This window comes from Corvus cornix, chromosome 2, assembly GCF_000738735.6.
Source record: "Corvus cornix cornix isolate S_Up_H32 chromosome 2, ASM73873v5, whole genome shotgun sequence".
Classification (NCBI taxonomy): domain Eukaryota; kingdom Metazoa; phylum Chordata; class Aves; order Passeriformes; family Corvidae; genus Corvus; species Corvus cornix.
This window is the reverse complement of record NC_046333.1, coordinates 143,325,807-143,614,164: the sequence shown is the minus strand read 5'-3', so window position 1 is coordinate 143,614,164 and position 288,358 is coordinate 143,325,807. Positions and strand designations below refer to the sequence as shown.

The 288,358-nt window shown below is 41.2% G+C and overlaps 4 protein-coding genes and 1 long non-coding RNA gene across 5 annotated transcripts; 2 read left to right on the top strand and 3 right to left on the bottom strand.

Annotated features, from left to right (window-relative positions):
- Window positions 1–72,491: 72,491 nt before the first annotated feature.
- TRIB1 (tribbles pseudokinase 1) lies at window positions 72,492–77,849 on the bottom strand. Its single transcript, XM_010404787.4, is given in 4 exon segments — window positions 72,492–74,711; window positions 76,729–77,021; window positions 77,418–77,477; window positions 77,479–77,849. Coding segments are annotated over 4 exon segments (1,068 nt in total). The 5' UTR covers window positions 77,725–77,849; the 3' UTR covers window positions 72,492–74,242.
- LOC109145375 lies at window positions 77,018–82,936 on the top strand. Its single transcript, XR_002046721.3, has 2 exons — window positions 77,018–77,251; window positions 78,685–82,936. It is a non-coding gene; the product is annotated as an uncharacterized LOC109145375 (long non-coding RNA).
- A 4,090-nt stretch (window positions 82,937–87,026) lies between these two features.
- On the bottom strand, window positions 87,027–218,778 carry NSMCE2 (NSE2 (MMS21) homolog, SMC5-SMC6 complex SUMO ligase). The gene is made up of 7 exons (XM_039550268.1): window positions 218,575–218,778; window positions 214,954–215,101; window positions 191,257–191,363; window positions 155,259–155,412; window positions 91,068–91,153; window positions 90,623–90,729; window positions 87,027–87,442 (listed from the first exon to the last, which is right to left on the bottom strand). The coding sequence occupies exons 1-7, from the start codon at window positions 218,776–218,778 to the stop codon at window positions 87,322–87,324; spliced, it is 927 nt and encodes a 308-aa protein (XP_039406202.1). The 3' UTR covers window positions 87,027–87,321.
- WASHC5 (WASH complex subunit 5) lies at window positions 218,733–243,784 on the top strand. The gene is made up of 29 exons (XM_039550267.1): window positions 218,733–218,894; window positions 219,742–220,042; window positions 221,915–222,060; window positions 223,120–223,204; window positions 223,476–223,576; window positions 224,484–224,676; window positions 225,256–225,408; window positions 227,951–228,064; window positions 228,618–228,789; window positions 229,616–229,743; window positions 230,054–230,183; window positions 231,006–231,118; window positions 231,746–231,912; window positions 232,546–232,621; window positions 233,315–233,425; window positions 233,540–233,680; window positions 235,084–235,164; window positions 235,804–235,905; window positions 236,532–236,711; window positions 237,129–237,253; window positions 237,637–237,799; window positions 238,510–238,612; window positions 238,723–238,802; window positions 240,125–240,228; window positions 240,691–240,820; window positions 240,933–241,029; window positions 241,434–241,587; window positions 242,191–242,278; window positions 243,366–243,784. Exons 2-29 carry the CDS (start codon window positions 219,857–219,859, stop codon window positions 243,420–243,422), a joined length of 3,480 nt encoding a protein of 1,159 aa, XP_039406201.1. The 5' UTR covers window positions 218,733–218,894; window positions 219,742–219,856; the 3' UTR covers window positions 243,423–243,784.
- Window positions 243,785–260,150: 16,366 nt separating this feature from the next.
- Window positions 260,151–275,745, bottom strand: SQLE (squalene epoxidase). The gene is made up of 11 exons (XM_010404790.3): window positions 274,797–275,745; window positions 272,474–272,726; window positions 272,003–272,183; window positions 269,257–269,353; window positions 267,943–268,056; window positions 266,132–266,303; window positions 265,237–265,332; window positions 264,541–264,683; window positions 263,392–263,488; window positions 262,825–262,912; window positions 260,151–262,026 (listed from the first exon to the last, which is right to left on the bottom strand). The coding sequence occupies exons 1-11, from the start codon at window positions 275,088–275,090 to the stop codon at window positions 261,834–261,836; spliced, it is 1,728 nt and encodes a 575-aa protein (XP_010403092.1). The 5' UTR covers window positions 275,091–275,745; the 3' UTR covers window positions 260,151–261,833.
- Between the last annotated feature and the right edge of the window lie 12,613 nt (window positions 275,746–288,358).

Sequence of the window (288,358 nt, the reverse complement as noted above, 5' to 3'; positions counted from 1 at the left end):
ACAGAAAGGTCACATACCACTTTTTGAGGGTAGAATTCCCCAGCTTCCAAGTATACATGGCACAAAAGAAGCCAGGTATGAACAGCTGAGATATCCAAAGCAATGAAGGCTGCCAAAGCAAGAGTTTGACATCATCAATATTTTCAAGATATCACCCCAGCTACCCCAGCCACTTCATTCCTGGGATATCAGCACCAGTTTCTGAAGAAAGCTAATGATACTAAGGAAAAAACTTCATCTCCTGAACTTTTTCTACTGCAACAGAGATATTCTGCAAGAGAAATTGAAATCTGTAACAGCATCTGGATGATAACAGAGGGGATGAGTCAGACACATATTGGTACTGCTTTCTTTGTTTATGTTTCCCATACTACTTTGAGTCTCTCCATTATTCATCTTTATTTATTTTACAGCATTGGGATTGCAAAAACTGAGAGCTGTTACAAAAACAAGGTCAATGCCCTGCTGAAAGCAAAGTTTAGCAAAATATCTGTACAGCTGAATCTGCAATCCTCACATTGAAATGAATTGTGAGAGCCCAGAACAGCTGCCAGATCACAAAATTCAAGTGGAAGGTTTGCTCAATCTTCATCCAACTACTATGTGCACCAAGAGAAATCTAAATAATTTAGAGATGTAAAGGTTTCCACATGTCTATAATCAGCCAGGTATGCAATATGCACCATGTAGGACAGCCTGTTAATACTGAAAAGCTAAATGAAAGCTGTACCACTCAAGAGCCACATTTGGCAAGTCTGTACTACTGTCACTGACAGCTAGCAGTCACTCTGGTCCTAGAGAACTGTCTCTTCAGGACAAGTTTCTGAGGTGTATTTCTTTGTCCCACCATTATCCAGGTGACAAACTGCTGGTAGAATAGGAAGAAGATGTTTATTCCTACTGCCCTGTTTCTATCTGTGTTCTAACTCCTGCCTTATATGCCTCTACCATCTCTTCAGCTCCAACAAGTATTTCTCAAATCAGTTTAGTACTGTATTAACAGCTATCGAAATCCCTTGATTTACCATCAGCCAAAGAATATCTTTCCAGCCCTATTCCTTCCTCCAGCACAGTGGCAAATAGCACCCAGTAGTTTTCTCTTACCACATCTCAATTCATACTTAATATGCTCCCTTTACCATTTTCTCTACCTACCAACCTCAGCAGGCACTACAGGTGCTCAACCAAGACCTGAGAACTTTGGCCACATTGCAACACTATCACACACCTTTAACAGGCCAATAAAGGTGGCTACACCACACGGCATATTGGCAGCACACAGAAGCACCAGGAAAAGCCCATAGCATCCTCTCATACAAAGTTGTTTAACCTGCCCCAGAGCAACACCACTGTCCTTTACTTACACCCTTTCGGTAGTTGCATCCAGGTTTCCTAAAATCTGGCAGTATAAACACAGCTGTGGACTTGCATTCTGCTGAAGCCTCATTATTGCAGTTCAATTATTGCTGGCTTTTCTCATCCAAGTTTCCAAATTACCTCTAGCCTTTATGTTGTTATAAAATAATTAGGCTTTAATAAGTCAGAAAAGAGGGCAGATTAGGATAATTAGGCCCTGTGATTGATTACTGGGGCTGTTGTGGAATATACCAGGTGAAAGGCAATGAAGGAGAGAGTGGGTATTTGCAGAAGCTGAACAGGGCTAGGAAAACAGACACCCAGACTAACCCTGAAAAATATTAGTCTTGAGCTAAGCTCAGTCAATTAATCATAAATAAATCTTAGCATAGATGCATCCGTCTCTTGTTGCAAAGGAAGAACAAAAGGCTTAGACATACAAGGTGTGGGCCCTCAGCATCTCACCAAACGTGCTCGTCTCTCCCACTTACTGAGGTAGAAGCCTGATGGGAGTAGTGATGGCAGTACTCTCTCCTTTGCATCAACCTGTCACACAGCACAGGAACGAGGAAAACATTGAGCCCTCCTCAGCTTTGCCTGCCTTGAGAGCTTCTATTGAGGCTTTGAGTAAGCCAGAAGTACCTGCCCCTGTGGCCCATCTCAGTGAGTGCTTGCAGCCACTCAGCTTGAAGGTCTTCAGCAAACACCCCAGAACAGGGCTGGCTCTGTGCTCATGAACAGGCAAGCTGTGACTCATGCCCTCTGAATCTAGGCCTGCGATTTTATTTCCCACATGATAATAAAAGGGTAGTAACACTCAGCTAGTCAGCTCATCACATCAGCATAGCAAAGGTTTTATTTAATAACCTAATCCAGCCCTGAAATACATCCAGTTCTAAACCAGTTTAAAATAAAAACTTCTCCAAGCGGTTATGGATGAGTCAGTTTATCATGTTGCTTTAAGTGAACTTTGATAAAATGTTCAAAGAAAATTGTTGTCCCTGTGTGAGGCAACTCTGAGTAACAGGGAACGTTTTCGACAGCCAGCCACATTTTGAAAAACACCCTAAGTAATTAGATTAAACCAAATAATTTCACCCATCCTTTCTTCTTCTTACGTATCCTCCGCACATCTGAAGGTATTTAGAAACCTGTAAATATTAGTCATATCTGGGAAGAATACAATTATGGTTCATTGAAGCTCTGGCTTATCAAACCCTTGGGAAAACCCGTATGGCAAAATTAAGAAAGAAGGAAATTACAACCCTGTCTGCTGTGAAAATTTAAAAAAAAAAAAAAAAAGAAGAAGAAGTTTTGTTCCAGAATTAGAAAGTTCCATTTGGCAACATTAGGATTATGATTACTTAAATATGCCAAGTTATCAGTCTCTTGAGAAGCACATTAGAGAAAAATCCTTTTAAGATGCCAGCCCTATAAATACACAGATTTAACAGGAAGCAGGTAGGCACTGATGAAAAGGAACCTCTTATCCAAGAGCTTTCTCTGAAAAGTATAGCAACAAGGTGTGGCTGTTCGATAAGATGAGGGACTCAGGACCCAGGAGTAAGTCACTGAACTTACACATTGAAGTAATCTACAGGACAAAGGTTTGCAGTGAAATATAGTTGCAATAACCTACTCTTAGAAAACAGCTCCTAAGTAAAGGTTTGTGGGGTCAGAGCACTCAGCTAAGGTGCAGGAAAACTGTTGTGTAGTTTCAGGCACATCATCAAATACTACTTTTATTCTGGATCCAGCACCCACATTAGAAATAATTGTAAGCTCAGTTCAAAGTTGTGAACATGAACATCCCATCCTTCAGCTGCCACATAAGCATCTCAGGTCATGACCCCACATTTTTTGACAAAATGCCAAGTTTTGTGAGGTTTAGCTACTTCAAACCTTGTTCAAACCTAAACCCAGAATCTGGGTGTTCTGTCACAGCTCTTTCACAGACAGGATAAGGTTCCTCAGGGAAAACTGTAGCACCTGATGCTCTTCTTCCAGAGCAACAGTCTAATGATTTACACTCTCAGCCAGTAAGTGGGAAGCTGAAAGCTGAATTATTTCTTCTACTATCAGAAATTAAAAGCCTGTTTCTCCCCTACAAGGTTACACATTGAAACACAAACACTTACTCTGAAACAGACGTACAGGTGCACTCCTACCCTAATCATTTGGAAGTTTGCTTGCAAAGAACAGGCTGGGTTTCAATCTGGGGGCAGTTCTAAACAAAACCATTGCTGCTTTATGCTCTTTCTGAGCCAGCAAGAATAAGATTATTTTCTCCACAGTGACAAGGCTTTAAAGGAAAACAAGAGTGCTATGCCCATATAGCAGCCTGGATTGCAATATTCGGGGCATTTTTCAAGGAATTACTGTTTGCAGATTTAAAAGACTGAAGGTTCAGGAGAGAACAGCTTCTCCATAGCTGGTGGACTGGATAGGTGATATCCTCAAAGTCCTTTTCTGATCAGAAAAATGAGAATCACAGTCAAAAATTAGAAGGGCTGCACATTTCCGAACTTTACTCTTTTGTCCCTGTTACCCCCCATCATTTTGGAGCAAGTGTTTCTAAGTAGGCACACGGTTACAGGGAAGTGCTTGAATTAAGGCTTCTGGAGCTTGGGATTTACCACCCACCCCTGTTCTCAGCCTCCCTGACTAATGAGCCATAGGCAGCTGCATGCTGCATACATTGACGCTGGGCAATTTCCTGCTTAATATACCAGCTCTCTGGGGTCATCAACTTTTCTGTGCCTCAGTCCTCATCTAGAAGGACATCATAACCATGAGGGTACCTGTGTACATGGAAAGTGTCCCCAGGAAGGAGATTCTATGCAGATCCCAAGTCCCTTTTTTCAACCTTTCTGATACAGTAAAGACAGTGACGGGTTTGGATTCTGTTCTAATCTCTTTTGTCACTTGACTTTTAGATGTTTAAGCCCTTTACTGGGTCTCTTCTTGTAATCCCCCTCTCAAGAGCAGTTACAGAGAGGTGGGACTGACTCGTGGCACTCTCAGCTGTTTCTGCAGCACTGTTATTAAAGGGCCACACTTTCTCTGCAGGTTGCCGCGATGCAAGCAGGGAGCTGCAGTAATTAATGTCAGGCAGATACGAAGAGGAAAGGGTTGTTTCTAGTTGTGAAGAAGCAGGTTTGGCTGAGGTTCTGCTAAGACAGTTCCCACACTTGAGCTGTAAAGCAAATGCAAATGTTTCATAGTGCCCTGAGCAAATTTCACGAAGTTCAAGCCAGGCCAGCAGGATGGCTCCTCTGAAGAGCCTTCCTCCCCAGTTCCTCTTCAGTTTCTGCTCTGCTGCTCCTGTGCAAGAGAGGGAGGCACCAAGAGCTTCCTTTTCTTGGTGGCCTGCTGAAAATGTCTCCCATCACATAAGCTATGAAGAGACAAGTGAAAATGTGGACAAAAGCTCAAGCTTCTTTTCCTTGTATGTAGGGATGATTGTAATTATTAATCTCACAGCAGCAGAGGTAAATATGATAACTTCATGACTCAGGATGTGCCTTAAAGGTCATTCTCTGTTCCTATCCCAAGCCAAAGGGGAAGAAGGAAAAAAGCCTGTTGTATTCACGTTCTCATTTCTCACTGAGGTGAGTCACCCTACCAGTTAAACGCTATAAAATGACAAACATTGGTAAATAAGATAGGATTAATGATACTGATGACTCAACTGAAATAAACACACATCAGTCACAGCTCAGCAGCCTGAAAGAACCTTATGAAAAGAAAAAAACTACTCAAATCAAAGACAAGATGATGATTGCAAATCTGCTATTAATAAATATTTTCTATGACAAAGCATTCCACGCAGTATTTATATTTCATTATGCACAACACAAACCAAGCGACTGAAAACATTACTCATAACAATTGTGGAAAAAAACTGTGAGAACTCTTTTTCATTTCTGCTAGGGCAATGCAACTGCCTCTTTTAAAAGCAACAAACTTGCCTTCGTATAAAACCCTTTTGTCCCCTGGCCTGTATGATTAGGCTTCATTCACAGGTTTGCACCTGTTTTCTAATGCTGAATCTCAGAAATAGCCTGAGTGACCAGCCAGCAGAGAGTGCCCAGCTCCCTAATTCAGCAAGAAACTGCACAGCATAGCAGGTGTACAGGTATATTCCGTTGCATGGGGGCAAGCCTGCAGCAGCTAGAGGGTGACAGATTGGCTCTTCAGCTGCAGGTGAAAGGACTGTAGGCTTTCAGCCCTAGGACATCCCAGGTCACGGGGCAGAGCAGCCATCATGGTCTTTGCATTGCTCTTATGGCTACAGATATTCTCTAAGGAAAGAGCATGAACTGTGGCACAGCACAACAGCAATGTTTTTATCACCAGCACATCCTTAGGATATGCTCACCTATGCATCTGTGATGTCCCCTCTCCAGCAAAGGACTGAATTGACCCTGCGCTTCCTGCATATGCCCTCCCTGCTGTATTTTCATTTTTCCTAGATTAATAACTCTCTCATTCATCTGATAGTATTTTTGTCCCTAAGTAGTGTCTTCATCTATCTGGGAGAGTACAAATTAAAAAGACTGAGACAAAATGAAGCCTAGATATTACAGGAATTGATGTGTGGGCTTTCTTGCAGGAGGCAATCCTTTTTCTGCTTCTGCAACAAACTCTCTTCCTGGTAAAGTCTGGAGATACAAATCTTGACTCCCAGTATGTGGCTCTCACTGAAGTCACCAGCAGGTATTTGCAGGCTGAGGGTAGAATCTGCACATGGGGAAGAATCATTTGCAGTTTGCTTTCCAGAGCAGTTAAGCCTGATGTGTTGGAGATATGCATGTGAGTCATCTCACACTCACTTTTCTCCCCTTCTGAACAGTGAGCAAACTTCAGTCTAGTAACCACATTATCTACTCTGCAGCATCTTTATGTTTTCTTCTCTGAATACTCCACAGACAACTTAGAGAGAGAGAAAATTTACACCAAAATATTGAACAATTTTAGGTCTGATCTTGTGGAACAGAAAATATGGACTTTCCTTCTTGATCACATATCCCAGAGTGTTTTAATTTACCAGGATATAAATATAGAGAAAGTTTAATGCCTTTGGGTGTAAATCAGAAACAACTCAAAGGAAAGCACTAGAAAATGTTTTTATCATTACTGGCGGTATATATCACACAAACCACAGACTTCAAGGCAAAACTCCATTCTCATCTAACATGGTATAAATCCAGAGGAGCTCAGCTCAGCACACCCGAGTCTCCCCAGTGCTTAATTCATCCAGCTGTATTTGTGATTTAGCAGCTGCAATGCAAATATCGGTGCTGAAAAGGCACTGAGGACACCAAGCAACTCTGCAGGTAACCTTGAGCTTGGACAACTCCATCGGGCACCTGGCTGTCACAGGCTCTGTTCTCTAATTTCTTCAATTCCAAATCAGTTCTGCCTCTTGCAAGCATAGGTTTATTGCTTTCCCACAGCTTCTCTCATTTTTCAATTCTTCATTACAAGGACACACACTTAGTAGCAGTTAAAAATCTCCGACTAGGTGGAGAAACATCCTGTATTAAGCATTCTGTTATAACAATAAATGCAAGTTAATCCCTCATGGCATAGCTATGGCATCGAACACTGTCCATCTCCTTGCTCTGCATTAATCAGCCTTCTCTACAGGCTTTTTAAGCAAGAGGACTTCTAGGAGGTAAGTATTAGTTGCTATGTGGCCTTGTAACAAAACTCTCCTTTGGAACTTCTGAATGCTTCCCTGGGCAATTGAAATAATTCAATAGCTCTTGTTTCGCCCCCTGAGTTCATATGAAAACAATTAGGTTCTGAGAAAGCATCTACACAGCTGAGCTTACAGTCCAAAGGAATGAGGAAATCCCTCCTCCAGCTGCTGTGAATTTTACATAAAATGATCAGTGAGCATAGTCCCAAATACAGCTTCTTTCCCTGAAAGTAGTTTCTCCAAGTTAATCTCTGGTACTGAGCATTTTGCCATCATTTCTTTAATCCGATTTGATTAAATTATTTTTTTAATAAAAAGTTTGGGGTTCTTAATGCTCCAGATTATCATCAAATCATTAACAGATGCTAACTGGAGTTACAAAAAACAGCCACAGCACAGGGAGATGCTTAAGATGCCTGTCTCAGGTAAAGCATTATTTGCACATTCGGGGGGACATAACATAAAAATTTGCAACATGAAGAACTGAACACTGATAAAATAAGAGAAAACAAATGGTTTATCCCACTGGCACTAATACTACAAGGGGCAAAGGCAGTCACTGGAGTCCCATACTGTGAAACAAGTATGTTCAAGCAAAGAGCTGCTCCTGCTGCTCCCTCTGACCTCACCCCCTGGTCTCATCTCACCTGTGCCACTGTGACTCTAAGAAGCCCTCTCCATCTCAGTAGTCCTTTCCAAAGAGGAATGGATCACACAGCTTGCAATATCCAGACTAGAACAACTCCTTGTAATCTCAATTACTGGCATGTGACCAAGAGAGTACAACTGCCCCGAGGTGCACTTCAATTGTGCCTGGGTAGATCTTCTCCTCGGAAGCAGTCGTGAGGACATCTCAGGGCTACTTATGTAATTTGTTAAGCAAACCTGTCTGTATACCAGAGCTGTTCAGTACATTGTCTACAAAGTAAAATTTCAAAATCGAAGTATTCTTGTCAAGACATCAGACTTTGAGAGTTTTTTTGCAACAGAGTCATGTCATTTACATCCTGGTGGTTAGGAGACTGGGCAGATGAAAGAGCCAGGTGAAACTCCTTTCCCAGCACAGTGAAGGAAGAGCTGCAATGAAATCTTTTGACCAGGAAGACGGATGGGGCTTAAACAAGAGACTCTCACACTCCAGGCATTGAGTGCTTTATAGATAAGGAACAAAAAAAGCAGTCTGACACCTTGAAACTCAGTGCAGAGTAGTCATCTTCTAAGTCAGTTCTGCATAAGCAGCAGGCCTGAGTAAAGTGGTTTCATGCAGAGAACAGTAATTGAAAACAGTCATTGAAGTGGTAAACAAAACCAGAATGCTAAATATGAATGTGCAGTAAGTGATGGTGTAGGTTTTCCTTCAATATTAAGGATTTAAAACCCACAGTGCATTTGCAATAACCCATTCTTGTTTTTAAAACATTTTGTTCCAGATAGCTCAAAACCCTGCTCCCTCCTGGCAAAGAGAACAATAGTTTTCTATTGGAAGCTGAGGATAACTTGTGCTAGGGTGAAAAATTCTGCAAAGTTCAACCAAGGCGCTCACAAGCGAATGGGATCTGTAGCAAGTATAGTGGGTCAGAACTTTTTTTTTTACTTCTTGTCTGAAAAAGAGCACCTCCAACAACACAGAGCCCCATAGCAACATGCTCAGGCATTGACTCCGCACTGAGTCAGAGGGAAGAATGCCATTTCATGACTCACCAGCACCACTTATGCTGCATTGTATAGTGCTAAATAATCTAATCCGTCTATCTACTCGAGAGCCTTTAAAGAGCACTAGCATGCAATGTAAAGAGTTTTCATTGGCATACATGAAAGGCGTTAAAGTCTGGATCACACTCAATGGAAAGCTGCCATCATTTCCACTGGGAGTTGGACCAGAGCTTATATATGCAATGCATCATGTTTGGAAAAGCTCTCTGGGGGGAAAAAAGGAGGCTCTTAAAATCAAGAGGTAATAGCTATCAAAGACAGTGGTTTCTGGACAAAGTTCTGTTCTCAGGTATTCTGCATTATCTGCAGATGCAGATCTCCCTTTGATGTCGATGAGAAACCAGCTCGTCAGGGGAGCCCCACACTGACAGCCACGTCTTCTCTTTCGGAGGACGCAGAGGACAGTTGGTCCTGAGCTCCCTGGACAGGCACTGGGTTTCCCGGCACTTTCCTGCAGGTGGCACTGCTAAATTTTTTAACAAAAGTGAATTTTGTGAACCTGAAGTTCTCAATCTTTTAGTAATCTTATCTGAGTGGAAAACCCAAGCCACGGGAGCCATTTCCCAGTCCCAGCAGCATACCTCACAGAGGTACAAAGGAGCCTGTGTCTGATCTTCTATCCAGTGAAAGTCCAGGGGAAAAAGAAATGTAATGTCAAGACTTACATGTCATCAACTGAATACTTTCCTACTAGGAATTCAGAGCAGATGGAGAATTCTGGATCTAATTTCCTCTCAAGATGACAATTTCAGGATCTCCCTACCTTCTTAGTTACACAGTAATATACGAGTGTGTCAGAGACATTCCTTGCCTCCAGTATAAAACTTGTGCTTCTCTTTCAGTTCACAGCCTGGGTTAAATTAGCCATTTAACCTGTTGGCTTCTGCTAGCAATTCCAGTGCCTCACAAACAGTGCTGTGAGACTACCACAAGTGCCATGTTGTTCCTTATCTGGCAGAAGAATCATTTCTTCTTTTCCAACCCTACTGACAAATCCGGATATTTGCAGCAAACTAAAACAGTCAATCAAGGATGGAAAAATCAAAGTGGCAGTGGGGAAAAAAAGGCCATCTGGAGGGCAGAGGATAATCCACTCCAAGGACTGCTCACCCCTCATCAGCCCTGGGCATCCCATCTCAAATCCCTATGCCACAGAAGTTCAGTGCATCTGCACACAGCATACATTTAATGAGGATACAACAACCACTCATCAAACCATCTCCCCATGCAGAGCCAAACTCAAGTTGTCAGTTTGCTACTTAGCAATGGGCTGACACTAGAAGGGCAGTCCTAAACAAATCCAAACATGTATGAAAATGTCAGCAATATGTGTCATTTCTTCTACTAACACTATCTACTTAATATCTGATATGCAACTTGTTCTCTGAAAGTCAACACTTTAGTGTAGGAAAATTCACAAGCTTTCAGAGTCCTGCAAAAGTTTGTTTGAGGAGCAGGAAGTTCCAAGTGTCAGAAATTATGTTATAAAAAACATCCTTCTCTTGCACCAGTTATAGATCTGTCACCATCAGTTTCCTTGATCCCTTTAGTCGTCAGATGTCAGTAACTAACAGGGACACAAGCCTTTGGAACATCCTACGCTGAAAGCCTTATTCCTGTCCAGGCTATCAGTCCAGAGAAGTTTCCTGTTTCTCCTCAGACTGGCTGCTTTCCTTACTATGGGAAAGGATGTCAAGCAGGAATCTGAACTTGCCAAAATTATAGCTTCTCTGGTGGCCATATTCAAGGAAACATGGGTATAATCATAAGCAAAGGCAAGCTTGTATCATGACAGCCCTCTTTGTACCTCTTCTTTTGTTAATGGAGGATTTCTCAAGCCAGCTTCTTATGCCAGCACTGAAAGATGAGAGCAAAAAATATCCCTCTCTTCCACTGTTGCAACTGCTCTCATTTGACAGGCACTCAACCCAAGGATGCTTCTTGCCTCCCAAGGTGAAAGCTCTCAAAAAATTGATGCTGATGTGTCTTGTAAACCCCTAGTTTTTACTATCATCATGGGATTCAAGTATCTGGAGAAGAGATTTGACTTATGAGAGATGGCAGCATTGGCAGCTCAAAAGTTCATTCATCCTCAAGAGCATATATATCAGCTGAAATGAGCTGATATATTTCAGAGGACTGTTCACTTGAACTGATTTACAGGTACACCAGCAGACACAGAGACACTTCTTTCAATGACATAATTTTAATAGGCCAGGAGCATTTTTGCTACTGCAGCCAAGATCAGGATATTTTTATTTTGTTTATCAGAAGGGAAGCTTTACTTTGCATGCATTTAGCCTCAGGAATAGAGTTTCCTGGCAGCATTGCCAAGAGCACATCATTTTTGCAACAGAGGCAACACTGGGAAAGTTGTGTTTCACTGGTCTTGACTGGAGTCCATAAATGCTTTTGAAGCCATCACAAAGGACCTGAGCCAAAGTGTCCAGCACAGGTGTTCTGAGTGGCCACATGATTCCAGCACTACCCTTCTCTGTCCTGAGGCAGAGGCAGCTGCATTGGGCTGCTTGTGCCTGCCAGCACTGAGGCAAGCTGCCCAGCTCCACCTCCAAGGAGATAAAGGTGCCTACAAGACTGCATGCGCTGCCATCATACACAACACTTTGGAAGAGGCTCTAGAGAAAGTGCAAAAATGCTTTATTTCAATATACTGGGGTTTTCTCAGTCCCAGGAATCCCAAACTACAAGCAAACTAATAAGGTGCATCAGCTCACCAGAAAAATACACTCCTCAAGCAGAAGTATGAGCAATGCCCATGCAGGGCAAGGCTGATGGTGACGCGACAGGAGAGAGTTTGTAGAGGGAAAGGGTAAATTGCATAACATTTCCCACCTTCTCAGCCAAGTCAGCACTTCATGAGGAAAAATGAGGTGGCACAGTTTTATATTTCTTAGGTGACTTTTTTTCCCCCATTAGAAAAGGGAACTTTTTTGCCCTGGCTTTTTCCCCTCCAAACTGAGCCTGTGGAACAAATGTTCAGCTGCTGACTCAGACAAATGCCCAGTGCTTTCCGTGGGTGTTTCACCCAAGCTATGACTGCAGGATCTGATCACTCTTCTATATGAAGTGATTTTAACTCACATCTATGCCACTGTTCATGAAAGACGTTGCCAAAGCCCATGTCTCCTCAAATGTCTCCTCAAAGCTTGTCTTTAAATCAATCCAATATTTTCTCTATCCCAAGGGTGGTGGGCAAGAAAAAACAGAGAACTGTGAATGTGAAAGCTAGTTCCTCCTTGAAACCTCTCAGAGGAGAATGAAGTCTAAGTCTAGGAAACGCTAAGTATTGCTAGCTAGGGACCATTTTTGTGGGCTTCTTCTGTAACAATAAGCATTTTGCTGAAATTTAACTGTACCTGTGGATGGAATCATTGTCCCTGTAAAGGATCCTATACCTTGCTGTCACATTAGACTCATGTCAAGCACAATGCATTCACATCATATCTATTCTAACAGCAGAGACATAGTCTTGCTCCCAGACACACAGGGCTCAGCCTGATCCAGCTGATCACAGAAATGCTTCACCCTGGAGCAGGGAGGGGGGTGGTGAGATGAAAGAATAATTTTTACTCTAGTTTGTTTCAGATGTTTCAGCACTGGGGTTGTTGTACAACAAGACATAATCAGGTACTTGGATGGCAGACAGCCATGGCCCTCAGCAGCAGCACTGAGGTGAAAATCATCGTGCTATAATTCAAGCCCTGTCATGCCTCATTGCTTAATTATACAGTTCTGATTACAACGGAATCATTTTTCTATAGTATGTCCCAAGCTGACATCACTTTGATTAACAACTCATTTATCTGATTACATAGTAACTCAATAACATTTTGAATTGGAAGGAAACCAGGAAGCCCTTTCATGCCCATTCAGCTTCCTAGCTAGTGTGCATGTAAGTACCCTGTAATTTTATCTTCTTTATTTATAGTTTGAACAATGCTTTAAGGACCTGGAGAATGGAACAAGCAGTAAAGTACAGAGATTGAAGATAATAAAAAACCTAAGAGCCGTGAGAGAAAGAGATAGACCCTACAGGGACCTGTAGCGTTCCTGCAGCTGGTGCCATCTTCAAGCTTATGTACCTAACCATTTGTTGCAGAGGGACTCAGAGGCCCCAGGTATGTCATAGGCCTATTATGTTCTGAGCAGGCCTCTAATTGAGGAGAGTCTGTTTCAAAGAACTCACAGTCTTAGGCTTTGATTCAGCAAAGAACTGAGGCATTAAGTCTCTGACTTTAGGCTTCATTATCATACCTCCTCTTGCAACACTGACTCTTTCTTTTATGACTCCCAACGATTCCCATAATATGGTGCAGTACAAATCTTCAAAGTGCTATAAAATATAAGTAAATTAAGCTTTAAAACTGCCCCAGTGAGATCAGCAGACAGTTGTTTCAGAAGCAGAAACTGAGTCATAGAAATACAAAGTGACTTACTCAAGGCCCCATGTTAAATCATTGATAGTCAGAGAAATGTTAGTTTCTAAATCTCTGTTAGCCAGCCACACTTTTCTGTTTTTTCTTGATTCATCCATTTGCTTTAGGTAACTTCCTACATATGCTGTTGGAATAAGAGAAGATGGCCACTGCAAATGACCATATAGCCTTAGCCATGGTAGGATCCAAGGGAGAGAACTACGGGACATAGCAAACACATTTCAGCAGAAAGACTGCCCATCAGAAAGGGCTGGTTAAGTGAGATCAGAAGTGTACTCCTTCCATTGAAATTCCCAGTTGGAATCAAGGTGGCTGACATAGCCATTGCTTGGTTCATTCCTCCTACTTGACTTGAGTAGCACTGCAGGGAACAGGAATGTCTACAGCAGTGGCTGGCATCTGCCTGCAACCCAGAAGGCTTTCCATTGCCCCTTGTCTCCCTACAAAGCTAAGGCACTGACCAGGTCTGTTTAAACAACTAAAAATCATGTAATACAAAACTGTTTTATAAATAAGATCTATAACAACTTTTTTTTTAAGCTGGTTTTTCACTCCAGCTTGTTCAGAACAGTTTTGATAAGAAAATCACGCTTTTCTACATTCCACTCAACAGTTTTAGCTGATTAAAATAGCAGTTCTGCTTGTAACATCCTGAGGAAAGGGATGTCTGCTGCACGTGTAAGGTGGTGGCAACAGTTGCCTTTTATGTTGCTCATTGTCATTTTGTGATTATTATTACTTCTCTTACCCCTTAAATAAAGCTCTATTCAGTTTCCAAGGCATTTCCAAAGCCAATGTTTGGTGAACACATTCTTATCAATTCTGCAAATAAATATGGCAGAGGCATTTCATTAGTTGATATCTGCAGGGTGCTCCGAGTTTCCAAGACACAGTTATATCCACTAAACCTCAGATCAAGCCCCTCACGATGTGATGTGCTGCACAAACGCATATGAAATAAGCCATTTGCTGTCAAAGTTCACAACCTGTGTGACAGATCCAATGCAGCAGGTGGGACTATCATGTTCTCCAGTTGTTTCCTGGTCCAACATCTGTTTATTGACCACCCTGCAGTTAATCTGTGAATACTTCCCATTTCTCTTCTTAACTACACAGACATGGCATGCAGCCTGCTGCAAGAGAAAGATAAAGTTCATCATGTGGATACTTCACTTGCCTGGAAATATTTTCCTAAGTGCCACTGGAATTGAAATGCTATGTATGCATTCATGGCAGATTACAGAGGAACTGAACACACAATGGCAGCTGCATGAAGACTACAACATCCTCTAATACATTTAGAGGGGCATCAGAAAGCAAATCATCAGCATTTTGCCATCAGCACAGTGTGAGTTCATGTTGAAATGTAAAACCAGGGCATGATAAATTTTATTAACAAGCAGCAGGAAGAGTCCACAAAAACAATTTCTAACCTGCTTCAATATCAGCAGGAACAAATCCCCACTGTGCAGCCCATTGCAGTAACAGTTACTTAGCTGTCTCACCACACAAAGCCATCTGGCTTTGGTTTTTGTCCACAACCCAACATTCATTATTTGAAAGGCTGGCAAATGTCTCAGGCCAAAAGTTATCCAGCTCTGAGCAACTCTGGATGGATCAGGATTGTAGAGTGAGAACCATCATTACAGATGTTGGGATCCACAGATCTTGGTACAAATCTAAACCCAAGACTCCCATCCATCCCCAAATCTGAGTAAATTTGCAGTATCCTGAAGGGCTGAAGCCACTGCATTTGCTCTAGACATACTCTGCTTTCTAATGGGGAATAAAAGACAAATTGCAGCGAAAACATGATTGTGAAAACTGATTGCAGGACCCGTCCTGCTTCACTTCTAGCCCAAGGCGTTGATGCTAGGGGAAGACAGCTATAAACAAACTGCACATAATTATTCCATTATTACAGTACATGCCTACTGCGTGGGTGGGAATTCTTCTCTTCTATCTGTAGCATGTTTCCCTGCCTAGCTTCCTCCACCCCCCATCATCTGTTCAAGTAAGTAAGCTCAACCAAAGGACATTACCTCAATGTATTCACAGGTCCTACCAAAGCAACAGCAGACAATGTTTGAGGAACTTTCAGACAGGTGTGCATTCATCTGATTAATAATAATAGTAATAATAACAATAATAACAGCACTCCAACAACCTCCACGTTCTTTAATTCTTTTCTTTGACTTTCCAGCTATCCCAGGTGTAAGTTATTTGCATTTTATTATTATATTTTAAAGAGCAGTAATTAGGGAGGGTGTGAACATAGAAGCACACTGCATCTGGCTACAACGTTTGCCAAACTTTGACTCTTCCTTGCATTCCAGCGTTAGGGTCAGGGAATTAAGAACTCTTGTAACGTGGTGCTATAGAAACATGTACCTCCCAGCCAGGGCCTGATTCCTTACTCATTTATATGGACAAAAATCAGGGTATCTGCATCAAATCGGCTGAATATTACGTAGCTGGAATTGTAAGAAGAAATTTTCTTGTTTCCCTTTCTTTGAAAAAAAGGGGAAATAGAATGAGAGCTTTCTTGTGGACAGGTTTTGTTTGTGCGGTTAAGGACAAGTTGCATTAATTGGGCAAGAAACTATGCATGAAACGGTGACCAACAACCTCCCTAGTATATCCTAGTGCTTCCATCTGCTGAAAGGCTTGCATTATGAAACAGAAGTTGGATAGGTCTTACTCTTTCTGTTGAATAATGGGCTGGACTAACTCTTTGTAGGGAAAATTTTCCCACACCTTTATGACCCAAGCCTCAGTGGGCCTGGCTGGACCAGATGTTGCAGCACTCAGGAGTACCACTACCGGATATTAGAAAACCTAATTAGTGAATAGTCCTATATCAGCCGTTTTCCTGAATATTTTGTCACAGAAGTTGTGCTTTTTTTCGTCCACTTTGACTAACATCACACCAACTAGGATGGGTACCTCACCCCACAAGGACAGGCTACAGTAGATGTGCCAGCCTCCTGTGTATCTCAGTAATTTGACATTTCTTCTATGTTTATTGACACATTAGGGGCCTTGTCCAGTTTCCAAGCTGTTGAATTCACACTCAACTTTCAGTTTCTAGAGGATCATAGACTGATGTTATCCTGCAATAGCAGGGATATGAGGAAACACCTTGGCTGGCTCATCACTACACTTTTCAGATCTGTTCCCCTGTAGGGTAGGTGGGTCATCAACTTCTTCAAAAGCTCCATTCCTCTACCAGTTCCTTTCCAACAGATGCCTACTTTTTATTAATATCTCCTTATGGAGTAAAGGTTTATTCTCCAGCTGCGGCTCACCTGGACTGTCCAGCCTGCCATTGTCCTGGACAAGGTGCTACCATTTACAGCTGTGCACCATGGAGGCAGGATATGATGCTGTCACAAGTAAATGATTATTCCTCCTTTGTGTACTGCTGTAAAGGATTTTGCAAAGCAAAGGGCAATAGAAAGACAGTTGCCTGTTCCCTTGAAGGACAACAGAACACACTGAATTCTGAACACATAAATCAGCTTTCCTGCCCAAAAGAAAGGGCTCATGCATCTTCCTGATTCCCCAAAATCTTTATAGTCAGAAGGTTTTTCCCATAAACCTACATTAAACTTCTGAAAGAAACAGAAAGTAAAGGATTATTCTCCCTCATCCAGCATATTCCCATTTTGTGAAAAGAAATAGATCTCAGTACAGAGGAGATGGTTGTCCTGCCTTCTGCAGAACTACTTTTCTCCATCAAAAGAGCAGCATGCTATAATTAGCCAGTCAGGATTTGAAATACAGTTTTAGCTTTTAGATAATTTTGTAGAAAAAAGATTTCTACAGCCTTTTAAGCTGTAGTGAAGGGGATTATTTCTGTTCAGATAAAGACTAACATTTTGTGCTTCAGATTTTTCTAATAGCAAACAAGACTTGCATTTATTATTTGCTAGGTGAACTAAATTTGTGGCAAGACTGGACAAGGAGGGTGTGACTTAACAAAGGCCTGCTTTCCAAAGGGCTTCAGAAGACATCTTACTATTACTAAGATCTCCAAAAATGCTGCTCAGCTGACATCTAGAGCTACAGGCAACCGAGTTCATGCCAGAAGCAACCTCTTCCTTCTGACGCTATCAAGCTTTTTGATAGCATCTTAACTAATGTTCGAATCCTGTCTGGGCAGGATTGAACCTAGATATTCCCCCATTTGTCTCCAAGGTTGCAAACCAATAAGTATATTCTAGGTATATTCTGTACATGGACCCAAATTCATGGCCAGGCCTTGTACAGAAGACCATTGGTGAGAAGGTGATTTTAAATTTATCACAATTCCATTTTAAGCCAGTTCTAGGTGATGGGGGGATATCTATATTTATTCCCTTTTCCAACAACTCAAGAGGTGGAAGAACAAGAAAACAAGATTCTTTTCTCCTAAATGGTAGCTGTGAATGCCTTGGTACCAGTGAGAAGACATGTCCCTCTCTTCAGTGGGCAAGGATTCTAACAGAAGAATCCCATACAGTCTGTACCAGGACTGTCCTGGAGGAAGGACATTCAAGGGGCCAAACTGTTGAGGTCTCCTCCCCCATCTTTGCACAGTAAGGAAATCTGAGTGGTGAACACCCCAGGGTCAGGGTGCCATGAGACAGCAGGATGCCTGGAACTGGGCGATGCAATGTCTATGAGCCCATGAGTTAGCCCAAAGGGCCTCAGTAGTATTTCATAGAGAAATGAAACAGACTCTGACCATTGCAACACTTGACACCAGAACCTGCAAAGTCAGCTGATTTTGAGAGAAACTTGCTGGTGAACACAAGTGTTGGCAACATGTGCTTTGTACTTACATGTGCTTTAAAACTGTAACATCTTAAACCCGGGTTGAAAATGTTGTAGATTATTCATTTTTCTCTTTTCCATTATTTTTAATAAAACCACTTTGCTTGTTAGAGAAAACCCTCTCTCAAAAATCTCTCTTGGTAAGATCAGTGAAGCATATAAGTGCACTTTTCTCCATTTAACATTAAGCCCCTTTCAAACTCCTCTTTCCAGCCCTCCAGTTGACAGAAGAAGCTAAGAGCAGCCTGATCCAGTACACTAGAAACTTGGTTCTGGTCCGGGGTCTGACACTATGTTACTGCTTGACCTTCATCTCCACGGGAATCCATTTCCCTCTGTCAGCTCTGTCATCCTTCGCTCTTGTTAGACTAAAATCTTGTAGAGAAAGACTGCTTCTCATTAACAGTAATTCTTTTACTTAGCTTAGTAGAAGTCTGACATAAACCCGAGAGTTTTAATGCTTAAATGATGTAACTGCCCACCTAGGGGAATTTAATGAAGCCAACTACTAATGATGAACTCAAAGATGATCCTCAGGCTGGAACTTCTTTAAGCATTGAAGCAATATCAAGAGCCTGGAAATAATTCCTAACGTTTCATTTGTATGTCTTGATTTTCCAGTTCTGATACAAATGCAGCCAGCAGTAGCTGGATTTCAAGGAGGAGGCCTGTATACTGCCAAGAGAGATGATTTTGTGCAACCCTTATCATTCCATTTACAAGAGATGCCCAGAAAAGAAAAGAAGTTAATAAGCATCTTTTAACACTCAGCGGGCTGCAGGAGAGGCTTCCTGGGTGCATGGGAAGTCTGCACTGTCTCAACCTTGAATGCACTGTCTGTTAGAATTGAATTGCACAAGCTCAGATTTCCTCAGAAAACAGCAGTTTGTTACTGTGGACCTGCAATAAGTTGCTACAGCACTGAGAAATATTCCAGATAAGCAAAATCTTCAGAATGTAATACAGTATGTTTGCTTTCAGGAAATGTTACAATGCTGACCCTGCTATATCTGTGAGTCAGGTTTGCATGGCAGGCAACCGGTCCCTGTGGGTGGGATTTCTTCACTCTCCAAAAGTCCAACTCCAAGATCTGCTCTAATCACCATGGGCTCACTATTTCACAAATAGTGAAAACATTCACAAGCAATTTCACCCCAATTTCTTCTTCCATTTGACTTAATGTTAAAGATAAAAGTTGTCTAGGTCAAACACACATTCATGTACCCTGTGTCCTAGACCCAGTGGTGGATGAATGTTATGGTTTAGTATAGTTAAGGTTTTTAGTAAAGAGGGCATCAGCCACAGAAGTGATTCCCTTGAAAAGAGGTGCTTACAGCTTCCTCTATGACCTAACAAAACCAATCAATTGGCTAGTTTGAATACTGGCAACTTTTAAAGCCACTTAAGAAGCTTGACACACCTCTGTGATCCACATTTAAGAACGAACAAACCCCAGGAAAGCTCTCTAGTCTTCCAGCTTTCAGACAGGTAACTGGGGGGGGCCTGCAGGCGGCCCAGCGGGGCCGGGCTGGGCCTTGCTCAGCCCAGCCGGGTCACCCATGGTGCAGCCCTGTTCCATCCGCGGCCCCCCCACAGCCCTGGGCCTTGAAGGCAGCCCCTAGTGCAGCCGAAACTCATCTGAGGCCACTGCCCCGCTGCCCAGCAAAGATCATTCGACCAACAGCAATAAGCGAATTCCAGCTGCAACACCCGGGTGAGATTAACCCTTTAGTGCTGTAAGTTTCCTCCAGAACAGATGACGCCTGCAGACATCAATCCTCTCCCAAGTTGCAGGAAGAGGAAAGGTGGAGGCAAGTGAAGAAAACACCATAGAGACACCAAAGTCAGTAAAAAAGGAAGAGCTGAAACCCTGAGGGAGGAGAAAGAGGAGATGCTTCAAGCCTAGAAGCTGAAATTCTGTTGTAAAGCTATGGTGATGGACTATGATACATCAGAGTACCCGTTGTAATTTCATGAAAGCATGGGGGGGTGGAGTGTTCAAACTGTAATTGTGAGCAAAAGTACGTCTGCTGAAATGAGCAAATGACAGTAGCTGTAATTTGATGAGGACCCTTGCTCCCAGGGAAGGAGATGACCTCTGTTCCTAGAGATGAAAATGATGAGGACCCTTGCTCCCAGGGGAGGAGGAGGGCCTCTATTCCTAGAGATGAAGAAGCTCCCAGAGATGGGTGAAGAGAACCTTTGCTTCTGAACAGCTCATCCTTAAAATGGTACCCCAGTAGCTCAAGATTGAACCCTCAGAAACAGTTGTGGGGAAAGCTGCAAGTCGGGGGAAGGGACTTTCACACGCGAGCAGAGAACCAACCCAGGCGGCTGTCTCACTGTGACATTGAAGCCATGAAGAGAACTTCTTGTGGAGATGTCTCCATAGCATGAGCAAGAGAGACTCCTCTCCCTAAGTGAACTGAAAAAGGTTACTACAGAAGTGGTAAACTGACTGGAAATCTCAAGGGTTGTCTTTTTACATTGTCAGTGGGAGCAGGGAGAAAGGTGGGGGGAGGAGAAGTGTTCTGAGGGTTTAGTCTGATTTTTTTCTTTCTTTTAGGTCGGTTAATAAACTTCTTTATATTCTTTTAAGTTTTGTGCCTGCTTTGCTTTCTCCTAATTCTTATCTCACAGAAAGAAAATAAGTAATAGATATTTTGAAACAAACCACTACACTCTAATTGGTGTTTCTGCCTGGTTTACGAACTGAACCCACTACACTTACTCACACATCCCCAGCAGTAAACCTTGAAGCTGTAATCAAGGCCATCATGACTGTTTTCCCATTCTGGTGCTTGTGTTCACACTGCTCAATTCAAATGCTTTCGCACATGGTTTATCAACCTGAGATGCAGATCATCACACCTGCCTTCATAGTGTGTGACTGATGCTTTCAAGAGTTAACTTTGACTGGGAGATTCATAATACTAATGGATAAAGGTTTAAATTATAGCAAAAATCCTAGTGTCCACATACCAAAAAAAAAAAAAAATCAAAACCAAAAAGAAAAATAAAAACAAAAATAAAAATGAAAAAAACAAACAAAAACAAACAAAAAAAATCTAGTTACCTTCATTTTTGAGTAGCTATACTGCAATTCAGTGACCACAGCTGGAGAAAAATAATAAATTTTTAGGCAGATCCTTGATTTTCAATTACCTTATTCAGGGCAGTGCCAAGGCAGAGGGCAAACAAGCTAACAAGGTGACAAAGTGGTTAGGTAAAAAGACAAGGTGAATCTGAAGATTCAACATTGAACATGCTTTTCAGTAATAACGGAAGTCTTTTTATTACAAGATCTGCAACACATTTTGCTAATATCATATTTTTTTTACTAGTAAGTCTTGATTTTATGCATTAGGCAGAAGATAGAAACATGCTGTGAATTTCAAACACTCAAAAAATATATCCCAGACAATCCTAGGATATACATCTGCTTGCCATCACTGTTTGTACTGACAAAATTTGGGCTGGCATCTGAATCCAGGTACTTCTTAAAGTCTTTCTTATGTCAGACTTCTGAGCTATGTGCCCAGCACACAAAATAACAAAAATCATCAAAGAGACACTAATTTTGCAACCAGGAGCAATAAATCTCATAATCCTGTAGGACTTTTTTCTCCTTTGGTCGACACAGTAAACTCTCCCTCCAGTTTGATGACAAGGGTTCTGATCCAAGTAGAAGATCCATTAGAAAATTGTTCGGACATGAAATTTTAGTAACATGAAAGCAATTCTGGATCAATGAGATGCACAGGAACAACACTTGGAAGCAATAGTAGTCAGATCAACAAACAGGATTGCTGCTCAGTTGAACATGGGCATGCTAACAAACAGAAAAGGTCTTATATTTTGAAGGATTAGGTAAGTGTCATGATTTACCTACAAACACGAGAAAATAAGCATATAAGTCACCAAACCTCTGTCTTCCCCCCCCAGAAATAGCCTTCTCATCAAATATTGACTGACAAAATGCTCCTTGTACTCTTTTACTCCAACTGAACTTTCTAGTCCCATTTCAGTTGTTTCTTATAACCACTACTCAGTTTGCTCCCCACCAGTGAGGAGGCTTGGGGTGCACAAGGAGCTGGGAGGAGACACGGCCAGGGCAGCTGACCCCAACTGACCAAAGGGATATCCCAAGGGATATAATATGGCATCACGCTCAGCATATAAAGCTGAGGGAAAAACAAGGAAGGGGGAAGGACATTTGAAGTGAAGGTGTTTGCCTTCCCACATCACCGTTACGCATGATGGAGCCCTGCTGTCCTGGGGATGGCTGAACACCTGCCTGCCCATGGGGAGCAGTGAATTTATTCTTTGTTTTGCTTTGTTTTACTTTGCTTGAATGTGCAGCTTCTGCTTTGCCTATTAAACTGTCTATATCTCCAATCCACAAGTTCTCTCACTTTCACCCTTTTAGTTCTGTCCTCTATCCCTCTGCAGGGGCAGTGAGTAGGTGGCTGTGTGGTGCTCAGCTGCAGGCTGGGGTTAAACCATGACAGGGAGGAAGCACCAGAAACTGCCCCAAGACCCAACTCTCAGCTGTATGTGCTTGCAATGACCCTGCAAAGCACTTAAGCACCTGCTCAACTCAGTGCACAGGTATGTCTTCATTGACTTTGCTAGGACAGGTATGCCAGGTATGCAACATCTTACAGGGCAAAGCTATTCACACAGCAGTTCTCAAATGCTTCCCTGTTATAATTCAGTTTCTGACATTCTCATGACTCTGAATATTCATCCAAACAGTTTAGTATCTGTTGAGTCAGGACGCCACTTGTAACCCACTTGGGGCATGACCTCTAGTCCCAGAAGAACTGTCTTAAAGCCCTGCGAGCACACAGCAAGTTTCTGTGGTGATTATATATCAGCGTGTGACCACTACACAAGCAATGGAAACTTCCCCTCTATCATTACTGAGGCTGGTTTGGGCACTAGTCCAGTTCTGCCAAATCCTTTATCTTCCCATGTAGTTAGTAATCAGTTTGTTTCCACCTCACCCATATTTACTGTGGTAGCTGAACATCATCTCAATAAGGTGAGCAGCTCATTTTGTATTCCCTTTCCTAATTGGAGCCTTTAGGCATCAGATCATGTTTGTGCAAGACACAGTAGAATAGCTCAAAGAATTCCAGTTCTAGTTGATTTGGGTAGTAGAGAGCATTGATATAATCTGCTGCATTTAAGATAAATTGGTTGCTGTTACCCAACACTTCAGATGAGTTTTAGGTACCATTTTATACTACTGGAACAGACCATTCCCATATATCTGAAGTATCTAGCATAGCTCCAGTTTCAACCTACGACATTAAGCATAACTTACCAAAGGAGCCAATAATCAGATGTCGCATGCTTAGAGGTTAATAGCAGAAAATTAGCACAAAGGAAAATGTCATCTTAAATGACCATGTAACTGTCAGATAGTGGCAGAAGAGGATTGCTGGAACCAATTAAATGCACTCTGCTGAAGTAGAGAAAGATGATCAAAAATCATACATTTGTCCAGAATGGAAATTTTTACCTTGTGTTCATGAAACCAGCACTTAGAAAAAGAAATGTTAACACTTTCAAACACATATCATCTCTATTTTGACCTTCGTTTTCCATGTAGACAAGTATTTTCTTAAAGAAACCAACACTGTCGGATTCATTAGCTTAAGTGACTAGACTACAAGCTGGGCAGTCCTTGAGGCTCCATCTATGCTCTGCAGTGAGACAAGACTTCTCAAACGCGACTAAATCCCATCCTAAGCAAAGTAGGTTTTGGCACCTGATACTTTTTTCTTTCCCTTTAATTGAATGTTGCCTTGTTCTTTTATAGCTTGAGAGGGTAAATAAGAACACCACCATCCCCCCCTTCGACTTTCTCTCTCCCATTCATTAATTTGTACAGCTCTTAGTCATCTAGCCTCTAACAAAGTAGTCCTATTCTTTTCAGTTTCTTCCTGAGGGAAGTCTGTCCATGCTTAATTATTTTTGTTGCCTGTTCTCAACCCCCCTGTGTTTCTGCTGTCTCCTTTGTCAGGGCAAACTGCAGTTGGTAGTCCTGATTGTAGGGCTGACAATTCACACTGACAATTCACACTATGCTGACTAGTTGTGCAAGACATTCAAGTTAGGGGAAGAGAAACTCCACAAATCTTGCGTAACTAACCAAAACCATGTAAATTACTACTGAATATGCAACTAGGACTGCCCTGCTTCCTAGAGCAAAAACAAAAAGGATGGGAACTTCTTGGTAGGCTTTTGTGTGTGTCCTGCTTCAAAGTCAAGAAGAGCTGAGGCTGTAGGAAGAAGCAGGAGTGCTCCACAGGAAATTTAAATACAGTCTCAGACAGGGTGCCTTACTCTCTAAGCCCCCTGCTTGTCCTGTTTCAGTGTCATGGTTGTTACCTCACAGTCCCTTCTCCATCCCTGCAACCCCTCCCTGCCAGCCTGGACACCAGAGCAGCTCCTACCACTCTCAGCAACCAGCCCCAGAAAAGCCCTGCTCTCTTATTCTGCCAGACACATCATTCTACTCGCACATCCCCTCTCAGCCTATCCCAATGGCATAGGTATCCCACCCCTGATCCCCTCTCTCATCTCTCCTCAGGTCTGCCCTTGCTCAAAGCCAGTGGAGTGTTCAAACAGGCGGCATGTCCATAGGAAAAGGAGGATGCCACTCTGACAGACTTTGCCCTGAGGAGCTCAGTAATTGGGATGACAGGACCAATTACCACAACTGACCATGTCCCTGACATGCTCTTCCCACATAAACAATTTTCAATCTTTGTTCTGAAGGACACAACTAGAACATGAGCCACACTTCTCAAAAATTGTCCCTCAATGGCACCTGAAAAGGGATGAAAAGAACATGTCCAATGCAAAACAAGAGCTGTTGAAGCCCTCAAAACTGGCCTCAGTCCCCCTTTTTTCCCCTTTTTTCTCAAAGCAGTTATGAGTTATTGTCTGACTGGATGGCAAATGCAGTGGTCTGTCATGCTGTTGAGACCAAATGCAGGCACAAGACTGCTCACAAAAGATCATCAACCCATGAGTGACTTACAGGGAAAAAATGTGAGTGATTTTCAGTAGTCATGGGTGTTGACTATTGGCACCCGCAGCGAGACAGCCATGGGAGGGGAGGCTTTCCTATGAACCAGTAGCAGGCTGGTATGTCCCTTTAAGCTGGTTAAATAACACAGTATTGACTCTGCCCCTTGGCTGGGCATCTTAGGTAAGAGTGAATTGTGAAATCCCAGCCCAATATTACCCCCTGACATTTGCTTTTGAAGAAGTTACCACAGAAACCTCAAAAGCAGGCTTCAGTGAGACACACACAGGGCTTTGGTCCTGCACTAGCCCTGTGCGAGAAAGTGTATTTCATGTTTCCCAAGGCCCCAGAACTCCACAGCAGTCTTTGCCCCAAAGTCAGAACTGCCTTGACCCCATGGAAATACCCATAGATGCAGTGAGACCATAAACCCCCAGAGGGGTCTCAAGCTGAATCTGAGAAAAGAGGTGGTTGAAAATGCCAAGGAACTGCCATGCATGTTTACAAACCCCAGTCTAGGTCTGGGTATCTGGCTGATGAATAGGGATGGCAGCAGATGGCTGCAGGTGTTCCCATCTTCGCCTTTGAGCCCTGCCCCTGCTTCGAGATGGCTCAGCTGCTGGTGTGGCAGTAATTGAACCACTGTAAATTACAGCCTGGTGTATTAAGGAGAACCAAAGACAGTGCCAGTTTTTCTGTTAATATTACTGGTCTGAAAACTGTGCTGGTTCAACAGCTGCTTCCCAAAGAGCTGAGCCACCTTCACAGCGTGAATGAACACTTCCGAGAGAGAGGTGGGGCAGACAGCCGGCGGCAGGAATGGCTGCAGCCATCCCAGGGTAAGTCATCATTGCCCATGAATCAAAGGACTTATAAACTGGATCCAAGACGGGATGTAAAATATTACACATAGCTCTAATAACTCTGGGGGTTTCGGAGCCTCATGATGTATGGCATTCCCCCATGGCACAGACTAAATCCATGACTGCATGCTTTCTAAGAAGCTTAGGAAGTGATTGTATAAAATTAGTATTAACTAGTTTCACTATTATTAAATGGAAAATTAAAGCTTTCAACACTAAGCTATTCAAGGTGTTTGCTACACGAATGCTCTGTAATGCTCTCATCAACAATAACCATCATTACGGTTGCTCCTTGAAAGCTGGGGAAAAATGCATAATCTCTTGTAGTATAATCCACTTTCCTAGCCCAGGCATGAATTTAAAAATCTATTAAGAATGGTGTGTACAGAAAGCAATTTCCTGTAAGATCACAGAATGGCTCAGCCATAAATAGAGCAAACTCCATCAGTTAAGTTGCAAAGGATAATTAGACATATCCTGTCCCAGATTCATAACGTTAATTTATCTGTTTGGCTGACTTTGCTTCACTTACCATATTATAGTTTGTGGTTCCAATGTACCAGGATACTTAAGGAAACCAAAAACCATGAAGGATGTTTTCTTTGCACCACATTTTGGTAATCTTAAAAATCCAGAGTTTTATTTTCTCCTTTTCTCTTATTGTTTGAGGCCCTCAGCATTTACAGGCTTCCGATCCATTGTGTTACCTTTAGCCAGGCAAACAAGCAGAAATTCCACCTCCTGGGCCTGCTAAGACAAACCAAAGGGAAAAGCTAATATCACTGCCATCAGGACAAAGTGCTGATACCAAAATAAGGGGCAGCAGCTGTTGCTGTGTCAGAGATTTAGAGTTGTCCACTTGCAAGAGGAGAAAAAGAGGGTAAACATACCCCAGGGCTACAATGAGGCAGTGAGCTGCCAGGCAGACGAGAGAGTTTTATCTGAGTAGAGCACAATGGAGAGAGTCCCTATAGTTTCCCTATTTTGCAGATGAGAACATGGGGAATAAATTCTTTAAGGCCATCCAATGGGCCAGGACTAGTTTTGTCACAGCTTCTGATCTTTACACATAGTTTTCTATAATACCAAATTCTACATACAGCATTCAAAGTTAAATTATAAGTCTCAAGACACCAAGAACAAGGAACAGTTCGGATTTGCTGCTCTAATGGGTTCTTGATTTTCTTGTTTGCTAATATTCCCAAGAAAGGAACAAGAGGGGAAAGGGGCAATCTAAAATCCCCCAAAAGTTTCAGATTCTTGCAAATAGTTGTGTGGGAAAAAATTTTGTTCGACAGCCCCATGTTCACTGACCACAGAAGCAGTAAATTCTCAAAGGCACAACAGTCTACCAAGGACCCAGGCAAGGTTTAAATGGATGAAGTTCTGCGTTCAGCAGAAGTTAACTGAATGTAGATGTTTTAAATGAGACACTTCTGTCTGATTCCATATCAGAAGAACACACCTCTACACTCCCAGGATTTTCAGTCTTCCGTTGTTTTTGGAGTGAAGCTCCCAAACCAGCCTTTTCTCATTAAAACAATAATGTAAAGAAAACAATTTAATCATACAGTTCTTGGGTTCAGATTTCTGAAATTTCTGTGTCAAGGGAGATGGAATGGCCTTGAATTTAAAGCTCCTTTTTGCAAAGAAATGCTGCACCAGTGTGTGTGCAATATTCACTAGCCCATTTCTAGACAACACCGACAAGCTTTCTCCAAACGCGTATTATAGGAGGCACAGTCCTCGCTCTCTTCCTCAGATGCTGTATAGCCAAATTTCCCTCAGAAAGAGAATCCTGTGAGGTGCCAACATGAGCAGAGGCTGTGACACATCCCATATGTCAGCCTTGGGCACTTCTGCCTATGTTCACCTGCAGAAACTGAGCAATTGGGAATTCTCATGATCACCCCAGCACAGCCCTTCCCTCTCCCCCACACTCAGTGCAAAGCACTTTCCCTGAATATCCTGGCCTAGATTTTGCCATCAAATATCTTAGTGCCAACTTACTTTTGATGAAACAGGGTCTGTTGTTTCATAAAAAGAGCTTTAAATAAATCTCCTATGTGAATACTCAGGGTACAATAAGCAGGAAAAATCGGATTTTCAGGAGCCCTCACTGTTGTTTCCTTAAAATCAGAAGCAAATGCTCCCATTAAGCTTGAGGAGAGCACTGCAACCAGTGCTAAGCTATTTTAAAATATCCTGTCTGAATTGACTAAAACCTACAGTCTTACTCCAAACGAAAATCAGTTCCATGCAAGAGGCTTAAAGGAACTAGACTATGAAAAATCCATAAATTAGCTCATAGGCTAATCATCTCTTCAAAGTCCTTCTTATTTGTTTCCTTGGAAATGTAAATGCAGCCAGAAGAAAAGGTCCTCAAGCTCATGAAAGTGCTCTCTCTATAACTACATGAAAAAGATCTGAGGATTTAAGCAAACGATGAGCGCTCAGTAATAACCTCTTCAAAGTGTGCCCTCTATACTAATGTCCTTGATTGTGATAGTCAGAGGAATAATAAAATTATACTGACTAAGATTCGCTCATTCAAGTGGTGCCTGCTTGAAGCTTATTTTCTGTGTGGAGGTCATATTCAAGCCACTGTAAAACTAATAACTGGATAGTGCTGCAGTTGGTAGGAAACCCTGCCAGTGTTTCTAAAATATATGGTTGATGCCTTTCTCTTGGTTTTCATAGATCTCTCTTTTTCCTGTTCAGATTGTAAATGGAGAGGATTTGGAGGAATGGAGCTTTAGTCTGCCAGATTTAATCCTACATAAACCCCTGCTTCCACAAGGAGAGATACCTAGTAACTGATCAGAGGCTGCTGTGAAACAAGTTGGTGGGAACATTTGGCAGAAATTTCTTAGAAGATCATTGTCTCACAGATTTTAGAAGATCAGAGTGTGATGGATTCTCCCATGATAGATACCACTGATTTAAACCATGTGTTCTGGTTTAAATCTATATTTCCCTTCATATTTCCACATTTTACAGAACTTATACCATAACATCTAATCTCAGGAGCACTGGTGTTGTAGTGCTAGGTTTAGTTTAGCAAGCTGCAGCTTTCCCTGAGAGCTCAGCGGAGCTGCTTAGGGCAGTGCAACCATTTTGCCCTCCCGTAGTCCATTTCAGATGCATCCACAGTTTTGCTCCATCTAGCTATCAGCTCTACAACACAGTGATGGCAAAGGAGGTGAGAAGGGTCTCTCCACAAGGGTTTTAGAGGATCTTTAATCTTACCTCTTGTCCCAGCAATCCCCAGAGACAGAAAGACCTTGTGATCTGGGCGCAGGGGCTTTTTCTCAGGGGCTCAGGGGCAGAACATGGGTGGAGTTGGGGTACAGAAAACAATAGGGAGAGCCCGAGGGAGTGGCCAGGGCTAGGAGCAGGGGAAAGTGGGGGCAACAATATGGGATCAGAAAAGCAGTGGGTAAACAGATCACCACACACTGGCACAGAAGCTTTCTATTTTTCTTTGGATTACTCTACATGACAGGCAGAAACTGAGCCATTTTTTAAAAAGCAACACACCTTCTGTTATTTTGGTAATCAATTATATTCTCGGGTTCCCTGGTCATTAAAGAACCTGGTGATTTTACTGAAGAACGAGTTCTTTCCACTCAATCAGCAAAGAACAGTGTTTTAAATACATGTGATTTTTAATATTTTCAGTCCTCTCTAGTGTAAAAACAAAACTGCAGTTCATATTCCTCCATCCCACCAAGACTGAGCTATTCCTAAAGAAGCCTTCCTCTATACAAGCATTTATAAGTGGCTACCTCCTAAAATCCCTAACCAAAACCTGACCTGAGAATTGGGCCACCCCACCACTCTACCCAACATTATATCAAGACATTCTGAAATTGCTTCTTCAGCAGACCTATCATCTTACTTACCTCTTTTGACAGACAAAAGAAAGCATGACTGCCCACTTAGACAGTCCTAACAACATCTTCCCAGAAAGTCTAGCAGAAGTGAAATGTCCAAGCTTTCCTCTGGCAACTGAGGCTCCCAAGTCTCCCAAGCATGAAAAGGGCAGACCCCATACTAGAAAGCGCAATGTCCCTTGATCTCCAAAGGGTCCCAAGCTCCAAGGGTGTTTATTGCCCACATCACAATAGTACTGTCACAGTGCATTCCCCAGAGAAATTCCCTCTTTAGGACTTCTGGTGCCTTTGCTCAGCCAACTCAGAGGTCCTTGTGGATAATAAAACAAAACTATAGTGTTGCTCCCACCCATGAGTGGCTCTAGGAGAGTAAAGCTAACCTCCCTAGGCACCTTTGCCATCTCTCAAGAGGCTTTTAGGAATGTGGAGTCGCATGTATTTTTCTATTTGATGGGAAAAGAATAACAAGACATCTAATAGTCCTTCTGCATGCTTACAAAGAAAATAAGAAGTTTAATCTGTGCCTCAGAAATTTCGTCCACCCTCTTATTCCAGTCCTTTCCACTAAAGGGTTGGCTTCAGGAAGCCTGGCCATCACCAGGGCACTTGCACTCTAACGTTGGCTTCACTGAGTCCATCCTGCCCAGATGAGCTCCTCCAGCCCTGTGATAGCAGCGTGCCAAGGGCTTCTCCGAGGACCATCCACTGGACCCACCGCCTCCACTGCCGGGGCTGCCACTGCAGCGGCGCCAGCTCTGCACTGCCACCATGTGTTAGACCCCGCTCCGTGCTCACACCCATCCCAGCGGTGCCCCCCACCCAACCAGGATGGTTCCTGAAACCTCAGCCTCCTTCCAGTCAGGGTCCTGACCACTGCTTGCAGAGGATTCTCCCTAGTATGACAGGCACCCTCCTCATCCTTCAGGGACCACACACAGCAGCAGGGCAAAAAATGTCCCACCTTGGGTCAGCTCCTAACTCAATGACTGTGATAGTCATGTGGGAAATGTGGCTCAGACCTCCTCCGGTAGAGAGATGGAGGTTGTATGTGCCACATTCTGGCCAAGTGCCTTAACCACAGCAATATCTGGGTGAAACTTTTAAAGGGAAGTTCTGATTTCATATGTGTGTTCTGGGATGTCTTCTGACTCAGGTCCTAAGTGACAAATAGGAGCAGAAGGAATTGTGGATCATGGAGGAGTGTAGGCACTCCTCTACTCAAAGCAAAGCAGAAGCAGAAGCAGAAACACAAACAATGCAGACATGCCTAGAAGCAAAGATGTCAGGGACTGCCAGAACTTTGTTGGTAAAAGCCTGGTGCCTGCTAGCTTTATATACCTCCTAATTTGTAGTAGATTAGTTTGTTTAATGTCTGGGCTTGCTCTTCTCAAGGGCTGAGATTTCAGTGCTAAAGTTGTTCTGTGAATTCATCTTGACTACAATTAAATGGCTGGTGTACTTAGAGCACTATACCAACATCTGGGAGAGTCACATTCCAGTCCCTGCTCCAAACAGTTGTTTGGGGTTTTTTTAATGCGAAACAGAAGCCCGTCGTCCAGAAGCATTCATGATTCCCAAAGTCCCAGCTGACATGGAGTTGCATGCATATCCCAGTGCTCCACCACCAGTCAAAAGCAGATCTGAGCCCTGGCTTCCCACATGCTGTAAGTGCTTCACAGCATTCTCATCCTCTCAGACATGAGGTGATTTTTTTGTATGCTGTTTTCTGAATCAGACTGGACCATCATAGACATACAGGTAGAAGTGCACCTACCTTGTGAATCTCATTAATGAAGAGCAGACCATGACCTGCTTTCCCCACAGAGTAATCCAGAAATGCAAAGGTAGAAGTAATGAAGCAACAGAGACATTGCCGGAAAAAATGGTAGTCGCCAGATACAAAGCATTAGAGAGATGTTTTGAGAGCTTAAGTTGACAATTAGCCATTTAAATGTGCCTTTCAAGTTTATCTCCATGCTTCTAGATCATGAGGATCTTTGGTGTACTTCTACCTACAGTAGTTCAGCACCTTTCTACACTACCTCTGTTTGTTTAGTAGAAGAAATACTGATGCTGTTGTCGCCATACATCACCCTTGCAAGGAATGGAGCTGAGTAGAAATGAGGTCATTAAAAACGGGTAAATAAGCTATTATATCCATTAAATGTGTGGATATAAATGCATGTAGTCAGGCAGGACAATTAGGTTCAAGGCATCATTATATCCTATACTTCAGACACAAATATAATGCTGGATCCTGCCTGGAAGAGGTAACAAGATGAAATGGAAAGTGGTTATTGGGTTGAGGGGTACTATTCCCTAGCATATTACACAATTACCCTGTTTCCTGGGGCATTATAATTAACATCACAATCTTGCACACAGGTAAATACGGGGTGAATACTTTGTGCTATTCTCCCTGGGGGACTTAAAGGCATTTTTTCATAAGCACTAGATTTTGACCTGTGCTTCCTGTCAAAATCCAGAGAATTTGGAGCAACAACACTGGGACAAGCAAAGTGTTCAGAAATGCTCAACAACATATTCAGAGTTCCCAATGCAAGTCTATTCTTCATAATGGATGGAGGAGAGGAGGGACAAGTAGCAAAACTACATTGTCATAATCCCTTTTTGATTTTTCCTCAGCTCCTAGAGATGAAATCTTAAGAGAAGGGCAGACCAGCAAGAGAGCATGTGACATCTGGGTGAAAAGTTTCTTGCACTGTGGGATGGTAAGGAGCAGGCTAAGTTTTGAAAGCAGACTCTTTGACACAGGGTCTTGCATTTTGTCTTGCTGTCACGCTGTTACCACACCACATCACACTGTGTGACATAACCAACAAACCCTGTTGTAACCTGCCTTAGCATGTGTCATGGGAAGGCAGCCTGCTGCTTGGAGCTTGTGAGGGCACTTCAGGAAAAAGGCAATCCTGCTACTTCCCCACATTCTGAAGTGTACAAGAAAGGAAGTTAAACACAGAGAGCTGCTGTCCTCCTGCCCATCCACAATCAGATCCAAGCAGTCATCACTTATCCCACAGAACATTTCAGAAATTCCACTGTACACAGCAATATAATGCCGTTGAAATGGAGTAATGTCCCATGAAGAAAGAGGCTGCCTGTTGAAACCTACTATTTCATATTCAAGTAGGAGGTGGTATGATAGAGCACACCACAGCAGTCCTGGCAGTGCTCATCAGGGAGGACAAATGAACTTTTTAGCACTGACTCAAGGCATTTAAATGCTGTCTTCCACAGAAGTTTGCTCCACTAATCCTCTTCACACCTTGCCTTCTTCACAGCAGTGCTTATCAGTTGGGAAGTGAAACCAAGTAACTACTCAGAACCTGAGAACTTTACCCTTTCCTTTTTGCTACATTCCCCAGGAATTACCAGTTGCCTCACTTTGTGGATGTCCCCACAGATGAGATTTAAACAAGCACTCTCCTGATTTATCTTGTCCCCAGGGGATTTCCAACCTATGTGGACTGTGTTTGTGGATAATGAAATACATTGTCATACCTCAAATTAAACACATAAAACTAAATTACTGTCTCTCATGCTCTTTCTCACTTTATGAACTTCTAACTATGTATCATTGTCCCTGACATCTTCAATACCACAGACTCACCTTTAAATTCAGAGAAATAAATTCTGTCCCAAAGCTCAATAAGCTTCTGTTTACCAAAGCTTTCTTCTTCACCAAGCAGGTCTTTCACCTCTACATGCCAGCTCAGCCAAATGGTGAGACATTTCCTTGCACCTTAGCGTAGGGATGTGTTGGGGTTTTAGGAGCTCTCCTGTTTGTTTTTTTTTTTTCCTGTTAAAGGAATTTTGCCAATACATGTTGCCAGGGGGACAAATGGCTGGGTATTTAAGAAAAACCAAAGAGCTGGCTGCTCTTTTTGTTTCACCTGGGTGTGTGGGCAGTTCAGTCTCCAGCTGGATGGAGAGGGAGTCTGCTTTCTTCGGCTACTTTTCCTTTCTGTTGGAGAAGCCCTGGGATCCCAAGCCTGCCTTCCCTGCCGTGCTCGGAGCCAGGCCGTGGCCACACTGTCCCGCCGTTGCTTCGAGCCTTCGCTGCGCTGTAGCCGTGCTCGCCCTGCCTGCCCAGACCTCCGGGGGGGTTCCCCGTTTGGATACATCTCGTCTGCCACCCGGGATTTGTGTTCGTCCCTGCAGTTCCAGCCTGCCATTCCAGCCTGCTGTTCCTGAGGGTCCAGCCGGACACCGGGATCGGCTGCCCAGGGGGTTGTGAAGCCTTTGTCCCATCCCTTCCCGGGATCCCAGGGCACCAGTGCCGCGTGCTCCCCGAGCTCGCTCCGGAGCGCCCCCTGCAGCCGCGGGGGAACCATCGCACCTGCCCTGCTCACCGGGAGCCGCCAGCGCCCCTGCCGGCTGCGAGCGGAACTGCACCCGAGGGGAAAGGGCCCGACAGCCGAGAAGGCTGGGACTGGGTTTGTGATTGTTTGCTGTTACTGCCATAGTTATTGTTGCTTGTTTGACTGGTTATACACATATAGATATATAATAGTAAAGAACTGTTATTCCTATTTCCCCCATCTTTGCCTAAAAGCCCCTTGATTTCAAAATTATAATAACTCGGAGGGAAGGGGGTTTGCATCTGCCATTCCAAGGGAGGCTTCTGCCTTCCTTAGCAGACACCTGTCTTTCAAACTAAGGATGGATTTCACTCAGCGAGAAAATTTTGCTTCTCCAGTGAACAGAATTTAACTGTGAGCCAAGTAGGCAAAGAGTCAAATTATTTTTCTTCTCAAGACCCCCCAAAACAGGTTTTTTGTCAACAAGAGGTATTGGGAAGAAAATATCACTCTATGCAATGTGATGTACAGACCCCTTTGGTACCCACTTATCACACCAAAGGCATCATAGTGCACAGGTGAGGCATCTGTTACACACTCATTGCAGAAGAACAGAATATTCACGTCTTAAAATGTTTATAGTTTAGGGTGAAAAAATAGAGCAAACAAGATATAGGTTACATGCTCCCGCCCAACCTGCATTGCAATGCACTGAGCTTCAACTCACAGGGCTACACGTGTTCTCCAGTGTTTGTGGCCTTGTTCCTCTGCTTCCTTGCTGAATTTCCTCAGCAGACCATACAGCATGAGTGTGACAGACCTGTTGGTGACCTGCCTGGATCTCTGCCCCCAGCAGCACACAGGGGCCATGCAAAGCCAACAAATCCCTGGGTGCTTTCATCAGCTGCCGGGAGTCCTTCAGTGCATCAAGGCAGGCATTTCACTGTGTGCAGGAGCAGCCCAGTGTGACATCAGTATGAGTGGCATGGGGAGGAGAGCAGATCACCCTCTGTGTATGCAGCAGTTGCTGAAGAGAGTGGCAGTGGGCAGTGGGATTAGTTAGAGCTGGGATGTGCAGCTATTTTGGTGAGAGAAGCCTATTGGATTGCAGCACGGGCTACTGTTCCCATATTTGCAGGGAGAAAAGACAGTGTTAATGTTTCCAGGGACAAATGGACATGATCACAGCCCCAGCTGTATAACCAGGCACCAGGAGCCTCAGGATGCTGCAGCCGTGGGCAAGTAATGAAGGAGGGGGGTGCTGTGGGCTTAGAGAGAGCAGGGCTGGCAGGATTGCTGGGCCAAAGGCTTGACAGTGGTGGAGGGACTCTACAGTCAAGATCCTTCTCAGCTTTGAGGCTGCAATATGGGCCAGCCAGGGCCCTCATCAGATGCTGCTGCCACCATGACCACAGATGTGAGGTGAGGCTGGCACTTGGCCCACAGACTTGACAGGGCCCTGTGCTGGTGGCACGTGTGGGATGCTGACACAGCCACAGTGGGGCCAAGCAGCCATCTGCCCTCAGGAGCAGGACTGGGACTGGCATCTGCAGAAAACAAAATCTCTGGCTTCTGGCAGGAGGCCTGCCCTTCTTGCACTGTGATCTCGTTGGATCACCTCAGAGAAAATGGATGAGTGCCTTGGCCAGCACCCAGGCGGGACAACAAAGGGCGAGTGTGGGTGACTCAGGCTGTGCCAGACACTTCTCCCTCCCCACCAGCGCCCGTCCCGTGCTGTGGCAGCACCCACTCACCCCAGCCACAGGCACCACTGGGCTGTGCTCCATGGGGATCCCCTGACAACATTTTTAAGGTTTTAATGCCAATAAACCGTCCCAGCTCCAGCATAAAGCCCTCTCACCTGTTACAGGACCTTCTCAGTGCCACAGACTCCCACCTACCCCAGAAGCACCAGGCTTCGTGCAGCCCCCCTCAGCCCTACTTTACTCCCCAGACTGTGCTTCCAATGGGCAGTTTTGGTGAATGAAATGGGAGCAGACTGCTTTTATTTACACTACTAAGTTTTGTTTTCCACAGTTTTATCCTTGTGTAACTCCTACTGCAAATCCCCAGTCCCTACAGGGTCCAGGCTGCTACAGTTACCATTAGGTAAGATAAAATAAAGGATAGCTAGCTAGCTAGCTAATTTACCAGGGATCCAAGAAGGAATACACCCTGAATGTTGAGGCACGTGACAGTTAGGGTCTATCGTTTCTCACATCTTCACACTCTTTAGTATTTTGGGGATTCATTAGAGCAACAATTGCATCAAACTTGTTCACTGGGCATTTGAGATGCTTATCTCTAAAAGCACTGAAACAACACTCATGTTTTTCCTTTCTGTTTCTCAGCAGCCTTTATGTACCAATTGCCCAGCATTCAGTGGCAGCAAGGCATAGAGGAAAGGATTGCAGAGAAAGTTTGCAACCTTCCTTTTCAAGGAAATTAAAAATCCTGGGGTTTCTTCAAAATTACAGAAATTAAAGTGATTCAAGCAAATGTGCAGATGATTGGAGGGGAGCAGAAATCTCTCAGCTGGAGAAATTTTATTGAATCAGATCATATCAGACACTACATCAATACATATCAATGCTCAGAGAGACCCAGATTTCCAGCCCTCTAGCCCACAAGCCCATGTTTTCTTCGCTGTATGTCCACTGCTTTGAGACTAGTACAGTTACATACTATTGTAAACAGATGTGGACCTCTATTACATTGTTGTTATCATATTTCTATCTCATACATAAATTTAAAATATTTTGTGTTCCCTGTGGGTACGTTTGTTCTTCTTAAAAGCAGAATATTTTACAACATTGCTGTACAGTGTTTTTACAAATAGAAGCATTATTAGTAATAGAATATCCTACTCCAATTTACATTCAAGCATCTTTTGCTTCTGGCTGGGAAAGCATGCTTGCAGTGACTTCACAATTTCTTAAACTCTAACTACAGCTATACATCATCTGTGGAAAGATAAAAACAATTTGTGGTGATTCATGGGTAACTCTCTCTATTAATCCTAATAATGGGGTTAGGAGAAGCAATTTGCAACCTACTTTAACTTTTAAATTTAAGGATCTTCAAAGTGTGTCCTTCTGCTGCTCTTTAGCACAAGGGCAAATGAATAGTGAAAGAGGAGCAGCACACTTGGCCATCCAAAGCCAGAAGTGTCAGATGAAAACAGGAAACCAATCTGGTCTAAGAGCAGCAGCAAACTGTAAATATGCATCTCACTGGAAACAGGTTCTCAATCTGCAGTGTTCTGAGCATACACCCTTAGGCTTCACAAATGCCTGGAGGAGGACAGCAAAGCTATAAAACCAACTCCAAGCAATCTCATCTTCCAAGCTATGGTCTGGCAGTCATATAAGAATGACATTTCTTCATCCCTCACCACTGAGTCACTGATTCTCACATCTTAGCTGGGGAATGGAGACACAGTCTCTTCTGACCCTGTGTTTTATGGTTCCCTGACCCCATTAATGCCTGCGCAACCCTTACAGTAATAGAGAAGGGACCAAGCATAGCCTTCGCATGACAGTGAGTCTCTCATCTGTTCCTGTACCTGTGTGTCCCAGCTAATGTCATTTCTGCTTCCCAGTCCCCATCATTTACTAGTCTCATGCCTGCTTCTTGCTGCATGAGCGAGACTCCCTGGCTGGAGTCTGTCTCCATAATGCACTGCAGTCATCAAATTGCCATGATGCATCCTGTCAGCGCAGACAGCACGGAGACTACAACACAGTAAGTAAGGGTAATGTAATGCGGCCACGGGGCCAAGAGGTGCAAGAGGAGCCGAGACTGGAAGCACAGGAAGCCTTCTCCATGAGGCATTAGAGATACTCATGCAGCCTCACTGATTAATGCTGCCTCTCCCAAAACTAAATATGCCATCTCAAGGTCAGCGTGAATGAAGACTCCCAGCTTGCTCATATTGAAAGAAGGCAAAAAGGAGTGCAGAGCAGAGGAAAGCAAGAGGTAATAGCAATAAAGATTATAGAGGAACTTAATAGGGATTATTGCCTGTCATATACTAAAGAGGGTAGCTTTTTCTCTCCCTTTCCTCTTTTAATTCTTTCTAAAGAAACAGCCTAGGCTGATGATTCTGCAGATGGGCACTGAACAATGAACAACCCTCAGTTCAGGAAGAAGTTCCAATTAAAGTTGGCAAGGCATGCAGATGGAAGTTCAAAAGCTTCCACAGGAAAATTGGACAAGCAGTACCTGGACCACAGAAGTCCCCTCAAATAGGGACCTCTGAGGGTTATAGCTGACCTTGAAGGCAAGTGGAAAACACTTAAATAATGCACAGATGAGGAAGGAAAGGAGAAATATAGCATGTGGGGATTTGAACATGTTTTTTGCCTCTAGATTCCTGGCAGGGATATTTTTCATGGTCTGTGAGAGTGAGGTTTTTGCAGGAAGTCCAAGGAGGCTACAGGAATTGGTAATTGCTTGCAGAAGATTTGCTTCAATAAATGCTGTGGTTTCGTTACACCTCTGTAGAATCAGGCCCCATCATGTTTGTGAGTGACACCAGCTCACAGTGCTGTCTAAAGGCAGTGGTTATTATTAGCATCCCTGCACTGTGGATGTACAAGCTTTAACCACTCAGGCCCAGCCTTTGGGAAGAAACAGCCTGTGTTTAGCTGTGTACATTTGCAATGATTCATGAGATTGTCTGCAATCGCTGTAAAAATAGTACTTACGCAACTCAGGAGCTACTACTGAAATCCTGACATTATTGGGTCTTCCCCTCTTAGTCACACTCATTTCAATTAATTTCCATGCCGCCAAGAGAACTTCATGCAGAAAAGGCATAAACCTGAAAGAGGAACTGGGGGAGTTAGGAAATGCAGCAAAAGGGGATGATCATTTCTTTGCAATTGTGATGAGGAAAGATTGCAGCTGTTATTCCCCTGTAGAAGTGAAATGTGCAAACTCAACAAAAAAAAGGGAGACAAATCTGTAGACCCTTTTTTTCTTTTTTTTTCTTTTTTTTTTTTTTTTGCCAAGCTGATGTTTTTCTTTAGTTTTAAACTGAGCAGCTAAGGCAAGGCTAGAAGGTACAAAGGAACCTGTGTTTTTCCAGCCATTTGTTTCTCTCAGCACCTTCTAGTGCTGTCCAATCCCTTCTCCACTTCCATCTGGGCCCAGCTCTGCACTTTTTTGCTGCATTCACAACCTAGAGTGTGTCACCTCAGCAGCACCCTGGTGTGGATCACTTGAAGGATGGCTCAGAGCATACATAATAAGCACATTAGGTTTAGCCCAGTCACACACAAGGAACCTGCCAGACCTCATCCACTGAGCCTTGTTCCCCACACCTTGGAGATTTTCCGAGCCCAGACCTTATGGGTCCACCACAAAACCACAAACAGACAGAGAAGAGAGAAGGGCTCCTTTCAGAGTTCACAGCTACTCTTAAAAATCTTTCAAAGTAGAACCTGTGGGGCCAGATGATGGGCCCCTTTCCTATATTGGCAAAATAACTACAACTGCTGATAGATCATTTAAACTCATGGGTATTTGGTGCAGGAGCAGCTCCCTACTGTAAGGAGCACACAGGCCCAGGACAGGGGCACTTTTGGCACAAGAACGCTGTGAATTCCTGTTCAGTCCCATATTAACTGAAGCCTGTGCTGTTACATATGCACAGAATTATACTGGTATGAAAGTTCAGCCTCAGCACTGCAGATTGGACTGGATTTGTTTCTGGTTTCTTTTACAAGACATCTGAAATCCAGCTGAAAATAGAGCTCTGTGCTTTTAGCCCACTAGAAAACAAGGTTTTCGGACTGCACTCTCTCAAAATGCCCATTGGCTGACTCTAGGGCAGAATATCATTTGTGTGTGAAGGAGGCCTAGATCAAGGCCTTCAGAAAGTTCTTGCCATAAAGTTTGTCATGGGCAGTGAAGGAAACCAAAATGACAAGCTGCTTTATAGAAATCAAATCTGAAGGCATACTGCTCAACTCCACAGTCACAGCAAGGCAGGTGTGCAAAATGGAATTGAAAAAGAAGCAGATGTACCTGGGCCAACTCATACAATACAATGTGGTGCATAAGCCAAATTTGGGTCCCTTATCACAGTAGGTGACAATAATCTAATGTCTGCTTGAGTGTCACTGCAGTACTACTGAGGCTTCCAGATAATTTCTTCACTTTCTCACTCTGGGATTCTTCCTAATTCTTCATCTTGGCATGGAAATGGGATTTCAGAACTCAAGGTGCCTGACACAAATAAAAGCAGTGTTGACTTCCTAATAGGTTAGATAAAACTTATACCTCACTGAGCCAAAAGTTTACTCTTCAGGGCTACATGGTAGAGGATGCAAAGAGACATGTGGGGTTTCTAGGAAAACAAGAACACAGCAATCTAGCACATATACACAAGGCACTGGAAGAAACTTCAGCTGTAATCTGAGGTCTTCAACCTGTTAGACCTGCAGGTGTTATGAAAAGGAGCATTTAAACAGAGATACACAGTCAGGACAGAGCTCTGCGTTGAAATGCAAACAGTGAAAGATTCTTTGCACCATCACATCGGGCTGGGTACCTTTAACATGAGCAGTGTTTTAAAACAATTTACAAGATTAGATCACAGCCTCTCAGAGTGCTTGATCAGACAGCAGTGTAAAAAGCATAGCCCCTGGATCTCAGGAACCTGCTGAAACAAGGAGCAACAGCAGAGAGCATTCAGGTGTGAAAGAGGTAAGTAGGACCTGGGGAAAAAAGGTCTTCTCTAGCGTTTCCTGTCCTTTCTAGCAATGTGATGCTAGTTAAGGACACTGGCATAATCTAGCTCCAAAATGCATATTTGCGAAATGCTCTCCACAGAGACAAGAACTGTAGCAGTGTTCTTGTTAGTCATCTGTCTCCTGATACTGAGAAATGTCCTTCAGAGAGATGTCCCCTGTATCCATTCAATCTGGTCTCTAACGCCAACAGAGGTGGTGATTTGCATATAGACAGCTTTCTACTAGAAAACTGCCGTTCATTCTAGAGCAGAGAGCAGCCTTCCATTGGTAATTAATGATTCATGTTATTTAGTCAGCCAGCACTCAATGCAGTGGTGCCATACATACCATTCAGATGTGGCACAACCATTCAGAGGTCATGCTTTTCTGGACTTCTGCAAGCAAGGCCCCTCATTTTTAAAAAAAAGAGTCTCAGGATTGCATAAGAAAAAGAGAAGACCATGAAGAAAAACAGGATGGATGACATGGAACAATACAGATTAAGAAACATCTGGAGAGTTTCCTGTGAAAGTTTTCCTACATGTGAGACAAAGTAACAAAAAGGATAAATCTCATTTGTGCTCCACCTGATTCTCAGTGTAACAGCCTGACTGAGCTCTCTCTTGTCCAGAGTACAATCATGGACACCTAGTTCATGGCAATCAAAAAGTCAAAAGTATACAGAAATAATCAAAACCTGAAGTAGCAGAAGAAATTACAAGATACTGGATTTTCTCTGCACACAGGTAAGCTTAGGTAAGGAGCAGACATTCGCTGAAGAATACATTGCCCCACATATACGGCCTCATCTCAATGCCAAGTATTTCCTTTCCAGTCTGCTCCCAAGAAGGGTTCCCACTGACTCACCACTCAGAACAAGCATGGAATTTCCATGTGGTTTGGGTCCTCATTGCATGAGCTTCTTGCTTCAAAACTCATTGTCAGAAAGCTTTCTCCTGAAATCCATCTTCATATTCCCTTTCTCTGTCTGCCATCCTCCCATGCTGCATATTTTCCTTTGGTCAGAGGAACCAAAAAACTATGTTTCCCACCAACCATATTAGCTCTCCTTCAAAGCTGCAGTTATCACTCTCACTAAGCAACACAGGCATGGGGAGCTCAGGGCAGGGGGGAAGAGCTGAGGTGTTCATGGCACAGCAGTGAGCAGTACCACTAGGAACCACACAGTACTGGAGAGCCCTAATGAAATACGTTGGCACCAGTATAAACCATTGTCTCTTTGATTACAAAATGGCTGTGTTGAAATGACTGCCAGGCCCTGCTAAAACACCAAGCTCTTATATACCACTTGTCAGCCATCATTTTCAAAGCACTTTCAGAGGGTGGGAAATGATTTATGCAAGGTCACTGAATAGAAGCAAAATTAAACCCCTCTGTGTCTGAGTCATCTGCCAGCATCCTAACCACTGAGATACTCCAGGAAACCCTGGCTTCTTTGTCATGTTAGCCATCTACAGTACAGGATATAGTAACAACTACAGCTACAGCTATACAGCCGGCATTTTCCCAGAGTTATCAGGACAGCTTTAGTGGTGCAGCTCTGAAGCACTACATGTGAGAAACAGATCTTCTCATATGCAGCAAAACAATGCAAATCACAGCATATATTTTCTCTGAAATCTATGGGACAGAGGTGCTCAGTAAGGCCACACTAATTTAACATTTAAGCTTAAAGTCATCGAAGTAGGAAACTAATAATTTGTGTGGTAGAAGAAAAACTGCAAACTCTACAGTTCCATGTGGTTAATGATCTTTCTATGACCTTTCAGTTTTGCACCTCATCTTTTATTTAAACTGTTCAGAGCCATAGGGTTTTATATGAAGCATACATCTGTATTTCTTTTCTTAAAGCATTTCAAGATTAAAGTGAGATGTTTTGGTAAGGAAGTCAGAGAAAGAGACACTTAATGTTTGTCTCTAAGCAATTTTACAGAGCTAAGCAGGGATTCTGCACAATAAGGCACAAAGGAAGCTGAGGAATAAGGCTGCAGTTTTGGGCTTGCCAAGTAATGTCAGGTTAGCCATTTCACCACTCAGCTTGTGGTACTTTGGTAGGCTAGGGAAATGGTTGTCTCAGCTCCCTGTACTGTGAATGGAAAGAGGTAACAATGCCAAATTACAACCTAAACTCAGAGGCAGAGCTATGGAGAACTTAGGGTAACATCTCTATCTATAGGTAACTAGATGTAGTGATAGAGATGTAGTGAGGACACTCACTACTGAAGTTGGGTGGCCTGGCTTCACTCCTTTGTTCAAGGTCACCCCTCTTGAATATGTCCATTTGTTTGACAAAAGAATTAGGAACCATAAACTAGTTCTCAAGATACCAAAAGGTATTTTCTTAGAGGAATAGACTGAAGGACTGAATGGGACAGGATTAAAAAAAAAAAAAGTAAACTAAACTTTCAGTCAATACACAGAGTATTCAGAAGCGGGGAGATCTGGAAAGCTCACTTTAATCTGCAGGGTATTTGTACATCACATTGCTTAGCAGGAGCCAGAAACTCAGGCTGAGGACATCACTTTGAATATCTCCTTGGGAAGCAGCTTCACCCAGCATCCTAACATGCTCACTCCCACTGCACAGCCTCCACTGAAGTACTGTGTGTCACTCCCTCGGTTTTCTGGAACTGTAAACTCATCCCATTCAGTCTTCTGGGAACTGTAATTGCCATTAAAAAATGTAAATAATAGTAGCTAAAAAACTAACCCATAAAAAGCTTTGAAGTTTGCTTACAAATAAAATGCCTTCATAAATTCTCCCAATCATGTTTGTGCTAAAATATTGACTTTTCAGGGAGGTAAATATTTCTCCATTGCTTATTTCATAGAAGCTCATTCCTGCTGTTTATTCACATGCCAAGGCCAGTTAGTACTGCTGCAGAGCATATAATCCCAGGCTAGAGGCTTCAGTACAGTTCCCAGCTTGTTTCCCTGAAGTTAGCCAGTGGCAATACTTTCATTAACTTTGGGGAGAGCCAGGTTTTATTTGCCTGCCTGTAGTGCTTCAGTCTTTATATGCCTTACAGAGTGCTTCAAAGGCTGTTGTGGTCTTCAGAAAGACATTTTTTGCAATCAGAGCTGATCTCTCTTGTGTCCTGTTGCCGGACTGTGGTGCCATGCACAAGCCATTCTACAAAGTTCCAATCATTTGTTTTTCCAGGGTAACAATCAGTTGTGGAGGATATTTGCAGCTGAGTCACTTCTAGCAAGGGCAAAAGGTAACGCCTGTTTGTGCAAGTGTAAGCCATATCCCTTCTTGGGACTGTGTCATTTGACTATGGAGGATAATTTTGCCCATCCTCCTCTCCCTTATATCTTGTTCAGGTTTTATTTTTCATGTCTTATTTGCAGAGCAAGGGAATTCTGACTTCTTTTTTTATTTTTATTCCTGTGGCTACATCTCAGAGAAACCATCTCAAACACTGGACAAGTTTAGATAAAATACAGCTATTGATGCAGAAGAATAACCTCTCCTATCTGTCCTAGCAGAAAAGAAAATATTTCCCCAGAAACAGAAAAATATACCAACCTATTGTATTTCCCTGACAAAGTCACTTCCATATCCTCCAACTCACTTTACTCATTTCTAGCTTCCTAAACATCCTCCCTCTCTGCTACACCAGGAAAAGAAAGAACACCAAAAACACTGAACTTGGGCCATTCCCAGGCACGGAGAAGATGGACCAAAACCAGTCTTCTCAATCCAGGGCTCAGCCAGAAGATTGTTGGTGCCTGAGGTCACAACCCTATTGCAAGAATGAGGAAAAACTCCTGCAACTGATGAGCTTTTGCATCAGGTTGAGGCAGGGAGAGAAGAGAGCTACACAGCCACGTAACTGCTGACCTCATGATGGGAGACATATGCTTACTGTGTGCAGGCTTGGCAGAGTGGAGGCAGAGGTAGATCTTCCTCAGCCAAACCCTTCCTCTTCCCTTTCCTGCCCTCAACATTTCTGCAGCTGAAGGGAGGGGGTCGAACAGCCCAAAGAAACAACAGAACTTAACTAAAGGTATGTTGTAAGTCAGTAGTGGACATATGACTTGAATCAGCCTTCTGAATATCCATGTTCTACACACAGAAAGGTTTACTTGTCATGCTTTTTTCTTCTTTTTCATTTCTACCTTCTTTTTGCCTGTTTCCCCTTATTCATGTCCTCTGCAATCCCCATCCTCACAATTTTACCAGACATTACCTCCCTTCACAACCCCAGCAGGAGTTTCTGATGATTCTCCTTGCCAAGCTGAGATGGAGGATTTTGGGAAAGGTGAGTCAGTTTGACTGTGGTGGACTGAACTCAAAAGTTCAATGCAACACCTGCACAACTCTGCTGGCTTTCCTGCCAAATAGAAAAATTAATTCAGAGACAACCCCTGTGTGGATGCAGTGGCAGATGTGTGGGATGGACAGATGGACTGAAAATAAGTAGAGCCATACCCTAATTCTCTATTTTTTTCAGACCACAGTCAGGAAGTTATTCTGACTGCTGAATTTCCCCACATTGCAATGTCCCCCTTCCCCACACACTGACACACCTTTACGTAGTGTCAAACTTCATCCTTGCAAAAAAGGAAAGACTGACCTGGGATATGAAAGTCAGGCACAGCCTTGACTACAGTGAACATAAAATGGTGGAGTACAGGATCACAACCTGGACTTCAGAGTTTCTGCACTTATGTCAGCAGCAAAAGGAAAACTGGGGAAAACATATACCAGGTGCTGAATGGGGCAGGAGGCCTGATGAAAAGGACATGGAAAATGCTAAGGTACTTGATGCCCATTTCACTTCACTTTTTATTGGTGAGACCTGCCATCAGGAATTGCAGGGCCCTGAGATTAGAGGGAAAGTCTGGACCATGAAAGACTTACCATTGGTGGGTGAGGAGCGAGTTAGGGAATTTAAAGAAAACATGCACAGGTCAATGGAACCTGAACTCCAAGAGCTGAGGGTGCTGGCAAATGTCATCATTAGGCCATTTTCAGTTATCTTTGAAAGGTCAGGGCAAACTGGCATGTTCCTGTGGGCTGGAAAAAAGTAAATGTCACTACTATCTTCTACAAGAGCAAGGAGGAAGAGCTGGGCAACTACAAGTCTCACTTCTGTCACTGGGGTGGTGATAGAAGAAATAATCCTGGAAAATATTGCCAAACATATGAAGAACAAGAAGATGAATAGACGTGTTCAGCATGGATTTATGAAGGGGAAATTATGCTTAAACCAAATAGACTTGTGTGATGAGATACCTGGCTTGGTAGATGAAGGGACAGTAATGGATGCTATTTATGTTCACTTTGGCGAGACTCTTGGTACAGTCTCCTATGAAGTCCTCATAGATTAACTGATAAATACAGATCAAATAACTGGATAGTGATATAGACTGACAGTTTGCTAAATTGCCAGATTTAGTAAGTTGTGATCACTGTCACAAACCCAGCTGGAGGCCAATCACTAGTGGTTTACCCCAGGGATTGATACTGCAGCCAAAACTCCAAGATATTCATTGATGACCTGGAGGATGAAGCATCATCAGGAGTTGGCCCTACGACTCTGCTCAGCTCTGGTGGGACACACTTAGAGTGTTGTGCTGGGTGTACACTGAAATGAATCCAGAGAAAGGTCAGGAGGTTGATTAAGGGATTGGAGCATAAGCTGTATGAGAAGAGGCTGAGAGAACTGGGACTGTTCAGCCTGGAGAAAGCCCAGAAGCATCTTATCCTGAATGAATCTTATCAAGAATGAATTCCTGATGGGGGGTTGTTAAGAAGATGGAGCCAAACTCTTCTCAGTGGCATCCAAGGACAGCACAAGAGGCAATGCAGTAAATTCCAATAACTGAAAATAAAAAAGTGTGGTCAAACACCAGAGAAAGTCACGCAGAGGCATTGTAGCATCTAAATATCTGGATATATTAAAAACCTGACTCGACATGGCTGAACTATTTCTAGTTGTCCCCACTTTAGCAGAGGGTTAGCCTAAGCCATCTCTAGGTGCTCATTCCAGCCTCAGCCACGATGTGATGTTGTGATACTGGATTGCCTACTATATGCCATCCCATACAGCCCAAGTAAACCAAAGCAGAAGGATCTCTAAAAATGATCCTTCTTGTTTCAAAACAAGGCCCTCTAAAAACAATAAATGGTATCTGTGTAATTTGTGTCCTGTTTTCCTAGCTTGTCCTTCAAGCTCTGCTATTGATTCCAGTGTTTCATTGTCTTTATTCATTAGGTTGCTTGGGTTTTTTCCCAATGGCTAAACTGAATCTTTTCTAAAAAAAGTTAAGCCACTCTTTAAGTGCACTATACATTTAAGAAAGATTAACTACTCTTTCTGTATTTGAGGAATGCTGTTGTTCTCCCTTTCAGTCTTCTCCAAGTTGAGTACAATTTTTTCTGTCTCAGCATGACAACACAACTCTTTCCAGATCTCTGATCATTCCTGTTTCCCCCTTCTGGCCTCTCCCCAGCTGACCTGAATCTTTACTGGAGTGCCCCAGACTCAACATAATACTGAAGCCAAGACCTCACCAATGATAAGTGGAGCAGAAGGATGACTTCATCTGTCTCACAAGCTGCATTCCTCTCACCAGAACCCAATACAATGTCTGCCTTTTTTTGCAATCCCATGACACAGCTGATTCATGTTCAGCATGTGATCTACTATAACTCTAGAGTCTTCTCTAAAGAGAACTGCCAGCTAAACAATTGTTCCCTGTCCCAAATTGGTCCAGTTGCTCTATTTCTGCTTGGGTGTAGCATTTTGCACCTGCACCACTGAGCTCTTCCTTTTTCAACCTATCTCTACAATTTGTCATAAACATTTTTAATTCTGACCATGGCTTCTAACATACACTCAGCTTTGTCATCACCCATCTGGTTATAGAAGAGGGTGAACCAGCACAGCCCTTTGCAGAACTCCACCAGCTACAGTTTTCTATATAGATGGTGATTAATTTGTAGTTAAAATAACAGTGTACTGCACAAGCACAAGCCAACAGTCACTGTTACGTAGTGACTTATTCTAGAGAGAATTTGTCTGTTGTGTCAGATGACATCAAGACAAAAATCAAGATGGAAGACCCTTACCTTCTCCCCATCCCCTAAACCACTTGACCCACTGTAAAAGGAAAGATCTGCTTTACACGGCTTGCTTTTGATAAATCCATGTTGACTGCTGCCCATCTCAGGCTTGCAAACAACTTGTTCGATACTTTTTCCGGAGTTTTCTAGGGTCTGGAAAATGGACATCAGTCCACCTCTTCCTTCTAGTCTGTTCCCCATTTTAAATGAATAACCAGTCAATATTGCTCAAGATTACCTACTTTATAGAAGAGTCTAGAGGAAAAGTATTCAGGAATTTGTGTCAGAGCTTCAAGCTGGAACCTCAGGGCTGGCCAGGTCTGTGGGACTTTTATTCCAGGTCCAAGTCTCTGATCCATGAGTTGGTCCTCCTGCCTGGCATAAGGCAGAGGACGTTGACCTACTTATGCATGGGTAAACTTGAATACAGCTTTCAAAATTCCCACCTCTAAATGTCAGTGCTTGAAGAATAACATCTGACTTGCAGAAACTGATAGTTCCTGTGCCAAAACCTGGAAAGATCAAGAATTTTAAGATGCAGGTATCTTAGACTTAGTACTAGAGAGTTTTAAAATAATATATGTATGTCCTGGCATTTAATTATGAATCTTATTACTGCTCTGCTTTATTACTTTCTTGAGATAAACTGGTACATTTTATCATAGGTTTCATTTATCAGATATAGTCTTAAAAATAAATTATGTGTGATCTTGCAGAGCATGTGCACTTCCAGGCTGGGCTGCCTTAAGCAGTCAAACCAAATCAAGTTGCTCCAGGCTCTGCACTGGATCTAATCATTTACAGAAAAGGGCAAAATCTCCCACTAAACTTTTCCCCTCTCTCACCTTTCCCCTGACTGGCAGATTTCTCTCCGGTTTTACACTTGATGGCTCCCTGACAGGTTTTGTTTTCCAGCAGCCCAACAGTCACTGTCCCTGTTTTCCCAGAGATACCATTTCAGTGCGTCAATGTTCACTATCTATCCATGTCACATTTAGCTTTAATCCTTCCTTAGATTTTTGTTCCAGACCTTTGCAGTCAGTACCTGTTGCAATGGGGGGGTCTTGCAAACTTAGTTAGGCAACCTGATTGTGTTTGATGGAAGTATCTTGAGTAAACAGTTCGTTATGTACATGGCCACTTGCTCAAGAGGTTGAAAAGTTGCATTACTCATTTACACATGGGATGTTTTGAAAATAAAACCCAAAACACTGCCTTCTTATCAGATAGCATTTAACTCATTCATGTTTGCAAAGGATGATTCTGAAATTCCCTTTCTATAGTTCCTTTCCTCTTATGACTGTTTATAAAAGGTGACCAAGTCTATGACTACCCCCAGAAGGTAGCTGTAATTAATCAAAGCACAATTGAGGTACTAACATCCCACCTATCTGAAATCTCCCTCTAGTTTCAACTGAACAAGGCTTTCCCTTCCACTTCTTAGCCTAAATTGTTGCTCTGGAATGTTAAATATTTGCCACAGATCACTCCAAAGCTGGCAGTACTTCAGCAGGAGATAAAGTGACCTCTGGGAATTATTTGCAACATTTTCAAGAGGTTCTGAAATCCTACAAGGAGGTTAAAAAAAGGATCTTTACACAGAATAAGATTTTCTTCATGATTAATTAATAAGCATTATATTCATTTTGCAAACAGAAAACCCTCAAACTTACCTGCATACCTAAACTAGAGCAAACTGGAACTGAAGAACACTTTCAAAAAAATTATACTAACATCATGATGCCCAAATAAAGGGCTCAAAACCCCAACTGGGCTGTCTGCAATTACAAGTGAGGTCATGAGTCTGACAGAAACTCACTGTAATCCAGGATATATCCTGGTCCTGGGGGTTGTGCTGAGTGACCAGCACAGCAGGAAAGAGTCTAAGGAATGTAGTCCCCAAGTAACCATGCTGATCAAGAGAGAACACGCTAAAATGAATTAAGTTCCATTTGAAATCTTCCTTGCTATTAATCTGACATGAATTAATGGGCAGTAAGGAATGTAATAAGCTGAAAAATATGAAAAAGGCATATTTTGCTAATAGGAAAAAAAAATCCTATTATGATACTCAATGGGAAAAAAATAAGTTTTTTGTTATAGTGCTAACTCGCACTATTCAAATAATCAGTTTAAATCACCTGCTGCTATGTTTTTAGTGCTGTGGATCAAAGATAAATAGGCCCAGCCACAGTCCTCCATTTTTAACCATTCCTGTTCTTTTTCCCTCCTGGACTTTCAAGGATTCCACTTTCTAGCTTGGCAATTTTGTCTGAAAAAAAGTTGAGTAGCCAATTTTCTTCATTCTCACATCCATCTGGCCAGGCAAAATAAGCCACAAATTTCAGAAACTGCAATAAATATGAAACAAACAAACAAAAAAACCCCAACCCAAACCACCATGGAAATAGCAAATTCAACTACTCCTATTGAATTCTGCCAGCTTTAAACAGACCCCTGGAGCCAGGTTTTCAAGTGTTTATTATGCACAATTACTGCTGGTTTGTTTTTTTTTTTTTAAAGGTACATATTGAGTGAGCACCCACCCTCTTGTAAAGACCTGGCATATGCAATTAGTCGAAGCAACAATTGCGCAATCCTAATTACCTGTTTACACACACTTATATAAGTGGTCACCACCAAAGGCCATGTCTATACTGGTAAAATAAATGTTCCTGGGACCACTTCTGGCCCTGAGGCCAACCAGCATGTCTGTACAGTTAAATTCCCGTATCCATCAAGACAGAGCAGCTATATCCAACCTGTTCATTGAGAGCTGAGTAGCCTGTATGGACTCCCAATGCTTTGGAATTGTTTGGAAGCCTGCTGGTTAACACCATCCAGCATTGCACAATGGAACATTTTAACTATTCAATACCATGGATGATTGTGTATCAGAGCCCAGGAATGTGTGCTGTTAAATACACTAATATGGACATAGCCTGAGAGTCAACTATGACCTGAAAATTTCATGTTAGATGACAATTTTTTTTTTTATTCAGAGCAAAAATAAATGTCCCACTGTAAAACCAGTGAAGACTATGCCTCTCTATGAATTTCATTCAATTTTGGCTTGGCTGCTAGAAAATATATATATTTATAGTGCATATTGTTAGTATTTTTGTTGCAGATTTGCCAAGGAATACCAGTCAGGGACAAGGGCCCTTGCATGAGCTGCAAATGCAAAACAAGGAGTGCCTACTTCAAAGGTTGCAAATTCAGGATATATTATCAACATGTATGGGACTGACTGCATTGGCTGATGCAGATGCTGATGCAGATAGATGGGAGCTCTCACTACCCCTGCTAGTCCCAGGGTTCGACACGTGGGAAGCACAGTGTTGAAAGATTCATTTGAGCTGGCCAGGAGCCAGCTGAAGTCCAGATGTAGTCTAGACAAATCAGGCTGTAGCTGCCAAGAGCCAGAGCTTGGGAGCTCGTAGGCAGCACTGTGTAAATACAGCCTGGCTTCTCCAACCTGGAGCTAGACAGACCCTGGCTGTGCCATGTGGCTGTGCCAGCTGGGTCTGCCCCACACTGAACCCTGTGTCATGGCATAGATGTGCTCCCGCCCTACATCGATCTCCTGCTGCAGCTCCTGGCTGCTGTGGGCTGGACATGTCCACGTTAGAGCAACTGGGTCAGTGTGTAACCACCTGCCTTCAGCTAGAGCTGAGTGCAGGCTGCCAAACTTACCCATGGAGCTCCCCCAGCTATTTCTGTTCTAAGGGCAGCACTACAGGACTGCCCAGGGCATGAAGATGTGTCACTGGTGGGGAGAGCCCATGGCTAATGCATGTGACTGAGGCAGAGAGTGACAAGTTTGCAGCTGCACAAACCTAAATTAATCTTAGTGCTTGGGCATAAATGAGGTAAATTTGTGCCTGACCCATGCATGAATGAGAATGTTATTTTGCCATAGGCATTAGTTTTAATATTGCAAATTATATATTTTATAAAAGAAAAAAGGGAAGGTATTTGCTCTTTGTCATGCCCTTTGAAAATTATTGATTTTTTTTCTCTCTATGATAAACAAAAAAAAAGCAGCAACGAACAATCTGGAAAAATGACACAACTTGGTAGCAGCAGTAATAGAGCTTCCTGCTTTCAGCATCACAGCCTTGGCTGCTGCCAGCCTGCTCACAGCCTCCCCACGCACTGATTACATTCTCCATATCAATTCATGGATTTCATTGAGCTACTGCTCCTGAGAAACTCTTGATCTTGTAGCTCAGCTGGGGAGCCCACATCCATGTGAGCCCGTTCCTATGGCTGCAATGTTGGGAGATGCTGTTGGCTCCAGGGCTGCTCATTCTGCAGCCTCACCAAGAGCATCTGCTGCCCACGGCTTCTTCACTAGAAAAACCCTTTTAAAATCTTAACTCCTCATCTGAGTTCAGAACTGGGCATTTTGATGTCCTCCTCTACTGCTGAAGAGCTTTAGGGAGGTCTGAGCCCAGGTGAGGGCCTCCAGCTCTGCCCTGCTGGCACAGCTGCATTTTGTGTTCAGAGTTTTGTAGCACTGCTGCAGCTGCTGAGTTTCTGTGCTCAGTAACACCATGATGAACCCAGGCTTGCAGTACCTCAGAAGAACAGCTTTAGAATTGGTTCCTTATTCCCTCTAATTCTAGTGCTTCTGAAGGAGCTCAAAGAAATTAGTATTATTTACAAATATGGCAGGAGATGTCTTAGCATGCAGCACACTTGGGTGTCTGTGCACCAGATGGAGACAGAGAAATGCTGCCACTCCAGGACTCTCCCATCAATCTGGTGCTCTTGAAATTTGTGTTAAATTCTGCTTGGAGGAAAAATATTAGTCAGGACCCCCACCTGCTCTCACAGTGAATTGTCTCAGTCAGGAGCCAGTACTGAGATGTACGTTGATTGTTTTTAAATTTAGTTTCAGGTTCAGTAGCGTGCCAGGGGCTGTGGTGTACTGCTTACAGGAAAGGGTGATTCCCACTCAAACAGGTACCTGAGAGGAGGGAGGAAAATTGGCCGTCCACATGTGAAGGACACTATGTGAGTGTTCATTAGACAGGGGCAGAGATGAGCCCCAGGGAGGTACAGAGGGGTTTTAGTCAACCAAGAGCTATCAGCCCAACCTCTGAAAAAAGAAGCAATTTCTGGGAAAATGGGTAAATACTGCCACGCCCTCTTAGTTGATGTCCAGGGGCAAGCAGACTTTGAAACTGTCTGGATCCACTAGGATGAATATCTCAGGAGCCTGAGAAGAATGGCAGTCCCTCTTTCTCCTCCACCTCACAAGAGGCAGCAGATGGTCATTATGTCCGGGACAAATTCTGCAGTTCATACTAATGTAAGCAAGGGTGGTCTTCATCTCTACCCTTTAGAAATGAGTCCTGGTTATTTTTTCCCACTGTACATCTGTGCTTTTTTTCTGCATCTCCTGCCACACTGGCTGGGGCTCCAGCTGGGGGTGATTTTGAGATAACTGGAAACAATAAGGCTTTCCTCACCAGAAGGTGTGGTGAGTGAACAAAGAGGGTATTGAGACACCTCAGCAAGTGCCCCGGTCTGATGCCACGACCAGCAAACCTCCTTGCCCAGTCACCCCACCTCCACAGGGGTGTCTCCAATGACCAGGAAAAGAGACTCACAGTGCTGCAGAGACACTCCAGCCCCAGTGTCCCCAGGGCTCTCCCAGCCCAGCCACATCTCCTTTAGCTGTTACCATGCTCAGATGCCAGGGCCTCCAGAAAATCTGACCATTGCCACTGCAGGAGATGTCCACGGGCTCAGCCCTGTGCTGGGACCTCAAGAGGCCGCAGCAGCCTGCGCCAGCTCCATACTTGGGCTTTGCTGCAGTCGTACCACTGGAGGGGTTAGAGTTTCTGCTGATTTTCCTGGGCAATTGGCTGTAATTACAGCATGGAGAGTTACTGATGAAAACAAATGCTGGCACATATTGTTACAGGGCTGCAGCCAGGAGGGCTTCCCAATTGCCATCCAAGGTTGTCATCTCAGCCTCCGTGTGGGCAAGTGCTGAGTTTCAGCTCCCCTGCCCCTGAGGACCCCAGCACTCAGGGGGGACTTCTATCCACATCTTCACTGCCTCTGCTCCTGCCGTTGTCCCCAGTGGCACCAGTGACAGCCCTGCCTCAGAGGGACTTGCTTTCCTTGGGGAGGGGGGGGGGAAATGGCCTATTCGTCAGTGGGGTAAGCACAGGAGCCCAGCTCTGAACCCTGTCCTTCCAGAGCATCCCCAGCATGACACTTTCTGCCCTGTGTTTTGGTTATTAATCACAGGTTTTAGTGGGTTTTTTTAATGAAAGGCCCAAGCAGGTCCAGCTGTCGGCTATTCCTGGGTTCTCTGGGTTGTTGAGCCTGGGGGAGATGTCATAGCTGGCAGCTATCCTACATCAAGCACAGGCACTGCAGAGGAAATAAAATGAATCTTGCTGCTTTCCAACAGATAATTAAATATTTGAAAGCCTGTTATTTTACCTCTTTTACCGCTTCTTTTTTTAATAAAGACTTCTTCACCATCACCTTCAGAACAGCTATTGCTTCCCTCCCTGACATGCACTGGCCTGGCAGAGAGCAGCACTTGGAAGGAGAGTGCAGAGCAGCTCTGCCATAACCATCATATCCCTGAGAGATTTCTCATTTCCTCTCCAGCCTCCCCAGGACAGCACAGGGTTCTGCTTGCAGCCTCACAGACAGCCCACAGCATTAAACCAGGTATCAGCTGTTGCTGACAGGGTACTAGGAAACTTTGAGACACAAGCTTCCCTCTGCCAACTGCAGAAACAAAAAACTAATGCATATAATAAATTTTGCCTTATCTAGCTTTTCCCTAGACTGTGTATAACAGTCACATCATGATATCCTGCAAGGTGATGTTTCCTGTGAATAGTCAAGTTGTCAGGAAAGAAAACAAAGCAAGTGAAGTGATAAATTAGGAGCAAATACTTGATGAGCACATTAGCATACAAGAACTTGTTTCTTTAATCTTCTATCAAACATTTAGTAACAGGGCGTGGAGGTGTTAAATGAAGTGCTGTTCCAGTTATTTGATGGTGGAAGTTGATGCATGTGCTGGGAGGAGAGCAAAGTCAGTGCTGGCCAGCACGAGCAGATCTTTTCAGCCCTGCTGATGTCAATGCCTGCTCCCTGCATGGAAAAGATGCAACATGTGTTAGATAAGTGAGTCATCCCAGGTCACGCCTGAAGCCAGCAACTGCTGAGCTCTTTTCCAAGCTCTGCTACTGATTTGCTTGATGGCCCTTGTGCGTTTGTCAGGCCAGAAATTTGTTATTGCACACTCAAACTACCCCTTAAGAAAGCAACTGGTTTCTTGGCATCCACTGCTACTCACAGCTTCCTAAAATAGCAGCCCGTCTCTGTTACCTCCTTGCTTTCCTCCATGGATAATGGAGACAATTGCTCCAATGCATCCTAGTGGTGTGCAAACAGACAAGATCTTGCCAAGACAAATGTGTAACGTTAGGATCTCTAACCCTTTGCTGTAGGATGGAGATGTTTGAGTCACACAGACTGAAGTTACAGAAACACTGAACTCCCTATGGCTGGCTTCACCCCCTCAAGCATCCCTAGGCTGTTGCTTTCCCATTAATTCCCCATTAATAACTACGTTTTTACATCTGTCACTTGGCCAACTCTTAGCTTATACCCTATTCATCCTGTATAATATGAGCTCATTAATCAACCTGTCATGTGGTGGAGAAAGCTAAGAATACTGTGTGAACCAGATCTCTAATCTTGTCCAAAGGAAAAGGCAACAGGTTTCTTTGACAAGACTTACGTTCCACAAAACCCCACTGATTAGCATTGGTCTTATTTTTAACCTCTAATGGCTTGTTGTGGAAGGCCTGAATGAACTTTTGGTGATTGTGTTGAGGAATACTGTGCTACTCACCAACCTGTTGCTCCCGGTAGTGCCCCTTCTACACCTATTAAGTTCCAGAGCTACTCTGTCAGTTTCCCATGTCTTTAGAATTCCTCTAGATTTGTAAATATAAAACTTTACCACATATTTTAGTCTTCTCCTTTAAGACACAAAGATAGCCAAGCCAGATGATGTAAAAAATGTTTAATTTTAGCAGATGCTGCCTCACATCCTCCATTGTTCCAGATGGTAAATGATGTACTCACTCCATCTGCAATATCATAAGGGATGAACATCCATCTCCTTCCCAAATGCAGAATAGAAGTAGACTTTTTTTTTTTTTTTTTTTTTTGGAACACAGTTTGTGATTTTACCATCTGCATTTGGCAATTAATCTATACAGCCATGGGGATGAGTTTGGGAGAGTTTGGGAGAAGAGGCAGCATTGTTCCTGACATTATTATGTGAATGTTTTCCGCATTTCTTTCACTCTCTTGGCTGTTGATAGTCTATTAATCCTTTGGTTTCCTTTTATCAATCACTTACATTGTTTTAACTTGTAATTTATGATCACCGTTGTTCTATTTCCTGTGGGTTTCGCCTGATTTATACATAATTTCTTTATGTTATATTGCTCTTTCTACATCTCTTTTAAAACAGGCTATTTCTTACCCCACATATCTGTTTTTCATCTCCATGATATCATGGTTTGTTGAACAACCAGCAGAATAGTCTTGGATATTTTCCAGTTTTCATTAACACTTCACATTTTACATTTATGTTTCCAGTCAAATATGCCAGCAACAGCTTTAAATATGAGCAAACACACACACACAAATGAACACATAAACACAGCACAACCTTGACCTCTTAGACATAAGGGGACCACAAAAAAAAGGTCCCGTTAGCAATAATTTGTTAGAAGCGGGAACACCAAAGAACAGACTTGGCAATGTGTTGTAATGACATCAAAGTGAGAGAGTGCATTTAACCCACTGTCAATATGGTGAACAGGCCTTCAGTCATGTCATTACTAAAAAAATTTTGTGATCTTTGTTTCCTGGATGGTGCTCTCTGCTGCTCCACAGAGGTCTCAGTGAAGTCATGTGATATACCCGCCTATGTCTCATTGAAGTTACAAAGTCTGTCAGCGTGTGCTTGGACTTCTGACAATGACACACATTCCTCAGGTCTGCTGACTTCACCAAGGGCACCAGCATCACTTGGATTTTCTCCTGAAGAGGCTACAGCTAGAAATTTGATCACAAGTTCACAAGGGCTTAACTTGCCCGATGGCTACTAATGTTTCATTGGCAGAAACCCAGTCTTCGATGCAGTCTCTTCCAGTCTTACCAGGCCATACACTTCTCTATGGCTTAACTGTTGTTCCACCACAAGCTTTGCCAAATCCTCCACCTCCAAGATGCCATCTTAATGGACAAGCCCAGATGTCTGAAGCATTAAAAGCCATTGATGAAGTGAAGATTCTCAAGCATCATAAATGTGGAGGTCCTCCTCCCCACACAAGGCAGCAATAACATCCCCTTGGGTTTTGGGTTCAACTTTGTTTGTATTTCTGAACACAGAAACATATGGGTGTTTACGTTCACAGATATGTCTGTGCACACTGCATACATAGGCTGATAATTAGTGCTCTAATCTACTTGAATGAGATAAATCTAATTTGATTATGGTCTGTGGTACAAAAACAACTTCCAATTTTTAGATTGAGTGATTAGTCCATCCATTTCTGTCAGAAGGAGGCTCTCTTTTGAGCTAGCCAGAGCTCTTTGAAGTTTAAGCAATGAACCCCTACTTTTTGAAACTCTGGGGAACTGCTGTTGGCTGTATGAAATGATCCAACTAACAGTGAATTAAAATCCTGGTGTGGTTTCCTCCTCTGAGCTGTGAAGAGGTGATTGGAGGACTGAACGCCCTGTTCTCTTGTGCAGTGTGGTGGTCTTTTCAGCCACCCATCAGTATCTCATTTCCAGTTTTATTAAGTGGAACTTCACTCCATAAATCACATCTCATTACTTGCAGTACCAGAAGGAAGACATTTCCTGCTGGTACTGGGCACAAATGCTGTGCAGGCTTTTAGAGCTTGGCAGCTATACAGAGCCCATCCTGGTGCAGGAGCACAGAGGTCCTGGGCTTCTGAGAGCATCAAAAATGCTTTTGACTCTGCCCCTTTACAACTGACCTGAGTAGAATGCATGTGTCCACGTGGATGCTGTTCAGTTGATTCAAATCAGGAAGGTAGGACAAACTAACAGCAGTATGAGGGGAGGACAGCAGACAAGCTGCTCCAACATGCGTCTGCAGGGCACTTGCCCCAGTGCCCAGAACACCTATGTGCAGTTTGGGGTTTAGTTTCTGTGTGCTTTTCAGGTTGAACATTTACCTGTACTTAACAACTATGTGTCAGTATCTGCTGCATTCCCCCCTGAGTGTCCCAAACAGTCCCCTCAATAGTACAGTAAACAGTTGCTTTGTCTTTTGTCTTTATTAGTCCCACAGGAGACAATATTGCCTTTTCTTATGACCCTGTGCTCTTGCTGGCACAGCTGTGTTCCTGCCAGAGCACGTATTAGTTCCTGAGCTCAGGGTGCTTACAATGTGTTTTGTTATGTGTTGACACAGACACACACGCTGGTTTACCCTAATGACGTGGGTCTCTCAGAAAATGGAGAGCTAAATTCTAGGTGGCCATGGGGGCTACACAGGATCCAAAATACTGCAGGATGTCTCCCTACATCTCAGAGTCGATTTCAAAGGGACAGGGAGGCTAGAGCAGGGGCAGGGGAAGAAAGAAAATGAAAAAGGTGATTTACGGGCCTAAACAGTCTTCTGGAACTGGTGGTCATGATCTGGCTTTCCCTTGCCAGAGAATGGTCTTTGCCTAGCTGAGCTGCCCATCCTGAGAGCATGAGAGTATCTGAGCTGTTCTCAGGTCCTGCTCCAAATCCCCAGTCATGGTGACACGGGCCCTGCACTCTGCTAGCTTCAGTTTCATCATTCCACACATCTCCTGGCACAGGCAGGCATCGGAAGCAATTCTTGGCAGCTGCCTCTGGAACCACATTAGTACTGTACTATAGGAGTTACTGCCACCAAGATGTCCTCATCTTCATCAGAGTCTGTCAAAGGAAACTGCTGCCCTTCCTCCAGGAGAGACCACAGTAGTCAGCAGCACAGCAGGTACAGAAAGCAAAGCCTAGCATCGAGAAGGGATAGACATCTGCTTCAGCTAGGAAGCCTGGCTGTCTACAAAGCAGCTTAAAAGGTTATCCTAGGTAAAAGCAGGCAAACAAAGCAAATTTGTGGGCTTGTTTCCGTGGATACTTGCCTGGAAGTGGAGGCATCCTTTAGAAGTTCATAGCCGCAGTGCCATGGATTGTTATGAATCACTTGGGACAAATACATCCTCAAAGCAACAATGACTTTTTAGTCCATTGTAAGTAGCTCATGTGTTGATGTTTTAGAGAATAACATTGCTTAATGTGTTTATACTTTCTGAAGGATGATGCAAGAATGTCTCTTTATAAGGTAACCAGTTCTTGTGGAAAGATCCATATGGCAGGTAGAGCATTCACGGCACTATTATCCAGAGAATCCTGTTGTCATTTGCACAGTTTTTCTTTCAGGTGTTTGGACATACACTTCGTCACTGTTACTTTTTTTAGTCCAGCAGATACATGCATGGCATCCTTTTATAGCCCATTCCAATTTTGCTTGCCACAGAGGCAAAACATTTTTCAGAACTTCCAAAAAAATTTAGTAAGCTCCCTTATGTGTGTTTATGTAGCCTTTCATCAAAGACTATAGAAAGAGGCCATGTGGTCTTGTGGCTAGATCAAAGCTAGAAAGCTCCTGAGATCTAATCTGGGCTGAGCCAGTGACTCACTGGGTGGTTTTGGCAAGTCACATGATCTGTTTGCTCAAGTTCTATCCAGCTGAAAAAAGCAGGCAAGAAATATATGCAGAATCCAACCTGAGCTTTCCAGCACACATGTATTTACAGGAAATAATCTAAATTGATATACCACACATGCAGACTGGAGTTAATACTCTGTAACAAAGATACCAGGCTCCTGGCAATACATACTGACTTTTGGCCTGTGGCTCTTAGCATCTGCAGTTCTCAAACAATCTCAACACATGCAGGACTACCTGAACAAGAGCCTGCTTACATTGGGGAATCCTTAGAATCTCGCTCTGCAGTCATGCTTTTCACTCCATTCTTTAACCCACATCCCATAGTGGGTATCACACATTGTCCACTGCACTGGCAAAGGAGTGTGTTCAGTTCTCTTTCCAGGCTGACAAGTTGAGAGTTGGGGCTGTTCAGCCTGGAGAAGAGAAGGCTCTGGAGAGACCTTATAGCACCTACCAGTACGTAAAGGGGCAACGAGTGAGCTGGAGAGAAACTTCTTGCAATGGCATGTAGTGATAGGATAAGGGGGAACGATTTTAAACTGAAAGAGGGTATATTTAGATTGGACATAAGGAAGAAATTCTTTACTGTAAGTGTGGTGAGACAGTGGAATATGTTGGTCAGAGTAACTGTGGATGCCCCATCCCTGGTAGTTTTCACGGCCAGGTCGAATGTGGCTTTGAGCCACCTGGTCTAGTGGAAGGTGTCCCTGCCCATGTTGGAACTAGATGATATTTAAGATCCCTGCCAACCCAAACCATTCTGTGCTTCTATGATTCTATTATTTTATTACCCTTTTACCAGAGTCTCTCAGGACTCAGCATGCGAGTGCACAGGTCCTTCATGCATGCATACAACAGCGTTTTTGCTTTGCATGGGCCTGCAGCCTGTAACCCTGCTCTCAGGCTACCTCTGAGTGGGAAAAGCCCAACTCAGCAGCTGCCTGATCCCAGTCTCCAGTTAGTATTTATCCAACAATTCCTCCTGGAGAGATTCTCCACTGGCAAATAATTTCCCTCATGTGTTTTTCCCTTACACCTGTTTTGAGGCTGAGAACGTTAGGAAGGCAATCCTGATCCTAATCAGGATTGTAATCCTTTCAGCCCAGCACAGGATGGTGTGAGCAATCTGTTTGCCTGACAGTCATAATACCTGGAGGATGATTGTGTTCCTGGGGTTATGCTGTTGTGTGCAATGGTGTTGAGTCACAGGCCAGGGGGTAGGAAGGGGAGTAAAAGGCTAAAAGTAAAAAGTTCCTACACAAATCCACGATTTTCACTATTACAGAACCCCTCCCATTGTCTGCTCATGCTTGAAAGCCCAATGAGTGAGTCCTAGGGTGCTTCTTTGCTTTCATTAGACTGGGTGCACCCTCAGAGTCATGATACCATGTGCCTCACCACCCCTTTTTCTCCCTTCTCCAGTCTGAATAATCCAGGAGGCTGAGCTGCAGTCACTTATTAAGGCAAGGGGCAGCAGGAGCAAAGTGGCCAATGGCCTGGCATCACCACACAGTTATAAAACACAACCAGCATTCCAGGCACTCCTGGCATCACCTAGAAAATTTCGACCTTCAGTTGCCCCAGTCCCAGGTCTCCCCTCCACATCCTCACTCTTCCTCTCCCTGCCAATGCACTGGCAGGTTCTCAAGCACATCTTGCGCCAACACACACCCTAACACAATGCAACATTTCCACTGCCAGAACATCTCATGCTGAACATGGGTGTTCCTATGACTCTTAAACCTCCATGGGCTGGTTTTACTTTCAAAAATGGCCATTTTCTCTTATTTTCACAGTTATTTGCAAGTGAAGCTGCAGCTGAAGAGCCCAGAGGATGTCTCATTGCTGGAAGTAAGCTTTGAAGATGTTTTTGGGAGCAAAAAGAGATTCAGACCCTAAGTCTAAATCTCAGAAGCTGTTTTGAAGTACTAAGGAGCCATCCAGATTCATCTGCAGGGAAGGGAGTTTTGAACCAAAACTAATCAAAGCTCTTAAATGGATTAAAACCCACTCCTACTTAATACCCTGCCACTGGCCATCCTGCTGATTTTATTCTAAACCCAAAAGAAATTCATATGCTTGCCCCAGGGGAAATAAAACCAGTTTTCCGTGAAAATAAGCTTGTATTTGCCTGATGGGCTGTGACCAGGTTTTGGTAGTAGGAGGGCAGGCTTCAGGAATGGCTGCTGTGAGAAGCTGCCAGAAGTTTTTCCAATGTCAAGCAGAGCCAATGCCAGACAGCTCCAGGATGGACTCACTGCTGGCCAAGGCCAAGACATTCAGGAATGATAGTAACACCTCTGTGATAATGTTTTAAAGAAGGAAAAAGAGTTTTTGCACAGATATAACTGCAGCCAGAGATGAGCAAGGTGGGAACATGTGAGAGGAAGAGCCCTGCAGACACCCAGGTCACTGCAGAAGGAGGGGCAGAAGGAGGTCCAGGCACCAGAGCTGAGATTCCTCTACAGCCCATGGTACAGCCCATGCTGAGGCAGCTGTGACCCTGCAGCCCATGGAGGACCACAGGGATGCAGAGATCCACCTGCAGCCCGTGGAGGTGACCTAGGCTGGAACAGGGGAATACCTGTAAAAGGTTTCCCATGGGAAACCTGTGACCTGTGGGCAGGGACCTATGGACCCATGGAGAGAGGAGTCATGTGGGAGCAGGTTTCCTGGTAGGACTTGTGACCCTGGGGGGGGCCCATGCTGGAGCAGCCTGTCCCTGAAGGACTGCATCCGGTAGAAGAGTGACCCACATTTCAGCACTTTGTGGAGGACTGTTACCCATGGGATGGACTCATGCTGGAGAAGTTCATGGAGGACTGTCTCCCATGGGAGAGACTGCACACTGGAGCAGGGGAACGACTCTCCCTGAGCAGTGGCAGAAACAACCTGTGATGAGCTTACCATAACCCCCATTCCCATCTCCCTGTGCCACTGAGGGGGAGGAGGTAGAACTTGGGATGGAGGTAGGGGTGAGGGTAAGGTGTTTTTAAGGTTTATTTTACTTTTCATTATCTTGCTCTGATTTTGTTAGTAGTAAATTCAATTAATATCTCCAATTTGAGTCTGCTTTGCCCATGACAGTATTTGATGAATGATCTTTCCCAGTCCTTCCATGGACACAACAGGACTGCAGGGACTCCTCAGTGCAGGGTTCATCCTTCCCATCGCAGCAGCCACAGCCAGACAACCATCCCCACTGCCCTAGGTGGATCCAGAGCCACAGGACTGCAGGGTGCAGGTTTACAAGTCAGGGTCTGAAACTAGAAACAAAACATCATCAAACTCCAGTAGTGTTGTCATCCCCTGAACTCTACTAAATATATTAACAAGCAGTAGCACAGTAAATTCCAAGATGCAGTGGAGTAATTAAAACAATAAAATCTTCAAGATTGAGATAATGTCTTTTGTAGTCCACCCACAAGGTGAACAGAAAAAGAGATCTTTACATCTGTATCAGCTCTTCAAAAGAGATTCCTGGAAACAGCCTGGGAAACAGCACCCTTTCCCTGCACAGAAACAAGAAGGGACAGAAAGGACAGAAAGTTCAGTCCTCTGCAGGGTTGCAATCCTGTCCTGCTTCTTCCCATCTTCTTATCTCATCCCCTGGTTCCCCCAAAGCCTCTCCAATAAACCTTCCACACTGGGACTCCTTGGATCTGACATGAGCAATTCTTGCATTTTGCACGTGGCTGAATTTCACTCCAGTGAGTAAAAAAAACCCAGCGGTTGAATTCGGTAAAAGGAACTTCCCATCTCTGTGTCAAGTATGGCAAGAGTCACAACTTCTGCCCCCAGCTCAAATGGCTCTGCCCTGGACAGAGAGCCCAGAGCGGTGCTTTACTTTGCACAAAATGCTGACACCAACAAATACCATAGTAGTGGAAGTAACTTTAACAAAACCCTGCTGGCTAGCACAGCACTTCTGAACCCCAGCTGCCTCTTTTTTTTTTTTTTAAATGTTTTGAAAGTTAATTGTTGAGCCTCACAGAAAAAAACAAAAAATTGGAGTTGGGCAACTATGCCAAGGTTAAATTGGGTCAAATCCTGAAATCCTGACTTCAGGCCAGACTCTACAGTTCCCATTGATTTACACAGGAATGTTGCATGCACTGGAGAATTTCTCCCTGGTTTGCTCCTCCAGCTCTGCTGTGTGAATGCTGAGTTTGAATCTCTAGGTTTGACCCAGTAGAATGGCATTACAGATTGCAGGCCAAACCTGATTTGCTTCAGATTACAGTGGTTGTGTTATAATTTATGCCAGAGCAAAACTCCTGAGTATATCCTAAATGTAGCTGCATTATAGTACATGTCAGAGCAAAACTTCTAGATACACCCTTACGATCTGGGTGGGGATTTTCTGCATGTGGGATCCGTGGAACCAGATACCCCTAGCATGGAAACTGGATCATCCCTGAAAAAGGCTTGGTGGGGCTGCCAGGGTTTAATTGCAGCTCTCTGCTTGCTCAGAGGCATCTGGTTTGAGTGAAGGCTCTCGAACTCTCACCAGTGGGGTAGGACCCACACGGGCTCACAGCAGAGAGCTCAGTGCCCTGCTGATTGCTCCCATCCCTGGCTGTCTTTGCTTCCATAACTTCTTGGCATTTTTTTGCAATTGACACTTTGCTAGCAAAGGAGGAGCAACTGGGATTTGAGATGACTCCATTGGTACCATGCGGTGTGTCCTTGTCACCAGGAGCATCCTCAGCTGGCCCATAAAGGAAAGATCCAGCTCCCCCAGGCTGCCCAGCATAGAGGAAGATAAGAGATGAGAAGTTGTTTTTGCATGATTTCTGAGCATGCATTTTCTATACATACTCAGAGTGATTTATTTCTCCTTTTTTGAATGGCTGCAGTAGTTCAAAGGATCAAGGCTGTATCACTAATCACATACTTTTTATTGATTTGGTTGATTGCTTCTCAACTCCTCCCTATTAGATCTTGAACAGAAGAATTTCTCCCATTGTTTTTGAGGACTACCCACATCCTTTGGTAGCTGCAAACATATATAAGGAAAGTGAATTATCCAGTCCATTGGTGGCTTATCCCGTTGGGTGTTTTATGTTATGATCACTGGAAGAATCACAGTGCTGAACTGTACATTTTCTATGTTTGGCATGTGGTGAGACTAAATAATCCTGTCTGTTGCAAAGTCACTCATGCTAGTTGTTTCCAAATGAATCAATAACCCTTTTAAAGCCACAGCTGTGAGACCATCTACTGCTGTGATCCATCTACCACTGGCTTTTTTACTGCCTACAGTCATACCCAGCATCTGTTACTCTGTGCAAGTCATCCCATTGACTCCGAGAAGAGCTGGGGGTGTTCAGGGCTTTGTGTTTAAGTGGCAAACCATGGACACGCTTCCACTTCCCCAGTGCTGGGAGTCCATGGCAGCTGGTGTGCTTTCCAAAATGATTCATCCTGACCTTTGCTTGAGACATACAATGGCTTCCTAGCAAAGATGAACCAGATTTCTGGAAGAAACACTACAAAACCATAGTGGAAAATTTCCAGAAATAATTAAATGCAATCATTTGCAAGGGTCAAAAGATCTGGACACCTGTTTCCTGGAAAAGCAGAGAGAAGGGAGGGGGTGGCTTGACCATCACTCAGCTGTCCCAGTGCCCAAGGAAGATTAGCACCTGGGTAAAGGGCAGGTGGCAGGTGCTGAAGACAGCAAGACTGAGGTCAAACTGATGGGAAGAAGAGACATGAAGATTTTATTGCTTTTCTAGAGGCCTCTGTACAGCATAGATTAATGGAATAGCTTGTGTTGATAGGGACCTTAAGTATCATCTTGTTCCAACCCCCCTGACATGGGCAGGGACACCTTCCACTAGACCAGGTTGCTCAAAGCCCCATCCAACCTGGCCTTGAACACTGCCAGGGATGGGGCATCCACAGTTACTCTGAGCAATCTGTTCCAATGCTTCCTGAGCTTCACAGTAAAGATTTTCTCCCTAATATCTAATCTAAATCTACCTTTCTTCCATTTAGAACCATTGCCCCCTCTCCTATCACTATACTCCATGACAAAGAGTCCCTCCCCATATTTCCTGTAAGGCCCCCCGTAGGTAGAAGAAGGTGCTGAAAGGTCTCTCCAGAACCCTCTCTTCTGCAGGCTGAAGAGCCCCAGCTCTCTCAGCCTGGAGAAGTGCTCCAGCCCTCTGGTCATTTTCATAACCATCCTCTGGAATTGCTCAGCAGGTCCATGTCCTTCTTATATTGGGAGCACCAAAGCTGAATATAGTATTTGAGGTGGGGTCTCACGAGAGCAGAAGTGAATGGATGTGGTTCTGATCAATCTTGCTGTGCCTTCTTACTGTGGAGAGACTTCCAGCAGCTTGGGATGTGTGTGCTGGGAATCCCCAGCAGCTCCTTCAGCTCTAAGGTCACAGATGCTGAAGGCAGGCACTGAGCCACTTCGACAAACCCATCCTGTAGTGGCTCCACTGAACCTCTGACTATGAGGTGGGAGACCTGATTAGCTCCAAACCCCTTTCCCCATGTCACAGGTGCAGGGATTTTGCCGAGGCAGGCTGTAAGCTGTAATAAGCAATCTCTTCTATCAGCACACAGCCTGAGCTCCCTGCACCACTCTGCCTGTCACTGGGTGAGGCCTTTTCCTCTCAGGCTCTGACTCATGCCCACATGCGTGAGCAGGATGTGCATCACGGGCCAGTCCCAGGTCAGCAGCTCAGCCCACAGTGCCCTGAGGAGCAGCCCTGCCTGGGCCCAGCAGCCAAAACGCTGCCAGCGATCCAGAGCCTTGCCCAGGGCTGGGGACAAACTGGATGCAACTCCAGCATTTTATCTCCAGCACACCTAGGCATCCCAGGATGGACCACCTCCTGCCAGTGGCTAATACTGGCAGTACTGTCTGTCTACAGGCAGCAAGGCTTGCCTGAGGAGCCTGCAGGCAGGGGAGTACCTCCTATCTGGAGTCCAGGTCCCATCCTGACACGACAAAAGCACTCTCCCTGCAAAGCCACCCCTGCCCCTTGCTGGAGGGAGATTGCTCAGGGCTTTGGCTGTGGTTGGTACACACACATGAAGAGCTTGGGCCACAGCACAGCATGTAAAATTGCTCCCTCTCCACCCGAAACACAGATCCTGCTTTTCCCCATGTGCCCAGAAAGAAAGAAGAAGAGGAGATTCAGAAAAATGCTATTAAGTCAGGAAATCATTCTGGAGGAGGGGGAGTAGTTCCTCTAACCTTGCACATGGGGAAAGAAAACTATTTGCTGACTTTGCCTTATTTTTTAATTTATTGTTTTGCTAGCTGCTCAGATGAAAGGACAAAACTGCCTGCTGTAATGAGGCAGCCAGTCAAGCATGCCTTTGCAGCACGGAGCATCTGGCTGGGACACTAGTAACAAGTAGGGAATAGTCCAAAGGGTTCACAGGACACATCCTTTCAAATCCCTCTTTGCAACAGAGAAACCAGGCATTTGCTTCTTCTTCCTCACATGAAAATCCAAAATCTCCTGGAGATCATTGCCTTTGGCAGACAGGGCCCTTACATATCAAGGATCACAAGACCCATGATAAAAAATCCCATGAGTTCACTGATTAAGCCTTTCTGTCCACTGGGCTCATGTCCTCACCACTCTGGGTGCTGCGGCTGCCTCTGAAGGCTATTGACGTGCACAGAGAACAGTGTCACCTCCAGTCCCCATGGGGAGTGAGGGCAGCAAAAGATCCTCCAAAACTGGGCCAGCTGCTCCTCTTCAGTCATTCCAGTCATATTGCTGCTGTTTGAAGCATATTCACCTTCCAAGAAAGGTAGTTTATTGAAGCAGTGGAATTCATTGCTGCAGGATTTTGAGACCTCAAGGTACAGATTGAGTCAAAGCAAGGGCCAAGCAAGGCTTACAATCATAGGAAGGTCCTTGGAGGATACTTAAATACAAAGGTGGGTATCAGTGGGCCACAGTGTCATAGAATCATGCAATGCTTTGGGTTAGAAGGGACCTTAAAGACCCTCTAGTTCCAAACCCCCCACCGTGGGCAGGGATACCTTCCACTAGACCATGGAGCTCAAAGCCTAATCCAGCCTGGCCTTGAACACTTCCATGGTTGGGGCGTCCACAGCTTCTATGGGCAACCTGTTCCAGTGTCTCACTATGTTCACAGTAAAGAATTTCTTCCCAACCTAAATCAACCCTCTTTCAGCTTAAAACTGTTACCTGTTGTCTTATCACTCCAGTCCCTGATAGCAAGTCCCTCTCCATTTTTCCTGCAGATTCCCTTTAGGTACTGGGTCCCTGTGCTGCAGGGGTGCCTGCCACACTCCCATGCACATCAGTGCATCAGATGCATCAGGCATCTGTAGTGCTTCTCCTGAGGCCAGATAGACCTGTTGGCCTGAGAGCATCCTGCCTTCCCCCAGATCCAGGCAGCTTGAACATAGGCATGAGGGTAGGGAGGAGCAGGGTTCCCCACCATTCTTGTCAGCCAACTATTTCATACATACAAAAACCAGGTGGGTTTTACACTTTTGAGTGATGTTTGAGGGTCATTGCCCCCTGCTTTGCAACAGAGGCTGCTGGCTGAACTTTGTGAACCTAGTTCTGCTGCCATTGCTCACTGCAGGAAACACTTGGTCACACCAGGTATCCCATTACCCATCTGCAAATTTATTGCCATTGGGTGTGCAAGTCTTGCACAGGCTTTTGCCCCAAATTGTGCGGGTATTGTCTCCAGCTGTTACTACAGCAAAGGAAACTCACAGTATTTGAGCCTCACTGAGACTACGAATCTAACAAGTTGAGACTTGACAGGGATGTTATCACAGGGCCCAACAATGGCTTTACGCGCAATTACATTTACGGTTTCTGTGATTCATCTAAATGTTTATGGCTTTTTCACTACCAGGAAGTTAAGAAAAAAAATTTTTTTTTAATGAAAAGGAAAATAAAGTTCTGTAATGAACAATTTGCTGGTGCAAGGCTCCATGTGAGACAGGAAAGAAACTGAGCAACTAACTTGGGTGGTGGGGAAGAGCCATTTTCTGTGGTGACCAGAGCTATATTTGATTTCTTAGGCAATGTCAGCTTTTGCATGCTACATTCTTTGGCTAATTGCCAGCACGATGTGTAATACTTTAGCCACACTGTTGTTACTTAATCCTTTCCTAATCTGCAATTTGCGCAAGAGGAGTAAAATCTAAGCAAAGCCACTGAGAACATCTCCACTAATAATTTATCAAACTCAACTTTTGTTGTTGGCAGGAGACGGTAGTTGATGGAGGTGAATGTTTTCCCACAACAGCGCCGTATCATAAACACAGGGCAGCTGATTCATGCCACACTTATTTTCTGTCATCCACCCTTCGTGTCACCCTGATATTTCTTCGAATGATAAGCCCGTGTGTGTGCTCACAACACACCGCCAAGGTCCCAGTTTCATCTCTTTCTGCAAATTACACATTAATTAACCATTAATAACAGTGGGAGTTGCATGCAGAAATCCACACCCACCATGATGAGACCGTGCCCTTGGTGAGCAAGTGCCTTTTTAATCACCTCCACCTCAGTGCTGGAGCTGCCTCCACAGCCCTGCGAAACAAACGGCCCCAGAGAGGGAAGCGCCCGGGCGCTCGCCAGCTCTAATCCTGCCTTAAAGAAAAGTGTTACCTCTTGCTCTATGAATTTTATTTATTTTGGTCCTCTGGGCAGTGCTTGCTGTTGTTAGAAACATGATTGCTTCATACAGTTATGTTAATGTTTGCATTTGACAGAATGTAATTGATACTTCGGCTGCTCCAGTTTCAAAGCCAAATTAGGAAATGAAGTGCTGCACGTTAGCTTGTTTAGCTGGTTAAATACTGTAAATAAATACATGCAGGGCAATGAAAACTAATGAGTTTTCTTTAAGGCATTTTCTAAATAGCTGGCTTCACATAAAGAAAAAAAAAAGATGCTGCTATGAACTCATATCCTGAAGGATCTGTCATTTTGCAGCAACAAAAGTTGATTCTGTCTGAAATCTGAACTCTGGATTTCACTTGGAGAAAAGGATTTTGCAAGTTATGAAGGAATCATGGCAAGAGCTGTTTCAAATTTCATGGTACTTTTATCAACAGTACTTCTGAGACACGTTGCATTTAACACAGCCTTTTTTTGCAAGGGATTAATTGAGACCATGGTTATATGTCAAGTTATTCTTCTCAATGCTTACCACAAAAACATCTTTGTAAGAAGTATTTGCATAGGATATTTCTTTGTGCTGCTAAATCTGTGCACTGCCATAATGCTGAATGTTAGGCTTTTTTCCCTGACAGAATGCAATAGTATAAAAAAGTAGGGAAAAAATCTGGTTTTGTATAAAGAGATAATCTGTAAGAAAATTCCTTGACAGAATGCACTCAGCACTGCTGGGATAAAATGTGTTTCTCAGGTTTTCTGTCAGGCCTGCCCTCAGTGCATTAAAGCAGAACTAGAGGAGAGCACTGCACTGGCTTTGTGATCCAGCCAAGGGCAATGAATTTTCCTCTTGTTCATCAGTAAAATGACCCTGTTCTTTCACCCCTTTCCTTTCATAAATACTACACTGATGCAGAAGTGCCTTTGCCTGAATTGAAGGTGTTCTCCTAAAATCAGGGCACTGTTTAGATTAGGTAGATCTGAATGTCCAGCAGTCCTTTTTAACTGCAAATAACCTCAGCAGTATCACCTGCTTGGCAGAGATATTGACCTTAAACTTGAGCTTGCTGAGCTGGCTGTTTTACACGGCACTTTCAGAGGAAGCTGGTTTACAAATTCTGCTGTGCTACTTCAAAAGAAAATTATTGAACTGGTGCCTAAAATGCAGCTGAAGTATTGAGAGTTGATAAAAATACATATTTAGGAGGCAAGATTTATCCTGACTGGGAGGTGGTTAGATGCCGGCTTCAGATGGAGACCAGGATGTTGTGAAAAAACCTCAACTTTTCCTGTGTTTTTAGCAACAACAGAGAAGGACTGAAGGCTTCCAGCACTTTTCAGAGAGGGCAATTTCAAGGTGAAAATGGTGACCAGGTCTGCAAAATACATAAGAGATTCATATGGTCTTCAGACAAAAGGACCATTTAAAAATAGACAAATTATGACTCCCACAAAAAGAAATGTGTGCATTGCATAAATCAAAGTTCTCACACCCACCATCAAAGTTTAATCACTTAATATGCTGGTTCTTTCAACACGCTCTGAAACTTTGTATACAATAATACAAACGATGGGGTAACAAAGCAATAGCAATTTATTCTGCTGTACAAACGGATGTTGCATTATAATCCCTAAAGCAATACAGAGGCTGGTTGCAGATGTTACTACCATTTGGCGTTTAGTTTAATTGCTCTGCAGCACAGCTCATGTGAAACAAAGTCACAGGATGACCTACACATTCACCTACTAAGGGTGGCTTAACTGCAAGGGGTGTTTTGAAAGTTTTCAAGGTTTTGCTAAAATACGAACCTCCTGCAGTTGTTTTGAAAGGATGCATCAGGGCTTCTATCCAAGCCTGAAAGCATGGTAGGGCAGGGGGTAATTTAATCAGCCAGGCTATGCAGCGCACATATTTTTACAAGTCTTGCAAGAATAACATCAGTAAAGTAACTTGAGATATTTTGGTGTCTGACATTCACTCAGCAAGTGCTAAGAAAATATGCTTACTGCACAGATCACTGGCTTCTCAGAGTGGGAGTCAAGGTACCTAATGAAAGTCATTGCACTTTGCTTTATCACTGACCAGGTCCCTATTCCCTCCTTTTCACTTTCTACTCCCCTTCTAAAAGCAAAACTGTTTTTGAAGTTGCTCCTGCTCAAGAAGCTGCCTGGAAGCAGTTGCTCCGCTGAACAGATTTCAAGCAAAAGGACAAAGTTAAACATGAGGCAAAGTATAAATAAAAATCAAGACTCTCTTCCTCCTCCTTTCCACTTGTGAGCGATGATCTCACCGCTCCGGGTGGATTGCAAGGGTGGCTTGATCTCTTTCAGGAACGCACATTCTCTAACCTTGATACTGCAGCTATTTATACTTCTCCCTTCTCACCACAAAGAAAAGCAGCTTTAATAATCTTTCCACTCGTTTTTAATGAGAGCACCGTGTGGCCTCTGTGCTGCTTCCCAGCAGCGGGGTCAAGCCTCTGCCCACGAGCTCCAGCTCCCTGTAACACCAATGCTCTTGGTTGCTGCCGCTCCTGGCTGCTCACTTTTAGACATCCGAGATCTGATTTTCCACTGGCTGGAGCATCACATTGCCAGGCACACAGGTGCAGGATGACAGCCCTGCTGCACCACAGCATCTTCTGCTCACAGGGCACAGAGGGAAACAAATGCATGGGCTGAAAGGCAAGAGGGTTTCTAAAGTTCAGAGGCAGAGCTGTAACTCCTGTCCCCCTTTGTTTATCAGAGGAGTAGGATACCCCATTTCATATAACCCTGGGGATGTCCCAAGCCCTTTCCACCTCACAAGAGGCAGGATCCATCCCCTGTCCCCACTCTCCCTGGGGATTCAACCCCAAGCTGAGTTATGGGAGCTCAGGCTAAGGCATGATGGAACACACACAGACTGTAGAAGAGCTGACAGTCTCTAAGGCCAAACCCCATTTTTTCAGATAAAACCAAACTGAAACTGAACTGCATTCCTCTTGAGACACCACAAGAAATGAGGACAAACATTATGAAACCAAGTTTATTAAAACTTTCTACAAGTCAGACTTTATCATCCAGGTTTCCACAAACATATACATATGTACAAATTGGACATAGTGTTTTTAGCTTTTCTGGCAGAATTTTCTACCAATATATACAAATGTACTGTTTTTATAGAAGGGTTAAACTGTATCACAGATACAAATGTCAAGCAATCATGAGAGGTTTAGTGCAACGGAGAGCTGGAGCGCTCTGCTCTTAATGCTCATGATTCTGTCAAGTTAGTATTGCCAACATTAATTCACATTAAATTGCTCTTCGACACCTCTTATTAGGACAAAGTACAACAAAACAAGAAAACAAAACCCCAAACAATAAGGTATGTACAAAGTACACAGTCCATGAGGTATACATGGTATTCTCGCAACGTGTGGTGGGACTGCAGCTTGCCAGGGTTAACCCTTAAAATGACTTCACTCAAACTGGGTGGTGTTGGGAACGTGCATCACCCACCTCAAGGCCATTTCAGAAGCCGCACTCTTGCCTAAGGGTGAATGGACATCCCTGCATAAACCACTGGACACATGTGAAACAAAGCAGAAATTTTAGGCAAGACTAAGCTTTACTTACCCCCAACCCAGGAAGCTAATGATTTAGATATATTCATTATCCACACATATTGAAAAGACTATAAATAATCATGCAAAACAGAACAAAACAAAAAGAAAAAGGTGGGGGGAGGGGCTGGAGGCAAACAGCATACCTGAATAATCAGCTAGGGGTGTAAGGAGATTTTACTCTTAAGACTAACTTTTTGGAGGATGAAGGGGAAAGAGGAGGTGATGTGGTATTTTTAAGAGTTGAGCCGGTTGGAAAACATGGCCATGTTTACAGATACTGTACAAGACACCCCAGATCCTTTTCCAGGGGAAGGCGCCCCAGCTGATAGTGTTACAGTTTGGTAAACGGATACATTTTGGCACTCGAGCTAACAAGACCTGCTATTTGACAAGCTCGCTGAGGGCATAAATTTATATAGGCTACACCGTGGTAACATGAGGCTTAAGTCTATTTAAAATGCTTTCCTGGTCAGCGAATGGAATTGGAGGGGATCTGGCTGAGAGATCCACTGGTTTCTGCTTCAGAAAGAGCCACAGCAGTGATTTGTCTTACAGGTGGATCTAGGAGCTTCACACCTCTGAAAGCAGGATCAGCTGGAGGAGCAGCAGCGAGCAGAGAGCTGGCCATGGTGGGCGAAGATCTCCCTCCCTCATTAATGAGTGCTTACAGTCACAGAGCTGATTCGTGAGCTGGCTGCTGGGGCACGCCAAGTTGATTCCCCTTTTAACCATTTCTGTCAGATTTGTTTAGGTAGAGGCGCACCTTGTGCCCCTCTGCCCCTACACATCGTGGCCAGGGCTCCACACCTCTGCAGCTGCTGCAGGAAAGCAGAAGGAGCTGCCTTTCCATCCCACACCTTGCCAGATGTAGGACTCTGCAGCCAAGATGCGACCAGTTACACCCGAGGAGATGCGGGAGGCAGAAGACTCAAGACAGTTCGCCGGGGCTGGTGGGACCGACCAGCAGAGCAAGAGGATGGAACTCTGAGTACACTTAGGGAGTGGAGATCTCCAGGTTGGCATTCATTTAGACAAGGTCACTTTTCTGACCATACTGGCACTTTAAGATGCTGCTGAGTTTGCAGACATGGAAAAATGAAACCCTACGAAGATGCCGGAGGTAAGAACTGACGAGGTTTTTGAGATTTCGGGGTTAGCAGAAGAAGGAACTAATATCATCACTGTCTCCATGATATTCTGGGACAATCTGATCTGAAGTTCCCGTCTCCTGGTCTGTATATCCAGGCTCCAAGACTGCATCAAACCAAGGGTGAAGCAAGATCTCTGGAGCAGTGAGTCTTTCAGAAGGCTCCCGCCGCAGGAGGCTGCGGATGAGGCAGCGGGCTTTGGGGGACACGTGGTCAGGAATACAGAACTGTCCACGCCGGATTTTGGAAAACAGAGTGCTAGGGTCCGAGTCATGGAAGGGATAGCGTCCCACCAGCAGGGTATAGAGCATCACTCCCAAACTCCACACATCTGCCGATTTTCCAGAGTAAGTCCCTGTTGTGTTTAGGATCTCAGGACTGACGTATGCTGGGCAGCCGTGCTTGTCTGAGAGTGCATCGTCTTCGCCTTTGATGATGTGCGTGTCTTCCAGGCTCTCCAGACGCAGCTGAGTCCTAGGGAGGCAGGAGAGGAAGCCACAGGTGAGAAACACACAGTCATGAGCAAGCACAGCAAGCCCCTGCCATGGCCCCATGCTCTCTTGCATTGGCACTGAGAAAGGAAACACTTCTTAACTTGCAGCAGAGAAGTTGCCCAGACTCCCGGCCATGTGTAAGTGCTGCTGTGTACGACGCGCCAGCATTCAGTGACACTCACTTTTTTAACTGAGGATTTAAACAACACAGAGGGCTCTTGAGGAACACCAAGCCACCTTCTACCCACACAGTTGCAGCGCCACTGCAGGGGGTTAATTGGTGACATGGCACCACACCATGTGCCGTTCAGGCTTTCAGCAAACAGCATCCAGTTGCATGATTCCCCAAACCACAAAGCCCAGCTCCCCTCTGCACTGGTGAGGATCATTGCCTTTCCTGAGCTTTTGTTTTTTCATTTTAGTTTGTAATTTATTATTTTTGCCTTTCTGGAGAGTATCACCGCACCCACCATATCCCAGGCGGGGATGGGTCCACCCCAGCCTCCTATTTTGGAGGGTAAAGGGAGCTTCATCAGCAGGGAAGCCATCAGCCAGCCCTGGAAGGGTTCTGCACTGCCTGGCAGCCTGCTGGGGTGTAGATATGTTGGCTGCAGCCTGTCCTCAGCCTGACCTCGGCAAATACCCATTGGTTCTGCAAACGGAAAATATGACTCAACGAGAACCGTGGGCCCAGGATTGGCTGCGGGAGCCCTGAAACTGCACCTGTGCGAGAGCCTGCGTCGCCTGCCATTGCTTAACCCTCTTCTTGCCAAATGTGATGCACATGACATCGCCTGTGCAACACGTTATTTCCAAATGAGCGAGACTGTGTGCAACGTAACATTTCAACAAATGTTTCATCTTCTTATGGGAGGGAAAAGCTGCAATAGTTTCCTTCAAAGGAATAGCTTTACATGTCAACATACGGCTGTTTCTGTTTCAGAGGGGCAGTGCTAGTTAACTTTCTTATCACATCCGTAAAAGGTATCCTGAAGAATCATTAGCCCAGTTTGACAAAACAAACAAAATCCCTTTTCTTCTCCATCACTAATATCACCTTACACTTTTACGATAATAAGCACAACTCCATTACAGCTTTTATTTAATTTTTTAACATTCCTTGGGATAAGCAGCTAGTCAAGAGTCAATTTTGCTGATTAAAAATGTATTTCTGACTCTGCCATGTGCGGTGAAGCACTGCAAGAGAAGCAAACACTCCAGGGGAATACTGCATTATTTCCCTAATCTAAATTTAACAACTAGATTCTATGATCTCCTCTATGAACCTATGCTTTAGGCTAAGTTTTACTAAAGTGATTTTCTTTGATGCAGGATTTCCAAAGCATTATTTAACCACGTCCCACCTTCCCTGCTGTGTGTGCCCACATGCACGGGTACAGGAGGAATGGAAAGCACGGCAGTGGAGCAGGGATAAAAGCCTCGAAGGACACAGCAGCATCACCCTGATCAGCAGAGTGGTTCAGCAAGGAGACCCTTCCCAAGTACTGTGGCTCCCCCATGGGTCACAAGGCAACTCTTCCGAGGAGAGGCCAGCACTCCAGTTCTTCACACCTCCTGCTCCCCCAGCCGGGCTGCTTCCTCTTCCCGGCACAACACCTCAGCATCACCCCTCTCCCTCTCTGCCTTTTATTCATTTGACACTGAATGAGTGGCACACATGACATCTTCTGGCGCTAACAAGCATCCGAACTATCATCCCTTTGTCTGCCAGCGGGTTTCACTGAACTTCTGCTGAATGAGAAGAAGCTCCCGGCCAGCTTCCTCCCTTTCGTCAGTCAAGATCTAACAAAGAGGGAGTGCGCACCGGTTAGATCCGTGACTTACTACACACACATGATGGGGACCTACGCGGATTGCTCGCAGGTGATGCCCGGCTGACAGGGCTGTTTCCACTCCCTGGGACGCTTTTTGTGTCTCTGGATGTGACATTCCTCTCTCCCCACTCACCCCAGGGCTGGCTGCTGACAGCCACTTACCTTTCTTCATTAGAGAAGACAAATTTCCTGAGCTTGAGGTCACCAAGTACGATGGCTGACTGGTGGCAGTGAGCTACAGCGGAGACAATCTGCTTGAACAGCCGGGCAGCCTCCTCTTCCCGCAGCCTCTTGCAGCTCCTCACGTAGGAGTGCATGTCCCCAAAGTCCTTTTCAAAGAACACATAGGCCTTGGTGTCCCCGAGAATGACTTCAACAACCCCGGTGATGTTTCTGTGTGACGGCAGCTGAATGTAAGGTCGAATCTTGTCCTGGTAGTGTTTGAGGGGGAACACCTGTATAGAGGAAATTAAACCCAAATTCACTCTCAAGGGCGTTGAAAGCTGCAGCTCGCGTAGCAACTCTCCCCAAACAATGACGAGGGAGCTGGAGGGGAGCCAGGGTTCGGCAGGACTGGCAGAAGCGGCTACCAGGACTCTTCCTGTTCGTTTTATATTGCAAGGCTGGGGGGGAAACTAAAACAAACCACCATTCCCACAGCCTTTGGGGGGGAAGGCGCTCCGAGGTAAGTCGGAGTCCCAGCTCGCTCTCAGCGCGTGCAAACCTCACCGGGGGCCGGCCGGGCGTTCCCAGCCGGGGAGCAGCGGGAGGATGTTCGGCAGGGCTGTCCCCGGCCGGGCGCTCGAACGCGCCGCCAGGACCCCGCTCCCACCCGCTCCGCTCCCGCTCACCTTGCAGCGCAGCTCCCGGCCCGAGCTGACGCTCAGCGCCCTGGACACCTGCTCCCGCTCGGGCCAGCGGCAGCAGCAGGTAGGAGGCGATCAGGCTGGGACCCGCCGCGCCGCCGCCGCCGGCGGGAGAAGCGGGGGCACACGGCGACCCGGGAGCGCTCAGGCAGTCCGGGGGGCCGCATTCGGCGAGCCGAGGGCACTTAGCGGCCGGCGCTTCATCGGCGGGGCCGTCGTGCAGGGGCTGGAGGCGCTTGGCCGGGGCGCTGCGGCAGCGGGCGGCCGGCAGCAGGGACGCGGGGCGGCTCATGGGGGGAGCGGAGCGGGCGCGGAGCTACAGGCGGGCGCTGCGCGCTGGGCGCATCCCTTCGCTTTCCCCGCCGAAACCTCGGGCCGTGTCCACCATCTGCTGCCGAGTCCGCGCTAAAGTAGTTGGAGGCTTTAAAAAAAAAAACTAAAAAAAAAAAAAAAAGGTGATTCTCCTCCTCCTCCCGGCCCTGACGCACGGGGAAATGGGAGGAGGGAGGCTGGGACACGCCTGCTCCGCTCCGCCCGCTGCTCTCCGCGCCCTGGCCCTGTCGCGCAGCCGGGCGGGGCGGCGGGGGAGCGGCCGCGGGTCTCGCTAGGGCCGGGCGGGGCGGCGGAGATCCCCTTCGACCTTAAATAATTGTGGCGAGAAAGCGAAGCCACCTTCCTTTCCACAGTCTTCTCGTCCATACAGTTGCAGGTTCCCAGTCCCAGTTCTTGCTTTTCACTAATCAGTAAATAACCATTCCTCAGCCCAAGGTTTGCATCACGACGCGGTTGTGTGAGCATAAGCGTTTGCTCATAAGCGTAGACGTAATGTGCACCATCAGAAATACTTGGCACTGGGTGTTTCCCATGTTAAAACTATCTGCTGTCCGAAAAAGGAATAGCTCAGAGAGCCAGGCAGCAGCCAGCAGCTGAAGTGACCTGTGAGGAGCAAACAGAAGAGCTCCACAAGGCTCAAAAGTGTGGGTTTAAAGAAGTAAATAGACCTGCAGCCGGGACTTGTAGTAAATGGAAGAAAAAATGAGACAAAACCAGACAACAAATCATCCCTGGAAAAAAAGCAGACAGCTGTAGTTTTGACAAGAGTGCTTCAGGAGGAAACTCTCCAATTTTCTGTTTACATATATGCAAATTTTCTGTAATTCAGTTCTGAGGCTTCCCTAATATTAACACATGGACCCTGTGTTTGTTACTCAGTTGGATCAATTCCTATTCCGTTTTGGTTTCCCCTACCCAGGTCTGTACGAGCAGCAGAGAGGGCTGAGGATGGGCCCCCCCAGCTCTGAAGCCCGTGATGCCACGCGTGCAGGTATTTGCTCAGATTCCTGATAGATAACTGCACAGCAAACCCGTGCATGCCTTCAGCTACTTCTAGTGTATTTTAAGAAACACATGAAACTCTTGTGCAGGATGACTCATAGCATAGCAGTCCCATTAATGCATTTAAACATAAAACGCATATGCCATAAAGGGATATCCCAGGGCCTGCATTTCTTTTTTTTTTTCCCCAGAAATACAATTCCGTTAATGCGTCCAGATTGTTTCTGAGTGATTCACCACAACCCTCAAAGCACACTATTTTATTTGGTTCCTCTTATAGGTAAAACACACGCAAGTATCCATCAGACCTTTTGTTTTATTTTTCCCTTCCTGGAAGTTTAATGATTGAAATGCTGCTGCTGGGTGAACTTACCTGGTAGGATGCTGCATGTGTGGGCTGCTTCCTACATCTGAAATAGCACAAGGTGTGTGTGTGTGGGGGAGTGTCAGTACCTTTGGGGACAGGGGAAGGGTGCAGACACATCAAAATAGCAGTGGACCTGGAAAAAGGTACTCATGGGCAGTATTAATGTGTCCCAGTGTCCCCTGTAGCTCTCGCAGAAGTGAGATGCAGTGTGAGCACGAATGAAGGTGTCAGTGTCCTCACCCTCCCAAAGATCCCCCTCTCTCAGCTCCCGTGTCAGATCACTGTCCCTGCTGAGGAGAAGGGCCATACTGAGGATCTAATGCACACATTGTTGGAAGCTGTGTCCTTCATCTGCCCAGCCTCCCATCCATTTAAAACTTCCTAGGTCCATGCCATGGGGACACAGTGGCACCTGAGCACAGTGCTTGGTTCAAGCTACTGGCAGCCAAATGGGGGATGGCACCCACTGGTCCTGAAGAAGGGAAAAAGGCACATCTTGTCATCCTGGCTCCCCCCAAAAACACCCGGTGTGTGAGAGGAGAGCAGAGGTACACACAGAATTGCACCCCACAGTCCTGCCACATTCTCCTGGTGCCTGGGCAGCCTTTTCTCACAGGGATTCCAGCAATTTTGTGCTCTGTATGGGTGCCCTGCTAACTGGAGCACAGAAACTGGGCATGCAGTCCCCAAAGGCCAGGAAAATATAACCCCTGGGGAATTTATCCCAGAAGTGCTGGTGGGTGCCCTCTTCTAGTTGACTGTATAGAATAAACTACAGTTATCTGTCTACATATGACTGAGACAAACCAAAGCTTAAATCTCCCAGGTCTTTGCAAAATGGATGCAGTTCTTGAGAGAAGGAAACCTTTGTTGCTTCTTCAAAATGCCTGGCATGTTGTCAGGTACTCAAAGCATTAATGTAATGACTAAACATACAGTAAAAATTACTACTCAAGTTAGTCTTATGTTTCAGGTACAGAATATAAGAAAAGGTCCACACTCAGACTCCCCTCTATCCTCACCAAATTAATTTCAAGATGCAGAGCAGAGAAGTGATTCCCGCTTTGGCTTTTCTTCTTTTTCTAATTTTGGCCAATCCCCAAAATGCCAAAAAAAAAAAAAAAAAGAGATACCAAGGATGGTATCTGATGGCCTGCATGGCATGCTCTTTCTCAAAGGGCTGAAACCTGTCCTCCTTGCCCATCTCTGCCAGTGCTTGCATGCAAGCCTGGTTTGGTTAGGAATCAGTAATGAGAACAGGAGGAATTCCAGGAAGAAGTCTGTGAAGAACTGTTGCAACATTTCAGTATTAGATTTTTGCAGAATATGGGGCTACCACACAGCCTTGTGTTTGTTGCAGGTCATGCCACTGGCTTTTAAGCATCGAAGCTTATCTCCTGCATTAGTCTCCCCTGAAATCAAAAGCTATCTTTTGGGGTCTTCCTTCCACTCCTTGCACAAGCCTTCATCATTCCATCTCCCCCTTCCCCAAAAAAGACTTTTCAGGGTCTACCTGCTTAGCATATATGATGAATACTATAATGGCAATTCCCAGTTGTGCCTGTGGTGAATTTGAGCTTGAATGGCTTTACAGCCCTTCAAAATGAACCAGGGCAGTGTTAAACATCTCCAGTGGACAGCACTGAAAATCACTATGGAGCACAGATCAGCGCACAGTTACAGACCTCATGCTGGGATAAAACACTGACTCTGTGGATGAGTCCCACTATCCAAGTGCCATATAAAATGAACTGCTGTGAGCCAGCAGAATACAAGGAACCATCACTCAGCCCTGATGCTCCAAAGGGACTTGGTACCTGTGAGGTGGGCAGGGATGACCTTTGTGAAGTACAATTCAGTAGTCTTCATGCTTGGCAAAGGACAACAGTGTGCCAACAGGCATCTTCCCAATACTAACAAAGTCTGAGGAGCTCTCAGTCAAAGGACATTGCAAAATCATTACAAAATGTAGATCCTTCCTTGGAAAAGGCCAGTCAAAGCAAGCAGGACTGTTCGCTGTCTCCTCACTTCCTGGAGTCCCAGCTGCTAGGCAAGGATGTGGGACTGCAGCAGAAAAAAGAGCCTGTGGCATGTGTATCACAGAATGGGCACATCCTAGCAGAGGGAAGGGTCTTGTCCAGCACAGAACTGCCAGAACTGTGGCTAGGTGAATATTGCTCTTCATGTATTTTTTCTCTTTCTTGAAACAGACAAGCAGCTTAGTGCATCTGTGAGATGAAGATGGAAGAATCCAGAATTCCTGGTGTTCAGGCATGGACCTTCCCTTTCCTGTTATTTTATTTAAGGGAATTTTTGTTGCGTGGTTTTCAAGCATCTACCTGTCTCACCCTCAGCCAGTGCTTACACTCATCTGAGCAGCTGCTTTTCCTTAGATGCTCACAAAATTATTTCTGTTGCTCCAGTTCTCTGACCCTTTATAACTAGAGCAGCCAGAGGCAATGAGAATTGTGTAACCATACCCCACTTCCCAAATGCTTGGGACAGGTCTGGTAACTTTGATAGTTATGTCTCATGGGACACACAGAATAAATCTCTATTAGATTAGGGCACTTATAAATAAACTGGCTACTTGCTACAAGAAAAAGTGAAAAAGCCATTATTTTAGTTACCAGATGAGAGAGGCAAGGCAGACAAATATTTTGCCTAATATTAATCTATCAGGCAAATTATGAAAAATAAATATCCTTATTTTACAAGTTATCTCAAGCCATATGATGAAACTTAAACTCCTGCTGTATTGAAAGCCAGCAATTTAAAACCAGCATGTCATCTAAAATCTACTGGTGTATAGAATTACCCTGCACAGATGGGGCTCAAAGAGTAGTCATACGGCCAGGTGATAAAGAACTAAAAGTAATGTTTTTTATAGCAGAACGGCATCTGTGATAACCCACAGCCATCCTCAGACACTGTGGAACTTGGCGGCAGATTCACTGCTAAGACATAAAACACATGATGAGCACGTAGTGACATCAAAAGGAGTGCAATGTAATGGTGTTCAGATGTCTCCCCTCAAGCCCACACAAAAGCTGCTCTGAGGGCTGCTGTAGCTCGGAACTCTCAACAATTCCCTTTTGATAAGCCTGTTGTTATCAAATCCAAGGAGTCTTATGAGCAGCACCTCCTGACTTTGTTCCTCTGCGAACTAAAGAGCATGAAGGCTTCTTCTGTTGCCTGAAAGACGTGTGAAGGTTCAGGTTTTAAACCTCAAATCCTGTTTTTACTTCAGAAGTTGATTGCACAAGCGGACAGTGAATGAGTGTCTCCGTTTCCCTTGCGGTCAGAGAAGATCCTATTCATACTGAGTTTACAAGCAAACACTTCCTTTGGTAAACTTCCCATGCAATTCAATTCATGTGCGTGCTTTCAGGCTCTTCTTTGGGTCTGGACTAACATCAGAACAAGCAAGAGAGGCAGGCTCTCTTCTCAGCCCACCACAGCCTTTTCTGCAGTGCTTTGAAATGATGAAACACACTGTGTTTTCTGCACACGGCTGCAGTCCTGTCAAGTCACTGGGATTATTCATGCATCAAGAGGCTAAGCACATACATGGGCATCTACTGGATGATGTACATCCATCCCAGAATTTTACTTCCTTAACAATCAATCTGATGTTTTTCCTCTTTATAGTTACTGGCTAGGAGCCTAGAATCTGCTGGCACCTACACATAGGATTCTCCTCTGAGCATTCTGTGACCATGTCGGGTGTTTGAAATATTATGTATTAACAGTAAGTATTTTATGACCAGAAAATAAAATATTATTTATGGAAGACTTGGAATTCGAAGTCAGTACTAGTCTGTACCTGTAGTGAGGAGTCATCAGCTTAAGGCTTTGGCTGTAGTAACAGAAAGGAAGACTTGTCCTTGGGATGTTCTAACATTTTTCATTCCAGGAATCCCTTTTCTAAGTGCATCTTTTTCACTGTATAACAGAGCACTATCCATTATGAAAATGTTTAGTTAATGGACACAGCAGGAACCATACATGCAGATTTTTAGGGAAGGTGAAGATTAAGATTCACGTGAAATGGCAGTGAAACTTTATTAGTTGTGCAGTGAATTCTAAGCTAGTTCTGGCCACAATACTAGAACTATTCCTGAGAAAAATGTCATGAGGTACTTGTGACCACAGGTAGGTAAAACCTTTGTCATCAGCCACTCATGAGGAAACATGAGTATCCAAGAGGACATTGTCTAAAATAAGGCAGTGTGTTGGCCTTGGCTGTTGAGTCATCAGTATCACTTCCTGCAGCCCCTGCTTTTGCTCCGGGTATTTCTCAAGGGAGCACTCTGACTTAGACTTTTTGATTCTTCTAGAATGAATAAGATCACAGCTCCAGAGCAGTAATGATAAATATGTTCTTGATTCAGAGGAATGTGCACTCCTTTTAGCACAAGTGTGCTAAATCTTCCATGAGATGCCTGCCTGATTAGTTTTTATCTTTATTCGTCATGGCTTCACTGATTTGAAAATTTCAGAGTCTCTAGTTGTAAAATGGAGAATTCACAGGAAGAATCTGTTCAAGTGAGAGAGCAAGCTGTGTCAATGGCTCATGCCTCGGGGTACCACTGAAAGCTGTTTTATGTGGTTCGCTCTTGCCTTTTCTTTAATTCAGTATTTGCCTAGACATTTCTTTAATCACTCAAAATACTATGTCAAACTTCTCTAGCAGAGAGAGATTCTCACCAGTTTTCAGTGGCAGATCCTTCTCAGCTACGCTGAGGTTTGCTGCATTTGTAAAGCACACCTTACAGAAAAAGAAAAAAAAACACCTGACCTCTGAATTTCTTTTTTTAAATATCATTGCAAAATTTCTGACGTCAGGCAATGAGACACAAATTACCCTGTGAACTGTTAACATATGCCTGTTTACATATGATATCTTATAGCCAAAGCAGATTAAGATTTGAAGGTTTAACTGCTGTTGAGTTTCCACTTCTGTGAATCATGCAGATCATACAGCTTATTCATCACAGGCACTTATTTTTATTCTTTAACTCTTTCAAGCTACTTCTCTCCAGAGCGGAGTTTAGGGGGAACACGGGGTGCGTGGGAACAGAGAGGTCACAACTGCTTAACAAACCCCAAACTTTGCCAGTGAAAGAGCAAAGAGCTGCCATTAACTGCAGCCACCCCAGTGAATCAGTAGTGGTTTTTAACTTGCACCAGGTGAGCTGACAGGCACAGAAGCCTTCCCCAGTTGCCAAGGTTAGTTTGTCCTTCCACCTAGTTAAGTGCCAGCTGCAATGGATGCTGATCGCCAACCCTGGAATATTCCAATTTAAGGAGGAAAATTACTTGTAAGAACCAGTAAGAGAGAACTAGCCATGAAAAATTCAACAGGATGGCTCAAGTTCCAGGTTCAAAGGAAAAAAAAATCCTTCATCATACTAGGATTCTTTGGATGCTATGTTATCGTTTAAATTCAGAAATGCCAAACGTTTTGGTGAGAACTTCATTGATTTCAGTAAACACAGGCAGTTCATTCTAGCACTTGAATCAATGTGATGCATCACTGATTCTAATGGGACTAAAGTACTCTCACCAGCAACCCTATCACAAGTGAATGAGTGTCTGTCTTTTTCTGGGTAAGATGGCCATATTTGAGAAGAGAAATCTCTGCTGGTAAAAGAAAGAAATCTACCTCTATTTAAATACGCATGCCTCTTCACCTCGGATGGGATTGTTATTAAAGCTAGGCAGGTGAGTGCTGCCAAAAATCAGTCCATTTCTTTCAGGTGAAAGCAAGAAGGATTTCAGAACTTAGGCTGCACTTCACTTGCTGTTCAGGTTCTCTGATTCACTGACACCACCTGGCTCAAGCTAGCAAAGGAGAGAAGGTATTTTGAAGCAGGAATATGAACATCCAAAAATACCTTTCCTCTTAGAGTGGCAATAAGTGACTGTTTGACTATTTGTTCTTTTCATTTAAAGTGTTGCTTCAGATTTGTTTGGGTTTTTTTTCTCCCAGCTGCATCATCTTAAGCAGGCAGTTCACCTTATTACCTCTGGATTAGCTAACACAGGCTGAGTGCAGCACTATGATGGGTCAAGCCTCTCTTTTTCACGTAGGACAAGGTGTAACCAAGACAGCAATCTCCCTCACAGCATTACTCACTGGAACATGAGGGCAATGAGCCATATCAGGAACTGCAGCAATCCAAGGCTATACTGGTACAAATGCCACAGGTAGCAAACCAAACCTGCTGCCACCAGTTTGTTGGCAGGAATTAATCTGGGTATAATTTACCATTTATAATGTTATGTGTTATTGGAAGGCACACTCAAGCAACCCAGACACCTACACAAACCAAATTTGATGTGCAACACTTGTGGCCATGGAAAATGTATGTAAATCTTTCCATCTGAAAACTTGGGAGGCTGGTTATCACTAGGGATTGAATTAGATCCAAGAGGACAATGTTAATGCACCTCTGCCAGAAACTGCAGAGCTTGTTTAACCAATGGAAGTTTCTGTTTCTGATTGTTCTGCTTAGAAATGGTCTGAGAATAAATTTAACCACAAACTTAAAGATAAAACAAAAAGGACGTTCCCGCCCCCCCCCTTTTTTTTTTTTTTTAATGCTACTGTTAACATCCTCCCTTGTGGTATTTAACTGAAAATTGGTGAACCACCTTAAAAACTATAGGTTTGAGACCTGAGGTGTCTTTAAAAGGATCTGATTTTACACATAAAAATACAAACAAGTACATACTGCTCAACCACTCCCAGTCTCTTTCAGCTATTTCAGCTGGGCTTCCATGGCAGAAGCACCCACGCTCACTGCTGAGTTGTGAAAAGATGGACCTCGAGGGTTAGACCTCATAATGAAAATTACCCATTAAGTGTTTTGAACACAAAAGCCCAGTGCAAGTAATAATGGTTCAGTTCTCTTTTTCAGCTATGAAATCAACAGATTAATATTCTTCAATTACAAAATAACTATTTTCAGCTTGAAGTGGTTTGTACTCTTAAGTGCAGTTGTAGTTAATAATGGTTTGTGAAAGGAGAGCTGTTAGCAAACAGTAACCCAGAGTGAAAACCTTAGCATATGGGTACCTCAGCTATATTTTACATGAAATGTCAGATTGTAAATTCAGAAAAATTACATAGGAAAATACCATCTAGCCCACTAAGGATTCCAAAGCTCAAAGAAACCTGTATTTTCTGCTTACATATGCCAAGAGATAATTGCCACCTGACTGCCAAGGCAGCTCCTTTTACCTATGGCTATTTCTAACTCATGTATATAGTGCCTTATCTGCTAGATGTGTTCAGATCAGTTGAGGCAATAAATAGTGTCACAAAGTTTAAGTTCTTTTCTGGATCTGTGCCCAAAAGCATAGATGCCTGAATCTTATATAAAATGAGATTAACTGCTTTTCAATCCAAGGCATATGGTTACAATATATTTGTACTATTTACAATTTAGTTATTGGAATACCTCTGTAAATAACTGTAGTCTTCCAGCCTACAATATTAAGGTAAAGCCTTCTGGGACTCCCAAATGCAAAAAGCCTGAATCAAATGTTTCTGAATTTCAAAAGAAAAGCCTAGGTTAGGGCAGAGGGTTCAAAAATTGTAAGAACAAGGCCAAGATCCTCAAAGCTGAGTGGTTGTTTTCTGTGTCCACAAACAAGGTATAAGTGTACAACACTTTCTGAAAATTCATCTTTGAGGTTTGTGTTAAAACATGGGCATAGTCCCAAGCACTGAAAATCCTTGGTCACAGTGCCCTACTCCAAGTAGTCCCAGTAGTTCCAGAGACAGTAACAGAACTATCTGCAACACAGAGCAACACATTCACCATTACATGCTGGCAGAATCTGCATCTCTAATATGCTGAAGAAACTAGCACATTGACAAGTTTAAATGCTGCAAAACATGCTTTATTTACCAAATGCAAGCTTTTAGAAATTCAGAAAGGTAGAAAAAAGCCAAACAAGTTAAACTGGAATTCCTTATATTCCCGAGTTCAAAAAATGCTTTCAATTACAGTAGAGACCTACAATTTTGCTTATAAATGAAACATTTAATGATGATTTACCTATAAATGAAACACTTAACAAATAACAATCAGTTACACAACCTATGTAGAATCAACAACTTATCTCACAAGACCTCTAATAACAAATTTTCTTTGTGGCAGTAGCATATCCAGCTCACGTGTCCAGTGTTGACCAGCTTTGTTTGTTCTGACTGTCAATCACTCTTTTAAGTGCTTCATCTAGCACAAGATCTGATCCTTTTACATCAACATGGCTACAGCCCATTTTAGGGCATCTGTTAAAAAGAAAAGAGAGACTTCATTAAATTGGAAGAATTGTATTTGTCAGATATAGGATTGTGCATAACATCTGCTAGCTAATTTTTTTACCTGGGATTCACTCTCTCTGTCAGTTCCTTGTTACTTCTTGTCCTGTTCACTAGCTTTGTGTGGGAAAAAATAAATCTATCTCAACTGGTGGGAATCATCAGCTGAAGGAAGGAAAGCAGGAGCACAGCGAGAGATGGAGCCTCTCACCTGTAGATCACTCTCTTGCTTCATGCACACAAGCTGCCTGCATCAGCAATGATATCAGCACTGCACAGACACCTTTCTGTGTTGCTTTCTCTCTTTGCAGTCCTCTACAAACTGCAGGTAAATACCTCTTCCCTTACTAATCTGCAATGGAGAAGTATAATCTTCACTGGCAGATAAATGGGGAAATTATTTTCTAGGGAAACAGATAAAAGGGAATAAGTCTTGCAACAACTGACTGGTGATTCAGCGGACTATCTAGTTGGTGTAAAAATCAACCTGACATTTTATGAGCTGTGAAAGCTCAGAAAGGAGAAATGGGGTCAAATTAACAGCCTCTAGATGATAATCAAATACAAAATGTCTTACAACTACTTGAAACAGCCAGATAAAGACAGCAGGGTGAAAGATATTCAGAGACCAAAGGTCATTTTCCTTTGGCGGTGGCCCAAACATGCACAGATGGTACCTATAGTCAGAAGTAACACTTTTCCTGAATTTTTCCTCTCATAGGAGTAACTTTTCTCTGAGGTGCTGAACTTATTTACACTCAGTACTCATAACTTTTACTCCAGACTTGTCCACAGCTTACTGTGTTTGTCATAGATCAGTCATTTAATTGCTCTGTGCCTCAGTTTTCCCATTTATCACCTTAATACAGCAATAGCTTGCCAGATTAATGAATAACAAGTGCTCAGAAAGCTTCCCACATTTCCTGTAAGCATTAGTATGTCCTTCCAGGCAGTGGAAAATACTGAGCAAACCAAGAGACGTAAGAGTTGCCTCAAGGAGTGTGTGACAAGTCTATCAGCACAGGGCTGTGTGTACGTCAGCTGACGGGCTGGCAGGCAGGCACTGCACTGCCCAGGGCACTGAAGGGATCCTGTGGATTCAAACTGGGAAGGACTTGGAGGAAACAGCCACTCTGTGTCTCCAGAGTGAGCAACAGCTCTGATTCCAGAGTCAGGATGGTGAGGATCCCATAGCCATGCCCTGCTCTGCCAGGACACCTGCTCCCACAGGAATATCCCTGGCAGGAGCACAGCCCAGCAGCAATGCCTTGAGAATGGGATAATCAAATAGGGAACTTCTTGCAACAGCTGGCCTGTCTTACCACCACAGCAGATGATGGGTTTTCAAAAGTAACTGCATTTTCATGAGAAAGTTTAAAATTACAGTAGGTTGGTCAGACTGGGCAGAGAAAACCAAGGAGTCCTTCTTAATTTAGTTACAGTGAAGCTGTGGCATTGCTGTGTGTGTGCTTTTCTAGCACACTGGAATAACTGCTGTAAAAATGGTAAGGCTGCAAGCTAAAAGCTCCGTATTAAGAACTGCCAGTGTTCAGACTGCACAAATAACTTCAATTTGGGTATAATAGCATTTAAAGCGATCTTATATGAGTTGTACAGCTGATAAGATTTTTTTAACTCCAGAGTTTCTCTAATCTTCCATTTCTTAAAAGGTAAAATAAAATTCATGTGACTATTTGTTTTTCAGCAGTGCTGAAACTTTTGATCCACTACAACAATTTCTCCTAAATTGACATTCTTTTGATGGATTTAACAACACAAAGAAATATTTAGATATGAACATCCTAAATTCAGTTCCATATCAGAGAAGGTATTCTTTGGGCTGCTGAGCACATGCTTTTTAGCCTCTCCCTATCCTCCAGAACACTCACTTTCCTCCAACTTGAGAGCTATTTCCCAGCTCCTGTTCATTTTTCCAGCCAAGTCTCTGTCCGTCCATGTTGCTGGTTTTGTTGTTATTCCCAGGATATTGCACCCATTCCACATTTTTCCCTACACTTCGTAACACAAGTAAGGTACTTCCATCTTGTTCTTCAAGCTGTCTTGACACTGAGGTAGTGGCTGGGTTTCCCAGCTGATGCTTGGTTTTATAGCAGTGCTTTCCTGTAGCAGGGAAGGAGCATGGAATAAAACCTCCTGCTCCACTTTTGTAATCCCCAAGGAGGACTGTGTAGAGCCTAAGAGAAATGCCAGAGCAACAGATGAAGGAAATAAGCTGCCTGTGGCATTATCTTTAGGGAAATCAGGTTGCTGGTCCCTGACAGACCTTCCTGAGAAAACTGCACATTTATTAAGAAGCCCACAACTGGTAAGTTTCCATGAAATCATCAGCCCCAGAACATGAGGCTCTAGCATAAATGGTGTAAAAACAAATGTGAAATCAATGATGAAATTATGTCCTCTCAACTTGCTCTAAAAAGCGTTAGTGTTCGAGCCTCTTCTCTTTTTCATCTTTTTTTTTAATTTTTTCTTAAAATCATTCTAATTTTCAAATTTACTGTGGAGAATTTGAGGTTTAAAAATTCAGCTGTTACATCTTTTCATTCAAAAAAATATGTCCCATGTGGAAAAGTGACAGACTGCTTTGGTGATACAAGGAAAGAATTATTTAACTGCATCACAGTAGAAACTGAACTGCACTATCTGATCACATTCTTAAATTCTGTTCTACCTAAAATTTTGTGGTTTATTATTTCTCACTTTAACACTCAGTTGTTTTCATATTTCTTAGCTGTATTGGAATATAACTGCAAAAAAAGGTGCATGGAGGAAATTTTTTTTCATTAACTTCAGGGCTTGCTACATAAGCAGTGGGAACAAAATCAACAACTAGATTTTAGGAAACTGAAGTCTCTCTTTGTTGGTCATGGCTATATGAAATCTTACTTCTGTTGTGCAGTTACAAGTAGCTGTAACTTACCCACACAATTCCTGAATATTTCCTTACACATTGTTTTCATTAAAAAGAAAAGCTCCTTCATGTGTCTAGTACTAATGAGGAGACTTGGGCAGACACTGAGGTTTTACTTCCTGCAGCCTTGCCAATCCAAATACATTTCCTAGAACAAGTGGAGTAAAATTCCACTTACACAGCAAAGCAAACAGCTTTTCCACACATTCTTTTTCACTTACCGGACGTTTTTCTTTTTCTGCTTTTGAGTCTGGATCATTTCTAGAATGGCATCTTCTTCATAACTATGTCCACAGACTTTGTTTCGCACTGGCCTCTTCATTGTCATCTGTATTCAGTAAGAATTGATTTAAAGGAACGGATAATGCCCATGAAAATGCTGCTTCTGAGATTTTATGTGAAACAATGGGAAGTGTGTTTGCCATTCATACATGGCATTCCATGTATGGAATTAACAGGATGAGGTCCTGCATGGTAAGATGCATTCCTACTTACATGGGTTTTTTTCCCAAGCAACAATGTTCTTCTCTGATAATGCTTAAAATTTATACTATTTTGTTGTTAAATATATTGTTGCTTAACAGGTACTGCATATTTGTAATAAAAAACCAATGAAGAATATGAAATAACTATTTCCTTATTAGTTACTGTAGCAGTGATACATACCTGGGTAATGGGACAAATAAAGTTCATCTGACTCCGAGTCACAGCTATATCTTCATCAATTTCTTCAATGGTGTCATTACCATGATCTGATTTATGACAAAGTAGAATGGAAAAAAAGAAAAAAAAATTATTTCATATTTAACATAGATTGCCAGTACTTAAAATAAGCTAATAAAATCCAACATTTGCCAAGGACTATCTCACAGTGATATATAAAATGCCACAGCACATTTCTGCACCAGTCCATGAACAAGACTGCAAAAAATACTGTACGATAATGTCTTGTAGAAAATGTGGATTTTTATATTGTAACCACTTTGTGGTTTTGTGTGGCTATGAACAGCCAATGCTAGAAAGAAAGGCTGGGAAGGAGAGTAGTCTGGCCTGAAGATATGCATAACCTTTGGTATTTACTATTCAACTTCACCAAAGCCCAGAAACACACAGATGAGTCCCCAAAACCTAAGAAAGGATGAGGTAGAGCAGATCTGGCAGTCCTCCCCTCAATATCAGTTTGTGTTTGAGTGTCGTAAGTGGGCTTGCTGTATAGCCTGTACATACTGTATACACTTTAAAAGGAATTTGTACTGTTTATCATAACGCATCATTTATAAAGTGATGCTGCTGTATTTTGGTAAGACTATAATTAGTGAAAAACAAAAGCCAAAATTGTTATGGACAATAGAAATGCTATTGAAGCAACCTTAAGGAGGAGGGGCAGAATGAAATACTGACAATTTCCAGAAAACACCCAATGGCCCAATGCCAGGGAATGAAGGGCAGACAAACAAGAATAAATCCACCTAGAGCTGGAGGAGGTGCAGGCCCCCACCTTTACCAGAAGAAGAAAGCAAGGTATAAGCAACTCTGTGCTCCCAGGGGCACACCAACTAGTGTTCCATGCAGAAATTAATTAGCCAGAGTTGAAAGCTGAGATGCAGGAGCAGCTAACGAAGAGACAAATATATATATTTTTTTATATATTTATCTAGAGAGAGGGAGCTAAGTATAGCCATAATGAAATGTATACATGTTGTTTTATTTGCTAGGTCTGCTCTGTTATTGTAAATCTAGGCTTTTAGTTGAATGCATTTGTTTATCTTTTAATCTTATCTGGTAATAACAGCAAACTTAACACCTTGCCATAGCTTTCCATTCCTTTGGGGTACTTCTGCAATGCCTTTGCAGCAGGGCCCTGGGGTGCAGTCCTCAAGGTGTCCCAAGCAAAGAGAACATTTTTCTCTCTAGCTGCACTCCAAGGGAGGAGTGAGAAACACAAGTGAACACAGAGAGTTTAGAATTAGTTCGTGATTTGCTTTCTACAACATCTCAGCTTGGTTCCCTGTGCTGCTGTTGCACACTATCAGCCAATCTTTGCATCCCTGGTATTCAGTCTTCCACATCTATTAAGGACCAGTGTTTCCTAACTTATGGTCAGTCCTGCGTGCCTGTGTGATACCATCACCTTCCGGATGATACCAGCAGACATCACCCATGGAGCAACCAAAACCTCTCACACCCAACCTAGACTGAGCTCGCTGCCCTGTGAGCCAGCACAGCTCTGGCTAGGGGACTCTTGGCATTGATGTTGCAGCCATTGATCCACCACAGCACCTCTTGGTATGCCAGGCCTATTTCCAGATCTTTTCTTCCTTCTTAAAAGAGCTTGCTCTTCTTTCCATTTCAATATTCCAAGCATTCAGGAATGTTTCTGACCCAGGTACTGGGGTTGGAACTAGATGACCTGTAAGGTCCCTTCCAACCCAAACCATCTTATGATTCTACTCCTGTGAATACCACGGGAATACTCAGGCAACCATCAAGAATATTTCTGTGTCTTCTACTAAGGTCTCATTCAATCAACAGGGTGTGGATTCTGGGGAAAAGGAGCTCAAATGTCCAATGTCAATCATAGTTTCACAGCTTTGATCTCCAAGAATATTAACATATCTTCATCAAATACTGACCACTTAACAAAGGCAAACACTTGCAAATCAGAAGGAAAAAGTGGGCACAATTTAACTGTAAATACCAAAACTGCAATGATATGGACACCAGAAATGCACTTGCATTAGTCACCAGTTTTCAGAAAAAAACTCTGTCACATATTATTCTTAGATTGCTCATAAATATGGTTTATTCTATCATAAGCACACAGTAGTTGAAGACAGTAAAACTTTTGGAGGGAAAAAGGGTTTTTTAATTAAGCTTTTGAAACACAAAGCAACGGGTGAAATCCCACTAAGACAGCAAGGCTAAGCAATATTGAAATTATTGGTAGGTGGCAGCTTTGACATGGGCTGTTTTACTTAAATATCATAGTGATTTTTTTTTCTGTAAGTAATGACAACAAAGAACAAGAGATTCAGAATGTCCTTAAATTCATATATCTGCAAATTTTGACATACTGCAGCTCTAATCTTTCCTGTGGAAAACATCTAATTTTTCTATGTTGTACTTTGTTTCAACCCATGAACTTGGCATGTAATTCCAGTGTACCAGGGCATAACGTCAGTCAATGACATTAGAAAGAATCAGTAATAGCAAGATCTAGGACATGCAATTGCTTACAAAAGATGATTTTTTAAAAAAATCAATATGTAGGTACCAAGGAAGGTGGCTGAAGTTTTAAAATGTGGGGCTTGTGCCTGTGACTTTACTTCTCAAGCCCAACACTGTAAGTTATGCATGTAAGTGGCTTTTTCTGGAAGAGTATTCACCTGTGCAGCACCTTCTGACTTTGCTCATCACTTCTGTGTATGCTTACTTAGGTACAGACACAAAAATTTAGCAGACTGTGGTGAAGCATCCAAGTTCAAAAATATGAGCTTAAGCTTGGGTACTGGTGCTTGAGCTGCCCCTGAAGGCCTCAGGTCTCAAAATTATGTGAGCTAAATCCCAGGCTGGGGTAATTTTTTTCCCATACTGGCTTTGGAGGTGATTCAGATGCCTCATTTAAAGGTTGAAATTTCTTGAGTTGAGACCTAGTCCTTGTAGGTGGGGTATATTAATCTTCTTGGATTCAAACTGTCCTCTTGCTGCAAGCTTATCTTAAATACTTCAGCTTGCACTTCATTTGCAATGATTTTGTATACAGTCTATCATAGTGGGGCCCTGGCTTCTAGAGGTGATCACTGTCCAAATGAATCATTATTTAAAGTATTTCCTTTTCATAAGCAGCTAATATTTTTTAAAACAAATATGCAAGACGGGGATGATGCAAGCAATACCTCAAGCATGTCAATAACAAATTAGCATAAATCAGATAAACCACCCACAGATTTGTTGTTATTGCTTGATGTTCTACATTACAGGAGAAGAAAAGAAAGTAACTTTTTTCAATAACAGTAAATTTTGCAGAGATTACACAAGACACATATACATCCTAAACTGGTCACTAAGATGCTCTAAACTGTAGATCTACATCTATCTGTAGACTCATATTGGAAGATGTTTTCATTAAGGTCAAAGGGATTTTTTTACCAAATGAAATGTATAAAAATTTGGAGGATCTAAATTGCAAGCCTGACTATTCTACAGAAAGAAATAAAAATACTGAATCATACATATTTCAGCTAAGTTTAGGTTATATTTTTAAAAAATTGAATTTTCCTCGCAAATTAAAACCAGATGCAGAAAACACTAAGTTATTGTTCCCGAAATTGAGATGTCGTCTTAAGTAACAGAAGTGCATACATCTATTTTGGTAGTCTGAGAGATCACATTTTAAGTGCCTTAACAGTTTCTAGTTTTCCATTCCAGCCAACTGAAACATGTTATGAGTATTAGTAACACATTTTCTATCTGGCTATCCCAGCAATGATGTTTACAGCTGTTGCAATGAAACTGCATTCTTATAAAGATATCTATTTTTGGTAACATATCATAATGAATTTTGCAACTGCCAACTGTTTTTTTTACTTATTCAATTTTAATTAAAAGCTGGTATTAATTTATATCTCTATCACTTTCATCTCTTGATAATATTGTGACTAACATGCCTTAGCTCAGTTTTTACTTACTCTGCTGAGAGAGACTGAGAACTTTTAGGCCAACTTTAAAAATAGGAAAACCATAGTGCAGAGACATTAACTGCTGAATTGTGAATGATACTAAGCATAGATAATACACATGTTAAAAAAAACAGGAGAGGAAAGATCCTCTCCATTGCCATTGTTATTTCTACAACCAAGAGACTACTGTCTGCTCACTGCTCCCAGTGTCAGCAATGCCCTCTCCCCAGTTTCTGTTTCTCTAACCTGATTCTCAGTGAGTACATCTTGCAATGTAAATTCAGTTGACTTCTTTCCTTTTGTGCTGGGCTGTTCTGCCTTCTCACCTGCCACAGTCAGACACTAATCCTGGGTATCAAACGGTAACGTTAAGCATGTGGGATTGAGTCTTTGTAAGCCTGAGCCACCAGACAGACAAGGTCTTGGCTCCCAAGAGTGTCTATTGTACTGCTGACTCCATAGAAATAACAGCAACTCATCCAGGCTGGGAAAAATCCTATCTGTGAGAGCTCCAAGAAAAACATGAATGTTATGAGGGCAAGTCGGATGCCAAGTGTTTCTGCCAGCAGGGCACAGAAAATAATGAAAGGGGGAGGTGAAGGACATCATCACATCCAAAAGCTGTGCTCTAAGAGTCAGAGCCATTTGGGGTGAGGAAGGGCCAGGGCCAAGTCTAAAGGAAGGACCATGGCAATTCCCAGTTGTGAGACCACCATGGGTAATGCTTGAAAGTGGGTCAGCATGCCCATCGCTGCTCTGAATTTGGGATAGCCTTCAGTCCAGAGAAGCAGACCAAAACGACTGTCCAATGTCCTTCCTGAGGGATGGATCTGCAGTAAATGCTGTAGGACAAGTGAAAGAAGAGGGGAAGTAGAGAGTAATACCTTCCTGGCAAACTCTCCCAGTCTAGCAATTTGTGACCAAGGACTTCCTGAGTCAGAGTTAGTATCTTCATGCTTAATAAGCCCTGGAGTTTTCCTTCAATGAATTTGTCTAAACTTGGAGAGGGGAATTTCAGCCTGGACCTTTCAGCTTGATTAGAGACAGTTATCTTTGCTAGAAAGATTAGCAACAGTTTAATTTTCCTTGAAAATTACCACAGAGGCTGCAGGTTACAGTTTAATTTGATTTTTAAGAGGGAAAATAAGGTGTGCAAGCTACAGCTGCAGTCAAACAGTTCAAAGGCTTTCTGCTTTTTGCCAGAGGCATGTGATAGTTTAATTTGCCAACCAAGTCAAACTAGGCTTTGCATTGAAGTACATTACAATTTGATTACTTGCTGGTGTTGCAATACAAAGTTGATCTAAGGAAGGTGGCCTCTAACACGTTGCTCCAGATTGCAATTGCAAATTTACTTGCTCCTGCCCAGGCCAAGCAACTTGCTGGTAATTTACTGCCAAGTTCTTTGTATGTGCCCTGTTTGACAGATACTTGTGTAAAAAGCACATGGACGTGCATCTGGTCAATCAAAAACAAGATGACAATCCTGTAAATATAAGCCACTCTTATTTTCCTGGAAAGTGAAATACAAATTAGGTGAATGAATTAGCAAATTTTTAGTTCCTTTACGTAATAGTGGGGAAGGAAAGGATAGTGTCTTGCACCAGGCAGCAATCCTCTAAAAACTCCTTTAATGCCATCAAATTCATAGCACTTGTGTATTTTAAAGTATTTTGTCCCACTAAGCTACAGGTCTTTTAAAATACACTATTCTAAATGGAAGTACTGTTCCCATTTTACCCTTTCACTACTGGGTAGAGCTGCTTGATGCCAGTTTTCCAGAATGGCCTTAAAATTAAGAGAAACTGTGATTTGATGGAAATGTTATTGGACAACTCTTACAGAAACATAAGTGAAGGAGATTGAAAGACGCAGCTAGATAAAATTTGCTGTTTAATATATTAATAATAAAATGTGATTTCAAATCCTAGGGGGAAAAAACCAACAAAAACTCCAGAGGTGCCCTGCGAAACCTTCAACTCACACTTATCAATGTGAGAAGAGATCAACTTTGCCTTTAGATTCTGGGAAATTCAGACTGTTGTGCAGTGGGAGCTGTGTCTCTAGAATAGAAAGGATATCTTTGATTATAAACCACACAACTCAAACAATCTGGTAGGCAAACAGAGAGGCAGCTTTCTTGCTCCCTCTGTTATTGCAAAGAAATGTGAGAAATCCACACTTCAAGGACCTTGGGCGACATTTTAAACTGCAGTTTCCTCATTGCTGCTGCCTGGACTCAATCTGAAGAAGCTGCTGGGGGAGATGAAGATTATCTAAAAAGATGTCATGAAGGCTCATCAGTAAGCTCAGAGGAGCTGCTATTTCTGGAAAACCTAAGGTGGTCATATTCTTCCATCTTAACTACTATCACCCACGATGACATGTAAACTTAGGAAGCAAGTTAAGCACCAAAGACTTGCTGAATTAAACCAAACTTATAAACAGACTGCTTAAATGACCAGGAAGCTCTAGGTCTACATAAAAGTGTGCCAGGCATGTGACAATGGAGCACCAATACTAAGGATGCCACAGTATGAGCAAAGCAAGATGAAAACTGGAATATCTTATGAGGAAAAAATATATCAGACACAAGCTACTAAATTGCAAATATATGTAAAAAACATTTTTATTACTTGGGCTTTCTCCTGCTCTTCAGAAGAAAAAAGGCAGAGCAATCACTGCTTCATGCAGTATAATTTCCATGCTTAGAGAGAGAGCATCATTTCATGTATCAGAGATGAGAAGAGTATCACATACATTTAAAAAATGAAGAAATTCACTCCAGGCACATGAAAGAAAAAGTTGCAAAAGATGCACCAGGAAAAAAAAAAGCCTACCATTTCATTAGAAGATGAACCACTTTCCATTACTAACACTGTGGTCAGAATCTGGAATGTCACTGATGCAATGCTAACCATCAAATGACATGAACGTGTAGGGCTTGCCTACACAGGGAAGTTGTTGCAAAATAAGCGAGGGTGTGAATACAGAATGCATTAACTACTTGGCACTAACTCAGTGTGTGGACACTCCTATTCTGCTAGGAGTGCCTTTTGGCTGTTTAGCCTAATCCACTTCCACACTGGACTTGAGGAAGGCACTGTTAATCCTGGGCTGGAGTAGTGAGAGGACAGCTGTTGGTATTGACAGCAGAGGGGAGCCCCATCCATTTATGCACAAGTCCCTAGCAGTCCCTGGATGGTCTATTCTGTAAATTTAACTCATATTTTCTCAGAACAATCCATGCCAAATATTCTCTACAAGCAGAAATCATGTCTATGACATCTCTGAACAAAAGGTAACATCATGTCTCTTGTAACCCCTGTGGCTGGGAGTCACTTTGCCTATTTCAGTATGTCACTTGTGCATTCTTGTAGCCATTCACTTCTGAAAAGGTGAACTGGTGACGGATTTTCAGGTGGAACAAGCTTCTGCTAGAATATGCTCCTGAACAGAACTGTTCCAGGGTAACAGAAGGACAGAAAACAAAAAGAGCAGTGATGGGGCAAGCACACTAGGCAGCAGTGGTCCCTAGCAGTCCATCCAACAGGCTGCTATGGAACCAGTGAGCAGAAAACCCCCCAGTTACCCCAAATGATCACACCCCTAGAAGATTATCATTCAGATTACCATTTCAATCTGTCTCTTCACAAGACTTTTTGACAAAGACTTCACTGTTTTCCTATTCTAAACAGCTCTCTGAAAACATTAAAAAACACCTCAGAATAATGTGCCCTGGTGCCAGGAGAGTTGTGAATACAGACACATGGAGTTTGTCATGTGTTGGGGCACAGGTAGGAATATTTATGAGCTATACAGTGAGAGGGATAAAGCTGTAATCCCTGAACACTAACCTGTTGATTTTTTGATTGGCAATAATGACACCGACTCAGCAGCTCTGAAACTGCACAGAAAGCCCAGGAAAGAGCACTCTGTCACCTTTGAGAATGGGCAGGTTTATAGTACAGAAAACCAGCTCCACTACCCCCTTCACCCAAAGGAAGGTGGGAAGGCACATGTGCTTCTCTTTTTCAGGAGAAGACTGATGTATAATATTGCTCTTGAATGACGACATGAGTACAAATAAGAAAATATGAAAACAAAATGGTGGGAACAAAATACTCTTTTTTCCACCCCCTAAATGCTGAAGCACTTAAAAGAATTTTTCAGGTGATATATTTTATTTTAAAATTAGTCTTAATGAAGATAGCATTTGCAATTCTCTTCTTAGTGATGCATTTCAATACTTCACCGTGCTTTCTAAAATTCTTACTTACTTCCAAAATGAATTCACTTAATTTTAAAATGTAACACCAAGTGAATATAATTCAATGTGCAGTGAAGCACTATATATATCCAAATAACCTTTTGAGCTTTATTACTAGGATGTATAAAAAGAGAAGTTGTGTTCATCTCCCAAGCTTTTCTAATAGAAATATTTTTTTTCCCGGTATTTTGCATATAAACTTTACCATTCCAGTTATTCTGAATTCTGCAGCTTTGCACTGCCTGAAGTACCTCTGGGATGGCCTGTCACTGCTTCAGGCACTGGCTGGGTACTTGCTTGGGGCTGCATCTCCTGCTCTGCTCCTGCCTTGGTTGCCAGCCCACAGTCCTGACAACCCCCTTAAAAGAGGAATTTTTCTAAAGCCACAAATCGTTTGTAGAAGTACTAACACCCAATTCCTTCTTCTCTTGAACAAAAAGCACTATAGAAAGAGGTCAATTACACTGCTGTGACCATTTCATTGGTGGAAAACTGAGGCACAGGGCAGGAATACATCCAGAACCACCAGCAAATTATGTGTTAGACCATTGTCTTTCCCATTAGACCACACTGTCTTACCCTGAGTAACTAAGGCTATGAACAATTTCCAAATACAATCTCAGTGAATGCATCAGTTCTACACTAAAAGCAAAAAATACATCACAGAAAAAAACCAATAGTATCTTCTAGTAATTGCACAATGTCTGGTTGTTTATTCTAAGAACACCAACACTTGCACTAGAGAACGCATGATAATTTTCTAGTGTCATATTTATAAAATAATACTTCTTTGCTAAGCTACATGAAAAAAAAGAGAAAAATAATTTATCAAAACAAAATAAGAAATAAAACTGAGTTGTCGTTTAGGGGGTTTTTAAAAGGGACTTACAGATCGGCCATTACTCAATCATAAACCATGCATGGTTTTCATTTAGATTAAAGCAGATAATGCATGTGTGTGTATGAAGACATTCTGCATGAACTATGCTGTGCACACTGAGCAGATCTTTATTGTAATAATCCTCAGTAAATGTTCCCTAAAAGAAAAAAAAAAAAAGTTCCTAATCCAAATATACAGAGCATCCTCCAAAACAATGTCATGGTGGGCTTGTGCAGCCAAACATAATGTTGTCATTGATTAGGAACAGCGCAGCAATGATTTTTCTCAACCTGTCCTGTGATGTAGGATTAGGCTTCTTGAGTGGCAGCCAGTAGAAAAAATCTAATGTTAGAGCCCTGAGCTATAAGTAGTCATGCATTAGAACTGCAGAAGCCTAGTAGCTTCTGATGGTAATTAGTAATTAATTTTAAGTCTGATTGATATTTATTTTAAATGCCTTTCTGCAGATTCTCATTTGCCAGGATTGTAACTGGCAGAGTGCATCTTCCTTAATGCTACATGCATCAGAAAACTATTATCATTCTATCACTGTCATTTATATCAAAAAACATGCACTTTTGACTTCACCTTGACATTCTGCATGGTGCAGACAACAATCTAGAAATGACTGTGCTTCGTGGCAAACATGCTGGGATGACTGTGATGGGCTTAACTGACTAGGCAGTCTTTTAAACCCTCAAGGTCTCTCCATGCCTACACTTTCTTCTCCAGATCAGCTTTAATAGGGGAGTGAATTGGGACAGAGAAAGGACTTGAACAGCCTCAGCACAGATGCACACAGCAGCAGAAACAAGAATGGCAGAGCAGGACAAGCAGAACAAGGGAAGCTCATGTTGAATTGATGGGACAGCAGTTGCAGTGTCACTGGTGCTTTGTAATAGGGATAACAAGCACATAGCTAAATCACAGGGCATCCTGCACAGTCTTCATCTTTCTAGCAAAGGAGGTAACATTACACTTGTTTTAGTCTTATAGTCATTACCAGAATGGAATAACATTATAGTTGTCCTCTTAAGAACTATTAACTTCCCTTGCACTCTTTGGTTGGCACATCAGCCCTTGCAGAAACACATACAATCTCAACACATATGCTGAGGAAGATCGAGGGTTTATATCTCAAAATAAACAGTTTAATGTAAGTGAAACAATCAAACTGCACTAATTACAGAAGGAAACCAAAACTGAATACAAATGAGCTACCCTAAGGAATCACCTTTTTGTCAGTGCTTCTTTCACATCAGAAATCAAGTACAGCCTTAAAACTCAGAATTTAGGTTAGCTGTGTTGTACAGGTAATTTAAGATTCCTCCTTTTTTACACATTTGGCTACAGCTAGTAAAAATATGGGGGAACTGGGTTCAGTAACTGGAAGGAATGGAAAACTTTCAAGGACTAAATCAATAAATAAAGGGGGTTGGAAGAAAGTTGGAGAGAGACTTTTTACCAGGGCCTGCAGCAACAGGACAAGGAGCAGAGCTTTTAAATGGAAAGAGGATAGATTAGATTGGGTGTGAGGAAGACATTCTTTACTATGAGTGTGGTGAGACACTGGAACAGAGAAGCTGTGGACGGATAACAGCTTACCAACCCCACACCTGAAAGTGTTGGACAGGTCTTTGAGCAGCCTGATTTTGCGGAGGATGTCCATGGGAGAGGGTTGGAACTAGAAGATCTCTAAAGGTCTCTTAAACCCAAACCATCTGTAGTATTTCCCTGATTCCAAGCATTTTATTTACAGATACCAGCCATGGCAGATAACAGCTCTTTGAAATCAAATACCACCTTGGCATGGCATGCATGCCAATACTAGAACATGTAACACAATTTAGAACACTATTTGTTAGATCAAGAAAATGAAAAGCATTTGTAGTAAAAACCACAAAAGGAGTCTATCCTTTTAAAAATGCAACAATAGAAAATGCTAGTCACAGACAATTGGCACAGTTAAGCTCCTCCCACGACAAAACGCACTCAGCTTTAACTGAAAAACTGCTGAGATCATACACTTCCTAGAGCTGTCCTGCTAGCTTTTTCATTGCAGAGCTGATCAAGGAACAGCACCCCATTTCACATAAAGGAAAACATATGAAGTATCGAAAGGACTCTTCAGAGGGCACATACTTGAATAATAACTATTTCTAGCCAGGGAGTACAGGGGAATCTGGAAAACAGCAGCAAGTGCATGCTGCTTTTGTAAACATAGGAAATGATCACTTCCAAACTTTCAGCTGCTTGAGGTGCTGGCCACCCATACATGACAAACCTAGCAGGGAAGAGTCACCGTGTTAGTGACACCCACAGGTATGTGGAAAGGGCAGTCATTTAGCAGTAAGCAGAGTTCCTTGGGAAGTGACAGTCTTTGCAATCACGCATTCCTGGGTTACTACATTTGGCCTCTGGCTTGTACAGCACAGAGCTTGAAACCAGGAGCTCGATTATCACTGACAATGCTGATCTGGAATTTCAGGAATCGGTTGTAGTGGGTCCCAGGAAGCAAACAGCACTTACGAAGCGAAGAAGCACTCTATGCCTTTGCCAAGAGAGAATGTTATGTTGCTCTGAGATGTTGCAAGAGCATGAAAGCAGTGTGGGAAAAGTGCAAACAGAGCTGGTGCAGTAGGAACTACACACGGAATCACATTATTAACCAGGGAGGCAGGAAGGTGTATGGAAATTCACACCACTCAGTGCCTGAAAGTTTTCTTCAGCAAATTATTGAACAATTGGACTCTAAGCAGCTAAAGGATAACAAGGTAATAGGAGGCAGTCAATAAGTTTCTTGACAAATCAAATCACGCTGAACTGACCTAACCGGCTGCTCTGATAGATTAACTGTCCCTGCTGGACGAGCGAAGTCAGCTAACCTACATATCCTGATCTTAAATACAGCTTTTGGTGTTTTCCACATGACGTCCTCCCAAGTAAAAAGAAATCAGTATACATCTTCACCCAGATCCAAGAAACAACACAATAATTAGGCTTTCTTCTGATTACCGTTTCTTTCTTTGCTAAAACAGAACACTTGGCATAACAATCATTACAGTAATGCCTAAAAACCATAATAGAGATTAAACAAGATTGTACAAGACACTATGCACATTCATGAAAAGACAATTCTGGCATTGCAGAGCTACAGTCTAAAACAATCAGGACAGACAAGGGAAATATTTCACCAGCACTGTCAGAGATGGGAAACTGAGGCAGAAAAAGATTAGGAGCCTGATTTTCAAATGAGCTCAGCGTATTAATTGCTGAGCTTGCTTGAAATTCTGGCCATCATCAACATCATGGAAATCACTAGATACTGAGCTCCTTTGAAAACCAAACTTCAATATGAAAATTTGGCCCCAGAGGTCTTTTGAAAATCAACATCAAGAGGCTTACCCAAGGTCACCCAGGAAGTCAGTGGCAGGGCTGGGAACTGAACTCACATCTTCTGACTCCCACTCTGGTGCATAACTAATGTTGCCCTGTGTTCTTGTTTTAATTAGCTATGGGGAGATCTCAAACCAGAGAATGCTTTTGAAATGAAAGAAAAGAAAACCCTCACAACTGCATTCAGTTCCCTTTCAGAAGCATCAGCACAATGGGCTTCCAGCAACTCACAAGCAGGAGGGATTTCTAGCTTCTTCAACAAGTTTCTGTTTTCCTCAGAGAACATATATCATTTGTTGTTTATTTTTCATATATAAAGGTATTCATTGGCAAACATTTATTCTCTAATATTTTTTTTTTTAATTGCAGTATGCCTGTGACCCATACAAATACTTTTCCAGTGACAAACGAGGATAGCAAAAGGAAGCCTGCAGAGTGCAAAGGTTCCTAAGGATTAGTAGACAACCTCTGGGGCAAGGAGTGGAGACTTATGCTATTGCTTATTATTACTACTTTTTCCCTAGGCAGAGAGAGTTGTTTGAAGTGGTTTCCTTGCTAATGCAGTGGCAGAGAAAACTATTTACTTTGCATGTATATGCGGTTGCTTCAGTACCTCTCCTGCTGTTCCTGTGAAACACCTAAGATGCACTGCAGCAGTGCACAAGTTCTTTCTGGAATATCTAGATTTTCCATATTTTCCCTGGCTTTGGCATCACCCATAGGTCTCTAAGTATCTTCCCTGACAAGACTTGGCTGGAGAACTACTGCAGCCATCTTGAGAACAATGAAATATATAAAATTATTGCAAAGGTAGAAAATAAGCCAAGTTTATAACAGCTCCTTTAGTCCAACATATTTAGCTAAATCCTAGATGAGGAATTATTTTGTCAAAGACAGAATAAGAGGTTAATATTTCTGTTCTTATTTTTTCCATCGAAAGCTTCAGCCTACTTTTCAGCAGAAGACTATAGAGGTTGATCTGTCAGAAGAGCTCTTCAAATGGAGGAGCAGGACATTTCCTCAACTCTCTGACTTTTATATGCTCTCTGTGATCACAGGTGACTCTGCATTCACTGGGAATCTCACTCATAAAAGCCCGTGAATTTCGTCCAGTGTTCCTCAGACAGAAAGCTACTTGGTGGATAGAAATGGAAACTATGGCATGCTGATGGCTGGAGATTTCATAAAAGAAGAGCTGCTGGGTTCATTATTCCCAGATTTTTGTCAAAAGAAGAAAAATGCCTTTCTTCTTTCCGACTTTCAGTCTTGTACCTCTTTAGTGCTATTTTCAAATCTGCTGTCTCCTTTGGGATAGGTTTGACTTAGGTTCAGAACAGAATCTTACTTCTTTGTCAAAAGCTAATTTTCTACTTTTCTTCTTTGTAATTTTCACTGTTACAAGTTTATGTGTCCAGCTGCAAAGTTGTGCAAGTTTAAAAACAATTTTATCTAGAAAAGCCAAGAAACACTTCACTAAAGACAAAGCAATAGTTATGGGAATCAAACAGATGGTGGAGTGAGAGTGATTGTGTACAAGCAGCATGTTTGTTTCTACAGATTAGCTGGGCATACGGCTTTTACTTACAGAGCATTTTTAGTTTCTTTTAATCAGTAAAAAGATATTATTAGGGTTAGTTTAGTGCTGGCTCAGGGATTACTAGTGTTTCTACAACAGAAGTCATTGAAGGGGGAGTTTGAGGGAAGGCAAATTTGTTTTACAGGGCTCTCTTCCTACTGGAGAGTGTTTCTCATGAAGGGGTGGCACGACAAAAAGCAAAGGGACACTTTGGAGTAAACAAGTGAAGCTGAGAACTAAGGTTGGCAGCCCTGGCCCAGCAGAGGGGAAGTGGGTGATTCCAGGCAGCACTACCACAGCTTGGTGCGGCAGCACTCGGAAGGTCCTTGCAGGCACAGGGCTCCCAGAGCCTGCTCCTGCAAGAGGCCTATCTTTCAGGTTCTTTTTTGCCATCTTATCTGTCTCTTGTTTCACTCCACACCCTCCTCTACTTGTACGGCTTTCTCATTGTCTCCTCTTACTTATCTTGGATCTCAAGCATTCTGGGGGAGGGAGCACATCTTTATATAGTAAACAGGCAGTGCTTATGGCACTATACACAGAATTAATAATAACTCATGCAGTATATAAAGTGAAACTTCTTAAATAAGCTCAGTTGTCTAGAAGAAGGGATCTCTTCAGTTAATGAAAAATATTACTGAAAATCTTGGCGTTTAAGGTTTAACTGCATGCTTAAATAAAACACGACCGCTGCTAAACACACAAGTTGCACATTCTGGAATGCCGACTGAGCAGGCTTATGTGGGATCATCCAAAATCTTTGCAAGCTGATAAATCTCAATAATTAAACTATCCCTCATTACAGGTCTCCAAAGCACATTAATCAGGTCTCCACAAGAGTAAAGTTCACTCTGGAGACAGAAATACATCTTTGACTAATTGGTTATTTTGATTGGCTGGATTTGGTAAACTGAGGCTGCATTTGAGACATTGGTATTGACCATATACACTGTTACATGCTGCCATATAAGTTATGCATTCTGCTGTCTGCATACTGACCCAGCAACAGATCTAAGAATGTACATTACTTTATCTCTTTTCACTTTTGACAAGCGTGAATTTCCAAGGACCGTACGAAATACTTTCTCCTCCAACAGAATCACAAATGGAGTGGGTTCTTTTTGTTTTGGTTTAGTTTTGAACTAGGGAATTTGACTCTGTATTACAATACTGACTATGAAGTGAGTTCCACGAGGGCAGTACCAGCAGTCTTGCTAATTGTGTTTCACAGTCATCTTGTCCCTAAATTCACTGAAGGATGGAAATCGCTCTTTACATATACTGCTGTCATGGCCAACATCTTGAGAAAAAATTTTCTAGTCTGTTGATCGTATAAAATTTAGAATTTAAGTAACACTTAGACAAAGCATATAAATGCATGAAAAATCAAATACAATTACAAATATCAAATAATACAATGCTTTTGAAGATGCAGGGGAAGTTTTATTTGAAAGAATATAATTAGAACCCTGCTCACACTGATCTAAAACCCTGAAAAAAAGGATAAAAAAACTGGTATAAACCAGTAGCATTAGCACCACCCTACTGCACTCTCACTTTAATCCTGCAAACATGTCTGGCATAGGTAGCCACAGGCATCTTTTCTCATATGCAACATCATAAAGATCTAGTTATTGGATATTTGAATGTTTAAAGTGGGTTAAGGATTATACTATTGTAAAGCCAAGTCTCTAACTGAAATCTTAAGTTAGCAGTACAACATCACAAACTTATTTCCAAAAGTAATTAACTATCTTGAGATAATACACAACTTTTTAATGCTCTATGTAAATTTTTTTGGAATAGAGTACTTAACAATATTAGAAACTTATATTCAAATATGATTGAAAATGATGGTAACATTCTTATCAGAGGCCAACAGAAGATTTAATCCACTGAACACTACTTGTCATTAGTACCAAGTAGATGGGTGAAAATGCAGAGTTATTAACACTTGAGAAATTAAGAAACCTTATAATCAAAACATTATTTTACAAATTGATTTAAATACAGAAGAGAAATATGTTCAGGCAGGTCTTCTATTTCAGAAATTTTATTTCCCTTTGAAACTCAAGAAAAAGAAGAAGCAAAAGAAGACAACAGACATGTCAATGGCTGAATGGGTGGGTCAGTCTTCCTGGGAAATGAATCATACTTTTCATTCAGTTTTATGAAAGCCTTGCTTCGAGCATGCCTGTAATTACTATTTGTTGCACACCAGTCAGCCACGCAGTCAAGTTTACAAGGATTTGGTAGTTTTCTGAGAGTCTCTTTTGGGACACAAATTACAATGTGGTTCCTTTCCTCAGTATGCAAACAAGGGCTGGGAAAGCTGATAAATTTTAGTACAGGATGGTCAGGAAGGTTCTTATATTAGAACCTATTATATTATTATAATAGTCCAACTTGCTAATTGAAAATGTACAGCAATCATCAGTATAGACTGAGATAACGAAATCCTGTGGCCAAAGTTATCTCTGCCTCAGAATCTGATACTACAAGGACACACAAACTAACCCAAATTATGAGCTGTCTTTGTCAGTTTTGGTGTTTTATACAACTTTCTATTACTGCCTCGCTTGAGTACCTGCTATGTAAAACTGAAAGGGATTCTTCTGTGGGTGACTCCAGCAAGGGTGCCCAGCCACTGTGCTAGCAGAGAGAGCACCAAGTCAGGTCTGAAGAGTCTTACAGAGTGCCTCAGGAAAGTCAACTAAGCAAAGGGATCTGCCACTGACCTTGTAACTGATAGACTCACACAACACGTTGATGACAGCACTTCAGATCTCTTGTATTTGGGAGTTTGGTACTTTTATCTGCAAAAGCCTCCTACCATCAGATGTTTAGAGTTCTAAGGCTTTTCTAGAGTCCAAAACTCTTTCTTTCAAAATACCAGGAGACAATATTGTTTCTTTCAAAATACGCCAGGAAGAGAAAGCAATAGCAGCAGTCTTTCGCCTTCCTTAGTAACTAAGAAGTAGGAAAACAGTTCAGCTACTCTTGGATAGTTTGCAGCCCTACGAAGGAAAAAGAAGGGGCCACTCTGACATCTGCTGAAGCTAGACCATTGTGCAGCTGAAGCAACAGATTGAAAACAAGAGCCAAAAACCTTGAGAATTACTTTGCAGCTCCAAGAGCAGGGCATTCAACAGGCAGGGATAAGGTTTTAAGCTTTTCCCTTTACTTTCTGGGTTCTTCCTAGTCATATGCTGTCTAACATAAGATGGAGTTCCTCAGTACCTTGAAAGCAGTACCAGTGCCAATACCTGGCTGCAGACCACAACCACTAACCTTTTAGCACAGATTTGTGTATTCTGTGGCAATCTCATTTGAAGTGTAGACTTTGTCTGCTCATTACAATGAAAGAAATTGTAACAAGGGGAAAAAATAAGAAAAGACCTAGAAAAACTACACTTGCTGAGAAACTAACTGTGAAAAATATACAGCTGAACTCTACCATGTTGACCGATTCATTTAAGCAACCTTTTCTCTTTTCTGCAGCTACAAATGCTAGAACATACTTGTTTAAAAAGGATTTTTTTCATTTTCAGTTTAACTGTGTTTTATACATTTAAAATATATAAGTCATTTGAGTAAAACTTGAATTACAATCTCATTTTAGGCTATTGCATTTGTATGCAAGCAATGATAGTTTCTTTAGAGGCAGCCTGAAAACAAAAATCAACATCAAACTTTTCACAGACTATATTTACAGAACTCTGTTGATTTAACATTTTTGTGTCATAGAGACAATACATATCTTTTAATCTGTCACTAGACTTTTATCAGTGAGTGATTTCAACCAGTCACAGCTTCAACTAGTATTTGCAGTTTATACACGTGTCTTTGCTCTTCTAACCTCCCTCTTTTCACCTGGCCATGTATCACAACATATTCAGGCTGGTTGGAGAGTGGGTTAAGAGCAGCCCTGAGGGGAAAGACTTGGGGGTGTTGGTTGATGTGAAGCTCAACATGACCCTGCAATGTGGTCCTGCAGCCCAGAAAACCAAGCATGTTCTGGGCTGCAGCAAAAACCCCATGGGCATCAGGCTGAGGGAGGTGATTCTGCCACTCTGCTCTGCCCTGAACCAGGGCAGAGCACCCCACCAGGAGTGCTGTGCCAGCTCTGGGGCCCATAAGATAAGAAGGACATGGAACTGTTGGAGCAAGTCCAGAGGAGGTCAAAAGGATGCTCAGAAGGCTGGAACAACTCTCTTATGAAGACAAGCTGAGAGACTTGAGGTTGTTCAGCCTGGAAAAGAGAAGGGTCCAGGGTGACTTTATAGCACCTTCCAGTACTAAAGGGGCTACAAAAGAGCTGGAGAGGGAATTTTTACAAGGACATGGAGTGACAGGACAAGGAGTAATGGCTTAAAAATGCAAGAAGGTTTAGACTAGATGTTACGAAGAAACTCTTAACCATGAGGGTGATGAGTCACTGAAACAGGTTGCCCAGAGAAGCTGTGGATGCGCCTTTTCAAGTGTTCACGGCCAGGTTGAATGTAGCTTTGAGTACCTGGTCTAGTAGAAGGTGTCCCTGTCCATGGCAGTGGGGTTGAAACTAGATGGTCTTTAAGGTCCCTTCCAATCCAAACCATTCCATGATTCTATGATTCTCCCCCTTTCACATACCTCAACAGTAAGAAGGACATAGAAAGGGCTGAAATACAATTTTTAGGCCAGAATGTACCACTCAGATTTGCATAATAGCCTACAAAATGAGGAATAAGAAAGAAAAAATATTTAAGCTCTCTAGAATCCAACACCAAACATGAATTTGAGAAATCACATTGTCTGCCTGAACCTGAAGGGCTATTCTGGAACCTGCTGATGACAATAAATCAGGAATGCCTTTACAATGATGACCCTTACTTCTACGAAAGTCACAGAATCTTCTGTTTTGCTTCGGAGAACTGTGAGTTTAGTGAGTGAATACCTGTTTTACACCCCTATTCAACAAGCAACTCTTGAATGTAAACTCATGAGAGCCAGAAGATAAAGAAAAGTATATAAATAGAAAACCTATAGAAAAAAGACCAACAGCTTGAAATTTGTCTAACAGATTATTTGCAAACTGATTTTTAAGCACCTGAACAAAAATGTCCTTATTCACAGGGTGCTCATTATGCAGAATTCCTTTCACTTGGGCCTCTGTGTTTCTAAGAAATCAGGACACCTACTCCCATGTCTAAACACTGGGTCAGTTTATACCAGTAAATGCCGTAAGAGTGAATCGGCATCTCTTCTAAGAAATGGTATTGCTGGTTACCTCATGTGTTGAATGAAACCTTATGGTAAAGCTGGCCCTCAGATTAGAACATTAGTTATCTACAAGCTCAAAAGTATCTAGCCATACATTATTTTCCTGTCTTCACACAAAATATTCCAACAAATTCCACATATGAATGCAATTATTTACACAGCCTCCTTCTGCAGACTTGTGTTAATGACAACAAAATCTTTAAAAGTAAATAGTTACAGTTACCGAAGTATTTTTGGCATGCAAGAGCATATTAACACAAACTACTGATCTCAGATGGCTCAAGATCATTCCTGAAGTCCAAGGGAAAACTACAAAGAAAGTTCAGTATTCCTGCCATATTTCTAAAAGCCCAGTTAAAAATGTTTGAACTTCTTCCTAGCTTTTAAATATTTTTGTTCACAACACAAATTAGCATTGTTTGCTCTTAATGATTTTCTCTCAGAGGATTTGCTCTCTGCATCCTGCCAATGGTTCCTGGCAAAGCTCAGTAAAGCCATGGAACAACCTCTCTGCCATTTGTGGAGGCCTGCCAGAAGAGGCCAAACAGAAGTTAAGGCCTGATTTAAACAAGTCCCAGTTTCAGTACAGCTGTGATTAGATCCTTTGGTTAGTTACCACCATAAATCATATCAGAGAATTACATGCTGGGGTGGGAAGAATGAGAAAATGGGAGAGGGGAAGAATCACTATGTATTTTACCTGGTAGATACATGAAGAAGAATTTTAAATGCTGGACAAGAAAAGTGAATTCATTTGCCCTGCTCAATGGTGAAGGGCCACTTTTCTACAATTCCAGCAAATACAAAGACTCTCTAATACTCTCTGCCCCTCTAAACTCTCTGCCCTTCTAAAACTATAGAAGTAACATATGACTTTGTAAGGACTCCTGGACCTCCCTTAGACCAGAATAATTTTCAAGAATGATGATTCATCTGAATTAATTAAACTTCACACTATCACTCTGAATTAGCTCCCTATCTTCCCAAATTATGTTTCCAAAATTTCGTACTGTTAATCCTTTATACCACTTCCCAGCAGATTCATAGTGTGAATTTACCAGAAGAAATTATGGGCAGTATTAGAGCAATTTTCAGAAGATATAATACTGTGAAATTGTAGGGATTCAGACAGGAATTTTCTGAGCCAGCTGCCTGACTGATATATGTTTTGATACCAAATACAGCAAATGTGATACAAGTCTATTCTGAGATTAAATTAGGCCAAGATACACAGTAAGAATGACAAAGGTTAGCAAAATTGTGTTGTAAATGATGATTTAAAGAATATCCAATATCACATATTTGGCAATGAAAGGGACACCATTATATCATGGGGTTTGATACTCAGCATCTCCGCTCAAAACTAGACATGTTAAATGCTTAGCAAGAATTTTAAAAAATTAAAATTTACTCATATCTTACTAAATTATTATCACTTAGGAAGTTAATATTTCTAAGGATTTCCTCATAAGCAGGAACTGAGGTATAGGAGGTTCCACATCAAAGATTATGTAAAAAATATATTTCTGCAGGACTAAGGAAAGATGCTTTTATGTACTGAAATTGGAAAAGAATCAGCAATAGGGTCCATGATCCCTTCTGGGGATCTTTGTTGGAACCAATTTTATTCAATATTTTCAGTCATGACCCAGAGAAATGAGAAGGTGGTGACATCTCCAAGTGTGAGGATTCCATTAAACTCAGGTAGCCAAGTGCTGCCCTGATAATGATAAACTACATTAAGACTTAAGTAAGTGGTCAAAAAGGTGGCAGAAGAGCTTCAATGCAGACAAATGTAAAATTATTAGTTTAGGGAAAAATAATCTAAACCATGCCTGCACAGTGCTGAACTCAGACCTTGTAGTTACAAATTTGTAAAGAGATCCTGGAGCTGCCACTATCAGTCCTGAAGCAGCTCAGTGCACAGGACTAGGAAGCCAAGAAGCTGATGTGCATCACTGGAATTAGGAACTTGGCACTGAGCACTTTCCTGCCTGGACATCAATCACTGGTGTCCCCCAGTTAGGGTACTATGTGCAGTTCTGGTTTTTGCAACTCAAGGATGAAGGAGAGGGACAAAGTGCTTTACGTGCAGAGACTAAAAATGCTGAAACTTGTAGCCTAGAATTGAGTCTGCAGAGACTGTGAGTGAATGAAAACAGGGAACCAGGCATAGGATAAGAAAGGGGAAGGGAAGCAGATTCGGTTAACAAGTCAAGTGGCAGGAGTGCACATGGCAGATGAATTGGGCAAGAATTAGGATGGTAAGATGAAAAAAATTGTAGCAGTTGGGTTGCAGAAGAGGTGGGAGTGACAGGCACAAGCAGAGGCTGGGCTGATTAATGTCGGGAAAATCTGGAAAGGGTAGCAGGAAGAAATACGGAGGGCTGCAATAGAAGATTTTCTACAAATACAATGTGTTTTTCCCTGAGTCTGAAATGAAACATGAAATTCCAGAACCTCAGCACTGGGAAAATCTCTCACTAATGGTGGTCAGAAAACAGAACCATAAACTGTTGCTTTGCTGGTATTCTTTGTCTTAGTGGCAGGGAACATCTTATACTCAAATGTTCCACATCAGCTGATAACATGCAGGCTCAATACAATTTTAGCTTGTCAATCTTTTCTGGATGGTTCCATGTGAATTAAATTGCCTGTAGTAACATATTGAAAAGAAATTTCTTTGACAGTTCTTGACTCCACCCCTCCAGTGGGTTTGCAGGTATCTTCTCAAGAGGTGAAGAAGAGCCACCCGCACCATTCTGTTTTATTGGCTGGAATGGAATACAATTATTCAAACATTTCTGGCATTTCTGTTCACACACACATAGCACCCCACGCTCCCCTCCTGCATGAAAAAAAGTCAAGTTTGCTAGTTTTCATTCTGAGCCAGAATAAAAAGCTGGATTTTTTTTGTTCTCAACCAATTCTCATCTTAATATATCTGAGATCAAAATCAATAAAAACCCCACAAAACCCAACAAAACAACACAACACCAACAACCACCACATTAAAAGCAATACCAGTTCTTCTGTTTCTTAAGTTTAAGTGCTAAAATTTACATCTTTCAAGTCTTGTACAAGTTTTGTCTTCTTCTGGCACAACAATACATATGAAATGGGGTAGTGGGCTAGCAGAAGGTTGGTAGGTGGAAAAGAAGGGAGGAGTAAGGCATAACAATGAGACATATTTCTTAAGTTTTATAAGGCTATTTCTGTTACATTTCAATGAATCATTTTCTAACACCAGCAAAACTTACAAAATACTCAAGCCTGTTTATTAGCCATTGCAATAATGGATAATAAACCAACAAGGGGTTCCTTACATCCCTAAGAGAGAATTGTCTAAGTCCACATATGGTACTTAGTATACAGTCTTCATGGAAATACAATAGCTTTTTTTCCATTTAAAACAATTAAAATACTAAGACCAAAAAAAAAAACCCCATTTTGAAAATATCTTATTTTTCAGTTGAAATACTCATACCATTTGTGGTGAGCACTTTTTAACCCCTGTAGAAAAATGGGAAGCTCTGTATAATCCTGATAAGATCGGTTTTACAAAAGAATGTGTCTAAACACTGCTTACATGAAAGATTTCAGTTTACAGGAAAGAAAGGAAATCCCCACTGAAGGAATTGCACAAGATGTACCAATTACAAGGTATAACGTTATGACACAAGGATATGTTTTTATTTTGATTTCTGATGACCATATGAACCACAAAGACAAGACTTCATCAGGTTGAACCCTGAGCATGTAACTGGTGTCAGGAGGCAATAAACTCACTTCAGCCACTTTACACAGACAGGTGAGTTTATCATTTGTATAAGAAATAGGCATTTAAAAAGAGAAGTAACACTTGTAAAGTATAAAATACAAAACTCCAGGCAGAACATTACAGAATCTATTGCTTTGTTCTCTCATGAGAAAACCAGAAATCAGATTTATGCTGATGAAATATGGGACAAATCTAGTTCTATGTGCTGCTTACATACTCTTTAATAAAAAATACTCCCAAATAGAAAATAACACTTTATTATAACATATATGGCTGATACTTTTACTGAAAGCAAAATAAAAAAAACATGGATGTTAAAAATGTTGAACTATGTAAATATATTTGTGGTTTCTCTAGCACTTAGAATGCACCCTTTTGACCTCATGGCTAAGTAAATAAATGTCCTTCTTCAAGCTATTATCAAACTGAAAATATTCTAAGTTGATTTTTCACATCTAAATATAATTCCATTCATACTTATTCATATCTATAGTTTTGCCTTGAATAACAAAATATTTCATAACAGCAAGTGTGATTAAACACTTCCACCTTGAAGTGCTCAAATTGTGCAATACTCTTCTGGAACATCTTGCTAGAATACTCCTTGACACCACTTGTGTCATGTCCTTTGTTTTAAAAACAAGCAATTTAAAAAGTATTCCTCAAAATTTGCTGCTAGTCTTAAGTGCCCCTGTATGTTCACTTAGTAAGACATTATCTACCCAAGTGACCAACATAAACTATTTTCTGTATATATTCCCTCCTGAATTCATTATGATGGGGGGGTTTTGTGTTAGATTTTTATGAGTCTTGAAACCTAAAGAAGAGAGTAGGAGATGTCTTATCAAGACAGGATTTTAAAAGGATAAATTTCTAAAGTACATAATTTCTTCGTTAACAGTATTTCTACATATCATAAAACTCTCAGGAAGCAAGAGAAATCTATCCAGTTGCTACAAAGAGAACTAGAAACTCAATTAACTACTTCTTCGTAAGATTTTAATGACTACTCATCTAAAATTCAGTGATGTAAAATATCAAATAAATCTTAATAATAGCTACACTGGATTCACTACATGAGAGTCCTCCAGTCCTCCATTCCCATTACCATCCAAATATTTCACGATATTCGAATAGATGAATGGGAAGAGCTATCTAACTTTGACAAGGCTGTCATCTCCTAGGAGGATAGCTTAAGAGCTATTCAATAGTTTTGGTGTTCTAGATGCCTTAGACATAAGTTCATGTATCAGTTGTTTCCCAGCTATCCTCTCAGCTTTTGTTTTGTTTTGGCTTTTTTCATATTAAAAGCTTCTATGGAAGCTTAATTTTTTTTTTTAATTAAGGCAATAATTTAACTTCTAGCCTTATTTTCTGACTTATTTTAGCTTATTCCTCTTATTTTACATTTCTTATTTATCTTTTCAGAAAAATGTATTTGTGTTGTTCTTGTGTAATGACCTCGTAATTTTTGTCTATTTCCTGCACTGATATTTTTAAAAAATAAAACACAATTACATTACACTACTTTAACACTATGCAAAAGAAACTCCCTGATTTTACCTCTTTTTTTTGCAGAATCTAAATTTGGGAGATTAGTGCTTGTCCATAAATTCTCCAGGAAGTTATGAGAAGAAGGAAAGCTAATGAGTCTCTAATACACATAATTTATGGCTTTTCTTTTAAAAACCAAGTGCATTTGACTTTTGTACTTGAAGCCAAATTAAGTTTGTATATTTGTTTTACAAATTTTGAATTGGTTTACTTGCATCTTCTGAAGGACCACAGTGGGGCACATGAATATTTTAAAAACATCACACTCTCCTGAAGATAACTTGTCATGTGCATTATGAAATAGTCCTTTAATTATACAGTTTCATACTTTTACAAAAATACAACATGAAGTCTGTGTTATTGTCAGCACAAGAAGGCTGCAGAGCAATAAATGGATCAGTCTAAGATTTCATTCTATCATTGTGACTCACTCAGTGTGTGGTTCAGTGTCTCATTCACTAGAGACACCAAAACCAGAATTACACAAAGACCCATTTCCTCCTGGACTCTTCCATGGCATTAATCTGAATTCTTGATGCTGCACTGATTGGTGGGGTGACCGTCAGAAAATCACTTTCCCTTCCGGTGTCTGAATTTCCTCATTTCAGATTACTTGTTGGTAAAACAGATGAAGACCTAGTGATTAAAAACAAGGTGTATATGCAATAGTAACTAAGTAAAAGCCAGTTATCTTGTACTTACAGTGCCCATAGAGACATCAGCACACTCACCAGTCTGGGCACAAGGACCCATGACAGTGACTACCAAAGAAGTTATCTTCTGTATAGATGCTGACAAATACCAGATTCGAGTGAGGAAATTCAATATGAGGTAAAGAGGAACACTAAAAGCAATGGACTCCTGAAAGATCAGAACACATCTACTATGTGTTCTGTGAACCTGCTGACAAGGAACTAATTTTACTCCGTTTTTTTCCTGTTTCCAGCTTTTAAAGAAACTCAAAAATATTTTCAACATATTTAATGGAGTTGTACATACAACCTAAAGACAAAAATACAAACAGTAGTAGTGAAAGAAAATAACCAAGTAATGGAGCTTATTGCTGGTTCCCATCCTAAAAAGCCCAGCAGTGCATGAACTCTCACAGTGGCAATAGTGACGGACAAAGGTGAAAGAGGGAATAGAGCAGCAGGAACTTGCACTCTCGCCACCCACTAGACCCTTAGAGAAGATCATCTTTTTGCAATAAAATATGCTCTGTAGTGCTAACACTTTCTGAATAATAAAATGACAAAATTGCTGCTAGGAAAAGGGACTGCTGGATACTGAAGCATGTCAAAGAGAGCTGGTATTACAACAGACTCGGAAAGGATGTGAAACTTCACTTCCAAGTACTTACGAAATAAAGCATGCTTAAAGAAACTTCTGCTAAAAATGAGTAAATAGCACATGATTATGCTTTGCTTCTCTATTTTAATATAAACTCTCCAATCTAGCAAATTGACTTCAATTGAGAAATTATTTCTGTGATGCTTAGTGTTCTGCCGTACAATTTCTTACAAGATATTTTTGCTTATTTAATTTAGATTTGGACCTTCCATTCACTATTTTCCACCTTGTTTTCAGAACATGACTTCAAAATAGGACCCCAAGTGTGTAACAGAAATTACTTACAAAACCAAATAAAACCCCTTTATACTACACTCTCCTCTTTCAACCATTGCAAAGTAATAATAATGAAAACAAAACAAAAACAAAACAAACAAAACAAACAAACAAACAAAAAAAAAAAAACAAACCAAACATAAATTAGTAGAGGCTGTCAATATTACTCCCAAGAAGTGTCCCAAAACAAGCATCAATCTTGTTGCAAAGGAATAGGTTGGGACTTAGAAGATCTGAGCATTATCAAGTATAACTTTTGGGGTTGTGCTTTACAGAAATTAGGAAGATAACTGAATTTCTCACTGTTCTGCATCTAGACTATAGTTTATTCTGAGTAGGGATTATTTCCTACAAACATTTGTGCAGCACCCAGTCTGATGGGATAAGCATCTTAATTAAGATGGATAGAATTTATTCCTGTGAAAACTGTGAATGCATACATAAATACGAATAGCACAGCAATGGGAACAGATGGGTGGGGACAAACTTGAAAATGTATGCAACAAGAACAACAAAGCAATCACTCAAGAAATCCCTCCAAACAATACTGATTTGCCTAACTATGCTGACAGCAAAATACAGGTAGGGGGCCTTAGTTTCTACAACTGGAATTACAAACAGGCACACAAACAGTGCAGAACTCAGTGCTACTGACATTGGTCACAGCACTTCTACAGCATGAACACATGCAGCATTCATAGATTTCACAGCAGAAATCAAGATATTGAATTATTTTCCCTTACTTTTAATGTTCATTACATCCAACTTTTCCAAAGTACAACATTGTTTTTCTCTCTGTAACCCTCCTGTTCTCTTATTGCAGCAAACATCTACAAATGTCAGTTAAAGGTTCATTTATTTCCTTGCTGATTTCCTGTAAAACTTGTGACTCAGTATGTCATCTGAACCTGTTACTCTGTGTACTGAGAGGACATTGAACACTTTTGCAACTGTGCTCCAGCTGCACACTCTCCACCTCCTTTTTCTGTGAGCAATGCAGAAGTCATCGCTGAGCCCGGGCTGATCATTACCCTGTGACTAAATTGAGCCCTGCATGTGTGAGTGCACGCACACGCTCTGCTGGAGCTTTGGCCTTCTTATATTCACTAGAAATGCAGCTACTTTTACTCTGATCACTACAGAAGAATGCTTTCTTTTCTCACAATAGTTCTGATGTTCATTACAGTCCTGAGTGATTCCCTTGCATCACTGTCCTGCAATAATTCTTTCTGAATGAGATCAACTTTTAAAAATGTAGATATCTCTTTAAATGCAGCCTGGAATGATTCAGATATTAATTTTTGAGTATTTATTAGAAATATTCATAAGACTCTCCTTTTCACGTATTTATGATGAATCCCTTCAGTCCAAATGGCCAGCTATTTAGCATCACAGACCGAGGACTAAAATAATTTCGCTCTTAAATGAACCTTTCTCACATGACTTCCTCCCATTTGGTCTTTGAATTTCTAAAAAGGTTTGGCTTCTGGGTTTTCAGAATATCTTTTGTTTCCTAATGTAACAACGCTGTTTTCTGGAAGCTACTTATAAAGTTTTTTGGGGTTTATTTGAGAAGGCATTCAAAAGATATACTTTAACTTTTGGGTTCAATATTGAATTACCCTACGTTTCTGCATTTAGGATAGAGTGCTTCACTCTGCAGGTTTAAGCAGAACTTACCTGAATACTGCAGAGCATATATCTCTATCCAAAATAAGAAGATTGTACTCTCTGATTTGTTTTCTTGGCACGATTTATCACTTTACAGTCCTCTCTTCTGTCTTTTCATTTCCAGTCTAGCTTTCTTCATATGGGAAAGTATTTTTGTGCTTTTAATAGTTTCTCCTTCCTCCCTCTGAACTCTAACTGTGTTCTCTTTGAAGATAAAATCTCTCCAGAGGAATACAACATTCATGGTGAGGATTCATAATTTGTATATAATCTCTCAGCTTTCTCTATTCATTTTTAATATGGTACTTTTCCTCTTGCTGTACCATGATGAGCCTGATTTTGGGGACCCAGAAAAGAAAGTACTCATTATTTTGGGCCCTTCTTGTCCCTTCGTTAGTAACAAAACATCTTACTGGAGAGGTTTAGGCTGAAATGATTTCTGCTTCTAAAGAGCTTGGGAGAACAAGCCTGTGATCGAGACAGCTTTATACAAGGACCCTTGTGTATTGCTGGGATAAGTTCTTGGGAAGGTCAGAGCTCTCCTCCACAGAGTTATTCTAAAGAACACAAGTGCAGAACAACAAAACCATCTGACTGTAACATCTACTTGACCTCATGAGCTGAGTCTGTTTTCAAGTGTATTTTATACTGACTTAAGAAAATTTCTGGCAGAAAATAACTTAATTTCTCCTGCGATGCCTTGATTTTCTGTACCAAGTGCTTTGGAAGAGGAGACTGCTGGCTGCCAAGCAGAAGCCCCTTATTGTAACCCTCCTTGTGCTTGTGCCAGGTTGTGGGACCCAGCTGACACTTCCCAGATGTCCTGTGGGCAGACAGGAGGCTTTGAATTTAATCACACCTGGGCAGACTTGAAGTTCTCTTTTTTGTAGGCATTACCCCTAAACTTATCTCTGCTAGCTTGAACTGATCTATGGTAATGCTTACTATAGCTCTCACAGCTCTTCTATTCTAGTCCAAGTGAATTTTTTTTTTTTTTTAATTTACTCAATAAAATAAGTTATTGTGTTATGACCTTTTTTCTGAATGGACCCCCAAGTCACCTGAAATTTACTCTCTTTCATGACAAAGTGTGTTAACACTCTGAAATGTATGCATTAAACACTTCTGTTTAATTTATCCTCTCTTGGTCCGTATTTAATTGCTTTTTGAAATAAAACACTTCTGGTGTGGCCCAGAAAGGGGCTTAATTTTTCCAAATCTGATAAAGACTTTATTAACCACAACAATTTTGGATTTCGTGCCATGGGTCAGGAGACCAGACTAATTCCGTAGTTCAATAGTATTCTATTGAAATTATTCTCATGCTTAGAAAATTCAACAATGTTAACTTGTTCACCACCTGAACAGAAATACTTTTAAGGCTTTCTGAAAGCTTTATGGGTTCTAGCACTCTAATTCTGAAAATTATGTCTCTGTTGATTAGGGCTAAGTTTCATTTGCACAACTTGACTCTTGGTCAGCAGGCATTTTACTGCAGCTCCTTGAGGCCAAACTTACTGCGCAGCAAGCGCTCTCCAGGTGTATGTTCTGCTTTAAGGTGTGTAAAGGCAGTCTAACAGGGAAAATAAAGAAAGATTATGGTTAAAAAAAGGATGATTTGAAAGAAAAGGTATTAGCCTGTGACAGAAGAGAAGTGGATTCTGCCTCTGGTCACACTTTCTGAAAGCTACTGTACAAATCACTTCAATTTACATCCACAAGAGAATGATATGCCTAACTTCCAGTGAAAATCCTGAGAGTTAAGGCCTCCCAATTTTTTTTTTTTTTTTTTTTTTTTTTTTTTTTTTTTTTTGAAAGTAAGCTTTGTTTTTATGGGTCTCCAGTATCCATCCACAAAATTACTGTAAAACAGTGTTTCTTCTGAAGCAGCTCAATTAATATTCCAATTAATATCCACAGTACAGAAAAACCTAGACAGTACTGGCTGTGTGTGGCAATGTAAATAGAGAGAAGGAAAAGAGACCTAGAGAAATACGTCAGTCCGAAAGCTGTACTTGTCTTTAAAATAAACAGTCCCAATGTCTCAGCAGTCACAGTTTCTCTGACACAAACTGTTGCACTAGGAAGATTCCAGAAGAACAAAAACCTTAGTGACTCTATTAGGATGGAAAAAGAAAAGACAACCAGCAAGGGTATAGGAACCTACCCTTCCTTTAAAAAAATTAATAGAAAGAAGAAGCATTTCTACATTTGAAACAGAGTCAAAGATTTTCTGCCAAAATATTGCTGTCATTAAGTTTTATGCATTTGATTTATTACTGCTTCCTGCTGCTCCTATTTAAACTCTCCTTTCCAGCAGGCATGTAATCAAAAACATATTGTGTTCCACCAGCTTGCTTGTCATGGCTATTTATACGAAATAATTACTGATAGGAACTTTAAGAGAAAAATACAGTCCTACACATGAAAATTATTTGGAAAATACTGATCAAATTCAGTTGGATCAACACTTCACTACAGGATCTGAAGTTCAAGGCAGAATTGAGTCACATTTTGTTTATTTTTAGCACCTATTTCACATTGCCTCACTATGAATCTACAGTGCAGCTGCATCCTAGTATGTCACAGAGATGTGAAAGTGAGGGATGTTTTTGCTGCATCAAGTTATCTCATTGGGTATGAAAAAAGTTTTCTGTTTATGAACTCTCACATTAGTGAGAGCAGTTGTCATTTGCTCAATTTATTTACAATCTATTCTAATAAACAGTGTAAAATGGGTTTCAGGTTTGATGACGGCGAAAGTTTTTGAGAAGATATACTTTGAAGTTCCTAGAGTTTGGAAATTTTATGTGTGCTTGAAGATAAAATGTGCTTATTAAAAGGTTCAGTAACATAAAATGGAACAAATCACCACGTATGCTGTTCAACAGTCTACTGAACAGATGGAGATTTAAGGATGAAAGACTGCAAATTAAAGAGCACCCAAACATTTTCAAGAATTAATACAGCAAGCTTGTGACAGCACCAAACCCCCTTATTTTAAGGCTTTTCAAGACTTAAGCCTCTTGTTTCATGATGAAATTGTCAACTGTGTTTTTTCAAGCTAACTGTGTCAGTACACTAAAATTGTAATGAGAGACAATGATTTAAGGAGACACGGCAGCAGACTGCCGGAGGGCAGGCACCACAAGTACATGTACCTACAGATGGAGCTAATTAAGGTCTCATGTGTTAGATACCCTGATGTGAGGGAAGTGGATACCAGCACGAAGACCTCCAAAGAAACAGGTTGCCAGAATCCACTTCATTAATAAGAAATGGTGCAACCCTACAGTTAACCTGTTCCTCTGGTAACAGTTAGTATAAGGAATCCAAACCTGAGCCATATCCATAAAGGTGCATGGAAACTGGAGAGCAGCTGTGTTGGTGAATCAACAAATTACAGGCAACAGGAAAGCCCATCTGTCCATCACAGCTCTGATGCATAAGGTATATGCTGCTATTCTGTTACCAGCAAAATAAACCACAGAGAGTACAAACTGGGTAGTGAGAAAAAATATATCCTAACAACCCAACAGAAGATTTAATAGGGCAAGGTCCTAAGAAATTCTGGGATCTTTAGCTTGGCTTTGTTACCTGTGAACACACAGTTATTAGATAAACAGGGAGACAAAGAATAAACTTCCCTCTATCAATGACCTTCACTCAGCAGCAGTACTTTAGTTTTTCCAGGGTTGAAAATAAGGCAGCTTTAACACAGACAGCTAGCAATATCCTCCAAGTATTACTTCATGGGAGATGATGAACTTACAGGTTCTTCTGAGTAAAGAGAGACACATCTGTATTTCACCAGCATACTGATGAGCCTCCTTTCTAAATTCTGAAGTGGTGGCTCTACAAAGCACCATAATAAACTACCTGGGAGACAGAATACGGCCTTAAGGACTGCTGCATTTCAAAACAGTTGATGATGACATACAGTTGTGTGCCAGCACCTGTTAAGCCTTTCTCAGAAGTGCATGAAGAGCAAGAAGTATAGCCTCCAACATATCAGCAATGTCCCTCAGTCACCAAAGCAATAAACCACAATCAAACGTTCTTTTAGCTATTCAGCAGAAACGCGATGATGAGGCAACCTAGATCTGAGAGTGAAGAAATTAAAGCACATACAAAGCACCTAGTACAAAATACACAACAAAGCCAAACTTGGCCCACAGCCTTTCCAAATGCCCTTGACAGGCAAATTCAAACTATTCTTTACCCCTTTTTTCCAAATGGAAGAAATCTTAGTATTGCTGAAGTCAAAAGCAATGCTCTCCATTTAACAGTGCCTGTAATTCATCTGCAGGAAATTAACTGCCAGGCTTTAAAGCATTTTTCCTCTTGGGTAATACTTGGAAGATGCATCAACTCTGTAGCAGGATCCCAGCATTTCTGTTTAGTTTTCCTCTTGGTAGTTAAACATTGCAGCAGCTTCTATGTTGCTGCATTTATTTACATTTTTAATAACAGAATAATCAACTTTTTACTTTCCTTATCTTGATGGCCTTTTTGCAGTCTGAGCTCTTCGTGTTTCCTTCATGTTTCTGCAGCTGTTAGTAAGTGAGAAGCTGCTTTGGATCGTTTTGAGTATTCTACCACTTTCTGCTTAAGAAACATGATTCTAGGAACAGACAAGGCAGCTGTCAGGAGCTTATTTCACAGATGCACTTGGCATGATGTGAAACCATTTTCAGCTGGCAATAGCTGAAATAAATATGTAATTCCACCACAGAAAAACAGCAGGCCTAGGAAAAAAAAGATGATGAAATCAAGAGTAAGCAATGGGCAGTGCTGAACTGTATTTTGATGTTCATAATGCCCTTACAGAACTTAGCACATATCTCAGTTTTGTTTAGCTCTACAAGTCCACACTCTCTTTCATGAGGCACCAAATGCAGAGGCAAAAGGAGACTTAAGAGACAAAGGCAGGGACTGACATAAGGCTATCGACAACCTAGACCAGTGGCACAGCAAGCTGTGCAGATTTAGTGCCTTGTTTTACCTATCAAATTCCACATTTTATAGAGCAATAAAAATATTTCCTTGATTACACAATAGGTGGACATTCAGTTTTGCTGTTTACATCAGGAATATGCTTACGCACCAGTTTCTGTTGTGTTAACAACTCTGAGACCCACAAGCCAAAGTGTAGGGAACACAGGGATTTTGATGTTAAACACTGTTAGCTTGCCACCCAGAGTCTACGCTGCAGAACGAGTTTGATTAGAGACAGATAACAATTCTCACAAGCATGTTTAATAAGATTAACTATTTTTGGATCACTTTGTGTAGCTGGAAGAGAATAAGTGAGTTCATTATTTGTTACTTTCCAGGTTTATCTGTATTCAGGCAGCACCCAGCTGTGCACAGTGTTTCACCTGGAAGTTTCACTCATGTTCTCCCAGAGTAATTCCTAATCAAAGGAAACACAATAGAAGAAAGATCCAGCTTATATAAAAATTTAGTTAAGCACTTTTGCTTCAGATAAGAGGCTTATTCACAGTGCTGTAAGAAGAGGCTGAAAATGCATACTATATTGTGTGGATACAGAATCCATAGCTAATCCTATATAAATGCACCAAAGTGAAAATTCCAGAATTAACAAACAATGTGCATTTTCTCTTGCACGTCACATTCCATAAAGTATTTGTACTGTAAGCTGCTTGGAGCAGAGATCTGTCACTGTTAATTAGTCTATAAGGACTATGTACATTAGGGACCACATTTAAAACTTTTTCTTCTTTTCAAAGTTCCGAGGAACAGATTTGATTTTACAGTTCTCCTATGAATTAGAGGCTAAGGAACAGAAAGCAAAATCTCATTTTAAATAATGTAACTGATTACTTGGGTTTTGTTTTCATTATTGTTTCAAAATTTGTGACTTACATTAACTTAAATTATAGGAAAGCAGTGTTTGGGGTTTGGGTTTAGTTTTCAAAAAGGTGTTCACACCAAAAAATCTCCATTCTCTTCCAGCTACACCACTTGCCTAGTATCTGGAAGAACATTCAGGATTACATGTTCAGGATGCATCCTGAGCTATAGCCAACATTCACAATTTCTACAGTCATTAAGGGGTAAAAATATCTCCTAGAGAAAAAGCTTTTGTTAAATCAAACACTTGGTTGGGGACAACAGAAACAATAATTACTGAAACACCACATTTTGGTGAACTTTGGGCCATATATTTTTTTTCTTAGAAAGAGAAGATAACATAATTACAAACTTCCTTAAAACTCAAGAAGACTAAATTAAAATCTTCCAGGTGCCCAAATTCTTAATGAACTTTAAAAGTGATTTTTGAGAACAAACAATAAAAATCATGAACACATTATGCCCTTATTGTTCCTCCTATTCTGCTGACCACACTGCCTCTTTCAATACAACTCAAAAGAAGCCAATCCAAAAGAGAAAAAAAAATTGAAATTAAATTGAAAAAAAAAAATAAGAAGACCCAGACAGGGCACACATATTTCAAAAAATCTGACATTGTGTAAGTTTATAAATCAAAATTAGTTGTTAAGAGTTTTCACATGAGTTACTTCCATACCCAGAGCAGAACACCCAACTGAAATGTTCCAACTACAATATGCCTTTGCCCAGATATTTTCTTCTGAGATTGTTAAGAGGATAAAATAGGATGTACCAAACACAAAATTCTTTGATGTAAAGGTACATCTATGATTGCTTTTGAAATCAGCCTCTCCTGGAAATTTAGAGTTTCCATACAAATATAGTTGCAGCAAATTGGTCTCTTTTCTAATTTATGATTAGAAAGGGTTCCCACACCTGCAGCTTTGACCACATTCCCTTTACACTTTCCAATCCATTCCTTCTCAAGCCATTCCAGCATTATCTCTCCCCTGATATCACTTGTTTGCCTGAACTGCAGCATTTAAGATTCAAACCCAAACACTCCCTGAGGGAGTTGAATACCCTTTATTCCTACAAATATATATCATTATGAATACAAAACTATCATGAACAAAAGCATTTTTTAAGAGCAAGCTCAATTTTCAGTGTATTTTGCTACAGCAAATACAGAGCTGTTGCAAAGGCAAGTATTTCAAACAATAGGTGCCTGCACACCTGGGAAGTTCACAGTCAAACCATAGGCAATTAGCAAGTACAGACTGTAATGTTCCTTTAAAAATCTCAAAATACTAATCCAGACAATTAAATATATCTTTTATGTAGATATATATGTACATATATCTTTTATGTAGATATATATGATCAGACTATGTAAAGCACTTGTGAATTTTTCAATTCCGAAAGTTCCATTTGTAGTTTAGTCCCATTTATAACACGAGTCCTGAAATGCTATTTACTACTGTGGTGCTTTGTGCATCCATGCTACTTTAAAAAAATTTTAAACTAACATATCTTTCTTCAAAGACTTCCAAAGTAGGACTCCATTCATCAACAGGCTGTAGGTCAGTGGTTTTCAGTCTGTGGTCTGTGAGGCTGTAGGGTTTAAGCAAACTAATCTTTGTGAGGCTTAGACTTGTTTTTCAACACCTACAGTGTGCAAAGCCTGCATTTGAAATTGGCAACTACTGCATTAGCAAAAGACAAGTCACACCTATATTAGCAGGCTGAGGATCTATAGACAAGCCCTCCCACAAAATGAAGCTGTTTAGAAGATGCCAAGTATCTTGGATTTCCCTTAATAGTCTCTTCAGTGTTTAGTCCATATTATCTACTGGATTTACTAGCTTATCAGGCCGTCTTACGGGATGGTTCTAGACTTTTGCTTGTCAAAAAAAATGTCACTACCTTGCCTTTTTCTGCTTCAAAAAATGGGAAGATATCACGGTAATCTGAAATAGGACTAACTCTAACATTCTCTAGTGTTAAAATAAGGATAAACTCTGACCTCTAATCTCTCCAAAGTGCCACAAGAGGATCATCACAAATCATCACAACTGTATTCTGTACCCGCCCCAAGACTTTGCCTGCAGATACTCAGGTTTTACTGCCACTTTTCTGTTGCACCTGTGAAGAAGAACCTAAAACACTCAACTGTATAGAATGCAATAAAATAGTAGCACTTTAATCAAGAAAGATTAATTACTAAAGAAAGAGAGATATAAATTTCTTTCATGTCCCCACGTAAAGCCATCTGACAAAGCTAGTATCAAATAAATTAAATTGATGGTACTTTGTTCTCAAACGTATGCACGAACAGATCACATTCAGCAGTTTCATCAGAAATAGCAATTTTAGTAATACAGTAAAATAGGGCTTATAATTTTCCTAAATGGTACCAACTTGGACTGGAACTGACTGAATTTCAGTCAAAAAAGCACATCCAGGCACCAAAATCACAAAGCCAAGGAAAATGATGCAATTTTACCTCCATGATTCTGACAACTTGTTCTTTGGACAGCTACAGTATCCATTTGTGCTGAACCAGGGACCTGAAGTTGAGCCCAAGTGTAGGGAATAAATTTTTGTCTTTCTTATGAGGTCTGTTCGTTTTACTCAACATTAACTTTCTGAAAAGCCAACACATTTGCTTCTGGGCTTATTAATATTGAGATGTAATCTAGACTGGGCATGAGTCCAGAGAGAAGAAAGTAAGACGATCATTCCCCTGCCTAAACTAAGTGGACTAAGTGGAAAAAGAAACTTTCTGATCAAAGTGGGATAAGATGGAAGCCTTGAGGAGGAAAGAAGAAGATTGGGAAAAGCAGCTTGAGGGGGATGGAATGAATAGAAGATTGGTAGCGAAAGGAAAAGGGAAGTTAGGAAGGGAGTTTCCTTATTCCAAATTTAGAAAAGGAGTGATTTGAGATGACCTATGAAACATGATGCAAGACGGCAGTCTGCTTTGCATAAACGCTGAAGTCAGTGGGAACTATGTGCCACGTAACATAGTGATACCATGTTCTAGGCTTCTCAAAAGCTATCCAAAACATTTATGTTAATCTCTCTGAATTTCAGTTTCCCATCTGTCAAGTAGGAAAAATAATAATCCTCTCATATGGATAATGTAAAAACAAATTCATTAATGCTTGCAGATACCGTAATAATGAGGATCATAAAAAAGCTCAACAGAAATACTAACTCTGCATTAGGAACAGGGTTTAATTAGTCTGTAACAAACAACAAATGGGCCTTTTGTTCTCTATGTTTATATCTTAACAGAATGAAATCTTGGTACTTAATAAATCACAGATTGAAAGCAATATCTGTAAAGCAGTAAGTAAAAGGCACTGACCATATAGCCAAGGTAGAGAATACAAAATACTGAACCAGAATTGAGAGGAAAAAGTAAACTGTGACTGTGTAACTTAAAGGCTATCTGATTGGTTAGGTGAGGGAGAAGTAGGAATGGATAAAACAATAATTTAATTCAGACACTTTGTAAGATTGCCTTTGCAGCATTCGTAATTGCCTTTTAACTCCACACTATGTGTGTGCTCATATTGACGTTCATTTGGGCACTCACAAATCTTCCACACTGACACTGTGTGCACACCTGTATCTATATCTCAAGTAATTTTCAGTTAAACCAATAAAACACATCTAGAACTAATATATTCAGTGTTACTACATAATGACATTAACAACTTCCCTTGCAGCATAAATTATTCACGTACAATAGCAGCTTGAAAATATATTTTTCAATTCTTTTGAACTTAGACTAATCTTAAAACAACAAATGATGAAAGTTCAAACAAAAGCTAATTTTGTTTAATGAACTAACCAAGGAGGTATTGTGAAAGTATTGTGCAACCAAATGCTAAGCTAATTATTGTGAGAACAAATAACTGTTGCCATAGTTACTGGACAGTGTTTTCCATAATCACTTTTATCTCTTCAATAAATCTTTGTGACGCAACAAATATAAAAAGTTGACTGTAAAATGACTATTAGGTTTTGAACAGCATTTAGCTATGAATGATCTGTCATTGTACTTGTGTTCCCATGTTTGTCAGAGGATAACAAAAGACAGGTATTTGCTCAAGTTAACAGGAAAACAATTACAGCTATAGCTGGCTTCTGGACTGCAGTCCAGGTTGTTGATTTTTAGCATAAGACATTTTCCTTTTTGTATCAAACACATTCATGTTGATTTGTTTGTCTTTACACTGCAAAGTATCGAGAAGACCAGGCTGTTCTCTCTTTTTCCCCCAGCAGTGTGTTATACTTTTATGTTAGTTCACATTAGGTGATGCAGTGATGAAAACTCTACAGTAACTGAAAGCTAAAACTAAAATCTGGGTCATAAACAAGTGAACATGAAAGCCAACATCAAAAGCATATACCACTGCAGAATGAAACAAAATTCCCTGCTCTGACTGAATGCCCCTGTAAGGGAGCCCAGTCTGTATCATACTACAGATTCCACAACTGGCTTCTGCAAAAAGTGCCCTGGACTAATAAATATTCTATGTTTTCCATATTTTTGTGTCCCCAGTTACACCAATGGATTCATGACTAAATCTAATGCTTGGAATTAATCTCAGTTTGAAAGGTCTTGAGAAAATACTAGTTTTGACTGGGAAACTCCAGATAATAAAGACAAATAGGGATACCACATAACAGGCTATCAGCCTCTCTGTGGAATTTTCCAAATTCAGCATTTGAGCACAGACATTGAAATTAAATCCTCAATATTATAAATTAAATGTCTTTTAGACATTTGTATGAAATGGCATTTCTCTGCTTCTCTGATACCCTGCAATTTCACATAACTCCTGCCAGCTTACAGAGGATGCTGCAGGAAGTCCCACAAACCAGATGTGGCTTCAAATATGTTTGTCTTAAATTCATAAGTAATTGCTTATCAGCTAAAGCTAGCCACAAATGCTAAAATGAAAAACATAATGTTGACTGATTTCGTATGTTTAACAAAAACTCCTTGTGTATTTATACACCTTTTTTTTCATGTCACCAGTATGTTTCTGATTTTCTGATGAGTTCCTGGCAGGGAAAGGAACTTCCCAAACACAAAACAATTTCAGTGTACAAGGTGTTCCAAATTTCCAGCTCCAGAGGCAGGAAGTCTGGCCACTTCAAGGTCCACAAGACTCAAAGCCATGTTACATGAGAGAGGCTCTGTTGCCTCTCTAGTTTCTCTGACTGTCCCAACAAGAGACTGTAGGTGTTCCAAGACTGGGAATATGGCAGCCCAGAGAGGCAAGAAGAAGGTGTCACAGAAGAGGTCATGTTAGAGTAGTCTTAGGTTCCCGAAGCTGAAAGTGCCATTCCTGACAGTTTCTTAATCTTTACATAAACAAGAATGCCACAGTTCAACACTGGGAGACTGTTTAGCATTTCAGAACAACAACTTGTCTATTTTTCCCAGCAAGTATTTTTATGAATTTCAATGCATAAGAAATTTTCTATTTTAATCAGTTGAACAAACAAAAATCTTATTTTTGGCTGTTTTCATCATTTCTGTCAAGCACAAGGACAAAAGAAATGAGATGGAATTTACAACCCAAAGAAATTTTAGTTCTAAAATAAGCCCTACATAAAGTTGCACTGGTTTCTATCAAGTTTAGATCTGTGCAGATTCCACAATGTCCTTTAAACTTAACAGGTCAGCTAATAAAGCTCAGAACACCACCACTGCTTCCTGAGGCACCAGCACAGCTCACAGAGGGGACGACTGGCACAGGCCATCTTCACATTTTACAGATTTTTGCTGCTCCTATTTAGCCCTCCAAAAGTCTTGTGGTACCTCTGCAGCTCAGGTCTGAGCTTAGAACTGGAAATCAAAACTCTGTGCCATTTATTTTCCTGCTTCTCAGCTGCATCAGAATCTAATGAATTGCATTAAGATAAAAAGCGAGATGCATAAAAAAGCATCTAATCAGATGATTAACAGAGGAATCAGGTAACTGAGAAGGCCCAGCATGGAAAATAATCACTTATAAAATAAGATTTGAAAACAGCACAGAACAAAGAGGAAATCAGTTCTACAGAACTACAGTAAAGAGTATTTTTAATAGTGCTACAATTAATGCTGAATTTTGGATCACATGTCAATGATTCATGCATTGCTGGATATTTTTTTCTTCCTTTCTCATTTTTCCAGCCTGGTAAGAAGCTTCATTATTAATTTACCTAAGTCTGAATGCTCAACTAACCTTCAGCATACTTTTCAGTGTTTCTGTAACAAAGCCACCATCTCGACATCCCTGCCTGCACTGTCACTTACTATAACTATTTCTCAGAAAATAAAACACTGTATGTGTTCCAAGGATAACTGCTCAAAGAGACAAATGGGTTAATGACATTCATGCCACCTTGTAGCAATTAAATTTTAGAAAGCTAAAAAGCCTTGAACAAATCAATAATACATGCTACCAGTAGCCTAAATAAATCCTCACAGTCCCTACTCATGGGAACTGTGTTTTGTTAGAGAAAGGAAGAATTGTATTGCAAGAACTGTATTCATAGGAATTACGGTATCAACTTATTTTACAGTAATTCTCTATAGTAGTTGAGAACATTCATTGTTTTATTCCAGGGTATGCTGGAGATGGAGACACCTTAGCCAATAAAACTTTGGGTTTTCTTTTAATATTCTTCCACTTGTTTGGACTACTAGACTGTGCAGATCTCATGCTGTGATGGATTTTAGCTTTGCTGGTATTAAGCTGCAAAGTATTCAGTGTATTACACAGAAATTTCTTGAGGTGAAAAAATCCAGTCTGCACTCCCTGTGCATGGGAGCACATTTTGTGCTGTGAGCTGTGATGCAGTTCTCAAAATACTTTGATGCTTTTTGCTTCTTACAGCACTTAAGTGCACAAAGTTACACAGACTTACATAGTGCATCTCAGAGACAGCATCTCTTTCTCCATGCATCACAAAGACCTTGATTAAACTTTGAGCACCAGCTTTTAAGTCACATCAGAGCTTGTTTCTCCAGTAACCTGACAGAACAAAATCCTTATGAACCCAGATGACAGGACTGCATAACCTCTGCCAACACAAGCCATATCACAATCCAGATAGCACTAGGAAGCAGGAAGCCCATTCAGTGAGCAAAAGAGGTGAAGTGAGGAAGAAAAGTTGAATAGTAACTGAAAGAAGGAATTCAGACTTCAGTAGCTGGGAAGATTATTAGATTTAGGTCAAAAGCCTCACTGGAGTGATTCCTAAACTTTTCTTTCATAACCTCACTTCTAGGATTGCAGCCCTATTTTCACTGCAACTTTTGATAGTGTTCATACTTACAAATCTTATCTCTTAATAGTAATTTTGAAGTTTTCATAAAATTTCATGAAGTCATTCCAAAGTATTAGACACAGAGAAACAAAATACACAACTCCTAACTCTGCATTACTTGCATCTCTTGTTTAATGGAGTTTCCCTTGAATTCTACCAGTGTAAATGAAAAGGTGTACAAGGCTCTGCATCTCTTAGACAAATAGAAAACATTCTTTGTACCATTATATAAAACTAATTTTGTAAAAGACTTCTTCTAAAGCTTTTATACTATTTTACTTATTTCCTTGCCTGATTAGCTTTTAACCAAATGTAGATGTTTTCCTTGACCTATTTTCAAAGCTAACTAATCCCTAAATCCCCCAGTTATGCAATCCTGAAGGATTAAACGTTTGTCATTAAAGAGTCTGGATTTGTTTAGACTGAATAAATTTCAGTGGTTTACATACAGTTCATTGATTAAACTACATTCATAGAATGCTGGCTCTTGTCACAGGGAGTCTGCCAAAGTAGCTCTATTTAGATGTATATAAGCTTCTGCTCATAGTTAAATACACAAAATACTAGCATGTGGTGCACCTTGGAAGAGAATGAGGCTCTTTTTATATATAGCACTTGTTCCACCTCTGCAGAAGTATTACCATTATATAGTATCTATATTGCAGTACCACCCAAATGCCAGTCTGGTCAGAAAACCCCTGTATTAGGTAAAATGACAATCTCTGCTCCAAAGCATGCAACCTAAAGGGCAGGACAAACCAGGCAGAGGAGATAAACAAGTGGGTTGGTCTGGGGATGGTAGCAAGGACAGGGTAACAAATAATAGGATGCACAGGATTTGCAGCCAGTGAGGAAGAACAATCACAATGTGCCATCTGCCCACCCATAATTAGATTAGAGTTCTCTCTATGCAGTGCAGCAGAGTGGTTTTGAAGAGACACTTGGAGGAGAACAGGACCTTCTCCTATGTCTTAGAACTTCTCCTGTGCCTAGTAAGGTGTCATGAGACAAAGAATAAAGATGCCCAGGTGTCAAGGACCTAGTGAGGTAACAGGTCACAGACGCAAAGGGCTAAATCATCACAAAGGTATATTCTGCTTGTTTTGCTCACACAGTAAGAACATTCTTTACAAGTCACCTTCATGGTGGTTTAAGCTAACTGGTTTTACTTCTCATTTACAATGGGCTGGGAAGGTCTATTTCCAGTTACACTATATTAGTTAAAAACGTAAAACCTCAATTTCTTGGCATTGAACAGTTGCTTTGTACTTCTTAGAACACACCAAGATCATCTGCAGAGAAATTAAGATGTCTTTATTCTAAGTGTAAACACCAAAAGAGTGATTTAGAAGAACTAAAAATGTATTCTTTTAGGGTATACATGAACCTCTCTAAATGAGAAGTCAATAATATTTTTCTTCCTTAGACATAATGATCCCTGCTTAAGTTTCTATCCTTTCTTCCAAAACAGTACGTCTGTCACTCTTGGGACAGGAAACCAGAATACATGACCTGCTTTCATCAGTTGCTGTTTTCACCCACTGTAGCAATTGCGGTTTTAAACAGTTGAAATAAAATGGTCATATACAATTCACCTTCAAACCTTCTAATATGTAGAGTCAGAAATTATTTAATGCATCTAGATTAGTGCTCTTCAATTCTGAAGTGAAGAACTTGGGATTTCATTTTCAATTCATTCTGATAAGTAAAGCACTCTATGATGTGAGCAGGGACTATGCAGTAAATAGCCACGAAATTCAAGTTTAGCAAAAACAGTTATAGCATTGCAACATATCTACTGAATATAAAATGCAAAAATAGTACTTTCCACGTTCTGTAAATTTTCTGTAAATACAGGTTTTTGCACAACTACATGCTCCCTTCTTTCTGGAAATGTAAGTAATTTTCAGTTTCTACTAGGACAGGAAAAACAGCTCACTGAACTTGCAGCCTCAGTATTGCAAAATTCTGTATGGATAAGCCAGTTCTTAAAAAGAAAGTCACACTACTTGTTCACATTATGTGTGGCTACAAAATATGACTGGAACCATTACCCTGCAGATAACCACAGCTTTACAATAGGTACTGACAGCTGCAGATTTGCTGTATTTAAGACAAAATCTGGGGGACGTCCATAGCTGTCACAGCTGTGTGCCTGCATTTGTAGCATCCCAAAACAAAAATACTGATCAAGGATGAAAAATAGCTGAGTAAAACTGAAAGCAGAAAAATAAAGACAACAATTGAAAATAATGGAAATTAAGGAAATTAAATTTAAGGGAAACTAAGTATGTCTAAGACCTTGAGAAACAAAAGGAACTGTGCTAGTACATGTGCCTTGTGCTGGGCAGCCTTGTCATGCTAATACTCATCAGAATATGGCTTAATCAAAACTTAAAAAAATCACAAGCAGTGGTGAGCAAGAAGATTAAAGCAAAATCTATTTCCTGAAAAATTAGTTCACAAAAGTAAACCAAGAATACAAGATTAATATAAAAGCAACAAAGGATTTTTTTGTGTTTTACTTTCCTAACTTTTAAAGCAGGTATTTTGAATCCTAAAAACTATGGGTTTTTTTCCTAAATCAATACAGTCACAATACACTGTCAAAGCAGTTAGATTTATTTACTATTACACAAACTAGACTGCACATTGAACAGCCTTTACTGTCGGCTTCACACCGAAGAGTTAAAAACCTTTGCTGGATTATCAGCAGAATTAGCAGAAATCACCTAGAGCACAAGTCCTGTCGTTCTTGCTTCAACAGCAGGCAGGATTTAGGAGTACAGTTACAGGACTTGTCATTAGGGATTTCTCAGTGTAACTCCAGGCTGAGGTATAACCTTCCTTGTATCTGGTAACACACCACAGGGGCGCTGTATATCCAGGTCCTCAGCAAGGACAAACCAGACTGAATGTACAGAGGGGGCTCTGGTACCAGGCTGTTTTACAAGAAAAGGCTCTTCTAAGAAGATCTCAAACTGGGATCTACGTAGAAGGCACTACCACTCTGGGAGCAAAACTTCAGAACACATCTATCAGCTATTGACCAGAAGAGGAAAGACCGCAGCGCTTATGTAAAGCAGGAAAGTGAGATACAGGCGCTGGAAGGAAGTGAATCCCCCAGGTTGGCACAATGCTCGACAGGAGTAAGTGGCAGACACAGCTGCAGAAGTGGATGCATACGCAGCATGTAACATACACATGCTGTTTGAAAAACTTCAGGAAAGAGGGAAAATTCCTGCTAAAACTGGTCTTAGTGGTAGCTATAAAAGACCATAAATGCAAGTTTAAAAATAATGGTGCTGGGTCAAGTCCTGCAGTAGATGTGGGTACGTGCTTAGCTCATATATTTTGCATTCTTCAGTGTTTCTGGACAGATTTTGAATTAGTTGATAGTATACTCAAACTTAATGCATGTAACTCCTAACACTTGTAACAGCTTTTCAAATACATTGGTATTTCCTTTGATGTGTGCTTAAAATACTTATTTCTGAATGTAAAATTCATATATCTCATCCACGAAAAGCAAGCCATTTCTGTATTTACTCTCAAAACCTCAGTAGAATTACTGTACTTTGCTAGATTCCGGAGGAAGAGCAATCAAATAGCTTCCAGTTCTACTTCTGAAGAAAAGCGAACTGAGAAGTAAAAAAGACTGTCAATGTCAAGAGTTACAACAGGATCTGGGGAAATGACATTGTTAATGGTTACAAAAGAATGTCCACACACAATGTCTAACCAGATAGAAGATGCAATTTCTCAAAAAAAAAAAAAGCGTGTTAACATTTCTTTGCCATGTTTAGGTCACCGGGTTTCACTTAAATATTATTTTTCACCTGAAATAATGTTTAAACCAAATGCTAAGCCAAACATATGTGGAACTTTTGGAAGATCACTGTAGAGTAGGGATGATATTTACTTCACTGTTACCAGAATAAAATCTTGGCATATGTTATGATGGTATGAAGTGCTTGCTGTGCCACATATTTCCCGTAATGTCTCATAAGGCTTAGTCCATGCAATATGCAAGGTTTTCCAGATTAAACTCTAGTGTTCCATATATGAAACATCCCTTATTATTTAATTATTGTTTATGAATTAATTTCTAGACAGGCATTCTGTTTTAGGATTACACCAGTACCATCAATTTAAAGAGAACTTTCTAGAAAAAGAACAGGACAAAAAACATTATTTCAAGTTAGATCTTTTGTTCAAGACTTTGGTTATTTATTTTAAAGGCAGTAGCTTAAAACAATTTTTTGCCTAATGACTGCTTTTCTATTTTAAACCTTAAAAAATCTGTTCCATGAACTGCCTGGATAAAATGTATTGAAAAATAGTTGAAAATATCCTTTCACTATAATTCCTGGAAAACTGTGTTAGTCATTATCTATAATGAGACTTTTGTATTTACAAAGAGTTAACTTAAATATCATGCTGAACTCCCCTCTCCAAGCTGCACTGAACGATCAGAATTCATTATGTTGCTTGTTATAATGCCATTATTTCTTGTTATAATGAAGACAGCACAAAAAACACACCAGAACAGAAGAGATACATCCGGTAAACTGAAATGTCATTTTACACAAAAATCTTTTTTCTATTCCTCATACTTGGGTCAGATCTGCACTACAAAGCAGTGGCTGAACACTGACCACAGCTTTCTTGATCCACTCTCAAAGGCTGACTGACCCACAGAGATAATATCAGAGGTTCTATTACTCAGCCACACATCTTAATGAGAAACTTTCCCATTTCTGCACCACAACCACTTACAGGTTGGCTCATAGACACACCTGTATATGCCTCACCCAGGCAGGTCAGTGGTTTGTATGGATGGTCTGAGACTACCAAGGCAGAGGAGCCAGGGAATGCCGCAGTGCCTTACGTTTCAACATGGAGGGTTCTGGGCTTTTATGCAACTGCATCTAAGGAGGTTAAGGAGCTGTAATTAGCACACATCACCTCTCTGTCACTGCAGCTAATCAGGCTGAAAAATCCCAAGCATCTCCACTCCTGAGCAGTCCTACTTCTTGCAATGGAATTTTCAAGCTCTTCTTGCTAATTGCTTACACTGCTTTCAGACTCTCTGGCACCATGGAAAGCTTCCTTTTGGTGTGGAAACAGGGGGGTGGGGGGCAAAATTCTCACTATGGAAGTGACCTTTTCTCTCTGCTAGGAATCTCAGCAGAGGAATGGACTCTTCTGAAGACATCTGTTGACAGTAACAATACATACCAATTTGAAGGTATATTCATTTTAATTTTCACTGAATTTCAGAGGTAATTCTGGGGTTCTGTCTATACTGTAACGTGAACAGCTGCTCAAAACAAAATATTCTAGGTGTCACATCTGGTACCACACTGCCAGCTGCCAACACAACTGTGGCTCAGGCTCAAAGCATCCAAATCATGATTACAAACAGCAGAGGTTATGTGATCTGCTGGTGAGTTGTGGTTGTTAGATGCTCAAATCTTACTTGCAGCCGATCAGATCCAACCACATGATTGACAGCTTGGGGTTAGGATAGCAGCCTCAAGCTTTCCTCATTGAGAGCATCTTCCAGAGTGAGACCTAAGTGTGCACCTGAGCGCACCCGACATACACAAGGATGATGGGCAAGTCTCTAGTTGAGAATAGGCTTAATAGTTACTTTGTTATCTTGAACTGCCATTTGTTCAAACTTCAGAATCTATATCCTATTCACACTTGACGCCTGCTCAGTCTAAATGTGACGTTCCAGTATCACGGACACGGATTATCTAAGACCAAGCTGTAGTAAGCAACTAACCAACTAAGTAAGCAATCCAACCAACTGCAGGAAAGCCTGGTTATGGCCAGTGTCTGTTGGGCTTCTCTCTTCCTTGCCTTCTCAGGACCAATGGTAAAATACTTTTCATTGCAGGTCTGGCCCTGTAAGCCTGCACTCTTCAAGCTGTTGTATATTGTCTTCATTTATCAGCTTCAGAGTAATTTTTTACTGAATAATTTTTAAGATTACATGACTGTTTCACAATATGAGGTACAAGTGTACTTGTAGCAGAGTCACTATGTAGGGAATGTCATAATCATAAAATAAATTCTAACAGCCAAGAACTAAATACTGTTTAGATGTTTATATCCTTCTCATATCATACCATGTTAACATGATTTTATTTTTGCTTTGTGGCTATTCTTTCAATTTTTAGAAATGAGGTTTCATTCAATCATCTTGGAAAAAACCCCTTATAAACTAAACAACAAATAATTTTGTTGTGTTGCTATGCTGGATGGATGATATGTAAGGAAAACATACTTTTAACGTCAGTCACTCAATATCAGAATTTTTTTTTTTACTATTAGCTGTATTGCCAGCATAAATGCAAACGTTAAGTAGAGCTGCACAATAGAGATTAATAAAAAGGTAGAAAACACAAAAGCTTCTGAATATTTTTCTAGATGACATAGTTTAAAAATGTCAAGGACAAAATTTGCTATGTAAAAACAGGGCAGTGCACTATATAGTCACTGAGTTTTTAAGTTAAAAAACAAAAAAAACAACCTGGCAATCTCCCTTTTTATTGAAAGGTCACTGTAATGCAATAGGACACAGTAAGCAGTTGTGAAATTAAGCCCTCCAGAACCTGGTTGCAGCTTTGGAATGTGACCATTGTTGTGCAATGGAGTTTGTCACCATCATATGAAAACCCCATTGGGAAATACATCTTTTGTTTACCTGCTCATCACAGATAACCATCAACTGATTCACATTCTGTAGTATTTTACTAAGGTCTAAAACAATACCTGGACTGCAAACACACTTTTTCACTAAACATCTCTATTCAAGCAATTTTAGAGCAAGCTTCATACATCCTATATACAGAATGTTTTCTCTCTTTTTTTGTGTTTCTCTTTAAACAGGCTCACAGACTATTAAATGCTTCTCTGTTCTTGCTACCTATTTTTACCCACCTAAAAAAAAAATACAATAATGATGCTCAGCTAGATATTCAGTGGAATATTAATCATGCTGATGTCTCAAGCAGAGGCTTGACCTCTGCTCAGGAGGCACAAGCAGTAAAAGCAAATTAACCCACACGTAGAGACACCTATATAAGCTGAAGTATGAGCACATTGTTCTAATTACAATCTCAGCTCTCTGGAATTCTGGTGAGTCTGAGGGCACATCTACACAGGTGGGTGTAAACAAAGTTCCTCTGCCCATTCCCTTGGTTGAACTGGGAGACCAGTGCTGATTCAGAATTTGTATAGCCACATTTGCATGGCACTGGCCTGACTAGATGTAGAGACAAGGCAGGCAGAGGAACTCAGTATGTCTGCACATGTCTGTAGACACTCATCCTGAGGTGCAGACTTTCCCCATCCTACAGAGGTCAACCTAACAAAGATGCTAATCAAATTCTCAATGAGGGAGCTAAAGAGATACTCCAAGTTTATATATAAACTAAAAATATGGCTCCAGACTTAGCTTCTTAAATGTGGATTTAGGAAATTAACTTTGCAATATGCAGCATTGATGCAGGAAGTTTACCATCAGTATCTTAATTTTCTCAAATAGCACAACTGATCTGAAATACACAAGCTAGTTATGTCTTAAAGGATGAGTTTTTAACTTGTTCAGTGAAAAGCCTGTGTCTTCACTCCCATCGTCTTTGGTGACTTGACTGCCCCAAGACTAAGGACTCTCTTGACTTGAAAGATCTCTTCAATTGCAAACATCTGTTTGTCATTTCTGATCTGTAGTTCAAATCTGTCCACTAATACATCACAAATACACCTGCTACCATAAATATAAAAGGCTTGCCATAGATTTAATGTGTGTAAGAAACAACAGAGACAGTGAAATCTGCTAGCCTAATGGCTTTTGAAAAAGGAAAGCACTTGGCAGCTGTTTAGAAATGAGCACTTTAACATTCAGACTCTTCTCAAACGGTGACAGTGATTAACAGTCAGTTCATTGATGCCACTGGATCTTGTACAGCTATGCTTGTGAATCAACCTCAGATAAACTGTAGCAAAACAGGGCTATTTTTAAGATTAAAGGCTCACAGGACAACCTTAGTCAGAAAGGTTGGTTCTAACAAGGCACAGTCACATAAAAACAGTTCAACAGATAAAGAACAGTTTTTTCTGGCCATCTGTAGCTCATGCTGTGCAAGTAATTTAATAGCAAATTTGTTTAGTAGTAACTATATTATTCACAACTCCACGGGAATAAGGAATTACACCCTAAGCATTCTATCCATTCATTATATATGAAAGTTCCTCAGGTTAGATGTACCTGATAAAATCAGTTTCAAGGGTGGGGAAAAAAAGCCTCCACTCTGCTGTTGAATGCAGTGCTGGACCTGGATATATCCACGGAACCCAATTTGTTAGTTAAACATTCCTGTCACTTTTCTGTTAACTCACAGACACTGTGGTGCCTATACTGCACCTCAAGCATGCTTCAACACCCAGGGAAAGAATGCAGCAAGATGTTCATCCTCACAGCCTGCAGTGGTTAAGTGGATACGAATTCTTCTCAGCACTCTGCATGATTTACAGCTTTCTATAATGTGTTCTGTTTGCTCTATCGTGAAAATATTAAAGAAAATCATCTTGGATTCATAACTGGAACAGCAAGTGATTTGAGAACTGAGAGTTTTCACCTATCGCTTTCGGATGAACACGTAACAGGATGTTGGTTTCACTTCAACAGAGTATTTCATATGTATTTATGGGGAAAAAAAATTAATACTTGTAATAAAGTTCCCATTAAGTGCTGGACTATGATGCTTCCATGTATTAATCTAGAGCTCAGCACGTGGTCTTCTGATCTCTCCTAGAGACTCCACATCACTGCCCTGCCCTTACTCTGTCAATGTATGAACGTGTACACGGAAACACCGCGTATGTGAGGGGAATAATTTGCTATAGCTTAATAGAGACATTACTTACACAACGTGTATAGAGATGCCCAAGAGATATCATGCCTTAGGCAGCTCCAATCTTTCTGATGATCCTCTGAGCAGAAAAACCTCCTACACAGAGCTGTCTTTTAAAAGACACAGTCTCACTCCTAACATAAATTCTCATGTCTATATTCTGCCTAACATGCCTGGAGGTGGGGCTGAGGCACAGCCTATTCAGTAGCTATGAAGAGATTGCTAAAGAGCATATACCATGAGTAACTACTGCAACCACTTTAATCACAGAGATTTGGGGGTCACTGTCCAAGAGGTAACACAGAAAAAAAATCAAAATCCTTTCCCACTTTATACTGTTTGATATACATGATCATTTTTTTATTCTAGGTTTAGGAAAATAACATGGTATCATTTTTCGTATGATTGTTTGTCAGGAAAACAAAGAAAAAATACTTTAACCTTATTTACTTAAATTTACTGAACAATTTTAAATTTTAAAGAGAAGTGTTCAGTGCAGTGATCACAAATTCATGTTGAAATGAGACCGAAGAGTGCATATCAGGACAATGCTTAGGATGTCACCGTTAAGCTTAATTAATCATTCTTATTCCTCTCTTGAGTCATCATAATGAGATTTTTTAATAGGGAAACCACTTCAAGAGAAATTTTTGAAGTTGATGTTCTAGCAGATTAGACAGAGAAAATGTTTCAGCTTACAAAGATCCTGCACAGCACATATTATTAAATGTACAGATGAATGTAACTTACAGACTCTAGTTCCATAATCTGTACTTACAGGAAGAGATACGTAGCAAGCTTTTTCTCCACACCAAGGATGTGGGATTTTACATTTGTAGCTGTTTTGAGCTTACACTATTAATATTTTAGTTTGATTTTTGGTACCTCCTTTGAACACATGCAGAAGGTGTATGCTGATAGCGTAAGATTCTTCTTCAATTATCATAGTAATATTTCTAAAGTGGGAAAAAATATGGAAAATATTAAAGAATTTCATTATCTATTGTTCTAAGAAGTGGCTTTTAGTTAGAAATAACATTTAGGTGGAACCAAAATTTTAGCATCATGTGAGGAGTGATGTTTGGTCCTGCCAGTGTATTTCAGGATCTCATCACATGGTTGCCTCAGCAAGTTGCTTTTGGTTTCAGCCCTCTCTCGTTACCCCCTTTCCATCTGACTGAAATCAGCTGATCTTTTTAGGCATTCACAGAGTCAGCCAACAAGCTACTCACTGTCAGATACCCAGCACCATATTTAGGGTGTGCCTTTTACATACAGAGGCCAATAGGAACACAGTTGCCTCATTTTGTCTGCCCCTTCAGAGCTGACTGCCCTCCCATCAAAAAACCCTTGCCAGCCCAAGAGAAGACATTCTCAGCCTACAGGCTTAGCTTTCTGATTCCACATATGCCTTAGCTGAAAATGGAAATCAATAATAACAATACAGGTATTTTAACATATATAAAATATATCTTATGTAATCTGAATAAAATGTAATTAACTTTTAACATCCATGCAATCATTTCATTATTGCACCTAAAAAAAATAATTCTCAGAATCCATCTCTTCCAGAATCTCCAAGAAAAATACTCTTTGTTTCACCATTTTCTGATTCATTCGACTTTGGAAGAAAAATAAACACATTGCTGCGTTCAATATTGTTGCACAAGAGAATTCACAAGAATGAAATGTGTTCAAAGTTCCTAGAAAAAAATGCAGCAATGCAGGCTGCCAACTTGTTCAATGTCAAGCTCTAGGCAGTAGAGCAGGACTAGCAGTAAATGACTCATAGTGAGTCACGCTTCAGCTATTTTTGCTTTTAAAGTAATGCCAGGCGCTGTGTTAATAGTCAACCCTGAGTAAATTTAGCAATGCAAGAAAACAAGTGTTTCCATGGTTGCTCCTTCACAATGTTTATGGTATATACACAGCCATTAGGCAAAGGAATTAAGCCAAATTAAGAATATGGAAGTGTTCCTCTTTCATTTACAACTGAATTTCGCTACACTGGGTTTCATGACTCACTCAGCTACTAGTTTTTCCAACTCTTAACAAAAATGTAAAGCCATAGCTAGCACACCACCATACTGTTAGTGGTCAATAGCCACTACTTTCTTCTAAATTACAGCTTGTGCTGTGTACACTACTGAGCTGGAAGCATGATAATGAAGTGTTTTTTTCAGGACAAAACAAGACTGACAGGAAGGCCTCACTAGTGAATCTAAGTACATCCATCATGGGTAAAATGTTCTGTGTCACTTCTAAGGAGGAGCTGGCAAAGCTAAAGCCAAAGAGGAGGACTAAAGGGAGGAAGGAGGTTGTGGCATCATCTGAAAAGGGAAAGCAGCTCCAGAAAAAGGAGGAAGGATGCTGACTGAGGCTGGGGAGCAGTTGGGTAAAATGAGAAAAGTGGTGAAAAGCTGGAACAGAGCTGGAAAATATTTTTCCATGACACAGCTGTGATGTGACAAAACCCATATGCAGGCACAACTTCAATGCAGCAATCTACACAGCCGCGTTTTCTTAGGTGAGCAGGTATCTGTAGAATATGAGCCCAACTAATGCAGGCATCTGACAAAACAGATGTAGACATCAAAACAAAACTCCGCTGGAGACCAGAAAAGAAGACTTCAATCTGCATTGTCGGAAAAAAAAAAAGATCCACAAAAAACCCAAAGCAATGGGTTAGGTTAGGTGAAGGTTAGGTTAGCGAAGGTTAGGTGAATAGCTTACTTTGCCCACACTAATAACAGAGCTGCCAAATGATTACATATGATTGCTAGTTAAACTTTTTTGTTCCCATTTTAATACAGTGATTTATTCATTAGTCTTAAATTCCAGTAATTACTATTTTTATTGTAGAAGTTGATAAAGCAATCAGAAAGCTTTTACATTTTTTCCCTCAAAGGAAACTCTTCAGCTTTTTTGAAGTCTTCCATCCTGTGATAAGCAAGGATTGTTTTCCTCCATGTTTTCCTATCTGACTATAAACTAGCCACTTAGTTTATACTGGGAGTTTAGATAGATCATGATGAACAGCCTTCCTGCAAAAACTTCTTTTGATTTCACTAAGTCTTGGACTGACCCTTAAACCTTCAAACAGGGAGCGAGGGAGAATACCTAAGGCTGGGCCAGACCCAAAGAACTGAAGCAAACTACTGAAGTCCAAAATGATGAAAAATTCTGTTCGGTGGCCTCTTAACCCTAAAGGTATCTATCTCCAGTAAGTCTCTCCCAGGTTCTCCAGGGATCTGAAGATCTGAGTTCTGTACTTGTCCAGAGCTGCCCCAGCCTGAATATCTACGAATACACTGTTTGTCTCACAACCTCTTTGGCTCTTGAAAGGAGGCACAGCTCCATTCAAGTGGAAGAAGAGAAGGTGATGATGGAGATGTACAGAATCCAGATTTCCATTTCTTGCTGCAAGAGTTAACTACTGGAGTACACTCCCTTCCAATCCTTCCCAGCCCCCTTCCACTTCCAGCTGTACATGGTGGCGTTTTGCTTCAACTGAAGGACTGCAGAGTGCCCTCTGCACACCTGCCTGCAGCCAAGGGGTTGCTGAAAAGCCTGTGAGCAATGGTGCAATGTCAGATGTAAGTTCCATCCCATCCAGCAGCCTTACTCTGATGATGAGTAATGAAAATTGCTACAGAGGACACAAGGCAGGGAAAGCCAACAGCAATGTTTTCCTGGTATCATCCAGTCTCCAGTAATCCAGTCACGGGAGGATCCAGAGAGGAGTCAAACATGTCATCTTCCTCGTAAGGGCTTTTTTTAGGTGCTTATTTGTGAATTTATTGGCATCGCTTCCTGGGAAACTGCTGTAGTCACAACGCTACGGTATAAAACATAAGCACTCTCACCACCACTCCATTAACTGCTTCTCTCCCTCAACAGGTATTTTTAGTGCCTGTTGGAACACCTGTTAAGCAACTTGTCTTTAATCCTAAAATCGTTCACTGCAAGTCTGGTAACACAGATCTACATCCACATTTGAGATAAGACATGATAAACCTATCCACACTTGTAAAGTCAGATGCTATGTCTGAAATCGGAGCTAATAACTGCTGAAAGGTGACAACTAAAACCACTCCTCAGTTGTGACAGAACATCTGAATGCTCCAAGCCTGCTTAAGACTAAGTGCCAATAAAGGTGTTTGATTTCTTTGACTTTGTGCTAATGGTGATTGCAAGTAGCATCTCTTAGGTTACCCCTGAGAAGCAGTACATAGAATTAGCGCTTTAGCTCTGCGATGACATCAGTAATCATTTGAGAGTCTGAAATTCCTAAATCTACATCTACATAATACAAGCACAGGTGCTCAGTCTCACAGTAAAAGAGCATTACTTTATGGTAAAGTATATACTTAATAGTTGGCACATTTTTAGTCAACTTATGCAATACTGTGATTCACATACAGATGTAAAGCACTCTGTGCTGACAGAACAGATTTGTCACTGAACAAAGCTGTTCAAGCAGGTGTGCCATAGCCCTCGTCCTGGGAGCCAAGGCACTTAACTCTAGGCTCTGGCATCCAGTCTGAGGTCCACAGACCTAATAGATGGGTTTTGCAGTCCTTTAGCGCTTCTCTAGCTTTCTTCCTCCATTTCAGCTCAACATTTAACAGGTTTGGGGGAGTGTGAAGAAAATCTCCAGTATATTAATGGCATAAAATTCAGTTTTACCATGCTGTACTGCATGCTCTACTGTGAGTTTATCGGTGCCTATGGCTTTTAAGAGGGAAATGAAATAATATGGATATCAAAAATTACGGTAAGCAGCCAATGCACATGAATGTCTGATATGGAATTAGAGGATATTTATTAATCTTGCTGTACACTACTATTTTGCATGTTGCAAGTATAGATCAGGGAAACCCCACTGATTTCAGGCCTACACTGGTGCTTACCAAAGCAAGATCTACCTCAACCTGCCATACTTCTGAAGGACATACCAAATAGTTCCAGGACCTATAAAAACACCAAGTGTTTTAATTTCTCTGGATTATTCTGAAGTTACTGTGCAGTGTGATATGCATTGATGGATTATTATTTAGTCAGCATTATATCAGAACTACTTGCTTGTTTCTCCTCAAATGTTTTTTGTCCTGGCACTCAATACAAATGCATTACTTGGAGTAGTAGAGTTCTACTTGAATTAGTATTTCCACTGATCCTCGTGCATACTGATGGCACAAAGTCCCACATATAAATGACTGAAATGAACATATAGAAAGAGTAAAAAAGCCTACTGTCCCTCCAGATAAATATTCAAGTAACAGAAAAAAATGAGTAAATAAAACGAAGTTCTCTAATTTTAAAGCTTCACTAAGCTTCATTTTTCTCCTTTCTCCTCAATATCCTAACTTCAAAATGAAAGCATCTCATTAAAAAAATTTAACACTGTGATGTTCTCCCTTTCCTTTTTCTTTGATTTTTTCTCCTTGCACTGTTCTTCACCTGTTTTCTGGTGACCATATTAAAATTTTAACTGTAAGATCATGGCAAAAGAATGGAATACCTGTATCCTCTGACTTCTAAATCTTTCTGAACAGCAGGCAACAGATATAATGGCAAGTAAACTTGTACTTAGCTGTCCTTGTATTTTCAGTGCTTAGATTTGCAAAATAGTTTGTATTATTACACCAGGAAAGAAGTGAATGAAAGCTCTAAGTGAAGTCACTGGTGTTTTATTACCAGAAAGTAAATTTCTCATAGGGTATAATCCATCTATTTAACATTTCCCCATTTTGGATACAGTCAAGGTTTGGTATCTATCCCTATGCTTCTCACTCATCTGAAATTTATAAAACATTTCTAATGAGTTCAAGTATGGTCACAAGACATGAGATTTTATAAGTTTCCCTGTTGCATAACTGGATTACCATAGAGTCAAGAAATATAGGAACTGACTGAATTGAACTAAACTCCATTGAGGGAGAACGTCTCTATAAGCCAGGGTATGGAGCTGAAACAGAAAAAATGAGCAAGAACTTGGTCACAGACTTATTTCGCTTGAAAAATTCCCACCATCTGAGCAAAGTCCTAAGGTTTTTCACCACCCTTCCAAGAGAAACAAAGGAGAAAAAAATTAATATATTTTAAGATGGCATTTTATTAGATACTGTGATTGAATGCAACATCAAGGGAACAGAAGCAGCATCTAGAAGCTCCTTCCTGACCTGTATATTCATATGAACAATAAAAATGCCATGCTCGCAGCCATCAACGTGCTCAGTTAAAAGAGAATTATCCCATGGCGGTACGGTAACAATAAATTAACCTAAGTATTATCCCTAAGTGTATAATAATCATAAAAAATTATTTCCATGTAACACTCCATTTCCTTTCTAGATTTTATAGACTCGGTGCTGAACTGAAAGCCAGGCTGATATAAAACCAAGAATTACATCCTGAAAAGACTTTTGCAATGGAATAAAATGTAGATCTTTTAAAAATATATGTATAGATTAGATGACAGATGTAGAGATAAGATCTTATCCTCAAGCATCTGCTGATTAGAAGGGCAAATATTTCTAACAGAAGAGACCTACATCTGGTGCTCTTTCTGATTTAGATATGTCCTCCCTCAGCTGAGTGCTTTACCATAGGGCTAAAGGGTCAGTGTCTCTCAGTATTTCCTTCTGCAGTTGTTGCCATTTTTATGTACAGTTAAATACACTGTGGACAGAGAGAGAGGGAGACTGATTCCAGAGTTACAGGTTAATCACTTAGTAGGCCAAGAGTCAGTCAAGTTCTGATTTTAAATCACCATGACTGAAACTCAGGTCTCTTATACTCCAGGTTACTCATAATAGAGAAGCAGTTGGGGAGGGGTGTCATGATTCCTCTTTCATTTTAACTCTGAATTACATGTCAGAGCGCTAAATGCCAAAGCAAGAAACTTCTTATTTTGATCAATCACATTAGAAAGGCAATCATTTCATCAAAGAAACCCTCGCCAGGTCTACTGGTAATTGCCGTTCTTCATTAATCCACTAACACAATTATTGCTAATGCAAGCTTCTGTATTTACAACATAGCCAATTTTTACCCTGGAAAAGTCATTCCAGATTGCAGAAGGAAAGTTCTGATAGTTTCATTCATTCTGGAGTTGGTCTTTCTTCACAAACTAGCAAGGACACTAGCTGTGATGGTAATTCTGCACTTTGGATATAGTTCTTAGGTACCATTACAGCTCCCATTGCTATACCACATGAGCATCCCATTTATCTAGTTTGTTTCTCTACCTGATCTTTCCAAAAACTCTGTGAAATAGAGTAACTTTAATTCATTCCATTGTCAGGCCCTCATCTCTTAATCCTTCAAAACTACAAGTGGGCAAATCCTGAACAAATCAACTAGTTCCTTCCAGGAAATACCCAGACAGGACAGTCCCAAAAGGAAAAGCCATGCCAAGTTTCTCTTCTCAGGATAGTCCTGAAGCCCTACCGAAAAGTCAGCTCTCATTCACAAAAATGCCTCTTGACATACCCATTCCACTCCTCTGGGGATGCAGTCTGTCCCCTCAGCATCATGCCATAAAAACATTACTGTGGCACACTAAAACACACTTAGGTTATTATCTACAGTTCTTCGAACTGAAAAAACCACAAAACTGTAATAATGATATTTTAGTGCCACAAGAGAAGCACTTGTGGCACTAAAATTGAATGTCTAGCACTCAATTGGACATGGCTGCTTTGCTCCATAAGGTACCAGCCCAGAGCAGCACTGATATGAGCTAGTCCAGGTCTCTTCTTGCACAGTCCACAAACACAATATACACAGAACTGAATTCAAGACATGGGTGTAAGGGCCAGACCCACAAAGTTTTTAGGCACCTAACTCCCAGTGACCTGTTCTGAAACTAAATACTTGATCTAAGATGACAAGAGGGTAACAAAGTGAAGACCTAAACCGAGGTCGCCTAAACTTCAATTGACCTTCCTAAGTGCCGGATCCTCTTTCATTTCTTTACTAGTCAAGGGGCTGTCTGTAAGGAATTTTATGAAAATGAAAAGTGCATATCCCACACAGACCACTGAACTGTTATAACACCAATCCCACTTTCAGCTGGAATTTTCAACTCTTGTGCTGAAGTTGTTTTCTCATAGTTAGTCAGTAAGAGGATTTAAATTTTTTTTACATTAAAAATATAAGGAAAAATACACTAATGTTATTTTTCTCTGCCATCAGAGCTGTGTAGAGACAAAAATAGGCCAACTAAGAAGTCAGCTACAACCGAAGAGAAACCCAGATCTGCAAATCCATTATGTGAGTCCACAAAAGTAACTTCAACTATTTCCTCAAATTTCACCACTGCTGTGTGGTGAGAAGTAAAATTAACTTGCTTATCTCAGTGTGATGTTTTGAGGATTAATTGGATGAAGCTTGTCAAGCATTATAATACACAGTATCTTACTGCAGCATGTTTTCTCATCCTAATAAAACCAAATCAAAGACCTTAGTCTTTCCTGGAACCTATGATAGACAGTTTTAAAAATTTAAAGATAATTCCTTTCACAGTGTCATTTTTTCTATCCCAAACTGTATCTAAAATGACATTTTTTCACATCATTATTTCTCAGCATATGCATAGCTTAAAATACATGTATCAACAGGGCATATGGCATCTACTTGAACATTAAATTTAAAATCTTCTCCTTTCAAAATATTTGCTTATTGGTAACGACTGTAAATCCATCCTAGCCAAATGATACATACTTTTTCCTTTCAGACTCAGAGACTTTTTTTTCTTCAGTGGAGAAGGCAAGAAAGATCCTTACAACTGCAGTGTAGCTACTTTCCTAACTACATGACAGTGACTGGTTTCCTGTAACAAAAAATTGCCTAAACTACTATTGAGTCTCAAAATTATTTGTCCCCCATTAAAAAGTATTATCTTTCCTACATTTGCCAAATTCAAACTGTTTGGAACAACCAGCAATACTGTCATTCACCCAGATCTTAGCACTTTCCACAAAATCACTACTGAAGCGTGCATCTGTTGTGTGTTTGCAGAACCTGCAGTTATCAAGGATTCCAAAGTGCATGTTATCAGCTGCTACAAAAGGACTATGAAATCTGTCATTCTTTGTGCACCAAACGTGACACTAAATAACCCTTGACAAATACAGCAGTGGTAGCTAGGGTCACAGGAGTAGAGATCAAACCTCCTGATTAGTTCTCCATAGAGAGTATCACAAATTTAAACTGATAAAGGAAGAATAAAGACAGGTCTTAGTTTGATTCTGTGAAGACAAAATTCTCATACTTTCTGCCAGAAGACAGATGCCTTTGATATGTGTATATGTATGTGTGTATAAATATATATATATATTCTGGCATGAAATAAAAAGACTCAGTAATACAACTTCAAACAGAAGGTAGGATTTTAAACTTACAGAAGATACAAAATGCAAAGTTACAATCCCTGCAGTAATCATAATTTAGTTCCTATGGGCTCACTCTAGCAAGGCTCTGTACTGTGGTTATGCTCCAATAAGGAAGTGAAACATGCCAGCAATCTCACTAATTTCAAAGGATCTACTCATAAAATTTAATTTAAGCAACTTAAGCTAAGCATTTCACTTAATCAAAAGGAGACCACTAAGCACTTTGCAGATCCAGGACCATTATGTCTAAGGACAGCATCAGTCATGTAGTGTTAAGGGCACAAAAAATTTTCCTTACCACACATGCAATCATTTAGAACTTTCTGGTGTTACCACATTTAGTCAATACCCCTCCAAGCACTCACTTATTTGGAAAAGATAATGTAGCCACTTGGGGGTACAAGAAATGGTTAAAAAAAGGAAAAATTAATCAACACTCTCTTCTACTGCTTACAGTCTGAGAAGGTTTGAGTAGAAAAATGAAAATGTTTTCCATTAAAAATAAGAAGTGGGAATTTACGAAACTAAGATAGTTCTGAAAACAGACTTCAGAAAAATCACTTGCTATTCACATAAAACCTGTCTGACAGTGTTTTGACACATATCAGAGGTGAAGATTTTTCATCACTGCACAAACTCCAGCTAAAGTAGCTGCATAATAAAGGCTCACAGATCTACAGAAAATGCCTGAAAACTGTCTGAAAGACGAGCAGAACAGAAACTGCTCTGAGGCATGATCTCATCGTTACTGCCAGAGAGATGAACTTGCCCAATTTCACTTCTGCACCTTGACTGCTGCTGAAGTTCAAAGCTAAGAAGGTCTCCTTCCCACATAACTGCCAAGAGAAGACAAGCTGAAGGTGATACAGCACCGTTCTCCTCTTCTCCTCCCCAACTATTAGAGCTACCTATGGCACTGCCTGTCACCTGTCAGGGGACAGGGAACAACCATGCAGCTTCCTTTCATCACTGTGGAAGCAAATATCAAAATAGAAAATATATTAGCCTAATTGTCTGTTAAAATAAGGTTGTATTTAACTGCTACACACTTTGCACCATACCTAGAAACTGTGTTAAGAAATTTTTCTCCTTCAAATCCTAGTTAATTACTAAGTAGTAAGACAATGTGAGAATATAATATTTCCTTGTTCTGCTATTCTAGAATAGAAATGTCAAACTCTGCATAAAAGATAAATGATCATTAATGGTAACTCATCCTGGAAGTCAAATCATTTTAGTATCTACCCTGTCTGCTCCTTTAAGATAGAAAAGATTGGAACAAAAGAAAAAAAAAACAAAAAAAAACCCCAACAACGGAAAGCCTGGCAGGAGTTTTTTGCGTTTTATCTAATTGAGCAATAAAACCGAATTCCAGAAAAGAGCTAAAAACTCAACCACAGCTGTATGTATATGTGTTCTTGAAACAGGCCAGGAATTGTGAACTAAGTTGCGCCTGGCAAGACTAATAGTTGAAAACAAAGTATTAACCAGTAGCTGTTGATGAAGTTTTTGATACATGTAACTCACATCTAGCAGTTCTAAGTGTGTCCCAAAACCCACAGACACATTATAATATGCTGTTAAGATGAGGCCAGAATTGTAGGACTCATTTTGAAATCACAACTCATACAGGAGAAGATAAGCATGCACAGATTGGCTTAAGCATGAATGCTGAATATTTAACAGCATGACCTTAATTTCTTCTTACAAAACAACCCCACCAAAAACACACAGTATGTCTTAAGGTAAATCACCAGCTTATGGAAAATAGTAATGTCTTTTACAGATTTTATGAATCTTCAGTTCAGCTGGTATTGCAGCTCTGGAATTTCTGCCTTGGAGTCCAATCTTCCTTCACAGTAACACCATTTTCTTTCTACATGGCATATCACAGAATCACAGAATTAGGTTGGAAAAGACCTCTGAGATCATCCAGTCCAACCTGTGGCTGAACACCACCTTGTCAACTAGACCATGGCACTGAGCCACATCCAGTCTTTCCTTAAACATGTCTAGGGACAGGGACTCTGCCACCTCCCTGGGCAGTCCAGTCCAGCATCTAATTACTCCTTCCGTGAAGAAACTCCTCCTAATGTCCAATATAAACCTTCCCTAGCACACCTTAAAACTATATGTGGTACTTTAGATAATATTGACAGTGCTCAACTATACATCCAGGCATAATAATTTAGTGTGTAGAGCCCATCAGTGAGAAGAGGCTTTTTACACCAGATGGAGTACAGTTGTCACTTTAGTCTCTCACAAAGCTGTTAAGACCAGAGGCCCTCTAAGCATCCCTGTAAGAGTGTGGGTATCTGTCATTTTCAAGCTTGTGAATATATCTGTGATATTCATTTCCACAGGTATTTTTAAGGGCTAGATATGAGTGACAAAAACACACAAAAGGAGAGAGGGAGGATTAGGGCAATGGCAAGAAGATGACATAACAATATAAATAGATATAATAAATAGAGATATAATAATAATAATAAATAATAGATATAATAAATAGATATCATAAATAGAGAAACGGCACAGTCTTACAGTTGCCAGGTCACTGTATCATAGAGAAGCAAATTTAAGTATGTGAATATAAACAGACTCCACTGATCTTCAGCTACCCATTATTACTCATTAATTTCTAGAAGCTTTCCTAGTAAAAGAGCCTTTTGAAGAGGAAGGGAAATAGGAAAATAACTTTATATTGGATCAATAGATTATTTAGGCAGGAAACACAACAGTAATGCAAGTTTAAGGCAGAAAAATTGTGCTAACTTTCAAAAATTTAACTTTGAATCTACCTGCAGACCTGAGGTGGCACTTAGTTATCCATTTCCAAAGAAGGTGGCTGCACCAGCCTGTTCACTTGTATGCATGTTCATTGTATCACATCCAGGACTGTTTGTGAAAGCAAAGTAACAATTTTCCATTCAACCTTTAAATCGCAATAAATATGGCAATGGGAGTAAATGGGATGGATTTATTTCATCAAAACCAACACGAATTCTTCAAATGTCAAGCTGACCCATCTGACCAAAAGTCCTTGCAGTGAACAAAGCAGTCCACACAACAGCCTCATGCATTTCATTTTGGGCACAGTTTGACCTCTATGCACAACGAAAAGTCAAGAGGTTAGTAAGACAAATCTGGATTTCAGGCAGCAGTAGCACAATGATGCCCCCATATTTTTTTAAGAATAATTTTTATTGTGTTTATTTAATTCAGGGTTTTTTCAACAGGTCTGCCAGTTAAAACTTAGTCCCATAGCTTGAACTGAATGTATCACTAGAGCAACACCCCTTCCTCAGGCAATTACAGGGTGGAAAGTAAATCCAAAGTCAGTTATCAAGATTTTTATCTTCTTAGTTACAAACACCTGGAAATTAGAAATTACAACATAATGGTGGGGCAGTAATAATTTTATGGTTATGTAGGGAGTGAAAATTACACTGTTTTGTGGTCTGCAACTCGGTATGTTCATTCTTAGAGTAGTGCCAAGAGCTCTGTCAAACTCAGAGATCAGTGCTAAAACCCATAAAGATGGGAAACAAATATATTAAGCCTTCAAGCTCTAATCCTAGTGAGTCCTGAGATACCAGACCTGAAATTCACCTTGGCAAGCATGTCCTCACACTCCATAAATCTCTATAGGGAAGCAATCCAAAGTGCAGTGGGAAAATTCTTTCCACCAGTTTCCTTGGGTTTTGGATAGGACTCCAAAAAAACGCAAAACTCAAGGAGAGCTACAGGAAAGCACCCAGAATATCATTTTCCAATGGTAAAAATCATTAATCTATGACTCCTGAAGTTCCTGAGATACCAGTTTATGTTGAAATCAAAATGCAGGATGGGAGGGAATAGGTACAGGGGTCAAGGGACAGCAAGCAGAACAATATGATTTCAGAACATAATCATGATAGGGGAAGAGCAACACAAATAGTGTCAGAGCCCATGACCTTTCCCAGCACCAGTAATCAGAGCAATATTTTAATGGCTGCTATATGTGTGGGGCAATAAAAGCAGACAATTTTGTTGTGTTGCATAAATAAGCAAACTGTTTACTCTCCAACTTTCCTGGTAATTTAAGCGCAAATAACATAAAATTTTAACACTTGAAAAATTACGTGAATAAAAAAACCCAGATTTTAGTAATCTGCAGTGTTACACGGTGCGTGCACAGAAGCTGTAAACCAGAGAACACGTACAGTAAGCATTTTCCAACAATACAGTTCTACGATTAAAGCAAAGGTCTTCTTAGAGTTGCAACACATCCTAAATTGTGAAACAGGAGCAATTTGTTTAAGTGACAAATGAAAACAGCTTACCTAATCCTTTTAGAAGATCCTATCAATTAATAAAATAAATGCAAAAGGACTTGAAATGAAAGGGCCCACTTTACAAAAAAAAGATGTGATTTTCATGACATTTGTATTCCAACTCAGCAGAAGCTGTGGGAGTCTAAATAAAACTACCAAAGTAATTACACTGGCTTTTTTTCTACACAGATATCAATTTAAATAAGTTTTTAAGAACACTAACATCAGTTTGAGCCGTAAGTGGCAGTTCTATATTTCAGAGCAGTCACATCTTACCATTTAGCATTCAAAGGATCTTTTTTTAAAAATTGGACTTACACTGTTTTTTCATCTCCTTAAGCTGATCCTTAAAATACATATATTTTTCATTCCTTTGTAAATCTGAGTCACTGTTTTTGCTCTCCATTTCAAGGAATTTTTCTTGGGCCAAGTTTTCTAAATCTGGTAAATTTTCTGGTTTTTCTCGTTTTACCTGTAAGGAAGAAGAAATAGAATGTATTCATTATGACACATTTTACTACAAAGCAAAATACATCAAGCAAAAATTCATTAGCATAATCTCAGTTTCTTTTGACTACAGTTAGGCTTCCTGCTCTGAAGCTATAACCTCCAAATAATTATTCATTTCAGTAAAAGTAACTATGAAATGTAGATATTAACTTCTCAGTGTCATTCAGCTCATTTTCTGGGTATTTCTGACACTAATAAAAGGGAAAACTGAACCTTGCAGTGAAATTTCCCTCCGCAAGTGGTGAAGGTAAACATGTTAACAAGAACCAGCATAACACTGAATGTGAATGAAACCAAAGAATACAACTGTGTCCAGAAACTGAGAAGATAACAGAAAATCTGAAATAACTTTTGCTAAGAGTGCTATAAAAACCTCCACACTCTCATCACTTTGGAATCAGGTTTACAGAAGCCTATAATCTACATGCAAGATTAGTGTGATAACACCAGCAAAAACAGTATAGCTAATGTGAAAGGAAACCACCTCAATTTATTTGTGCTGTGTGAACAAGAAGCACTACGCCATACAAGCAGGCAAAAATGCAGTTTCTTGAAAAGCACTTACTTACAGCAATTACATCTGGAAAGATCTGAAAAATAAATACCTAGAAAAGGGAAGTAATCATATAGACAATATTAAGATATTCTAAGAATGCAGAAAGCACTTTGGGAACACCCTAAAAACAATAATTGGAGTTTTCTGCTTCTCAAGGCAACAGTAAATTCTAGGGAAGTGTATCTTTGATGGGTCTTCATAAGAACTAGCTTACAGGTGGTGGGAACTATGGTGTGCAATGAGGATCAGCAACAGCACAAAGTCAGAAAGAAGGTGGACATCTGTCAAATCCTTAATGCTAAGCATTTTCTGAACAAGAAAAAGGCCATTTCTATCCCAAAAATATGTCAAAACATGACAATCGGAAAAAAAGGAGGTAAGCACCATTTCCGCTAAGCCACTCTACCACACACACTAAATTCTGCCCCTCACCAGATCATGCTACTATTCATTGTGAAAGACAGGAAAAAAAGGAGCCTACTGAGAAGAAAAACAGTTCACTTCATCAAATCATTTACAGGTTTAAAAGTTTACAGAGACTTTGGCAATCCTACAGAATATATTTTATTTCAGGAGCCAAAGAAATAATAAATGTTCATGTGAAAATGGACTTTGCAGATACGTAAAATGCAAAAAAACCTTTACTATCCCTTAAGCAAAGCTAAGTAATCCATAGAACTATTACTTCTTCCAAGAGCAAGCCAGTTTACCACATTTACTTTAGGCAGATGCAAGTTGTGGCAAGAAGAAAAATAAGAAAAAAACACGCACTGCCAGGTGATAGCATGAAGTTTTCAAAGGCCCCTGGAGATAAAAGATCAACTACCACAACATCCAGCTGTAAATGGGAAAGACTCAGGAATACCTTGGTACCAAAGGAGTACAGTGACTATGAAAGACCAACAGCATGTCATCAGAGATGCTTAGACTGCTGCATAAAGCCAGGCAGGAGTGTAGAGTCCTTATTCTATGAAACCTGACCAAAGGAGCAAAGGAAAACAGAGCATCCTGTGCCCAGTGCAGTGAGGACAATCGTACACACTCAAATGGTTTGCCTGTGCCAGTATCACAGTACACTGCTGCAACAGAAAGCCTATCACAACCCCAACCAGCGTAATTCAGTACTCAGCTGGAGAAGAAACTTGACCATCAAGTGTATGCAAGCACAAGAAGGCAGTTACTAAATCAAAATTCATTTAAAATCCAAGACATGATAAAAAAATGCTTTGATCTGGACCCATGTAGTGCAAACATATTCCTTTCTGCAACATCAGGCTGTTTTTACAGACATTCTCTCTTTAACATAAAAATAGTGTGTAGACACACACAAGAATAGTCCAAATAACAACACACCACTAAGATCTGCCCTCATCACAAATCAGAGTACTAGAATCCATATAGAAGATCCAGCTGTGTATACTAAAAATAACCCTGAAATGCTTCTAAGTTGCTGATTCTGACACAAAGAGTAAAATACATTATGTGAACATTCATCACAGACAGCCATCAGCAGCAAAGACAATGTCAATAATCTTTTCCTCTCCACAGGGACCACATTACATGATGATGTAAGTTACATCAGGATCTCTTTATCTTTTTCTTGACTCATGGAAGATTTGAGTACAGATATGCATCAACATAGCATCTTCAATCATACCATCAGACTGAGAGGTGAAAAGAAGGGCACAGTCAATGTTAGTTCAAACAGGGGTGCTCTCAACTCCAACTTCCAGAATTAAAAGACTTTACACATATGAGCAGAAAAAAAGGCAGGAACTGTAACTTACAGCGTTATGCTCCCCGAAAGGACACGTTTGAGAAGCTGCATTACATCACTCTGCGCTGGTGTCACCTCACCTCAAGCCCTGTGTGCAGTTTTGGGCACCACAATATAAGAAAGACATAAATCTATTAGCTAGCACCCAAAGGGGGGCCACAAATATGGTAAACAGTTTAGAGGAGGAACCGTATGAGAAATGGCCAAGGTCAGCCCAGAGAAGAGGAGACTGAGGGGAGACCCCATTGCAGTGGGCAACTTCCTCACGAGGGGAAGTGGAGGGGCAAGTACCAACCTCTGCTCTTTGGTGACCAGCAGTAGGACCCAAAGGAACAACATGAAGCTCTGTCAGGGGGATTTAGGTTGGATATTAGGAAAAGTTTCCTCACCCAGAGGCTGGCTGGGCACTGGAACAGGCTCCCCAGGGAAGTGGTCACAGCATCAAGCCTGACAGAGTTCAAGAAGTGTTTGAACAATGCTCTCAGACACATGGTCAGCTTCTTGGGGGTGTCCTGTGCAGGGCCAGGAGCTGGGCTCCATTAACCTTGTGGCTCTCTTCTAGCTCAGGATACTCTTGTGATTCTATGATATGCACACAAATAAACTTTGTCTGTGCCACTTTGGAGCTACAAAAATTTGCATGAAGACATCTTACTAACCTCAAGAGAATGCTTATATAAAATCCTCCCTTAGCTACCTACCTGTAATCACACAGCTTGCTGCCACAGGTCTATCAAAGTAAGAGCTAGCCTGCTATTTGCTAAGGGCAACATGAACAATTCCACCAGCTATCAAGAGAAAAAAAAAGTCATTCACACCAGCTATATTCCCAATAGCCATACATTATTACATTGTGAGGACAGCCCAGCAATGCAGCACATATGACAAAGGCTCAGACAACCATCTAATACAGAAACCTGAAGAGTCAGATGTGAGAGATGCTCAAAGAATGCACTTTCTTGTAGTTTAACTTCTTTCATGTTTACCATTTAAATTCAGTTTCTGTTCACCTCCACATGATTGCTTTCATTAAAATGATTAGTAGAGACACCATTCCTGACCACACTCAACACTTTACCACACATATGCTATTACTGAAATGCCAGATAGACCTTCTGGAAGGTCAGGACATCACAGGTGAATAATAAGGCATGTCTACCTACTGTAATAACAAACAAATACATCTTGCTGTGCACAAGCAATTTCTTTTTGGTGCTGCATACCCTATGCCTTGAAGAGGGTTGAGAATGGTCTAACACAACAACATAAATGAAAACAAATGAAAGAAAATGTCCCATCAGTCCTAGGTCCTCACAATGCAACAGAATTACAACATCTTATACACTGCATCAGCACAACACCTTTACAGGTACATTACAGTTTTCTTTAGTTCTCGCCACCTACCCACTCCTACTCTACAGATTCTTGATGAATGTAGGAATGATGAGATCAGCATAACAAAATGTATGAGGACAACACAAACAGGGTATGGCTATGGGACAAGGCAAAATTATCAGTATTCAGGGCACCAAGTTGGGGTCATGATCCTTTTTGGTCTCAGCAGCATGTCAGATAAATGCTTACCAGCAGACCTGAAGTCACTGGCATGTTCAATTCCTCAGAAAAAGTTACTTCACATGAGAACCATGAAAGATGTGTTAAGCAAACAACTGTTCATTTAGCAGCACTGTCAGCCAAAACCAGCATGCTAAGTAACACCTTGCAGTCATTAGTCAATCCATTGAGAGCTACATTGATTTTGAAATGGGGTGGAGGCATACACACCCTACAAAGCATCCTGGAAATTACATGTAACGATGAACTGGGAGTGTTCAGGACATACGGTGAAAAGAAGTATCAGTCACAACAGCTTGTTTACAGCAATAGAAAAAGCAAAAGCATCTACTGTGCCATACCAGTAAAGAACCACACGGGTATTTACATGGGAGCTAAGCAGTAAGAACATACATGTTATATATAACATACATATACATACATGATCTACCAGCAGTCCTGATAGCAAAACACATTTGCAAACACTAAACACACAATTGTTCAGAAAAACGTAGCTGTGGTTTAACTACTGAAAGATACATTTACTCACGACCTCACACCATACCACCTGGTCAGAGCGATATGTGCAAAGGGGTTTCTGTGCTGGTCACTTCATGACAGGTCTTCTGCCAATAACTGTCTGTAAGGATACGTCTTCCTCTCATGGATTCTTCCACTGCGAGTGTGTCTATTCTATGCTTAAACTGTTAAAACTATGCCTCTAAAAATCAGGCTTTTTGAAAGGCCAGCTTGCAGAGCCGAAGGGAACAGTAAACACAGGGTATTCTAAAGGACAGTCCAGGGAATTTTTATTTCATCAATTACCATAACCACCAAATCAGAAATAAATTATTCTGTTCCAGACCATTCTCAGATCAAGTAAGGTCAAAGGTACCATAGACTAAAATTGGACCAGTTTGCGGTATTAGTCTCCATACAGTAAGGGATCGGCGTCTAAAAAGTTACTAATTAGCACAACCCTGCATGTTGCACTGCAGCATTTAATAATTGTCCTGCCCAGACCCAAAACACTTCACAAACATTAAAGAATTTAGCCTCAAATACCCATTGTGACATGTAATCTGTATTTTACAAATGGAAAGACTGTGGAATTAAGAGATTAATAACTTGGCCTAAGGTTGCACAAGGAGACTGCGGCAGAACCAAGAATATATAAATCCCAGTTCTGTGCTTGGAGCACAAAGCCATCCTTTTACCTTCTCCTTTAGCTGAGGGAAAGTTCAAATTAATATGTGCATTTGGTTCACTCTCTATAAAGAAGCCTGAAACAGCTTGTGGCTGCTTGGCAAACCTTGTGATAAAAGAGCAGTATTTTTCCTGTCACAGAAATGCTCCACTGGTCTTTGCATTGCAGTGGTTCAGCATGTGACACTCCATGGTTATTTTTCAGCCTTTTTGTTCTTCTCTCTCTACTTCAGAAGTCCTTTAGGCTGCATGTTTTTATCCTGTCACTGTTCTGAGGTACTCTTTCTCAGGGCTATCCTTTATGTCCCCGGTATTTGGGAGTTTGCCAGTACCATCCATTTTATTTCTCAGAAATTTCTTGCCATACCTGAACCATGTTGCAGTTTCTTCATATCTGTGATACAATCTACAAAAGAACTATCTTTTCAAAGAATTCAGAATTCTCACCATAATCTTCCAAACCATGCATTATTTGTTCCCTGTAATTTAATTCCTGCAAAATATGGACTTCTGAAGTTTAATTTATGGATATTACTGACATTTGAGTTTTGTGAGGTATAAAAACATTCCTGCTTACTAATGAACTTTTAAAATACCAAGTCAGCTGACAGGGCAGAATTTCTTCATTTTCCAAATTCTTTGTTGTTTCATTTATGAAAGGGAGGGTGATTAGTCACTCAGTGCTACAAAGCCCAGAGGTATGTAGTTATTTAGGTATTTATATTCTTTTGGGACAGCACAAAAAAGGATATAGTGATGTTTCCACCTAACTCCAAAGTCATAGTAATTTAGACTGTATTTACACTACAGCCATGTGCCTCTCTGCATGTGGTTATGAAACACTGACAGCAGCTGCATCTTTTGAAGAAAAACTTCTTATAGCTCCTGCTGGGACAGAATTTCTTACCCTTATGAATTTGATATTGTAAAGGAACTCAGTCAAGATTTTTCAGACAGCCAATTTCAGGTCCTTCAGGATTAGGTAAGCCAGCCAACTGCATCCTACAAAGACCCAGGTCAGAACCTATGAACCTCACATTTTCTGAACTGGCATCACTTTAAAATGTCTGAACCAGACACAGGCGTATCTAAATCGGCTTATTTCAGAGAACAGATGCCAAGAATCAGCTGGCTACAACACTAAATATGGACATTGTCAAAACAGCCCCTCTGAGCATCTTGTATCACAGGGAAAATAACTATTCTTCCTTTATTTATCTCAGCTATGCAACAAAAGCAAACAGAAATGCATGTCACCTTTCCCTCTTGTTTAACAATTCCGACATCCCATTATTTCATCCTTACCTCACTAAATAATTTATTATTACAAATATGCAGCCTTTCAACACACATATTTATTTTACCTCAGGGTAAGTCAAAGTTTGCTGTGATTATTTATTATAACCAATTTTTTTTTCACTGAGAGGGAAAATAACATGGGAGCTAAGTAAATTTGTGGGTTGAGTCACCCATACACTTGGTGAATCATGTGAGAACCAACTCAAAGTGAGTCACCACTGTAACTGAATCAGGCTGCAAAATTTCAGCTCAACCTAAACAGTCATTTATTATTCTTCAATGGCTGGATTCAAACCCTTAGCAAATATCAGATCATTTGTTGATGCACAAATAAAAACACTGCATTTGGAAACATCTGCAAGTACAGTCAAAAAGGATATCATCATTCAGCAGCAGGAGCTGCAGTAGTTTGAACACAGCTCAGCTGCAGCCAGGATTGCCTAAGGGCCCACATCTGATTCAGGAGATTCAACACCTCTGTACATCATGGCTGCAGGGCTGGGACTCTGGTTGAGCAACACCTTTGCAGACTATTGTGAAATACCAAGAGAGGCAGACTTGTAAGGGCTGACCCACACTTATGACACATACTGCCTATTAAACCGGGCCAGCACAACAGAAAATCACTGTCAGCATGTTTCAAATATCCCCAAACTCTGCTAGAGTAACAGTGTGAAGGTGAGGCAGGGTTGCCATGGTTCCAAAACAGCACATCAATGCAGTGGTTGTAGCTAGGGTGCCCCCATAATAAAATTTCCTGTACCTTCCACAGTTTCCTTTCCCTACTTTAAACACAGCTGCACATGTTCAACCCTTAAAAAGAAAGCAAGCATGGAGGGACACACACTGCCTCCAGGTACAGCGGGGTGTATCCAAGCAAGCTCTCACAACTCCTGGCACTCAACAGTCATTTCAGTGAGGCTATTAATGGACTTTGGCCACCCTGGCTGCTTTCTGTCTCCTATTTAGAAAGGAACCATATATATAGGGTAGGATTAATGTAAATGAGCACCAGGGGAAGAAACAAAACTGCCTGTGTACCTGCAAAGTTTAGAGCCTGAACAGCATCTCTTGGCATTCCCATATGTTAGAAGTTTCACCTCAAGCAAAATGCTCTACCCTACACACATTTTAACAGAAAAAAAACCCACCCCTGTTTGTATTTTTCCCAATTACCGACTATGGTAGAGAGAAGATGAACATCCTTTTGTTTCTTTCCAAGACCCCTGTGCAATGCTTTTCAAAGTGCAAAAGGGTAAAAATAAGCAACTAAAGGGAATCTTATTGAAATACCAGTATTAAAACTACCTGTTACCAATAATGTAAAAATGGCTCACAAAAACAGCAGTAAATGTGAGGATTAAAGGCGAGGTTTTCCCAAGGTACCAAAGTGAAGAAAGCTCATGGATATTTAGTACCTTAATCCTTTCAGCATTTCTGAAAGCCTGTTGTTTGCTGTAAGGGTTGGACTGAATATTCTTAATGACTTCAACAAAACAGAAGTCTGTCTCCATCTTGTTTTCTGATGTTTTTTTCAGCATATGAAGTATGAATTTGGAAAAGCAAAAACTTCTACAGTATTATGGTTCAAGGCATGGTGAAGGAGCAAGCCTATCTTCTCCTCATACCTAAAAGTTCCACCATAAACAGAGTTTATATGAAAGTTAATTTTGGTGCACTAGAGATACACAGCATCTTGCTCTAAGTAGTTTTGCCTGAGCACAAGGCATGTAACAGCAAAACCAACTTATAACTTTATTCTTATAAAACTGTTGCTTTGTTTTAACAGCGTGTTAGAAACCGTGAGGCAAACGGTGCATCTCTTTTGGCAAGGTTGATTCAGCAAATGCATCAGGCTGTTGAACCAGTTTACCAAGCTGCTGATTAATTTGCATTATTTAGCAAATATATTAACATGGATATTAGAGCTATTTTTCTTTTTTTTAATATCCCACTCAAACTGATGGGAATTTAGACATTGATTTCAGTGGGAGCAGAAGAAGGCCCTAAGGTGATTTCGGATTAACAACCTGTTGACTCTTGTATGGCTCTGCTTGCTTGACTAAGATCACTAAACCCCATGTTTTCTACAGTATGGAAATAAAGGGCTAAATCCTAAAACAAGTACAGTTCAGTGTTATCTTCAAAAGCTCCTACAAAACACTGATTTATGCCAGCTGTGAAGCTTACTCCTGTATAAATACAAAGTGTGACTTATCCTTTGAAAACCTTCATACAGCAATCATTGTTAAAATCTGTTGTTTTTCCAGAGGAACGTTTTCCATATTCTTTGGGTATACCTCCAGTGAAAGTCAGGCAGGCTTTTTCAATTTTTAACCCGCTTGGATTTTTTTCATTCATCTGATGAAATTCTTGTCCTTAAAAAGTTCTTCAGCACTGACAGCATTTCTTCTTCATACTCTCCAAAACAGCAATGTGAGTCATGTCATCATTTTTCATTAGGAGTAAATGTAACCTTTACACTTTCAGGAAACAGCAATAAGATATCTTAAGTACAGACTCATGCTTCATTCAAATTGACATTAGTTGAAAAACACAAATCCTGGAAGAAACTTGCAGCCTAGACTCACCAAATTAATATATCTTTATTAATATACAGATCAGGATGGCAGTAATTCCGTCAGGGTGAGAGCTCCACCTTTAACACAGAACAGTGAATTCAGTGATAGCACAGCGCTGAGCTAAGCAAAACAAACAAAAAACCCAACCAGTGAAACTGTACTAAGCTCCCCAATTTCCTTATAAACTGGGAATACCTACCTTACTTATACTGCAGTGGGTACAAACACCTCACTTGTCCCAGTCTGTGCCTGGTGGCAGAATTGCCTTTTATTTTGCACTTTACTGCAAATGCCACAGAGACAAGTCTCTCCTTTGACCCTTTCTACATATCACATTCTTCCATCCATACTAGTGATGTTTACTTATCCAGTTTCCTATTGGGACAGCCCTCAAAGGAGTTATTAACCACTAAATCCCAGGTCCTACTTCCAGTCTTATCCTTCTTGATTTACCAGTTCTGGCTGATAGCTTGTGCCTCTTCCCTTGTCTTGCCAAATGCTACGTGCTCTCCTAGTACATGCTCAAGTGATTCTTTTGCCTTGCACTGCACACTCTGAAACAGTAATACACCCTTTTTGCAACACAGGTGTCACAGGATATCTCAGTTCCCTAACTTTCACAGGTTCCCTGCAGGCTGACGGAGAAGGATGTTTTCAACTGCAGTTCTTTTCCTCCTCTTTGCTTATAGGTCCCATCTTCATTAGTAATGCAGTTTCAGCAAAGCTTCAGAAAAAGAACTGGATCAGAAAACGAGCATTTCAACTTAGCCTTTGCTCCTAGTATGCTAGATGAAGTTGCTGCTCCTCTGTAGTTACCAGTTTTTGCAAAGATAACATGCTCTGTGACAGCCTGGATTAATCTTGTTTACATTACCACCTTATGCATCCTTCCCATTGACCTTCCAAAATCCTTGGAGTCTATCCACACCTTTCCTGTTATCTATCACAGCATCAAGAGGCTGGTTCTTGCCATCAGATAACTGATGATGCCAGTCTCTGTCACTCTACCTGTTTGATTTTCAAAACAAACATATTTTCACTCTCTCTCTTCTCTCTCTCCTGGTCCTACTGCTGTGAGAAAGCTCCTAACATACATTTGGGAATATATCTTTAAATCCTTCTTCAAAATCCTTGTTTTACACCATTTTCCTTTATTATGATGCCAACAAATGCTTTCACAACTGTCTGATTGTTTCTGTGCCAGCTGTGTGTCCTGCACAACTCAGACCAACTTCCTGATTCCAGTGCATCCCTTTTGTACAGAGCCTTACAAAACTGGGTCCTCAGAACTCCGACAAAACCTGAGCAGCTTTTTTGTTACAGGTCATTACATTAGCACTTGCATCTTAGTTCAAAACCACCTTGCTCCATACTCTCCACAATAAAGGAAACCTGAAAAACTGTGAACAGTGTAAGAAACTGCAATTAAGCACAATCCTAGCAATAGCAATACCTAACTGTAAAGTGGACTGGATTAAATCTAGTAGCTGACTCTAGAATAGGAAGCACACAAGAAGAGATTTTAAAAATTCAGGAATATTTGGTTTGCAACTCTATTGCAATTCATACACTATGCCTTTTTAAAAAGCTAAATGCAAATTATCAATGCAGGTTTAAAATTATGACTAGAAATTAAATCATATTCCAACTCTTCAGCATGTATAGACTCCCCCATTACACACGAGCCCTTGATTTTATTGTTGGAAGTAATTAAAATGCAACTTTAATTTTTAAATAGTTCATATTTAAAATAAAATTTTCTGTAAATGAGACTGTGTGACTGCAGTAGCAATTTACTCATGTCTTCAAAATATGACAGCAGGGTGAGAAGAAACAGGAAAAAAAGAGAGTCGTCATCTGCAGTTCTAAGGCTGAAGGAGTCTGCATGGCAATAGGAAAAACAGGTGCACGAATCAGAACAACTCCTAAGTGGAGTACTCTTCAGATACACTGTTAAAGTGCTGTTTGTAAAAGCAAAATAAATTAAAAAGCTTAGCCTCGAATTTATATACCCTTTTCTTAATATTGATTTGGCTGACAAGAAAAGGTGTTAAGAGTAGAAATCTTATTTGTCTCTCCAAGAACTTACACAGGAAGCCTCACCACTATGAGTTTGGACATAATACTGAAAAAAAAATCAGTACCTTTTTGACTATCAAAAACATTCTCATTATGCTGTCTGATAATCACAGAAATTTTATGCTGTCCATGATTAGAAACTGTCATTTACCGCAGGATTTAAAAGCATAAAAAAGTAATTGTCTTCTAAACTTATCACTCTGTGCCTGCAGGTATTTCCTTTCTGTTATTTTTAAACTCAATAAATAGATTTTTTTTCTTATTCCTCAGTTTCTGCAACACTATCACAGTTGTCCCCCAAGTTCTTTCAGGCTGCTAGCATAAGCCCTATGCCAGCCAACCTCTCCTGCCATTTGAACTTCTCCCTACATCTTCCTTAATTTATAGCCCTCTCATATTTAGGTTTTGAACTCGTTCTTCTGCTTTCTCATATAACTTCGGTTTCCCAATTTAGCTTCTTCTGAAGCTCATCTCATCACCATACATCACAATTTTTAGTACTGCACTTTCCTTCTTATAACCCTTATCAAACTTGCTTCTCCTTCATTTCTCTGACTCACTGTATATCACATGCTAAACTGATTCCTTATTACTAGCCCTAATTATGGGATGCCTCCATTCATCCTTTTATATATTACATTCTCACTGAACACCTGTTGAGTCACTGGCAAAAGGTTTAGGGAGCAGATGCAGATGCAGATGCAGGTTGCCTCCCCTGCACACAGGGGCTAGCAGTCTTGAAGGAACAGCAAGTTCCACTGACCTCTTCATGGGGTCTTGTAGTGCTTTCTTTCCCAAGTGCACCCACTGGTACGTAGGATTATTTTGCCCTGAGTGCTTCTGTTGCAGTTTCCTCACTGTTGGTGACCTCCTTAACTTCACCTCATTATGAAGTGAAAATACACCATTCAAAGTGGAACAGTATAACTCAGTGTAAGTAATTAACCTTGTAATTGCACCTCACACTTCAACAGGGATCTTCCTTATGAGTACATGTCACAACAAAATACTTGATTTGATTCTACTCAGTAGTTATTCGCAACCAGATAAAATTTCAGCTACATCTCAGCCAATCACCTTCTATTTTGATCAGTTCCTGTAGTTTAACTATTATCAATTCCTATCATAGAATCATTACATTTGGAAAAGACCTCTGAGATCATCAAGTCCAACTCCTGACAATCACCACCATGTCAACTAGACCATGGCACTAAGTGCCACATCCAGTCATTTCTTGAACTCTCCCAGGGATGGTGACTCCATTGCCTCCTTGGGCAGCCCATTCCAACGCTTAACCACCCTTTCAGTGAAGAGATTCTTCCTGATATCCAACCTGAACCTCCCCTGGCACAGTCTGTAGCCTTTTTCTCTCATCTAATCACTGGTTTCCTGGGACAAGAGGCTGACCCCCACCTGGCTACAACCTCCTTTCAGGGAGTTGTAGAGAGTGATAAGGTTCCCCCCGAGCCTCCTTTTCTCCAGGCTAAACACCTCCAGCTCCCTCAGACACTCATCATACAACTGACTCTCTAGATCCTTCACCAGCTCCATTGTCCTTCTCTGGACTCGCTCCAGCACCTCAATGTCCTTCCTGAATGGAGGGACCTAGAACTGGACACAGTACTTGAGGTGCGGCCTCACCAGTGCAGGGGGACAATCCCACTCCCCTTAGTTTTTGTCTTCTGCTGTGCCATATAGAGTCATTATAGTATTTCTTGCTTCGTGAATTTCTCTTCTTCCCCAACCTCAGCAGCCCATTTCCTTGTTCACGGGATTTTAGTTTTGACTGGAGACACAGATCATCTCTGAAAAATATAAGGCAGTTGATATATGACCTTGTTTGTCAAGTTCATGACAGAATCCCTGTGATGAGCAATGAGGAATCTCATCTTGTTATATAAAATACTACATGCAAAAGAACCCAAGAAGAACAGGACAAACAACTCCCTGAGGAAGTTATGGATTGCAATCAGTAAACAAATGGATCATTAATTGGTCATTGTTTTGCATGGCAAAGTAAGACATGCCTACTGCAATGCTGGGTAACAAATCTGCAGAGGAAAAAAAAGAACACCCTATTCACTGGCAGAAGAAAAAAAAAAAAACCTCTTTTGCAGAGTCACAAACTCAAAATGGAATAATTAAACTCCCACTTCAGAAGCTGACACTTTGAAGTGGAACTGCAGATCTCTATTTGCATATTAGGAACGCTTGTGTCGATTTCCATGCTCCATCTGGGCAAGAGATTGCAGATGAGGATGACAAGGCTCTGAATTAGGACAAATTAAATGGATGCGGACTCATGAAATCCTGTAGAGATAATTATCAGTCTCAAGATGATGTAATTAGTATATTAGCATGGTTTCCTCCTTTAGCAATAAATACATTTTAACAATATGTAATGTCTTTATGTCTGCTATTTAATATGTCAGCCTTGCTTAAAATCCTTTGCATCCTTCTGTTTGGTCTGTCCGCACTATTGTAACTCCCTACTCTGTCGCAGACAACTAGATACACAAAAAGACTAAGTTGTAGCAAAGATGCAAATTGTAGCACTGAAGCTTTAGAGATCTGGCTATCCAAAGTAATCCCCTCCCTAAATGAGACTTTCAGACCTTGTATAAAAAGGATGGAGAAAGCCAGTGTAAAAAACCAGGAATCACAAGAGCCAGCTATCGAAGCAAACTGTCTAAGAGACAGGAAGTTCTATTCCTCTAATGGCAATGGGTGCCTCCTCCACAAACCCTTTCCTTTAGTTAGTTGCTTAAGTCAAGCAAATCCTGCCTCATAAACAATGATGAGAGAAATCCACATACTATCAGATTTAATATCTCAGTGGTTAAAACAGTCATCAGTAAGGTGAGTGACCCGTTTTCAAATCTCTGCTCATCCCATATTAGTTGTCCTAGCCCATAGGCTATTGGGTATTCAGGAGTAAGACATCTCGATCTCTCCTGTTTGAAGCTGTTCCACTTTGTATAACTAATTAAAAGATAATTGCAGCAAGTATTTGAACCTGACTCTCCCACATCCCAGGTTATTGCCTAACCATTCAGCTGTGGATTCAGTTTCTCATTTTGTTTCTTATATCATGTAAGCACTTTGGAAAATTCTGCTCTCTGTATTTTACATACAAATGTTTACAGAGCAGAAAGTTATTTTCATTTCAGAATTACCACTACAAATATCTCCCATTCTTCTCCTGTACAGTCCCAGCTCTCTTGCTCAGTGGTGAAAACTAGGTGGTTTGTTTTTGTTTGGTGGTGGTGGGTGTTCTTTTTCAAACCCTTTCTCACCATACAACCCCGTTGTGCAAGTACAAAACCAACTTTTTCTGTGGTTCTTAGCTTTGATTCTTTGCTTGAAGAAGGCAATGAGAAGCCCCAAGCAGTATTCATAGATAGCAGAATAAAAGGATATTGGTATTTCACAATGATTGATGATTGCTCCCTGGAGTCTAAAATATGGTATGGGCTGCAGCAAGCACATGACATGATGAGTAGCTCTCTGCCCTAAAGAGCTCATAGGGTAAATGATGGACCTGGCACACAAGCAAAGACACAGTATCAACCACACATAGGGAGAAACACAGATACAAATCCAGCATAATGATACACAAGTGAAAGCTTGCAAGGTGTTTCAAAGTAAGGAGAGCCTGGCAAAACAGGGACCTGTTCGAGGAATATAAGGGCATTGTGAGCTGATAAGAGAAAGACATCAGACTAGGGAAAAAGTACTTCAAGAAGCAGTGCACAAGACAAAGTAATTCAAGGAAGGCTGAGGCTGTTCAACTTGTCTACACAAGCAAGACGGGTACATTTATTTTGCAGTTATGCCAGTATAAAACTTGCAGATCCTTTTATTTTATTTCAGCTTACATGTCCTCTGTAAGAATTTAAGAAAACAAAATAAAGGAAAACCCTACCATTAAACAAAAAACAAAAAACAAAAAAACAAAAAAAAAACAAACAAAAAAAAAAACAAAAAACAAAAAACAAAAAAAAAAAACCAAACCAAGACTGCAGAGAACACTGATATAACTATTTTAATTCTGTTACTGGCAAAACCTCCCCTAGAAACAAAGCCTGAGTTTCAAAATGTGAAGTAACTATAGTCTGAGATGAGGGAAAATTTTAGAAATGTTGGGTGAACACTGAGTTAGGAAAAACTAAGAGTGCAACACCGGTATTGTGAAATGTTAAATGCAACAACATTACACAGCAAGTAGATGAAGAACAGATCTGAGGAAAAAAAAAACCAAAAAGCCAACAAAATTCTGGCTGTGCAAGGACATGCTGGCTCATTTATGGCTTCCCAAAATATTTCTGCGATACAGCATCCTGTTAGTTTTCAGCTCACAGGAGTTCTTCCCCTTAGCAGAGGCTTGTGGTGATACAGGCACAAACTCCTAGAACAAAATGTTAGTCTTTTACAATATTTAACTTTTGTAGAGATTTAAACATTTAAATATGTCATTACAAAATTAAATGACTCAGTATAGATGTAATTCAGATGTACGAAAATGCATTAGTCACTCAATGAAAGAGGCACTGAGGTTTTACTAAAAATACTTTACAGAACAAAATAACAACAACTTTACTGAATGGTTGTTGTGAAAAGCACGTAAAACTAAATCCTGTGTATATCACCCTAATTTGCCTATCCTGAAACTAGGACTGCTAGTTCTTGACCTGAAGCAGCATGGCAAACTCACATCCATCTTCCAACACCTGTTCTGAACAGCAGAGTAAGAGGAAGCAATGTTAGATGTGATCCCAAGGCAAACAAACTGGGGAGGTGTTACAGTGGGGATTACCGTAACACGCATATCAAACAAGGCAGCCCGTGGAAAAGAAATATATATAGGCTGATTCTTGATAGATGTTTCAGAGAGATGTTTATTTCTCCAGCTGCATGGCCGGGGCTCTGCTGAGGAACTGCTCAATCCCGGGACCCGAGGGTCCTTGCCCGCGCAGGGGAACACAAAACAACCCATGGGGAATGAGGCTGACCAGGGGCAGGGAAACCCTGTGTCTCCCCCCCAGGGCCCCTCTCCCAGGCAGGGGGAGGAGACCCCGACATTTCACCCGTTTTATTTTAATAAAAGGAGATTTAAAACTTAACATTGAAAACAAATGGATAAAAATAACAAGAACAGTTTTAAAACGAAACAAGCCACCCTCCTGAGCCTTTAAATGTCCAAACAGATTCTCTGGAACATCTTAATGCTGACAGAAGGGAGACAGGACTCTCTGAGCATGCTTTGTGGGGAAACTGAGGCAGGAGAGGGTTTAATTTCTTCCCTCCCCCTTTTCATTCCCCCCTCAGCATCGGAGAGGAGTTGTAGGGAAAGGGAATTGTATAGGGAAGCCATGGGGTGAAAAACGGATTAGGAATAAACTGGGGATGGGGTGAACTTAGGAAAGGGTTCATATTGGGCATAGGGTAAAAGGGTAAAGTAGGTTGTGGGTAGGGAAATTGCTGGGATGGATATTGTTTATAATTTTGTGTGTAACGGCTGCCTTTGACTGGAATATCCCCAGGCCCAGTAACATTCGCTGCTTGTAAACCCTTCTTTCCTTGCACTATATCAAATTGCACAACTTCCCCATCTCCTACACCTTGCAGGTAATTTTTAGAGTTACTCCTTTTAATGGCAGTTCTATGGATGAATAAATCTTCCCCCGTATCATCTCGTGTTATAAATCCATAGTTGTTTTTGACATTGTACCATTTCACAGTTCCTGTGATTTTAGTCGCTACAACTTCTCCTATCATGTGCTTGCGTGTTTGTTGTGGCTGTGTGTCCCGAGAGGCTGCTGCCTCGCCGACTCCAATGTCTCGGTCAGGCCCTCGCATTGCAGCTGCTCCGCGCTGCTCCAGCGCGTGTCTGGGCTCTGCGCGGCCCCGCGTTGCCATCGCTGCCTGCCCCGCGCCCTGCGAGCGGTTCCGCTCCACCAACTCCACGCTGCTTTGAGAGCGGCCTCGTTTCGGCTCGGCACTGCGGGGCTTCTCCTGTCACTATGGAAGCTGCCGCTTCTCGCTCTACAAGGCTCTCCGAGCTGTGTGCTCAGAGGGGGCTTCCACGCCGACCCCCAGTTCCTGGCTGCTCGTGGGGCCGCCTCTCTGCTGCATGTGGCCCACGGCACCTGCGGCACCTGCGGCGTCGCTCCCTCACTCACAGTTGAGCAGCAGGGGACCCCAAGACAGGGATGGGGTCTGCGATAAGGTGCGCACTCCCGAGGGGGTCGGGCTCATCCAGTGCAGGCACCTCCGCTGGCACGGCTGCAGTCACGTACTCCTGGGATGGCGGCCGCGCAGTCTCGGCCACAGGATTACAGCCATCCTCTGCTCTAGGGGTAATGGGACCATACAAATGCTCCTGAAGAGCTTCACTGATTACAAGGGATCCACGGAGAGGTTCTATCACTAGTGTATGTTCTGTTTGATCCTTTATCTCACACAAGATCTCAGACCAAAAACACCCGTGACTAGTTCCAGGAGGATCAATATCAAAAAGTAAGTCTCGAGAAATATAAAAGAAATTTTTGAAAAGCCAGTTAAAAAATGTTTTAGATCTCCCGGAACAAATACTTTCTTGTTTTGTTGTTCAAGGATTCCTTTAACTTCTAGATATATTTCTTTCTGTGGTTCAGAGAGACGCATTTCCCATGATTCTTCCATAGTCCAGAGAGAATATCCAAACCAAGGTGAGAAGAGAGAAATCTAGAGTGGTTTTTACTCACAAATTTTCTGTTCTTAGGGATTGGTGTTCGCTCTGCTCACAATAGCCACCATTTGTTACAGCGGGGATGCCGCAACATGTGTATCAGACAACGAGGCCCGTGGAAAAGAAATATATATATAGACCGATTCTTGGTAGATGTTTCAGAGATGTTTACTTCTCCAGCCGCATGGCCGGGGCTCTGCTGAGGAACTGCTCAATCCCGGGACCCGAGGGTCCTTACCCACGCAGGGGAACACAAAACAACCAATGGGGAACGAGGCTGACCAGGGGCAGGGAAACCCCGTGTCTCGCCCCCAGGGCCCCTCTCCCAGGGCTACATGGCAGGGGGGACAAACCCCAACAGGAGCCAACAAGGAAAGGCACCTGCTGGACCTCCTCTTGTGAATAGAGAAAGACTTGTGGGTGATGTCACAGTTGAAGGCTATCATGGGCACAGGGATCAGGAAATGACACAGTGACAAAGGATAAAGAAAAGGCAGAGATATTTCATAACTTCTTTGCTTCAGTCTTTAATAGTCAGACTGTTTTTTCTCAGGGTACCGAGCTCCCTGAGCTGGAAGACAGGGAAAGTGAGCACGACGAAACCCCCATAATCCAAGGGCAATTGGTCAGTGACCTGCTACAGCACTTAGACAAACACAAGTCCATGGGGCCAGATGGGATCCACCAAAGAGTAGTGGGGGAGCTGGTGCAAGAGCTGACCAAGCCACTCTCCATCATTTATCACCAGTCCTGGCTCAACAGGGAGGTCTCAGTTGACTGGAAGGGAATCAATGTAACACCCATCTACAAGAAGGGCACGAAGGAGGATGTGGGGAGCTACAGGCTTGTCAGCCTAACTTCAGTGCCAGAGAAGGTTACAGAGCAGATCACCTTGAGTGCCATCACATGGCACATACAGGATAACCAGGGGATCAGGCCCAGCCAACATGGGTTTGTGGTGAATGGAGCTAAATTCAGCTGGCAGCTGCTCACCAGTGGTGTTCTCCAGCGCTTGGTATTGGGGCCAGTCCCATTTAATATCTTTATCTATGATATGGGTGAGGGAATCAAGGGCACCCTCAGTCAGTTTGCAAATGAATGTTGATACTGGTTCATGTCCAAAGAAGGGCAACAAAGCAGCTGGTGGAGCTGGGGGTGTTTAGCCTGCAGAAAAGAAGGCTCAGGGGGGACCTTATTGCTCTCTACAATTCCCTGCAAGGAGGTTGTAGCCAGAAGGGAGTTGCTCTCTTCTCCCAAGTGGCAGAACAAGACGAAACAGCCTAAAGTTGCACAAGGAAAGGTTTAGATTGGATATTAGGAAAAGTTTCTTCCCCAAAAATGTTATCAAGCATTGGAACAGGCCGCCCAGGGAAGTGGTTGAGTCAGTATTCCTGGAGGTATTTAAAAGACATGTCGATGCGGTACACATGAGTTAGCGGTGTAGTTCGCAGTGTGAGGTTTATGATTGGACTCCAAGCTCTTAAAGGTATTTTCCAACCTTAATGATTCTATGATTCTATCCTATGGTTCCAAGACAAAAGGTATGACTGAAGGACCAAGAAGCAGATAAAAACTTGCATTGTTTGGAAGCTGGAATTCCATGACTTCAGGTAACAGGAATATAGGTCTGTTTTATCTTCTAGCTGTGCCTAGCTAAGAGTTTCAGAAACAGTTAGGGTGTTTGGTGATAAAATTCTGAGTGGGTATCTCAAGGCTATGGATTAGTATCAGTACTAAAGAAAGCACTGGTGTTAGTGGATTATGATGCTTCCCATGTGAAGCAGAAGAATCCATCCCTATTATCCATGTGAGTCTGCTGCTTGCCCAGAACCTAGATCACTGATGCTGCAGACAAATTGCCAACATTTACCCTGCCCTCCAAACTCTATCTCTTGCTGCCATCCCCTGTGGGACAGAAGTAACACAGCCAAGGGAAACCTTGAGCAGCTCAAATGGAAGAGAGAGTTCAGAGCAAACATGAGATGGCAGAAATCCCAGTGGTGGTCTCCTCAACCCTTGCAGTCAATGGAGAGAGCTGGATAGAAGATATAACCAGCACACTGATGCCTGTCTGCACAGCTGCTGTCACCAGCAAGACTTTGGTTTCTTTGCCTACAATGCCCCATTCAATGCAGATGGACTGTTAAGAAGACATTAAAGCCACCTGACAAAAATAGCTCTGTGAAGAGATTACAATTCTAGTGAGGATGACTTTAAACTAAATTCACTGAACAATGGGGCCTTCACCCAGAGGTAAAGAAAGGAAGGATAAAAGTTTGTGTAAGAAAAGGCCACATGGGAAAGTTACACATTTCTGCTTGGAGGGAGGGCATGTGCAGGCTAACCTTGGGTGTCTGCAGACTAACACACAGAGCTTGGCCTACAAACAAGAAGAATTAGAAATTTATGCACAGTCAGAGTGTTCTGATCTCATCAGGATCACAAAGATTAAATGGGATAGGATCCGTTACTGGAACAGTGTCATGGAGGCTGTTCAAGGAGAACATGCAGTGGAGAAGAACGGCAGTTGTACTTTCTTACAAAGCATCTCCTTGTCTATGCTGAGGTCCAGTGTGAAACCAGAGGCTTATCTGATAGGACACTTCTGGTCAAAAGCAAAGGCAAAAGAAACATGAGCCATGCAGCAGCCTGGGCCTGTCACACACCATCTGTTCAAGGGGACGATGAAGTGGATAATGATGTATACAAACTACCAAAAACAACCCAGTTACCAGACTTAGTCCTCATTAGGGCCACATGGCATTGTGCAAACAATACAGGGTGTTTCTAGGCTGCATCGGTGATAACTTTTTAATGCAAATGCTAGAGAGAACAAAAAAAGGTAATATCCTATGTGACCTGTGTACACAAACATGGAAGAAAAGTGGCAAATGTGGTCACAGATAGTAGCTTGGGAGCAGTGACCACAAGCTGGTTGTATTCAGGATCCAGAAGACAGGGAAGGTAAGAAGAAGAAATAGGACTAAGGATTTTATGCAAATGGCCTTTGCATTATACAGGAGATGGCTCAGCAGAATCTCCCAGGATGTTGAAGCAAAAGGTGCCAGCTGGTAAATTTTTGTAGGAAACTTATTGCCAACTGAGGAATTAATAATAATCCTATTTTACAAGAAGATTGGTATTTAAGTAGAAGATTCACTAACTAAGCAAGGAGGTTATTAATGAACTGTAATGCAAAAGGACAGCATACAGCAAACAAAAAAAAAAGAGTACAAAAGCACTACTTTGGCATTTAGGAACAATATTGAGAAAACCAAAGCACATTTAGAATGAAAACAAGTGATGAATGTAAATAGCAGCAAGACATAGTTGTGTAAATTCGGAGGAAATGTGAGAATGTTACTGAATGGAGGAGACAACCTAGTGGTTGTGCAGATGGAAAAGGTTGAAGTACCTAATACATTTTTGCCTCCATCTTCACAGGCAAAGATTACTCCTAGATTTGCAGATGTACCAGGATGGTTTGAGAAGACACAGTTTAGGGACAAGTTAGGAATGAGTTAGAACAGCTAATGTATTCAAATATATGAGGACAGACACAATTAATCTGTAAGTGCTGAAAGAGTCAGCTGATGTGTCACTAGACTGACTGTTACCTCCAAAAAAACATGATCATTGAGGCAGATGCCTGAAAACTGGAGAAAGGCTAGGACTGTGTCTGGCTTTAGAAAAGGCATAAGAAAGGCAACTGCAGGGCACTTAGCCTAACCCCAACCCCTGGAAGGATTACATACCACATCCTTTTGGAATCCACCTCCAAACAAGCAGAGAACAAAAAGGTAATCAGCCACAATCAGCATGGACTCACAAAGGGCAGTTAATGCTTGATGAAACTGATAATTGCTTTCTGTGATGAACTGACCTGAAATGCAGATGTGGGGCGAGTGGTGGATGTAATCAAATGGTCTTTTGGGTAGAGTGAAAATTACTGGGCCAGCCAGTTCAGAGGGTAATGCTCACAGCAAACACCAGTTTGCCACCCAATTGGTAGCCTGTACCAAGAGATATATTGTAGCGCTGAACAACAGAGATGAGTATGTTCAATATCCTCACCAAAGGCGTGGATGATGAAACCAAATGCACTCTCAGCAATCTTCTAGACATAACCAACCCAGCGGCATTTGACACATCAAGCAGTAGATATTTAATCAAGAAGAACCTTGAGGAAAATCAGAACTGGTAGTGCCAAGTTCAAGAAGAAGAGTTCTACAGCTTCTCTAGGGGCAGGACAATCCCAGGCATCAGTAGATGCTAGGAACTGACTATCCTTGTAGCAGCTCTGCCATGGTAGATGCCAAGTGAAATTTCAGGAAACGTTTTCACTGCTAATTAGCAAATTGGATACGGCTAGATTTGGAGCAGCGTGGCCAGCAGGACAACAAAAGTTACTCTTCCCCTCTATGAAGCACTGATTAGGCAATAGCTGAAATACTGCATCCCATATCAGACTCCCCAGCTCAAGAGGCATGTGTAGAAACCCAAGCCTGGGAAGGGGCCATGGGCTCATGACTGACAGAAGCTGAAGCAGCTGGGTTTTTGCAGACCCATAAACGTGAGGCTAAGAGAGGCAAAAAACTATTTGAAGAGTTACAAAAATGGTGGAGCCAAGCTTTTCTCAAGTAATGAAAACACACATCAAATTTTGGGGTTTTTTTCTGACAGTGCTATCAACTTAATGCTTTCTTTTTTAAGAAATAAAACATCCTTTGTTGTCTCTTATCCAGTATCTCCAATAATAAGCAGGCCACAATCACAACTTAGTTGACCATTTATATATCCCAGTTGGACCACATATCTGTTCTATGACACTGGTGATGGGGATATAAAAGACATTTTTATATTCACCAATCCACATATCTCAAGAACTGATCTCAAAACTTTCAGATTCTGATCTACCAAAATAGTTAAAAAACCTACATTGTATTTTACCTAATTATCCAGGAAAACATTTTATCCCATTTGGTGTAGTTGAGATCAAAGCAGGTACTTCAGCTGAAATTTCAAGTTTATAGGAAGGGGTCCCAGCAAGTACTCACCCAGAGCTGTAGTTCACCTCCTCCCACCAGTACCACAAGATTTGTTATTTAGAACAAGTTATTAAGTTTTTTGGGGGCATTAAGGGAGAAAACTGACTGCAAAACAAGGATATAGCCAAAGATTCCTCCCTTTTTTGGTCCAAGTGGGTGTAGCTCTGCAAACTTCAAGTTGGATTTTATCTGCTAGTACCTAATTATTAAATGGTTTATGTGGTTTTGTATTATATGGATTTGAAGCAGGCTTTCAGATTAAGAATTTTTCAATTATATAACAATGCCCAGAGCAGGAGCTGTTCATTTACTTACTTTTTTAAATCATCAAATATATGAGTAAGAACAAAGAGAGAAATTATTAGATACCCTAAAAACTTTCCAAATACTAAAATTATGGAGGTGAAAGGTAGTTTTTAGATAGAATGATATTCCAAAATAGGGTTGAAACAGAAGATAAATGTCATTTATTTAAAGCTCCGTAACCATTCGAGATAAATTTCAGGGTGCAGTAGTGCTTGTGGAGACTGGGTTTTCTATGCAGTTTATTTTCTGCTCCTTTCAGATATGGTACCTCAGATTAAAGACCCATCCAGCATATTCTCTTCTCTTTAACAGTGGCAGAAGCAAAAGGCTGGAGTAGGAATTTAATGAGCACCAAATAGAAAGATCTCTCCCTGTTTTTCACCATATACTTTCCCTGTTACTAACAATTTGCAGTTTAGGGATTTACCAAGACAGTGACTGTATTTGAATCTTTGCATTTAACAGCTGTCAAGGATTTCTTCTTCTATTAATTTGTCTAGTACCTTTTTGAACTCATTAATGATTCTGGTTTCCATAACATCCTGTGGCAACTAATTCCACAATGTAATTATTTGCTGTGTAAAAAGTTACTTCCTTTTGTTGATTTAAAACCTGCTGCTGGATAATTTCATTAAATGGATCTTTATGTGACACATGGTGAACAAACACTTCTGTTCCATCCATGACTACACACTGCTATTAAAGTCACCTCTCACCCAAATTAACTGACAGTTTCTCCTTGAGCAGAAGCCACACCTGTGATCCTGTATAGGTGCTTTTTGCTCTAGCTGGATTTTTCCCTTACCATAAAACAATCTCTTCCTATTAAAAATTTACCAGGTAGATAACTGCTCAAATGAACTAGTATAAGGGGTTTGGGTCTGAGTTTTGTGGGGCTTGGAAATGGCCAAGTGTAAACTCGTGCTGAGCTGTAACAACCATTACAACTACAGTGACCTATGCTGTGCACATAAACCTGGTTGATGGGATTTGTCTGATATTTGTTTATAAGCCTGACTGACGAAGGTGGCCAGGCATCTGCAAACCCTGATAGATTAAGGAGGATGACTCATTAAACTCAGGTCTAATTAGTTCACAGAGGGTTGGTAGAGACACACATAATGGCCACATTCTCCCAAGACAGTGTTCAATGGTATTTCCATTTGCTCTGTCAGATTATATCTGCCTAGAGATACAATGTACTGCTGTCAGTGAGAGAAAAGGCAACACTGCTGAGCCTTCTCCCAAGGGCAAGTGACCAACCAACAACAGCCAACTCCGAGTTAGGCCAAAAGAAGGCAAGAAAGGGATTCCAAAGCCTAAGCAGGATGTAAGAGTTCGGGAAGCAAGTGAAAAGGCAGAGAAGCTGCCCACCAGCACTCCATGGAGCGGAGATGGGGGTGAGGGCTATGGCTCATCATTAGTGGAATTTAGCAGAGCACAGTAGGGAAAGGTGGGGTTGTTTTGTGAGGACTAAGGGCATACAGCGGGGTTGTTAATAGCTGCTCCAGAATCTCCCTCTTTCAACAGACAGTTTTACTGAAATGGATCAAACTGCCTCTAGCGCAGCCCAGCTTTTACCCATATTCCTTGATCACCTCCAACTAAGCATAAAAATATCCATGGAGAAACATTTCAATTACAGCCCACACTTTCTATTACAACAATTATCACAACCCACAAAACCACACCCTGTAAGTTTTCCCTACCAGAGTTGCCATCTTCCCAGCAACTCTTGTAAACTCACCATTGCATCCAAGCCCTTGCTATCCAATCGTCTCCCCACAAAACAGACTGCAGGGGAAAAAACAGCATCATAACAGCTTTGAGCAGTGGATAAGTACCCAGTCGAACAAACACTGTGAGTCGTTCACACAGAAGCAGTGGCAGTGCAGTGAGGCACTAACGTTTGAAGAGTGCCAGAAGAGTGAAGACTAGCAACATCACTGAGCTTTTAATTTCTCTGGTTTTGTAGAATTTATCTGGTGTGGTATGTGTGAATACATGTTAACATGGGAACTTTACATTTTGCAAGGAAGCTTGAAGTGCATGTGATGTACATATTTTCTTAAGTGTTTTATAGTATTTTTCATTCACTGTCAGTGTAAACACAAAAGTCTAAGGACAAAAGAAATACTTCAGCTTGTTAAATCAGCTTGCTCAGGGTATGCACTTAGCTCAGATAAATAAGATGAGAAATTAGCTCAACTTGCCAATCTTTATTATCAAGCACACTGTTTGTAACTCACAGTAGGTTATCAACAATGGGGCCACTTTTGGGAGACACTGTGACATCTGGTATTGATTTCTGGCAAGATTTAGGTATTTTTTGAAACCTCCTCTTCAAATTGGAAAGATAATAAATAAAATGCATACATACTACTAGGCAGATTTTTTTTTTTTTATTTCATTAGGCACTAAAATGGGCATAGTTACATACTGCAGCACATCACAAACACAAAGAAGCCATGCTGCTACTTTTAAATCAAAGCACTACCTTCCCTCAACAGGAGCAATATGAAATGTGAGAGAGAAAAACTATTTGACATTTTCAGCACAGGTTGAGCATGTGTTAAAAATAATGAGAAACCCATTATTCGATTTAATGAAATAAATGTCAAAAAGTTGCTCTTAACTCCCAGCATCAAAAAATAAAGCAAAGAAATGTTCTCCATTTTAACAAAGGCCCCAAATACACAGTTCTGTAAAAGTGAAGACATTCACAACAAACCATACTGCAAAGTCACATGACTTTGGTCTATTCTAAATGACATGCGACACATTGCATGCACACTCCTGTTTACACCCAGTATTGAACAGTTCAACAAGAAAAAGTCCCAAATAATATAACTTATGAGGAAACTAGGAATGAGAGTAGCACCTTCCACTAACACTTTCTTAGCTGAAATTCTTTAATGAAAATATTAAAGAATTACATTACATTAAAGAATAACATTAAATTCTTTAATGTGGCAGTAGCAGCCACAAAAAAAAGTGTGATCTAGTTAATGCTGGAAGCAACATTGTATCTGTGATTCATTATAAATGCGCTAAGAATTTTGCTTAGGGAAAATCTGGGTAACTGGGTATTTTTATTGATAATATCAGTTTAAAAATACACTAGGAGAAAAAGTAAATGTTTTTAAATGAGTGACCTAACATTTAAAATTTTGGAGAAGGAATAGTAAAGTATCCAACACATACATATAATTTCTGGAAACAATTACAGTAATTAAAACAACACTCAATGTTTGGAGGGAGACATTTTATGGAAGGCATTCCAGAAACTGCCTCCCCACTGACACCGATCAACTTGGGTGTGTTCAATTAACAGGAGAAACTAATTTAAAGTAAAAACCCCCGCTGCTGAGAATCATCCAGCATTTACCACTCAACCTCCACCCCCTGGCTCCAAGGATTTAAATCCTTGGACTGTCAGCAGGAGCTTTCTAGATGAGATGATTAATTTGAAAGACTATTTTCACTACTGAGCAACTGAAACTACAATGCCAGTGTTTCCAATAATAAATTTCATCTACAAAAAAAAAAAAAAATCCACTATTTGAGATTAAGATAGCTTTTTAATCAGGCTATCTTACCTCAACACCTACCAGTTTCATTACATTTCGAAATTTTATCTTCTTTCTCTAGGCTAGGCTAAACCAGACAGAGTTAACTCACACTGACTCTGAAATGCCAACACTGCCTAGAAAAGTAGGGATCCAAATCACAGACACTTATTTGCTCTATGTGTGACCTTCAGGAATTTCAGAAAAATTTCAGACTGCCAACTGCAATCTTCAGTTTTAAAATAAAATCATTAAAAATTGAATTCAAATAGCTTTGAATTCTTCAGGTAGAAAAAAAATAAATCTCTTTACAGACAGTGATATGGGATGCTGTCCACACGACTGAGATCATGGTTGAGCGAGACAGTAAATTCAGTTTCAGTACGTCTCGTATGAGATCAAAACCACGACAGCTGCATGACACATCGGTTGAGTGTAACCCACTCTGCCAATTCTAATTTTGCAGAGTTATGCTCCATCAGGTAGTGTCTGTCCTTCTGCAGCAAGAATACAGACAGCATAAGCAGTATCATGTGATCTGGCTTATTTGATGAGAATGTGGTACCAGGTGATTTGGTACTGCACAAATGCAGTGTTAATGAACACAGGACCACAGCCCAAAGTACAGAGTAAAACAATTTGTCAAGGTCAACCACACAAGCTGCGAGTAGACCTCAAAATTGCATCCAGTCTTCCTTAATCCTAGGCTAGTTTGCTACCTACTGGGCAGCACTGCTGCCCAACATAGCAAACACACTTTTCAAATTACGATGTGGTTCTCAGGACTTCTTTGGGCACATTTGTTCTTAATATTATCCCTGCTGCCACTGTATCTACAGAACTCCCAGTTCCATGTGATAGCCCTAGGTCCAGAACATTCCCTCTCATCCAAATCTTCACTATAACCAGCTGTGGCCCCTGCTGCCCCACTCCTACCCACACAAGCCAAGGGCCATTTCAGCAACTACAGTGTTGACACTGCAAATATTTAGGAAAATGTTTAGCTTGACCAATGTAAGCAACCACAGTAAAGTCAAACAAACCTATGTCCATATGCAAGAGTTTCCAGGGCTTGTTCTCCAAAAAGCAGGACACATTTTTATGCTTGCTAGAAGACACTAAGACACATTACTGAGGATGTGCTATATAACCCACATAAAATAAAACTCTACTCCTACTTCTTTATATGCTGCTCACTAAAAAAGTATTTTAATCGCAGCTCCCAAATGTTGACAACATATAACTGTAGAGAACTACACACACAGATCACTAATTCTCGGAAAATAAAAGAGCAGCTGCCATCAAATGCTTAGCCCGACACATAGAGAGACACACAAAAAAGTAAAGCAAATATTATAAAGTAAATATTAGAAATGTGTTGAAATGCATCTTTGTCCCAGTTTCTGCAGGAAGCAGAGTACATGCCTACAACAGTGCTGTATTGTTTGAATTACTGTTTGGAGATGGCAGTAGGACAGAGCAAGAAATACACTATTGATCAGAAATTATATCAAAGAAATTGCACTGAAGAAACTTTAAAATACTAAAGAACTCCATAGCTAGCTAATGCTAGAAGTAAGTTTGCCTGTAAAAGTTTTAGTAAGTCCTGTGACATCATATATATATAGATGCAGAGGCCTAACTATAGAGCCACATATTATTTTCCTCTACTATCCTGCCCAAGTCATTATAAGGATTTGATCCAATGTCCATATTTTGCTTATTCTGTAAGATGAATGATGAGTCTGAAGTGGCTTCAATAGTCGATAGCAACTAAACAGGCTCTAAAGAGGAATTCCAATTAGAATTCAAGGTACCAAAATAACAGCCAAGAAGACATCCATTGTTTAAAAACAAAACTCTAAAGATGAAACAAGATATCCAAAAATCTATTTACTATTCAGTGGAAGAGAAGACACTGGCACAGGTACAACTTCTTTCACCAGGGTTTTGACTTGTTACTGCTGATGGTGCATTTCAGTACACTCTGAGTGAATTTCAAGATAGAACCATCTGCTTTTACAATTCTAGAGTCAGGATAAATGCAGCAAAAGACTACAAGAGTTCTTTTATTCTCCCAGCCAGCCCAAGAAAAGATATATCTATTCCACTAAACCCATTTTTCTGGTACTTCACAAAGACCTTCCTGAGCAATTTCTGTGCAGCAGAGGACTTTTTTGATAAAAAGAAGGTCTCAAAATTTTCATGGCTAGCAGACAATATTTCAGAATCAAGAAACACTGATGCACTGCACATGTCAGAGGAAATGCTCTGAGCTCAGCTGAACAGTGAAGGTCACAGTTGCAGATATGGGTATCATCAGTATCATCAGTTTGCCCTAAGACATGCTGTCATGACAGTGTAGCAAGAGGGAGAAAGAGGAGCAAAGCGCTTATTAAGAAAGTGTCAGCACCAAACAAGGCTGTTTGTTCGATGAAACTAGGAAGTTCCATGTCAAAAATTGTTTCACTGACAACACTGTAATGGATATCACAGTGTCAGTCACTGTCAGAGAGTCCCAAATCAGCTAAAACACATGAATCCCTTGGGATTCACAGTCTTCCTGGTACTTATCCCAACAGAAAACTAAGTTACAATCTGATTTTTAAGCACAGTCTTGTCTCTAACAGACAGCAGCAGTCACTGATGATCCTGCTGGCACTTGCCACGTACACTGGACTTGGTTATCACATTAGCTCTGCTGCCATAGCTGTGCCACAAGGATGGGAGCTGGCTGGAATCACATCCTCTGCGACCTTGCTGTTCCTTCAAAGACCGCGCTGCAAGTGGAGCTACCACTGCAGAAGTGTTTTGTTGCTTTAGTTTGCTTTGTCAAAACTTGGACATATTGGCAGAACCTTCTCCAGTAGGACTCCTGGCCTACAAATCTATGCTGGCAGAGGCTGGTTAACAAAGGTAAGTCCCACTCATTTTTATGAGCCCAAGTGTTGGGGTTTTAGTTTAGTCTTAGTTTTTTCCTGTTAAAGGAATTTTCTCCCATATGCATGTTGCTAGGGGACAAATAGCTGTACTTAAGAAAGACAAAAAGGGGAGTGGGGTGGGCCTGGCTACTCCTTTGTCTACACCTGGGTGTGGGGTCAGTTCGCTCTGAGCATCCGGAGAGAGAAGCTGCAGAGAAAGGAGCTGCTGCTTCTTTCTTTTCGGCCGTTCTTTCTTCCTGCTGGAAACAACGCCGGGACCCCAAAAGCCGCTTTCCCTGCCCTGCTGGAGACCGAGCTGTGGCTGCCCTGCCCCGCTGCTGCTTCGAGCTTTCACTACGCTGTAGCCCTGCTCGCCCTGCCTGCCTGGGCCTCCGTGGGGTTCTCCCATCTGGATACATCTCGTCTGCCACCCGGGATTTGCGTTTGTCCCTGCCGCTCCAGCCTGCCGTTCCAGCCTGCTGTTCCCGAGAGCCCGGGATCGGCTGCCCAGGGGGTTGTGAAGCCTTTGTCCCATCCCTTCCCGGGATCCCAGGGCACCAGCGCCGCGTGCTCCCCGAGCTCGCTCCGGAGCGCCCCCTGCAGCCGCGGGGGAACCATCGCACCTGCCCTGCTCACCGGGAGCCGCCAGCGCCCCTGCCGGCTGCGAGCGGAACTGCACCTGAGGGGAAAGGGCCTGACAGCCGAGAAGGCTGGGACTGGGTTTGTGTTTGCTGTTACTGCCATAGTTGTTGTTGCTTGTTTGACTGGTTATATACATATATATATATATATATATAGTAAAGAACTGTTATTCCTATTTCCCACATCTTCGCCTAAAGGCCCTTGATTTCAAAATATAATAACTTAGAGGGAAAAGGGGTTATATCTGCCACTTCAAGGGGGGGCTTCTGCCTTCCTTAGCAGACACCTGTCTTTCAAAACCGAGACACCAAGGAAGACCATCCAAATCACTACAGCATTGTACTACGAGTTTTAAGTGAAGAAACTAGAATTCTGCTATATAGGTTACAAATCAAACAGGGACCATGGATTTAACTGTACAGCAGTTTTAAACAGGATTCTTTCCTTTTCTGCAGAGGCTTTTAGATCACTCACAAGCTGCACGCTTGGAATATGACCTACGTCACTGAAGGGAATTATCCCTCTGCAGGTTTGCCAGTAAGGTAACAGACCCCAACACTAAGTAACCTGCTCTAAATTACTGAATGCAGTGAACAAGCATCCCCTCTTATTCATACTCCAATGAACTGACTGGTCTAAAGGAAAGAACTATTCTAAAAAATACAAAACTATTCTAAGAGTAGCTCCTGTATATCCTGTAGAAACAAAACCACTCTTGTACAAGGAACATGGTGCACCCCTCATCTTTGCAAAGGAAGAATGAACACTTGACAAGGTGTGAAGTCACACAGGCATGAATGACCAACACATCCAGATTTCAAATCCTCTCAAGACATACACTTACATCAGTTGTATGTAGTAGTTTTACAGACAAAACCCAACAACGAACAATTTAATTTTACTTCCTGCATTCAAACTATGATTATCTTTGAATTAAATTACAATTATAATTGCTCAAATCAGTTTCCATGCAGGATAATCAGAAAACAAAGATGTCAGCAGCATGGTGATAGACATGATTCACCAAGAACAACGTGGGAAAGCTCTAGCAGAAGTAGGGATAAAACCCAAGCACCAACACAACATCTAGTACTTCCATCTTTTCTTCAACTCAACACCACCTCCTTTCTAGCACTCTTTCAACCAGTCTCTTGCCCATCTGTCTACATGATCTCAAGACTTACAAAGCCCATGTCCTTTAACTTTTTGTCTGCCTCTTCTCATTCTGAGTGCTTCCTTCTCTTAGTTTTTTTCTTAAATATGTCTCTTCTGTGTTTCTTCCACCTCACTAAGGTTTGGATTTCATCCTGTCACAGTGCTCAGGTTTAGCAAAAGGCAGACACAATTCAAGCAAGACAAACCAATGTTTGGCAAAACAGTAACTTACAAAAGGAAGCACTAAGCAATCTTTGCCAGAGACGCCATCACCACATTCAACAATTTCCTGTCACCTGCAAAAGAAACAAAACAGCCCAGGTTCCCTTTCCCTAAAGGAGAAGAAAAGAGAGGTGACAATAATGTGACATTAGAAGTTAGTTTTGTCTTCCTTGTTCTCTACTTTGATCTACAATACATTGTAATTCATTTTATCTAGAGAAGTCTGGGGACTTCAGAAAATATACCCCAGCTTCAGAAAATTTACAGTCCCAAAGAAACCAAATGCTTGAAAAGCTGAGAGACTGCTCAGTCCACCACCACCATCCCTGCTAATCCAGAGAGCAGAGTGGGAGTGAGGAAGCAGGCACAATTGTTGAAATGAAGTACGAGGAGACGGTACAGGAAAACGAAAAGAACTTATGAAAAATTAGGGCATAGCCAAACCTGCAGGAACCAAGAGCCATGACCCAAGAAGCAAGAACAGGAGGACACAATAAATCAAGTTACAATGCCAAGAACAACTTTGCTTGAACGTTGTGCTCATTAAATAAATTCAATAAAATACCTGTCCGTAGGCTATGATCACCCCCTGCTCACATTAGCCACTTCCTCACAGAGCATGCACAGTAAAATGAGTGCAAAATTACATGCAGAAGAGAGAATGCAAAGCCAATGACTACACAGTTAGGTTGTTACATATATGGGAAATGTCAATTTTTTATTGTTCACAGTGTATAAAAATGAGCACCTGGCATACTGTTCACTTTATGGATTTACCACCTAGAACCCATTCTCCACACAGATATGAAATATAATCAAATATCTTGACTCTGTGTGTGGATTGTCTTCCTGCACACTGGGTGAAAGAATCTATATTTGGGACAACACAATATGCTGGCATTCTGGCTATTTGAGAACTCTCTCAGAGTAGGGAACACTTGATTCTGGGTCCTAATCATTTGGGTCCATTTCAAGAGTATAAAAAATTCTGCAAGAGATACTGCAGCTCCATCAGTCATTTGTTGTTACACTAAAAATAAGAGTGCTGTCTGGACTTTGCATGGAAAGGACCTGAATATTGGCTAGTTTCTTTTTAAAATACCCATTAAAAACGAAAGAAGAAGAAGAAGCAGCAGAAGTCCAGTCATTACACAGGTACAAGAAAATCCAGTGGCACAGGGAGTTTCCACAGACAAAGGATTTCCCACAGCCTATTGTTGGAAACACTGTGATTCAATCGCTCAATTCTTGCTCAACAGGCTGCTGATTCAACCAGAAGAGGATGCTGGTATGTCTCGCCTTCTGCATTCCACCTACTGCAGCCTAAATCAACAAAAAAACTGGCTTTGAGAAAACATGTGACTGTATCTCGTGCTAGTTTCTAGTTATTTACATTACAATCCTTTGGTTGTACAATATCATCTTTTTGTCAATGCCATTTAAAGGTACACATAGTAAAATAATATATCAGGAATTTTAACTGCTGCTGTCTCTTTATCTTGCTAAATTCCAGTTGGACATTTCACTAGAAGCAGCTGGTTACAACGTGAAACACAGACTCTAACACACTTTCTGATTCACTGCTGTATACCTAAACTAAAGAACAGAAAAATCATCAACATACAAACTTAGAAAATAATCAGATAAAATGTGTTTTGCAGCTGGAGACAAATCCTGTTAACACTGTCTATGAAGGACAGTCTGCTTGTGAAAATTAATGACCTGCTGCAACTCCCCAAAGCCCTCAGGTAAGGAATTCAGATGGAACCAGGGAGCAAGTCAGTGGAGGCTATTTTAAACCCAAGCCACTCTACAGCTACTTCCAGGTGCAGCACTAAATTCAGCAACAGTATCTGTTTCCCAGAAGCAGATTTTAAGCTGTATCTGACAGGTAACTGGAGATGGGCAGTGCAGTTCCAGAGGCATAGCATGAAGCTAGCCTCCAAAATAAAGCATGAGTTGTTATTTTTCAGAGAACAGACTGTAACTCTGTTCTGCAGCAAAAGTTATATACATTTCTTTTTCATACTTGCAAAGGTTTGTTCAGGATGCTGGCAAGGGAAAGTACAGACAATTCCCTAGAGTGAAGTAGGAAGCAGAGACAGGAGAAGTGTGGCTAGAGGCTAACAGATCAGCCATTACCAAATTTATAATCTTGTCGACTCTAAAATATGTTAAATATCTTGGAGCTGCAATTTCAAAACCTTAGGACTGAAATAACAGGAAATGAGCTTGTTTCAACAACACAAATAAGCTACATTAGTGAAAAAAAGGGGAGAAAAGGAAAACCAACTCTTCCAGGTGTATTTTTTTGCACACCAGCACAGATATGCACACAACAAATATTCAATCCTAAAAATCACAAATGTATCACTGCCCTGCCAAAACTGACAAAAATACCTTCACTTCAGGGATGCAGTTACACCTGTGCTCAACCTAAAATACCATGAGTGATCTGAAATAAACAGGATTTGAGTGCTTTATTGGTGAAGGCATAGACTTGCTCTTTATAGTCCTAAACTTGAAAAAAATGTGTTTTGCTGATAGATGGCAATAACAAAATAAGTTAAAAAGTCATTGTTGAAAATTACTTGAAATTCCAATTATAACAATAAGACATCAAATATTTAACAGCTTATAATCAAAATATAAACCAACTACGTTTCACTTAAGTCTGGATATATATCATTAGTCTCTAACAATGAGGACTATGTTACGATGTACTAGGGAAGCTTTAAAAATCACGAGTAGTCCAAATAAAAGGAAAAAGTTCTGAACCATCCAATATAAACTAGGAGGTCTGCAATTACAGTGACATCTGAAGTAAATTGTATATTTAAAGACTAAATGAGGAACAGTGCCTGTATTTATTTCTGTCCAACACTTGCTGATGTAGACATACTTTTGAACTCCTTTTAAACATGTATATTTAATTATTTGAATGAAGATTTTTCAGTTAAGCATCTCATCAGATGATTTTAAAAAATATTAATGGAAAACCTTTCTACAACAGAAAAACCATGTAGGCATCTCAACAGCACTAGCGGGAAAAGCATTGCTTTGCTCTCCTTTTACTGCTTTTAAAAGAACAAAAAGCAATAGCAAGATAATAGCAAGGCAGGTTTAATTGAAAAGCTCTGCTACCTTAACATTTTGCTAAACAGATTTCCCACCCCGAACGGAAATCAGGGATGTGCTTTTGCCTTTTCTAGAGAAATCCATACAAAAGCGACACTGAGAAGTCTCTGGGCAGACACACAGAGCAGGTCTCTCAGGAAGTTGAGTTCTTCGGGCACAATGTGGCCTGAAACTGAGGTCCGGCCGCCCTGGACCTGCCCCCTCCCTGCCCGGCTCTGCCACGGAGCCGCCGCTCGCTCCCGCCGGGCCGGGAACGCGCCGAGTCCAGGCCGGAAACGCGCCGAGCCCGGGACGGGAACGCGCCGAACCAAGCGCGGGAACGCGCCGAGCCCGGGACGGGAACGCGCCGAACCAAGCGCGGGAACGCGCCGAGCCCGGGACGGGAACGCGCCGAGCCCGGGACGGGACGGGACGGAACGGACAGCGCGCGGCCGCGGCGCACCCTGGCGGCCACTGCCAGCGCCGCCGCCGCCGCCACCGCGCCCGGAGTTCGTCCGTCCTTTGTCCGTCCTTTGTCCGTCCTTTGTCCGGGGGCACAGCGAGACCCTGGTTCATTAAGCGAGCAATCCGCCAGCTCACCCTTTACAAGCACCAGCCAAGTCAGGTGGCAGGAAGGCAGTGGGAAGCAGGCTTTAAAATACCGGTTCTCTACAGCCACAGCCATCAGTCTGTTCCTGAAATCAGCTGCCTCACCCATGAGCACTTCCATCTTCCACAACACATGAGGTGGGATCACCTGAGAGTAGGGTGTCTTAACCACAGTGCCCTCAACCATTTCCAAAGCACTACTCATCCCATATTCCCAATGGTGTGAGTTTGGTGGGGAGAAATTATAAGTTCTGCCACCCTGTAGCAAGCTGGGGAAAAAAATTATTAGTTGTACTGGTAACTTCAGTATTTTATACCTGCCAAAGAGCTGTCTTTCCAATTACATATTGTTTAAATGTAACATTTGTGTCTTTTAAAAGATACTATTTAAATAAGGATATGTTTTCATAACTTTATGAGAAGATATAATTTACCTGACTTATGGTTTCTTCAAATGCTTTTATATAATGATTAAGTTCTCTGTCCATTGTAGCATATTCTAACATGACTTTTTCCACAGTGTTAACATCTTCTTCATCATCTGCAAAATAAAATATGTGGGACATGGGTGATCAATTGTATTATTTTCAGGCAGCATTTTTTCTTTACAAATATTTTATTTACAAGAATTCATGTTAGGAATATCTAAAGCATTTTTAAGTCTCAGCAGGTGTTTTCAAGCTACTCAAACATATACTTTTTTTCCTATTTTGCAACTGTAATCTTTGACATTTCTTGGGTAACTTGAACAAACAGCTTACTCAGAAAGACACTTCCCTGGCTTCATGTGAACGAGAGAGAGTATGTGTAATTTCATCTACCAACACCTAGTCATTAGGCAATCAGGATATTTTCTGCAAAAGTTGTATTTCATGACTCATCACATTGCCTCAGAAATAGTCAGAAGAAACTTAAATGCCCTCTCAGTACAGTATAGTTCACAGCTATAATTAGACCCCTTATCCCCAATAAACACAGCTACAGGAAAATCAAAATAGAGCCAGCATTTTATAACACGGGAAATAATGGAAGAATCAACAGCATTGGTGATTCAAGCAGTAAAATTCTAATCGCCAGGGAAAATCAATTAACACAGGTCATGTGATTAGTAATTCATATCCACTTTTATTCTCTTCTGCATTCCTCCTAATTCCACTCCTTTAATCTCTAACTACACCTTTGCTTTCCTATTCTAATATTGCTGTGCATCTGCTTAGATAACAACCCTCTGTAGATGCTACAGGGCTGAACAGCCATAGCTGTATATTCCTGACACAGCTGCATGTACCACACCAAATACTGCCAACTGCGGGAGGACAGCCAGCCACAAGCCCTGAATCCATGCAGGAAATTAGGAAGTTAGGAAACCTAAGTTTAAACTTCTGCTACTTCCATTTATTCCTGCCCTGCAGTTTCCAGGTATAGAGAAAGCAGCTGGAAGCAGCTAGACTCTGTGAAAGAGCCCCAAGGTCTGCCATGCAGCTTTAGGGGTTGCAATTTCATGGAGCATTCTTTAAAAGCACTTAAGTAGCCAATCTGTGCTGCTACTTTTAGGAGGAAAATTGTAGTACAGCTTTGTAAATTACTTTTTTTGTGAAGAAAGGAAAATGTGCTCTGATCTGGCAAGCTGGTACATTGCTTAAGTTGCTAACTATGTTATTATGTTAGAACACAAAAATCCATCTCTGCAGAAAGCTGACACAAAGTATTGTACATGGCCATCAGTTTGGGAGCAAAATCTGAAACACATTGCTCAGGGACAGAAACATCACACCGTATGAAACCGTGATGGATCAAGGAAACAAAGGAAAGTGCTAAGATATATTTACACAAAAGAAGTTACATAATAAGCTATACTATTTTGTGAACATGGCAATTACAGTCATGATGTTTCCCTTAATTATATATAGGCTTGGTATGTATCCATTTTTCATTAAGTAGATGAATGGATACTGCAGACAGAATCTTGGCATTCCTGCAACTTTATTCTGAATAATCAGCATTTCCCTCTCCCCTTCCCCTTCCCTCCCACCCGGTTTCCATGCCCTAGCTGGTAACTATGATCATACTATTTTTCCTTCCTGCTAGGAAGCATATGAAGTGCCTCCTTCAAGGCTGACACAAAGGACACTACATGAATCACAGGAAAGGTTTGTGTAGCAAGTAACTGTCATTCTCCTCCCATGGCCAAAATGAATCATATCCACAACATAAAGAAACTACAGCAGCCTAAATATTTTTTAAATTTTTTAGGGGAAGAGAAGTGCATTGTTAAATACCAAGAGAGCTGTATAAATGCTGTCATTCCTAATAGTTAAACTTTAGGTAAAGAGTAATAATGTTGCATGCAACTTGAGAAATGTATTAAAATAAAGCTCAAAGAGGTGGAACACAGCTCGGGCAAGAGGGACATTATCTCCAACTACATCCTGCTCCACATTCTTCCTGTACTGATTGCTCCACCCATCCACCAGCCTGCTTTAAGTCTCAGTACTGTTCACTGCTGTTTCCCTGTTGCTGTTCTTTCACACATGTTACACATCCTAGGAAATTGCTGACTAACACACAATCACAGCCTGCCCTTGGAGACACTATGGACATACAGACAGACCTGAAAGACACTGTACAGGTCAGCTGTTGTCCATACCCTATTTCTGCTCATTGACAGATGCTAAAGTCCATTTTCTGTCTGAAGTTCAATCCATAGGGTGCTGAGAGCTAAGAGGAAATCTCCTATGTTGTTCCTAGCCACTTACCTCCCCATCTCTTAAACAAGATTTGAAAGAAAACTTACATTACAAGCTATTCTATTTGCCTTTTAAAAACTCTCATTGTTCTACATCACACACAGAATAACCTGCTGTGCAAGGCTCCTCAGCTTTCCCTTCCCCTGAAGAGCCAAGAGCATTTCTGCCCCTCCCTAGTAGGGAGCAGATGCAGGGTGCACATGGTAACTGTGGGTGACTGTATGGGGGCGTAAAGTTTTACAGCTCACCAAGGCAGGGATCCCAGCACCTTCAAGGTGCCTTTACAACAGACTCCATCATAGACTAATCAGAGCACACCAGCTGACCTAATCTTACTAAGGAACAAGAAATTAGAAAATACTTTTCTCTCCTCAACACCATCCCACAACTCATTCTCACAAATCCCACCAACCCATTGGTTTAACAGCACTACAGTATCAAAAATAATTCAAATTTAATAATCACATCAGGCTTTTGAAAGATTCAAAAGGCATTGTCTGTCATTCACTCTGCAAGCCCTGCTGAAGCTTTTGTTTCATATATGAGGATGACAGTGGAGATTCACCACAAAGAGATTCAAGGCACTGACTGACTCTCTTCCAGCAGACCAGGAACACACTGACTGCTGAATACCCTCCAGCCAGACTCCAGCTACAAAGCCAGACAACTCTCCAAAGTACTCAAACCTTGCACTCTGCAGGCCAACAATCTAGCTTAACACCAAAATCAAACACTTTGCAAGTGCTGGATGAGTGCCTTTCTGTTATCTAATCAAAAGTTATCCTAATCTTATTTCTAATTCATATCTAAGGAATGCATTCCAAACTCTGCATATGCTTTTAGCTACTGCCACGAAATACCATTGAAGTGCATATTGTAGTCTCCTTGTTATCTAGACTAAAGATGTTGAGTTTAGTAAGCATTTCTTCACAAGTCATTTCCCTCACCACTCAGAGATTACACATTTTGCAATATTACATTTTTTACTCACAGAAAGCCCAGTTCAAGGCCATAATTTCATTTTCAAAGGCCCACGTGCATCATGTTAAAATTAGCTGGCTGAATATGCACAGGGTGCAATTATGAATTCCAGCTCACACAACTTTATGATCTCTTATTATAATGGAAACAGGGATATTACTCTGAAAAGTCTCCCTAAAAATTAAAGAACAAAATTACATAAAGTGACTAGCAAGGTTTCAATTTCTCACTTCTAAAGAGACCAGTCATGCTTCAGTGCCTTAATGCTGATTTAAACCACAATCAGTCAAGACTAAGTCATGTATTATGAACCCACAGTGTGGAATACAGTCAAGTCAGCACTGATTTAATACATCCTATAGTAACACTCATCTAAAATTTATCCAAAACTTGCATTTCCTAACATCTGAGTTCATATTTACTTTAGTTTCCTGTATACATCCACAAGTTAGCAAAAATTCTAAAGATTTTTCACAACTACCTCTTTCCGTGCACAAGTTACCACATCAATATTTGCTTATTTAGGGTATTATGGCTGCCCTGCAGCCAGTACACAGCAATCTAAATAAGCATTCACTTCCACCACAGACTATCTTAAACACAAAATGGTCTGCAATACCATGAAATTACAGGAAGGCTCCAAACTTACAAATACAAATGTATTTAAAATGAATGCTTAAGCACAATGTGGACTAAAATGAATACATATATACTCTCATATCTTGATAGTATTGGCTAATAAAAGTCAAAATTTCAATTTAAAGAAAGCAGGGCATGTCAGTTCTGCCTCTGGCACTACATAATAGTCTGTTTTGAAATTTAAGGCTACACGCTGGTTTTCCCATGATTCAAGGCAGAAGAGGAATGGTACACCATTGCCCAGAAATTTTGACAATAAATTTCAGGCTTTTAAAACACTCGTAACACAAACACCCATCACTTGAGCCATTAGCAACAGTGGTAGTAGGCAGTTGTCTTCATATGCCCCAGCAGCAGATAAAATACACACTTTGCCAGCAGGTTTCAAGTTACTGCTGACAGCAGAGGAACACAAGCTCTCCAACTCCTTGATTTAGTTCCATCTTCTGGAGGATAAAATACGTCCTCAATTCAGGATAAAGCTAAGTATTTTTGCTGTCGTTTTTAGTAAGTCCTTCATTTACAAATCCAAGTGTTAAGACTCCCCTCTGCACCCCCAGTTCTGGTCTACTCAAAACTGTTGATAATTCAAGTTGGACAGTAGATCTTGAAAAAAACTCTCAACCAACCCACACTCTTTCAGAACAGATTCACAACACACTTGGAGACGACAGTAGTGATGCTCAGAAGTGAGAGGATACAGACCTACGTAGGAGAGCACTGTCTCATTTTCCCTGTCTGTCTAGACAGGAGTGAAGCCTGCCACAGCACTCCAGACTACAGAGACCAAGAGGTACCTAAACAGGACACTGATTGCTTCTGAAGCACTGAGGGTACACAGTCACTTTTTCTCCTGTAGATACATGGGCAGCTACTCAGAAAACTCTCTTCAAAGAGCTCTTTTTAAATGTCATTTCCCTGACCTCCAACATATTTTATCTATTAGACTGCAGAAAGAGCAGAATGCTAATCCAGAAAATTCTAAACTAAAAGAAATGAGAAGCCATACAAAGGAACAGCAAAAAACTGGAGAAAATCAAATTCATCTCCTGAATGCAGGTGTCTTCACATAGAGAAATGGATGAAAGCAGAATGCCCAAAATATCTCCATGGAGCTGTCTGGATAGGGAACTAACCACTGCAATTAATAAGAGAAGAAAAATTACTGCTGATAAGAGGGGCAACAACCATACAGGGAATGGCAATTGGTGGAGTAAAGGGGAATTTGGGGCAGTAATCGCAAAATTTCCCTCCATGTAACAGTCAGAAGCTACTTACTGCTGAGGCTACTCATAATGAAACCTCCACCTTCTCAGGAAATGCCTTAACTGGGCCGTAGAGTATTTGAAGCCATATTTCTCTTGCTGTCCCCTAATGAAGCCACTCTTTTTTGCATAGAATGTTTTCATGCACACAGAGTTAGAGATTGAGCATGCATGAATGATTTTAGAGACCAATACTTTCACCTAGATACCAGACTCCAGTGAAGTGGAGGTGTGTCTCACTAAATTAAATTACATGAATGACAGAAAGAGAAACCTACGAGGTGAGTGGCCTGGCTTGAGCAAGGGGTTGGGTAAGATGACCTCCAGAGGTCCCTTATAGCCTCAGCCACTCTGGGTTTCCGTGACATTCTTCAGTATTCAACAACCTCACCTGAAAGCCATTTTTCTGGAAGATGGTGAAAAGTGAGTTCAAGCTCAAGTTCTCTCAAGCAAAGAAGGAGAGTTTCCAGTATTCTACCACGGAAAAAATCTGAGTAGAAGGAGCAAAATTGAGAGGAGCAGGTGAGGCAGGACTAGGAGTACTTGTAAAGGAAAGACCAGAACAGAAGAACACAGGCTGCACCAGACCTATCACTTGTGAACAACATTTAAAGTTTCATCTTAATTTCTATTGGGCTTCTGTTAAGAAACTGCGAATTAAACTGCAATACTCGAATTTAGATCAAGCATTTTCCCGTACCTGAATAAAGTCTTCTGAGGTTTTATTTTGGAAAAGAATGGGCTGTGCTTTTCAGTCTGGATTTAAACATTCAATTTATCCAGCAAGTAATGGGAAAAAAAATCTTCAATTATCCGTTTCTCTCTGCTTCGTTTTTTTTTTTTCAGTCAGTTGAGCCAAGAGTGTCTGTTAGATTACAAACTATGCCTGATGAAAAAACTCTTGTCTTGTATTACAAACCATTTCCCTGTAGGCTATGACTGTCTAAAATAGGAACAGATGAGAGTCAGTGGCCCAGGAGGCTCCTGCCAATCCCATGGAAGAGAAACCCAAGTACATTATATTGTAGAGAGTCAGAATTTCAATAGAAATGGACCATGCATGGTCTGAACACCCACCTTGAAACATCTCAGTTGCTGAGTGCCCAGTTTGAAACATCTCGAGGGGCCAGCCTTTCCAGCAAGTGGGTGTTGCACACATTCTGAAAACAGTCATCTCAGAGTGGGGACAGGGAAACTGAGGCACCCAGCATTACTAACCACTTTTGAAAATAGCTGTATTATTCTATAATAACCATGACACTTTTGCTCAATGTGAAACTCCCCTAAACTCCATCGCCAGCAGAACAAGGCCAACAGTGCTTTTGAAAGCAACTTCCTTACAGTACTTATTTTTCTCCAGACAACCAGGAGAAGGCTAAAAAGCTATAATGATCCCAGTTTAGACATGAGAGCAGTAGCAAGGATCTACGAGACCAGGTATATCGGCCACAGTACCCAATCAGACTGCAATGTAAAGAACAGCATTATCTCTGAACACCAACTGACACTATACTGAGCTAATGAAATAAGCAGGGTTCTCACACAGAATTTGATTTAGCAAAACATTCCAACATGTGCTGACTTGCTTTGCTGTATAAAATCCAAAGTAAAATATTATTCAACACAAATAGTGATGGTTTAATTTAGGCAGAGGCACACAAATAATACAAAGACATAAACTATATCTCTCATAGCAGTAAACATACTTTGCTATGAAACAGAAAAATAGTTTTTATATATATCTACATATTTTTTGCTATTGTAAGCTCTATACTTGATGACTGATGCAGCACCAAGACATGAAGACAGGCAGTAGTACACACACAAGTTCCCAAACAAATCTGAACTTTTGCTTGACCAAACTCTAAGGCAAAAATGGTCTTTTGCTTGACTACACACTAAGGCCTGTACAATTCCCAGACTACTTCCCTCCCTTCAGACAAAAGAGACCAGCACTTGACCAGCACCTCTTTTCTCCTTACTAAATTCCAAGCTCATGGTGAGGTTAATCTTTTTTTAGCCAATAAATGCCTAGTTAATTTTACAGAAAGACTAATTTAAAGTTAACAAAGACAATATAACTGGTAAGCAGAAGCACTGAAAGGAGGATAAAGCATTCACAAGACGAAACAGTTTTGAGCAGCAACTTAAGCTCTGCACTATCATAATTCTACATCAGTTTCCTGGCATTACTGTGATATCCATCCAGAACTACAGTTCTCTCTTCAGCAAATGAGTACATCTGCATTCCTCCACACTATATCCACAAGCTCAAGAACAGAAACAAAAGTTATGCCGTCAGACAAGCAGCAAGAAAACACCGAGGCTGAGGTTTGTGTACATTTTCTTTGGCAACAAAGTGAGTTTCACAGGTCATTTCCCTAGGCACTCATCCCTGCTGTTCCTCTTATGTTCGTCCTCTGCCGCTCACCAGCCAGGATAATATAGCCTTTCATAGGGTCATACTATAAATTGGATTAATGAAACAATTCAAGCTAAAAATAGCAGTATGTCCTCCAAACCCAAACCTATGCTATTCCAGTAATGGAATCTGAAGTGCAGGTATTCAAATGGCTGTACCAGTACAATTAAGGGGGTAGCAAACTGCAGCAGGGTGGAAATGGGGGGGAAAACTTCCTAAATCAACTTATTTGCCAAGAAAAGGTAAAAGAACCACACCTGTGTATTTTCAAAGTAAGCACAAGGCATACAATATCTTCTTAGAGAAATCTCAGCAATCTCTCATAAAATAAACAGCAAACCTCCCCCATGTTTTCCTAAAATATATATATATCTAATATATAATATATATAATACATACATGCATACACACACACACACACACACACACACATATCCTGCTCTTCCCAGTGGATTTCAACATATGATGAAATTAAGGCTGAAAACAACATTTGCTATTTACTACTAATTTTAATGGAAAAGGATTTTCCTATGACTAACAAAATGTTTCATGCCTCTGGAGGCATGGACACATCTGCACCACACAATAGAGCCTGGTTCAGTGCCCCAAGCTGCTGCTGTCCTTGCCTTACTCAGAAGGAGAGATGGGAGGGCTGGGAATATTTAAAAATAAGGGGTTTAGTGCTGTTCTTCTACCCAATTCATCCTCTCAGGACTTGCTAAGGTAACACTGGAATTAGGGAAAAATTTTCTTGAAATATTTTCCCTTACAAGGAACAGGGAAGTATTTGTTAAGGTCTTGTAATTGGTACTCTTTGATCTCTCAGAATACTTAGTAAAACTGATATTTAAAATGAAGAATTTTATTTCAAGACTTTTAATGGGTCTTTACCGTTTTATAAAAGACTCACAGGCTGCTTTATCTATGATTCCTCTGGAAATGAATATCAGCAAAATATATATTTTTTTTTATTCCAACAAGTTCATTTCTAACTTGTTAGATCTTTTTAAATCACAATTTCTTCTGTACTACTCAAGACCTCTACTGGCACATTATGAGTTCTACAGAGATAATCCATGCAGTTTTTATTTACAAGTCAACTGTATTAATGCTTTCTCTTGCCAAAAAACCAATTCTTCTCATATTTTAAATTGCACTGACAGGTGAAAAATAAGTATTTTGGTGTGAAGTGCAAGTCTGTCTCTAATAAAAGGCATGATTGTTATGAGCCAGAAATAAATAATATCATCAGGTTTTTCACAAGAAAAACTTTGCTTGTGTTAATGAACCAATTATATTTCTTATCTCAGAGAAGCTCATTCAAAGAGTACCTTCATTAAACTAAATGCAGTAATTACTTAGAATTTCCTCCATTTAGGGGAAACAGGAAATGGGTTGGAAAGACTTTTCAGAAAAAAAAGTATCAGTAAGATACGAAAATAAGCCCTTTTCACCCAAGACCATCAAAATTCTCAGAAACATTACTTCTCTGTCCCGATGTGGAGGCAGCCTAGCTCAGAGCTAACAAGCCCTCATCACAGCTTATTTAGTCACTGTAATGTTTCAGTAAATGTAGCTGTCTTGGTTCTGGGCTCAAGCTAGTATAATATCTGAGTCTGGTGAAGCTACTTCTGAGCTGAAAACTGCACAAACTGGACTTGTGGCACCACAGGAAACAGGAGCCACATGGTGCATCAGCACTGTCCTAGGCAGACGCGGGGCCATGACCTGGGACAGAGCATGGGACAGTGGCCTCCGAAAGCAGCTGAGGGCTGGATCGTGCACAGGTCTCACCCTCAGTCCCTCACAGGTCAGTCCTGTTACTGTGCACAAAGTGCTCAGCAAAGCTGAGTAACCACCAAAGTGCCCACCAGAGCTGAGTGACCTGCTCTCTGCAGGTGCAGCGCACACAAAGCCCCATGAGCAGACTGCAGTGTGCATGAGCTCTAGTACAAGGGAAAGCAACACAACACATATCAAACAGGAAGGTAAGACCAGGATAATCCCCTCACTCCAAGACAATCCATCACTGTCTTATTTCAGCACAGTTCAGTGGTCATAGTCACATTCACACACACAAAAACCCCACAGAATCCAAGCTAAGTTTCTGCAACCAACTGCAACAGCTTCATGCAGACACAAACAAACACTCATCAAGCACTCAAACGTTAACATTACCAACCCAAAATGAAACAGATGGGGGAGGAAAAATGCCAAAATATGTCTAGTTTTTAAATGCCCAGTATTTTGATTAGATGCTTAAAACATTTTTTTTTTCTCTGAACCCACACAGCCTCCCAATCTAAGTTCTGATACTTCTGCTTCTACAACCCTTGGCATTCCTGACTTCAGAATTTAGAGAAGGTTATCAGTAGCCCCAGACAGAGCATGGCTGTTCTTTTGCTAACCAGCTGGGGCATTGGCTGTATTGCAGCTGAGCAGCAAGCTCAGGGTGGGAAAACAATCCAGTTTTATAGGCAGCTTTTGAGACAAATCTGGCTGGCAGGCAACTCCACATTTTACACCACTGTGAACAAAGTAGTGAAGTCTCTTAAAACAGAGCTGACCAATACATAAAGGAATAAACAAAAGATAAATCAGATTCATAATATACAGCTGACAATAGAAAGGTTGAAGTTGTAAAATCAGAAACAGTCTGATCAGATTCTGTCAGATTCTCAGAAATGTGAAGGTTACTAGAAATTGATACGAGTATCATCTCCAAACTTAATTTTTGAGAACGCAGATACTTCCATGTGCTTTGGATATTCTCCAGTTTCTGCTGAAGAGAACTAACAGACAGAACACAACCAAGGTTAAACTAAAGCAATCTATAAAACCAGTGTCTCATGCAAGCAAAGGTCAGGTGATGTTCCCCATGCGAAACATCCAATTCAGCATGAATCACATATTAATATGACACTTGAAGTGCCAACCATGCCACAGTACTAAAGTTAGGGCTTTCAGAGCCCATAATTCCTCAAAATGAGCAAAAAAACCCCAAAACCCCAACACAAAAAAAAAACAACCCACATAATCCTCTTTACACAGACTAGGCAAAGGCAAAGACTGCACACAAACTTTAAGTGTAATGAAAACCAGCATTTTTTTCTGCCTCTAGCAGGCTTCCTTTGCATAAAACCTCTTCTGTGAATTGGCAGATCTCCCCTTTTTGGCCCGAATTGCTGGTATGTGGCATTCATTCTGCTGCTTGAATGCTGGTAACTGACAGAGCTAAATCTTTCCATTGCTGAAATTTCATTTCCCACAAAATTCATACAAAAAATTTGTCCTATTACAAGGAGCTGCTACTTTATTATCATGTGGAAAATGAACATCTCTGTCCAAAAAAAGCCATGCAAGTCTGTATTGCCTGGGTCTCTCATACACACACAAATATTTATGATTTTGAGAGGAAACAGGAATTTGTTTGACGACTTACAGTACACCTCAGATGATGGTCTCTCAGCGTGTTTTTTAGATAATGCTGTTATCTTTGTCCATAGTAGGAAAGAAGGAGCTTTGAGGGGCCTCGTGGCTTCTCAAGGGGTAGTTTTGAAAAAAACAGGAATATAAACTGAAAATGAATGTGGAAATGTTCTGTAACTAGATAAGAAGTAAAAGGCTGCCTCTGTTCCATACTTAAACAGAACTGGTAAAATATGACAGCTCTCAGTCATTGTGTTATTAAAATAAATTAAATTCAGAACCATAGGACTATGCTTGAGATTTGTATGGCTAACACACACTAGTTGAGAGAATTTTCTCTCCTTTATACTGATATGCTCTTGAATTTTTTCAATTTAAAATCTGTTTTTCTAAAAAAGTGATTGCGCCAAGTCTGTACACAAAAGTATATTCAGTGGAGAAGTCTTGATTACCTTGAGACATGAGGCCAGACTACATACCTTTAACAAAGCATGGATAAAATCTAAAAATACCAAGAAAATACATAATTTGAATGAGTTATGGCATACCTAATTCTCTCAAAAACAGCTGTGAATTAGATCCACACCCGCAAGTAATGAACTTCAAAAAATGAAGTCTTGTGAAAATGTCACATTAATCTACCCATGCAGTAAAGAGTCTACTCACCCACTGCTTACTAAGATGATTAGTAAGGAAATCACAAGTTAAACTTTATTCATCTAAAGAAAAATAGGGAAGAGGTTGCAAGGTTGATTTAACTCAGAAGATATTATTGTCACTTGACATTTACATGCAATGTATAATTCCATTCCCACTTACAGTCTGGGGAAAGCCTGTTAAAATTACTTCCTTAATGCGTGAACACTTCTTTGAATTGTGTTCTTTTCATCTGCCACCTTCTCCTTAAGCCAGCTGGCTCCTTTTGTTAAGCCTTTTTAATAGGAAAGTTCATTACATGTAATTTAGAGAGCAGTTTGAGATTGTCACCTTCTATTGAGCCCTACTGCACATGCATATTTCAGAGCACTCTATAGTATATGTTCATAGTGTCAAAAAGGCAAAAGGTTCACATTCGTATGCTGAACAACTCTAGCATGGGACTAATCGGAATGACCACATCTATCTTCTCATTTTCATCCACATGGACCACTCCTCCTTCCATTTATATGCCAAACTACTCTTCCCCTTTGTAAAAGGTAACACCTTTGTGGCAACAACAGAAGTTGCTTACATGGAAACACCACTAGGAAGGCATTCAAGTTTCTTTCGCCATCTAGAGAATGATCAGCACACTGTCCTGCTTAATCCTGTTGCTGTGGCTTTCTTATTTCTTATTTTTCCTTGTCCTTCATTACACATTTCTTTACCACTTGCTCCTCTCCCTTTAGTCTTCCTTCTCATCCAGTTCCCCCATTCCCACTTTTTTTTCCTGAGCACTTGCTAGTCTACTTTTTGATTCTTTCTCTATATCCAAGTGCTATCTTCCCAATGATTACAGTCTTTGGGGGTCACCTCTTACTTTCTCCCATCCTTTTATGTAATAGCAGCTCTAACAGACTCATAGCTGTTGGTTTTCTTTTATTGGCATAAAGGTCCATAAGCAAGAAAAAAAACACAAACTGAAACAACAATAACAAAAAAGGGCTTAAGTTCCCCAGTCATAAGTAGTAACTGCTGTGTACTGCACAGTTTGGGAACTAACCTAACATAAACACTGCCTGAGGGTGGCTGGGCAGTGTGAGCAACAGCAATTACTTGGTTACTACATGCCCTACATAAAATGTGCTGTATGATGCTCACCAGTAATGTCAGACCCTTGTTCAATGTCTATGAGGGTACAGGGATTGTTCTGGTTTTTAGTTTGTTTTAAGAAGGGGCTGACTGTATGCTGACAATTTTGCAGATGCATCCCTATCTTTAATGGCACATAGTGTATAATTCAGGCAAAGACTCTAAACAAAACAAGCATGAGACTAAATCCTGCTAATTGCATTTTACTTCAATAAGCTCTCTCAGTAATTCAAAGAGCGAGCAACACAAATTAATCATGCCTGGAAACTGGGACTTACACCCAGACTGACTAAAGTAGATCAACTTGTGAAGTTAAAAGATGCTAAAGGGGACTTGTTCATGATCTACCACTACCATCTTGAATATTTCTGAACATACTGGGCTCTTTGATTATCAAATACAAATGTAAGATCCAGTGCCTGAAAACTGAAACAAGAAAGAAAACACAAGGTTGAACAGTTTATTCAGAGATAGGATGGATTCTTCAGTGGACCTATTGCTGAACTGTGGGTTTCACTGTGAATTTTCTTTCCGTAAGTAGTTCTGGTAGCACTTTTTTTGAATCAGTGTAAAACTTTCTCTCTTCCCATAGTATTATCCCACTAATAAACACCAGACTACCCTCCTGTAGACATGGTTGTGGATCCACTCATAAACTTCATCTAAGTGCAAATCCTCCTTTAGTGCCCTGTGTGTACTTTAGTGGTTCAAACCATTTCATATCACCTGTAATTGTGGGATCACACCTACAGTTGTGATACTTCCTATTTGTCAATTCACAAAAGGCAAGGACGATATCTTTGCCATGGTATCTTCTGCTGCCTTTTATTTCCCCTGTACACATTTTTTTCCTAGCTACCTATCTGCTACTTTTTCCAATCACCTACCACCATTACAGACAATTCGCATTATTTTAGATTCTTGTAACATAATTTCCCCAGGTACAGATGACATAAGCAAAACCAAAAGTGAATAACTACACGGGAGTTTGAGATATTCATACATCATCCCAAAACACTCCTGACGCCTTTTTTTATAGAAAGGAAACGTGTTTTGTGAACTCCAGTGACTTCTTCAAGGCCACAGGGTGATGCCAGTTTGAAAGCACAGTTAGTCCCAGCCTTGAGGACTCAGAAAAATTAGACTCAAGAGCACCTCAGTTGTTTTATCTCATTCATATAATGCTATTATGTGTTCCTTGTTCTTCTTCTGAAAAAATGGGAAAGAAAATGAGAAGGGAAACAAAATAATCTATGAAAATCATAATTAAAAATGTTTTAAAGCTCCAGTTCAGACCACCAACTGTTGCCTATCTGCCGAAGGATAGTATTTTTCATAGCTCTCAGTGTCAGTAAGGAACACAAAAGTCTTGCACACAATTCTGACTGATAAAGCAAACATTCAACTTTAAATTCCTGGAATTTAATCAGTACATATTACAATCTTCGTTCCTCAATGGAGCGTCAGAGCTATATAACATTGCTGTACATTTCATAAGACATGTCATAAAACCTGGATATGAGTCAGAGTTGGTTTGGGGTTTTTTTTATCTGAAAGTATTAAAAAGCCTCTAGTAATTAATTCTATGTTCACTTACAAAAAAAAGTTACTTGAGCATCAAAAAAAAAAAAGGTAAAAACTAGTAAAAAGTTCTTGAATTCTTGAAGAGATGAGAAAAGAGACAGGAAAAGAAAGGAAAAAAAATGAATTTAAAAAGTGCCCTGTATCTATTGGTAAGGATCTGGAAGAAGTTTCAGAATGATCACGTCTACATTAAGGGCTTCTTTCATGTTTTGACCAGACACTGAGAACATGTCAGCACAATGCTTACTTTTGACCCAGATAAATCTTTTCCTAGTAGGAAGAATCAAAACAAGAAATACAATTGCTTTATATTCTTAATCTTTCTGAATGCTGCCAACCCCAGAGTTTTTTCTACTTTTGTGGTTTCCTCTTCCCAGTTATTTAGGCACACAATTAGATCACTGAGAGCTAAAAACCTATCTACTTAAATTGATAAAAATTGAAGTCTTCAGAGTGGGTTCTTCAAAGCCCACACTACTTTCTATATATACCGTATGCCTCTACATTTAAGCAGGAGTTAGTGGTATTTTCTTATTGCCACATTTCTGTAGCAGAAATACGATGATAAGAAAATGACAGATTTATATACTACAGAGAATATTTTCATACAGTAAATTACTCAGATAAAATATTCCTCTTTGGCTTTTCTTCAAAGAGGTTGATTTATCTTTGTGCTAAAGAGCCCACACAAGACCTCTGCAGTACTTCATAGTATTTCTAAGCTGGAACAGACCATCAGGATCATTCTATTCTGATCTCATGCATAGCAGAGGCCAAAGAACCTCACCCAGCAATTTCAAGCCTATAACTTACAGCTGTAAGCTCACTCATTCTCTCAAGGTTATCACTAGCACACAGAGGGTCTCCAAAAAGGTCTACACAGCATTTAAATCCCGCTTATGATCTATTTTGAAGACTACTGAGATTTTATGAGGTCTAGGACAGAGAAATTTATAGTAACTACGGGCACATGAGGTAACCCACCAGGCGACCGCAAATCTCTCTGACTCACAATGACCTTAGAAAAATACATAAGAAAATTGAATAAATATTCACACATACATATGCATGTATTTGACATCAGACACTGTGTAAATACCACCTACCAAAATCTGTAAAATAAAACTGTGCAGTTTTCATCTGAGCACTCATAAGTGTTTAGACAAAGCCCAGGACTGTTCAGCTCTGACCTTCTGCTCAGGCGCATGCTGTCAATACATTTCCATGAGAACACACTAAGGACAGCTATTCAGCAAGCTAAGGTTTAAATCAAGCCTGGATTTCACTATGTATGATACTCTCTAGTTCAACTGCAACATACCATATTCACATATTCAAGAATAAATGTATAAATGCAATGATCTGTATTGATCTGATAATACAAATTCTCTTTCTATTAATCTCAATCCTTCATTTATACTTTATCGTCACTACATGTAAGAGTACAGTGATATGACACCAACACCTGTATATCCATTCCACGAGTGACTTCCAAAGTGCCACAGCAGGTGAAAGAAAAAGGAAAGCCTCTGCTGCCACCTAAAGGGTTTCTCTTTCCTTCGAACTGCTAAAGTTGAGAACAAACATACTTGGACGCACTCAGCTTAATGAGCACCCAAACTGAAAAAGAGCCATCAGAACAGAAGCATGCTGCTTAATATAATAATATAGCTGCTTAATATGGCTTTTTACAGCTTAATGTAGCTGCTTTCCCCTCACTGCACAGTGTTCTTGCAGGCAAAATTACAGCTAGGAAAGAGTAACAACACTACATATTTGTTTCTTCCCACTTTGTAAGATTACAGACTACAGTCAGAGTGGTTTTGGATAAGTATAAAAGAACACAAGTCTTTCATTACAAGTAATATTTTTCCAGATTTTGAAACAAGGCACATTTCCAAATTCTCCTTTTTTGGACAGCTTCTTTAAAGAACAGCTTCCAGAACCAATCAGTGTATTCCAGCAACAGGCTCATCAGTGCTGGATACAAACACTGTAAGTAAAGAGAGGTAGAACAAAAAATTAATCCAACCCTCTCCTCTCAAAATTTTTATACTGACTGCAGAGCATAGTGCAAAAAAATGTAACTTTTTTGTTTTCAGAAAAGCATTTCACAAGAACTCAACCAGTCTTTCTTGTTTCAAAGAATAAAATTACTTGAACAAATACTGCAAGTATTACATCATATATCTATCTACCTACTTCAAGAAAACATATCTTTCTCATTGTTAGTTGAAAGGGTGAATACATGTAAAACAATACAAGAAGCACAGCACAACAGAAGAGAAGGATAAGTCAAGATTAAAAGCACATCTTTCCTAAAATGATTAATCTTAAGCGAGGGATTTAAAGGAAAGCAAAATTAGTAATTTTGAGAAAAGGAATCTGGAACATTTTATTTCCCATACCACAAAATACAAGCTTACTTTAGACAACAGGAAAAGAACTTCCCCAAGAAGAAAGATGTAATTTTGGTGCCTACATTGAGTTAGTGCATGTCACCAATTATCATCACAGACATTGGTGTAGCAACAAATCAGACCAGTGAACAAACAGCTTCAGGCAGAGAAAAACCTGGGGTTAGAATAAAACTTCCTCTGTGAACAGCATGGTATCATGAGGAAATTCTTGCAGCTTCACAGGAAGCATCTCACAGAGGTCAGCACAGAAGGATGAACTTCATGCATCATTGGCCTCTCTTCATTTTCTACAGTACCTTCTCATAACAAGAAAACATTTCTGTATAGCAACTTTCAGTGAAAAGTCATTTATCTCCAGGATGGACCTTGACATTCTACACTTACATTCTCCAACAAGAAAACAGAAAAAGAAAATCTACACTTAGGTTCTCCAATAAGAAAAAACCTGTATTCCTGCAGTGCATATAAAACTGTTTGCTACTTTCTTCTCACTAGCACCTTCACAGGTAATATGGACTTAAAAGTGAAAACCAAGGTCTGATTTCTCATGAAGAGTCCCTGCAACACAGGCCACAGCTTTGACCATTACGAAGCCACTGTGAGGTGGAGACTTGACCAAAACATCATTCATATAAGATGGAAGGCAAGATGTGCAAGAAAATATCTTGACATGGCTTATCTTGACTGGACAAGAACAGAGCAGCAAGGCAAAGTTTATCCTGCTCATTTCATCAGTCAGAAGACCTTCATGCTCACACCTTTTCCTCAAGCAAGTTGCAAAGTGTCATTCCAGCCTAGATGCTACAGCCTGTTCTCAGGACAAGTACCTTACGTTTGGATTATTTTTATGAAGCACAGTGATCTCTAACACCATGGAAACTAAGAGACCGTAAACATTTTAGAAGCACAGGTGTCAGCAGGTTAATTTCTGGATTCCAAAATAATCACATCATAGTCATTTCATGCACAAGAACTTTGCCAGTGTCAAGATTCATGGTACGATACTGCAGGAATCCTGCATTTGAATTTCCAAGGAAAAATAAGTTAGAAAAAAAAAAAAGAACAAAGAAAACAAATTAACCAAATCATTTGATATTCAAACACAGCCACAGAGTCCATTTTTACACTGGAGTTTATACCATTCCAAGTAGAAGTTTTAGGTCAATGACAGAGAAACTATCATGGAACGGGTCCCTCTCTCTAGGATGAACAAACTTAGAATCTTCAAGAGGGACTGTTTTAGGCTGCTGCAATGGGTTTAGAAAGTCGCTGCAAAGAATAGTGGATATTCCATATAAACTCATCCAACTGTCTATCAAAAGGCTGGCAATAATTTCATAAAACAAGGCTAACGACCATGTCTGTATGTTCCACACTTCTTCCTATGTCAACAACCCTCAGCAACATTTAGAGCTGTTCTTGTTAAAACCATTCTAAGTGAGCAGTGAGATAAATCAAAGTAATGTGGGTAATCCCACAGGGTTAAATCTACATGGAAAGATCCTACATTACCAATGACTGTTTAGCTAGTATTGAACAGGCATGATGACACAAGTGGATCTCAATCCATCTGGAGATGAAAAAGTAGTCAGAAAAGGAGGACATTGCACATCTGAGATGCAATGTACACATGAAGAAAAGTGCAGAGGCAGCCCTGGGACAAGGGGAACACACAAATGGGATAAGCAGACAGAACTGAGGTAAACTCTACTGGCGGAAGGAGCAGGTTATGCAATGAGCAGACAAGAAAGAAAAGCCAGAGCTGTAACTCTTAACTTAATCTGGGGAACATGCCAAAGAATCATATCACTAACACTTTTAAGACCCCTGAGCATGTTCTGTACATACTGGTGAGCAGCAAAACCCTTCAAAGGATGTTAAGAAGAGAGGAGGAATTCTCAAGCAGATCCTGATAGTGCTACAGGAAGATCACTGATACATACACATGGCAAACAGCCACGGGCAACAGATGACCATGACATTTTCAGCATGTTTTTGAAGAAAAAGTAGCTCTTTTCTTTTTCCTCAAGCAAGATTATAATTCACCTGCAGTAACTGCTTCCCAAACAGCTACTCCACACCTTAGGGCCTCTACACTTCATAGTGGGAATGTGATGTGTGGCTGAAGAAAGTCCCAGACATCAAGGAAGCACCTTGCTTTCTACTAGAAAACCCATCCAGCTAATTAGACAAAACTCTAGCTGTTCACTCTTTAAAATGCTTTTCAAAAGTTTTATGCTAAGAAATTCTTATCTTGTCTGTAGTTAGCATACTCTCCAGACCTCCCAGTTATTTCCCATTTGTACTGGACAATCCTCCCAGTTTGGGGTCCAGCCCCTACAAAAGCAACACCCCATCTAAAGAGCAGCTGCTGACTGGAAGCCTGGAGATAACCCTGAGTTAGATTTCTTCATTCCAATATCCACAGCTCTCCATACTTTACAATCCCGTATTCTTGAGAAAGTTCTGCTGCTTTCTCATGAAGAGTCACCTGAAACTGGCATCCTCAGTGAGCTGACCAAATTTACATCCAAAAACTCTGAGCAAAGCTGGGAATGGATGTCTGTCATGGATACACCAGATCTATCCTGGGCCAGCATATTTGTACCATAATCAGCACATCAGTCAACACTGCATTGCAGGTTTCACTAATTCCAAAAACAGAGAATAAAACTTATCATTCAAGTATTTGACACAGATGTCCATCAGTGCTTTCTAACTCTATAGAACTACTTCAAGTAGTTAAGTAAAGACAGTTCAGCAACCAAGAGAAGTTGAATTAGAAGTGCAAACAGCTGTTCCTCTGTGTGCAAAGGTGTCAACATGGGGCTTAAAGTTCAATACTCAGAGCATTACAATTCAGAGAAGTTGCCAAACAAGTACTTGTGACAAGTGACTTAATGAATTCTCGTTCTGCAACCACACTACTAAAGCTCAAAAACAGAATGAGGCAAGATTTAGGAAGATGCAAATTATAGTAGAACTGAGATGATTTTACTTGCATTATAACTGATTTTGAACAGTGTCATCTTCATATTCTTAAATCTATTAGGACTCCAATCCAGCAAAGGATATAGGCACACACTTTAGCTTTAAAATACACAGACCCTCAGAAGGTTGTGGGCCACTGATGAATATCAGCATGTCTTTTCCTTCAGTATTTTACTAGGCTGGGTCACAGAACATCCAAGAGTATTTTGAGCATAGACAGGACATATGAAATCAACTGCACAGTCTGGTTTTTTGCTTACATCATTTATTTATATAGTAACTTTTCAAAATGCTTCTATACAGCAACAGTGTACTTTAAATAAGAGAAAAATACAACCGTTAGACAATGTCAGTTTCTAAAAGATAATCAGCAGAAAGACTGAGGACAAAAGATTTATCTTTGCTTTTCACTCATTAAATAAAATGAGTTTTTAAATTGGCTGTTTCCCCTTCACATTCAGTTTGCTGAAACTAATTTTCACCTCTAGATACAGATCCTTAACCACTTACAGGATCCTTTAAAATTTTGTCTCTTTGCCAGCACATGCTCACAACAACAGTGTTCAATGCTAAAAGTCACCAGGTTCTCAATTGACAGGGAGATCTTAATCAACAATTTTACTTCATGGACATCAACAAAATCCCTTAAAAAATAAAAGGTTTTCAGGATCAGGTACATTAAAATTATTCTGCACACAGTTAGCTATTAATAACAATAGCCTTATTAATAATAAATAGCCTTATTTTTCTAAAGATTGTACAAGTTCATATATGAGCAATGCCTGACCCAAATATTTAACACAAGTAATTTCTTTTCATAAATCTACACAGGAGTAGAACAAAATAAACATTTAATAAATACACTTAACAGTAAATGTTTTTAGAATTTGGTTTGTGGAGAATAGGAATTAAGAGAGAAAAAATCACTCACTGAACTAACTTTGTTGTCTTTTCAGTCATTTATCTTAAGAAGCAAATGTAATTTTTCTCATGTACTTGCTATGAAAAATTTTGTTACTATTCACAAAAAACAGCATAGTCCAATATGAAACACTAAAGGAACAAAATACATCCACAGAAAAAGTGCTCATAAAATAAAATAAACAGTTGAAACAGAATTCCTTGCTTCCACAAAGCCTGGCAATGAAACCTGTCAGAAGCTGGACAGTTAGATTTCGCAAAGGAAATTAAAGAAAATTGCAAATGAGACAGGAAGAACACAGAAATATATTATCTAATGCTGTCTCAAAATTAAATTAGTATTTTGCCTCAGAACATGAAGGCAAAGTAGGACAGATGAGCAATAGCTCTAGAAACAGAAATTGCCACATATGAGCTGGAGGTAAGAGCTGAACAGTCAAGTCCAGCAGACCAGATGATAATAATTCTAGAACACTGAGAGTTTAGCAAAGCATGTCATGCCACAGAAACCCAGCATCTCTCCTGATGGCATTCTGTAAGGAACACAAGAACTTGAAGTCCAAGCAGAGTAGTCAGGGGAATGAAAACCAAACCTTGTAAATGTGACGACCTTCACTATTTGTTCATTCCAAGTACATACATCTGCAAGGAAAGGTGTAGGAGTAAAGAAGACAACTGTTGTAAGTAAAAACATAATTCTGGAACACCAGACCAAAGAAGTATGACCTACAAATCCTTCAAATCTGGAATACCTTCTCTGTAGAGCAATGGGATGGACTATGATAATAGATCATGCTTAATAATTTTATAACCATGATTCCACAGGAAAGTTGCCTCTGCTAAAATAAAACGTGTTATGGTCTAGGTAAGAGCTGTTTTCCAGTCACATGATGTAACTTAACTGTAACCAGGTATTTAATCAGGAGTAATCTCCTCCTCTCAGGATAGAATGCAAAAATGGTCCTTTTGGTTACTGAGTTAAATGAAAAAAATAATTTCAAGCTTCTAATTAAAGACTAATGTGTCAGAAGCATGTAAATTAGGAAGAGACATTTCCTAGGAGTACAAGGCATAGACTTACACCTGCAAACCTGCACAGTTGAGCTTAGGTGGCTTTAGATTCCCAATAGGAATGCAACAGGAGCTTCCAGGAAAAGTGAAATTAATAAAAGCTTTTAATTTTTGTATAAATAATTAATTTCTGTGGTCTTGGGGATGAAAGAATTCAATATATTCAATGTATTTCCATGCATTGCTTATGACAAAGTAGGAGAGATGGTGACTGCTAAAGCAGAGGGGAAATGGAACTGGTTACACGAGTTTTATGTCAAAGGGACTCCCCAGCTGACTGCTCAGATGAGCTTTCCATTTCCTCTACCTGCTAGAAATGACATGTCAATTGTCTCTGAGAGCAGTATGGACAAAAAGGTCAAAGGAGAGAGAGCTATCACACTAGACAATGAGAAAAACATTCATCTTCATTGTACATAATCCTTGGCTTAGGTGAATGCAAGATTTATAATGAACAGCTGAGCTTTTCTTTCAGAAGATTCTTGTTCTCCACCCTCTGCTCTTTATTAAAATTATTGGGGTTTGGAGCTTTAAAATTTTTATTTTTTCCTAGTGAAAACCCTATCACAGATCTAAGATGTGATGGGAAATGAGCCAGCTAATGCTGGTCTTTGAAAAGTGCAGTGTCTTTTGCCGTGCCCCTTTTACTGTGAAATAGCAATGACAAGACTGTTGGCAGTAATTACAGATTTGAAGTACCCCACCTTGTAAATGCCCAAACTGAAGCACCCCAAAAAAAGGCCTGATTTTCAAGACAGACAGCATTTAAAAACTGCATCCCCTAACAGGTGTCTCAAGCTTTGTATTCAAAATCCTTAGCACTATTTTAATACATTTTGCCCTAAATGTCAAATAAAACACACACAAAGAAGGAGCGTAAGAATGAAAACTCATTTTATTCACCCACTTAAGGGGCCTTCTCCATCTCATTCAGCAACGTTAAAGTTTCTACAAAGCTGTGGAGTAACAACCACTGGAAGACAATTAGTCTTGGGTGCTACAAAAGCAGGGACAGTGTTTTTCTGGTATTTACGCTTTCACTGAATTTATCATTTAAATGAAATCTTTAATTTAAGTGAAATGATTTGTCTTGGGGCGACTTGATGTTGTATTCCCTATCACTGCACTATCCCCAGAAATTAGTATATATGCCTTTCTATGCCTTTAAACTGAGCCTGAGAGGGGAGAGAGAAAAGTGCACTTTTTCAAAGCAGTTTGTTTTCATGTTCTGAGTACACAGAGATAAAACCTGTCTGCTTCTGCAGAGAGAGGGTGGGGAAGCAGCCTGCTTGCTTTCCAGCCAGCTTTCAGCCAGTTTTTTTCCAGCTCCTTTTCCTCCGGAGAGTTGAACTTTTGTTTTCCTGGGACTTCGGTTTTTTTTTCCTTTTCTCTCTGCTGGACTGTTTCAACATCAGAATACATCAGGAGGAATTTCCACCAAGGCCTTGGCCCTGGAGGGGGGCCCACCACCCCGTCCCAGCTCCAAGGAGGGGGAGAGAGAGACTACGGACGGACTCTGAAATTTTCCCAGGTTTTTCTCTCCACAGCAAGAGATTGCATTATTTAGTATTATTATTCTTTTCCTGTGTGTTTGTTAACTAAATAGTTCTTATCTCTTTCACTTTCCTTCGAGGAAAATTCAATTTTTCCCGAACCTGGTAGGGAAGGAGTGGTTTGTGGCCTGCTTCTCTCAGGGTGTCTTTCTAAGTTTGGCCAAACAGGCACACGATTGTAATGAAAACACCCTGGCCAAGCCCGAAGAGCTACAGCTCCTATAATAAAGACAGATATTAAAAGTAACTAAGTCAAAATACATAGGTCTAGGACTCATCTGTCAGATTCAGGACACAATACAAGAGAATATACTTACTGAAACTTTCCACAAGGTCAAGGGCAACCTGAGTAGCCACATCCATTCCAGAGTTGATGTAGGACTGGCAGTTTTTCAAAGAAGAAAGAGCAGAATCAATTGCATTGAACGAGATTCTTGGACCATCTGACATCTCGAAATTGTCACTCTAGAAATAACAGGGAGAACATATTAAAAGCAGTTTACACACAGAGAATTTGAGAGAGAAGACATAAGTTCTAATAGATAGCTAACCATAAAGCAGTGTCAACAGAACTACTGAAACATTAGGAAGCAGGGATGAAAGCTCCCTAGATGTCCGTAATTTCAGTGAAAGTGCAATGCAATTCATCACAGGTTTTCAATTCACCTCCTATTCAGTATTAAGCAAAATTACACCACTAAAAGCAACTGGCAGTATTCATCAGCTCATTCCTACTGCTAAGTCACAGTGAAGATCAAACTCCACGATTATGTCTGCTTGAAAACTACTGCTCTATTTACAATCCAGAGGAAGATCCAAAGAAGCCCATGTGCCCAAAAACCTGTCTGGGTTTTATAGGCATATTATCAATTAGGCTAGAAAGAAATATGATTTCTCACATTCAATTTAGCTTCACCAACAGTTGGCCCTTGGAAAAAATAATCTAACAAAGGGCCACTCTACTAAGAATGTACGTGGTGGTAAAACATCTAGCAATGTTTTTAAATAAAAGCCTGTCTTAAAAATCTCCCTACTTCTGCCAAAGATGCTACGAACTTTTGGTAACCAGATTCCATTAGCACAAAATAAAGTCACACAGGTACCATTGTTTATCTGCCTTACCTCCCCCTGGCTTTGCAATACACACCCACAACCTACATCCTCATGGGGATTAGCTGCTCTGTCATTAATAGAACCTTTGGGTGTTTTTGCTTATGCTGTGCCTATCATCCTGCTCATATCTGTTGGTTTCTTCTCAAAAATCCCCAATTTCTGCTCTTCCTTCTTCATGCTTTGCCATAACCCACTCAGACAACATGCAGCTACTGTGAGAAACATGAACCTGGTGTGCAGAATTTTATACTTCAAGTTTCAGATTAAAAAAATTCTGGTTCGGCTTTAGATACACCAAAAAAGGAAAAATAAACACAACAAAGCAGAACTCTTAGATAGACAGAAATACTGCATTAGTCCACGTAAAGAGTAACTAGTATGTTCAAGGACTATATTCAGATGCCATTGGGAGAGATAGAGAGCAGAATCCACAAACAAATTTGGGGTATACCAGAAGGGGAAGAGTTGTTCTATCAAAAACAGCCTGTAACAGGCTATAATCCAACAGCAATCTGGAAAACATCTAAATAGAAAGTACAACGCTTTTCCCAAACTTTGTATACCTAAGGTTGTATCTCCCTCTACTGCTTTCCCTGAGACTCCAGAACTACATCTTGTGCTTCACTTAAACTGAACAACATTGCCACGTTCCTCACCAGTATCATGCAGACTATGAGACCTGAATACCTGCTGTCTCCTAATGTTTATTTCCTATCTTTTTTCTTTTTTCCATTTATAAAATGTGCTTGGCTAGTCAATACTATCTTCTACTACACCATCTTTATGTCATGTGCTTCCAGCAACATTTTAACAACAGTTCAACCTCACCACAAACTGAACTTCTTAATGACAGGCAAATTGGCCTTCCTCTCTATCGCCTTCTAAAGGTGCATCTTTCCACAGATGCAGCAGGCTTAAACTACAGCTCCAGTTACGTCAGCTCATGCTCTCCCTGACAGAAGACTGTGACTGCTATCATTAGAGATCTTTAGAGGCTGTCAAACCGACAACAGATGACAACGGAAAAGTTCCTTATAGAACTCCCTGAAAGCAAAGAAAAAGAATGGTCTTGAAGATGTAATAACAAATTCCTTCAGCTAGTATGTTATGTTACTTTTTTTTAATGTAGTTGTTTGCCATCTTAGTAAGACTGTATAGAACCTCTGTGATCCAAACATACACTATTGAATAGTCACATAAAATCATGTTAGCAGCTTTATCTTTCTGAGCCCATCTTGAGTATCAAAGTTAACAGAGAGAGCCGAATTACCCTCTTGAACCTGGTAAATCTCACTGAGAAAGCCTGCTGAAATTTCTTTTGGAAATTTCACAGACACACACTGTGAAAGCGGCAATCGGGAAAAAAAAAACCCAACAGTAAGAAGTTAAAAAGGCTTCTTCATTCTCAGCAAACTACACAGGAGCAGAAGTTACTGGTTATATTAAATCATATCATTTCACTGGTAGTTTAATCTCAATCTGTCTTTTGGAAAGTAATTTCTTTTGGATGAATTTTCCTTTTTTTGTTTTCTAATAAAAGATTATTTTTCTTAGAAACTGGTTACAATCCTGTAATGCCCCAGCCTGCTTGACAGGTTCAGGGGAAGGTAGTGGGATATACCCTGGGCAGTGCATGGGAAAAACAACCAAATTCTCATGAGACTCAATAACTTTTACTTGCAAGGTTTAGAACATTCAAGTAAAATAAGGTACTTGGCAAATTTTAAAACATCCAGACAAAATAAGGCACCTCCCAAACTTTAGCTTAGCAAACTTTAACTTCTCCAGGCACAAGAAGACACTGGAAATTTTTTGGTCCAGCTTACAACATATTTTGAGAAGAAGGTATGAGAAGAACACCAGAGAGAGAAAGAGAAAGCAAATGGAGAGAGAAAGGTAGATGGTCACCACCCCAAGGATCCAGCATTGTCTCAGCAGCTTCTAAACCCCTGGCAGTGGAGTGTGCTTGGCACACGTGCTGCTGTCCTTCTATCTTCCATGCTCTGGCACTTCAGGGCTTACAGGCCCTGTTCCCCCACCATTTCCCACCTGGCTGTTTTGAGCCAGTCAACTATTCCTCAGGTTTCCTATAGAACCCAAGGCAAAGATGTCACTCTTGAACTTTCTAAGTGAATTCTTCAACTTCAGCTTGGAGCTGTCCACTCAACTTCCACGGGAGGGCCACATTCCTCACTGGAATTGGTTTCACCACCGCGTTTTTAAAGCACTCTTTTCTGCCAGGAAAGTCTTCAATGGGTGCATCAAAGCACTTAATATTTGCAACCCCCAGCCCCCTCACCTGTGGAAAACAACCAGCAACTCGGTGCTGAATGGGAGACTATCGAGGGTATTTTTTTCCTTTCAACAAGCGATCAAACGGTCAGACAGGATAAAGAACCAAAAAAACCTTACAGTTTCTATTCTGTTCCTTATTTTAAATATTTGAGGAAATGACCTCAGCCTTCTATGCTTCAATATCTCAAACTATGAAGCAGAGATAAGAAAACAAAAATTATTTGATTCTGTAACACCAGCTCTACAGGTGACAAGTGCTCTCCGAGCACCAGGATAAGTGCCTAACCCCAGGCACACTCGGTGATCAGCTGCCACAGGGAGACGACCCTTCCCTGCACGGGAGTCGGAGCAGCGCCCGCCGAGCAGGAAGCTCTGCTCTCCCAGGCCCTCTCGCCGCCTCACCCGGTCGGGGGCAGGCCGGGCAGGCCGGGCAGTCCCGCACTTGTCCCGCCGCCACTCCCGCGCTGCCCTCGCCCGCGGGGGGATGGGGCCGACGGAGACAGCCACCCTCGCCAGCGGCCGGTGCTCACCTCGTCCCCGAGGCCTGAGAGTGCGACTGTCCCGGGGGCGGTCCCACGCCGCCCTCCCGGCGGTAGAGGCAGGAGGGCGGTAGCGGCGGGCACTAGGGCAAGCGGAATGGCCTCATCAGCCGGCGCCGTCATGTGATGGGAGGGCTCGGCGACGTCGTAGGGAGCGCCGCCGCCTCCCTTCCATCCTTCCCACCCTCTTTCCATCCCTCTTTGCCCGCCGCCGTCCCCGCCGCAGGCGCTGCCGGGGCAGGGTGAGCGCGCTGGGCCGGGCGGGCACCGGCGGGAGCCGCTGAGGGAGCGAGGCCGCCTGTGTGCAAACCGTGAGTTCGGCGGTGGCGGAGCGGGGCGGGACGGGACGGGACGGGACCGGACTGGACCGGACCGGACCGACTGGGGTTTGGAGCCCGTCCGGCCGTAGCCGGTCTGGGGCCCGCTGTGGAGCAGAGCCTGCGACGGCACTGGGGACCTGGGAGGGCTCCGGGCGCTCGTCCTGGGTCAGAACTGTTTTGGGAGAGCTCAGTGTCATCTTAAGTTTATCGCAGCGGTTCGGAAGGTTTTTGGTGAAAAGTCAAGCCCGGTCAAAACTTCCCATAAATGTTTCTGAAGCACAGGCGCTTGTTTTTGGTGCTGCACGCAGTAACCCCTAGGAAACGTGTTGAATGAATAAAACTGACCAGGAAGTGCAACGACAGCGTGGAAGCTCGTCCTTCAGAAAAAAAAAAAAAAAAAAAAAAGAGAACGGACCTATGTCGTTTCCATTTGCTATGAAAGTTTTCCTTATTGTTAAATGCAATTATAGTCACTTTGGTTGTATTTTCAAAGTGGCTCTTAAAAACACGTTTTCTGAAGTGGTTTTGTTTTTCTTGCACCCGTCTCTTTGTGTGGTCACAACTGCTTCCGTATTTGTGACTGTCATTTTTCAATAGTGTTCTTCAACTTTCTTGTTATAAAAGATCACACTTCCCCTGCCTGCTCACACAGGTCACTTCTCAAATGCAGTGTATTTGCTGAAAATGAATTCAGTGCATTTCTTTCATTTTACAAAGCTGTGGATAATTTAGATTTCATAAATTGAGAGATTGGAGAGTATGCTTAAGCATCCACAAATTAAAATATCAAAAACATGAGTACAAACCAGTCTAAATGTGTGCACGTTTGTTTTTACAGGTTATTAATGGCGCAGTTAGTTTCTTCATCAAGCTTTCTGCTTCCAGTAACCTGAAGAGTAAGGATTATAATCAGATTGCAGGACTTCTGCTGCTCTGTCACATGCAGCTCCACAATGGTGGATTTTCTGGCTGAAAACAATCTCTGTGGTCAGGCAATTCTTCGGATTGTTTCCTGTGGAAATGCCATCACTGCAGAACTTCTGAGGCTTTCTGAATTTATTCCTGGTGTTTTCAGGCTAAAGGATAAGGCTGATCAACAGAAGTATGGGGATATCATATTTGATTTCAGTTATTTTAAGGTAAATCCTTTTATTGTTAAACTTCTCCTTAAAGCACTGCTGTCCCACGTGAGGATGCTTCGGGTAGTGAAACAGTCATTCCTGACTGTTGTGTTTATTAATACTACATCTTCCACAATGTATGATGAGTCATCTGGCCTGTGAACTTTGATAGATACCGATTATGTAAAACGTGAGTATTGGATTCTGGGGTGGTAACAGTAGTAGTAGTAATAATAGTAGTAATAGTAGTAGTAATTCCTGCAGGACCACTAATTTATACTTCCACCAGCAGGTTCTGAGCCTGCGTCGTTGGCTCTTGAGCAGTGCCGTGGGCAGTATGCCCATCTTTCTTCTGTTAATCTGTAGCTTATTCTTTGCAGCCATGAAAACTGCTTTCTGTTTTCCTGTCTGACAGTGCTGTGATTGTTTTTTCACTGGACTTGTCACGTGCACTGAATAAATAAATAAATAAGTCAAGGAGAGGTATCCATGGAAAGCCCTTATTTCCCTTTCAAAATTAAGCTTGCAGTACCAGGTTCCCTCTGTCATTTTCCAGTATGATTAAAAAGGAACTACAGAGACTATCTAAATCTGATTTTATTTGGATTGTACAATGCAAGAGATGGCAATAATAAAACAAGGGACGGACTTCTAAAATTTAATTCAATTTTATTGTAGTAAGAGTTGTAAATTTCAGGCGCTAACTGTGAGCCTTGGATACTGAAAATCCTGAGCACAAATGATTTCACAGTTACCTTTAGATCTAAGTGCTTGGTAGCAGTCTTTTTTTTTACACAAATAACTTAAAAATTTTAAAGCAGATGGCTGTAATTGGTGTGAAATACAATAATCCTTAAAGCTGTAGTATTTTTGAATGCTAAGAAAGCATAACAGTGTGCTGTTTTTCAAAGTTAAAACGCAAAAAAATCCATAGAAGTCATACTTATAAAGCACAGATTAGGGAGCTTACAGATATTTTTACTGCGAATGCACTTTTTCTGTATTCACGATTCTTAGACTTACTTAAAGAGGAGAGATTTGAGATTTTAAAAGACTGTTTGCTTTGTGCATTTGCGCTTCATAGGCAGTCTAGGGCCTGGTTTTATCCTTTGTTTTATGTAGGTATTTTGCACAAAAAGAGAAGCAGAAGGCCATTTATAAAAACTCAGAAATTGTCAGCTTTTGAAAAACAGGTATTTTCAATTAAATGTTAATGATACTTTCAATTAAACTGTAGCAATATTTTCATTTAGATGGTGTTGATAAGACCAAATGGTGGTTATGAGAAATACAACAGTGGTAAAGTGTTAGAAAAGTTGTACTATTGCTTTAAGGAAGTCAAGTTCTTCATCCCAAGTCTATTTCCCCCATGATTGTTAATGACAAAGTTTCTGCATTAATTCAGGGGACAAGTGCTGAGCTAGATGCAGAGTCTGTGGAAAAAACAGGTGTAATATTTTCAAGCAGTTTGAATGTATGAGAAGGTACTAAGCTTTGTGCACATTCAGTGTTACGGTTTCTACCTGACAAATTAATCAGATGAAATGTGTAAAGGAAAAAATTCCATCAGGGAGATAGTTAGCACTACAAAAAGCACCCAATGCCTTCAGATGTATTGGGGCTTTACTGGAAGCATTGGCCATTCTTTTCCATTGGTTACATTGGATAAATCATATTTTAAATTATTGCAGATCGTAACAGTGTGTAAAACTCAACTTTATGGAATCAATTTTTAGCCATAAAGTAGGTTGGAAAGCTGCAGATCCTTGTTTTGGTAAGAAATGTTAACTCTGGTTTGCACACAGGTTGTTGTACATGATATGTGTCCTACTGAAGAGGAGTAGAGATTGAAGCCAAGTACTGTCTCTAAAGATGAGTTTCTTTTTTCAGGGGCCTGAGACATGTGAAGGCAAACTGGAAGCCAAGCCCGAGTTACTGGATTTAGATGAAGAATTTCGTGAAAACAACATTGAAATTTTGACGAGGTTTTATTTAGCTTTTCAGAGTGTACATAAATACATTGTAGATTTAAACAGGTATGGTATTTTAAATACGTATGGATTTTCGAAGACGAGATTGCTGGTATTTGTATTATTGATGAAAAGCTTTTTCTGTAGAGACCCACTGTTGAAGCATATTCATGTGCACCAGGAAACCTGGATTGCTGGAGTGAACACTAACTTTTACTCCAACAGTTCCCTACCAGCTTCATATCTGACTTGAAAACATTTTACCTCTCTACCTCATTTCCTCAATTGTAAACTTGAGTAAGTTTTTCTTTATCTTGGAGATTGTCCTGAAGATTTTTTTTTAATAAAAGGATAATCCATATTATTAAGCTAATTTGTTTGTGGTCTTGCAAAACAGAATATCATATAAGGTTCTTTTTTCTTTAACTTCCATTGGCATTATTTTCCTGAACTTAATTTTTCGGTGGAGTTGCCATATTGTCAAGTTCACTGCTCTGACCTGTGAAAAACAGAATGAAAGGTTCATGAAATTCTCTAACAAAAAGTTCCTGAAAACCTTAAACATGAGAATTGGTTCTATTACTGATGTTATATTAAAAGATTAAATGCTTGATATTACTTATTAACAAGTAATGTTACTGGAAAATCCTTTAATAGGAATGAATCTCATGTTACTTAAGGTGAACATACTCTATTTCTAGCTCTACCTTCCAAACTAAGGTGGAGATCAGTTTATGGTGTTCCCAGGAGATAATTTGAGGCAACTTGAAAATATTACAGTTTTACTAAATCACTGTATGGCAGCCTTCCCAGGCTGTTATCCATCCATGACAAGATAAAGAGGATGAGCTGTAAGCTACCAGGTATCTGTCAGTGTCTTTAACGTTACACCATCAGGATACGGAAGGAGACTTTTGCCAACTGGTTGGCACTAGCTAGGGATTTCAGTCTCATTTTATAGTACAGTCTCTCTTCTTCTTTGTCTGAAAAACTCCATGCTGCTTGTACTAGGGAAATGTTCAGATGCATCTATGGACTTTGAGAGAAAATTGAACAATTGAGTTCTGAGGGTATACGGTTTGAGAGCAAAACAGTCAATGACCAAACTTTTTGTCATGATCCTAGATACTTAGATGACCTCAATGAAGGAATTTACATTCAGCAAACATTAGAAACAGTCCTCCTTAATGAAGATGGAAAACAGCTTCTAGTAAGTATTGGCTAGTTTTGTAATAGTAGAAAACTAACCCACTCAGTAAGTGCTAAACTAGACAAAAATTTAAGTTTACCAAACACATGGAAGTGCTGTGACTCACTTCAAGGAGGAAAAAGAGCAAAAATCCTCAGCCTGCCATTTTTCATGTTGTGTTGACTATGTAGTTGACATTGGGTTAGTTTGCCAATACGTGTTTTTCTTTAAATGTTGCTACAAAATCATGTTTATGTGATTTTCTTTCTTCATTCTTTCTCTTTCCAAACAGTGTGAAGCCCTGTATTTATATGGGGTCATGCTACTGGTCATTGACCAGAAGATTGAAGGAGAAGTCAGAGAAAGAATGTTGGTTTCCTACTACAGATACAGGTAGTGGATATAGGTGTGCAGAAGCACTCCAGGCTGAGAAGATACAACATGCAGTATATTCAGTAACCTAGGTTATTCAATTAAGATAAATGGAAATATTGTCACCTTTTTCTGACTTTATACGGATAATTGAGCAGAGCTCTCTGAATATCCTAAGAACTTCTTGCTTTAGCTGTGTTTGCAGATTCAGCTGCAAAATGAGCACCAGGTTTTTCATTCTGTTACAACAGACATTTTAAGTCCACAAGTAAACTTTCAGCTAAAGCTTTTAGGCTGCAAGTGCCAGCTATGAAAGTGTCACAAGTTCCCAAATGTGCAAGGAAACTTTCTGAAAAGTCCTGACTATCTAGGTGACAAAGTATTGCAAGTCAGACTTCTTGTAGTTACAGTGCTTGATTAGGTACAATCAGTTACAAGTTTTACAGGCTAGGTTGACAGCATCAGGGTATAACAGCTGGGGTCTTAAAGGGTATCAGTGTAAATCATTCCACACATATAAAATGCTGCTTTGACTATGTTTATGCCTCCCTGTATATAATGAGAGGTTCTTTAATTCTGGAATGCAGAAGTGAATTGACAAGGGGAATTCAGAAATGGTGAGGAAAAAAAAATGAAAATTAAAAAAAAAAAAGGAACGAATTCCTCTCTGAATATAAAGCTCCTTTCTGTTCCTGAGTTCAGTTTTCTGTTTGCGTTTTGTCTGCTTATCTGGAATTTCAGTATGGACATTTATCAGTGTCCTGTAACATGATGACCATTATATTAAAGGAATAAATAACCAAAAATCTCCTCGACTTTAGTATTTGTTAATTTTCTTGTGAGTAGGGCGTGGTTACAAGGGGTAGGAAAAAAGGAAATTATTAGGTCGTATAGCTCATACTGTTGTTCCTCTTTTTTTGTAAAACAGTGCAGCCCGATCCTCTGCTGATTCCAATTTAGATGATATTTGTAAATTGCTTCGAAGCACTGGATACTCGAGCCAACCTGGAGCTAAAAGACCTCCAAACTACCCCGAGAGTTACTTCAGCAGGGTTCCCATTAGTGAAACATTCATTAGCATGGTTATTGGCCGCTTACGGTCAGATGACATTTACAACCAGGTAAGTAACTCTGAGATGAAAGAGGGCTCTAAAGGGGAACGTCAAAATGATTCTCAGGGTAATTACTTAATCATGAAGCTCTGAAAAAAATAAATGATAGAGGTTGTAAGGACTCTTGAGATCAGCTAGTCCAACCCCCTAGCACAAGCAGGGTCAGTTGGAGCAGGTTGTGCTGGGCTTCATCCTGTTGGATTTGGAGTATCTCCAGAGGTACAAACCACAGAACCTCTCTGGGCAATTTGCTGCAAGTGCTTGGGCGGCCTTGCAGTAAAAACCAACATTTTTGATTAATGTCTTATGATTGGCCATGTCTTATTGACATGTCTTACTTGACTCATTTATGGCATAGTAAAATCTTATTGTAACCTGTTAAGTAACAGATATCTACAAAGTCAACTTTTACATTCTGGAAATGCATCTGGTAAATATGCTGCATGTGTAAGCATGTCCAGCTTATCTAAATATGCTTCTTGCCTCATTGTATCTATACACTGCACTCTTTAATGTGGCCCGTGATATTTTCAGGGGGTTTAGGATGCGCTGTATTATGTTCAGCTTTGTTTTGTTACTTTTTTCTAGGTTTCAGCATATCCATTACCAGAACACCGCAGCACCGCTCTGGCTACACAGGCTGCTATGCTCTATGTGATACTGTATTTTGACGCTTCTATTCTTCACACTCAACAAGCAAAAATGAGAGAGATAGTGGATAAATACTTCCCAGATAATTGGGTAAAAATTAATTCTGTTTTAAAACTGTTCCCTGGTTTTAATGTTATAGGAACAATTTAAATTATTGTTACAGTATGTGTTATGGAAAAATAATAATAACCTAAAACTAGAAGAGATTCTTCTCCGTGGAAATTTTACTTTGTTCAGAGTGAAGCAGTCTGAGTCAAACGCTCTGGATAAGCATGGAAGGCTGTCCTTTGAAAGTGTAATTTATCATCTTAAGTGCTTTAATCAACTACACTCTAATACCATCAAGATAAAGTGAGTGCCAGAAAAATGTGTGATGAAAGGCATTTTAGGCATCTTCTAGTTCAGCCTTCGCCTCAAAGCAGGGCTGACTTCAAAGCTAAATCAGGCTGCTCAGGCCTTGCCCAGTTAGTTTTGGAAATATCTAACATGAAGACTCTGCAGCCTCTGTGGACACCTGTGGCTGTGCTTTATCACTGCCATGGTGAAGAATATTTTCCTTCTGTACCACTGGAATTTCCCTTGTTATAGCTGTGCAACATTTGTGGCTGTTGCTTCTTGTCTTTTCACTGTGCACCTCTGAGATGGGTTTGGCTCTGTCCTAGTCATAACTTCCCTTTAGGTAGTGGAAGACCACAGTCAGATCCCTTGGTCATCTTTCTTCCAGCTTAAGCAAACCCCACTCTTAACATACTAGGTCCCCACAAGTGTGTTAGTGGCCTCCTGTTCACTTCATTCCAGTTTGTATATGCCTGTCTCATACTGAGGAGCCCAAATCTGGACCCATTACACTCAATGAGACCTCATGAGAGCTGAATAGAAGGAAGATTCACTTCCCTCAGTCTGCTGGCTGCAGTCTGGCATAGCCCAGTGTCTGATTACTCTTTGTTGTCATAAGGCTGCATGTCTGATTCATGTTTGGTTTTTCCAGCAGGACACCTAGGTCCTTTTCTGCGGAATTGTGACATTCCCCAGATTGTGATCAGTGTCCAGATTTTGTTGTTGCAAGGGTTTGGGTTTGTCCCAAGTACAGGACTTTGTATTTGTCATTTCTGACCCTCATGTGGTTTCAGCTTGTGAATTCTACCAGCATGTCAAGAATGCTGTAGAGGACAGTCTTGCTCCCCAACAAATCATCCCACACTGATGTTATTTGAAAACTTGTTTAAGGATTAACTCTGTGCTATTGTCCAAATAACTTAGAAGCTAAAGCTGTCGCTACGTGTGATTCTATAGACTTTTTCAGATGTAGTGATTAAAATGGAACTACTACATGTTTCAGTACTGAGTTTTAGGATTTCCATTCAGAATCACTAGTCTGCAAAAACCTGCTACTGAAATAGGCTGGCATATAAGAATAGAGTCCCTAGGTCGTCTATATCAAAGGGAATCAGACTTAACAAAGAAACTGTATATTAATTTGTGTATCTCTGTTGGTGCCAAGTTGTATTCTGCTGTATCATAAGTGGAACAGTGAAGCAGGGAGGGAGGAAACTGCAAGAGCTGGCTATTTCAGTAGACATTAGAATCACTGTTTCTGGAGAACTACAAGCTTATTTTTAGAAATGAGAACTTGACATTGTGAATTTTTGATCATGCCAGCATTTTTATTAACTTGAGTTCATAGTACAGTTTGATATTTTTAGACAACACCTATCTTCTTGTGGTCAGGTGTGGATGAGTTAGCTGCATCAAATACGAAATACTCGACTCCTAGGCTGATTTCAAATTATTCTTAGCAGTTGAAGTGTAGCCTTTTGAGGATCTACAGGAAATAATGAGCTTCACTTCAACAGTATGAGAGAGATCTTCGTATCAGCAGACCTGGGTCCCATTTGCCTTTACTTGACACTGCCAGAAGAGCTCAAAGGCTGACAGTGTTCCCCTCAATGTGATCATGCCTGGATCAAGGAATATTGGAGCATCAGTGTGACAAAGCTCATAATCCCACAGCTCTGTACATCCTTCATCTGTCAGTAAACCAAGTCTTCCATTTTTAATCAATTATCTTACAAATAAGATAATTGTTACTTAATCACAATTCTATATTTTTAATCATGCTTAAACTTGTGCTAGGGGTCTGAAATCAGTTTCTCTTTGCTCCTTAAAAATCACACTATGTAGTCATGATTTCTGTGTCACTGTGAAAGATGCATTACAATTCAATTTGGTCCTTTGGGCATCCTAATATTAAGATTAATTCATCTGATTTTTCCCACCCTATCGTAGTTTTTTTCCCCAGTTGCTTGTATCAATCTTCTTCAGAGCATCATGGAAATGAAAAATAAGTCATAAGTTCATGGAAAAAAACCCAGAGTATCATATATAGTGATTGAACGAACTGTCATCTTGTTTTCAGAACTGTGCTTCTAATTAATTGTGTGTCTTTTATTTCAAAGTCTTCTTCTTGATTTCCAAAGGTGGTACACCAAAAAGTACCACTACCAAAAAAGTTCAGTTATCTCTTATTTATACCCACAGCATATCCCTTTCTGTCATATTGTTAAATGAAAACTTTGTATTTTTCTTAATAATAACATAAATGCAACTTCTTGTTTTCTGCTTCCAATTTTAGGTCATTAGCATTTACATGGGAATCACTGTAAATCTGGCAGAAGCATGGGAACCCTACAAAGCTGCTAAAACTGCCCTCAACTACACACTGGATCTTTCAAATGTCAAAGAGCAGGTACATAAGCCACCATTAAGTATTTTAGCAAGATGCAAGATGTGTGGGCATCTGAAGTATATTATATGACATCAATAATACATGGGTCTTTTCTTCTTGCATACAGTATCTGTACTGTATTGTCTGGCAAACTTCGGGAATATGAGTAGAAATTTTTCCTTCATCTTTAGGGAAGAATTTCACCAAGTGGAACTGACATTTAATTCATAATAAGTATCTCCATTCTGTGATAGATTTTTGTTGTTGTTCTTTCCCATTAGGCAATAAAATATTAGTACCACTTTTTAGGAATAATTCCTAGAGAGTACATAAGTGAATATATAGAAAGGCTGCAAGTCTGCATTTTTGAAACATTATACTTCCTATGTAGGCTCTTTGCTTTAAAGTTTATCTTGCATCCTTTGTCATGCAGTTGCAGTGTATAATATTGCCTACTAGTAATGATAGTAATTTTTATAGAACTTTTGATCTGTGTGCCCTCTAAGCTCTAGGGAATATGGTGTATTCTATTTGAGGCAAGGATTTTACTGACGCAGGCTTTGTGTGTTTTAAGGCCAGCAGATACGCTGCAGTCACTGAGCGAGTGCACACGCAGGTGCAGCAGTTCCTCAAGGAGGGCTGTCTGAGGGAAGAGCTGGTGCTGGACAACATTCCCAAGCTGCTGAATTGCCTGCGAGACTGCAACGTGGCAATCCGCTGGCTGATGCTGCACACTGCAGACACAAGTAAGACTTCATGCTACACTCACTGCTGAGTGTAGGAGGACTGTCAGTCCTCCTCTACTGGGGCTTCATTTTGGGGCCTGAGGGAAGTTCAGTTCTGCTGCTGTTGAAGTCAGCAGTTTCCTCTACTGTTTGCAGGAAATTGTTGAGCTGTTGTTTTGCAAATAGTCTCCTAAAGCCTTGTCTGGAACAGCACATGCATTTCCTCAGTTCTTGTGAGCCAAACACAGGTATAAGAATTAGTAGAAGTCACTATCTTGTTGAATAGTATTCCTCAGAAAAACATAATTCTGAAAGTTTTACCTAGCTCCAAAAAGAAAGCAGTAGCCACCTTCTTAAAATCTTAGTAATTAACAGGTTGAAACTAAGGTTTTTGTTATGTTGAATTGAAATTCAAATGAAACTGCTGACTAATGTCTCTGATGTGAGTTTGGGTGTGTGAACTGACTTATTTAGCCATTCCCCTGTTCGAATGTTTGTGCCGTCTTTGAGGCTTCTTGATATGCGAGAGGGCTTCTGTTACACCTCCATTCACTTTACTAATGGTTTTAGAAATACTGATCTCTGGGCTTCTCAGTCAGATGGACTAAATTCACATTTAGTTTCAGAAGCCTGCAGAAGTTTTGAGGCTGAAGCACCACAGAGACCTTAATTATATCCTATTATAAGGAGGGGTTGTTCCATGTAAATGGAAGACAAGTAGGGATGTACATATCAGAGCAAAATGTTTTTGCCTTCAAGCTATTAAAAAAAGAATGTATTTACAAAGATTGAAAAGCTTGGCCAAATTCTGTGTAACAGTGGGGAAATGTTGTCTTTCCATTTTCAGCTTGTGATCCAAATAACAAACGTCTCCGCCAGATAAAGGATCAAATTTTAACAGACTCAAGGTACAATTCCAGGATCCTTTTCCAGCTTCTTCTGGATACAGCTCAGTTTGAATTCATTTTAAAAGAGGTAATGTGCTGCTGACCAGAGTCTTCTAAGATCACTAAGCTGAAAAAGTCACTGGATGTTTTTATAAGTGACTAAAAATCAAAAAATCTGCATTGTTCTGTTCTATAAAATTCAGTAAGCTTCTGTCACTGTAAGTCCATGACACGATCTGCATTTCTTAATATTTTTAATTTTGTTTTTAATATTCTGGCTAGATCTTGAAGTAATGTAGTAATCACTAAGTCAGTTCCATCTGTTTTCAGTATTATTTCACCTATTGTGATATGCCTCCTTGCCAGCTTTGTAAACCACATGATTTGGGTTTCAATAGATGTTCAAGCAGATGCTGTCAGAAAAACAAGCCAAATGGGAGAACTATAAAAAAGAGGGATCTGAAAGGATGACTGAGCTTGCTGATGTCTTCTCAGGAGTTAAACCTCTTACTAGAGTGGAGAAAAACGGTAATTATTAAAAACTGTACTGTGGGGAGGAAAAAAGTGATTTCAATTTAAATTTCTAAAGTGTTACCAAAAGAAAATACATGAATCTAATAGTGATAATATAAAAACAATTTTCATGTCCCTCAGCTGCCAAAGAGGTCTCTTTAACTCTTGTCTTGTTTAGGTTTTCATCACGTATTCCATATGCAAGCAATATTTAGGTACCTAATATTTAGATGGCCCTATTTTTAAAAGTATTTTTCATTCCTTTATTTGGATATGCCAGCTAAAACTATAAAATGCCAGTTCACTTTTCTATGTATAATGGAGTTCACGTTACCATGTTCCGTGTATAAAGGAGTGAGAAGATCATGCCCATTAAATTTAGGGGTGCTTTAACCTCTTCCCTTATTCTTTCCCTGGTTGTAACCTGGATTTGAATTGTATCAGCATCTTTTCAAACCTTCTCTCACTTCTCTACACTGAATGGTATTCTCTGAGTTCTCCAAGGACTTAGAAATCAAATCTGTACTTCTTTTCAAATTCCTTGCTCTTGTTTTTGAAACTTTTTTTTTTCTTGAACTGGCATAAAAATAAGATTTTTTTAATGCCCATTCATGTTGGTAGGTGTTTTTAATGTTGTGTGTGAAATTTACCCGAGCATTTGCCACTTTACAAGTGTACACGTTGAAAGACTAGAAATGTACCAGTGAAATAACAACTTGTAAAAATAATCTCCTACATGTATAGCTTGTTTGTTTCTTTTGACTAGCAAGTTCTCTGTATTTTTGCTGCCTATCATACATGCAGAGGTTTCAATAAATTTTTCTTACTCTTTCATAGAAAATCTCCAAGCTTGGTTCAGAGAAATCTCCAAGCAAATAATGTCTCTGAACTACGAGGATTCCACTGCAGCAGGCAGAAAAACTGTGCAGCTAATACAGGCTTTGGAAGAGGTATGGCAAAGACATTTTGAGATATATGACCTTGTCCTTCTGGAACAACAGCATTTTTTTGCACATGCACTGACTTCTAATAGCAGATATACAAGACAGATCTGCATTTTATATTGGATATTTGCAGTTACATATCTATAGTAAGCAGAAGTTTCATATAGACCTTGGTATTGTAAAATAAGGGATATAGTATGAAAGGTCATGCCCCCTGTACCTGAGGGTTTGTAGGTTTTCTCAAAGAAATTAATCCAGTATTTAACTTTATTTGGCAACATTACTCATTTTTTAGAAATTCTGAAAATAAATTCATTTGAAGCTAGAAATGGTGATTTGAAAGGCAAAATAAAAATATCTGTATTTTTTCTATTCTATTTCTTCTATTTCCAGGATATAAAAGAGTACTCAGAATGATGTTTCACAGTACACCTCCTTGAGTAACTTTTTGAAATTTATTTTTAATACACTCCATAACAGGCCAGGATTTAAGTGTCTTACTGCTGCTAACATCCTAAAGTAATGTGTCAATTTACTGATTCTGTTTGTATTGCTGCCCTTAAGATAAATAGAAAACAACAAAAAAAAAATAATCCCTTTATAGGTTTTGTTTGTTTGTTTTTTAAAATACAGGTCCAAGAGTTTCACCAGCTGGAAAGTAACCTGCAAGTTTGCCAGTTTCTTGCTGACACCCGCAAATTTCTCCATCAGATGATCCGAACTATCAACATTAAAGAAGAGGTCTTGATCACCATTCAGATAGTTGGTGATCTTTCTTATGCTTGGCAATTAATTGACAGGTATGTTAGCAGGATCTTTTTCTTCCAGTCAGTCACCATTTGCAAAACTTGTGGGAAATAACATGCATAAATGTTATTAAGACTATAAACTTTCCAATTTAAAACAGTCTTGAAGCTCAATTCTGTGAATTATTTAGTATACTGAACTCGCATCAGCTTGAATAGGAATTAACATCCATCCTTCTCAGGTTGTTAACTGCAGGTGAAGTGATAGTGTAACTTCTCATTGTCTACCCTGTTCTAACTACAACAGCTTTGTTAACCTCCTGTCTCCAGCCTTTAGTCTCATTAAGTGTTCTCCAAAATATGGAGTTCATTTTTCTACCAAAAACAAACAAGGAAAGACTAATGCTCAAGAACTCTGTTTCCATGGTGGGATTTTGCTGAGCTGCTACTTAATTACCATGGTGTTAACACTCCCTGATGCCTCTTCTTTTGTGCCATTACCCTTATCATATAGGGTTTTTCTAACCAGTATCTCTTCAGACCAAAATCCTCCTTCAGTGAAGTCTGTCAGTGATCTCCTGATCTCCGTTTCCACATTACACTGGTGCTGTTGACATACAATTAAACAGTTGAAAATAAGAGTTTCAGGGGAAGAAGCTGATTTGTTTTGTTTGTTTCCTACCCCAGCTTTACGTCTATTATGCAGGACAGCATAAGAGTCAGTCCATCTATGGTAACTAAACTCAGAGCCACTTTCCTAAAGGTAAGTATGAACAACAGTGAATGTACTTGAACACTGCAGGTCAATCCAAGTAGTTTGTTGAAAAGGCCTTAAGGCTCTGAAATCACAGAAGAATCAAGACTTCCTTTTACCAGCATTTTCTATGCCCAGGTTTTTTTAGACAGTATTGAATTAGCTCAAGGTTCGTTTTAAGGAAAATAAAACCAAGTTATGCATGGGGTTTTTTATGCAACAATTATATTGCTGCTGTTAGGTAAATAAGTCTTATCATCCAGCCTCCACTCATTACAGCTATTTTCTGGAGACTTTGGTGCAGAGATGGGATCCTCTGCATATGAATCAGAACAGGCTGAAGGAATTTAAAAAGTTAAGTTGGCTGTGCCTGTTGTCATCTTGAAGCTCTGGCATCAAATGAAAATATTTTCTGTAGAAATAAGAATGGGAATTAGCATGAGTGAGAATGTAAAATTACAACTGAAATATCCCATGCAGTTGTTAAGAGTTTAACAGTCTTACAGAAGGTAGCCTTATGTACTGTTGGAGTTTTTGACCTTGAACAATTTTTTTTTCTCTTGGAAAGCCTGGTACAGCACTGCTCCATAGGAGGAATCCAGTATTTTGGGTTGTAGGATAAGAACCTGAGCAAGAGAATTCAAGCATATCATTTACATCAGAAAAAACACAATGGAGTTAAAATGTTAACTTTATTTGTAGCTTGCTTCTGCTCTTGATTTGCCACTTCTCCGTATCAATCAAGCGAACAGTCCTGACCTTCTCAGTGTGTCCCAGTATTACTCTGGCGAGTTGGTTTCCTATGTGAGAAAGGTGGGTGCTTAAAAGGCGTAATTGCCTTTTTCTCTAATTACCTTTTCTTAATTGAGGATTATTTTTTTAATGAGAATATACTGACTGTGTGTGTCTCTTCTGTCATTTACAAAGGTTCTACAGATAATTCCAGAAAGCATGTTTACATCTCTTCTCAAAATCATAAAGCTTCAGACTCACGATATTATTGAAGTGCCTACTCGCCTTGATAAGGATAAGCTACGAGATTATGCTCAGCTTGGACCACGATATGAGGTGCCGTTTAAACAGGAAATTCTGAAAAAGCAAACCTTATAGGTGGCAAACTTTAACCTAAGTTTAAATCTATACAGCTCCATAGAGTTATACTTTAACAGTGAAGTTGGATTTGTTGGCTAAAAGTTAACATTTACTGGTGTTGTTGTGAGCATACTTAGGTTTCATGAGGACAGATGAGTAACTTCTGCGCTTCTGTTTGTAGAAGTTTAAACTTCTGATCTTGTAGAGAAGGGGAGGAAAACCAAATAAATTTATAAAGGAGCATGAAGATATTTTTATTTATTGGAGGGGATGGAGCCCTGAAAACCTGAGTCTGAAATGAAGCCCTCCACATTTGGCCATTCTTGTTCCAAGTGGAGAAGGTTAAAGACTGAATAAGCCAGCAGGGTTAAGCTTTTTGCTGCCCTCAAATGAGGAGAGGATGGAGGCACATTGATGTGATCAGATAAAGCTGCTGTTGCTCATTTTGTCTGTGGTTGTTTTGCTGTACTGTTACCAGTCTGGAAGAGCGAGCAGACATTAAAATTGCTACGGTTTATTATCAATAGAGGAAGATGAGACACAAAACCTGAGTAGATCAGTAAGTCTTTCTCACAAAGAATCTGATAATCACTTAAGATGCCAGCTTTTCTCTGGAGATTTTGCCGAAGTGCTCACTTGTTAGGTGTTTCCTGCAAACAAGCTGTGATTTCTGATTAAGCTGATGTTCAGACCTGAACATTACATTTGGACTCCCCCATGAGACTTTGTGAAGTCAGTCTGGTTTGTGGGTAGGAGTGGAGGAGGAGGCAGTGTTCAGTAATGTTTTATTTTGAGGAGGTAAAGGGAAAACACGTTTTACTAAAGCTTTTCACTTCTGATTTCTGTTGAACTGTAGGTCTGAACTGTTTTCTCTATTCTGTATTGTAATCATCTGAAAGGCAAAAGACTGGCTTGTCTGAACTCTGAGCATAAGGATAATAATAATTGTACAATTTAAAGTGAATGTGCTACTGTATTACATCAGTGGAAATACTGAGGTGGACTCATTGTGGCAGCAGGCTTTATTATGGAATAACTACTGTGAGCTGTTGTCTCCAGCCTGCTCAAAGGTATCAGCTGAGAGTTTTGTCCATGATGTTTTGTGCACGCAAGACATAGCTGGTCTTCCCTTCCATAATCCCTCTGAAGCCTCTGAGAGGTACCTCTTCTTTCCTACTGCTAGCACACTTATCTGACTAAAAGAAAGGTAATTATTTTACTATAAGTAAATCCAGAACAGTATCTAAAGTTGAAAGTGTATCAGTGCAAATTACTTTAATCTAAAACAGGAAGCTACCACTGGGAAACGTGGATACCTTTTTAGAGAAATTATTTACATCTATTGAATCACTTCAATGAATTGTGTTTTTCTATTACAGGTTGCCAAGCTAACCCATGCAATTTCAATCTTCACTGAAGGTATTCTCATGATGAAAACGACTTTAGTTGGTATCATCAAGGTAATGATCCATTATTTCAATAGGAAAAAGTCGTGGGGTGGCAATTAGCACTTTAGCACAATATGTGAGACCTTGAGGAAAGATAAGAAAATATAAGTTTGCATACAAATTTTCAAACAGTGATGCCTAAATTGGCAGACAGATAAGAACTGTATTTTTTAAAGGTTCTTAAGAAACCACAGTCGCAGTTCTAAATAGATTCATCCACCATAGTTGGTGTTCTCTGGGGGTTTTTCCTGCTGGAAAGCTTTTCTGAAGAGCTGTTTCTTCCACTGGTATAAACTGCCCTGCCTACATTAAGGCTACATTTATACATCTTGGAGTACCAGAAGCAAGTATTCTTGAAGATACACTCCCTAATGCATACTGGCTTAGAATTGTACAACATTCTCAGTGGATCGTGAACAAAGGTTGAATATAGGAACTACAAACCTTTGCCATTCCACTTAAAGAAATCATTTATTCTGTAGCAGAAGTGTGTGAATTTTTATTCTTTGGACAAGTTCTGATGGTTAAGTGTATCTGTTAACAGTGCTTCCTATTTATCAAAAGTATTTAATATCTTTCTTGGTACAAAATAAATCCTTTATATTTTTTATACCTTTCTGACTTTAAGGGAAAGATGTTTCTTCTACTTAGGTGGACCCAAAACAGTTACTAGAGGATGGAATAAGGAAGGAGCTGGTAAAACGGGTGGCCCTGGCTCTTCACAGAGGCCTCATCTTTAACCCTAGAGCCAAGGTGTGTAAGAATTTTATTTGGTTTTAATTTTTTATGTATCTTGGGTGTGTAGGGACCTCTTTTATTATAACGCCTTTTAGAAAATAATTTGTGCTTTTCTGTGCAGATTTCCTTATTGTAAAAAAGTATACATTTTGAATTTTGGAAGGTTATTTGGAGTGCCTTATTTGATGTTCAAATAAGTTTTGTTTGTTTGTCTTTTAACATAAAATTAAGAAACATATTTTTGTTCTGTTCCAAACAGTCCTGTCAATTCCGAATTCACGGTTCTGCCTTTGTCTGTGATGACTGACAGGTCACATAAGCCAAGTAAACATAGATAGGCAATGATAAATACGAGTGACTCCTTGTTTTGATCCTGTCCAGACTGTTGAATCTCCCAGATCAATCAATACTACAACTGAAGGCAAAAATAAATACTAGAAGTGGGGGGAAAAAATATTTAGTAAGAATTACTTCAGATACCAAATGTTGATAAATGTCTCAGTGCTTTTCAGATCTGGCTGGACCATGGTAAAATGCTCTAGAGGTTGTTCTGTAAGGGTATTTAGAAGCCTTTTACATTTTCTTTGAATTCTACCTGTTCACAGTTTTGGTTTTATCTTTTTGTTGTTCTTTATCTCCAGCCAAGTGAACTTATGCCCAAACTGAAAGAAATGGCAGCTACAATGGATGGGTTCCATCGATCATTTGAATATATCCAGGATTATGTCAACATATATGGTTTAAAAATTTGGCAGGAGGAAGTGTCTCGTATTATTAACTACAACGTGGAACAGGAGTGCAATAACTTCTTAAGAACAAAGGTGCTACTCAGACCCAAAAACAACAAAAAACTTGATAAATGTCTTTATATTTGGCTGTTAGAGCCTGTGACTGATGGAGTATATGTACCCATTGTTCCTACCATTGTGACTTCGACTGAATGTGCTAACTACTGTGTAAAACATCTGCCGCCAGCTTATTCTGAAATATTTCAGCATCCCCCCTGCATTAGTTGTACATAAGAAGAGAAAAGCACCCCAACCAGAATATTTTAATATCCTTTTGTAATAAGATTCATTCTTCTCTTTGCTTTATTCTGTTTTTATAGTGTTCTGCTATGTGTGATTTACAATATTGTGTTACAGTGTACTCCTTTTAAATCAAACAAAAGGAAAATTTCTAAGCTAATTAAAAAGTTGCAAGGAGCACTGCAAATTACTCTAAAACTTATTTTTCAGATTCAAGACTGGCAAAGTATGTACCAGTCTACTCATATTCCTATACCAAAATTCACACCTGTGGATGAATCTGTAACATTTATTGGTCGGCTTTGCAGAGAAATCCTGAGGATCACAGACCCAAAGTAAGTACTGTGTGTCACAAGCACCATGCACTGAATAGCTCCAATTCCACCATACACAAACCAAAATACGAGAGATAGTTTTTCCTTAGCTGTCATATCTTTATATAAAACCAGATATACCCAGTCCATCCTGTACATTTTAAATATTAGTGTAGAAAAGTTGTGATTTTAGTCTAAGAAGGAAAACAGTGTTAAACAAGTGGAGGAGACAGAAATCGGGGAAGGGTGACAGAGCTGTGGTGGAGAGAGGAATAACTGAACATCACCTGAGATACTTGGAGAATCTTTCTCATCTGTCTGATAAAGGTAACTCATTACTGAGAGTATCACAGGAACTGTCTGCAGCTTATTCTGAAGTAGTTGTTCGCTTATTTTTTCCTCAGAATCACGTGTTACATTGACCAGATGAATACCTGGTATGATACCAAAACTCACCAAGAAGTAACCAATAGTCGTCTCTTCTCAGAGATCCAAGATACTTTGGGTATCTTTGGTCTCAATGGCTTAGACAGGCTGCTGTGTTTCATGATTGTGAAGGAGCTGCAGGTAATTTTTAAACTTAAGTTTCTCTAGGCTACAATGCTTTTATTGTTTAATAATTTTTAATAAAATAAAAAAAATGTTAATTACTGAAATGGTAAACTGAAATCAAAACTATTTGAAAACTGGGTGTTCAGCCCCAAAAGTAAAAATTTCAGTTACAAATAAAATCAGGAAAGCTGGTGCCCATAAGTAAATGGTGCTGTGTAATTCCAGGTTGTGTGTTATGGGATGCTTTCTGAAGGTGTACACAGTGTGTGTACTTAAAAGTTGATCTCAGGTCAACTTCTATTTTTCTGACTAGACATCAACAAAGACTAGATTGAGTCTACCATGGTATAAGTAAGGTGTCAATTCTGTGTAATGGCTGGTTCCCTAATGCCTCTATGTGAAACCAAGTTGTTTTGTTTCCTGAGAAGAACCTAGTTCTAGCCTGGTGAAAGATTTTAAGGAAAATAAGTACCAATGAAGACAGTTCTTCCTGAAAAATTGAATTAATAGTTGTCCATAGTAGGTATTAGATACTGACAAGGGGGATCTTTTAATTGTCCTAACATCGATTAGCATAACTCCAAAAAATGAAACTACAGAATTCCTCAACTCTTCATCTATGGAAATAGTCTTTTCCTGCTGTTAAAAAATGTGACTCCTGTGCCATCAAAATTAATCAGAGTGCATGTGTGATAATTTTACTTATTATTTCTTTCTTTTATTAGAATTTCCTCAGTATGTTTCAGAAAAATATATTGCGTGACAGGGCAGTACAGGATACCTTAAAAGCACTTATGAATGCTGTCAGTCCCCTCAAAGGAATCATAGGTACGTGCTTACTGGTTAAGATGGAAGAAAGCAATTGTCTTTGTACACTTGCATTTATTTCTCTTCTTACTTGTTCTTTTTTTAATGCCTCACCCTTCTTCTTTTCTCAGCAAATTCAAACAAGGTTTATTCCACAGCAATTGCAAAAACACAGAAGATCTGGACAGCTTATTTGGACTCCATAATGAAGGTGGGTTCATGTGATTTACTGTTACTCAGAATTCACTCGAGGCTCTTTGGTTATACTGGCCCCTCAGTTCAGGAGGGACAGGGACGTGCTGGAGCATGTCCAGAGAAGGGCAGCAGAGCTGGTGCAGGGTCTAGAGGGTTAAGTCCTGTGAGGAGCAGCTGAGGGGGCTGGGGGTGTTTAGTCTGGAGTAGAGGAGGCTCAGGGGGGACCTTACAACTCTCTACAACTCCCTGGAGGGAGACTGTAGCCAGGTGGGGGTTGGCCTCTTCTCCCAGGCAGCCAGTGACAGGACAAGAGGACGTGGCCTCAAACTGTGCCAGGGGAGGTTCAGGTTGGACATCAGGAGGAATTTCTTTATAGAAAAGTTTGTTAAGCATTGAAACAGGCTGCCCAGGGAGGTGTGGAGTCACTGTCCCTGGAGGTGTTTAAGGACAGACTGGACATGGCACTCAGTGCCAAGGTGGTGGTCAGTCATTGGTTGGACTCAGTGATCTCAGAGGTCTTTTCTTAATGATTCTGTGATTCTGTGATACTTTATTCTGTTTATTTTACAGTGTTGTATTATACTGACTTGGAATTGTGTAGCATCACAAGTGAAGCAGGCCTCGGTTTGCAAGAGCTCCTGAGCCTCATTTGTGTGAGCACCTCACACTCCACAAAGTGCTTAGCACTGACTTTCATAAGAAATAGCTCACCAAAACCAGAGTCTGGCACTAGAGATCTGATCTGGGCAGGCTAAGTTAGTGTTCAGTATCAGGAACTATTGAGACTCCTCACAGTGCCTTGTGACCATGATATCCCCAAGGATAAAGTTTGGAGCAGTAGCATTTCCCAGACTTGCCTTGTTCCCACAGAAGGCGTTGTACTGTGCTGAAGATTTAAACAATTTGTCCCATTAACTTGGCTCTTTATCTTGTCTCTGTAATGATATATTGGGACCAGCATTTTTCAGAGTGCTGTGAATGTTGGTTTGTTACTGGAGTGAAGAGTAACGACCAGGGAAGGGGAAGGTTGATTACAATGAGCCTCTGATGTTTTTCCCTCCTGCCATGCTGACCCTAAGATTTACAGAGAGGTGGGAACCAGAGTACAGGCATTGTCACCAGTGTAAAAAAAGTAACAGGGATTTTATACCTGTTAACCCTTTTTGTGCCCTTTTCACATGGCCTGTACCTGCTACCGGGAACTGTGTGTAAACCTCAAGCACTGTGACTTACATCTCTGCTCTGAGTGCACTGTGCAGCTGGGGTCAGTCTTTGACTTCACTCGTCCTTCATTGCATTCAGTTTAACACACCACCCTTTTTGTATTTGTTTCAACAGGTTGGTCAGATGCAGATTTTAAGACGACAGATTACCAATGAATTAAATTATTCCTGCAGGTTTGACTCCAAGCATTTGGCTGCTGCTTTGGAAAATCTCAATAAGTAAGAAGCAAAATGTGCTGAAGAGCTGCGTGTATGACTGTGATGTAATTGTTATCAGCTCAGCAATCCTTAAAATCTAAATTACAGCAAAATGTGGAGTCTGATTGCATGGAGGTTTTTGTTGATCGGTATTTGACTTTTAACCCAAGAAAAACATTAAAAATAAATACTTGGCAAGTAATTAGTTTAAACATGCGGTTTCTAATAGCATTTGGTTATATCTGGTTTTGAAGTCATATTTAGATGAGAAGAAGAAACAGAATATGTGTCGTTCTGATTTTGAATCAAATACAATGTTTGTAAAAACATACTCCAGAAAAGGTGTTTTACTCTTGATTGTAACCATTTACAGGTTTTGTATCCCTGAAATTTTTACATTAATAAGACATGTGGCATCATGTAAGGCTTATTTGGGGATAATTAAAAAAAATATTTAATATAATAAATGTATTTTCCTTTTAGAGCAATACTGGCTGACATTGAAGCACATTATCAGAACCCATCATTACCTTATCCTAAAGAAGACAACACTCTTCTGTATGAAATCACAGCTTATCTGGAAGCTGCTGGCATTCACAATCCATTAAATAAGGTCAGGCATACATTCTGGTGCTTGGTGCAGTTTGCTTTTTTCTATTTTTTTATTAACTGAGGGAAAAAAATGTAGAAGTCCTGTACTACTCTTTTTTTTTATTTTCCTTCAGATCTACATAACAACAAAACGTCTGCCATATTTTCCCACCGTCAACTTCCTATTCCTCATTTCCCAGTTTCCCAAACTTCAGTACAACAGAAATTTAGGTAATGTGTAAGTTGCTGTTTGTCTGCATCTAATTAAAACCTATGTGAAGTTATGTGTAGAGAAGATAGTAAAATTACCTGCATAGAACATACAGAGTTCCTAACTTTAGTCCATCACGTTCAGACAGTTTTGTTACACTATTTAGGCCAAATGCAATGGGGTAGGAAACAGAATCCAAACCCCTGTGTTTCTCATTCTATCCTGTGCCTCAGTTAGTATCATTAAGCCATTTGCCATGAAAGACATGTAGTTGTTACATGAGGTTTGAATTTTCTTTTGTGGGCAAGCAGAAGGAGAGACAGAGCAAAAAAATCATGAAAAGTATATTACATAAGTTAGTCTGTGCTATAAGAATATGTTCTGTTTTATAAACCTGTGTTGTTTTGGGGTTTTTTCTGTGCAGGAGTGCTGTGCAAGCGGCCAGCTGATCAAATTGACTGGCTTCCTTTGGTTCTGGGGCTCCTTACTCTGTTGAAACAGTTTCACTCAAGATACACAGAACAGTTTCTGGCTCTGATTGGTCAGTTTATTCGTTCAACGATGGAGCAGTGCACAAGGTATCCATGTTTTACTTTTTACCCAAGTATCACCTGTAGTAGTATTATCACTGCTTTGTCAGGTTTTTTTTTCTAGCTGAGTATCAGTGACATTGGCAGTCTTTCAGTACTTGAAGGGACCTTATAAAAAAGATGGAGAGAGTCTCTTTATGTGGGCTGACAGGGACAGGAAAAGGGAAAATGATTTTAAGCTAAAAGAGGGGAGATTGAGATTAATGTTAGGAGGAAATTCTTTCCTGTGAGGGTGGTGAGGCACTGGAACAGGTTTCACAGAGAAATTGTGGATGCTCCATGCCTGGAGGTGTTCAAGGCCAAGTTGGATGGGGCCATGAACACCCTGATCCAGTGGAAATTGTCCCTGCCCATGGCAGGGGCATTGGAACTAGATGATCTTTAAGGTCCCAAACTATTCTATGATTGCATTACACAATAACAACGATATATTTTACTAAGTACAAGATTAAAACACTATTTCTATTTGTAATGGAATCACATGGCACCTAGTAGAAATGGTGTTATTTGAAGGCTGGCATTTTCAGGTAATTTAATCCAAGTAACTAGTCAATTAGTAAGAGTGTGATCTCCATGGTGATTTAATTTTAGCCAGAAGATCCCAGAAATGCCTGCTGATGTAGTGGGTGCCCTCATGTTCCTGGAAGATTACATTCGCTACACCAAGTTACCAAGAAAGGTAAGAAAGAATTCCATGTCTCTAAATATGCCCCTAAACATCCCAACCATTTTCTCTGGAAAAAAGAACAGGGAATGTGTGGTCCCATTCTACTACAGCCAATGAAGGGATCTGGCCAGGGAGACACTGGCCGCACCTTCCATTTGTACTACACTGGAGCCAACATAATAAATAACAGGTCAGGGCCCTGCTGATGCAGAAGCAGCCCTGATTCATAGAGATCAGTCCCATTACCACAGGAATAAATAGATGAATACTAATAAAGGATTTCAGCTTTGTGCCAATTTCAAACAAGTCTGTTAGATTTAATCTTCAGTGTACATTGCTGGGGGCTGTTGGGAAGGAAAGAAATAAAACAGAAGTTCCAAGATGTTTCCAAGTAATACTAAACTTAACAGTATTTAAAACACAGGGAAAAAAGCTAATTAACAAGTCTAAATTTTGGTGAAACATTGTATCCAGTCTTCCCTTCACTTCTGCCAAAGCCTGATTTCCCAGGCAGCTTCCTTGTCTCACATGCAAGGGAAGTGCTAAAAGTCTGTGCTTGTAGAGAGACTTTATTTCAGGTTTAAACACAACTACATTTGAAGATGATCTATTATTTATACATAGTATTAAAAATAAGTCATAATCCTGTTTGCTATATATAGGCTGTACCTCAGTGGTCCTTGAAGAAGCCATTTCCCAACTAATACTGACAAGAGAGTGAGATTCTTCCAGTCTCCTCTTCCCAGCCCACAGTACAGTGTGGTAGGAGGTCCCTGTGTCAGTCCTGCCCCTGTAGCTGCTGCCTGTCCAGCTCCCACTCCAGCCTGGTGCTGTGTGGAGACACAGCAGAGAGGGCAGCAGCATTCCTCCAGTCCTACACAGTCCTGTGCTCCTGGCACCTCATCACAGCCCAGGCTGTGCTGTTCCTTCCTTGCTCTGTGCACATCCAGGAACACATCCAGGAGCACATCCTCATGCCAGGGTGCCTCAGGTCAATAGTGTGTGTGCTTGAGTCATAGATCAGATATGCTTGTTAATGGATGAATGGACAATAAATGGATAATGCAAATGCCTAACTGTGCCTTCCTGTGTCCCTCAGGTTGTTGAAGCACACGTGCCAAGCTTCATTTTTGATGAATTCAGAACTGTTCTATGAATATGGAGAAGGATCAAGGCTTTTCTCCAAACCTGAAATGAGGAGTTGGGGCCTGAGGATGAGGCAACTACAGCTGTTCAGAACTGTGTCTTTTCTGTGCTTCAAGGCAGTGCCTACAGCTGTCTGTGAAATGTAACCATCAGCACTAGTCTATATAACCCTTGTTTAAATCTTGGCATGATACGCAGCGTCTCCTCTAAACAGCATACATTTTGTACTGAACATTATAAATGCTGCATGTAATTGTTTATGTATAAATCATTTAGTTTTTTTGTTCTGAAGAACTATTTGTGGAAGTTTGACTTTTGTATCAGAAATGAATAATGAAACTGGAAATAAAGGTGTTGGATAGTTTGCGAGGACTGTTGATTCCAAATACAATTTTCTTTTGAAAAGGACCATGAGTGAGAATGCATACACAGTGTAAAGAGGTTTGATGTCTCCCTATGTACTACAAACAGTTAGTTTAATTCTATAGAGGACATAATTAAATATTCACAGCTGAAAAGTCCTGTTAGGCTACTTAAAGGCACAAATATTAGTGCAACTGTAACATGACTAATGTTGGGAACAAGCTGTTTAGTCACATAATTTTCACTCATGGTACGTGTAATGTCCCAACTTTAAGGGGAAGGGAGCACCCAAGATTTGTAGGTGCTCGTGGTCAAAAGGAATGACAAAAGTCAGAAGGTCCACAAAACCTCACAAAGTTTTATTAGTAAATTATACATTTGGCTTGGAAATTGATATGTTAGTCCCTGACCTCCTACCTAAGCACACAGCAGTGGGGTTTGGATAAAGGGGTGGGGTGAAACAGGAGGGGTGGGGGGGTGGACACAGAGATAGAGCTGGATTAAAGAGGGGGAGAGAGAAAGAAAGGAAGACGGAGAGAAAAAGAGATCACCAGTCCTGGCTCTAGCATGGGCCCAGCTGATGGGGTGTCCTTGGGAGCATGCCCAGGCCTTGTGGGGGTATTTTTTTATAGATGAGTTTTTCCCGCCCTAAAGATAAGTTTCTTGACTGTGTTGTGCTTATCTCCAGGAGCCAGAACAAGGACATTTTTCTCAGACATGGCTTCCCTGCCTCCTATAGCCCCATTTCCAGCCACAACAATCCTTTGCTGTTTTTACCAACAATCCTTGGCTGGCTCCACTACTGAGTTTGCTACCTACACATGAGCCCCCTTATCTTCCAAGCTTCCACAGTATGGAACATTGGTTGGTACACCTGGCTTAATTATCTTGCATGGAGTTGCTGTGGAATTGTCAGCAGGGGATATTACCCTATCACAGGGACAGCCTGGACAGGTGATTATCAGACTGAAAAAGACGAGGCAGATGCCACAGCTAAAGGGATAGTCCCATGTTGGGACTGTCCAGCCCACACTCCTGCATAGAGCAGGGTAGCTGGCACAGGACCACAGGCAGCTGAGTTTTGAATATCCCTGGGATGGAGACTCCCCAGTCTCTCTGGGTGATCTGCCCATGTGTTTGACCAACTAAACAGTGAAAGAAGTTCTGTCTTATGTTAAAATGGAATTTCCCATGTCTCAGTTCTTCCCAGCTGGCTCTTGTCTTGTCACTGGGCTCTTTCTTCTTTACTCCCTCCATCCATTGAATATTTATCCACATGAATTAGATTCCCCTTAGCCTTCTCTTCTCCAGGCTGAGCAGTCCCAGCTCTCAGCCTCTCCTCATATGGCAGGTGCTCCAAGCTATTAATCATCTCCATGGCCCTTCAGTGTGTCCATGTCAGTCATGGTGGGGAGTCCAGCACTGGACTCAGCACCCAGATGTGTCTCTGCAGGAGTGAACTCGATTTTCCCAGGATTCCAGGGAAATCCAGGGGAAAACAGCTTTTCCCCAGGAACAACTTTTCTGCCAAGTTGTTTTCCGGCAGTTGCTGGTCTTCCTGAACTTTGTGTTGGACCATTTCTCCAGCCTGTCCAGGTCCCCCTGAATGGCAGCACAACCCTCTGCTCTGTCAGCTGCTCCTCGTGGGTTTGTATCACCTACAAACTGGTGAGGGTCCATTGCCCTGGTCATTAGCAAAGCCATTAAACAGTACTGGCTCCAGTATCAACCCCTGGAGTGCAGCACTAGGAACTAGCCTCCAGCTGGACATCATAGTGCTGATCATGATCCCCTGGGCCCCACTGCTGAGCCAGTGCGTTAAGTTTGGTTTTCCCTTAGTAAACCCATGCCGAGCACCTTCTTGTTCTTTGTATGCTTGGGAATGGTTTCCAGGTCTATTTGTCTCATCACTTTCCCAAGGTTTATGGTGAGGCTGGCAGTCCCACAGCTTTCCTCATCCTTCTTCCTGCTTTTCCTGAAGACAGGAATGATGTTCAGGACCCAGGATCACCACTACCATCCACAGGGCATCAGGAGCAGCCTCTCTCTGACACCTGCCAGCTCTCCCCCCATCCAGGAATACACCCCAGAAGCTCCCATGGAGTCCTTTATGTGCACATTGTTTAAATATGTTCCCCAAACTGGTCCTCCTCTGCTGAAGGACTGATTTCTGATCTGTGGGGTTCAGTGTCGCCACTGTGTTGTTGTTTTACCTGTTACCAAATCAGCCTTTGCAAAAGCTGAACCCACGCCACAGTAACCTGGTTTTCAGGGTGGGGAAGGATTTTACCTCCTGCATTCTGTGCCAGCAGCTGCTGTGTTGAGAGCACAGCCCTTCCCTTTCCAGCAGGCGGGGGCTTGCCCAGCACCTGGCTCCCTACCCATCCATGCAAGAGCTTTGATGCCAGCTGAGACACAGCAGCTTCCCCAGGCAGCCAGTGCCATCCTGGCCTCCACATCTCCCTCCAGGTGTGCTCTAGGTGGGAGAACAGCACAGTGGTTCAGGCAACACTGACAAGAGCCCTGACCGAGGTCAGCCCTGCTGTGCAGATCTGGAGAGTTGTGCTGGGTTACACATTTCCAGGAACGGAGGAGCCTGGGCCACATCTTTACCAGGAGTAAAGAATATCGGCTGAGCTGAGAATGGACATGATTAACACAGCAATGGCTGTACTCCTGCACGTACAGCAGAGGTAAGGCAGGCTATGAGTCAATCACTTTACCCAATAAAAATCTGTACAGCCCATTGCATTCCAGGCACAGCAGTGATCACCCTAAAGCACAAAATGACAGGATCAATTAGGTTGGAAAAGACCTCCAAGATTACCGAGTCCAACCTTTGACTGAACTCTACCATGTCAATTAGACCATGGCACTGAGTTCCACACCCAGTCTTTTCTTAAACACCTCCAAGAATGGTGACTCCATCACCTCCGTTGTCAGCCCATTTCAATGTTTAATCACCCTTTCTGAGAAGAAATTCCTGCTGATGTCCAAGACCCGAACCTCCCCTGGCACAGTTTGAGACTTGGCGCAGCTTCAGCAGGGACATCCCTCAAGGTTATTCCTCAAGACTCAGACCCCTTACCCAGCATCTGATATCCCCAGCAAGGTAAGTGACAGCTTTCCTTAGACCCAAAGTTATACTGTATTCTAATGGCATTATCCAGCCATTGTTAGAAGTGTAGGAAGTAGCAGTGTTCTACCTCTGTCTTACCACCATGTGAATCATCATTTAAGTCATCATCAAGTCACAAATTCAGTTATTGCCTGTGGTGGAGTTGACTTTGGCTGGAGGCCAGGTGCCCGTCCAGCTTCTCTATCACTCCCCTCTGCAGCTGGAAAGGGAGAGAAAATAAGACGGAAAATGACTTATAGCTTGAGATAAGGCAGTTTACCAAACCAAAAGCAAAAGTTAGTGCATGCACAAGCAAAGAGGAAAAAAAAATTATTATTCTCTACTTGCCATCAGCCACTTCCCAGGAAGCAGGGCCTCAGCACATAAAGCAGTCGCTAGGCCAGCCCTGTAAATAACAAATTCCCCCTCCTCCACCTTATTTTTGCAGCTTTTCTGTCTGAGCTGATGTCATATGGTATGGAATACCCCTCTGGTCAATTTGAGTCAGCTGTCCTAGCTTTGTGCCCTCCCAGGACCTTCGCTGCCTCCAGCCCCTTGATGGGCAGGGAATGTTGGAGAGATAGCGCTGGTGCTGTGCCAGCACTGCTCAGCTGTAGCCAAAACTCTGGGGTGTTATCAACACCTTTCAGCTACCAATGCAGAGCACAGCGCTGTGAGGGCTGCTGTGGGGAAAATGAACTCCATCTCAGCCAGACCCAATACATACCCAATCACCCTTTGATTACCATTTGATTTTCATTCGGATGTCAATTAATCACCATTTGTTCATTGTTTGATCGCTAACAAATGCCTTTTAGTTAACTCCATAATGATGATTGCTCTTATTGATTCACCTTTGAAGCCAGATAAGCAAACAGAGCTGTAAAGCAGAAGAAAGGGAGCACCACAGTAAGACTGCACAAAAAAAAATTACAGAAAGGAGAAGGTGAAACGGGTGAAGTGGGAAGTCAGGTATCACCCAGCATTAACAACCTGAAGTCTTAAATGTTTAACCCACAAAAGAAATATGTATTTCCACTTTAACAGGTAAGAAAGCAAAGACCAACAGTGGCAGAATACAAATTGGGTTACACTATTTTTTCTCTATTTCAGTTCATTTTTAAGCTTTTCCTTTAGAAAGCTCTAAACTTTCCCCAAACAACTGCAAATATCCTGTCCCCACAGTAGCACAGTTTCCTAAAGATGGTTAAATTAAAACACACAGAAAACTCTTAATGCATTAAGACTTATGTTATTAAGGCAATTATTTACAATGAAGCTTCAAATTTTAGGTCCTCTTTATGAGTTACACTGAGCCCTGGCAGGAACAGCTACAAGGGGCATTCACTGGCAATGTACATTACTGCTGGGACTCAGCAAGCAGAAAAATCAATTATGATATTATTAAGGAAAACTAGGGTTCACAGGCAGACCAGAAAAAACTGGAAAAATAAATGTAATTCGTTTCTGCATCTGAAGTAGCCCATAAACATTGGCGGGAATCTTTCCTGTGCACTAGATCATCACAGTATTCCTCAGCAGGGATTATATCCCTGCATTTCTTCTTCTATATTACACCCACAGTCTTAATAATGATTGATGAAGATCTGACTGAGCTAATCCACTTTAGGGTGTGTCCACAATGCCTGAGTTAACTGGCTTTCCACATTGTAAATTATCATATCTCATGCCTTATCTGGGTAAAAACCACCAGTTCAGGGAATCCTTTTCACTGCAAGCAGGTACAAACAGACCAATACATAGTGTGCCACAGAAGTCAAAATGTAATTAATGCAAATTTTAATTATGATGCTTAATTTTAACTCCTGTGGCTCTTCAGACAAAACTAGAAAAATTATTATTTAGAATAATTATAGAGGTGTGATTCTAGCAGACAGCAATTAGTTATACTCATGACTAATGTCTCATCTGTCCATAATTAAAATAAGTAGAAATCCATGAAAACAAGGCTTCCAGCCTTCAAAATCTGTACTTTTAAAAAAATAACAGCAAATAAGGCAATGAAAAGAGTGTTAGACAAATTAAGTAACATTGTGGTGGCCGGTTAACCCTCTGATTCTGTATGTTCCCCCTCTTCCCTCCCTTAGCCTTGGCCACTCCCTCGGTTTCTCCCTATTTGCTCCTGTACCCCAACCCCGCCCAGGGACCGCCCCTGGGCCCTGACAAAACCGCCCCGCACCCAGACCTCGTTGTCTCTCTACGTGTGAACATTGCAGGGACAAGATGTGATTAAAGCCATCTCAAGCCCTCATGAGAGACCCTTCTCTGCCTTCTTTACCATTCACTGCATTGTAACGCTGCTGGCTGCCGGAGCCAGATGGCAGGGCTGTCCGAAATGGACTCCGGGATGCGATTAATGGCATGGCCCTAGGAAACCCCCGCTGTGCTCACAGGGAGCAGCAGCCTGCTAGGCAGAGTCCAGTGGTTACAAAATAACATAAAACAACATTCTCCATCTTCAAATTCTCCATCTGTAAATATTTGTAATCAATTAAAAACACAGTTCTTGTGTCCCACTGAAGCAGGGATGGGGGAATGATTTGACTATTTTGTGCCCCTGCAGTCACTGCTGTGCCTGTCAGTGGTGGCAGGAGCCTTCCTGAGAGGGGTCATGTCCTGTTGCTGCCCCAAAACCAGAGCTGCCATGGCTGTACCTCACCCTACAGTCAGCTCCAGCCTGAGCTACCTGGTTCAATTAGCAGTGATGGGAATTAAGACCAAGTTACCAGTAGTATGTTTAAAATGTAACTCTCAGTTCACTCAGCATGTAACACAAGGCCCAGTCTATTGCATTTACTGGTAAGTTCAGCAGTGGCAGACAGTGGTGTCCAAGCACCATTATCCATTGCTTAACTGGTTAACCAGGCCCAGGAAAGCTCTTAGCTGGCTTGAGGCAATCTTGAAAGCCTCACACCCAGATCTGCCCAGGGGAAGCCTGTTTTATTTAGTCTGCATGTTAACTGGGAATTTGAAATGCCATCCTAGGAAAAGGAGGAGTCTCGGGAAAACTTGAGTCTCCATTGTGCTGGATTTGGCTGGTGTAGGGTTAATTTTAATACAAAAATCTCTATCAACACCCTCCCAGATGTCAAAATCAAAGTGCCCCAGGGGTCCCCAGTGCTGAGCTGTCTGCACAGGATTAAAGATTGTGATGCCTCACGCTTCTCACTGGCTGAATCACACAGCTAATACAGATAAAATCTCATTTCTGCATGCTTGTGTCTTTTAAATCTTGTCATACTTTGAATGCCGTGTCCATCTCTAACGCAGCATTTGGTGCTGAAGGCACCAACTCTGGCGTGCCCCAGGTCAGAGAGAGTCCAGCTGCGCTACTTCTGCGGATCACTGAAGCGACTTCGGCATCAGGAAAAGGACTGCTGGCTGAGCTAGCTAGCTGGCTTCTCAGCAGAGGAAACACGGCAGGAACAGATGGGATCAGCTCACCTTAGCTCGGAGACAAAGGAAGAGAGAGGCTGTCCGGGTCTGGCTTCTAACAGGTTTATTGTTAGAAGTTTCACAACCTGAACAAGCTCGGAAGGCTGGAATCCGATGTGATGGGAATGATGGGATGGGATGGGATGGGATGGGATGGGATGGGATCCTCCCTTGAGGCTTGTCCTCAGTTTTATAGGGAATTTGAAAACCCCGGTGAAAGGGGAAAACAACGAATGAGTTACAAGCCGGCGGGGGGAACCGAGAGGCGGGAGTTATAACAGAGAACCAGTGAACAACGGAGTAACGGAGAATTTTCCCGAACCGGGGGAGGTGGCTTGTACCCGGGCACAGCCCAGGGGGTGCCGTTTAGGCTTCTGAGCTGCCCCTCGACCCACCCTCTGAGTCTGCCTCTTCAGGAAACTCGATCCAGGGGATGGGCTGGGATTGATTGGCATCTCGCTGCCTGAGCCCTGCAGTAGGCTGGGTCACCCCAACACATCTCTATTTTGCATTTAGAAAATAAGCACCTTCACCAAATATTGAGCTAATGAATAATCAAGATTATTTACTTCTACAGGTATGCCATTCCTTAAAAGCAGATTATAGGGATATTTTGAAGCTGTGCAGCTCCCCACGGTATTGTTCTGGGGCATCAGACGAGTCTTCTTAGCAGCACTGAGCAGTGATGACTGGTAATTCAGAAGTTTGAGAGGAGAAACGCCTCCCTGTTACAGGCTTTAATTTATCTGGTTATGAAGATGGTATGTGTCAAATACAGCCGCTGGCAGGTAGTGTGTGTAGGCACTGTATGGAGTGAATGATGCTGGGTGATGCTGATGTGATCTGACACATGAAAACAAAGAGCTCTGATTCAATTGTCCCAAGCTGGGCTTGCAAATAACATCTATATGCACTGTTTCCAGATGTCATTTTCTGGAGAAACTAGCCTGTACAGAATAAAAAATGTGACCACCAAATACACTACAGAGAGATGGAGCAGCTCCATGTATGCTCTACAGCAACCAGCAAGTGCCCTTTGTATACAAAGGTGTGCTGGTCATCTTTTTTCCCAGTGGCTGCTCTGGGGCTGTGTTTTGGATTTGTGCTGAACACAGAGTTGAAAATAAGGAGATGTTTTTGTTATTGCTGAGCAGGGGCTTACACAGAGCTAAGGCAGTTTCTGATTTTCGTATGGCCATACTGGTGAGGAAGTTGGGGGCGCATGGGAGATTGGGAGGAGACACAGCCAGGGCAGGTGACCCAAACTGACCAAAGGGATATTCCAGACCATGTAACATCATGCTCAGCATATAAAGGTGGGGGAAGAAGGAGGGAGGAGGGGACGTTTGGAGTTATGGTGTTTGTCTTCCCAAGTCACCGTTGCATGTGATGGGCCCCTGCTCTCCTGGACATGGCTGAACACCCGCCTGCCCATGGGAAGCAGTGAATTAAATCGTGGTTTTGCTTTGCTTGTGTGCACAGCTTTTGCTTTCCCTATTAAGCTGTCTCTGTCTCAACCCACAAGTTTTCTGGCTTTTACTCTTCCAATCGTCTCCCTCATCTCAGTGGTGGGGGAGTGAGTGAGCAGCTGCCTGGGGCTTGGCTGGGGTTAAACCATGGCAACAGGAAACCACAGTAAGCTAACACTCAGTTTCCACCCCCCTGTAATTACCTGTGAATGCTGAGTTACCACATGGCCAAACCTGAGCCACAGTGGTGCCGCTTTACAGCTCATCTTTGGCACAGAAAAACTCAGGTACTGGATCTGATTCCTTGCCTGGAGACCTTGGAGCAGAATGCTATATAGGCAGCAAGCATTAGTCAGGAAAGCTTTCTAGCATCAGAAAAGACACCAGGGAGCACAAGTGACCCCCAGCATCCCAAGACAGACTTTTGCAAAAGTTTCTCTTACTTCCTGTTGATTCCAAGTTGAAGGAGAAAACTTGTCTAGAAAAAGCAGCGTAAGGCTCAAGGTTAACAGAATCCCTTCCACCCACTGAAGGTGTTATTAAGGGCTCAAGAGCAGATGGAGGCAGGGGGTCTGGAGAAGGTTTCCAGCAGGTGACCCCATCTCATCGCAATTCTTGATTGGTTTATGTGTCTGCAACAGGTTGCGCATCAAGATGGTGTTATAAAGTATGTAATTCGTGCTATTATGTATAAAACTAAAATGTAATAAGACCATGCAGAGACAGAGTTTCAAAATCCCTCCACCAGCCTAGCTGAGAGAAAAATTTCACAACACTAAAAGAAGTTCTCTCACAGATGTAAACAAAAAGTGAGGATTCCACCCAGGTGGGGTTGGATCTTATCACCATGACGACTTGATCACCACCGTCTGATATTTACATCTCATCTGATAAGGAATTGGACATTCCGGGAACTAAAAATAACTGTTCCAGGAACCAGAGATGGCCCATTCATCACCCAGGACGGACAATTCATCAGACCCAGGAAAGGCTTTGTGCAGCCCAACTTCGGGACAAGAAAACATCATGAATATGTTAAATTGTGAGAAAAATAGAATTAATTCGGACTCTGCCCAAAAACTGTATAAGAAGGGACCAGCCGAAGCAGCATTCGTGAACTTCGGAGGTCTGGTGCGATAGAGATCAGATCTATGCCTGTTCACCCAGCTCCGACCCCGGGCTCGGGGCTGCTTTTCTCAATCATGGCTTTTGAGACCGATATTTTGGTCGCATAATAAATGTTATTTCTTTATAAATTTTGATTGGGCAATTCTGTTTATCATAATGGGATCCTCACCACCAAAATACATTTCAATCCACATTTTAAACAGCAAAGCAAAAATTAGCCAAGGTCAGTGCACATCCACCACATTCCCAAAATAGCAACCTATTTCTTGTTACTAATGTCCTCTTCTGCAAGAGTTTCCTCCAGCAGACACAAGAGCAAAGCACTTGATAAAATGACCACTGTTCTGGCATAGGAAATGCAGAGGCAGCAAATAAATCCAGTCACGAGGAAGATGGTAAAGCTTTGTAACCTAAAACCTTAATAGCAGAGTTTTATTTATGTTGAAATATAGGCGAGAGGTGCATTTATGTCAAAATATACATGAGAGGTGCATTTATGTCATACATAAAAAGTATATGATCCAGTGCTCAGCATTGTGCCCAGGAGGCCCACATCAACCTTTGGATTCAGGATGTTGATTCACAACTGCACAAAACATGTCAGGACCCATCCTGTGGTACAGCAGGGCCCACACCCAAAACAGGGCAGCCTGGTTCACCCAGTGTTGGCAATGATCCCTACTCCACACTAATCCCCTTTCCCTGAAATCATACCCAGGAGGAGCCTGTGCTGAGGCCATCACAGGCAGAGCACCACCAGTGGAGGGGGGCAGTTTTTGGCCTTGGGCATCTCCCAGTGTAGTAAAGCCTTCATGCTAACAAGCCACAGCTACGACCATGGACTCTTATCCCTCTGCAAGCTTCCTCTGCCTGTCCTGCCCTTAAAGAATCCAGTCTCATAGCCTAGAAGCATCCATAAAGTCTAACTCACACCACCAGTACTGCCATGAGTGTACTGACACCAGTTAGAAGTCAATGCTTGTACGTACAATTCTGTATACTTTACTAGGGAAGACAAATTTTTGGGACCATATATGTATCAGCCCCTATATCAGGGCTATCAGAAACCACACCTTGGAAGAGAGTGTTAAGATGCCCTCGCCTAAATGAAGGACATGATTTTGCATCCAAAGGAAACCAGCCTGCATCACAGAAACCTGAAAAATCTGTAGTTATGTAAAAATGGCTCCCAGATAAACAAGGCATCGAGCCAGAGCCAAAGAAAACTCGTGTGCTCCCATGAAAAGACAAATTAGCCCCTGTAATAGCATAGGTGGAACCATCTACAATTGTATGGGTATGCGACACACCCCACTGGGTGTTTCTCAGGAAATGCTGACTACTCATGTGCCTATTGCCTTAACATTAATGAGTATTTCAGCATTTGACCCTGCTTTTTGCCATTGGCTGGATTGGTTACCTGTGCTTGAAAATGGTTGTAAGCTCTAAAACCTGGATGCAGTACCAGAAGCCCCTTCTTCATGGCCCTTCACCATCTCTGCCTTCTGAAAGTGATGCCAGCAAAGGCCAAACGCTTCTCTCTGCAGCTTCTCTTGACTCTGCCTGAAGCTCCTGCTCTGCCATACACCAATCAGTGCAAAGGCCCATTTCAAGCAGAATTGTCATTTGTTTGCTTTAGCCCTTCGCTAACGATTTCCAACATCCTGTTTACCTTTTTAACTGGTTCTGCCAACTGAGTGGAAGCATGGAGAGGACCAGTCATGGTGATTCCAGGACACTCTCAGTTGAGTTCCACCATTGTCACTGGTATTGGACAGCAGAACAAACAACAGCTGTGTGACCAGGTAGACGATCTGCTCAGCCTGGTGGCAGCTAAAGAGAGGAAGCAGGACGGTTAAGGAGCATCAGGGAGACTGCGAAGGAGACAGACTGGTGGACAGACTGGTTCCTAAGACAGGAACCACCACCAGAAAAAAACACACGATCAAGGGTCTCCTGTATCCTCCCCCCAGCAGGCAGAAAGCAGTAGCTCCACAGAAAGGAGAAAACAGATAAAAAGTGAAATCCTTGCTCAGGCAGCAGATGAAATCCCTCCCTGCCCACCTCCCTCTCCCAGTGAGGAGAGGCTCTGAGGGTGGAATGCCAGTCAACACATGATGAGGATGAAGGTCCAGCTACACCAGAGGTGTTGACAGGGTCAGAAAGGCCTAAACCAGACATCACAACCACCTCCGTGAGGAAGAAAAGACGGGTTGTAGTTGTAGGTGATTCCTTTCTAAGGGGAACAGAGGGTCTAACATGCTGGATAAATGCTCCTCTTAGGGAAGTCTGATGCCTCCCTGGGGCCCAGGTTCAGGAGATCTCCAGGAAACTTCTAGCCTGGCATAGCTCTATTACCCGTTACTGTGTCGTGGCGACGGAGCCGCAATATCACAATCCAAGGGTCATCCAAAGAGACTTCAGCACCTTGGCTTGGTTGGTAAGGCAATGTGAAGCACATAACTTTTTCCTTTATCCTTCCAGTTGCTGGCAACAACAAGAAACAGATGGACCCAGTCTAATTCATGGCTCTGTGGCTGGTGTCACTGCCAGAATTTTGGTTTCTTTAACAATGGGATGGCCTGCAAGGCACCAGTCTTGCTGCCGTCAGATGGGATTCACCTTTCTCAAAAGGAGAAGAGGTTCTTTGCTCAGGAGCCAGCAGGGCTCATTGATAGAGCTTTAAACTAGACATGCCAGGGAAGAGGGATAGTATCAGGTTTGCCTCTGACAAGCTGTGGGAGGGCACACCAAGGTTAAAGGGACAGAGTGCTAATGAGAGCCCTCAGACAAGTGGCTCTAGAGGTGTTGACCACATTGGAGAACATTGCAAATCTTATGGACATGAGCCAGGGACACCTGGGATAATAGAAACAATCAGGGAAACACCAGTGAAATACCTCAAAGGAATTAAGGGATGCCCCTCTAAGAAGGTGACAGTCCAGCTGAAGGGCCTCTATACCAATGCACACAACGAACATGAGCTGGAAGCCACCGTGCTGCTGGAAAGCTGTGACCTACTTGCCATTGCTGAAACTTGGTGGGACAGATCCCATGACTGGAATGTGGCTACTGAGATGGGAACCTTGCGGTTGGTGTCACTAAAGGCCACTTGATCAAGGGGAGCCAACTGACAAAGCCTTCCTGCTCCAGCTGCATGAGGCATCACACTCACAGGCTCTTGTCCTGCTGGGGACTTCAACCACCCCAACATCTACTGGGAAAGTAGCACAGTGAGCTGTAAGCAATGCAGGAGAATCCTGGAATGCATAGAGGGCAACTTCTTGAGCCAGGTAATGGACAGCCCTGCCAGAGAGGATATGATATGGACCTGATGGTCATGAATGCAGTGAGATAATCAGGGACATCAAGATTGGAGGCAGCCTGGGCCGCAGCGATCAAGCAGTGGTGGAGTTCACACTCCTGAGGGATATGGGTCAGGCAAAGAGTAAAATCAAGACCCCGAATTTTAAGGACAATAGGACACCCTGGAAACTGCACTCTGGAACAAGGCAGCAGAACAAAGTAATTCCCACTTAAGAGAATATTAGGTTTGTGAGGAACCTGAGGAACCTGAACATACCTGAACAAGTTGGGTCTGTGGGACCCAACAAGACACATCCCAGAGTCCTGAGGGAATTAGCTGATGTAGTTGCCAAGCCACTCTCCATGATATCCAAGAAGTCATGGCAGCCAGGTGAAGTCCCATATGACTGGAAAAGGGGCAACACTGCACCATTTAAAAAGGGTAGAAAGGAGGACCCTGGGACCTATTGATCTGTTAGCCTGGGAAGATCGTGGAGCAGGTCCTCCTAGCAGCTGTGCTAAAGCACATGGAGAACAGGATGGTGATTCAGGACAGCCAGTACACCTTCACCAAGGACAAGTCCTGACTAACCAACCCAGTGGCCCTCTGTGATGGGGTGAGTTCATCTGTGGACAAGGGAAGGGCTACAGATGTCAGCTCTCTGGACTTCTGTAAGGCCTTTGACAAGGTACTCCACTACATCCTTTCTAAATTGGAGAGATATGGATTTGGTGGGTGGACTGTTCTGTGAATAAGGAATTAGTTCAATGGTCACATCCAGAGGGAAGTGGTCAATGGCTCAATGTCCAGATGTAGATCAGTGATGAGTGGCATCTCTCAGGGGTCTGTATTGGTACCAATACTGTTTAATATCTTTATCAATGACACAGACACTCGGATCAAGTGCACCCTCAGCAAGTTTGCGGATGAGACCAAGCTGAGTGGTGCAGTTGACATGCCTGAGGGACAGGATGCCATCCACAGGGACCTTGACAGGCTTGAAGACTGGGCCCATGGAAACCTCATGAGGTTCAACAAGGCCAAATGCAAGGTCCTGCATATGTACTGAGGGAACTCCCAGTATTTATAAAGGCTGGGGAACAAATGGCTTGAGAGCAGTCCTGCCAAGGACTTGGGGGTGCTGGTGGATGGGAGTCTGGCCATGACCCAGCAATGTGCACTCACAGCCAGAAAGCCAATTGTATCCTGTGCTGCATCAAAAGCAGCAGGGCCAGCAGGGTAAGGGAGGTGATTGTCCCCCTTTGCTTTGCTCTTGTGAGACCCCACCTGGAGACCTGCATCCACCTCTGGGGTGCCCAGCACAGGAAGGACAACACAGACCTATTAAAGCAGGACCAGAGGAGGGCCTTGAAGATGACTAGAGGATGAAGCAAGTCTCCTATGAAAACAGGCTAAGGGAGTTGTTCAGCCTGGAAAAGAGAAGGCTCCAGGGAGACCTTATTGAGGCCTTCCAGTAGTTTAAGAGGTTCTATAAGAAGGATGGGGACAAACCTTTTAGCAAGACCTGTTGCAATAGGACAATGGTTTTAAACCGAAAAAGGGTTGATTTGTACTAGGAATGAGAAGAAGTTTTTACAATGAGGGTGTTGAAACACTGGAACAGGTTGTCCACAGAGACAGATGGTAGATACCCAACCCTGCAAACTTTCAGGATCAGGCTGGACAGGGCTCTGGGCAACCTCATCTAGCTGAAAATGTCCTTGCTCATTGCAGTGGTGTTGGAGTAGATGAGATTTAAACATCCCTTCCAAAACAAATTATTCTATGATCAGGATTGTTTTTCCTATTTATGTTACTTTGCTTATATTAACAGTGGATTTCAGTTACCATTTAAAATACCCTGTCAGCTTTTATTGTCAGTACCTTGAATAATTTTGCCTCAGCAAACTGTGTCATGCCTCTGTTCACTCTGCATAGCACAGGAGCTTGTGCAGCTCTTTGAAGCTTCACAGGGAACAATTTAGGAACTGCTGACACTATTTTCCATGTAGTACTGTCATGCTGAGCAAGCCAGAATTTCGGGATGAATAATTTATCAACTGCCCATATTTATTCTGGATTGAACGGATGTCACTTTTGTCCAGAATACACAAGCTGGTTTCAGAGAGCAGTATGTACAAGGACTACAAGCCAACAGTAAATTAAGGCTGTACTGACACAAAACAACCCATGAGCCCAACAGTATTACAGCAAACACCAACACATAGGTTTTAGGGGATGTGAGCAGCCTTTGAAGTAGCACAGGTCACAGCTTACACATGGGAGGCCAGGACAGGCAGCATGCTCCACACACCTTTCCTATCTAATCCTTCTGCAGTGCAGCAGCTGAATCCTGAGTCCAGTTCTGGGCCCCTCATCACAAGAAAGACACTGAGGTGCTGAAGCAAGTACAGAGAAGAGCAACGGAACTGGCGAAGGGTCTAGAGCACAGACCTTGTGAGGAGCTGCTGAGGGTACAGGAGTTGTTTAGCCTGGAGAACAGGAGGCTCAGGAGGGACCTTATTGCTCTCTAAAACTGCCTGAAAGGAGGTTGTAGCCAGGTTGGGATCCATTTCCTCTGCCAGGCAATCAGAAACAGAACAAGAGGAAATGGCCTCAGGCTATGCCAGGGGAAGTTCATGTTGTACATCAGGAAGTTTCTTCACTGAAAGGATGGTTAAGCAGTGGAACAGGCTGCTCAGGCAAGTGTGGACTCACCAGCCCTGGAAGTGCTCAAGAAACAACTGGACATGGCATTTAGCGCTATGGTTTAGTTGACATGGTGGCGTTCAGTCAAAGGTTGGACTTGATGATCCTGGCAGTCTTTTCCAACCTTAATGATTCATGATTCCATGATACTGTTTCCCTTTCCTCTTCACTACAAACAAGTTTTCATACTCCTACACCATGTGAACATCTACAAACTCACCACGATGTAGCTACTTCTCTTGGTCCCTCTACTCTCTTCAGCAGCTGCACCAGTCCTGAAATGGCAGGATAACCACATATGCACGCATGTCTCCTTGTGCCCACACCACTTATCTAAGGGCCCATTAATGCTATTAAATGTTGCAGTGTAGAAATCCTTTGAATTAACCTCTTCAGATTTAGAAGATACACAGACAACTCAAAAGCTGCATTAAATATGCGTGCATTCTGCTCCTCTCAGATTCTGAACCACGCCTGTGACAAAACCTTCCTGGCATGCTGCTTTATCTTGCTGCATATAGGTGTAGAAAATGAAAATCAGGACTCTTACAGACCATCTGCTGCATGCTGTGGCTTAGCACTGGCTGCTGTTGGATTCCAGTTTTGGCCATTTTACCTATGGGCATTACTCACTCACTGACAGCTTTACTCTTCTTAGGCTCAGCTGACTCAAGAACTGTTTTTTTCATTACTTCTTCTCCACTCCCCAAAATCCCTCTGCATCCATGAGAAAATAACTGCAGTCAGGGACTGCAGAACACAGCTTGAAATTCTGCCCTGCAACTCTTCTTCTCTGGGGCAGAGCTGGTGGGCCACCAACCAGCCAACACTGCTAAAGGCCAACTCATCAGTGATCTCCGCCAGAAGCCCACATCCTGTGTTGCCCTGTGTCCCAACGATCCCACTCTGTTTGATACTTCAAAGTGAGCCCTTCCTCTTGTCCTGGGGACAAGGCATATAGCCATTTCATGGTCATATTTTGAGGTTGACCCTTCTTACATGCACACACACACGAGATTTCTCTCCCCCAGCAATTTCCAGTAAGTGAGTTCTACCCCCATCATCAAGACACTTAACCAGGCACTGAATTCAGGAAAAGAAAAGAAAAACTCCTTATGTATATGTATAAATTTAAGCAGATAAATCAGAATTTAACAAAACTCTTTAACCAGAGACACACAACAAAAATAATCTACAGATATAATAACTTTTTATTTATGTAAGCTGAGGATGTGTATTTGGCTCAGGACTTTTTATCCATGACTTTAAAGAGACTGACTGCAAATAATATTAAAAAAAAAAGTAAAATTAATCAATATTTTCAAAATTGTCACAAATTTTCAATATTTTCAAAATTGTCACAAATTTTGAAAACACTTGTATAAATTCAGAAAACTTTGTGTACCCTTAGAGGGGCATAATTTAGTTACCATTTATAGTGATATTTGAAAACATTAGTTCTTTACCCCAAAGTTTCAACATAGACATATTCATGATGAGTGTAATTTCAAGAGGGTATCAAAAATGATCATGGTTAGAAAAATATACATATTTTGCTTCTGGAAAAGAAAAGATAATTTGAAATATCCATCAAACAAAATACTAAATAAAGTCTCTCCACAGATTTTTTTCACAGTCCAAGATAAAATGTATGTTTATACACAGCTTATGCAGTCTGTCATTTTCAAGGTAGAGTCACAGTTTCACCAGTACAGAAGAACAAAATCTGTTGTTGCTCTCCAGACTGTTGGCTGCACCCACGTGTGATTGTTTAGGCAAGCCAAAAGAGTAGAGCCATACAGCGAAACCCAAACCAATCATAAGAAAGGTAGAGAAAACGCAGATGCACAAGAGCAAAGGAAATCACACTGATAACAAGAACATTGATAGGAATAGTGACCAATAGGAATAGACATGAACTCTTTAGTAGCATGCAGTAATTCCTACAGGAAAAATAATCCCACCACACTCCAAGTATTAAAAGGACACTTTCATGGTGCTTTTCATTAATTTTAGAAGTAATATTAAAGATTACTGTCTACTGGAAATAGCCTGGACTGAATTTGTTTCAGTGGATACAGTTTGTTGCTGTGCTTCAGTTCATGGCAGTGTTAAACTTCAGTTGCACACACACCAAGCAAAACAACCCTAAACTTTCAAGGTTTTAAAAGGAAGTGAGATAGGAAGAAATTTTCAAAAACATGCTTTCACTACCTGAGTGCACTGCAGTAGCCAACAAAGCAAAGGTTTAGTTATTACTTGTTAAAATGAAATCTGGTGAAAAGAAGGAATTCAGAAGAGCGACATGGCACTTGCAACAGAAACTGAAATTAGTGACACATCAAGATCTGACATCCTTTATAGTATCTTTTGAAGTGTCAATAGAGCAGTATCCTAGCTGCAACTGAAACAGAACAGAGGCAAATCCTAATGAAATAACCAAATCAAGAATGTTACAATATTTCACAGTAATGAAGTCTATGAAACTACAGAATAGAAAAAAGCATGAAGGATAATAGCAGCATATGGTTTACAGTTTTTACTTCTCAGTTTATTAATATTAGTGGTGCACTCAGCAATGCATAAAGCAAGGAAAGAAATTCTGTCAAAACTGGCAATTATCTACCATGTCAACACTTAATTATGGTCCTTGTAAACAGCTAACTCCTTTTTGAACTTAAATTGCAAAGAAAAGAATATTTACATATAATATATATGTATATAACCACAAAACCAAAATTAAGTTAAAACCTTATCAAGGAAATTGCATTTTGAGGAGAACATAATACAATATTAAATAGTACATGTCCAAAGATTTTGAAGGCATTGTGATCTTCATGCTTTCTCCCTCCAGTCATTTCCCCCTGGATTTTAATAGACTAAATACTTCATTTCAGAGTAAATAAGTGGAAATATTATAGAGCAGCTCCGGTAAAGAACAGCTCCACTACTGAAAATTGCTCGAGGCGTGGTGATCCAGGACTCTGACTTAAAGCAAAAATAAACAGCATATAAGGCCACAGCAAAGAAGTGGCCAATCAATACCATTGGTTTAGGAGATAACCTGCATTAAAAATAAACAGATAAAACTAGTAAATAAACAGACAGAATCAGAAAGGACTTACAAATTTCCATTTTACCAATACAGATCTCCACTCAAGATCACACACCCCCTTCTGATTTCGGCAGATCTGGTCCTGCCAACTCAACTGAAAAATACAAACTTGGTTCTCTTGGGCTGCTCCACACTCTACATTTACTTCTACAGCACAGCCAACATACACTGCTGCTTTCCCCTCATTTCTAGGACTCTTTGTCTACCTTATCTTCCATCAGAAGAACATTTTAAACAGGCTTTTCAGTTTTAGCTCTCATTCCAAAGAGAGAGAAATATAAAACCACTCATTCTCATATGTTCAGAGTAGTAGGATTTACTGTGCATTCACAAGTTTCAGAGGGGTCATTCAAACACCTTCATAGCTAGAGATTTCCCAGCTCCTTACAGCTTTTTATGGGAGGCCTCAACTTCACTACTCTCAGTTTGTCAAGTAGGAAACATCTCCATCAGCTGCTCTGCTGGTCTGGACCCCTCTACCTCATTCACACTCCTGTGCCAACTACACTAGGTGCCACTAGCTTTTAGTGGCCATTTTTACACGGAAAATAATAATAAAAAAAATTAAAACCAAAAACAAACAAACAATCTCAGCACTTAAAGACAGTTTCTAATAAAGCTCCAACCTTTAGTATAATCTTAATCTAGACTCATGTGGGCCATCCTCCCTGTGTTGAGCTGTCTGATGGGGAGCAAAGCAGATCTCACAGGGGCTCACAATAACCACTGCCAGCACAGTGAACTTACACTGAGAGCAATCCAACAGGACCTGAGACACATTCTCCTCCAAGTCTGAAGTAATGGAAACAGGCTTTCTTTAGCTGATGCAAGGAATCTACAAAATGAATTAAAATGAATAAAACAAATATAATCAACACATACTGAAACATTTTTCTGCATACACAATACTGATATTAAGTCCAGGATTTTGGTAGCTGTTGTTCTGTTCTATTGAGCTGGACTTTAAGCTGCTTTTATTTATACAAAGGATAGTCTTACAGAATATCTACATATTTTTGTATTAACTGACTATTGTTTTCTTCATTTTGGAGTTTTTCTTTGGTTTGTTATTTAATACTAACTCCAGACTTGCCTTCACATTGCTAAAATTCTGTCTAAAAAACTAGGCAGAGAACACAAGAAAACTTATTAAAATTCCTTGATTTATATATTTTTAATATATAACTATATATATATATATATATATACACACATATGCATACACACACACACAGAGACATGCACATGCCCTTCCCAGTCATATTTATTTACCAAGTTGAAATTAGTCAGAGGTTATCTTTAAGATATATTTACCATCTGTGGCAGCAAATAGTTCATAAAGTGCCTGGGCAAGAACATTCACTACAAAAGAATGAGATTTTTTTCTCGACCAGTAAAATGTTCTTTTTGCCTGAGGAAAAAAAATAAAAAAAGTAGTATTTCTGTCAGTAAATACAAAGGAACATTCAAAAGATTCCCAAAGAGGTGGCAAGAGTCATGAACATGTAGAAGGAATTTAGTGATATGCTAGATCGATTCCGAGCTAGGTCATTAAGGAAATTTGGAAACTCGTTGAACCAGTTATCCAGGTTCCTCTTGCAATAATATAGGGGAAAAAAGGTAGCTTCAGAGCATGCTTCATCTCATCCTAGGTGGGATACAGCTGAAACTTGAAGGATAATGCTCAGCTAGTTCCCTCAATTGACTGATAATAAGTAGGAAATAACTGGGAGTCCGAGGTGACTAGCTGAGATGGAGGTATCTGCATGTGGTCAGGGAAGTCCCAAACTGTCCTGACATTCAGGGCTCCTCAAAGTGCTTCTCAATTTTCAAATACACTTTTTGAATCATCTACTTGTAGTCTACAATTATACTATCTGTAATTTAGGCAATATGTCTAATCCCATTAAAAGCAGTAAGCAAATAAATAAGAAATCTTATTATCTATTCATCAGAATTTTGGGACTAAGTCTCACTGAAAAAATAAACCTTGCATGAATACTGATTGTGTAGATCCTGGGAGAGAAGGATGCTTTCTAACTTACTACTCAGAATAATGCAGCAGGAAAGAGGCCAGCGGAGCACTGAGATGTCTCTTGAAAGACTGGGTACACAAGCTCATTATTGTCCAAGTTCCAGTCACACAAGTGTAATGGTCCAAACCCACCATGTTTAGGATCAATCTGGTTACAAATACATTATTAAAATGGGAGCATCAGGTTATCCTAGCAAAGCATCCTGACTAGACACAGCACACCAGTCTCCTTAAGTAAAACACAGCAGGTCAGTGTGCAAAGTTTTGAAACTGCCTCTTGCCACACAGCAGTCACAGCCCACAGCTCAACTGGCAAATGCCTGATGTCTGATTTCAAAGCCAAAGCTTTGAAAACTGCATAAAACTTAGAAGTGTGTCACTAAATTGCAGCAAAAGCTGTCTAAAATAAATCCAAAACAAAGAATCACCTTAAGAACGTCAGCATCTTCATAAAGGTCTGGGATATCCTGAAGCAAACTTCTCCATATTTTAACATCATTTAAAATAACACTCATTCCTCCACCAGTTAGAGGGTGTCTTATATTATATGCATCTCCTAAAAGAAGAACACCTAGGTAGAAGAGAAAAAAACAATAGGAGGCTGCACAACCATTACATAATCTTAAAATTCAAATCCTCTATAAAAAACATCAAACTTACTAAAAATTCATTCCCACTAGAAAATAAGATGAATAACAACTAGAAATTAAAAAACAAAACCAAAAAACCACGAAGTATGTCTTTAAATTAAAAGGCTTAAAATGGCTTTAAGATGATCAAGGTCAAACTATTTTTTTCCCTATACATATGGATGTGTCAAAGAACACGCTTTTTAAGTTAATTTCTTTACTTTTTTAATCATGTTTCTTAAAAAGACCACATTTGTTGAACAACTGAGTAAATTAAATTTACAGATAAAGCAGGCATTGATTTAATATCTGGTGTCAATATAAACATTCCAGTTAAATTATGCCCAAGGTACACATTTTCAAAATATTGTAGTTCATAGAAGATTTATGAGACAGTTGTATTGAACAACAAATACCCATCTACGACAACAAAGTCCTATGCCCCAGAGGATGTTTGTAATACCTTTTTCATTCCTTTTATTTCATAATACACACCTTTCTTGTTTACAGCTGAAGGAGGCAAGAAGCTGGCTGGCATAGTCCTTAAACGATCATTCTGAACTGCTATTAAGAATGGTTCCTTTAAGTGATCTGCAATAACCAAGTATTTTAGTTACAGTAGTTAGACAAAGTCACAAATAATTTGTACACAATCCATTTTAATCTCTTTTTAGAGTTATCACAGAATGGTCTGGGTTGGAATTGGACCTTGAAGATCATGTAGTGGCAACCCCCCTGCCATGGGCAGAGACACTTCCACAAGACCAGGCTGCTCAGAGCCCCATCCAAACTGGCCTTGGACATCTCCAGGGATGGAGCAGCCACAACTTCCCAGAGCAACTTGTTTTAATGCCTCACCACCCTCACAGTAAAGAATTTGTTCCTAATATCTAATCTAAACCTACTGTCTTTCCATTTGAACCCATTCCCCCTTGTCCTGTCACTGGATGCCCTTGTCAATAGTCCTGTCCCATCCTTCTTGTAGACACCCTTCAGATACTGGAAGACCAAAATTAGGTCCCTCCACAGTCTTCTCTTTTCCAGACTGAGCAAAACCAACTCTTGCAACCTCTCCTCATAGGAGGGGTGCTCCACCCCTTGGGTCTACTTAGTGGCCTCCTCTGGACTCATTCCAACAAGTCAATGTCTTTCCTGTGCCAGGGGTCCCAGAGCTTTATATAATCCTTCTGAATTGCTAATCTCACAGATGTGATCTGAACAAACTTGTATGTGTTGTTGTGTAGTGTGGAACCAAAGAAGGGGAAATGGTTACTGAAACAGTGACCACACACATGGAAAAAGCCACACAGTTCTATGAATTCAATGAAATGTGTCTTTTTTTTTGACATATTTAAATGTGACAATTCTCGAGAAGTCTTTCTAGGCTTACCAGGTAGTTGTGGATAAATGTTCTCAATCATGTATTCCTTTAAATTTTTTGGCATTTCTCCTCGAATATCAACAAGAATCCGAGTTTCAGTTGAAGAAATCTTATAGATTAGCACTGGACTCGTTTTAGCTAAAACAAGTTCAGCATAATTAGCTTTAAACTGTGATGCATCCTTAAAAAGGAAAGAAGGGGAAGAAAGATTGATTAATGAAAGGATATTAAACATCAGACATACAAAATAATTTTCTAAAACACTTTTAAATAAAATCCTCTATCACATTAAGTTCGTGTTATTATTCTCTTAAATGAAGAAATGTTTTCAAGAAGAAAGTTCTGAATTTTAGTGTAGCAACAATTCTTTTGCCAATACATTTTAGTATTTACTAGAATCACTAACTTATCCATTTCATTTGAATACCTCATCAATATTTAGTATATGCCATTGAAAACCTGCAATGTAATAAATGTAGGGGTTTTCAGTAAGATCATTTTGTTCTCTTTTCATAAAGAAAGTGGTGGGAGGGAAAGAAAAACACCAGTCTAAATATAACTACTTGGAGATACCAACTGAAGAAAAATCACAGTGAGGTCTTAAAGGAGATTCCAAAAGTAGAGAAACTTAGGTAATACTAACTAGGTTAGAGACCCAAAAAGTGCTGAAGGTCCTACAAGTCAGTGTTCCCACTCCAGTGAAAATTCTGTTAGCTTCGTTTCATTCTCCCTTAATTACTTTTGCTGTTAATGCATCAATTAATGCAGCAAACACAAAGATCCAGACAGGATTTCTACCTGGATTCTCCAACCACCCAGCTACCAACTCAGATTCCAGTCCAAAACCAGGATACCACCTTCTCTCTTGAAGTTTATAGGTCCTGAAGGCAAATGTGTACCTGTTTACAAGGTATCCCACCTTCAGATATTTGGAGTATTCCACCTTCTGGAGTAGAAAACATAGGTGGTTTGACTCATAGTTGCTAGGATGATCTAAAATTCAAGATTTTTACTCCCTGAACAAATACTGTTATAAAATAAAAATAACTATTGTAAAAAAAAAAAAAAAAAAAAAAAAAAAAAAAGAAAAAAAGGAGTGTCACCACCTTAGGCACCAGTATCTTAACACAAACCTGTCAAGACACCTATGTCCAGGGAAACAATTTTACCAGCTGGGTTGCAGGTTTACAATGGTGCCTACTTTTGATCCAGAGCTTAGTGCTAACTAAGACACAGCACTAATATAAAGTAGTGGCTATGTGTGGTCTAAGATGCTGAAATGTTTTTTCTTAAAAAAAAATTCTATGAACTAGTCTAGTGAGTCCAGCGCTCAGTTTAAAGTAGTTATGCTGAATCACAGTCCATTATCTTAAACACTCACTTGTTCAACGATATATATGCTTAAGGTTAACCCTATCCTCCACTCCTAAAATCAGAAATCTAACTTTTAACAACCATATCCACTTTAAAAAACAAAGCCGAAGCAGGCTCAGAGATACTTAAAGTGTTCTAAGAGTTGAAAATCTGATCTGTAAGTGGAACTTACATGTTAAGTCTGACACAGTAAGTTCAACTATCTCCTAAAGCTGGGACAGAATATACATCAACACTTCAAGAGTTAAAAACATAGAACAAAATTTCCAAGCACTTCTCAAAGGGACACAGAAACTGACAGAACAGCTGGATAAATACCTAAAAGCACAGCTCTAATTGATTCTGTTGGAAAAGGAAATGAATAGCAACATACTCAGTGAAATTCAGACCCCCACATTAAGAAGCAGCAGCATAGTGGTTTATACAGTATTATACATAAAAGTTACCTTCAAAATGCAACCAACAAAATGGGATGAAACAGTAACTTTGTTGGATACCAAGTTTTTCCTGAACTTGGAGAACAGTCCATCAGCTACAACTGTAAGTGGAGCATGAAGTTCCTGCAGCATAAATTAAAAATAAAGGTATGACACTGACAATTTTGCTTCAGAACAATGAGAAGCAATTCTCAAGCTCTCCTTTACAATTGTAAATGAGATGTTTTAAAAAACAGTAAGCATCTAAGAGGATCACAGGCCATATTAACAACATATGTATCAAGAAATACTGTGGGTTTTGCCTTCCTTATATTCATACTTATCTGTTTGCTATACAAGCTGATCTAACAATATACTACCGCTTTTTTAGACATATTCAGAAAACACAGCTATGGGAACTGTGCAGAAAGTTGGCTTAAAAAAAGACAATAAAAAGGAGTATTTGCTCCCTTCAGGCTGTAATGCTCTTCATAAGAAAAAAGAAAACAAAGAATTTCAAATTAAAGAACTATGCATAAGCAACTAAAGAAAACCAAACCAAAGTGTAACAAACTGACAAGCAGTAAGCATATGGACTCTTCTTTAAAAGACCAAGCAGGGAACTCTGAGCAGTTCCTAGTCTACTTTGGAACATAGGGCATAGGCTGGAGATTCCCATCTTCCCCATCAGAGCACATCTCCACAACTTTAGGCAGCAAAGGAACTTCAAAGTCCACAAAGAAGATTACAGATTTGCTTTTCCTGAAGAATAGGCAGCATATCCAGAACTTCAGTACAGAGGTTCTACCCAAACTGGTCTTTTCTAAACTTATTAAGTTCACACAGTTTCATAGCATATAGCCAGCAGTTTAGCTTTAAAATATGCCAGAATTCTCTTTCTGTCATCCAAGGAATGACCAGACAGAGCTGTCTCTATGAATAGGTAACTTTTTCATTTTCAGTCGCTCACTAGATGGTGGCAGTATATGTGGAAATGCAGACCACTATACACAGGCAAAGAACAAATCTTAATATTGTTTTTTTTCACCAGGAACTCTCAAAAGATTTTAAATTCCAGACATATGACTAATGAAACAAATAATGAACTGAATTCTCCAGAGACACTAAAAGCAGAAGCCACATAAAAAGTTATAACAAGAATTCCCATATTCTAGTATACGCTGGAAAATAATCTCCCTTTATTAAATCTTTCACTTCCTTAATAACTGCATTATTCCTGTACCAATGCTCTGAAATACAAGGGGTTTTTTAATTATATATATATATTAAGCAACCCTCAATTTTCTCAATAGTTTAACAAAGATTATAACAGAAAACTCTTACCTTAGTGTCTCCAGTTTCTTTGTCCTTGTACTGAACGCCCACGACACAGTCATCTTCCTCAAGTAACTGTAACACAGTCCCTTCAATGAATTTTGCACTGAAATGGAGGGATTAAAACAGAAGAGGATTCATGATGACAACATTTCAAGGCACTAGATACAGAAAGAAAACCAAATTTTTGACGATCTTGTCTCTGCCAACATGGTTTAAATTTTGCAAAAAAAGTAATCGTGAGCACTTTCTGAAGTCACATTAAATGTCAAAATGTGTTGGTCTTAAATTTCACTTTGACATTACCTTTGGTTTTATACCTGAATATTCTAAAAACCATACTGTTTATCATAAACACCATGCCACTTAGCAGAGTCCCCAGCTGTGCCCCACGGCCCAGTGAGAGATGCTGAGAGGAGTTTCACAGCTAATAATGGTCAGAAATCAGGCAGCTGACTGAGTCATCCCTGCTAAATGCTGGGAAGTGGCTGACAGTGCAGGTGAGACCTAACTCCAAGGAGAATTAAAGAGCAGGATCAGCAGCACTTAAACCCTTAACATGTATACCAGATAAAAGTCTAATTCTCAGAGCAGTCCAAACTAACCTAACCTGTTTAGGACACAGATATCTAGCTAGTCGCCTCAGGAATTCAGGATAGGGTTTTGTTTTGGTTTGGTTTTTTTTCTGTTTATGCTTTTAAAGTTCTGCTAATGCTTATGCTCATATGGAGCATCCCTTGCTTCTATTGCCCAACCAGAGCTATTTTGGGTTCAGAAATTAAATCTCTGTAAACTTATATCCCTTGTTGGGTCTGAGCTGTTAGACCTCATCACAGCACTTCAGACTTAGCAGCTCGAAATGGGACACTCTTTCCCTCGCAAATATTCCACATCTTGAAGAACTGAGCTAAAGGTGCACATGAGAATACAACAGCTGCTATTTTAGGCTCTTAGAAGGAATATGAGCAGTTCAATTAATGTTTCTTTACATGTCATCCAGCACGGACATTTCAGAGCAGATCGTGACTGGCTTAATTTGCCAGGCAACAGGCATGTTGGCTGTATCAAAATACGAATGTTATGAGTGAGCACACAACAGAAACCTCAACAGCAAAGGAGTGCAGCAGCATGCCAAGGAATCAGATTCCTGCAGATCCTGTTGGCTTTAAGATTCTTTTATAGTTGTCAGTTCAGTTACCTATGTAAGTGCTTACTTCTTCTGGTTGTCATCCTCTATAAATCAGTTTATAATTATATATAATTAGTTTATTATTATAAACCAATGATGCCCTACTTCTTTCTGTTGCAAAAAGAACTTTACTCATCTGAAATACATTCATATTGCCTAGTACTTATAAAGAGGATATACCAATCAGTAAAAATTATCCCCTATATCTTCAAAAACTTTGTAATAAAAACCAAAATCTCCTGGCACTATTAAGAGTTCTTGATCTTTTACTGCACATAAACATGCAGTCTTCTATGCCACAAACTAAATGTCAAGCAAGCATAAGCATACACAAAACAAACATTAAAGAGTGTGTAGAAAATGGGAAAAAACTAATTTAAGTCACAAACAATTTTGCTTCAAAGACTGTGTACGGCTACTTGGGAGTTTTTCCCACAAGTTGAGAATCAGATGCCCAAATTTCATTGAACTTAGAGACTCAACAAGGCTTTAGCTTTCAGAGCTAGTGAATACAGTTGCCATTAATTTTAACTGTACTACAGAGCTGCTATCTTTAGTACCACTTTTAGTAATTCATATGATATAATAAAAATGAAAGGAGAAAGCAGTTTTACAGTTCAGAATAAAGATGTTCAGAAAAATATGATAATGCCATATTTCCCTTGTAAGGGGACATATGGTGTTATGATATTCTTAGGGGAAAAAATTATTTTGGGGGGAAGAAAAGACAACACAAAAAAAAATACCACACAGAAAACAGCACCTAGAATCTATTTTGTTTCAAAAAAAGTTTACTTCTCATCTCTTGTATAAAAGAAAGAAAACAGCTAGGAGGAAATACCAAATACTATTTTTTCTCTTCATTATGAAAAGAAGCTGTCTTCAAGATTCTGAAACATACAAGTTAGTAACTGGAAAAAGCTACTTCCATTTAGTGCTTCTTATTAGTTATTTTGTCTCACTTCTTGTTGTCAAAAAAGAAAGCAAAACAACATGCAAATGTAAACACTTGATTTCTACCATCACTAATAACATCAGTGGAAAAGCTACATGCTACTGCCCAGTGCAGGAGGGTTGGACTACATGATCTTTAAAGGTCATCCCTTCTAATCCAAACCATTCTGTAATCTAAGAAATTGTGCCAGATTTGCCACTCATGTCTTGTCCAAAGTTCTGTGCACTGCTCACCAAGAAGAGGTCACTACTTCTGGTAAAATGCCAAACCCAAGAATCAGCAGAAGAGAAACAACCCTTCACCTGTGAACTGTTCTCTCACACAGATGGCCAAATACGTTGCCTAATATTTAAAGCACATACTCCTGCAGTTTAAAGATTAAGTTGTCCCAAAGGGTGATATATATGTGATATATATGATGTGTATGTAACTTATGAACTTGTCTACAGAGAGCAGAATGAATAACTATAGCTGCTACTTTCTCTCACTCTTGTTGATCACAGCCCTCCGTGGTGGCACAGAGGGAAATGGTTTAGGAATCTCATGCAAATGATGGGAACAATGCTTCTGAATCTCTGGACCCCAACTGCTCTGTCCACAACATGACTCACTTGGGCTCTGCCATAGCTGCCCTTCGGAGACCCATGATAAACTGGCCATGATGAAAAGATCTTCCACTGGCCACATGTCCGTCTTCAGATGTTGGATAAGGAATCTCAACTTCCAACTTGCTCTCCAGGTCATGAATTATGTAACCATTTACTATTTGTGAATCAATACCTTCTACCGTATCTGCAAGATACAAGCCAACAGATGGGTTAAAACAAGTCTTTAAGAAAGCTTAATTATTTATGAAAGGCATTTCTTTACATAGGATCCAATCTTCTTAAGCACAATACACATTTTGAAAGAAGAGTATTTTCAAAACAGCAAGCTGGAAATAAGCAAGCAATTTTAATTCAAATGTAAAGCGCAGATAATGTTTTTCTTAATTTTTCCTGTAGGCATGCTTTTACTAAAGACATCGTTGAGTGTAGTAACTCTTGTGTTACAGATCTATATACATTTTCAAATGTACTCACCTTCAAGACCCAAGTCTCGAAGAGCATTAAATCCTCCAGGTTGCAGCAATTCTCCAACTATCCTGTCAGGTTCTTTCAGGTCCCGTTCTATCACAGTCACCTTCCTTCCATCCCTTGAAAGCACCGTGGCCAAGGAAGAACCAAGGACGCCTGACCCCACAATGATAATTTCTGGATCATACCGGGGTGACAATGCTGCATTTGGAGCGGTCTCTGTCAGATACACATCTGAGAAGTTCACTTCTCTTTTACCCTTTAGAAAACAAAGCCAACAAAGTTACGTGTGCCTATGGATCTGTACCATAACCCTGTCAAGAGCTGACTTTGGAGCACTCTGAGCCAGTGGATTGAGGGTGCATTGGTAGTTGGAAGGGATCTTCCAGTTTAGTTTTGTCCAAAATTGAATCAGTCATACTCTACAAAGCAACAAAAGCACAACAAGCAGAGGAAAGAAAAACCAACACCCCTGCAAACAAAATCAAGACCCTGGTTAAACCTGCCCTCTTGATCAAAGACAAACCAAAACAAAGCTGTCAGAGAGACTGAGAGCTGCTATAAAAGGCAGTAAGAAAAGGCTGTCCCATATTCTTGTCCTGTGAAGTAAGACTGATACCTTCATGCCAGTGAACCACCGCAGCATGAAGGCCTTAGCACTTTACAATGAAAAAGGTACTAGATTTACTGGAAAACGTATTTTTCTAGAAAACATATTCCTTTTTAATTACACTCTAAGTGAACCTACCTAACTAACAAAATAGCAACTTATGGTAATATTCAACATGGAAAAGTGTCAGCAAAAGCAGGTGCCTGGGAAATATTATTAAGAAGTGGTCCTGAAATGAAAACTCATCTAACAATTAAAAGTATTACCAAAATCACCATTCATCTACATTTAAAGCTGTTAAGAATTGACATACATTGGATTGGGCATCATTTAATAAAGAAACTGGTATCTTAAACCAGCTATATTATAGAACCTTCCAAACACCACCTAATACACTTCAAAGTAAAAAATAGTTTTAAGGACAACTCCAGTGCAAAGCTGCAAGTCATTTGTCCAGCCGGCAGATGAGAGTTCAGTTCAGTCTTTCACAAATGCCTCAGCACTGCAGTGCTGACATTGGTAAAAATACGATTGCATCAGTGAAACAACACTGACATCAGAATTTCTAGTGGCACAGTGTCATGTTTATATCTACAATACAGCAAGGGAGTGCAAAACTATCTGAATTCCGGTAGCACAAGAAACTGGCAAAGGCAGGCTTTAACAGAAAAACAAAATAAAAATCAAAAACCTTTGACTTGCAGTCAAAACCAGTCTCATGTTCTTCTGTGCTCATGTGAAAATGCCCAGAAGTACATAGGAAAGTAGCCAAATACTGCTGACCACAGATGTACTGGATATCTATGTCCAGTTCATAGCCTTGGATGGCAGGACTCCCGCTAAGCTCCAGGCACCACCTACAGCTCTCCACTGCCCCAGAGCAAGGCTAATGCTGGGCTCAAGGGAACAGACTGACTATCTGAGCAGGTTCTGTACCAATTGTACAAGCAATAGGTCAGCAATAATTTCCCAGTAACTCTTATCTGCAGTTGTCTAAACAAATGTATTTTATCCATAAATATTAGTAAGCTCATTAGAGAGTTACAGAAAGGCAGAGGTTGGAAAAGGTCTTTGGATGTCTTTGGACATCATCTGGTCCCCTGTTCAGGCAGGGTCAGAGCAGACTGGCCTGGACCATGTTTTGGATACCTTCAAGGACGGAGACTCTACCACCAAACGTTGCATTGCTCAGTCACCCTGACAGTAAATAGGGCTTCCTGACGCTCAGAGCAAACATCCTGTGTTTTGGTCTGTGCTCATCACCTCTCATCCTGTCACCTTGGCCCAGTCCTCTTAGCACCCTCCCTTCAGGTACTTACATACATTGATGAAATGATGAACCCCCTTAGCCTTCTCTTCTCCTGGCCGGACAGTCGCTCAGCAACTTTCCTCATAAGAGAGATGCTCCAGTCCTTTATCACAGACTAGCAACTGAACATATTTTTCTGCTCCTATAATAATCCTTCACTCCGAATCTTTCTTCAAACATATTTGATTTGACACTAGAAAATCCCTGGTCTACCACTTAAGTAAGTTTCACTCTTTCTTTTGTCATCCAAAACTAACACAAAATATGACAAATCAAACATCCAGCATCTAAAGACAAACCCTCTCCACCCCTTTCTTAGCTCTTTTCCCACACCAGGGCAGAGGGTCAGTGACCAGAGGGAAGAGCAGCAGGACCTTGCAGCCCATGTGCCGTGTCTGAATCGAACTTACCTTTCTGGATTTGGGTTGTTCAACTTGTTGAGATCCCGGGGTGGGTTTGGCCCAGAAGAAGCCAACCAGCGGCAAAGTTGAGAGCACATCAGAGAGCACCCCCAGGTGCGACTTCTGCTTCTGCTGCTGCCGCTGCCTGGGCCCCCTGAAGTGGTACCTGTACGACAGCACCAAGCCGAGCGAGAAAAACACCAGCACGGAGAGCAGTACCTCCTTATTAGCGTAAGTCATGAGGTCTCCACACTTCTTATACACGTATATGAAGGAGGCGATACCCAGAAAGGTCCACATCATGAGGGTCACTGTTCTCGATTGTTGCTCCAAAGCTTCACCGTCGATAGATGCTGCCCAAAGTAGGGTTTCGTGCAAGGGATGGAAAAATGTATGTATTGAAAAGCGACGATTTCCTTTCCAGTGGATGGTGGGGAGATCTCAATGGAAAAACAAGGAGGCCCGCAAGAGGAACAAGCCCCACCTCGCCAGGCTGCCACAGGAGCCTGGACAGAGGTTCCGAAACCGGAAAAAAAGAATACAAAACGTCTTCTCAAGAATTCCCTCCCGGACATGCGATGCCGGAGGAGCTGGAGCTCGTCCCACCGCCCCCCGGGTCACCCTTCCGCCGTGCCCAGCCCCGCTCGGTGCCGGGACTCTCCTCCGCTGGCGGCGGCGATGCGGCCGGAGCCTCACGCCCGGGGATGAGGCAGCGGCGCCGCGCGGGGCGGGGGGAGGACGGTGCACGCCCAGGGAGGCGCGGCTGATGCTCTGCTCTACCTGCCCGCGCCAGGGCACCCCGCAGCCGTCTCACGGAGAGAAGATGCGGTGCCGCTGCCGCCCTCCTTGACCCGGCTCCGGCGCCCGGCGGCGCCTCGCGGCAGGAATGGGGGGTGCGGGAGGGAACAAGGGGCAATCGGGGCGAATGGCGGGGGCGGCCCGCGGGAGGGGCGGCCCGCGGCCATGCTAATGAGTAACGGCCGCCACCGCCCCGCGGGTACCGCGCGCCCGTGCCTCAGCAGCGCCGGCCAATCGGCGACGCTATGCCGAGATGGCGCTATGGCCGCCGACCAATCGGAACGCCGGGAAGGCGGGGCTTGCGCCCGCCGGGCGATGTGACGCGAAGGGCGGGGCGGGGTTGCCGTGGTGACGGGATGAGGGGCGGGGTCGCTGAGGGGCGGCGGGAGGCCGAGAGCACCGGGTTGCTGCCGTGTCCCCTGCTTGTTTGGGCCCGGAAAGCAACACCCATCGGAGAAATCATAGAATCATGGAGGAGTTGGGTTGGAAGGGACATTAAAGGTCATCTAGTTCCAGCTCCCTGCCGTGGGCAGGGACACCTTCCACTAGACCGGGTTGCTCAAAGCCCCATCCAGCCCACCCTTGAACACTACCAGGAACTGGGCATCCACAGCTTCTCTGGGCAGCCTGTTCCAGTGCCTCACCACCCTCATAGTAAAAAATTTCTTATTAATACCTAATCTAAACCTACTCTCCTTCAGTTTGAAGCCATTCCCCCTTGTCCTGTCACTCCCTGCCCTTGTGAAAAGTCGCTCTCTGTCTCTGTTGTAGCCCCTTTACATACTGAGAGGTGCTGTGAGGTCTCCACAGAGTCTTCTCCAGGCTAAATAACCCCATCACTCTTAGCCTGTCTTCATAAGAGAGGTGCTGCATCTCCTTGGATAAACTTTGTGGCCCTCGTCTGGACTCATTCCAATGGATCCATGTCTGTCTTGTCTTGTGCTCCCCACCTCAACAGTGAGGTCTCACCAGAGCAGAGTAGAGGAGCAGAATCACTTCCTTCAGCCTGCTGGTCACACTTCTTTTGATGCTGCCCAGGATGCAGTGAGCTTCCTTTTTTAGCATTGAACTCCTCAAGGGCACTAAACTGTGGTCCTCTCATTTCTCCAAGAGAGACTTGGGCTGTGTACTTGTTGCAATGCAACAATATCTAACATGTCTGTCTCTCACAGTATAACAATACTTCAAAGTGAGGAAGCTGTGAAACATGACAGGACTCCAGGAAGAACTGGTGAAAGAATAATCAAACCAATCACATGCACATGGAACTAAAGGAGATGAGATTTTTGCAGTGGTAAAATGGAATAGATTTTGAAGAAGGGAGAAACATCTGGTAGCTTCTCAGTAAAACAAGATGAAACCAGTTTGACCATTTTTTAATAAATATAGGTGAAATTGGAAGCCATTAAGAGACATGGCTTCGGTTCATACATCACATCAGTTAGTTCAGGCTAAAAGTAAAGATCCTGTGAGCTAAAGAGATCAAACACAGGTTTTTCTGCTTGATAATAACACAGGCCTCATCCAACAATGATGGTTATTCCCTCAACAATGAAATGAATTCTGGTGCAGCAGTAGGATCCAGAATCGTAGACATCTATCTGTAAAAACATGTTCACAGCAAGAGCTGCTTTTTCCCAGTTTGAACAAGGGTTATTACAGCTGTCAACAAGTTTTATAGTTAAACCACTGGAGACAGAACTTCTTAAATACATCTGCACTTGATTTCCTATGTTCAGTTTATAAATATTCCTTGAGCCTGCTAAAAATGTCTTTTTCTTATGGTTCAGTCTCCACAGATTGAATTAAACTGTGTAACCCTCTGGGCATTTCATGCTAGAGACCAAACACAAGAAGAGCCATAGCCTTCAAGTTACTGGAAACAACACAAACCTTCTAAACACTAAGAAATGTAAATTGATATACATGAACCAACAATTGCTGAAAATTAATACCAGACTAATGCAAGTGCATAGTCAGAACTGAACCAAGGAGCAGAACAAGCTGAAGCGGCTAAGAGAAAGAAGAATGGTAGTTAAGGAAACAGACCAAAGCCGAATTCTGTGAATGAAGATACTGGTATGATGATTTTAAGACTAGAGTAAAATTTCTTCTTCCCCTTTACTACCAACTACCAGAAACCCTTCACCCCCTGACGATCCTGCTTGATGAAGCTGTAAGGTTATTTTGGTCACAACAGGTATGTGTAATCCACTGCAGAACATGAACTTTCTGTCTTGTCCAAGTCACCCTGTAGCCACTGTGCCTGAGCCAGAGCAGAGGGCAGCAACTCATGGAAGGTATGGGAAAGAGTAAGTGTGGGTGTCTTTCTGGCTGCAGGCTATAATTAGATCTTATTAGGTGATCAACAAAACTGCATGCTTGTTCTCCTTTCACCCCAAGAAATTGCCTTCCCTTTATGAAATACTCATGCAAAATTTCTTTAAAGATTATGTAATTTGTGAGTCATTTGTATTGATACTTCTGTTCGGAGTGGTTAGTGCTGAGAACTGAAGCAATTACAGAATTCTGACAGATGCATCTGTTCGAGGCTCGGATGCTATCAGAACATTTCTGTATTTCCAGCCAAGACATTGAAAGTGGTGGCTCCCTGCTACTTCTTCATTTAGTCTCACTCTCCTGCCCGTGGTGAAGAGCTTAGCATATTTACATTTCTTCAAATCTAAGTTCACAGTAAGAGCTACCTTTTTTTGCTTACATTATTGTAAATAAGGTGGATAGCTAGATAGAGCTACTGATTTTATTGCCATTAAATGCCATGACCTTATTTTCCAACTTTCCATTTACAGGCATTCCTGAGCATTTTTAATTTTGTTCCTGAAATGAGAAACTTCTGGTTTCATTTTCATTGTCTTGTCGAAATGACTACTGTGAAACATCTTTCAATGATTTAAATCTCACAGAAGCAAATACGAAAAGGCTGAAGCAGGAATTTCTAAAATTTTATAACAACTTCACAACCAGGAAATAAAGGATCCTGAGAAGAGGTTGAAGTTGAACAGACTTTTCTTTTAACCTTCCTCCAGATGCAGCTTCACTCAGCAAAATGCTGTTTTCAGACCTGGACAATCAGCAATTGGCAGGGCAGTGGTGTGATGTTGGAATAACCAGAAATGGTTGGCTGAACTCCAGGGTATAAAAAATAAATCACTTGATGAAGCCTGCCTCTTGTGCAGAAGCAGGTATCATTCTGTGCCATCTTAAGCTGCAGAGCCATAAAACATGAGTCATGTTCTTGGTTCCTGGTCACAACTACCCCAGGAGCACAGGCATCAGGACCAATGTCTGCAGTGTCAGTGACAGCATGTGCAGCATGAGACTGACACTTGCTGTCCATGGACAGGCTACATGTGACAAAGAGCCTGGTCTCACTATGCATCCTTGTCATTAATTAATTAGTAATGGTCTTCTACCTGCACTGGTAGAGAGATGGAGAAAGTCTGGTGTGTAGACTGAAAGACAAAAGAAAAATATCTGTTCTTGTGTTTCACTCATCATCATGAGAAGCAGCAGAGCCTGGTAAATGTTTGGACGAGGGGTGGCAGGGGTCCCAAAGAATGAGAAGGATGATTATATGAAACTGCAATTACTCAGAATCAGAGATGCTCCAAGCTTTGAAGGAAGAGACCACTTGGGTAAAAAGCGGTAATCATTGTGTTTATATCAGTTGGTGTGTGAAGGAAGAAAAAACTGCTGTCCTTTATGTGGGCATTTTATTGACAAGCTGGGTGGTTAAATTAATTTTTTTAACAAAGTAGTGCAGTGCAGCTGGATATTTTCAAGACTGATCACAATTAAGAACTCTGCAAATGTTTTCAGAATGATTTTAATGAATGTGAAAAGAACAGCTTAGTGTCTGAACAACAGCAAAAACATTATCAAATACATATGTAATGCATGAACTGGAATTATACTAAGAAGTTTAAAATATTATGCAGCACATCATGAAAGTCCATCCTGACGACATATTGTATTTTTAAAATGTGCCAAGGGATGTTTAGCAATATTTTCTTTTTATTTATGCAGGAACATTGTGAAATAGTTTGTCTCTTATTAATGCGTAATTAAGGAATTAAAGCCACTAGCTATTATGTTCTTTGCAGTTAGATAGTACAGAATATTTAAAAGGGTACCTCTCTGGGGGCAAAGCTGTAATTCCTGGGAAATCCAGGCAGTAATTTAAAGTTATTTGGGTTTGAGGGACACAGGCAACATGCAGGGTGTGTGTAGCCAGTGGCAGCACCAACAGCTAAATCTATAAGCATTTGTCCCTTTCCTGGTTCTGTTTTCTGTGTAAGGCTGGGATTATGCTGTCCATTTTTCTACCAGTTTATCTCAGATTTCACATGGTGTTTTTTTAATATACTATCAACATGTTTACCTGTTTTTCTTACTCTGTAGAGTCAGGGGGTGTTCAGCCAATGATATCCATAATTGCAAGTCATATGACTGGGATGGAAGGATGGAAAGGGAGAGGCTAAGTCATTATTTTAAAAATTACAATCCTCACACCAGTTGTGACAGTGTTTTGTGTTTTTCTCTGATTTTGATGATATGTTTCACAGACATTTCCTAGTTGTTCCTTGCTGAAGACAGCAAAATGTTTTCACAAGGCACTACAGTCTTCAGGCTTATGCTGAGAAGATGGTGTTGTAGGAGTAGGGTTAATAGATAGCAAACAGACTACAGATCATGAGAAAGGAAAAAGAGGTTGAAGAACCAGAAGACAGATGTAGGGTGTGAAAACATATCAGCATTGCAGCATAATTTTTAAAAAATGTTTTCCTTTTGAGCAGTAATGCAGCACTGAACAGAAATGCAGCCTCTGTACTGTTTGTCTCCGCATGCAATCCAAATACATTCTCTTTATGGACCCCAGAGGCTGCTTTTCTCCATTGTTTGCTTGGTAAATAGTTTGTTTCTACATAGCTGGAGCTCAAGTTCACCCAGAAGACAATCACATCTTCAAGTTCAATATGCAGCAATGCTGAAGCAAGAGGTGCACTAGCTCTGTGAACAGAAGACCTGGGCGTATTTGTGCATTCCTATGAGGTAGAATTGCAAATTACGCATCGACTGTAATCCATCCATGCTCTATAAATTCAGAACAGGTGAGCTCTGGAGGGCAGATAGGAAGGACAAGCCAGACAACTTGAAGGGAACAGCAGAAAAAGCTTAGAAAATACTACCAAAAAAAAAATTTACATGAATTAATCCTCATTGACTCTGCTTTGAGTGACTTTATCTGCTGAGCAAAGTTACGAGAGCACAAGTCTTGTGAGGGAGCTGGGGGTGTTTAGCCTAAAAAAAAGGAGGCTCAGGGGAGACCTTATCCCTCTCTGCAACTCCCTGAAAGGAGGTTTTAACTAGATGGGGGTCGGTCTCTTCTCCCAAGTAACAAGTGACAGGAGGAGAGGAAATGGTCTCAAGTTGTACTAGGGGAGGTTTGGATTGATTATTAGGAAAGAATTTCTTCACAGAAGGGGTTGTCAGGCTGGAACAGGCTGCCCAGGGAAGTGGTGGAGTCACCAAACGTGGAAGTATTTAAAAGAAAAGTAGATGGGGTGCTTAGAGACATGGCTTTGTGATGGACTTGGCAGTGCTGTTTTAATGGTTGGACTTCATGAACTTAAAGGTATTTTCCAATCTCAATGATTCTATTCTATGAATCCCAAGAGGGCTAATTGCCACATACTAAATTCCACATGACTTCATAACAAATAATACTGCTTGCCAATAAAAAAATAAATTATTTGGCATCTAAGAGAGGTGAAGTTTATGACTTGAATATTATGGGTTGGAAACGTCAGTAAGAATGAGGACAGCCTGTAATTATAGACTCTAGAAGGGCACATTACAGCAAGATGTCTGACCTCCAAAACAAGGAGAGAATCCACACAGCTAGCAAATTCCATTTAGCAGGGTTTTTGGTTGTTGGTTGGTTGCTTTGTAAACTAAACATTGTCTCTTTAGACTGTAGGAGCATGTGATAAAGCCTTCTGAAAGTACATCATTTTGAGGTGCAGATAAGTTCTTCCACTCAGTTATGTGTATTTTCTCTGTCATCCAGCTTCCTTGTTTCTTTTCAGTCTGTTCTGCATCTACTCTGATTTTTCATTAGGGGGTGCAATTGCTTCTTAATCTTCAAAAACTGGAAGAAGTACTCCTAAACAAAATACACTTTTCAATTTACCTCTGAAGTCCAAGCCTAATTTAATTAAACTTAACATCCCTTCTTTCATGTCCTTGAAGATACTCATCTCTACAGTGATTCACCCTGACCAGATGAGGAGGTGGAACAAAGAAGCCACTTCATTCAGGTGACTTTTATTTTCTAAACAAAAACTCTTCGGGCAGGATAAACACTATTGAAGAGCCAACCACCAAACCCAAACATATTTTGATGAAAATACATAACAAATACAGAGCTAGAACTAATAAGCTACTGGGCTCATTGGCCATGGTAAGATGCCCTAAGGCTCTTTGCTTGTCAGAAGAGAACCTCAGTCAGATGGGAAAGTGTGGGGTATGCCCAGCCCCTGCCCTGGAGGGAAAGCCTGCTGAGATAAGATTGCATAACCTCCCAGCAGGACTCCCTCGAAAGGCAACCACTTTGCAGCTGCGGTGAGAAGAAGACAGACCCAGAATCCTCTGGGAGACCCTATGCAGATCCTTTGTAACCCATTGGCCTTTACCCTCTGACACCCACCCCCTGTATCCCTATAAAGCCAGCCCTCTACCTCTGTGAGGGAGAGAGAAGCCCATCAATGGCCTCCCCTTCGCCGGCTATGGACTAATAAAGCTGCCTTGTGCAGAACTGCTATATGGGTCTCTTGTCTCTCTCTCCCTGGTCCGCCCTGGAGACTGCCCAGCAGAGGAAGAGCTGGAATCAAGAGCTGAAAATCACTGACACCTTCTCTGCATGGGCCCTCCTGCCAGCAGCTGAGGGAAGACACCGGGACCTGGGAAGATGATCCTCCACGGGACCATCTCTCCGGACCGGTCACAGCTTCCTGGGTCAGAGCTACTGACCCCACACCAGCTGCCTTAGGAAAGGGCTGACTTCCATTGCCCTGTGGAGCAGAGACATCCTCAGTACTACTGAGTTGCTGTCTTCTGATCTCCTGATTTGCTTTTTGTCTTTCATATCAGAATTCTCCTATAATCTTTATGCTCCTAAGTGTTACAATCTCAGCTGCTTCATTTATGCTACTTATTTGTCTTACCTGGTGAGGCTTTCATGTATTTTTTCACACCTGAATAATTTTCTCAATAAAAGTGACCGAAATTCACTCACCTGTGCTATATCAAACTTGGCTTTGAATGAGAGACAGTGGAACCCCTGGATGAAAGGCTGCAATGCCATCTCACATGCTGTTCCTTCACCAGAGGAATGTAACCTGTACTTCAGATGAAGCTCACTTAGTCTCTCTGTGATGACTACTCAGGTTGCCAGAACCATGGCCGAAGCCCACTTCACTGCTACTGTTATAGACAGCTGCCCAAACTGCTGCCTGTCTCCACCCTTCATCTCTAGATAGTGACTGCTGAATGTCTTTCTCTAGTTCTGCCTCTGCTCAAGCATTTTCCACATGTTTTTGCCAATGCCAAGTCCATGTCCCATGCATTCTGCTTTCCCTAGCTTGGGGCAGGTCCCTGGCTCCCAATTTTGTCCTTCTGCATGTAAGACTGGGCTGGTTTTCAAGAATGCTGATCAGCAGAATCAGGCTTGCTGATGGCTCTTCCTGGCTTTCTTTCTTCCTCTAGGGCATGGCTGGGTGTCTCTCAAGTGATGTCCAGGACAGGTGATGGACATCCTCCATACAGCCATTGAAGAAGCTGGGCTTTGTAGACCTGCTGCATACTACAACCAGCCATAAGCACTCATCCTGGTGGAAGGCCAAGAGGACTCACACTCAAGCTGGATAATTTCCCTTCCCTGACTTAGTCACTAAGAGTGAGGGAAAAACCTGGAGGTTGGCAGGTACACAGCAAGGACTGGTGGGATAAGCATTGTCTCCAAGATTCCTCTACCCATGGTAGAGCGTGGTCACTCTCTAGATGCTCCAGAGCCCTGCTGTCAAAATGTAGATGAATATTCCTACATGAAACCCTTGTAGGAAGTGCTTTAACAGCATTTATGGCCTCCTACAGTACTCTCTCTTTATGTCTAATGAGCCAATAGTCACCGCTAGAGGGAGAAGAGCCCATGTCCCTTTCCTCCAGGCCAGGAGGTTCAGCTACAATTGCTGCATTTCCATTGCACACCCTTGTAATAGATCTAAGTTACAACAGGTGCCAGGTGCCCGAATCTCCAGGATGACAGCAGAAGTAAGCAGCAATCATCTACAGTTCAAAAGGAGAAAGGAGTGCATAATGAGTGCAAAGGCATTTCAGGGGAAATGTAAACATCAAGAAACATAAACATTGGATTTACCTGAAATTACACACATTTACCTAAAGTTACAAACTCAAGTTTGTTTTTCTTAGCTAAAACTGGGATGATTTTCAAGAACACTGGTTGCTTTCAGCTTTCATAAAGGCTGGAGAAATGCGTGCTGTATTGTTTGGAAATGTCAGGATCCTGGGGTTGACCTTTTAATTCTTCAGGCAAACAGCTATCGCAGTGTCCTGGTCACAAACATACTTCTCTCCATAGCATTCAGCATTGGGAAAAAGAGAATGTAGACGCATTGAAAATCAACATCTAAAACAAATTTTATAAGACTTGAGCTTTAGACTTTCTTGTTTCAAGCTCTCAAGTTTGGAAGAAAACCCACACAAAGTATCTACAGCCAAAATGTAAGGAAAAGGGTTAAATGTGGATTTAAGTACTGCTTTGTATGGTGCAATCATAGATGAGCAGTGCTGGCTTAAGTGAGATCTGCAGTTTTGATTCAGTAACCTCCCCTGTAAAAAAGGGATATCTGGGGGTTTTACCCTTCCTATAAAGGCATGGGAACAAATTCTATTGTTAGGTGCTGCTTTATTTTTTTCTAGAACCAGACTTTGTTTCCTATTATCTCAAAAGCTGAAGTGACTGATTGGATATTTTCAATTGTTTACTTCAATACATGTTATTATCAACTATTTTATGTAGAAACAATTTCAGTTACTTTAGAATCCTAAAAACAACTGAGGTCGGGCTGTCTAAGTAAAAACTACTCTGGGGCTGGGTGTCCAACTCCCAAGGGTCCCCGGAAGCTGTAAGTAAGTACCATGCCATGAAAGTGAAACATCACTGCAAAACCTCCTGCGGACCTGCCTAGGCAGATCCCATTTCCAGAGCAGGCTTTGCTTGTGGCTGGTACCCCCCTCTTGTGGATTTTTGCTAAATTACACACCAGGATGTTACAGCGGGGATTCTGTAACACAATGCACCAAACCAGGAGTCCCGTGGAAAGGAAATATATATGGACGGATTCTTGGTAGATGCTTCAGAGATGTTTATTTCTCCAGCTGCATGGCCGGGGTTCTGCCGAGGAACTGTTCCAGTCACGGGACCCGAGGGTCCTTGCCCGTGCAGGGGAACACAAAACAACCGATGGGGAATGAGGCTGACCAGGGGCAGGGAAACCCCATCTCTGTCCCAGGGCCCGTCTCCCAGGACCACATGGTGGGGGGGGGGGAGACCCCGACATTTCACCCGTTTTATTTTAATAAAAGGAGATTTAAAACAACTGGATAAACATAACAACAACAGTTTTAAAATAATACAAGCCACCCTCCTGAGCCTTTAAATGTCCAATCAGATTCTGTGGAACATCTTAAGGCTGACAGAAGGGAGACAGGACTCTCTGAGCATGCTTTGTGGGGAAACTGAGGCAGGAGAGGGTTTAATTTCTTCCCTCCCCCTTTTCATCCCCCCCTCAGCATCAGAGAGGAATTGTAGGGAAAGGGAATTGTATAGGGAAGCCATGGGGTGAAAAACGGATTAGGAATAAACTGGGGATAGGGTAAACTTAGGAAAGGGTTCATGTTGGGTATAGGGTAAAAGGGTAAAGTAGGTTGTGGGTAGGGAAATAGCTGGGATGGATATTGTTTATAATTTTGTGCATAACGGCTGCCTTTGACTGGAATACCCCCAGGCCCAGTAACATTCGCTGCTTGTAAACCCTTCTTTCCTTGTACTATATCAAATTGTACAACTTCTCCATCTCCTACACCTTGCAGGTAATTTTTAGGGTTATTCCTTTTAATGGCAGTCTATGGATGAATAAATTTTCCCCTGTATCATCTCGTGTTATAAATCCATAGTTGTTTTTGACATTGTACCATTTCACAGTTCCTGTGATTTTAGTTGCTACAACTTCTCCTATCACGTGCTTGCGTGTTCGTCGTGGGTGCCGGTCCTGCATGGCCACCGCCTCACTGACTCCAACGTCTCGGCCAGGCCCCCGCGTTGCGGCTGCTCCGCGCTCTCCAAGCGGTGCTGCTCTGGCGCGTGTCTGGGCTCTGCGCGGCCCCGTTTCGGCTCGGCGCTGCGCTGCACAGCTTCTCGTGTCACTGTGGAAGCCGCCGCTTCTCGCTCCACAGGGCTTTCCGAGCCGTGTACTCGGAGCGGGCTTCCACGCCGACCCCTGGTTCCTGGCTGCTCGTGGCCCATGACCCCCGCAGCGCCTGCGGCATCGCTCCCTCACTCACAGTCACGTGGCAGGGGACCCCAAGACAGTGATGGGGTCTGCGATAAGGTGCGCACTCCCGAGGGTGCCGGGCGCATCCAGCACAGGCACCTCCGCTGGCACAGCTGCAGTCATGTACTCCTGGGATGGCGGCCACACGGTCTCGGCCACAGGATTACAGCCATCCTCTGCTCTAGGGGTAATGGGACCATACAAATGCTCCTGAAGAGCTTCACTGATTACAAGGGATGCACGGAGAGCTGCTGTTGCTAGTCCATGTTCTGTTTGATCCCTTACCTTATCCCAGATCTCGTACCAAAAACACCCATGGCAAGTTCCAGGAGGTTCAATATCAAAAAGTAAGTCTCGAGAAATATAGAAGAAATTTTTGAAAAGCCATTTAAAAAAATGTTCTAGATCTCCCGGTTCCAATACTTTCTTGTTTTGCTGTTCAAGGATTCCTTTAACTTCTAGATACATTTCTTTCTGTGGCTCAGAGAGCCGCATTTCCCACGATTCTTCCATAGTCCAGAGAGAATATCCAAACCAAGGTGAGAGGAGAGAGATCTAGAGTGGTTTTTACTCACGAATTTTCTGTCCTTAGGGATCAGTGTTCACTCTGCTCGCAATAGCCACCATTTGTTACAGCGGGGATTCTGTAACACAATTGCACCAAACCAGGAGTCCCGTGGAAAGGAAATATATATGGACGGATTCTTGGTAGATGCTTCAGAGATGTTTATTTCTCCAGCTGCATGGCCGGGGTTCTGCCGAGGAACTGTTCCAGTCACGGGACTCAAGGGTCCTTGCCCGTGCAGGGGAACACAAACCAACCAACGGGAACAAGGCTGACCAGGGGCAGGGAAGCCCCATCTCTGTCCCAGGGCCCGTCTCCCAGGACCACGTGGCAGGGGGGGAGACCCCAACACCAGAACTCCTATATTTTGTCTCCGAAATTTGCACTGCTGCTGTGTCTGCTAGGTTGCAACAGAAACGGGCCAAAGCTAAATGGGAGGATTTCAGTAGAGAAATTTAACTTATATTAAACTTAATCACTCATTTCAGTTTATTTGGAGTTCTCAATCTCTGCCTTCAGCTTTTTCTGCTTTTTTAGTTTTATTTTAAGTGGTTGATGCAGCATTTTTTGAAAAACTTACAGGTGCTTGAGGCTCAGCTCATGCTTTATACATTTTTAGCGTCACAGGTCTTCAAAGCTCTCTTGACACTTCAGTCAATACAAAATGAGGGACTGGTATGGAAAGAGGCAACTGTAAAATTCACTAAATATGCATATCCATGACATTACTGTAGCAAGAGGTATTAAAGTAGTAATTTTTGGATGTATAAATGAACAGAGCGAGTAGGAAAAGCAAAATTATTTCACTGTGGTATATGGTATTGCTGATGATGATGCCAGAATGGCCTGTGGGAATTTGTGTTCTCAAGGGCAAAAAGCAACCTTAAAAATTGAAAAAAAAGTATAAGAAAAAGAGCTCCACGCCTGATTTCTTAGGCTTGAGAAAATGCATTTCACTACAATATTTAAGATATTGATTGTGTTGGATTTGTCAAATAAATGACTAAGAAGTGACTGGATTATAAATAAATGACGGAGAAGTTAACAGAGAAACACCTTTGAATGAAAAAAATCCTGTGTGCCAATGGGTTTCTTACTCAAGCAGCAGTGGCTCAAAAGTAGTGGCTGCCAACTGATCCAGAGTCATTTAAATGAGGAATAAGGCCCAAATATTTAGTAGTGAGTGTGATTAATGCCTGGAACTGATCTCTGGTGAGACGATAGACATGGCCTTATGTCTGTAAATCAGGTGTCATGTACATATATTAGTCAACCACAAGCTATGCTTTTGTTCAACACAAGTAATTGTCTTAAATACAGAGGTAACTGGTTGACACAAGATGGTTTGTATTACATGTGACAGTTTAAATTACTGTGTCCCCTCCTGGAACTCAGTTCTATGAATTTGTATTCTCTTGTGGTTTCAAAACCAGATGTTTATCACCTGGAAAAGTGTGAGAGGAAACTAGAGCTAATGAATGAAGTAGTTCTCCTTGCACTCCTGAGATACCCTGTGAACATCTGTAATTAGCCACGGGTAGCTAATTAAATGA

Excerpts from the sequence above, each read along its gene's own strand:
- WASHC5 (XM_039550267.1), top strand. The coding sequence starts at position 219,857 with ATGGTGGATTTTCTGGCTGAAAACAATCTCTGTGGTCAGGCAATTCTT. Across the intron at positions 228,065-228,617 it reads TTTCAAATGTCAAAGAGCAG|GCCAGCAGATACGCTGCAGT; the intron begins GTACATAAGCCA and ends GTGTGTTTTAAG. Across the intron at positions 230,184-231,005 it reads TACTAGAGTGGAGAAAAACG|AAAATCTCCAAGCTTGGTTC; the intron begins GTAATTATTAAA and ends ACTCTTTCATAG.
- NSMCE2 (XM_039550268.1), bottom strand. The coding sequence starts at position 218,778 with ATGGAAAGAGGGTGGGAAGGATGGAAGGGAGGCGGCGGCGCTCCCTAC. Across the intron at positions 191,364-214,953 it reads TGACCTTGTGGAAAGTTTCA|ATGATGAAGAAGATGTTAAC; the intron begins GTAAGTATATTC and ends TTTATTTTGCAG. Across the intron at positions 90,730-91,067 it reads TTATTTGTCCCATTACCCAG|ATGACAATGAAGAGGCCAGT; the intron begins GTATGTATCACT and ends TACTGAATACAG.
- SQLE (XM_010404790.3), bottom strand. The coding sequence starts at position 275,090 with ATGATGTGGACCTTTCTGGGTATCGCCTCCTTCATATACGTGTATAAG. Across the intron at positions 269,354-272,002 it reads GCAGCTATGGCAGAGCCCAA|TGCAAAATTCATTGAAGGGA; the intron begins GTGAGTCATGTT and ends CCTCCATTTCAG. Across the intron at positions 268,057-269,256 it reads AAGAAACTGGAGACACTAAG|GAACTTCATGCTCCACTTAC; the intron begins GTAAGAGTTTTC and ends TTTATGCTGCAG.